The sequence below is a fragment of the Gopherus flavomarginatus genome, chromosome 1 (genome assembly GCF_025201925.1).
Source record: "Gopherus flavomarginatus isolate rGopFla2 chromosome 1, rGopFla2.mat.asm, whole genome shotgun sequence".
Taxonomy (NCBI): Eukaryota; Metazoa; Chordata; order Testudines; family Testudinidae; genus Gopherus; species Gopherus flavomarginatus.
Genome location: NC_066617.1, coordinates 151,763,599 through 152,051,956, shown reverse-complemented (window position 1 = coordinate 152,051,956; position 288,358 = coordinate 151,763,599). Strand labels below are relative to the sequence as shown.

The 288,358-nt window shown below is 45.1% G+C and overlaps 2 protein-coding genes across 2 annotated transcripts; one reads left to right on the top strand and one right to left on the bottom strand.

Moving 5' to 3' along the window:
* The first annotated feature begins 57,851 nt into the window (after positions 1 to 57,851).
* LOC127046518 (transient receptor potential cation channel subfamily V member 6-like) lies at positions 57,852 to 137,992 on the top strand. Its single transcript, XM_050943670.1, has 15 exons — positions 57,852 to 57,979; positions 109,711 to 109,808; positions 110,057 to 110,179; positions 111,627 to 111,767; positions 122,731 to 122,829; positions 123,668 to 123,843; positions 124,514 to 124,660; positions 126,086 to 126,298; positions 127,321 to 127,407; positions 127,489 to 127,565; positions 127,707 to 127,872; positions 128,988 to 129,054; positions 130,057 to 130,325; positions 130,765 to 130,871; positions 137,438 to 137,992. Exons 1-15 carry the CDS (start codon positions 57,852 to 57,854, stop codon positions 137,736 to 137,738), a joined length of 2,199 nt encoding a protein of 732 aa, XP_050799627.1. The 3' UTR covers positions 137,739 to 137,992.
* Positions 137,993 to 140,126: 2,134 nt separating this feature from the next.
* On the bottom strand, positions 140,127 to 287,007 carry LOC127046390 (ephrin type-B receptor 5). Its single transcript, XM_050943378.1, has 17 exons — positions 286,065 to 287,007; positions 259,929 to 260,153; positions 244,939 to 245,003; positions 242,962 to 243,658; positions 176,596 to 176,751; positions 173,632 to 173,970; positions 152,199 to 152,323; positions 150,761 to 150,923; positions 149,697 to 149,811; positions 146,715 to 146,770; positions 146,481 to 146,600; positions 145,781 to 146,028; positions 144,371 to 144,586; positions 143,034 to 143,183; positions 142,695 to 142,888; positions 141,235 to 141,390; positions 140,127 to 140,652 (listed from the first exon to the last, which is right to left on the bottom strand). The coding sequence occupies exons 2-17, from the start codon at positions 260,023 to 260,025 to the stop codon at positions 140,544 to 140,546; spliced, it is 3,006 nt and encodes a 1,001-aa protein (XP_050799335.1). The 5' UTR covers positions 260,026 to 260,153; positions 286,065 to 287,007; the 3' UTR covers positions 140,127 to 140,543.
* Between the last annotated feature and the right edge of the window lie 1,351 nt (positions 287,008 to 288,358).

The window sequence follows — 288,358 nt, the reverse complement described above, 5'->3', positions numbered from 1 at the left end:
TTGCACTTAATTCTCTTCTCATTTACACCACATTAAATTGGCAATTCTCTCTTATGTCCCCTCCTTATATGTGGGAACCTCCAGTCATAACCAGAAGAAGGATAATCTGAAGCCATAGGCTGGGAATTTCAAAAATTGGTCCAGAGGGTCAGGCCCCTAAATCTATATTTAGACATCTGAATAACTGGCTTGATTTTCCAAATTGCTGAGCGCTAGGGTGGCCATTCATGCATTCCCAGAATACTAGACATCCGGTACTTCTGGGAAGGGCATGGGTCTGTCCCTGCCTGAATCACTTTACACCCACCAGTGTAACCTCTTACACATGATGTGTGCAAGGTCACACTGCGGGGGGTGGAGGGATGCCAGTTTGAAGCGTGTGCTACCCTGCCCCTGCCAGCATGACTTCACATGCGTAGTGTGTCGGACAGAGGACAAACCTTAGAAAGGCAGGACTGTTCAGTTTGAATCTGGAAGAATGGCCAGCCCACTGGTCTCCTCAGTTCAAGGTAGCTGCTGAGTGTTCAGCACTTTTGAAAATCATGCCCTAATTTAGTTACCTAAAGATTAAATTAGAGGCCCAGCATAAGACACTAATTCTATGTTTTCTTCTTCCTCTTTTTATTTTCTTAAGCATGGCAAAGCCCTTGGTGGGATGATTTAGTTGGTGCTGGTCCTGCTTTGAGCAGGGAGTTGAACTAGATGACCTCCTGAGGTCTCTTCCAAGCCATATCTTCTATGATTCTACGATGAGAAAAGGAGGCAGAAAAAATGCAGAGCAGGACTAAGGCATGATTTCAGTGGTGCAGGAGGCAGACTGGAGCTTTCACTCAAAATTATCTTGCTTTCTAGCAGGCTGAATTATAATGCCAATATTCCTTACTCTTCCTCCATATGCTGGGAAAAGAGCAACCCCCAGGACACCACTGTTTAAGTCACCGAGTCTAAATGTCCCAACTAATTTTGGATGGCTCTGTTATCCCCGGAGCAGAAGCATTCAAAATCAGAGGCCATTTTTGGGAACATGGGACTTAGCCTGCTGCCTACGTATCCCCATCTGTAAAATGGGGACAACAATACCCACCTATGTAAAGCACTTTGAGACTTATTTAGCTTTCCCTCTCCATACTATTATTAATCAAACAATGCAGACCTTTACTGAAGAGATGAGGCTGATTTCCAGGGTGAGGATTTGAATTAATTAAAAGTAAAGAAATTCAAAAATCCTGGGTTAGGAATCATCAGTACACTCCACTGCCTTGTGCCTCTCCAGAGAGACAAAGCAGCCATAAATTCAGCCCTCCCATTTTCTCAGCTGCTTTGCATCACCAGAGCAATGCAAACCAGCCACAGCGTACTGATGAATCTGGTCGGTGGTTTCCACTTGATGGGTAATATGACTATGTTGCTCAGGCCATGGCTACACTGGCGCTTTACAGCGCTGCAACTTTCGCACTCAGGGGTGTGAAAAAAACACCCCCTGAGCACTGCAAGATACAGCGCTGTAAAGCCTTAGTGTAAACAGTGCCACTGCTCCCAGAGGCTCCCAGCGCTGCAAGCTACACCCGTAGAGGATGTGGTTTATGTGCAGCGCTGGGAGAGTTCTCTCTCAGCACTAGTGCTGTGACCACATTCGCACTTCAAAGCGCTGCTGCAGCAGCACTGCCGCGGCAGCGCTTTGAAGTTTCAAGTGTAGCCATACCTTCAGTTAAAACAAATACAATTTTAAAACAGTGGTTCCGGTCCCATAAACACTTCCCTTGAGCGAGTTCAGTCCTGCATGTTAGCCTGTTCTCTTCAGTGAGATGACACACGTGGTAAATTTCATAAGTGTTTGTGGTTGCAGTGCCAGCCCCTATGCCAGGAGTCCGCAACCTTTCAGAATCGGTGTGCTGAGTCTTCATTTATTCACTCTAATTTAAGGTTTCATTTGCCAATAATACATTTTAACGTTTTTAGAAGGTCTCTTTCTATAAGTCTGTAATATATAATTAACTATTGTATGTAAAGTAAATAAGGTTTTCAAAATGTTTAAGAAGCTTAATTTAAAATTTAAATTAAAATGCAGAGCCTCCTGGACCAGTGGCAGGACCCAGGCAGTGTGGGTGCCACTGAAAATCAGCTCGCATGCCACCTTTGGTGCACATGCCATAGTTTGCCTACCAGGGCCGGCTCCAGGCCCCAGCACGCCAAGTGCGTGCTTGGGGCGGCATGGCACGGGGGGCGCTCTGCCGGTTGCCGGGAAGGCGGCAGGCGGCTCCGGTGGACCTCCGCAGGCACGCCTGTGGGAGGTCCACCAGAGCCGCAGGACCGGCGAGCAGCAGAGCGCCCCCCATGGCGTGCCGCCGTGCTTGGGGCAGCGAAATGGCTAGAGCCGGCCCTGTTTGCCTACCCCTGCCCTATGCTATTACAACAGTAATGGGACACAGTCTGCTTAGCTCAGACTTAACATTAGGCTGCATCGAGAAAGGACTATATAAAACCAAATGGGCCAAATCTTGAGGTTCTTTTTCAGAAGCAGTAGTCTATAGCAGGGTTGCCTCTGACAGGAAAGGTCTGGACTCGAGGACTCAGGAGGTCCCTTCCAACACTATGTTTCTTAGCTTTTACTCAGACACAAATGTCACTGATTCCGGTGGGAATTTTGCATACTTAAAAGAAAGAGTAAAGGATCAGGATTTGACCTAATTTGAATGAAAACATTTTCAAGATTTCTTTTTCTCTGTTAGTTGGTGTGTGCCATCCAGCTTCCATTGTCTACAGCCAAGCTCTAAGATACAACCACATTTGCTCCAATCCCTTAGAAAGAGACACATTCCTCCAGGATCTCTATCAAGCATTTTTAAACTACAATACTCACCTGGTGAAATGAAGAAACAGATTGACAGAGCCAGAAGGGTACCCAGAAGTCACCTACTACAGGACAGGCCCAAAAAAGAAAGTGACAGAACTCCACAAGCCGTCACCTACAGCCCCCAACTAAAACGTCTCCAGCATATCAAGGATCTACAACCTATCCTGAAGAACAATCCCTCACTCTCACAAACCTTGGGAGACAGGCCAGTCCTCATTTACGGACTGGCCTCACTTACGGACAGCCCCTCAACCTGAAGCAAATACTCACCAGCAACTACACAACAAAAACACTAACCCAGGAACCAATCACTGCAACAAACCGCATTGCCAACTCTGTCTGCATATCTATTCAAGAGACACATCATAGTACCTAACCACGTCAGCCACACCATCAAGGGCTCATTCACCTGCACATCTATCAATGTGATGTGTGCCAGCAATGCCCTTCTGCCATGTACATTGGCCAAACCGGATTGTCTTACGCAAAAGAATAAATGGACACAAATCAGACATCAAGAATTGTACCATTAAAAAATCAGTAGGAGAGCACTTCAGTCTCCCTGGATACTCAATAACAGACTTAAAAGTGGCAATTCTTCAATAAAAATCTTCAAAAACAGACTCCAACAAGAAACTGCAGAACTGGAATTAATTTGCAAACTGGACACCATCAAATTAGGCCTGAATAAAGACTTAGAGTGGATGGGTCACTACAAAACCGAATTTCCCTCTGCTGATACTCCCACCTTCTTGTCAACTGTTTAAAATGGGCCACCTTGATTACATTGGCCTCATTATCACAACAGAAGTGATTTTGTTTCTTCCCTTGGTATTTGCCCTGTCTTGTCAACTGCTGAGAATAGGCCAGTTCCACCTTAATTGAATCGGCTTATTAGCACTGACCCCCCACTTGGTAAGGCAACTCCCATCTTTTCATGTGCTCTGTATTTATACCTACCTACTGTATTTTCCACTCCATGCATCTGATGAAGTGGGTTTTAGTCCATGAAAGCTTATGCTCAAATAAATTTGTTAATCTCTAAGGTGCCACAAAGACTCCTTCTTGTTTTTGCTGATACAGACTGACACGGCTACCCCTCTGAAACCTAATCCAGGTTACTGTGGGGCTCCTTAATTAAATATAAAACTAACGTTCCTCTATAAACCTGGTTTAGGCCCTTCCCTAAAATCCACAAACAAAGGGATAGCTATCTTTAGCTATTTCCATGGCCTGCCATTACCATATTATCTACACACCTCTCAGACATTAATGGATTTATCCTCACAACACCCTTGCGAGGTAGGGCATTGCTATCATCCCTGTTTTACAGATAGGAAACTGAGGCACAGAGAGAAGAAGGCCTTGTCTACACTACAGAGGTTTGTTGATGAAAGTTATGTTGACACTCAAAGCACTATAATAAAAATTGGTATTGCGTGTTCACACTATGCTCCCTCTCTCAGCAGAGTATGTCCACTCTTGGGGCACTAGCATTGACAGTGAGATCAGTATACTGTGGGTACCTACCTCACAGTGCAGCTCGACACTTTCTGTCACTAGGTTTTGTGGTAAGGCAGAGAGGATTGTGGCACATCCTGGGACTGGGGTCAATGTCCCATGATGCATTGTTTTCTGTCCCAGCATTCCATGAACCTCCAACTTTCTTTCACAGCATTTTTCAATGGCCCTTGTTTGCTGTGCACCCTGGCATCTTTGTGGGAAGGTACGGATACCACTGCTCTCCTATGGTCTGACAACTGTCATTAACACATCATGGACGGAAGTGCAGTTAATCATGAAGTTCCTAACTTAACAAGACTCCCAGTTGTCTGACATGGTGTGTGATATGGATAGGAGTAACTTTTGATTTCTTCTGGCATTCACAGAACAGCTGCACAAGGTGGACTGTTGCTTTTGACCTCCCTATCAGTAGAAACAAATTTATTTGGGCATAAGCTTTCATGGGAAAAAGCTTATGCCCAAATAAATGTGTTAGCCTCTAAGGTGCCACAAAGACTCCTCATTGTTTTTGCTGATACAGACTAACACGGCTACCACTCTGAAACTTATCAGTAGAGAAGCGAGTGCCAATCACAGTGTGGAAACTGGCAACTCCAGATTGCTACCAGTTGATTGCGAATCAGTTTGGAGTTGGGAAGATGACCGTTGGGGCTGCATTAATGCAAGTTTGCAGGGCCATTAATCGTATCCTGCTACGAAGGACCGTGACTCTGGAAAATGTGCGTGAAATAGTGGATGGCTTTGCAGAAATGGGTTTCCCTAACTGTGGAGAGGCAATAGGTGACACACATACACCTCTATCCCGATGTAACACGACCCGATATAACACAAATTCAGATATAACACAGTGAAGCAGCGCTCTGGGGGGGGTGAGGGGGGCTGCACACTCCGAGGTATCAAAGCAAGTTCTATATAATGCAGTTTCACCTATAATGCGGTAAAATTTTTTGGCTAAAGAGGACAGCGTTATATCAGAGTAGAGGTGTATTTCAGTTTTGGCACCAAATCACCTTGAGATGGAGTACATCAATAGGAAGAGGTACTTCTCCATGGTGTTGCAGGCATTTGTGGATCACCATGGGCGTTTCACTGACATCAATGTGGGGTGGTCTGGGAAGATACATGAGGCACGCATCTTCAGGCCTGTATAGCAAGCTGCAACTGGGGATTTTCTTTCCAGACCAGAAGATTACAGTGGGGGATGTTGAAATGCCCATAGTGATCCTGGGAGACCCGGAGTACCCCTTACAGTCATGGCTCATAAAATCTTACATGGGAAACCTGGATAGCAGTAAAGAGCAGTTTAACGGCTAGCTGAGTAGGTGCTGGATGGCTGTGGAATATGCCTTTGGCATATTAAAGGCGCGCTGGTGATGTCTTTATGGCAGGTTAGACCTCAATGAGAGTAATATACCCATGGTCATAGCTGCATGTTATACGTTGCATAATATTTGTGAAGCTAAAGATGAAAGGTTTGCTCATGGGTGAAGTGCTGAGGCAGACCACCTGGCTGCTGATTTTGATCAGAGAGGTCTAAAAAGGGCAATTCAAATCAGGGAGTCTTTGAGGCAACACTTTGAAAATGAGAATCAGTAATATATATCTCTGTGATTGGTACTGCAACGTTATGCTACATCTAGTTTTCATAGGAAGTAATTGTGAAATTTGGGGCCTTAAATTCCAGTAAGCAAATGATTAAATTGCCTGTGTATATCTTGATAGGGCCTGCTATCTCGATTTGTAGGACACAAATAAAGATTAGTTATCGTTCAAAAACTTTGCTTCTATTGCACAAAAAAACCACACACACACGCTCACGGAAAGGCGGTACCAAGGAGGAGAAGACTTTCAGAGCGGTGTGTAGATCCAGCTATTATTTTGAAAGCTGTCCAGGGGGGTGGCGTGAATGGGAAACGAAGAACACCAGGAAAGCAGAAAGGACTGTGCAGGCGGAGTTTGGGGTTGGGCCATAGAAAAGAGTTCTGAATGTGCTGCAGGGGAGGGTGGGCATGCATCTGCTCAGTCTGCAGCATTATTAAGAAATTCAGCATCTGTCTTTGCTCCTCCATGACTTTAATCATCCACACAGTAGTGTCCTTAATGAACTCCTGATTTTCTTTGCTGTCCTACCTTTTGGCTTCCCTCCACTCCCTTCCAGGGATTTCTCTACACACTTCCCTGAATTTCCTCAGCATCCCTCCCCCCAATTGTTAACTAGTTACACGCAGTGTTGCCAGTTTAGTCATTGGCTGAACATTTGAATTGAAATTGAAATATTAATACATACTTTAGCATATACAGTATATGATAAAATACTTGTACCCAAAAAAGCATAATAGGTTTGAAAAGTATGAACAAAGACTAGCTTCCTCACATAGCTGTTATTTTTATGACAATGTCAGTGCATTCCTTTCGGTGGTGTTGGCCAACCTAATAATTTCAAATTATGATTTGTAAGCAAGGTCTAAATGAGCTCTCCCTGACAGCTAGTGATGAGCTGGGGGCCTGTGAGGAAAGGCTTCAGGACCAGATTGTATTTACATGAACACATCTAACATGCCTAGGTATCCAGCAGACAGAGTTGTGTTGCCCAAGTGATCAATTTTGGCTGGTATTGAGTTACAAATCACTTGAATGCAGAGGTAATGAAATGTTGTTACTCTTATTGTATGAGTGAAGGGAAACAAAACTGGGCTTAGCCTGTCCTAACTGAGGGTGCATCACTCTCAACTGAAATGCACTTGCTAAGCAGGGGGTTCGGATGCCAGATCCCAGTGAGGAGAAAGGGTGGGGTCAGGTGTTTTGGTTGATAGCCTGCCTAAGAGTGACAAGTACTATTTGACTTGTCTCCCTCTACTGTTTAGAGACAGAGCTGATTAGGCTTGATAGAAAGTCTCTTGTTAAATGACTGCTAGAGCTGAAATCACTGATAATCAGATCTAAGTGCTTAGACTTGCTGTAGGACAGTGTTTCTGTGGAAGAGACAACCCAGCCTGCACTAGTAGAGAGGATCCCTCACTGAGACCTGAAATCACTGAGAGCTGGATGGAACCTCAAGAGATCAACTTGCAGAGCTTGCAGTGGCAGGCGGCAGCAGAAGGTGACAGCACAGGGCCATCAGCAGGAGAGTGGTGGAGTGAACAGTAGCACAACGAACAACAGTGGCCAGAGTGAGCAGTGAGAAGCGGAGGACCAGTAAGGTGCCTTCTCCCCTCCTCTCCCGAGAGGTAAACTCAGGTGAAAGCATCTCTGAACTCTTGAGTCTCCACTGACCAAGGACAACAATGATGAATGGAGTGCAGTGGAGGGAAAAGTGAGGAGCACGTTAAAGGAACATTTATTTATTGGACTATGTTTTAGTGACTAATATAGCATCTTTATGATATTTTCTGTCTTGTTATCTACCCATTACCTAATGGTTCTTAACATTCCATTAGCTTTTTTGACTGCTGCTGCACATTGAGTGGATATTTTCAGAGAATCATCCTCAGTGACTCCAAGATCTATTTCTCGAGTGGAACAGCTAATTTAGACCCCATCATTTTGTATATTTAGTTGAGATTGTTTTGCAATGTACATTACTTTGCATTTATCAATATTGAATTTCATCTGCCATTTTGTTGCCCAGTCATCTAGTTTTGTGAGATCGCTTTGTAACTCTTCGCAGTCTGCTTTGGACTTAACTATTTTCACTAGTTTTATATCATCTGCAAATTTTGCAACCTCATTGTTTGCCCATTTTCCAGATCTTTTATGAATATGTTGAACCGTATTGGTCCCAGTAGAGTCCCTGGAGGGACACCATGATTTACCTCTCTTCATTTTGAAAACTGACTATCTATTCCTACCCTTTGTTTCCATTATTGATCCATGAGAGGATTTCCCTTTTATCCTATGACTGTTTACTTTTCAAAAGTCAATTTAATATTTTTTTTTTACATTTGTTTTAAAAATCTAGAACTGTTGTGTTTTGGTGTAATTTGCATTATCCTTATGTTAAATTTGCATTATCCTAACAAAACATTTAATTTCTTCATATATTTTATATGTCGCAGGTCAAAATGAAAAGACAAAAAACAATGCCACTATTTTTTCCACTGAAAGGCCTCAAAAACTAACCAAGTTGAAGAACACACCAAGAACCAGGAATATATCAACATGTAATTTGAAGGTTCAAGTGGTGTATCTACATCCAACCAGCCTGAAGCACAAATACAGCTACCTACTGAAGAAACAGTGTCTCCAAAAACTAAACACAGTTTGTTCATCAAAGTTTTCTCATTTATTGAAGTTACATAAGATGGTAACTGGTGCACCTTTTGAAAAAAAGCTAACAAAGAGGGAAAGTTTCCCAATGCTATAATTTGGTAAAAGTGGAGGAGCTTGCTTTGCCAGACTGATCAGAAAAGTCAATGCTGACAAACAATGTGAAAAGACTGCAAAACATCAAGTCTCTGGAGTGCATCAACATGCAGAAAGCCTTATAAGCCAGTCACTTTCAAAGCCAATTCTAGAAACACTTAATGAGGCTGAGTCATGGGTCGGGCCCGCAGTCACGCCTCCACACCCCCAGCCAGGGCTGTGCAGTCTAGCAGCCAGATTCAATCCCTGTGCCCAGGCTCGGGACTGTGTGGCCTAGCAATCAGTCAGTCACTATCAGGCTGGGCTACCACCTCGGGATGAGCGGTAGCCAGGATAGGGGGACCAGGGCCCTCCCTCTCTACCAGGTCCCAACCCAGGGCCCTGTCGGTGGTGGGTTTGCCTGCTATCAGCTTGGTGGGGATCTGGCCAAAACACACTGAGCTAGCCTCCAGTTGTTCAACCAACTCCCTGTAAAAACTCCCTGGATTACTTCCTACGCGCTTCTCCGCATCTCCTGGCTTTCTCATTCCCCAGTTCCTTCTCCCTCAGTCTTGTCTAGATCCTGGGGGTTGGATGGCCTGGCCTCTGCATTGTAAAGTGCCTGCGGCCCTTCAGCAGGAGTCAGCAGTCCACCTACAGCAGTCCACCCAGACTGAGCCAGGCAGCTCCCTCTTATAGTGGTGTTGCACTACTTTGAGCATGCATAGTAGGGCCATGGGGGTGTGGCTTCCTCAGCCCTCAGTGATGGGTTAACCCCCTCAGTCCCAGTGAGGGGCATGCCCACCCAATCACACACACACACACCCTTTAAGAGGGTGTCCGGTGGTGGCCCCTCTTCAGCATCTTCCCTCCTATCCAGGAAAGGAAGTCTGTGTTTGTGTGGGCCTTACTGGGTCGGTGTGTGACTTGAAAGTCATATGACTGGATTGAAAAGTACCACTTCATGACTCTGGCATTGGTGTCCTCCTTACTGTTAAGGCATAGAAGTGGTGCAAGATTGGTGACCAACTAGAAGGAGTTCCCCAGCAAGTAGTACCTTAGGGCACCGATTGCCCACTTCACTGCCAGGGCCTCCTTTTCTATCCTTGAGTACCTCTTCTCCCAGGGGAACAACTCCCTATTCAAACAGAGGACTGGATGCTACTCTCCCTCGTCTTCCTGGGACAACACCACTCCCAGTCCTTCTGATGCATCAGTCTGTAATATGAAAGGCCTGTGAAAGTCAGGGTGAAATAGGACTGGCTTCCTACTTAGTTGGTCCTTCAGTTCCTGGAAGGCCTCCTCAGACTCAGCTGACCACTGTACCTTGAGGGTCTGTGAGCTCTTTGTTGGGTCCGACAAAGGTGCTGCGAGCATTGCAAACCTCTGCACAAAGTGGCGGTAGTATACTGCCAGGCCCAGGGATTGGCGTATCTACCTTTTTGTTGTAGGTTTTGGGTAGTCCTGTAAGGCTTGTACCTTGTCCACCAGGGGACATAAAGTCCCTCAGCCCACCGTATACCCCAGATACATTACCTCTTGCTGCCCAAGGTGGCACTTGGCTGGGTTGGCATTGATTCCAGCTTCTCCTATGGCTTACAAGACTGCTGCAAGGTGCTGAAGATGTCCTTCCCATGTGGGGCTGTACGCCACTATGTCATCTAAATAGGCAGCTGCGTACAGGTGGTGGGGTTGTAACAGTCTATCCATCAGTCATTGGAAGGTGGCCGCGACCCCATGCAGGCTGAAAGGCATGGTGACGAAGTAGTACAGCCCAAATGGGGGAGGGAAGGACGTCTTCTCATGGGATTTGGGCATCAGAGGTATTTGCCAGTACCACTTTGTGAAGTCTAACGTCGAGATAAATGCTGCATTACCCAGCCATTCCAGTAGTTCATCCACTCTGAGCATTGGATATGTGTCGAACCGGGATATTATGTTGACCTCCCAGAAGTTTATGCAGAATTGTATGGTCCCGTCAGATTTTGGGACTAGTACGATAGGGCTCCACCATTCGCTGTGTGATTCCTCCATGACACCCATGTCCAACATCATGTGGAGCTCCCTCTGGACCGACCTCCACATCTTCTTTGGCAGTGGCAGATGGTTATTGCAGACCTTCTGGCCAGGAAGGATGGCAATGTGGTGACTCACCAGCTCAGTCCACCTTGGGTGAGGTGACAGCATGGTGACAAAGGCCCCGACTTGCTGCCCCCCATTGCCCCCTGTCCAGTCCTATTCCAATCGCAATGGGCGTGGGGTCCATGAGCTCACCAGCCAGTGGGCTGAGTTCTGGTCATGAAGGGTATGGGGTGATCAGTAGACCCTCCTGGGTCTTCCACTCTTTTAGGAGGTTTACGTGATAAGTCCAAACTTCTTTTCATCTGCCTGGCAGCCACACTTCATAGTCTATAAGGTCCACCTGCCTAACCACCTCAAATGGCCCTTGCCATTTGGCCAGAAGTTTGGACTTTGTAGAGGGTAGAAGTAACAGGACACTATCTCCTGGTTCAAAAGTGCGCAGTCATGTCCCTTGATTGTAATGATGTGCCTGAGTCTGCTGTGCCTGTAGGAGGTTTTCTCTTGCAAATACTCCGAACTTCTGGAGTTGCTCTGGGAGTTGCAGTATGGAGGGACTCCTGCTCCTTCTACATCTCCTTCAGGAGGTCAAATATTCCCTGGAGTTGTCACCCATACAGCAGTTCGAAGGGTGAGAAGCCCGTAGAGGCCTGGGGACCCTCCTGCACCATGAACAGCAGGGCTGGCAACAGTTTGTCCCAGTGGAGTGGGTTATCCTCTACAAACTTCCTCAGCATGGACTTCAGTGTCCTGTTTAATCTTTCCAGGAGGCTATCTCTGGGTGATATACCGAATTTTTTAGCTCTTGGATATCCATCAATCGACGAAGTTCTGCCATCAGTATAGATGAGACATTGGTCCCCTGGTCAGTTGGTATGTCCCTGGATATTCCCACTTTTCAAGAGCTCAGCTGCTATAGTTGGTGCTGTGGTGTTCCGTAGTGGAACCGACTCAGGGTATTGGGTCATGTAATCCTCCACCACTAGTATGTATGGGAGCTGGATCCGCTTTTTTCCTGGGGCCTTACTACACCCAGGCCAATTCTCCCAAGCAGCACCCCAATGAAAGGAAGGGTGACCAAGGGTGCCTTTGGTACTCTCTTTGGGCTAGCCCATTGGCATTCTGGACAGGCCGCACAGAAGTCCCGCACTTCATGGTGAATGCCGAGCCAGAGGAATCTTTGGGCCACTCACTGTAGGGTCTTCTCCATCCCCAAGTGTCCAGCCCAGGGCACCAAGTGTGCCGGTCAGAACAGGCCCCTCTTGCTCTTACACAGGACTAGTAGGTGCCATAATTTTTCCTGGGTCTGGGGCTCCCAGACCACCCAATATAGACGGTCTTTGCAAACCTCAAACTGGGGTCCCTGCAGAGTCTGTTTCTTAGTGCTCCTGTCTTCATCAGGGCTTGTCATCTGCTCCCAGGCTCTACTCAGTGTTTGATCTTCCCATTGTTCCCTCATGAATTCCCCCCCTGGTGTCTAGTCATTCAGGATCATTCTCTCCTGTTGGCCCTGCCTCGGGAGTGGGTTGTGGGGTGGTATTGGCTGTTGAAGCAGAATCTCCTTCCGGGTGTCCTGATCTCATTTTGGCCATGAGCACCCTCTTCATCAGACGTGCCTTGTCTTCCTCAGATGCCTGGTGATGCCAGTCCTGGACAATCCTTCAGAATCCTCCCAATGTAGCCACAATATCACAGGGTAGGCTAACCTCTGGGTCAAACCAGCCCGGCACACCTCCTTCTGGTGTTCATCCAACAACTGTATCTAAGCAATAGTGTACGATCATATATTCCCATGGATACATTGCATGAGGATGGGATCCCCTGCAGGATTGGGGAAGTCTACCAGATCGGTAGCACCAACATCTGACTACATCCCAAGTCAACTAAGGCAGTTGCTGGGGTGCCCTCCACCCACAAGGTGATCAGGAGTTTGGCAGGGCCTCTTCAGCGGGCCTGGGATCCCACAGCTAATGCTTGACCGTAGTTGCAATCCATAAAAGGACAGTCAAGATTGAAATGCCCTTCAAGGCCACACTTGTAGCTCTTTCCTCATCTTGCCTTGGGTGGGACTTCTACGCCTTGGCCCAACAGCTTCCCAGTTCCTCCCATGACTGTGGGGCTGGTCACTCTGTTGCTTTCTGGAGAGTGCCCCCCAGCTGTCATTGGATGGGGTTGGGGGCTTACATCCCTTGGTTCGTGGGGGTGGGCGAGTCGCTCCGGAGGTTGGCCTGAGTCTCTGGGGGTCTCAGACATTTTACCTTGCACCTCCAACCCTTCAGCAGCCAGGTAGTCTTCCATCAAGGTGACGGCCTCCAAGAGCAAGGTTGGGCGATGACGTTTCACCCTTCTGGAGGAAGGGAGGACCTGTATGAATTGCTCTAGCACTACCACTTCAGCCACCTGAGCCCCCATACATTTCTCTGGCTCCAGCCAGTGCCAACAGTAGTCTCATAGCTTCTGGGCCACAGCCCTGGGGCGAGCCCCTGATGGGTACTGCTCCCGGCAGAAACGTTTTCTGTAAGTTTTGCAGGACATGCCCATCTGTTCAAGGATAGCTGCTCTGCCTTTCTGGTAATCTAAAGCATCCTTCAGGTCTAGACTGCAATAGGCAGTCTCAGGGCCACCTGGGGGGGGGGCAAGTGGGGCAATTTGCCCTGGGCCCCGTAGGGGCCCCCGGCTGCATGAGACTGTCTGATACTCCCCCTGCTCTGGCGCCTCAGCGCACTGTCAGGAGAAGCGGCCCCAGACAGTACAGCAGCAGCCTGAGCATTGCCTCCTCCCACTGAGACAAAACCCCGAGCTAAGCGGGTGGGGCTGAGAGCTCCACTCCTGCCGGAGCCACGCTGCAGTACTGTCCAGGGGCAAAGTGCTGAGGCTCCAAAAGAGGGGATAGGCACGGTGGTAACCCAGCCAGGAACATCCCTGGATAGCGCTGCAGCAGCGGCGTGGCTCCCAAGGGACCAGAGCTCCGCCTCCTTCCGCTGAGTCAGAGCCGCAGCTGCACAATAAGGGGGCAGGGCTGTGATCTCCAGTCATGCCGTAGCCACGCTGCTGCAGGGTTGTTGAGGGCAGCAGCTGGGTACCAAAGTGGCTGAGGCTCTGAGAGTGAGGAGACCAGGAGAGGCAGGAGTGAGCCACATGGTGGGGGCAACACATGGGGTATGTTAGAGAAGGGAGACCAGGAGATGTGGGGGTAAGCCACATGGGGAGGGGTGGGGGGAACACATGGTGTACATAAGGAACTTTTAAATTAACTACCCGGAGATGGTTTGGCTCACAGAAACCCCCTGGGAGCTGCCAGCACCTCACCTGATATGCTCAGAGACTACTTATTTTATCCCTGCCTTCCCTGCCCTGTCAGGACCCTGGCACCCTGTCTTGCTGAGACAGACCCATCCGTCTGCTCCAACAAAGACCCAGGGTCTGAATTACTTGCCCCAAAGCTGCAGGTTTACCTGAAAGCTGCTAACAAAAGTGTTCCTGTTTTTAACTCTCAGATGACCAGCTCCCAATGGGGTCTAAACCTAAATAAATCCGTTTTATCCTGTATAAAGCTCATGCAAGGTAAACTCATAAATTGTTTGCCCTCTATAACACTGATAGAGAGAGCTGCACAGTTGTTTGCCCCCCCAAGTATTAACACATACTTTGAGTTAATTAAGTAAAAAGTGATTTTATTAAATACAGAAAATAGGATTTAAGTTGTTCCAAGTACTAACAGCCAGAACAAAGTAAGTCACCAAGCCAAATAAAATGTGCAAATCTATGGCTATGGCTACACTTGAAACTTCAAAGCTCTCCCGGCGCTGCGCGTACTCCACATCCTCTATAGGTGTAGCTTGCAGCGCTGGGAGTGGCACTCCCAGCGCTGCAGCACTGTTTACACTGAGGCTTTACAGCACTGTATCTTGCAGCGCTCAGGGAGGTGTTTTTTTCACACCCCTGAGATTGAAAGTTGCAGCGCTGTAAAGTGCCAGTGTAGCCATGGCCTATGTCTAATCAAAGTAAATAAAGATAAGATCCTCACCAGTTCCAGAATGCTTCCTTTTACAGACTAATCTCCTTTTAGCCTGGGTCACACCCCCTGTAGTTACTGTCCTTTGCTCCAGTTTCTTTCAAGTATCCTTGAGGGTAGGGAGGCTCTCTCTTTAGCCAGCTGAAGACCACCATGGAGGGGTCTCCCAGGGGTTTAAATAGACATTTTCTTGTTGATGGATTGGAGACCTCTCACTTGTATGCACTCACAGTCCAGCTCCAAGATGGAGTTTAGGAGTTACCTGGGCAAGTGACATGTTCATGCATGACTCACAGTTTCTTACTAGGTAGCAGCCGTGGGTCCTCAAGTAGACTTCTTATCTGGATTGGAGCATTCCAAGATCCATTGTCCTTTTTTTTGTCTCTTGATTAGGTACTTAACTTCAACATTCCTTTCTCCAGGAACTGACCAAATGCTCTACTAAGGTTATTTTAGAAATCAAGCCAGTACACAGCCAATATTTTGAATTAAAAAATGATACATGCATGCAGATAGGATTAATAAATGAATAGATTCAGTGGATCATAGCCTTTATATAGATATGTTACATAACATATGTAGCATAGATTCAGTATATCGTATTCTAGTTATGTCATATTCCCATAAAGCATTATGCGGTACAGTGTCACACTAACAAAATGAAAAATACCAAGGGAATTAATTTGTTTGCAGGTATCGTCACATAGTCAACTATCGTGGGGTTAGAAAAATGAAACGTACATATCTTTCAGGATTTAAAAAAGAAAGCAGAAGATAGCTAGACAGACGCAAGAAGAAAAGGGGAAAAATAACTCTTCACAAATTTCTTCAGGCACAATCCAAGTCAAGTCAGTTGATTGAGTTGAGCGATGCTCACATTCAAGGCTCTTCAGAGGTGGGAAGTGAAAATGGTGTTGTAAGAGAAAAAGAAAAGGAAGTGTGTGAGGAATCCAAAATATTAACACATTCAGAAAACAGTTTTATGGTTGTTGTGGAGGAAGAGAAGGAAATCCAGCATCTTTGGATAGACAATGGAGAACACAGCAGTAACACTGCTACAACTGAGAAACTAGTACAGTCAACTAGTCCTGCTGCTATAGGTGGGAATGACAAAGAAGAGTTGTGCAGTAATGACCCAGCCTCTTGGAAGTACCTAGATATAAAGAAAAGAGATCTTATTGTATTGAAGGGTCCACCACAGAAGCCCAAAACCTTTCCTCGTGATTCTTTTGGCAGGAAATTGCCAATAACCGTTTTTTCTAAACATCTGAGTAATGGCGAATCTATTGAAAGAGACTGGATGGTATGGAGTAAAGATGCTGCAGCAATATTTTGTTTTCCCTGCAGTCTCTACAGAAGTGAAACTCAAACTAAGCAATTACAGCACTCAAAATTTGTCAAAGGTGGAATTGCAGATAATTGAAAAAAGATTTACGAGAAAATCAAAAATCATGAAGAAAACGCTTCACATTTGAGCAATTACATTAAGTGGAAGGAATTATTTCAGACACTCAGTGATAAAAGAGGCATTGATGCAGCAGTACAACATAGTATTAAACAGGAGGGGGAAAAATGGCGTAAAATATTAACTGCCATTGTTGATGTAATTCTTTTCCTAGCAAAGAATAATCTGCCATTTCGTGGTAGCCATTCTACCGTTGATTATGATGACTGTGGGCTTTTCTTGACAACACTGAAGCTTGTGGGCAGGTACAATCCTGAGGTGAAACAACATCTAGAGATGGTAGCTCAATGCAGAGAGTCTGGTTGGAGAATGCAGGCTCACTACCTGTCATGACGTAGTCAGAATGAGTTCTTGAAACTGTGTGGGGAGAAAGTTTTAAACTCTATTCTTGAAGAGGTAAGAAAAGCCCAATATTTCAGCATTGTTGTTGATGGTACACCTGACGCTTCACACACAGAGCAGTTAGTTTTTATTCTCAGATATGTGATGCAAAAAGACCGAAATTGGGATGTGCATGAAAGATTTGTTAGACTAGTAGATTTGAAAAGAAGACTGGGGCAGATATTGCAGAACAGATGAAGAGGTTTTTAAAAGAATGTGACTTAGAACTATCTTGGTGCAGAGGGGAGGGATATGACAATGCCTCTAACATGTCAGGAAGATTTCAGGGAGTAAAGACAAGAATTTTGGAAGAAAAAGCCCAAGTCTATTTCTCTCCATGCAGCGCTCACACGCTGAAACTCTGTGGCATCCACGCTATGGAAACCAGTGTAGAGGTAAAAACATATTTTGGAAATGTTCATAAACTCTATAAAGTATTTGCTCTTAGCCCTGCGAGATGGAAAATTTTGCAGACCACTGTGAATATATCTCTTCACTCTGTAGCTAAAACTAGGTGGAGCACAAGAGTTGATGCTGTTTGTCCCCTAATAAAAAACCACACAGGCGTGCTGGAAAGTTTAATTAAGATTGAAGAAGAGCTTCATTTACCTCCTGAAATCCAGGCAGATGTTGACTGTTTGATTAAGTGGCTTAAGTCATTTGAATTTGTACTTCTTACTACAATATGGTTTAAAATGCTTCAGTGTATTGATGATAAGAACAAAGTCCTACAAAGCTCCAAGTTAACAATGGAAGAGGGAGCTAAACACGTGAGCAACTTAGTCAAGGAAATTCAAACATTGAAAGATTCTTGGCCAATTTTTTTTTGAAGAAGCTAAACAAGTCGCTTCAAGCCTTGGCATTGACCCAAAAATGAAAAGTGACTCAAGCATTTGGAAGAAAAAGCAATTCTTTGATGACACAGGGGATGCAGACTATACATTTGACTCTCGCCATATTCACTTCAAAGTACAGGTGTTCTTCCTGTCAATGGATTTGCTTCTATCAGAGCTAGGAGGTCTTGGCGAAAGAATGGCTGAAGTCTCAAATTTATTTTCACCTATTTTGTTTCCGCCAGATTCAGTGGATGAATCTTCTATAGAAAATTTTGTAGACACTTTGGCCACAGCATATCCAAAAGACCTCCAGAGAGAAGATCTTAAAGAGGAACTTAGAATCTTTTACAAAATAAAAGACGATTCAAACTTAAGAGCTGATGTACATATAACCTCTGCACTTACACTTCTTAATGCTCTCTTCAAAAAAGGGTTGGAAAATGTGTTTCCACAGATTTGTATTTGTTTACGCCTACTAATAGTGTTGCCAGTGTCAGTAGCATCAGGAGAGCGTGCATTTAGTAAGCTAACATTGATTAAAAATCATTTGCATTCAGCCACTGGGCAGGAAAGGCTCAACCATTTGCTCACTTTGAGCATAGAATATGAAATGGCCAGCGACATAAGTTTTGATGACATTACTAATGAGTTTGCCAAAATGAAAGCAAGGAAAAAAATTGCAACTTGTGATTACTTTGAGCAAGAGTGTTGGGAAGCTTAAGATGAACAACAGTATTGCCAGTGGTAGGCCTAAAACTTCCGCAAGCTTTATAGAGTGAGTTTTGTAAAATTATCTTTAAAAAGCAAGCTTTGCAAAATTAAATTACAACTTGTGGTCAAAAGACACCTGCAACCAGGCAACATTTTATGCTTACCATGTAGTAAAATAGGTTATGCCCATGGGTACAGCTTATTAAGACCACTTTTGAAACTTGTGGTTAAGTCTGGGTTGCTCGAGCTGCTCAAGTGGTACTGACACTATAGTATTAGGAATGGTAGTGCCAGAATAATTTGATCTCTGATTATGTTAATGCTGCAGTATTAAAAATAGTAGTAAAAGTTTAATACTAGTGTTGTTTAGAAGTAGTAGAAAATTGGCAATTTATAGCATCTTTGTTTATACTTAAGGTTATTAAGGGCAGGAATAGAACTTGTAAGGTTAATAGTTAATAAGCAATAATAGCTTTGCATGTACTCGTGCCTGTCATCAGTAAAAACTGCCAATGTTAAGGACATGCTTTTATAATAATAAGTAGCTATTGCATAACATTACCAGTACTTGTGCTTGTTTGCAATGTAACTTGTCATTTATATTATTCCTTATTCAATGCTGGTCTTTAATTTTTCTTTTCTTATTCTGTCTACAATTCATTTATAGCCGTAAGTCATTAAAAGCCTATCTTGAGGAATAATCAGTAGTTTTAATTTCTTTATACAGACACCACTTAACCTCATTACATCTGTGTTGGGTGGTGGGAAGTAATGATCAGTCAGAGCCCCATTTGGGCCCTGATGTGTGTCCCTCTTCCTATATCTCTGCACAACTGTGTAATGTTCTGAATAATTTGTAAGAAAATGATTTCATAATAAGCATTATGTAATTACAAATGTATACATAGCATTAAAGCATTTAATGTTTTCAAATAACGTATTTTGTATGTTTTCAATTTATTAAAATTTAATTTTTGAATGTATTTGACTGGTTAGTTTTTACATTTCCAAATACATGTTACTAGAATATTGCACCTTTTTTTTTATGGAAGGGGACCCCAAAATTGCTTTGCCCCAGGCCCCCTGAATCCTCTGGGCGGCCCTGGGCAGCCTGCACAGAGTCAGTCAAATATGGCTCCAGAAGGGTGGCTTGTCATAAACAGATAGGTAAGGGTTAATGTCTCTTTCACCTGAAGCACCTGACCAGAGGACCAATCAGGAAACCGGATTTTTTCAACTTTGGGTGGAGGGAGTTTTGTGTCTGAGTCTTTGTTTTCTGTCTGCCTGCTTTCTCTGAGCTTTGGAGAAGTAGTTTTTGCTTTCTAATCTTCTGTTTCTAAGTGTAAGGACAAAGAGATCAGATAGTAAGTTATATGGTTTCTTTTCTTTGGTATTTGCATGAATATAAGTGCTGGAGTGCTTTGATTTGTATTCTTTTTGAATAAGGCTGTTTATTCAATATTCTTTTAAGCAATTGACCCTGTATTTTGTCACCTTAATACAGAGAGACCATTTGTATGTATTCTTTCTTTCTTTTTTATATAAAGCTTTCTTTTAAGACCTGTTGGAGTTTTCTTTTCTGGGAAATATCAGGGAAATTGAGTCTGTACTCACCAGGGAATTGGTGGGAGGAAGAAATCAGGGGGAGATCTGTGTGTGTTGAATTTGCTAGCCTGATTTTGCATTTCCTCTGGGTGAAGAGGAAAGTGCTTTTGTTTCCAGGACTGGGAACGGAGAGGGGGAGTCACTCTGTTTGGATTCACAGAGCTTGTGTCTGTGTATCTCTCCAGGAGCACCTGGAGGGGGGAAGGGAAAAAGGATTATTTCCCTTTGTTGTGAGGCTCAAGGGATTTGGGTCTTGGGGTCCCCAGGGAAGGTTTTTCAGGGGGACCAGAGTGCCCCAAAACACTCTAATTTTTTGGGTGGTGGCGGCAAGTACCAGGTCCAAGCTGGTAACTAAGCTTGGAGGTTTTCATGCTAACCCCCATATTTTGGACGCTAAGGTCCAAATCTGGGACTAAGTTATGATATGGTGTGCAGCGGTTACGGGATAGACAAAATCCAGAAGCCAGTAGGAATATTATATTTTTCTTTTCTCTGCTAAGGGCTTTTTAGCAGAGAGAAACAGTTTGGTTTTAAAAGGGAACCAAAGATAATTTTTTTTTCTTCTCTCTCTGGCAGTTTGTGGCTTGCATGTTAAGCAAGAAGCCATTACCAGACTGTTAAGAGTCTTTTGTCATGCAATAGCTCTCCCATTGAGAGTCATTACCATGCAAATAAAGTGGTTTTTCAGGTTTACTTAACATTGAAGATTAGCTAAAGGCACTGTTGCTAGGCAGACTTCAGGAGGCAACAGAGAACCTGCAGTTCAGAAGATAAACACCGGAGGGCACCACAACACAAGAAAACAGGAATCATGACTTCTAAGGCAAAAATTGAGGCCGAAGAACAAATCGAAGAAGCTGAACACAGGCGAGAGATGGAAAAACACAAACAGGAACTAGAAATAAAACAAAAAGAGATGGAGCTGAAAGAAAAGGAAGAAAGCATCAAACTGGCAGCCTACCAAAGAGAACAGGCAGCCAAAGAGGCAGCACACAAAAGAAAACTAGAAGAAGAAGAGGCGGCCCACCGCCGAGACATGGAAAAACAACAAAAAGAAATGGAAAAACAACAAAAAGAAAATGAAGAGAAGGAAAAACAGAGAAAACATGAACTGGACTTGGCAAAAGCTGGGCTGCATGTGCCAGCCAACCCTAACAACCCGGCGCCAATTATTGCTCCACAGCACAGGAAATTTCCCACCTACAAGGCAGGGGATGACACCGAGGCCTTCTTGGAAAATTTTGAAAGAGCCTGTCTTGGGTACAGCATCCCCGAAGACCAGTACATGGTAGAATTGAGGTCACAGCTCAGTGGACCTTTAGCAGAGGTGGCAGCTGAAATGCCTAAGCAGCAAATGAATGACTATAAACTTTTCCAAACCAAGGCCAGATACAGAATGGGGATAGCCCCAGATCATGCCCATCGGTGCTTCAGAACCCAAAAGTGGAAACCAGATGTGTCATTTCCCAAACACGCCTACTACGCTGCAAAAAATTATGAGGCCTGGATATCAGGACACAATGTTAAAACCTTGGAAGAACTGCACCTCCTCATACAAATGGAGCAGTTCTTGGATGGTGTTCCTGAAGACATCACACGGTACATACAAGATGGAAAACCCAAAGATCTCGCTGAGGCGGGAGAGATTGGAGCCAAATGGATGGAAGTGGCAGAAAGCAAGAAAGCTACTGTCAAGGGGAACGATTACCCCAGGGGGCACACCGACCATAAACCCTACAACCGAGGACAGCCAAAGACTCCACATACCACCCAAGTAAAGCCACAGACACCCTACTCTTCCACCTCACCAGTCTCCAGTAACTCACCTCGGCCCAGTGACCCATCAGATGGAAGATGCTTTAAGTGTAATGAACTGGGACATATCAAGGCCAACTGTCCCAAGAACACCATGCGAGTGCAATTCATTACACCACCATCACATCAAAGATCCCCAGGCCCGGATGCCTCTCAAATACCCTTGGAGCGAAGGGAAAATTTGAGAGTGGGCGGAAAGAAGGTTACTGCGTGGAGAGACACGGGGGCACAAGTGTCAGCTATCCACCAATCCTTCGTTGACCCCAAATTCATCAACCCAAAGGCCAAAGTTACAATTTACCCCTTCATGTCACAAGCTGTAGACTTGCCTACAGCTCAACTGCCTGTCCAGTACAAAGGCTGGTCAGGAATGTGGACTTTGGCAGTCTATGACAATTATCTTATCCCCATGCTACTGGGGGAAGACTTGGCCAACCAGGTGAGGCGGGCCAAGAGAGTGGGAATGGTTACACGTAGCCAAACCAGGCAAGCTTTCAGACCTATTCCTGTTCCTGAGCCATCCACAGAGGCCCCGTCTGGGTTACCAGAGACCCAGACAGAGGTAGTGGACCCGGATTCCATGCCAACCACTGAAACAGCCACAACACCTCCAGTCCCAGGCCCGGAACTGGAACAGCAACCAGCACCAGCAATTGCAACCCCATCTTCAAACTCAACGCCAGAGGGCGCCAGCGAGCCACAACTGGCAGAAGCAACAGACAGCCATACCCAAAAGGCTCAGCCAGAGCCTGAAATACCCTCAGGTGCACCAGCGGAGAGCGGTTCACCAGCAACGAAAACAACCCCATCACCTACATTGCTTCCAGAGGGACCAAGCCCAAGTCCACAGTCTGAGGAAGAACTGGTGACCCCAGCCTCAAGGGAACAGTTCCAGACTGAGCAGGAAGCAGATGACAGCCTTCAGAAAGCGTGGGCGGCGGCACGGAGCACCCCACCGCCTCTCAGCTCTTCTAATCGATCCCGGTTTGTTATAGACCAAGGACTTTTATACAAGAAAATTCTTTCTGGTGGACACCGGGAAGAATGGCAGCCACAAAAACAGTTGGTGGTTCCAACTAGGTACCGGGGGAAGCTCTTAAGCTTAGCCCATGATCATCCCAGTGGCCATGCTGGGGTGAACAGAACCAAGGACCGGTTGGGGAAGTCCTTCCACTGGGAGGGGATGGGCAAGGATGTTGCCAAGTATGTCCGGTCTTGTGAGGTGTGCCAAAGAGTGGGAAAGCCTCAAGACCAGGTCAAGGCCCCTCTCCAGCCACTCCCCATAATTGAGGTCCCATTTCAGCGAGTAGCTGTGGATATTCTGGGCCCTTTCCCAAAAAAGACGCCCAGAGGAAAGCAGTACGTACTGACTTTAGTGGACTTTGCTACCCGATGGCCAGAAGCAGTAGCTCTAGGCAACACCAGGGCTAACACTGTGTGCCTGGCCTTAACAGACAACTTTGCCAGGGTAGGTTGGCCCTCCGACATCCTTACAGATTCAGGGTCTAATTTCCTGGCAGGGACCATGGAAAAACTGTGGGAAACGCATGGGGTGAATCACTTGGTTGCCACCCCGTACCACCATCAAACCAATGGCCTGGTGGAAAGGTTCAATGGAACTTTGGGGGCCATGATACGAAAATTCATCAACGAATTCTCCAATAATTGGGACCTAGTGTTGCAGCAGTTGCTGTTTGCCTACAGGGCTGTACCACATCCCAGTTTAGGGTTTTCACCGTTTGAACTTGTGTATGGTCACGAGGTTAAGGGGCCATTACAGTTGGTGATGCAGCAATGGGAGGGGTTTATGCCTTCTCCAGGAACTAACATTCTGGACTTTGTAAGCAACCTACAAAGCACCCTCCGACACTCTTTAGCCCTTGCTAGAGAGAACCTAAAGGATGCTCAAGAAGAGCAAAAGGCCTGGTATGACAGACATGCCAGAGAACGTTCCTTCAAGGTAGGAGACCAGGTTATGGTCTTGAAGGCGCAACAGGCCCATAAGATGGAAGCATCATGGGAAGGGCCATTCACGGTCCAAGAGCGCCTGGGAACTGTAAACTACCTGATAGCATTTCCCAATTCCTCACTAAAGCCTAAAGTGTACCATGTTAATTCTCTCAAGCCTTTCTATTCCAGAGATTTACAGGTTTGTCAGTTTACAGTCCAATGAGATGATGCTGAGTGGCCTGACGGTGTCTACTACGACGGAAAAAAAGACGGTGGCGTGGAAGAGGTGAACCTCTCAACCACCCTGGAACGTCTGCAGCGGCGACAAATCAAGGAGCTGTGCACTAGCTTCGCCCCATTGTTCTCAGCCACCCCAGGACGGACTGAACGGACATACCACTCCATTGATACAGGTAATGCTCACCCAATCAGAACCCCACCCTACCGGGTGTCTCCTCATGCCCAAGCTGCTATAGAACGGGAGATCCAGAACATGCTACAGATGGGTATAATCCGCTCATCTACCAGTGCATGGGCATCTCCAGTGGTTCTGGTACGCAAACCAGATGGGGAAATACGCTTTTGCGTGGACTACCGTAAGCTAAATGCTGTAACTCGTCCGGACAACTATCCAATGCCACGCACCGATGAGCTATTGGAGAAGTTGGGACATGCCCAGTTCATCTCTACCATAGACTTAACCAAGGGGTACTGGCAAGTACCGCTAGATGAACCTGCCAAGGAGAGGTCAGCATTCGTCACCCATGCGGGGGTGTATGAATTCAATGTCCTTCCTTTCGGCCTTCGAAATGCACCCGCCACCTTCCAGAGGCTGGTAGATGGTCTACTAGCTGGACTGGGAGAATTTGCAGTTGCCTACCTCGATGATGTGGCCATTTTTTCAGACTCCTGGCCTGAACACCTACTACACCTGGAAAAGGTCTTTGAGCGCATCAGGCAGGCTGCACTAACTGTTAAGGCCAAAAAGTGTCAAATAGGCCAAAACAGAGTGACTTACCTGGGGCACCAGGTGGGTCGAGGAACCATAAACCCCCTACAGGCCAAGGTGGATGCTATCCAAAAGTGGCCTGTCCCACGGTCCAAGAAGAAGGTCCAATCCTTCTTAGGCTTGACCGTATACTACAGGCGATTTGTACCACACTACAGCCAAATCGCTGCCCCATTGACCGACCTGACCAAAAAGACCCAGCCAAATGCCGTTAAGTGGACTGATGAGTGTCAAAAGGCCTTTACCCAGCTTAAGGCGATGCTCATGTCTGACCCTGTGCTCAGGGCCCCGGACTTTGACAAGCCATTCCTAGTAACCACAGATGCATCTGAGCGTGGTATAGGAGCAGTGCTCATGCAGGAAGCAACATATCACAACTTCCATCCTGTCGTGTTTCTCAGCAAAAAACTGTCTGACAGGAAAAGTCACTGGTCAGTCAGTGAAAAGGAATGCTATACCATTGTGTACGCCCTGGAAAAGCTACGCCCATATGTTTGGGGACGGCGGTTCCAACTACAAACTGACCATGCTGCACTAAAGTGGCTTCATACTGCCAAGGGGAACAACAAGAAACTTCTTCGTTGGAGTTTAGCTCTCCAAGATTTTGATTTTGAAATTCAACACATCACAGGAGCTTCTAACAAAGTTGCTGATGCACTCTCCCTTGACAGTTTCCCAGAATTCTGTAGTTAAAAAGTGTTCTTACCATGTAGAAGTCTGTTAGTTATATACTTAGTGGTATATGTAAATGTGCATGTGTTGTAGTAATCTGTTTATTTTAAAGTTCTAGAAGGAAATCGCCGCCAGTGAGCTTCCCCACTGTCTGCAATTTGGGGGGCGTGTCATAAACAGATAGCTAAGGGTTAATGTCTCTTTCACCTGAAGCACCTGACCAGAGGACCAATCAGGAAACCGGATTTTTTCAACTTTGGGTGGAGGGAGTTTTGTGTCTGAGTCTTTGTTTTCTGTCTGCCTGCTTTCTCTGAGCTTTGGAGAAGTAGTTTTTGCTTTCTAATCTTCTGTTTCTAAGTGTAAGGACAAAGAGATCAGATAGTAAGTTATATGGTTTCTTTTCTTTGGTATTTGCATGAATATAAGTGCTGGAGTGCTTTGATTTGTATTCTTTTTGAATAAGGCTGTTTATTCAATATTCTTTTAAGCAATTGACCCTGTATTTTGTCACCTTAATACAGAGAGACCATTTGTATGTATTCTTTCTTTCTTTTTTATATAAAGCTTTCTTTTAAGACCTGTTGGAGTTTTCTTTTCTGGGAAATTTCAGGGAAATTGAGTCTGTACTCACCAGGGAATTGGTGGGAGGAAGAAATCAGGGGGAGATCTGTGTGTGTTGAATTTGCTAGCCTGATTTTGCATTTCCTCTGGGTGAAGAGGAAAGTGCTTTTGTTTCCAGGACTGGGAACGGAGAGGGGGAGTCACTCTGTTTGGATTCACAGAGCTTGTGTCTGTGTATCTCTCCAGGAGCACCTGGAGGGGGGAAGGGAAAAAGGATTATTTCCCTTTGTTGTGAGGCTCAAGGGATTTGGGTCTTGGGGTCCCCAGGGAAGGTTTTTCAGGGGGACCAGAGTGCCCCAAAACACTCTAATTTTTTGGGTGGTGGCAGCAAGTACCAGGTCCAAGCTGGTAACTAAGCTTGGAGGTTTTCATGCTAACCCCCATATTTTGGACGCTAAGGTCCAAATCTGGGACTAAGGTTTGACATGGCTCAATTTTCCTCTGGCAACTGCACCATGGTGGCAACCCTTTCACAGGTGACCAGAACTGCCTCTGAGTCCTCACCTGCTGCATCAAGTGCTCCTGTTGGGCCTAGTGTGGGGTGGACACCTCCCGCAGAAACTGTTGCTACTTTTTTTATTATTATTATTTCTTTAATTGGCTTCCAGAAGGTGTCCCACAAAGCACATCCTGACTGCTCTTGTCAGCAGTTTGAACTCAGGAAAAAATAGAGAATTTGAACACAGAGTCAAATATCATACAACAAATAAATGAAGATTTGACTTCAATTTCTTTTTTTTTTTTTTAGTCATCACTAGTGGCTTGACCCAATCTTTGTGCTGTTTCCTGGAATGAAAGAAGTAGGAGCTCATCTCTTGCTTCTCTCAGTCACAACAGCTACAGTTGAGCATTTTTTTCCTCATTGAATACAATTTTGTGTTCTGAAAAAAGTTGCCTTCTGCCTGATGAGCATATCAGTTGAAGGAATGGAAGTACCGGACACATGAGAACCCACTGAAGATGAACGCACTCTATTCGAGAAGTTCACTAACAGAGCTGTGCAAAATTATAACAAGAAACCAAGAAGAAGGTAGATGTAGTGCTTCTTAGGAGGCTTGAGTAGCCAACTTTAATTTGTGAGATGATTTTAAAACATGAGTTAAATCTAATAAAATGGTCATGAAGCATTTTTTTAGTTTTTACTATGGTGCCAGAGAGTCCATCTTCACCCTCACTGTCTCACCCCTCATCAGCCTTAACCTTCCCCCCGCCTATAAATTTGAATACCCCTCCTAATTTCAATTCCTGAGGAAAACATTGCTCCCTGCATTCCCTTTTCTTTATATTGGAGACCAGTAGTATCTCCAGGAACATGTCATCTTTGCTCCCTCTTGGGCACTTTCTTATCTGGCAGAGATGCTCTCCTGCTGTGTGTGGAGAGTCCCTCAAGGCCACATCTGCAGAAACACAAGAGAAAATGCACAGAAGCATGATTGTTAAGTTCATGCACAGCATTGAAACATTTCAGTAAAATACACCTCTGGTGACATAGCAATCACTTTCTCACTGACCTTTGGCAAGTACACATCTGGCGAACACCCAAAGCCCGATGAATGTTGGTTGGGGGAGGCAGGGCACTCTACATGGGGAAAAGAGCACTCTGGAAGAATTGCAGTGCAGCTGACTACGGTAAAAATTCTAAATTGTCCTACACTTTTCCACAGGCAGGGTCTTTGTAGCAGAGAGCAAGGTATCTTATAAGATAGCAAGCAAAATCTACTACACACAAAATCTACTACACGCTATGCTGCTTGCCTGAGTGCCGCTTTGGTCCCTGCTCAAGTGATGGCTGAATGGCATGGAAAAGTTTCCTACAATGTGGGAAGGAACAAAGCAGCTCTGCCAAGGAAGCTTTGGCAGAGGATTGCCAAGTAACTCAAGGAAAGTTTTCCCAGAGATTTCTCTGGAGGATTCCCCTGAGATCTCGGCATGCATCAGCACTCTGTTCCGCCACATTGGTTAGCTACACGGGGAAATTTCTGGCACACAGAAACACAGCCAGCCTTGTACCTTTCTATACCCTGAACCCATCTTCACACTACACAAACCATAGCTACTTACCAGGCATCTCCTCTCCTGCTTCTTGCTCCCCGGAGAGCAACTACTGAGACTGGCTGGAGTGGTAAACAGTTCCTGGCTGCCTGGTCCACCAGATGACCCTGCTGTGGGCTCCACATCGTCGTCTAACTCTATCTCTTCATCAATGACTGGCTGATGAAGTATCCACTGGCCCTTGGTGGTGGAGGTGGGACCGCTGCCTAGGATAGTGTCCATCTCCTTATAGAACCAGAAGGTCTTGGGTGCAGCACCAGAGTTCCAGTTTGCCTCTCTTGCCTTATGGTACATCTGCCTCAGCTCCTTTATCTTTGCTGTGCCCTGCACCATGTCCCAGTCATATCTCTGTTCACACAAGCCTTGAGAAATGTTCCCATAGGTATCAACAGGACCGGCTTCATGCACCAGCATTTCAAGCTGGTGCTTGGGGCGGCAATCTGCAAGGAGCGGAAGTCCATGTGTTTTTGCCCCCAAACAAGTTAGGGTGGCATGCATGTTTCCGCAGCATCAGGAATTCGGTGGCAGCTTCTATGTTCAGCTGTCCGTGGTGGCGCAGCTTCTGTCTTCCGGCTGAAGACAAAAGCTGCCACCAAATTGTCGCCACCATGCAAACGCGCATGCTGCCCTAACGGCACATGGACTGCCCCTGCCGTCCACAGTGGCAATTCAGCGCGCTGCTTGGGGTGGTGAAAACAATAGAGTCTGCCCTGGGTATCAAAATTCCTTTGGCTTAAGCATGGGTGGGACTGCACAGCCCATAGGCACTGACTCCAAGGGTGCTCCAGGGCTGGCGCACCCTCAGAGGAAAATTTGCTGGTGCTCAGCACTCACCAGCAGCCAAGCTCCCCCCATCTCCCTTTCACCCCCAAGCCCCTCTCCCAAGTTGGCAGCCCTGCTGATCTCTCCTCTCCCTGCCTCCCAGCACCAACCCCCACCACAAACAGCTATTTTGTGACATGCAGGTCAGCTCCAGGAGGGAGGGAGAGGAGTGGGGATGGGTCACTCTCGGGGAGGGGTGGAAAGAGGTGCGGCAAGGGAGGGATGGGGTGGGGTGGGGTGGGGTGGGGGCAGGGGTAGAGCAGGGGCAGGAAGAGATGGAGTGGGGGTTTGAGGGGAGGGGAGAGGGAGGAGAAGGGCACGGGAGGAACAGGGGTGGGAATATGCAGGTCAGAGGTAGGACCTGAGGCGGTGAGGGAAGGTCGATCACCCCTCGGCTAGAGGGGAAGTCAACGCCTATGGCACAGCCTCGTCTCCCCAAATACTGAGCAGATCCTGCAGTTCTGCAGTGGTCCAAGTGGAAGAGCATTGGTTACATGAAGCATGGTCACCTTGTAAGATGCGACGAGACCTTTCCACACTGATCAAACAGAAAATGGAATTTCAAAAATTCCTGGGCCTTTAAATGAGGAGGGACAGATGGTTGTTTACCTGACTGCAGGGCAATGGAGTTCAAACTGCTGACAAGAGCAGTCAGGATGGGCTTTGTGGGGTGTCTCCTGGAGGCCAATTAAAGCAATAAAATCAAGTGTGGGGTCTACACTGACACTTTATCGATAAAACTTTTGCACAAAAAGCCTTATGTGTCTCATTGGAGTGGTTTTATTTTATCACCAAAACAGGGCATATTTGCTGCCAAAAGTCACATTATAGTGTGTGTGCATCCACTGTTTTGACAACAAAAGCTGCCTTTTGTCAACAAAAAGCGACAAAGAGTCCTGTGGCGCCTTATAGACTAACATATGTATTGGACATAAGCTTTCGCAGTTTTCCAGAAGATTGGCAAAGGCAATGGGAGGCTGGTTTGCATGAGCAGCAAGCATTTCTGACCATCTGGAAATTGGGTGGCCTCTCTCACTATGAGCAAGCTTCCTAGTGGGTGAATACCCACTTTGTCAGATGCAACCCTCTGATTTTTGTCAACAAAGCTCTGTACTGTACATAAGGCCTAAGGTATTTAGCTAAGTCCCATTGATTGATTGATTGAAATCAATAGGAATTAGGCTCCTAAATACCTTTGAGGATCTGGACCTAAAGGACTTGGCCAAGGTCACACAGGAAGTCTGTGGCAGAACAGGGAATTGAACTCTGATTTCTTGAATCACCGGCTAGATGATAGCCCCAAAGTTGTTAGGTTAGGTCTTGGGCTGAGGAATGGATTTAAGGTGCAGGAGGGCAAATTTAGATTCAGTATTCTGCACTGGCTTGTTAGAATAATTGGACCCTCCTCACTGTCTGTCTCACTCCTTTTTAAATTTTCAATTATCATGTCTTCTCACAGAAGGAGAGGAGATAGAGCCAGGGGAAGAGAGAGAAAAGACCAAAAGAGAGAGAAAGAATAGAAGGAAATACAAAAAACATAAGAAAGAAATAGAATGAAGGAAAAAGTGTAAATTGAATTTCAAAACAGCAATCTCAGATGTGAAGAGTATTATTTCTCAGGCGCAGCAAGAATAATCTTATCTAGTAGCATCACAGGAAATGAACTCTAGTTCAGTAGCACAGATTGAGCCATGTCATGTGATAACGGATCTTTGGGGAGTTTCAGTGTTTGCTGTTGCATGTTGAGGGGCTTTCTATATAGATGACATTTTCTGCTACCAGTACAGCTGCTGAGCCAGGAAAGAAATAATAGAAGTGTTGTTCCAACTTTTACTTTTATTTCCTTCAGACTATAAAGGTGGAACACTCGATCTGGGGACCAAGGCAGCAGTAGTATAAGGTCATCGGAGGTTCATGAGAATAGCAACATAAGCCACCAAGCTCCATGGGGATGGAGATGCATGGTCTCAAGCTTGGGTCCCTGGGAATGTGTTCTTGATGGGGATAGGAATGGGGTACAGGGCTACGTAGGGCTCTTGAGGATGTGTGGTTTTGTACATGGGAGCCTTAGTGCACTTCTGATTGTGCGGGGGGCACTAGAAATGGGAGGCAGTCTCAATCCAGATTTTGTGGGAACAATAGTGCAGGGTCTTGATCCATAGAATGTGAGTGTAGCCTTAATTTGGGGTTCCTAGGAACTGGGGTGCCATGCCTCCATGCATGTATTTAAAGAGAGCAGTGGTGGGAGGGAAGTCACTGTGTGTGCTAGCAGGCCCCTGAGTTCATTCATCCCCAGGCTGAAAATCGCTGACATTTTTCTGACATATTTTCTTTATGAATGGGCAGTTCTGCTGAACTCTGACTTAATTTTTCTTGAGCTTCCTCCAGAGCTGAGCACAAAGTTTATCTTTTCCTTTGGTAAAGCAGGAGTATTGCACTGCTATCTTCTACCGGGCTGTAATTAGGGTTGGGACATATGAGGCCAGGAAGAATTTTGGCTCTGGGTGCTGAGAGAATGGCATGCAAACTCCACAACCCGTGGAACCACATTCATGCGCTGCAGACATTTCATAACATTCTAAACATTCCCACTAATTATGTGGGCTACTTGAAACCGCATATCAAAAATAGAATTAGAAAAGACTTTTAGATTTAACCCTCAAGATTTTATCCTACCAAAGGTATGGCCATCCTTAATTCCTCTGCCTTTACCCTGTAATAGGTAACTGGCTCTCTTCTGACTAGAGGGCTGGGAGAGTAACTGATTTTTCCATTTACAGTCTATTCTGAAAAATTGAAAAAAACAATTGGTTCAGGTCAAACTGACACTGGAATTTTTTTGAATTTTCACCCAATTGAAAAAGTTGAAAAACTTTTGTTTCACCTCAAAGGGCTAGAGTGACAAAAGTAGAGTCAGTCTGACAGCCAGGACCGGCGCTAGGGGTTTGAGCGCCCTAGGTGGACAGCAATTTCCCCTCCCCGCGCGCTGGTCCCGTGGCTCCGGTGGAGCTGCGGCAGTGATGCCTTCTGGAGGTCCACCGGAGCTGCACGAGCAGCTGACCATCCGCAGGCACCACTGCAGCAGCTCCACCGGAGCCACCTGCCGCCCCCTCCAGCAAAACGGCACCCACCAATTATTCTGGTGCCCTAGGCGATTGCCTAGGCTGCCTAAACGGTAGCACCGGCCCTGCTGACAGCCCAGCGGTTAGGGAGCTCAGCAGGTTACCTATCCCTGCTCTGGAGCAGGTACTTGCACCCACATCTCCCAGCTGAATGTCATAACCAGTGGCATAGAGTCTTTCTCATGCCCAGTGACTATGCATGTATCTCATATGAAGTAGAACAGTTTCAACAGAAAAGACAGGCCAACACCAGACTACCCTGTAGCCTGAGAATTAGGGCACTCAGCTAGTAGAGGGAAGTCCTGGATTCAAGTCACTTTTCTAAAGTAGGAACTCAAACCTGGGTTTCAGGCCTCAGAGGTGAGTGCCCTAATCACTGGGCTGTTTGGGCATGAGGGGGGGACCTTACCATTGCCTTTGTTGAGTGGCACCTCAATCCTTTTGTGAATCTAGCCCAAAAAATCAAAATGTTTCATTCTGACAGTGTTGAAATAAACCATCTGATATTTCTGAAATATGTTTCTTTTTGGTTTTGTCTGTGAAAGAATCAATGTGAATTCATGAAACGGTTTGGTTGACACATTTTTCGTAAAAAAAAGTCTCCTGAAATTTTTTGCTCACCCTACTTCTGAGCTGCTTCCTGACTTCTCACAACTCCTACCCAAGAGTGCCCAAGCTCTTCATCTTCTTCCTCTTCCATGTCTCCATCATGTCAGTTCACGACCTGATCATCCGGTTGGTTGAAAAATGGAAGCATGGACCAGGGAAATGGAGGTTTTCCAGCAACTGGTGTCACATATGAAAGATAAGCTGGGGAGTTGAGTAGGCTTCAGTAGGGAGATAAGTGTGACGAAATGGGGCTGTTCTTAATGTTTCCTCTGAATACTGTGTGGGTGCCTCAGTTTCTGGACAACACTCTGTAGCCAAGGAACTAATGGCCTGGGCCCTTGCCCTCTACAAGGGGATGCTAAAGGTGTGGGAGAACAAAGAGATCAGGTGACCTCCTGGCCTGGGAAAGAGACAAAGTCCAGAAAGGAGGGCTGGAGGGGGTTTCAGTTTGGGGCTGGCTGGGAATGAGGAGTGAGTGCAGATGGGGTTGTCTGTCTCACTGGGCCCCAGAATGGACCCAGCTGAGGGTTCCAGTTCTCTGTACCTACAAGCTCTGTTTTAGACCATGTTCCTGTCATCTGATAAATTGCTGTATTACTGGCTGGCTAAGAGTCACATCTGACTGCAAAATGAAGTAGGGGTGCTTGCAGGACCCTCTGGCTTCCCCAGGACCCCGCCTGGGCGGACTCGCTGTGGGAAGTGCACAGAGGGGCATATGCTGAATGCTCCAAGGAGAGGCCCAGGAGGATGAAGCCATGAGAGCTTCTTGCTCTGAAGACAGTCTGCTCCAAGGGAGAGGAGGCTCCTCAAAGTCCTGACTGGCTTTGTGGGGAGCAGTTCCAAAGCATCATCCAGGGACTTTGTGACAGCAAGTCACATGGGGAATGCATGCTCGAGGTAAGAAGTGCTTTCTAGCACTAGGTGGGCTGCAGTTTTCCAGAAGATTGGAAAAGGCAATGGGAGGCTGGTTTGCATGAGCAGCAAGCATTTCTGACCATCTGGAAATTGGGTGGCCTCCCTCACTAAGAGCAAGCTTCCTAGTCTGGCAGCCTCCTCTCTCAGCCTTCCAGTCTCTTGAAACCTGTACCTGTACCCATTGTCAGCCACCTGGAAGCTTCTATGGGAATTCCCAAATGGCTCTTTAATCCAGCTTTCTGTTGCCTTTGTGCAAGAGTTGCAGAAAGGGGTGCACTGAAGCAAAATGACTGGCCTTGAATAGCAGAGGCAGTGTGGTCTAGTGGCTTAGACACTTGAGTGGTTCTTGGGAGGTCAGGGGTTTATTCCAATCTCTGCTGCAGAGATTCTGTGTGTCCTCAGGCAAGTCAATACCTCTCTTTGTGCCCCTGTTTCTCTTCCCACCCCATAGATCTACTTAGACTGAAGTGAGTAAGAGGGAAATAATATTTAGGTAGAGAATCAACAATCAGTGTTGTCCAGATTCACTGTTGCAAGGGTGTGTATTACTTTCCTGAATTTATAGCAAAGCTCTAATGTATATTTGAGGATATTTTCCCCCAAGGTCAGTGAAAAAGGTCTGAGTAGTGAGGTATCAGGTGAACAGAGAGGAAAAAACAGCCTTTCAAATTTCCTATTGTGAGCAGAGGTGTCCCAGGGTTGACAGCCTCCACGGAAAGAATAAAGGAGAAATGAATAGTGGAGACAGACTCCCCTACAAGTTGATTCTCTGGCTCAGATACAGTGTGTATGAGAGAGAGAAGATGCAAAGAGACAAGCAGCAAATGGGAGAGGAAACCCCAGTATCCTTTGAGTTTAGAACTGAGGCACATTGGCAGGAACTGGAGTGTGTGCAGGCAAGGTCTGCACTGCTTCTGCCTTACTGTACCTGCTCTGGGCATAAGCAGAGGTCATCTGTCTGTGACGCTATCAAGCCAGTGCCTTTCACCAGCATTTAGGTAAACTTATAAAATGTTAAAGGCAAAGAAAGAAAATAACACAGGGAAAGAGGCTGAGTGCAGAGAGTTTATTTGCTCTGCATTTCTCTCATAAACTCAGTGACTCCATTGGGTGTACTGTGGAAAATTACCTTTGGGTAGCTGGAGGATGCAGAGATGGAAAAGTACTCTCTGATCTGTCCCTAGACACTGGGGAGTGACCAGAAGGAGGTGGGGGAGGAAGTGGATGGAGAATGTGAATGTGGAAAAATACTTGACTCTGTCACATTTGAAATGGAAGCAGTGGTCTGTGGCTGGCCCAGACGGCCTTGGGCATTCCCCATGTTTTTTAGAGAGGTCCAGATCAATCCATCTTTCATTACTCAACTAAATATGCCAAGTCCAAACATTAGCATAATGAGCAAACCCTGCCCTTCTCTGCCATGACCAGAAAATGCCTTCTAGCCATCCCACTCAGCACAGGCAACTGGTTTTTGGCACACCAGCTCCGTGAAGGCTTGCTTCTTTCTGCTACACAGTAGGGATTTAGAGATAAGGCTTGGTATGTCAATGGTTCTACTGCTGAGCAGATTCATAGATTATAAAGCCAGAACAGACCACTGACATCATCTAGTCTGACCTCCTATATAACGTGGGCCATAGGACCAGGAGCGGCTCCAGGCACCAGCACAGCAAGCACGTGGGGGGTGGGGTGCCGGTCGCTGAGAGGGCAGCAGGCAGGCGACTTTTGACAGCACATCTGCGGGAGGTCCGCTGGTCTTGCAGCTTTGGCAGCATGTCTGCACTGGCGGACCTCCTGCAGGCATGCCGCCGAAGCCACGTGACCAGAGGACCGCCCGCAGCTGCACCGCTAAAAGCCACCTGCCTGCTATGCTTAGGACTTCCCTGAATTAATTCCTGTTTGAATTTGGGGATATCATTTAGGAAAACACTCAATCTTGATTTTAAAATATCCAGTGATGGAGAATCCACCATAACCCTTGGGAAATTGTCCCAATGTTTAAGCACCCTCTCTTTGAAAAATGTGCGCCTTATTTCGAGTCTAAATTTGTCTAGCTTCAACTTCCAGCCGTTGGATTGTGATATACCTTTCTCAGCTAGTGTGAAGAGCCCTCCATTATTAAATTTCTGTTTCCCATGTAGGCACTTACACACTGTAATCAAGTCACCCCTTAATCTTCTCTTTGATAAACTAAATAGATTTTGATGCTGGAGGCTATCACTAGAAGGTACATTTTTCCAATCGTTCTCCTAGCTCTTCTCTGAATCTTCTCCAATTTTTCAAAATCCTTCATAAATTTTGGGCATCAGAACTGGACACAGTATTCCAGTAGTTGTCACACCAGTGTCAAATACAGAGGTACTTTCTACTCTTTCTACTCTTACTCGAGATTCCCTGTTTATGCATCCCAGGATCGCATTAGCCCCTTTGGTCACGGCATTGCACTAAGAGCTCACGTTCAGCTGATTATCCACCATGACTCGCTAGGCTTTTTCAGGTTCACCAGTCATTCCTAATGCACGGAGGGCCTACAAAGCTAGATGCTATTTCAGCCCTGTAGCTGTTACACTGCCTATGCTTGCCTTATGGGAGAGATTTTTCTGGTTAGCCCTTAGCAATTTCCCTGATCACTGTACAGAAGCTTTAACTAGAGCTGAATGCATTTTTTCATGAAAATAGTTTTTATTTTTGGCTGAAAAATGCTTATTTGGGGTGATGGAAACTATTCATAAATTTGGGTCAATTCTGGCAATTAGTTTTGGTCAAAAATGTTCAAAGTATTCAAATTTTTCATCTGGAAAGTTTTTTTTTAATTTTGAATGTCCTGAAATTTTACCAAAAAAAAATTAAATTAAATAAAAAACCTCAAGACCAGAGAGAAATGTTTTGTTTAACCTGAAATGAAATTTTTATGACTTTTTCATTTCACTGAGAAATTCAAAAACTTTTCATTTTAGTTTGATCTGATATGGGTTTTTTTCCAGTTCACCTACGAAACCAAAAAATCAGTTATTTTCCCAGCTCTCATTTCAACATCTGATTATCACTTCTCAAATGAAATCCTTCAGGCAAAATATTGTTAGCTTAGTCTCAGCCCAAAGGGGAATTCCAAAGGAAGGCTTATTTATTTATTTATTTATTTATTTATGTATTTATTTATTTATTAAATTTGAGTTAAACAGGTTAAGCCATTGTTGTGTAATGCAAGTATGAAACATTTACACTTTGCCCATTTTAAATATGCAGTTGGATTTACCATGTCTCTTTTACTCTTATATACAATGAAGTGTGCAGGTATATTTTATCCTAACAGATGAGTAATTATCATCTAATTAGCTAGGATATCTGTACGATGCCTATCATGTTATCTACACTCCAGTCACAGTTTCATTTCTTTCTTTGTCTCCTGGTCAGTGTTTTGTTACTGTTGGGTGTTTGCATCTAAAGGCAGAAAGACATCATTCCTTGGGAAGCCTGTATCAAGGAGGTAGATTTTAAACTTGGATATGAACACAGTGGAAAAAAACAGCAAAATGCTTTGCACAGTGAGAGAGAGGGAGAGAGAGGAAAGACAAAGAGATGAGAATTGTATGGATAGATAGATCAATTTAGAATTTTTTAGATTTTAAACTCTCCAAGGCAACAACTGTCTCTTTCTATGTGTTTGTACAGTGCCTCACACAATGAAGCCCTGAACCTGATCAGGTACTATTGTAATACAAATTGTTATTAATAATACTAATAATAATTTTCATAGCCAGGATCCTGCCTTTGTCATTCCCCTAACCCCAGCACTCAAGGATCTAAATATATGTCTCGCTTCAGTGACACAGTCCTTTTGGAGTATTGCCATTTTGATGAGTTCTCCCAGACAATCAGCCCAACTCTGAGGTATCTCTGTCGGTCACAGTCAGCACTATTTAATTTTCAAGGATTCAATTATTAATTAATTTTGATTTAATTATTTTTAACACTGAAAATTTAAACAAACCTGTGCATGAAAGCACTGTTTGCAAACAGTGCTTGCTAATCATCTCAGCTACAACTGTTGTAATCTGACACAGAGGTCACGTCTACACTACAGCATAAAATCGAAATTATTAAAACCGGTTTTATAAAACTGGTTTTATAAAATCGATTTTAGCGTCCACACTAGGGCACATTAATTTGGTGGTGTGCGTCCATGGTCCTAGGCTACCATCGATTTCTGGAGCGGTGCACTCTGGGTAGCTCAGTAAAAGAATGAGACCAATAACTTCGATTTCCGTCCACACTAACCCTAAATCGATATAGTAATATGAATTTTAGCGTTACTCCTCTCGTTGGGGAGGAGTACAGAAATCGATTTTAAGAGCCCTTATAATCGATTTAAAGTGCCTTGTAGTGTGGACGGGTACAGCGTTAAATCGATTTAACGCTGTTTAAATCGATTTAATGCTGTAGTGTGGACCAGGCCAGACACAGTGCTAGGGCTAGATTGTGCCTTTAAGACAGTGGTTCCCAAACGGAGGTTTGTGAACCCCTTGGGGTTCATGAAATGTTACAGGGAGTTCTCAGGAGAAAATTCCCTAATGGCAGACAGAGATGTCCCTAGGGACTCCGGACAGCACAGGGCTACGAGCCCTGAGACCCCTGGACTTCCAAGAGCTAAGCAGATCAAAGCCAGCATATCTATCACACTGAGGAGATTTAAACGTCAAAACTTCTTATAAGAAATGGAAAGGGAGGTGGATATTTTTTGCTGTTTTTAAAAATTAAATAGGCAGCTAGTATTGTTTTTTAAATTATTATGAAGAACAAATTTAAGCTTTGTTGTAACGTGTGTTGTTTGCCTGGACTGCTCAAGACCTGAATGCTTGTGTAGGAGGAACTCTTTGAGTTGGCTTCTTAAATACTTTCATGCTGTTTCATAGCTGATACTCCTTGATGAAATATAGGAGCCTTGTCTTTTAAGAGGCTTATTCAAAATGAAACAAGCTATGAAAGTGAGATAGTGGAAGAGTGTTGCTGTTTTCGTAATGTAATAAAAATACTGTAATAATTAATAATAAATAGTGTGTAATAAGCATGTCATAAAAACAAATTTTATATTTCCAAGATCAATGCTTTTATAATTTATATTCAGGTAAAGGAAAAAAATCCCTGAAAATGTTCATTTTTAGGAGGAGGTTCACGAGACTTGACATTTTTGTGAAAGGGGTTCACAGATTGTTAAAGTTTGGGAACCACTGCTTTAGGGTATGACTATGCTTGTAGACACTGCATGCCCAGCTCCCATGGGTATAAATAGCAATGTAGACCATGAGGCATTTTTCTGGTGAGTAGAGTACAGAAGCCTACAGTAAATACCATGCCTGGCTGTCTACATGCCCAAGCAGTGCCTCCTCTGGTTACACTGCTGTTTTTATCACTGTAGTGTCCTGCTGCCAGAGCCTTTACCCACTGCCTCCTCACTGTCAGAGCCTTTCACTGCCATGTGTAACTACTCACAACAGGGTGAAACAGCCTGCTTTTCACTGCAGAGTGTAGCTACATGTACCCTACACACTGTGTTTTATCCTGTATAAAGCCAATGCAGACAAGACCTAAGGCGTAGCCTTTAGTGCACAACTGCTGTTTGCCTCTCCCCATGACCCTGTGCACTCACCATCTGAAGCCCATTCTACAGAAATCCCAAGCGTGCAGCATTTGGCAGCAAAACTGTGTTCTAGGTCACTGCTTCCAGATACTGGCATCATGGCCCAGAGAGCAAAGAAAGGAAGCCGTCTCCAAAGCCGCTATTGCAACCTCATGATTGCTTCAGCATACCTTGCCTGCTGCACCTTTCTCGATGGGAGACAGTGGGGAGGAATGGCCTTGGTCTCTGTGGGAAGTGATAACAGGGCAGCTGGGTGGTACTCCAGCTTCTGAAAAGCAAAATATTACTATTGTAATGAAAGTGGTGGAGAAATAGAGGTGGAGTGAGAGCAAGGAGAAAATCAGCCAAACAGACAGAAAGGAGGAGAGAGATAAAGAAGGAAAATAAGAGAGGAGAACGGAGAGCAAGACAACTAGTGGAGGGAAGGAATTGAAGAAAAAGAGGAAAGAAAACAAGCATGAGCAGACACACATTGGGGGAGTATGAGTATCTTTTAACCCTATCATTTCTGCAGTGGTTTTCTTGCATTTTCCCTGGCAGGAGTCCTGTACATTTTTCAGTTATGGTGGAATAGCTCAGGTGATGGGTCTCCAGTCAAGTTAGTCTATATAATTATCTACAGGCATGGAACTGGGTAAATGGGGCAATTATTTTAAAAGAGAAATGATAAAACTGTGGAAGACGGCCTCTTATTCCTTAAATTTCAAGCCGTGCCTTAGTTGTTTTCCTGATGTCTTCTGTTGTTGGAGGTGAGACACAGAATTTCACAAGCAGAGACAGCAGTCGTAAGGGGTTTTACTAATTGTGATGGATTGGATCACAGAAACCCCCTTGGGAACTGCCAGCTGATGTGCCAAGACTACTTCTGCCCCTGCTTTCCTGCCCTGGAAGCTTAGGACTTCAGTGCCCTGACTGGTTTGAGCCAGACCCTCTAGCCTGCTGCAAACCCAGACCCAGGGTCTGAATCACATCCCCTAACAGCTGTAGGATTAACTGAAAGCAACTTACAGACGCTTTCCTTTCTTTAACACTCAGATGCTCAACTCCCAATCGGGTCCAAACCCCAAATAAATCCGTTTACACTGTATAAAGCTTTTACTGGGTAAATTAATAAATTGTTCACTCTCTATAACACTGATAGAGAGATATGCACAGCTGTTTGCTCCCCCAGGTATTAATAATACTCTGGGTTAATTAATAAGTAAAAAGTGATTTTATTAAATATAAAAAGTAGGATTTAAGTGATTCCAAGTAGTAACAGACAGAACAAAGTGAATTACCAAGTAAAATAAAATAGAACATGCGAGTCTAAGAACCTGAATACAGATAAAAACTTCATCTACTAAGCTTCCTTTTACAGATTAGTCTCCTTCTATTCTGGGTCCAGCAATCACTCACGCCCTCTGTAGTTACTGACCTTTGTTCCAGTTCCTTTCAAGTACCCTTGAGGGTGGAGAAACTATCTCTTTAGCTAGCTGAAGACAAAATGGAGGGGTCTCCCAGGGGTTTAAATAGACTTTCTCTTGTGGGTGGAGACCCCCCGTCCAGCTCCAAAATGGTGTTTTGAAGTCACATGGGTAAGCTACATGTCCATGCATGACTCAATTTTTACCAGCCAAGCCATATTCCTGGGAAGACTCAGATGTGGATTGGCATCTGCAAGTTCATTTTTGGCCTAAGTGGTTTTTGATTGAGCACTTAATTTGAATTTTTCTCAAGAAGCTGACCTACTAGGCTAGTTAAAATCAAGCCAGTACACAGACAATATTTATAACTTTGAATAAAAAAATGATACACGCATGCAAATAGGATGAATTCATTCAGTAGATCATAACCTTTACAAAGATCTGTTATATGGCATATGTAGCCTAAAACATATTCCACTTATGTCACATATACATTCATAAGCATATTCCATAAAGCCTTGTGGGGGGCACCATTATACTAATGTCTTGTAATTTTACCAATCTGGTATGGAGGGGCCATCTTAAGAGTAAGCAGGAGTTCAGTCTCCCGTCTCCCTGCCAATTTAGGAACTGGACTGAGAACCATACAGTCCATTGATATAGTCATCAGATGAGAACAACTCTTAGACAAAAGAGATTGAGGGTCAGATTAGTGCCAGTCCAGTCAGTAATCCACCCTGAGTCACCCTCTCCCTCCTACTATCTGACTTTTGCTAAGAAATCTGGTATTCTGAAAGAATCAAATATAATACCTGAGCTACTTGCAAACTTATTCAAGTGAACATAAAAAGATCACTGTATCAGTCTGTCTCTCTTTCTCTTCTTCACCTATTCATAGTCTTATTTCTGGCACATCATCCCTAATTTCTCCTTCACCTTTCTTTGTTTGTGATCATCACTCCTCAAGTTATGTTTTAATTCAGGGCTGGATGCTGCAGACACATGCAGTACCACTGGGCATAGTACTTATCACTGTGTCCAGTCATAAGCACTATACCAGTAGCAAGTATCTGCAGGATCAGGGCTTTGGGCGTGAGTCACGATTTCCCTGCACTTTGTGTAGTCCTTTACACTGTAGAAATGAGTTAATAAACTATCAAATCTAAATGGCAGTGTTTTATACTCACTGTGCCTAGTGTAAATAATGGCAAAAAGCATAGGACAGAGAATCAGGCCCTCTGTCTTTTTCTGGATTGTTAGCTCATGTATGTAATTTCATACATAATAAACTAATAATAATATTTTATTATTATGTTAACCTCCTCTCAGGTTTTATCCTGGGATTGTCCCTTCTCCTGATATTCAGTTTTTAACCCTGGATGAAATTGATGCAATCCTCCACGGACGCAGTACAAACAGTTAATTTCAGATTTGTTGCTATATATTTTCTGACATAGTATTAGAATCATAGAATCATAGGGTTAGAAGGGACCACAAGGGTCATCTAGCCTATCCCTCGCCAAGATCATGATTTGTTGTGTCTAAATCATCCAAGACAGATGACTATGCAGCCTTCTTTTGAAAACCTCCAGTGAAGAAGCTTCCACAACCACCCTAGGCAGTCTGTTCCATTGTCCTACTGTTCTTACAGTTAGGAAGTTTTTCCTGAGATTTAATCTAAATTAATTTATTAGGGACTAACTACAGTCATTATTAGCTGGCTTTCAGCCAGATCTAGCCACTCCTTTGTATAACAGCTCCCTGATTTACTTAATAAGTGACTAAATTAGAGTTGATGATTTTAATAGCTGCCTGTGTGGGATTATGTTGTTCTGTTAGTTTGCAAATAAACTTTATTTTGTAGCATGGTTTCATGGTGTACAGAGTTAAACAGTTCATTAACAGCCACAGAACTTCAATAAGTCAGAAAATATGATTCCTGTAAAAATGATAATGAAGCAGTAGAGTCAAAAATACATACATTAAATAAGTAAAACAAATAAACGACTCCAAAGTCAGGAGACCTGCAATTGCCATTGCAATGTCAGTTTTGAAGGGACGTAATGGCTGGAGGGAGAGAGAGAAAAAAATGTCTTGTAATTTCTGGTTTTAATTCTTGGCCAGAGGTTGGAGTCTATGATGAAAATAGACAGATAGATTGACTGTCCGGTTTTTTATAAAACTTCAAAAGAAATGTTCCACTTTATACAAGATCCAGTGGAAATATATATTTCAAACAAATATTTGTCACACTTCATAATACTTTGCTAGAATAAGTGAACCTGATAATGAGAAGAAATATTGTGAAATTGGCTAGTCTCTTTCTTCCAGATGTGCAACACACACAAACTCAGCAAGCAGCATAAATAGTGCATCAGATTCAGGCACCACATCCTCATCTATACACTTAAATAATCTCTCACCACCTACATTTCTGCTGCCATTTTTTCTCTCAACTTCACTGTCATGCTGTCTTGCAAACCAGGGATGTCATTTCCCTTCCTTCGTCTGCAAATGCCCCCTCACTCCTCCCACCTCATCTAGCAATCCTTTCTTTGTTTCTGTTTTCATTAATAATCCCGTCACATCTCTTGTCTGGAACGTGTTCTATGTCTTCTATGTATGTGTCTTATTTTAACTGTAAACTCTTCTGGGTGGGCAACACTGCTTTATCTATATTTGTAAAGTGCTGTGCAAATTTACCATGCTACGCACATATTTTCCAATAACAATCAGTATATTCAGCATAAAGAAGAGAAATTTCAGGTAAAAAGTTTTAGTGAAAGTTAGAAGGAGGCAAAAATAGGGTATAGATCATGGAGGTTATGGACTCATAACAGTTCACACTTTGTTCTTATATAGTGCCTTTTATCTTAAGGTCTTCAGTTACCTGAGCTAGTAAAACCTAACAAATAAATAAATGATGTAACACATCATTTATTTGATTTACAGTTGAAACTGTCTAGAGGATTATGAAGTTAGGGAAGAGAAAAAAAGTGAGAGGTTATGGAGGTATGGAAGGAAAAATGATAGTGCTGGGGTCATAACATAATGAATCTACGTGCTGCAGACACACAGCTGGAGGAGCCCCAGGCTGGCTCAAGCTTGCCCAGCCATGCCAGATGGCCCAAGCCCCAGGCTGACCCCAGCTCCCGAATGGGAAACATCCCATGCCGTGCCTCCCCTCCTGAGACCCCAAGCTGCCTGATGGGAAAAGCAAAAGCTCTTCCCAAAGAACGCTGAACATTTTATATGCACCATGCAGGTTCTGGGTCTGCTGAGGAGGCGGTATCTGCTAATCAGCTTCCTGGGCTCATCAGTAATCTCTCTCAAATCCAGGGAGATTACCAATGAAGCCAGGAAGCTGAATAGCAGACACCACTTCCTCAGTCACCTCAGAAACTGAACAGCACATAATAATAAGCAAAATCTTCCTCCAGCAGAAGCCCAGCACTCACAAACTGTCAAAATCTGCATCCAGCGGCAGTGGCTGCACCCAGGGAGGCTTAGCCTTCCCTAATCTATTATACCTGCAGTCTATGCATATGAACCTGGCTCTTTATATAGTACAGATAAAATTGGATTTTACGGCCCAGTAAGTTTACAATTACATTGAATTAATGTAAAATAATTTAAGCCAGAGTGAAACCAGATTAAGTATGTGCTGTAGGGGTTCGATAGGTTTAACTAAATTCATTTAAAATCAATCTTGTTAAAACTGGTGCATCTTTTCTGGTACAGACAAAGCGTCTTTCTGATCTTTGTTCCCAGCTGGAAGCATTTTCACATCTTCCAGCTAGATATGCTGTATGCTTCTGGCAGGATTCCAATGATGGTGATAATAGTATTTGGCATGTCTACAGTCCCTGCCAGGTAAAGAGTTCAGAACACTTGAATGAACTGAGCCTCACAACTCCTCTGTAAGGTATGTGGGGGTTATTAGCCCCATTGTACAGGTGAGGAAACTGAGGCACAGAGAATTTAGGGCAAACATTTTTAAAAGTGCTCACTAGTCTCTTTAAAGTTGGGCACCAAGATTAGTAGACACTTGAAAATTTAGACTTAAGCAACTTGTCCAAAGGTGCAGTGCAAGTCAATGTCAGAGCTAAGGATAGAAATGAGACCCCTAGGTCACAGCTACCTGATGTAACTATGAGTCTGCCTTTCCTCTCGTGAGCCATTGGCCTTAACAGAATGACACGCAGCTCCCCATGGACAGGGCTTTTCAGATTACAACAGTTGTAGCTGAGATGATAGCAGTTTGTGTTTTGCTTTTGGGGTAGCAAAGTCACAACAGGATTTTCTTATTCACTCTCTGCTTCTTTATCTGACTTTATGGAGTTATCCTGGTCACATATGCTCCTTACAACTGCCGTGTATTGCCATGGACACTGAGCACAACCCTGAGCAGCTTGTTTGAGAGCTCACCCCTTGCTGCAGTAAGTTATGTCAGTGAACATCATTCCAAGCAGCATCCTGAAGTCAATTAAAGTAAGTGGAACATGGACATCAGTAGGTAGCTCATGGGCAGAATTCAGTTCCTCCATCCACAGCAGCGTCATGCTCTTGGCAGTTTCTCTAATGCTTGACCTAAGAGTGAGCAAGGTGAGGGTGAGTGATGCTAATTCACACTTTTTCCCAGAGGAAGGGCCAAATCCTGCTTGGTGCTGAGAACTTTCAGCTCCATTGGAAGTCAACAAGAGAGGAAGGTGCTCAGTGTTTCTCAGGATTCAGTCTGGGATGTCATCTATTACAGTAAGTCTGTTGCATGCTCTCCTATCAGTATTCATTGCCAGAGTAAATTGTTCCTATCTGGTGATCCCAGGTTTATCCAGGCTGGCAAATAGCTTTAATTTGGGTCTGTGCTGACAATCAAACTAGTCTACAGTGTCACTGGCTAACATGCCCTCTGTGAACTTCAGTATTTTTTGTGCAACAGCATCTTTGACAGCACAGAGACTCAGCATCAAACCCAGGAGCTGGAGGTGAAGTTACTGTAACAATAATTTGCTCTGACAGCTTGTAGCTCCTTTTAATCCATAGCACTTCACAGGAGGGGAAACTGCAGCACTATCGAGGGAAGGACTTGCCCAAGGTCATGCAGAAAGTGGGTGCCAGAATCTGTATTAGAAATTAGTCTAGGGTTTCCCTCGCCCACCATACCCCAGTGCCCCCATGTTTACCGAGCACTGTTTGTTGTCTGGAGAAGCTTCTGATTCAACCTCAGGGGGGTTCATCATCCATTTGTTGATAAAGCTATTTACTGTGGCCTCATTTTGGTGCTGCTTCTTTGTGTTTGTTGCTGAGGAACTCATGCCACACAACATGTGAGTAAGCTATTCTTTAGTCACATCACCTCTCTGTGTTTCCATTTTCCCATCTGAAAAATATGGAGAACAATGCTTGCTTACCTGTGAGCTATACACACAGAAGTGCTAGATATTTAATAATACCAATACATTATTAAAAAGCATTAAAATTATTATTTAAATTGAATTATTATTTAAATTATTAAAAAGCATGTGTATAGTGCCAAACAATAATGCAGTGTTTTACTACTACAGAGTAAGATATGTTCTGTGCCTCAACAAGTTTACAATCTAAGAGAGACAAGAGCAGAGATTTACAGGTCAGCCTGGACATTCCAATAATGTGGGTTGTTTTTTGGTTTGAGTTTTTGTTTTCATTTAAGGTAATATGCTGTAAATAGCACCTTCCATTCCAAAGTATCCCAAACCCCTTGTGCTCCTGTCATCTTCAAAGTACAGTGCAAACACTAACTAGTCCACACAAGAGCACTGTGACCTGAGGCTGATCTAGGTAACAATTCAATGTCCACATAGAACTTCAAGGGGTCACTTCACTTCACTGCACCCTCTGGCCCCAAAAGTCCAGGCCCCAACCATTTATGATAAAGGAGAATTGCTTGTAGCGGTATAAGGCCTACAACATGCAGCTCAGCAGTTCTGATTCTACCCAATAGAAGGCAGTGGTTAGACACCAGCTAGTTCAATAGTGTAGCACTATTCTCATTTTACAGTTGAGGAAAACAGAATATAGAAAAGTTAAGATGCTTGTCAAAGGGCACACAATGATTCCAGTGCCTGAACCAGGCTAAGAATCCAGGATTTCCTGACTCCCCATCCATTTCTCGTTTATTGTTAACCCAGTTAAGGATTTATTAATGAGTTTAATGTTGACTGCATTCCCTTAAATGTGCTATATAAAAGGTGCTGACTCCTGCAATTCCCACTGAGTGGCAGATGGTCAGCACCTCTTAGGATCAGGCCCCAAAAGTTGTTTTCAATCTCCAAACTAGGCAGATATGTGGTGGCTAAGCCTGCCTGTGTGTATCTGTCTCTATATATATGCTAGTGTAGGATAGCAATTGAGTACTGTGAATGCCAAAGAGAGGAGAGGTGACAGAAAAGGGAGATAAATCAATGGTGCGGGTTTAAAGACAGAGGAGATAAGGATAGGAATCAAGGAAGAAACAATAGGGGTAGATTTTGCTTATGAGTCACAATGAATCAGTGTGTTAGAGGGCACTACCATGATTCTGCATGATGGTTAGCTGCTTGTGATCCCTATTACTTCTGCAATCAGTAGTACTTCTGTTAAAGATGCTGTAAGGTTAGTCATATTGGAGTCCTTAAATACCTAGGACTTTTCACATCAAAGTGCTTAAGGGGCCCATTTGCCTATGGTGTGATGCTGAAGCTGCCCAAAATTCTGCCTGTAGGTTAGGGTGTGGATTCTGTACCCTCCAATGCCCTATATGTGATTCCTTTCTCTAAAGTCTCATTATTCAGGTTTTTGGGGGTTGGGAGTGGGGTTGAATTCCACCCTCGAGAATTATCCATTTCTGGCGAGCACTATAGTGCTCTGATCCCCATTCCATACATACAGATTACTGCATGGGTGGTTCATATGATTATGTTCAGCAGCTGCTGTTTTCAGTGGATGGAATGGGATGTTTGTTTTTTGTAAGAAGGCTAAAAACTGAAACCATAAAAACTATATTGAACAAATCACATAAAACAACTGAAAAGGAGAAATGTAAATTCAATAAAGTCAATGAAATCACACCAGATAAACACAATTACAGTGGAAAAATATCATCTGGGTCTGAACAAGTCACACCCAGTGATGAAAGTAATTTAAAGGACTTGCTGGTATGTTGGAGTCCTCCGCGGGGGGCGGGGCCTCAACAGGAAGGGGTGTGACCTCAACCAGAAGATGCAGGGCCTTTAAATCCCCGAGCCGATTTAAAGGGCCCAGGGCTCCTGCTGTGGTAGCAGTGACTGGGAACCCCGGTCCCTTTAAATCATTGCCAGAGCTACCAGCTGCAGAGGTGGCTGGGAGCCCCGGGGCTCGGGGGTGATTTCAAGGGCCAGGGGCTCTGATCGCTGCTACCGCAGTGGAGCCCCAGGCCCTTTAAATCACCAATGGAGCCCCAGAGGCTCCCAGCTGCTGCTGCTACCCTGGCGCTTGGGACTCTGGCAGAGATTTAAAGGGCCCGGGGCTCCCCTGCGGTTAGTGGTTCCTGGAGCCCCTGGCCCTTTAAATCATTGCTGGAACCCCATCACCGCTACCTCAGGGCTCCAGCAGCGGGGGTCGGGCAGCAATTAAAGGGGCATGGGGCTCTAGTGGCTATTTAAAGGGCCTGGGGAGGTAGTGGTGGCCAGAGCCCCAGGTCCTTTATATCGCCGCCTGAGCCCCGGGGCTCCCATCTGCCTTTGCTATCCAGGGGGCTCCTGGACACTGCCAGGAGCCCCGGGTCTTTTAAATCACCGGCCTGTACCGTATTGGCTTACTTTCATCTCTGGTCACACCTTACTTGTTCCTATAACAAAGAACATGGGGCCAGACACACATGGCAGATGTGTAGTCATGTTGCTTAATACAGTACTGGAAGGTGCAAAGACACCTACAGTGATGACTGCCATATAAGATCCTATATAAAAGAGAACCAAAAATATTCAGACTTCCCTCCCCATCCTACTTCACCACAGGGTGTTCAATTTCTAATGAGTTTCTCTCTGTACTCCTCATGCACTTAGCACAGTGTGGTTGCAATGGAATATCCAATACCCAATAAGAACATAATTAAGTACTATGATATTGATAGTTACTATAGATACTCTGCCAAGATTTTCAAAAGTGGGTGGCTAAAGTTAAGTGCTTAAGACCAAAGAAAGGCATCTAAATAACTGGCCTGATTACAAAAACTGCTGAGCACCTATAAGCTCACTCATTTTACCCATTTGTGAAAATCTTGGCTTGTAGATAGATATTATAGATAGGTAGGGCAGACAGATATTACAATATCATAGCAGATACATAAATACTATGCTGTGTAGAGATGGACATATATATATATATATACAGACAAAAACAATAGTACTGATAGATTAGATAGAATATTGCACTGCAGATGAAACTTAAAATAATAACCACTGATATTATTTTAAATGTCATTAAATGTTTCTATTCATAATTAGATTGCTTTTCTTTCTTTCTGTCTATCTATAGATATAGATATATATCTTAATTTGGTCTATAAACTTACTTACAGATGGTTTTCGTGCAGAGTGTGCACTTGTTTCCTTTTCAACATTGCTTAATTTTTACGAGTACAAAACCACAAGAACATCAACTCCATGACCTGACCAAATTCCAGTTTGAGGAATTGACTTCCGCCAGCTTGCAATTCCCCAGTTTGCAGTATGAACTGAATTCAGCCAGGTCCCAAAGTAAGCAGCAAATGCTACTAGGATGTATATTGGCTTTAAACCAGAGGGATCTATGCATCCCAAGCAGGATAGATATGGAGAGAGTGTTTCTCATTCCAATACCATCCAAACATTGTGATCCATGATAGAGCTAAAAATCACAGGGTTCTAGATAAACTGAGAAACAGGGCTATAGACAACAAAATGAAATTAAAAAAAGACAAATGTAAGGTGCTTCACTAAAGAAAGAAAAACCAAAGCACAAATACAGAATGGGGGTAAACTGGCTTGGCAGCAGCACTGCTGAGAAGGATCTGGGAGTTGTGGTGGATCACAACCTCAACATGAGTCAGCAATGTGATGCTGTTGCAAAAAAAAGCAAATGCAATTATAGGTTGCATTAACCGAGGCATAGCATACAAGTCACGGAAGATGAAAGTATTACTCTACTTGGCACTGGTTAGACCTCGCCTGGAGTACTGCATCCAATTTTGGTCACCAATGTATAGAAAGGATATAGAGAAACTGGAAATGATCCAGAGATGAGAATCAAAGATGATCAAAATGATGGAATGCAAAGCATATGAGCAAAGGCTGAAGGAACTGGGTATGTTTAGTTTGGAAAAGAGATTACCAGGGGACATGACAGAGGTCTTCAAATACTTGAAAGGCTGCTATAAAAAAATGGAGAAAAGTTGTTCCCTTTTGCCACAAAGGCAGGACAAGAGGCAATGGGATCAAACTACAGCATAGCAGATTTAGATTAAATCTCAGGAAAAGCATCCTAACTGGGAACAGGCTGCCTTGGGAGGCTGTGGAAGCACCTTCACTGAAGGTTTTCCAGCGGAGGCTGGATAGCCGTCTGTCTTGGATGGTTTAGTCACAACAAATCCTGTATCCTGACAGGGAGTTAGACTAGATGACCCTTGCAATCCCTTCTAATCCTACGGTTCTCTGATTCTATGGTTATGTAGATGTCTTCATGTTCTATCATGATAAGCAATTATTTTGTTTTGTGGGATGACTTACAAATGCTGGAGAGACTAGTCAGATCTAGCCATGAAATGAAAGAACTTACGTCTTCTTTCTGCTTTCTGGGCCTGTTGCTATAATATGACTCCAACTCAACCCCTGTGTTTATTATTTAAAGTATGTTTTTATGTTGTAAAAAGACTATGTATAAATGTCACCTTCTTACTCAGCTGGTCTGTCCCTGGTGTGTATCAGAGTCACAGATTCTGCCTCTGGAGAATACAACAAGATATTAATTTTGCTTACCACTGAGAGCCCTGCAGAGCCAACTCAACCACGAAAAAGTACAATAGATTCATGTTGGGGTTGAACATCAGCAGCATCAATTAATTTCCAATTGCAGGAAACACTTTTGTCCTCAGATTCTGCACACAGTTAAACCTGGGAATATTTCTGTACAAGTCTAACTGAAGCCATCATTTGAAGACAGTATGATTGCAGAGCAGCATTTGGCCTGCAGAATCTTTATTACAGGTGATGATGCCTGAGCAAGAAATAACCCAGCATGTCTCTCAGATCTCAGGCCAAGCTTGCAATGTTGGCAGTTAGAAAAATAACAACTCTTTACTTTTTACCCAAGGACATGAAATCTGGAGTCATGAGAGATTATAAGCATGAAGCACTACTAAGCAGTTTATACAAGCTCAGAAAGTTGAAAAGGCTTTGGTCAGGAACAAGATTATATACAATCCATGTCACAGAATGAAAGTCCTTTCTCTCTCAGCCATGTCTTCACAGGAAAGAATAACTCATATTCTTAACTCAAGTTAGCTAACACACAATAAATCCCTGAACACAAGGCTGTTTTGGTTTTCACATGAGTTAGCAGGTCGACTTAAAGACCAGGCTTCTCTGTAACTCTTTAACTTGACCTGCTAACTCATCTGAAAAGTAAGTACTTGAGTTAAGAACATACAATTTTTCCAGGTGAAAATCCATTTTGAAGCACTTGGAGGACAGGACAGTGATCAGGAACAGTCAACATGGATTCACCAAGGGCAAGTCAATCCTGACCAACCAGATTGCCTTCTACGATAACTGCCTCTGTGGATATGGGGAAGGTGGTGGACGTGATGTACCTGGATTTTAGCAAAGCTTTTGATATGGTCTCCCACAGTGTTCGTGACAGCAAGTTACAAAAAATAGCAAGTAAAGAAATAGTCTCTGCCTGAAAGAATTAATGATCTACACCAAGAAGATAAGTAAGTAAGTAGTATGCCCGCAGGATTAAAAGTCTGGACAAGCAGTCCCTATCTCTGATTTGCACCAGAAGGTTACGTCATGTGTCATGTGTGCTTCTTGGATCTGCAAAACTGAGCCAGAAAACTTGTTTGATTGTTGGTGTGTCATGGTCAGCAATAGAGCTGGGTGGAGAAAGGTAATTAAACTATTTTTGAAATTCTCCATAACAGGCAGGGAGCAACTCTCTGAGGGCCATGGAAGCATCTCTGGTCAGCACCTCTGAGATAGGCCAGATAAGATGTGGAGGAGGGTGAGAGTGTCATGTGTATGTGTGTGTTGCATGCCCCCTGCTGGTATGGATCAGCCCTGCTCCTCTCTGTGTCCTGGCACCCAGTCTGCCCTGGGGAAGTCCACCTGGAAGACATCCCTAGAACCATAGATCCAGAAGCCTCAGCTCCACAGCAAGCAGATGAGTGGGCGAGCTGATTGGAAACCAGGCATGTTTTGAAACCCATCTTGCAGGCAGGGTTGCAGCTTCCATCAGCCCTTCAGCAAAACCACATCTCCAGGAAGTGTTTTGGTTTTCCAAAGAACCAAAGTTTTATTGGAATGTTCCTGCCGAGGTTAGTTTTAGGTGGGACAGGGTAAATCACTTCAGTTGCATATGCTATCAGAGAAGGGCTGAATGGCAAGGTGCTGAGTGTCCTCAAGTCCCTCAGGAGTCCATGATTGCAGGGTGCTCCTCACCTCAGAGAACCAGACCCTAAACCAGGGCACTTCCAAGGGCTTCTCGGTGCTGTTTTTGCTAACTGCTAAGCTGTTAAGTGGGGTCCTGCTGGTGCTACTTTTGAATATACCCCTATTGGAACATGCACATATCCAAGCAGCTCTCCGACCCCTGGTGGATTTTGCATCTGGAAGAGCCTGTCCCTTGACTTAACTGCAGTAGATTGTGCAGAACTGTGATGAAGGCTGTGAAGTTGCAGTCTATATGATTTTATTAAAAAAATGAGTGAATATAATGTAACTGGAATATGCTTCATGCAAAAGGTCTCTTGTAAGGTATCATTACAACGCTTATTGTCTACTGAGTGTGATCATCCTATTTGTATAAATGTACCACTCTTGTATCTGAGACAAGAAATATGAAATATAACTCTGAGGGCCTATTGTAATTATGCAAAGCATGGGCAATTAATGGTGGTTTGGAATCTTAATGGCTCCCATCAACCAGGACAATTGACTGGATGGCGCTGTTTGCAGGCAAGCCTTCCTGTGAGGCTGGGAGGAATGAAGGCTTGGGGTCTTACAGTGACATGTGATCATGCCACTTGAACTGGAATTCATCTTTAACCTGGTGCTTTTCCAGTGAGTGGAGGTGGAAACCCAGAGTGACAAAGGATTTCCATCTTATGTGAAAGATGTATAAAGGGGTGGAACAGAACAAAGTGAGGAGAGGAGCCATCATGAAGAATCCGCTAGCTACCACCTGAGCTGGAGCAAGAGCTGTACCAGGGGAAAGAATTGTGGCCAGGTCTGGAAGGTGTCCAGTCTGAGGAAAAAACTTACTAAAGCATCTCTGAGGGTGAGATTATGTGTATTCAGTTTGATTAGACATAGATTTGCACATTTTATTTTATTTTGCTTGGTGACTTACTTTGTTTTGTCTGTTACCTGGCTACCCCTCTGATACTTTGTTCTGTCTGTTACTACTTGGAACCACTTAAATCCCACTTTCTGTATTTAATAAAATAACTTTTTACTTATTAATTAACTCAGAGCATGTATTAATACCTGGGGGAGCAAACCACTGTGCATATCTCTCTATCAGTGTTATAGAGTGTGAACAATTTATGAGTTTACCCTGGATAAGCTTTATATAGGGTAAAACAGATTTATTTGGGTTTAGACCCCATTGGGAATTGGGCATCTGAGTGTTAAAGACTGTCAGCTGCTTTCAGGTAAACCTGCAGCTTTGGGGCAAGTAATTCAGACCCTGGGTCTGTGTTGGAGCAGATGGGAGTGTCTGGCTCAGCAAAACAGGGTTCTGGGGCCCCAAGCTGGCAGGGAAGGCAGGGGTAGAATTAGTCTTGGCACATCAGGTGGCAGGTCCCAAGAGAGTTTCTGTGATCCAACCCATCACAAAGGCAAATTAAATCTGCAGTGATTTGATTTTCTGAGTGGGGCAGGGGCCAGTTGCTTCAGTGGCAGACACGCTGGCAGGGCCAGAAATAGGATATTAGAGAATGAATTAGCTCATCCGGTACATCTGATGTAAGGCTGAATAACTGCCACTTGGCTGCCACTCTCGGGTCTGAACCAGAGACCCCCAGAATTATTACAAAAACAACAAACACAGCCTGTTACAGCTTGAACTATGGATCCATAATTAATAGGTAGAGGAGAAAGCACTATAGCAACTCATATTCTCATAGATCAACACAGAGGGTGACTTGTAAAATAGACTCACCAATGGTTACACCAATGCAAGATTATACCTGTTCCAGGGCTCTGTCTGGTCAGATTTTAAACCTCTCATGTTGTGTGGCTTCCACCACTTCCCATGAGAGAGACTAGTCTCAGCTGGTATTTCACTAGTATCTTTTCCCTGGTGCTTCTGGGAGCATAGAAGCTGTCTTTCAATGAAAAATAACAAGGATCTCAATTGTCAGCATATTGTTTTAAACCCACAAAAAGGTTCACGGGTGGTTAATTTCTATTTAACCTCAACTCGCTCACCCCATCACACACAGCAGGAATTGGTGGGGCAGCTGTAGACTGAAGTACTTTTCCGATCATAATCCCACTCAAATGTTTGCACAAGTGCAACTCGGACTTCCTGATTGGCCCTGGCACGAGAAGAGAAAGTGGTTTATGATCCCAGCCACCCATGCTCTGATTGTTTCTGTAAAAAGAAAACAGGAGTCGGATCCTAATTGCCAGCTACAGTGAGATAGATTTTATTCTGAGTTCACAGGGTTTATGCTCACAGAGTTCAGTAGACTGGTTGCACCTTGGGGCCAGGTTCAGTCAGGGGTACCAAACCTGCAGAGGTAGCAGGGTGCAGCAGTGCTGCCTGATATGATCATTACTGTTCATGCCTCAGTGCTGTGTGCTTTCCTAATAACAGTTAGGAAATCAAGTTGTCTCCCCCTTTGTCATGGTGCTGGCTAGGGCACATTGCAGGTTCCCCACTCTCTGTTTAATAGAAACATCCACTGACCTAATCCCCTTACCACAGACCAGGTCTGGACATGTGCCCTTTTCTCTCTCCACACCTGCATGGGCTGAAATCCAGGCCCAGTTGGCAAGGCAGAGCAGTCAGGGACAGGTGGGCAAGAGAGAGGAAGCAATATGATGATTCTTGGGCTTTGAGGCCAGGGATCCTGATCTGGGGTGAGGTTTTCCAAGTCATAAAAATGGAAAATCTGTGGGGACAGTTTTGTTGGTGTGAGCATGGAAGGGTCTTGCAATGGATGGGAAGTGAAACTGAAACCCCTCCTCCCTTCCCCACTCCTTACCATCCCCAGTACCCTACACATTTTACTATACATGCAGGGGGAGGAGTGTTTCCAGGACTCATTGAAAGGGGCATCATTCACAGGCCTCCTGGTGGGAAAGAAGAAGATAGCAGTATTGGCAGGCCTAGAGGGAGCTGGTCTTTGGGATGTGCATGTGCTACCCCTGGGGGAATTCTGTGCCAAAAATTAAAAATTCTGAACACAGTATTTTAAAATTTTGCAAAATTCTGCATATTTTATTGGTCAGAATAGCACAATATAATCACTCCAGTCTGAATAATTTTAATAATTTATTTTAAAATACCTGTTGACAAGTATGTCAACAATACAGACAACATCAACAACAAAAAGATTCTCCCAGGTGTAGAGAGTTAAAGAAATCCCTATGACAACCCACTTCCAGTTGGGAGGTGTTGCAGGGGGCTGCGTGGGGCCGTCAGAGCCCAGACACCTGCATTCCCTCCCCCCAGAACCCAGCCACGGGCACCCCTGAGCCCAGACACCTGCACCCCACAGCTTTTACTCCCCTTAGCTTCTTTACTGTCCAGCCAGGGGATGTGTCGCAGTGCGGCCCTGCCCTTCTTCACCCTTTGCCAGAGCTTGGTCTCCCAGGACCTTTCCTGTCTCCAAGAGAATGAGTATTAAGCAGAGCAGCCAGAGCTTGCAGAGCCTTCATCCCCACTGGGCTAGGCACTCTGCTCACTGCAAACCTGTGCTCTGCAGAGCCTAGTGGCCCCTAGTGGCAGCCAGCAGCTCTGCAGCCCCAATTCTGTGGGGGAAATTCTGCACACATTCTGCTTTGGGCAGTGGTGCAGAATTCCTCCAGGAGTAATGTGTTGAGCCAGGCTGTTTTCAGCAGAACTGGGCAAATAACTCATTTTTCAGTTCACTGGCAATTCCCAAAAATTGAAAAAAAAAATCAGTTCTGGTAGAACCAAACCCTAACACTGTGAAAAAATTTGGCAAATTGAAATGGTTTTGTTTGGGGCATTTTTCCAGGCACTAGATTCACAAATGGCCAGTGGAGTCACCTCTGCCCCTTTTAGTGCAGAGGTTAGGGCAGGCATCCAGGGCATGGGTGATTCAGGTTCAATCTCCCCCACTTCCTCCGGCAGGTGAGTGCACTAACCACAGGGCTATGCAATCATTCTCACACACTTTCCCAAGCCCAATAACTGCCCATTGTCTTTCATAGTGGCAATTCATAGTCATTCATAATGATAATGACTAGTCATTGGGACAAAAAGAGAGTGTGAGAACAACTGCATAGCCCATGTTAGGGCATACACATGGAAGGCCCAAGTTCAAGTCCTTGTGCCAATAAATATTTAATTATTTATACAAAGTCTAACAGCTTCAACAGCAGAAATTGAAAGACCCCCCCCTCCACCACAAACACACCTCAGAATATCCCATGGCCCAGTGGTCAGAGTGCTTTTTTGTAATGTGGAATTCTCTAGAGACAGAGGGGGGAATTAAACCTGACTCACCCACATGCTGGATTAGTACCTTCCACCCCTGCCTTCACCTTCTTCTGCTATTTCTTTTCTTTCTGTTTTGTGAATGGTGTCTAAATCCTTCTCCCGCAAATTTTTGGTCCAAAACTATTCTGTGAATTCATCTAAAATTAGCAAATAGTTTTGAATTGACCCAAACTGAATTTTTCAGCAAATGAATTATTTTCTTTAAAAATGTCACCTAGCTCTAATCATTGTAACCAGCTCAACTGACAGGCAGCTTCCACAATCTGCACGGATATATACAAATTGGACAAAACACTGATTTATATACTGCCAACCGGAACTGTGGGACAGAACCGTAAATGTCTTTGTTTTCAAAAGACCCATGGTCATCCTAGTCCCACCAAATGATTTTACAGCATTTGTTTGTGAGGGCTTGGCTACACTGGAGAGTTGCAGCGCTGGTGGTGGGTTTACAGCGCTGCAACTTACTCACCGTCCACACTTGCAAGGCACATACAGCGCTGCATCTCCCTGGCTGCAGCGCTGGCTGTACTCTTGCTCTGCCTGGGGTATAACGATTGCAGCGCTGGTGATGCAGCGCTGCTCCGCCAGTGTGGCCACCAAAAGCGCTGTTATTGGCCTCCAGAGGTATTCGGAGGTATCTCAGAATGCCTGTTCAGCCACTCCCAACAGCGCTGCAAATGCTGCAAATGTGGACATACTGCACGCTGGGTAGCTGTCAGTGTGGCCACACTGCAGCGCTTTCCCTACACAGCTGTACGAAGACAGCTGTAACTCCCAGCGCTGTACAGCTGCAAGTGTAGTCATACCCTGAGTGTGGTGATAGAGGGGAGGGGCAGATTTGCTTGAAGCAGTTTGCCTGTGTGCCTAGGCCAAAATTCCCATTCACTGTCTCATAGACTCATCTCAGCCACCCACTTCTGTAACAAACCCCTAACCTATGTCTGTTATTGAAGTCTTCATCTCATTCTCTCCTCTTGTACAAGGAGAGACACAGAGGAGCAAATACGTCCTGCCGATGCCAATAAGTCCCTTACATCCTTTCCTTGTTCTTAAAAAACTTCTTATCAGCTTTAAAATATCCACTGGAAGTTCTGTGTAGTTTAGAAGTGAGATTGCTCAATAGACATGTGGGAGTGCGAGCGGCTTTCAAACAAAGCTGTATCTCTTTAAATCAGAAGGTAACTTAGTAGAAAGGGGTGTGTTCTTACTCTCAGCCATTCCCCAGCAGGTAGTTTCTGTTTCTGAGACACAGCCAGATGCCTGCCTCAACCAAATGTTGCAACCATCCACCTGTCTCCCAAACTGACATTTTCTGAAGAAACATCCACCTCCCACTCAGATCATCTTGCCCTCCTGGAACGAAGGAGTAGAGAGCCATCACAAAGAAACATCACAGGAAGAAGCGGATGGAGCAGCAGGTCTGAGTTCAGCTGACAAGGAGAACACAGGACAATGGGGATGTTCCTGCCTGGGGATCATGGGCTGCTCCTTGGGCTCTGGAACTCTCTGTTGTGCAGGTTTCAGAGTGAAAAATCCTGGACCAGACGCCTGGATGAAATCAACTTGCTGCAGCAGAAAAGGTAAGTTTCAGCCTGGCAGCTCCCTCCTACTTCTTCTTCAATCCCTTCTTTCTCAATTCGTCCCTTCTGGGGCTCTTCCTACAACAGGAAAGTGAAGAAGAGTGGGCTCTGAGTACTTGCCTATGTCCTGGCTGGCTATTTCCCCTGAAGACAAGTGATCCTGTCATTTTACATTCCCAAGGCAACTGTGCAAAACACTGTAACTAGATCCCCAAGGAAAAAGCTGCTTGTAGTTTTCAGCTACTTTCTGCGCCTGGCTGGGATGCAAAACATAATGTCTGTCTCCAGCCAACAGAGAATCACTTCTGTCTTTTCTGGAGGAAAGAGGCACTTTTTCCTGTGTTGCTGGCTTTAGGGCAACCATGCCACTGGAGCTGCTACAGACACCAGTCAACAAACGTTAAATAAATCTACCCCACCCAGGTGCACCTTAATCTTAGAGATGAGACCCCTAAACTGGTCCAGTCAGGGAGGGAAAGAAGAGTTTATGGGGATCCTGTGCCAGCTGTGATGTTCTGTAGTCTCATGTAAACAGTGCTCTACCCACTTCTCAGTGTGGAATGATTGTGCCATGTGAGAGATGGGTCAGACCCACAACTAATGCTCACCTCCTATTGAAATGGATTTGTGGCAAGGGGCACAAAGACTTCTTGCCACTTTGTTCTCAGTGTCCAGAAATGCATCTTCCTTCCCAACAAGTCCTCAGGAAGGAAAGGGCACCACTCCTGGCTTGAGTCAGCCACTGAGCTTTGAGGAGGTCTCTGCAGTGAGATATGAGGAGCAATCTATACCCTGAGCACGCTGCTTCCTGCTCTCTTGCCCTTGGTGCCCTCCCACTCCTAACTGTGCTGTAGGGTTTGCTGAACTGGGGGGTCTCACTAGCTAAACCCTAAAGTTTGGTTTGTGAAGGGCTGGCAGCAAACTGTGTCCTTCAGGCTCACTTTGGAGGTTGAGTCCTAAGCACTGTGACTTTCAGGGAAGTATCCTAGCCCTCTCACCCCTCAAGGAGTCATGGGGCTCTCGTGTTACTTTAGATCTTCTTTAATCAGGGTCATTATCAGCCTTTAGGGGTGGGGTATCACCAGTGCTGCCCACACAGCAAGTATCTGGGAGTGGGAGATGCCTAGTGTAGGCCTGCTGTCCTCACAATCCAGAAGGGTCTTTCTGGGTGAGGTGGTAATATTGCAGCAGGAGCAGAGAAAACACTTCTACCAGCTGGAGCCCATGGACAGAGAAGCTCCCTAATCCCAAGCATAGTAGAGAGAGATGACTGTCCTAGCGCACAGCGATTAGGGAAGTCTGGACACTGTGCCAGGGATTCTGAGACACACACTTGTAGACAACTGATTAGGTGCATGGTGTTGACTTCCTGTGGTTGGTCACAGGACTAGATTGCTTAGTGATCCAAGCTACTGAGCAAATCTCATGACATACTTAATACAATAATAATATCTATCATTTGTATAACACTTTTCAGTAGATCTCAAAGTGCTTTATAGAGATGGTCTTTATTCCCATTTTACAGATGGCTAAACTGAAGCACAGAAACAGGAAATGACTTGCACTATGTCACCCAGCAGGCCAGGAGTAGTGCTAGGCTCTATTGACTAGCCCACACTGTTCATCCTTTGCATTCTTATAGCAGATCCCATCTGAGCATAGCGAAGAATTTCACAAGCATTAATGAATTCATCCTTGGATAAATATCATTATCTCTATTTTACAGGTGGAGAAGCTAAAGCACAGAGAGGCTAAGGCCCAAATCCTCAGAGGCATTTAGGCTCCAACTTCCATTGATTTCAGTGAAAGTTAGGTGCCTAAATGCCTTTGAGAACCTGGGTTAAGTCATTTGCTCAGTGACAAAGCCAAAATAGCACCCAGAAAACTTGCTTCTGAATCCTCTGCTTTAAACATTAGACAACACTCTTTACTGCTGATTTAATATATTGTTAAACAAGTATAATTGTGCAATGGTGGCCAAAACCAGCAAAGATGGATGTTAGGGTATGTAATGAATGTGGGAGTGAATGCCATTGAAAATATTATAATGCTATTATAATTAATCAATGGGACACCATCGGCTGTAATGATGCACTTGGTTTTGGTTATCTTATAGAAAAAAGGAGATAGAAAATGAGGGGGCTCTGAGATGGGTGACAAAAATGATTTAAAGGCATAAAGAGACTTTGGTAAAGACTGAAAAGATTGACATTGTTGAGTGTAGAGATGAGAGGTGTAAAAGGAGACGTGAAAGGGATTTACAACACAATGAATGGGATAGAGAAGGTAAAATTGATAGTCCTATGTATCCCTTCTCATAATACAAGAACAAAGAGATGTCCAATAAAATTGAAAAGCAATAAATTTAAAACTGAATAAAGAAAGTAGTTTTTTATGCAATACATAATAATCTTGTGGAACTTGTTGCCACTAGGTTTGACTGAGATCAAGAGTGTGGCATGATCCAAAAAAAGATTAGACGTGTCCATGAATAATGAGAACAAGAGATATAAATAATGTGCAAGAAGTATAAACCCTCATGCTTTACAGCATAAGCCAACCACTGAGCTCAGATCCTCCAATGTGTTTAAGCACCTAATGCGATTAAATACTTCGAAGATCTGGGCATAGTTGCCAGAGATTCAAAAGAAACCTGTCCTTAGGACATGTTCATACCGAATGGGCCTCTTCCACCTTCTTCTGAAGCATGTGGTATTGACTACAGCCAATGACAGAATACTGGACTGAGTGCATCACTGTTGTGATTCAGTATGGTGATGGCTAGGTTACTGTAGTTTCATACAGTAAGACAGCTATTGTGCCATTCAGTGTGGCCTGGAGGAGTGAGTGCAGGCCTAAGAGTCAGGTAATGCTGAGTTCTTATCCTGGACTTACCTAGCTTAGCTTCCCTGAACATTGAGGATAATAATATGTATCTACCTACCTCCTAGAGGTATTGTAGGGAAAGGGAAATTCATTAGTTAACATCTGCAAAGAGCTTTGAATAAATAAAGTGCAGTAAAAGGTGCTGGGTATTATTCATATAGTAAATCTGAAATATTTATAAATATGAGTCGGTTGCCTTTCCAATTGTATTATTTCATTCCATTACAATCTGTACATCACACACACATTCCTTATACACGAACAGCCACGTGCCTGCAGTGGGATGTATGAACCTCATATTGTGTCAGCCTTGAGTGGTAATCTGGAAATCAAAAAGGTGACTTAGTGCCTCGGGGAACTGGAATTTCATGTAGAACTGTCTGGCGCATTCTTCTGAATGATCATATAGATTGGTAGCTGCGGAATGCAGTATGATGCACTCAGCCATGTTGCTGGCCTGTTAACATAGCAATGATGATTGTGAACCACTCAGATGTGACTGATGTTTAAGAGTTGTGTTTTAAGACATCTTTAGCTTTATCTCAGGTTTTATTATATAACTCAAATAGCCCAGGGCCATTTTACTTTTATGGGCTAAAGTCTAACCTCGGTGGCACTGTCCAACCTCAGTGAGATTATATGGGTGTAAATGAGGCTAGAACTTGGCCCTGTGGCCCAAAGTCACCCCTGGCATAAAGTCACTTCAGCAGAATAAGAACAAGGATGAATTAGGCGCTGTGGATCTGTTTTTCAGAGGTATTGACCACTTCTGGCTCCCATTGACTTCAAGTGATGTTGACAAGGTTCAGTAATTTGGCAAATCATCAGGCCCTATGGGTTCATCTCTTACCAGAACAGCAATCTGATGGGTCATGCAGGAGAACTCTGTTCACTCGCTGAAACATTTCTGGTAAGACTTTGCAGTAACATCTCAACAGTGTTGCTCTGGAAGAGGCCTGTGCCTCATGCTGATGTTAGGCTGGGGCCCTTAAACAAGAACAAACTCTTCAATGGCCTTAAGCCAACTGCAATACTGGTTTTTTTTTTTAAAGTCAGCAGTTACCATAAAGACATTTTGTACCTTTAGCTATTCTTTTTGTTGATAAGGATAATCTGATTAGATATGTCAATCTGGATCTCAAACACATTTACTATAGTCTATTAAGACATCACTATGCATGTGTTTCTAAAAGACTCTGTCTGTCTGGGCAAAATTCTAGGTTTTAAAGAAATCATAGACACTAAATATGAAAATATCTTTTTATCTCATATAATTAAAGCTAAGATTTTGTCATTGATATTTTTAGTAAAAGTCAGGGACAGGTCATGGGCAATAAAGAAAAATTCACGGAAACTGTGACCTGTCCCTGACTCTTACTAAAAACAGGGCCGGCTTCAGGCTTTTTGCCACCCCGAGTGGTGGGGAGTGGGGGGGAAAGCCGTGATCAGTGGCAGGTCCTTCCCTCTGAAAGGGATTGAGGGGCCCGCCGCCGAATTGCCGCCGAAGAGCCGGACGTGCTGCCCCCTCTCCATTGCCACCCCAAGCACCTGCTTGCTGTGCTGGTGCCTGGAGCCAGTCCTGACTAAAAATATCCGTGACAAAATGGGGAACTGCAGGTCCCCACAGCTCTTGCCACAGGGCAGCTAGGGGCTTCAGGGGCCCCCCAATGGGTTGGGTGTCGGAGCTCCAAGGTCCTCCGCCACTCATGGCTGGAAGCTGTGGGGCCCCCACCTGCAGCAGCTGGGGGCTGCAGGGTACCCCTGCCACTGTATTTCCAGGGACCTGCGGCAGCCAGGAGCTCAGGGGTTCCCCTGCCACCTGTGGCAATTGGGAGCTGCAGAGTTCCCTCACTTGCAGCTCCAGGCAGGGCCACCCAGATGGGGGGCAAGTGGGGCAATTTGCCCCACAAGGCAAATTGCCCCACTTGCCCCCTGGGGCCCACAGGGGCCCAGCAAGCCCTGGCCTGGCGGCAGTCTGGGTCTTCGGCCAGCATTTCGGTGGCGGGGGGCCCTTCACTGCTGCCGAAGACGCGGAGTGACTGAAGGGCCCCTCATCGCCGAAATGTCGCTGAAGACTCAGACAGCTGCCAGGTGAGTACAAGCTCCGCAGCTCCTCCGCTTTGCCCCAGGCCCCCATAATCCTATGAGTGGCCCTGGCTCCAGGGCCCCCACCACCCACTTCTGTTGGGAGCTTGGGGGCTCCCCCATCACCTGCGGCATTTGGGAGCTGCGGGGTACCACCACTGCCTGCGGCAGCTTGGAGCTCTGGGGGCCACCAGAGGTGGTGGGGGTGCCCAGGACCTCCCTGCCCCTATGGACAGCAGGGAACTCTACACCTCCTGAGAGCCGCAGGCTGAAGTCACGGATTCTGTGACTTCTGCGACCTCAGTGACTAAATTGTAGCCTTACATATAGTCCATCAACCTGCCAATACTGAAGTGTTCTCAGCGGTACATTTCTCAAAGCATGCAGCACATGGGATGATTAATACTGAGATCTATTCTGCTGTGAAATGGTCGTCCAAGTGGAGTTGTGGAAGGCCTTTCTCTTGAGTCCTTTTAAATCGGACTGTATAATTGTCATAAACAGATAGTTAAGGGTTAATGTCTCTTTTACCTGAAAAGGGTTAAGAAGCTCAGTAAACCTGGCTGACACCTGACCAGAGGACCAATGGGGGACAAGATATTTTCAAATCTTGATGGAGGAAAGTCTTTTGTTTGCGCTCTTTGTTTTGCTCGTTGTTCGCTCTTGGGACTAAGAGGGACCAGACGTCAATTCAGGCTCTCCAAATCTTTCTGAATCTGTCTCTCATGTTTCAAACTTGTAAGTAATTAGCCAGGCGAAGCATGTTAGTCTTATTTTTCCTCAACTTGCAATGTTTCTTTTTGCTGGAAGGATTTTACCTCTGTTTGCTGTAACTTGGAACCTAAGCCTAGGGGGGTCCCTTCTGGTCTATAGGAATCTGATTACCCTGTAAAGCATTTTCCATCCTGATTTTACAGAGATAATTTTTACCTTTTCTTTCTTTAATTAAAAGCTTTCTTTTTAAGAACCTGATTGATTTTTCCTTGTTTTAAGATCCAAGGGAATTGGATCTGGACTCACCAGAGATTGGTGGGGGGAATGGTAAACTTCTCCTTGTTTTAAGATCCAAAGGGTTTGGATCTGTGTTCACCAGGGAATTGGTGAAGTCCCTCAAGGCAACCCAGGGAGGGGACGAAGTTTTGGGGGAATAGAGAGTGCCCCAGACACTGGAATTCTGGGTGGTGGCAGTATACCAGAGCTAAGCTAGTAATTAGGCTTAGAAGTGTCCATGCAGGTCCCCACATCTGTACCCTAAAGTTCAGACTGGGGAAAGAAACCTTGACAATAATATACTGCCATCCAGCTGTACTGTATTATAAGGAATAGCCCTGAACTGGTCAGGTATGGAAAGAACAAGATGTACCTTAGTGGGAACTTTCCATCTCTCGTAATTTTTATGATGAAGATAATGGGTCGTTACTTGTAAGTAATTAGCCAGGCGAAGCATGTTAGTCTAATTTTTCCTCAACTTGCAATGTTTCTTTTTGCTGGAAGGATTTTACCTCTGTTTGCTGTAACTTGGAACCTAAGCCTAGGGGGGTCCCTTCTGGTCTATAGGAATCTGATTACCCTGTAAAGCATTTTCCATCCTGATTTTACAGAGATAATTTTTACCTTTTCTTTCTTTAATTAAAAGCTTTCTTTTTAAGAACCTGATTGATTTTTCCTTGTTTTAAGATCCAAGGGAATTGGATCTGGACTCACCAGAGATTGGTGGGGGGAATGGTAAACTTCTCCTTGTTTTAAGATCCAAAGGGTTTGGATCTGTGTTCACCAGGGAATTGGTGAAGTCCCTCAAGGCAACCCAGGGAGGGGACGAAGTTTTGGGGGAATAGAGAGTGCCCCAGACACTGGAATTCTGGGTGGTGGCAGTATACCAGAGCTAAGCTAGTAATTAGGCTTAGAAGTGTCCATGCAGGTCCCCACATCTGTACCCTAAAGTTCAGAGTGGGGAAAGAAACCTTGACAATAATATACTGCCATCCAGCTGTACTGTATTATAAGGAATAGCCCTGAACTGGTCAGGTATGGAAAGAACAAGATGTACCTTAGTGGGAACTTTCCATCTCTCGTAATTTTTATGATGAAGATAATGGGTCGTTAGTGTTATTTTTGTAATGTTCCTTTTTATACTTTCCCCCCCTTGAAATTATTTCCAAATAGGATGGATCTGAAGTAATAAACAAAGGTCATACTGGTTTTAAGCTAGGTATGCAACTTCTCTGAGGAATGTACTGATTTCTACCAGATCCCATGTTGAAGGATCTCTGCTAACGATGAGTGAGTACACCTCTACCTCGATATAATGCCACCCGATAGAACACAAATGTGGATATAATGCAGTAAAGCAGTTCTCTGGGGGGGGCGAGGCTGTGCACTCCAATGGATCAGAGCAATTTCGATATAACGCCGTTTCACCTATAACACGGTAAGATTTTTTGGCTCCCGAGGACAGCATTATATCAAGGTAGAGCTGTACCTAAAAAGTTCTGCTTGTTTAGGAGAACAACCCCAAAGTTTGAATGTTTGGCTTAACCTTCCTGGGGCTGCAAACCAGACTGGGAATTTCAGGAGAGATCAACCTTGCCCTCAAGAATTCAAGAGAGACCGTGCTGTCTAGTACTTAAGATATGGCTACACTTACAGTTATACAGCGCTGGGAGTTACAGCTGTCTTCGTACAGCTGTGTAGGGAAAGCGCTGCAGTGTGGCCACACTGACAGCTACTAGCGCTGCAGTGTGGCCACATTTGCAGCATTTGCAGAGCTGTTGGGAGTGGTGCGTTATGGGCAGCTATCCCAGCGTTCAAGTGGTTGCAACGTGCTTTTCGAAAGAGGGGGTGAGGTGGAGTGTGACAGGGAGAGTGGGGGAGACAGAGAGAGTGGATTTTTTGAGGTGACACTGTGTCAGCTCCCTGCCTTGCAATTTCTAAGGACTGGAAGATACACAGCACCAACCTGCAATCAATTTAAAAGTTTCGAGCCCTTCCCTCACCCCTCTCTTATTCACTAAATGCAAATTATGCACTCCTAAATAGCCTTCAGACCACATAAGCAGCTGCTCAACACGGACTCCCCCCGCCCCCTCTGCCGTGTGACTTCTCTCTTCAAGCAAACAGCTGTGAACCTTCCAAAGCAATTCCCCTTCCTGCCTCCGCTCGATCGAGCAAACAGGAGCTGTGTTTGTTTTTTTAGATAAGCAGCTCGGGGGACCTTGGAGTTCAGCCATTCTTCCGGTTTGTTGTGAGCAGGCATTCTGGGATACCTCCTAATACCCTGGAGGCCAATAACAGCATTTTTGGTGGCCACACTTGATAAGCAGCACTGCTCACCAGCGCTGCAATCATTACACCCCAAGCAGACCAGGTGTACAGCCAGCGCTGCAGCCAGGGAGTTGCAGCCCTGGATGTGCCTTGCAGGTGTGGACAGTTACTAAGTTGCAGTGCTGTAAACCCACTACCAGCACTGCAACTCTCCAGTGTAGCCAAGCCCCTAGTGTAGGGCACTGAGAGTCAGGAAAGCTTGGTTCTTTTTTCACTCTGTCACTGACTGACTGTAAGACCTTCAGCTAATCCTTTCACCGCTCTGTGCTTCGGTTTCCTCATCTATATAATAGCAATAATAGCAGCCCCTTTTTGTAAAGTGCTTTGAGATCCTCAGTTGAAAGGAGCTATAGGAATATGCAATGAGTCACTTCCCACTTCATGTCAAACAAAAAACACCTTGATAACAGTTTGTTTTAGATTGGCTTTAACATTTAGGCGTGGTCTACACACACAAATTGCACCAATTTAACTTTTCTGTTTTCTTAATTGATTTAGCTAAATTGGTGCAATTTCTGTGTGTAGAGAAGCTCTTACAGTTCCAGCTAGGATCCAGAAGCATGGAAGCAGTCACAGTGAAAATGCAGAACTAATATGGGGGAATGTATCAGCCTTTACAGTGCACTTAAAATTTAAGTAGCACAGAAGTCTTCTCCAAGGACATTTGAATAGGACAGGAACAATAGTTATGGAAAGTACTTGGGTAGTGGTTTCTATCAAGTCTCCTGCATCTTTGTATGTGCATAGTATCTGTAATCCAAGGATCTCAGAGCACTTTGTAAACAATAGCAAATTAAACTTCACAACACCTCTATGAGCAGTATATCATTATTTCCATTTTACAGATGAAGACACTGAACCAGAGCAGGACTAACTTTGACAGTCTGAGTAGGAATCCTAGGGCCTGATTTAAATACATGTTACTTTTTGACAACAACAATGATCCAACCTTCAAAATACAGATTGGGGAAAGTGGAAAGGTATGGTGAAATGGGGACAATATTGGACATGCAAGGAGGGGCACAGTAGATGATTCATAGATTACAAGGCCAGAAGGGAATCTAGATTGTGATCATCTAATCTATATAACACAGGCTATAGAACTGCCCCCAAATAATTCCTAGAGATTAGCTTTTAGAAGAAAACATCCAATGTTGATTTAAAAGTTGTCAGTGATGGAGAATCCACCACGACCCATGGTAAGTTGTTCTAATGGTTAATTACTCTTGCCTTTAATAAATTTCACTTTATTTTCAGCCTGAATTTGTCTAGTTTCAACTTCCAGGCATTGGATCATGTTATTCCTGTCTCTGCTTTATTGAAAAGCCCTTTATAAATATTTATTCCCCATATAGATACTTACAGACTGCAATCAAGTCACCCCTTAAATCTGATTGAGGTCTTTGAGTTTTATAAGGCAAGTTTTCTAATCCCTTAATCATTCTTGTGGCTCATCTCTGAACCCGCTCCAATTTATCAACATCCTTCTTGAACTATGGGCATCAGAACTGCACACATTATTCCAGTAGCTGATGCACCAGTGCCAAATATAGAGGTAAAATAACCTTTCTTCTCCTGCTCAAGATTCCCCTGTTTATGCAACCCAAGATTGCTTTAGCTCTTTTGGCTTCAGCAACACACTGTGAGTTCATGTTCAGCTGATTATCCACCCTACCCCCCAATTTTTTTCAGAATCACTACTTCCCAGTATAGGGTCCCCCGTTCTGTCATTATGGCATATATACTTTGTTCCTAGATGTATACATTTACATTTATTTGTAGTCAAACGCATATTGTTTGTGTGCATCTAGTTTATCAGGTGGTCCAGATTGCTCTGAATCACTGGCCTGTCCTTTTCATTATTTACCACTCCCCCAATTTTTGTGTCATCTGCAAACTTTATTGGGGATGATTTTCTGTTTTCTTCTAGATCATTGATAAAAAATGTTAAATATCATTGGGCTAAGAACAGATCCTTGTGGGATTCCATTGGAAACACACCCGCTTAATAATGATTCCCAGTTTACAGTTACATTTTGAGACATATAAGTTAGCTAGTTTTTAGTCTGTTTAGTTTTTTAATCAGAATGTTGTGAAGTACCAAGTGAAATGTCTTACAGAAGTCTAAGTATATTATATCAACACTATTACCTTTATCAATCAAACTTATAATCTTATAAAAAAAATCAAGTTAGTTTGACAGGATCTATTTTCCATAAACCCTTGTTAATTGGCATTACAGTAGAAGCTCAGAGTTATGAACACCAGAGTTACGAACTGACTGGTCAACCACACACCTCATTTGGAACTAGAAGTGCACAATCAGGCAGCAGTAACAACAACAATAACAACAACAACAAAGCAAATGCTGTGTTAAATGTAAACTACTCAAATATAGGGAAAGTTTAAAAGAAGATTTGACAAGATAAGAAAACTGTTTCTGTTTCATTTAAATTAAAATGGTTAAAAGCAACATTTTCCTTTTGCATAGTAAAGTTTCAAAGCTGTATTAAATCAATGCTCAGTTGTAAACTTTTTAAAGAACAATCATAACATTTTATTGAGAGTTATGAGCAACCACCATTCCCGAGGTGTTTCTAACTCTAAAGTTCAACTGTAATTACATTTGTAATGTACCTTCTATAAGGCTTTATGGAAATATGCTTAGAATGTGTTTTATGCTACATATGCCATGTAACACATCTCTATAAAGGTTATGATCTACTGAATCTATTAATCCTATTTGTATGCATGCATCATTTTTGTATTCGAATTTATGAATATTGGCTGTGTACTGGCTGGATTTCTAAATAACCTTAGTAGAGAATTTGGTCAGTTCCTGGAGAAAGGAATGTTGAAATTAAGTACCTAATCAAGAAACACTTAAAGGACAATGAATCTTGGAATGCTCCAATCCACATAAGAAGTCTACTTGAGGACTTTCAAGGTAGCATGTGACCCATGGCTGCTACCTGGTAAGAAACTATGAGTCATGCATGGACGTGTGACTTGCCCAGGTGACTCCAAAACTCCATCTTGGAGCTGGACTTTGCATAGGAGTGAGGAGAGAGTTTCCACCCACAAGAGAAAGTCTATTTAACCCCTTTGGAGAGCCCTCCATTTTGTCTTCAGTTGGCTAAAGAGAGAGCCTCTCCAACCACCAGGGCACCTGAAAGAAACTGGAACAAAGGACAGTGACTATCAGGGGTGTGAGTGATTGCTGGACCCAGGCTAAAAGGAGATTAGCCTGTAAAAGGGAGCATTCTGGAACTGGTGAGGATCTTATCTCTATTTGGTTTGAGTAGACATAGATTTGCGTGTTTTATTTTATTTTGCTTGGTGACTTACTTTGTTCTGTCTGTTACTACTTGGAATCACTTAAATCCTACTTTCTGTATTTAGTAAAATCACTTTTTACTATTAATTAACTCAGAGTATGTATTAATACCTGGGGGAGGCAAACAGGTGTGCATATCTCTCTATCAGTATTATAGAGGGTGAACAATTTCAGTTTACTCTGTATAAGCTTTATACAGGGTAAAATGGATTTATTTGGGTTTTAGACCCCATTGGGAGTTGGGCATCTGAGTGTTAAAGACAAGAACAGTTCTGTAAGCTGCTTTCAGTTAAGTCTGCAGCTTTGGAGCACATGGTTCAGACCCTGGGTCTTTATTGGAGCAGATGGGGTTGTCTGGCTCAGCAAGACGGGATGCTGGGGTCCCAAGCTGGCAGGGAAGGCAGAAGCAGAAGTAGTCTTGGCACATTGAGTGGCAGGTCCCAAGGGAGGGTTTCTGTGATCCAACTCGTCACAGTGGCATAGTCGAGCAGGTCTGTGCACAGCTGACTGTTTTGAGATGCTGGTAGTGATTTTAAGTGAGTTTTAAGTGTGGTGGCTGGAGAACAGACAAAGTGGTTACTGGTTTGTTATTTTCTGTTTGCTTATTTCGGACAAGGGAAGTAGGGACAGAAAAGGAAGCAAAATAAAGTCGGAACTCTGGGTGCCAGGAAAGTCTGTGTTAACTAAGAATCTCCCTGAGCTGAGTGCATCCCAGTTTCAGTGAACTGCAGAGGGGGTGTGACCCAGCACAAGAAAGCAGGAAAATGTCTACCAGTGAAGCAGCTAACAAACTAGTACTGGCTAGACTGGAAGCAAAAGAGAAAGAAAATGAGCATAAAAGACTGATGGAGAGGGAGGAGGCTGCCCACAAGAGAGCTATGGAGGCAGAAAAAGCCAGGTGTGAGGCAGAGGAAACTGCGCCCAAGAGGGCTATGGAGGCCCAGAGGCATGAACTGGCTGTAATGGAGTCAAAGAGACAAAACCCTCCACCTGCTGACTCCAGTTCCCGAAAAAACCATAAATGGGAGCAACTGTGTCCACAGTATGAGGAATCCAGCGATATTGCTGAATATTTCATCACCTTCGAGAGACTGTGCACCCTCTATGCCATTCCTGAAGATCAAAAGATGACCACATTGATAGCAAAATTAACTGGCAGAGCACTGGACATATTCAATAAGATGCCTATTGATGATGCTTCAAACTATGGTAAACTTAAGGAACTGGATTTGAAACAGTTTTAGGTTACACATGAAACCTACTGGGTTAAATTCAGGAATCTTAAGAGGGGATCTGAATTGTGTCAGAGAAAAACTCAATTCTTGCTCTTGATTTGGGTGCAGCAAAATCAAATACTTTATTATTTCTCCAGCAATTGCAGTAGAGGGAGGGAATGCCCTAGGACACAGGGTATCCCCAGTCCTGGACAGGTCTCTCAACAGGTAAACAATTACAGCAAGCATTTATACCTTTGTTACAGACAATAACAAGCAATAATACAGACAATAATGAGCAACAGCTGCATTTTGTTTATACATAGGCCATCCTGCTAATTTATTTTTCTCGATTCTAGAAGACGCCAGTCTACATATTTCATTATTAGTGCAAGATCGTGACAACTCCTCACACAGTTCTTTTCCACTCGCCTCACACTATCCTCGCTTCTATAAGTCTCACATCATTAGGGTTACAGCTGGCCTAACTCTTGCTAACAGACTGACATGCATTAAGATCCCCTACAAATCCTTGTCAATTCTTTCCCTTCTTCCACAATTGAGTAATGTGGCTTATGTAAATGAAATGAGAGATTTGGTAGATAAGTGGGTGAGGGGGAAGGGCATTACAAGCTTGGAAGAAATGTGTGATTTGGTTACGCAGGAAAAATTCCTAAATATGTGCAGAGATGACATAAAACAGTATTTGTGGGACAAAAAGGTGAATGCAGTGGGAGACTTAGCTGGGTTTTCAGGCTCTTATGAGCAAGCACAAGCTGCAATTAAGCATAAACCACTGACAGAGGGGTACAGGGTTGGGGGAAAGCAAAATCACTGTTTTACCCCTGGTGAAAAGGAGGCTGAGCATTCACCTCCCCATTCCCCTGTTATTCGTCTCAAACTTCCTGTACAAGTAGAGAAGCCCAAGAGGGTAAGTCCACTGAGCACCTGAGGAATAAGTGTCCCTTGCGGAGTGGGAACAAGCAGCAAGTAACACATAAAACTGATACTTCTCAGAGCCCAGCTGCTGCCTCTTTCCACAGAGGATATGTAAAGCTTGCTTCCACACAATCAAGCAGTGAGCATGTGCATGCTGTTAAACTGAATGGAAAAGTGCTTCTTGGCCTAAGAGATACAGGTGCTGAGATTTCTGTGGTCAGGAGGGACCTGATCCAGGAGAAGGATTTATTACCTGGGAAACAGCAGAATTAGAGTTGATGGGAGGTTACAAAGTCCTTACACCTTTAGCTAAAGTACACATGCAAACTAAGGTTTTGCAGGCTGAACTGACTGTTGCCACGTTGGCTACAATTTTGCACCATTTCTACTGGGGAATGATGTCTTTAATGTGGCAGAATCTGTCCCAAAGTTAGTTAGGAGTGAAAAGGAATCTTGTGCTAAAAGCCCCAGGGAGGGTGAAGTCACATGGGCTGCTAGGGGAATAGGAGGGTGTCGCTTAGGGCTTGGCTACACTTGCACTTTATAGCGTAATAAAGCCTCCCAGCTTACTCCCCATCCACACTGGCAAGGCACGGAGAGCGCTCAGACTCCCTGGCTAGAGCCATCTTGGTACTCCTCCTCTCCGAGAGGATTAACAGCTGTTGCGTATTGTGTGAGACACTGCAGCTCCAGTGTAAACAAGGAGTAATGTTGTTATGCATTGATTGACCTCTGGAAATGCCCCATAATGCTCTTAACTGAAGTGGTCTCTTGTCATTGTTGTGAACTCGGGACGTGGAAGTGCCCTTTCAAAGCTCTGGTTCCAAGACGGGCTGCTTACCTGGTCCGAGAAAAAAACAAACAGCTACTGTTTGTTTTGAGTGAGTGAGAGAGAGGCGGGGGGCTCCATTTGGAGTGCGGGCTGCTCAAGAAAAAAACCAAACAGTTACTGTTTGCTTTGAGTGAGAGAGAGATGGGGGAGGGAGGGGGGTCTGAACTTACAAGACAGCATGCTGACAGACTCTCAGCACCCCAAAACCCCACTCTCTCTCCCCCTACACTCCCTGTCACACTCCAACCCCTCCCCACGCACACATCTTGAATGCTGAGATAGCTGCCCATAATGCACCACTTCCAATGCAGCTGCAAGTGCTACAAATGTGGCCACACCAGTGTGCTTTCAGCTGTCAGTGTGGACAGACTAGAGCGCTTTCCCTACTGTGCTCTCCGAAGGCTGGTTTAACTTAAAGTGCTCTACAGCTGAAGGTGTAGCCTTTCAAGGTCCCTTCCAGTTCTAGGAGACAGGTATATCTCCAATTATTTATTTATTTTATTTAGCCATACCCTCTGATTCCTCTGTAGCAGTAAAAAATGCAGATTTCGGGTCAGGGATGGTTATAGCTGGTTCCTGTGGCCCCAGGGCTCAAGGCAAGTTCCATTCTCCCTGGAGTAGGGGAATGATCCACCTTGTAGCAAGGGGTCCACCCCAGCTGCTGACTGCCAGGAAGTCACAGGTCAGCAGGAGGCAGGGACTGCTCTGGAGTGCACAGAGGCGTGTGTCCAAAGATGGAAGTTGGGATCCTGGTGACCACTGCAGTGGAAACAGACCCCAAGATCTCTGTAGCTGGAAGCAAACCCAACCTGAGTGAAAAGGGGGGGAATTTTGCTGGCCAGTGAAGAGTCTGTCATAGCTGGTAGCTGTGAACCTATAGCTGGACTAGAGTCACCTTCCCTTTTGGGGGACACAGGAGTGTCTGACCCAGAGGGGAGTCCAGAGAGGCAAGGCCAGATGGAAGGTGAGGAGGGGGGGCAGAGAGTCTGCCCATCTTTTGTAGGAAAGAACTTTCCCAGTAGGATGGTGAAAAGTCTGCATTTAATATGCCAGACCCCTCTCCTATGGATCAGGTTCTAAGGGAAACCTGGGGGTCAGGTCTACTGGAGTGAGGGGTCCATCCAGCTGACATGTTGGGAACAGAAAGTGGGGTGTCCAAAGGAGTCCGGAGCACTCCATTGAAAGATATTCCTGGTATTATTGCACAAGTATGTGGGGTCCAGCCCAGAGAAGTTTCAGAGGGTGGGGCAGAGGGCAGACTTGATTGCAGTACATCCCTTCCTGGCCAAAGACCCAAACGCATGCCTGAATTAGAAGCCTTCCCCAAAGAGGCAGGAGAATCTGCATCAGAGTGCCTATCGGGGACACAAAGAAATGGGAAAATACAATGGACACTAAACAAGCTAAATTTTGTGGACAAAGCCTGTCCACGGTAGATTTGCTGTTAATCTTATGTCTTTTGCTAATTCATCTATGGGATAAAACAAAGGAATTCATACTAGTGGTAAATCCTTTAAAGATGTGGAACATAACTGCTTTGTGGAAGAAACTGTTGTCCATGCTAGGGATGGTGACAGGACAGCCCCATGAGCATGTTACTTTTCAGCCTATACCTGTAATCAGACTGGAAGCTTGGCACAGCAGCAAAAGCATAACAGGCCCATTCTGCTGTGTAGAAGGGGAAACCAAGGCACACCACCGCATTGCATTGGTGGCTAAATGTCAAGACACCTCCACTTCAACAGATATTGCTGTCTGCATTCTGTTAACAATACTACACTCTAATCTGTTTTCAGGTATCTGGGGACCAGGAACCCCAGCTGGCTAGGACCATTAGGAATGATATAATATGGCTTAAAGGTACTGAAAAGGAGTGTGATCAAAGACAAACAGGGATTTTACATGTACTGCCTCTGCCATGGACAGTGTTCAAGTCTCTGGCAGTAAGCTCAGGGGGAGGGTGTGATGGTACCTCCCATAAAGCTTTATGGAATTATGCTTAGAATGTGTTTTATGCCACATATGCCATGTAACATCTCCATAAAGGTTATGATCTACTGAATCTATTAATCTTATCTGTATGCGTGTATCATTTTTGTATTCGAAGTTATGAATATTGGCTGTGTACTGGCTTGATTTCTAAATAACCTTAGTAGAGCATTTGGTCAGTTCCTGGAGAAAGGAAGGTTGAAGTTAAGTACCTAATCAAGAAACACTTAAAGGACAATGAATCTTGGAATGCTCCAATCCACATAAGAAGTTACTTGAAGACTTTTAAGGTAGCATGTGACCCATTGCTGCTACCTGGTAAGAAACTGTGAGTCATGCTGTAGGGATATTAAAGAGGGTACTAACAGTGATTCCTCCAAGTAACAGTGACCCCCACTTCCAGTTTCACCAAGTGCAGAGATCTTTTAGTTCTTCTGTTGGGGCTTGTGGGCTCCTGTCTGCAGGAAACACTGATTGTATTTGTCCTGTGAAAGATACTTATTACTATGTAAAACTTACAAAGAGGGCCGTCCTTAGGATTTATGGTGCCCAAGGCGGGATTATTAAGCTGGTGCTCCTGTGCCTGTCTTGCTCTTAGGCCACGTCCAGACTAGGTATTAAAATCGATTTTAGATACGCAACTTCAGCTACGGGAATAACGTAGCTGAAGTCGAATTTCTAAAATCGAGGTACTCACCCGTCTGGACAGCGCGGCATCAATGTCCGCGGCTCTCTGTGTCGATTCCGGAACTCCGTTCGGGTTGATGGAGTTCCGGAATCGATGTAAGCGCGCTCGGGGATCGATACATCGCATCCAGACTAGACACGATATATCGATCCCCGAGCAATCGATTTTAACCCGCCGATGCCACGGGTTAGTCTGGACGTGCGCTTAGCAACACAAACATAAACGTACACTATTGGAAAACTTGCCACATGCATGTTATTAAAACCAGTTTAACTTAATTAAGCACACTGTAATGCTGATGGACTAGCACTAAAGAGGTAGCACTATAGAAAAAATTCTGATTTGACAGAATGATGCAAATAATATAATTTTCTTAATTTGTCAACATTTTATTGGAAATTGATATGAAGAGGTATAGAAACAAGGATTTGTTTTTAATTAAAAGCAATCTTTCTGGCATGTTTGGCTGAAAAATCAGTAATAATGTCATTGTATGACAAAGACAAAATGATGTCTTGTTTGACTGCAAGACTAGCAAGACCAATCAAGTGTTCCTGACTCCTTGTAGAGCGGAGATAGTTTTTAATGAGCTTTAGTTTTGAGAAACTCCATTCTCCTGATGCAGCTGTTACAGGAATTGTCAGTAGAATATGAGTGGCAATGTACACATTAGGATATATGTCAACAAGTTTGCTGGTATGAGTAAACTGTACAATGTCCATCGATTTTGCACGTGGCACTATTGATGACAGTGTACTCAATTCTTCATACAGTTCAAGTCCATTTAAATCAAAACGATCGCTGTGCTTCAGGAGGCTCTCTAGGTCAGGGGTCCCCAATGCGGTACCTGAGGGTGCCATGGCGCCCGCTGGGGCCTCTCAGTGCACCCGTGTTCTGGCCATCGGATGAGCATCCACTGAAATGCCACCAAAATTCGCCGGCATTGTGGCAGCAACGCCTCTGGGTGACTCCGCTTGCTGCCAACAAGCAGCGTCATCCAGAGGCATTGCCGCTGAAATGCCACTGAATTTTGGCGGCACTTCGGCAGATGCTCGTCCACCCCCACGGTCCTTCATCTGGCGCCCGCTCGACGAAAAAGGTTGGGGACCACTGCTCTAGGTTCTTGCACTTTGTCATTAGTTGCTCTTGTTTTCCTATTTTGTTGAATTTAGTCCTGCTCAGCCCACCTACCAGCTGAGTGAATGGAACCCCAGGCCGATAGTGGGTTGAGTGGCTCAGCCAGGGTATCAGCCGCCCGCCTGCTCAGCCCGCTGCCAGCCTGGGGTTCCCTGGGGGTCCCCAGGACAGCAGTGGCTGCTGAGTGGGGCCGGTGGCCGGTGGCAATGGGGCAGCAGCTGGAACCTCAGAGCAGTGGCAGGCTGAGCCGCTCAGCCCACCGCTGCATGCCACGAAAAATCAGCTCGCGTGCCACTTTGGCACGTGTGCTGTAGGTTGCTGATCCCTGCTCTATACATTAGTAAGGAGATGAGCATATTACAGTTGTTGGAGGGCTCTATTTAGCAGTAACAGGGCTATAGGAAAGTCAGTCAACATTTTTTGTTTCTCTGATGAAAACTGGCCCACTCCCTTTCCCATACCAAACACAAATAAGTTGTCACAAATAATTGTCAACAACTTAATTTTCTGTTTTTGGCTAAGATATTGATTTTTTTAAAAAAAATATTGAAATTGAATTCAGGATTTTTAGCAAGCATTTTTGGCGAACAAATTTGTTAAATGACAATCTAAATGGCAACATAGCACTGCTTTCATGCTTGGCTCACCCCCGGCCTGCTGGTCCAAGAGCTGCAATAGAGGAGGAGATAGGTGGAAAACTGCAGGACCCCAAAATCCACCTCTTTGAGTGCAGAGTGGCAACAGCAGCAGCAAACTCTTAGGTCTGATCACATGCCTATGGGCACCACTGCCAGCCCAACAGACCATGGTGAAGTTAGCACAGCATCTGATCTCAGAGACGGGGCACCCATGGAGCCACAGCAGCTCATCCTGCCCTGTGCAGCTCCCCCCGGATGAGATGGATCGCTGCCAGCCCGGGGGAGAGACGCACTCCCTAGCTAGGGTGACCAGATCCAGATATCCTGATTTTATAGGGCCAGTCCTGATATTTGTGGCTTTGTCTCATATAGGTACCAATTACCCCCACCTAGGGTGACCAGACAGCAAGTGTGAAAAATCAGGGTGGGGGTGGGGGGAATAGGAGCCATATAAGAAAAAAAACTCAAAATCGGGACTGTCCCTATAAAATCAGGACATCTGCTCACCCTACAGGTGAGTTCCTTTTCAGAGACCACAGCAGCCAATCTCCTCCCTCAAACTGTGCTGCATTCGGCTCTCTCTAGGACCAAGCAGCCCTGCTCTTACATGCTCCACTGCTTCTTGTCTGTCCGGGCTCCTAGCAGAGCGATGCCCCCAGACCTAGTGGTGCCCTAGGTGGCTGCCTATTCTGCCTATGGCTAAGGACGGCCCTGCTTACAAACAAGTTAATTGACTTTGTTCTTGAAGTAAACACTATGCTAGCTTTAAGCTGTAATTGATACAATGTAAACAAACAAACCCCCTCCCTCTGTGTTACAGGGCCGGGAATCTCATAGAAATTAAAACACACCCTAAAAGTGGTGGAAACAGTAAATTAAAATATGGTTAAGATATGTAATGTATGTTGATGAATGTTTGATGTACGTGAATGATTAGGAAGGTGCCAGCCTAGAAAGGATCCATCGGCTGAAGAATGTGTCAAGTAGACCACCAGACAATCCCCGGAGGGTAAACTGAGATCCACCTCAAACACCTGCAAGGAATGTGCCACTTTAAACAGTGTGGAGCCACCAGGAATGTGCCATCTGCTGTTTAAGCCAGCAACAGCAGGATGAAACGGTTCCCATAGACTAACATAGGAATTAATTCCTATAAGAATGAGCTCTAAAGACTGAGGACTTTGAGTCTATGGTTCTGCTGCCAGTTTTCGGAGCATCAGGTGCATCTGACACATACTCGACTCAGTCCTCATGACCAAGATACCTGGCCACTAACTTGGCATGAGCAACGTCTAGGCTGGTAACTATAACACTTATACAGAACCTGAATGAATGATTGTGTGAATGAATATATGAATGTGTGTGTGTGTGTGTGTATAAGAAATAAGTAGTAATAGAAATAGATAACAACGTTGTTTGCTTTTATCTTTTGCTTTATTCTTGTGTTTACAATAAATGTGGCATCTTTGCCTTATCCCTCTTAATAAGATCCTGCTGGTTTCTATTATATTGGTATAACAATACATGGACATGTGACTTGCCCAGGTGACTCCAAAACTCCATCTTGGAGCTGGACTTTGCATGGGAGTGAGGAGGGGGTCTCCACCCACCAAAAAAAAGTCTATTTAACTCCCTGGGAGACCCCTCCATTTTGTCTTCAGCTGGCTAAAGAGAGAGCCTCTCCACCCCCCAGGACACCTGAAAGAAATTGGAACAAAGGACAGTGACTACCAGGGGTGTGAGTGATTGCTGGACCCAGGCTAAAAGGAGATTAGCCTGTAAAAGGGAGCATTCTGGAACTGGTGAGGATCTTATCTGTATTTGGGTTGATTAGACATAGATTTGCATGTTTTATTTTACTTTGCTTGGTGACTTACTTTGTTCCGTTTGTTACTACTTGGAATCACTTAAATCCTACTTCCTGTATTTAGTAAAATCACTTTTTACTATTAATTAACTCAGAGTATGTATTACCTGGGGGAGGCAAACAGCTGTGCATATCTCTCTATCAGGGCTTGGCTACACTCGAAACTCCAAAGCGCTGCCGCGGGAGCGCTCCTGCGGCAGCGCTTTGGAGTGCGAGTGTGGTCGCTGCACCAGCATTGGGAGAGAGCTCTCCCAGCGCTGCAGGTACTCCACCTCCCCACGGGGATTAGCTTGCAGTGCTGGGAGCCGCGATCCCATAGCTGGGGCACTGTTTACACTGGCGCTTTGCAGTGCTGTAGCTTGCTGCGCTCAGGGGTGTGTTTTTTCACACCCCTGAGCGAGAAAGTTGCAGCCCTGTAAAGCGCCAGTGTAGCCAAGGCCTCAGTGTTATAGAGGGTGAACAATTTCAGTTTATTCTGTATAAGCTTTATACAGGGTAAAATGGATTTATTTGGGTTTTAGACCCCATTGGGAGTTGGGCATCCGAGTGTTAAAGACAAGAACAGTTCTGTAAGCTGCTTTCAGTTAAGTCTGCAGCTTTGGGGCACGTGGTTCAGACCCTGGGTCTTTATTGGAGCAGATGGGGTTGTCTGGCTCAGCAAGACAGGGTGCTGGGGTCCCGAGCTGGCAGGGAAAGCAGGAGCAGAAGTAGTCTTGGCACATCGTGTGGCAGCTCCCAAGGGGGGTTCTGTGATCCAACCCATCACAACATTGCCCTCCTTTAACTCTTTATTATTGAGTCCCATGTCAGCCGCTCCGTTACCCTGCCCAGGATTAATGTCAGGCTGACAAGCCCATAACTAAGCAGGTCATCCCTTTCTAAAAATTGGCACAGCATTAGCTTTTTTTCAGTCTTCTGGAACTTACCCAGTGCTCCAAGACTGTTTGAAAATGAACGTTAACAGACAGTGAGCTCCTCAGCCAGATCTTTTAAAACTCTTGGATGCCAGTTATCTGGACCTGCTGATTTTTAAATGTCTGACATTAGTAGCTTCTGTGTAACACCCTCCAGAGATACCAGTGGAATGAAAGGAGTGTTATCATCACCATCTGATGAAATTATATCATTTGTTTTTCCCCAAATACAGAATAGAAATATTTATTGAACATTTCTTTCTCTTCTGCATTATTATTGATAATTCTACCATTTCTATCTATCAATGGACCAATACTATTGTTTTTGTTTGTTTTTTTGTTCCTAATATATTTAAAAAAAACTCCTACTTGCTTTTCTTAAGTCTTTTGGCCATAGATTTCTTCTTGAGTCACTTTGTGTTTCCCTCATCAATTTTCTACAATTCCTAACTTCTGATTTATATTCGTTACTATGAGCTTCCCCTTTCTTCCATTTGTTATATATAAATTGTTTTTATAGCTGCCTTCATGTCCCCTCTAAACAAGGTTGCTTTCTAAATCAGCGTGGCCTTCTTCCTCAGTTGTGAGATTGTGGCTTTTGGGCATCTAGTAAGGTGTTGTAAATGATGCCCTTGCTATGCCGCCTCATGCAGTCCTTCAGATTATGAAATCAGCTAGTGCTGTTGTGTCCATACAGGCCTTAAGAGAACTCTTTCCTCATTTGGCACTAACAGAACAGTTACTGATAATGATCTGTTCTTCCTGTAGCAGAAAGTTGAAAACATTCTCTAAACTACATTGGGTACAACATGTCTGCTCTGCACCTCATTGTGGGTTATGCCAAAACTTGAATCATTTTTAACCTATTGCTTTCTGCAGAGGAAGCTCAACAATGCCCCATGCAACACAGATTTCAGTGTTCATTTTTTTTTTTATCATATGGTCTTTCTGCCAGGGGTTGTGACTCCCAGGAGGGTCATGAATAGGCATCAGGGGGTTGTGAACCTATCTTGTCCATATTGCTAAATAGAAGGAGATTCCAGCTGGTTCCCAGCTAGATGGGATGGAGGAAGTGGGATCCTAGTATGTGCTCACTGTGCTATTTTTCAGTGTGGTGTAACAGCAACGCAGGTAGATAGCTGCCTGGCCAGGAACTTCCTGGTCCAGGGAAAGCTAAGCAGGTGACACAGTAAGGCCCAGGTTAGCTTGTTGATTAGGTTTTAGGATTCAGTGGCCCAGATATGGAATGCTCTAATACAGGAGTGAACAAAGCCCTGTTGGTTTCCAGTTTCAAGCTGCAAAGGTCAGTCTTGGCATGTTACTGTGTCAGCTCCTCAGATACTTTCCCCAAGAAAATATCTGAACAACAGCAGCAGAAAGGTGGTAGCCGTTTTTGCTTTTAGTTGCTCCCCATGGCTAGTCTGAATATCCTGGGGAGTGTTAAGAGGTGATAACAGCAAAAAACAGGAAGCATGATGCCTGGGCTCCTTTTCGCTACTATGGCTAGACTAGGGCTGTGGGGGTAGGAGCAGCCTGTCCCTCTGCCCACAACAGCAGGAGTATTCCTGGGAAAGAAAAGCTAATTGCAAAGAACACAATAGTAGTATTTATATGTTGTTTTTCATTTGGGAATCCCAAAATGCTTTACAAAGGAGGATACATGTCATTATTCCCCTTGGTTAGAATGAGATACAAAGCCTGCCCAAGGTTTTATGGAATTAGAGCTGGCCATAGAAACCCAGGTCTCCTGACTCATAGGCACCAACTTTCTCCGGCACTGGTGGGTGCCCACGTCCCACCCCCCACCCCTTTCCCCACCCCTGGCACCACCCTGACTCCACCCTATTCCCAACCCTGGCACCACCCCCATTCCATCCCCACCCCAAAGTTCCTGCCCTAACTCCTCCCCCTCCCTGACCCTATTGGATCTCTTCTTCAAATTCCTGCCCTGGCCTCGCCTCTTCCACCAGTGCACCATGTTCCCCTTCCCTCCCTGCCCCACGAATCAGCCCTTTCGTGACACAACTGCTGGGAGGGAGAGGGGAGAAGCAGGACACGGAAGCGCGCTTGCAGAGGAGGCAGAGGTGAACTGGAGTAGGGGGGCAGGGTGGGGCCATGCGGAGTTGCTCTGTGGGTGCTTCAGCCCCAGAGCACCCATGGGGTCGGCACCTATGTCCTGACTTCTAGTTCAGTTCCCTGTCCCCTGCATTGTGGTAAATATCAAAGCTCTGGTGCAGAGAAAGAAGGCCTGAAGGTGATGTGAGACTCCTCATTTGCCCTGGCAGGTGACTGATGTGACCCATGCTGGCCCTTTCCAGAGTATCTGGTAATCTGCAAACCTCTTTGACCTACATCAGGGACCCCATGTTGCATGGTATAATAAACGAGGGAGGTAACGTAATGCAGTGACTGAGCCTAGTGAACAGTGTGACCTGCTCTGTGTGAGCACCATGGAGAGAATGCAAGTTGTGAATGCCTCTTGTTTTTTCTGTGCAACTGGTCTGAGCCAGTTCTACACTTTTATGCAGGCCCCAGACAGAGCCACTGAATGCTTGTGTTCATGACCCATGTGTCCCTGGTGCATTTGCTGAGCAGCACCTTAGTGACAGAGTGACACAAGTATGAAACCCAGCATAAGGTGCTCTATTGTGGGGGTGGTGCCAATGGTGAGAAACAAAACAACAAACACCCACCTATCTGCTGCTTTATCATGCTGGGATCATTTTGTTGTGACTCTAAGTCTCTCACAGATATAAAAATGAAAGAGGGAACAGCTCCAGGCAAAATGTTAAACTGAGCTCTTTCGCCCAGGGCTTTTCATACAGCTGAACCAACCAGAGAGCTCACAAGAAGAACCAGTTCTGTTGAAAATCCATGAACCTGTTTCAAAGTAATCTAAGAAGGGCTTGCATGCATTTTCCAGTACAATTGCTAATCCCAATTTTGGGAGTTCGGCACATGGTCTGAAGGAAAGAGCAATTAGGGTGATTTCCTAGCAGTGCCGTTTAATGCAACTAGAAGAGGGTGGGGATTCCTAAATTTGAATCCCAGCTCTTCCACTGACTCACTCATTGTGTGGCCTTGGGTGTGTCACATCACTATCTATGGTGGTATTATGGTTCTGGCAAACCCAAATGAACATGCCTGAATCCATATGAATCTGAGTCTTGTCTGGGCTTGCAGTGAAATCTGAATGTAGGAAAAAGGGATTCACTCCAACATGAAGATTTTTGAATATTGGATGCTGTGCATCAGTTCTGCTGAAAACACTTTAAACCCCGTCGAAGCAGAACCTGGAAGAATTCACACAACCCTAGCATGAACAGCTCTCACTAAACATGAGTCATTTAAGGCATGACCAAATGCTGCATGTGAACTAGGTTTACACCCAAAGTAAACAGAGCAGCAGGTAGAACAGATTTGTTATGAGTACTGGAGCTTGGTGCCACAGTTCTCCTGCCAGTGGAGAGAGTGTAAGAGCATGTGGCAAAATTTCTGAGAAAGAGAAGACAAAGGCTTGTAACCTGATTGTTACTGTAAATGCTATACCATTGGCGTGGTGACAGTTCTGGATACAGCTTTTCTTAGGAAGATAAGGTTGCATGACAAGTGTAGTGTCTCACTGGCACTGGCAGGCTACAATGCTCATGGATTACAGTAGGAACTGACAGTGGTTCACGCGAGCAGACTGAGCTCTCGAGAGGTACATGGAATAGGATACTCATCCTTTCAGCAGTAGACCTCATTTCCAGCCTCGAGGCTGGGGGTAGGGCAGCACAGGATAACTCAGTAAAATAAGAAATTCGAGGACAATATAACCAGTGTGGCTGGCAGATGGCTAAAGAGGGAGTGGATGGTTTAGGGGAATGGGAAATAGAGCCTTTCACCTCTAGGACACTGGTTCTATTTTGGCCACCAGTTTGGGGGATTAGATTTCTCAGAAGATTAGGGAATGAGAGACATACTCTTTACCCTCTAGGGTTCTGTTTCAAATCCACCCACAGGATCCAGCATACAACAGAAGTGGACCCAGAGGCACTGTTGGGTTTTATATGCTGAGGTTCCACATATTCCTTTCCATAACTCCACAGTCAGGATATAGGGAGACCCTCTGTGGTGATGCTAGGCAATACAGGCTACATTAATCAACCTAGGGGTATGTCTAGACTACCCGCTGTATTGGAGGGTAGCGATCGATTTCTCGGGGATTGATATCACGTCTCATCTAGATGCAATATATTGATCCCCAAAAGTGCTCCCGTTGACTTCGGAACTCCACCAGCGCAAACGGCGGTAGCGGAGTCGACAGGGGGAACCGTGGACTTTGATCCCGCTCCGTGAGGACGAGAGGTAAATCAATCTAAGATACTGCGACTTCAGCTACGCTATTCACATAGCTGAAGTTGCATATCTTAGATCGATCCCCTCCCCCCTAGTGTAGACCAGCCCTGGGGGTATAGAGCCAGAGAGAATAACAGGTTCTGTCTGGGTCCAGCAGACTCAGTAGAGAATCACCTTTATGGGCATTACAGCGGAAGACTGTCCCTTCCCTGCACTGGCCGGCACTCTGGAATGCTCTCCCCGTTCACACTGGGTATGTGCTAGTAACACTCCTCAGACTGTGCTGTCAGATGATTTCCTGTTCGGCTGGCTGCTTTGGGGCGTGATGATGTTTATTAATTATATGTTGTGGGTTGTTTTGCTTATACTCCTGTAATTATTGATATGGCTCTCACCGGACTGAAGGTCATACATTCAGCCACTTTCCCACAGGGTGGCTGACACCAAGAGACCTTCATACATTAGGGACATAGGATTGGAAGGGACCTCCTGGATCATCAATTCCAGCCTCCTGCTATTGCTGGCTACCCAGTCATGTTATCCCATTCATAAATATATCAAGCTCTATCTTAAAACTACCTGAGTGGTTTGACTCCACTACACCTTTTAGGAGGCTGTTCCAGAATGTCATTCCTGTGACAGTTAGAAATCTTCTAATTTCCAGCACAAATTTACTCCTGGTCAGTTTATACCCATTTGTTCTTGTGATCAACATTGCCCTTAAATGATTCTTCACCCTCCCTGATTTTTACCCCGATGAATTGATAGAGAACAATTAAAATCCCTCCCAGCCTTCAGTTTCCTAGGCTAAACTGGCAAAGCTCGTCCAGTCTCCTATCATGAGATAGAACCTCCATTCCCTCGATCATCCTGAACGCTCTTCTCTGCACCTCTTCCAGTTTGAATTCATCTTTCCTGAACATGACCTCCATGACTTTAGCCTGCAGCAGTGGGGAGCTGCAGGATCCCCTGCCAACAGTGGGGGCAGGGATCTCCTAGGCACCTCCACTGCCTCTGGTGGCCCCCAGAAATCCAAGCCACTGCAGGTGGTGGTGGTACTCCACAGCTTTCAACTGCCACAGGAGGTGGGGAATCCCCAAGCTCCTGATGGTGACAGATGGTTGGGGCCCCTGGAGCTGCAGGCAGCAGGGGAACCCTGCAGCTCCCAGTTGCTGCAGGAATCAGGGTACCTCCAAGCTCCCAACCGCAGCAGGTGGGAGGGCCCCTGGAACTGCAGGTGATGGGGAATCTCACAGCTCCCAACTGCCACAGGTAGCAGGGGAGCTCCCAAGCTCCTGGCCACTGCAGGCCCCTGGAGTTGCAGCAGCAGGGGTACCTCACAGCTCCCTGTTGCCATAGAGTGGGGGGCACCTCACAGTTCCTGGCCATCGTGGGTGGGGAGAGGACCCCTGGAGCTGTGGGCGGCAGGGATACCCTACAGCCTTCAGCTGCTGCAGGTGGTGGGAGCCCCACAGCTCCCAGCCATAGGCGGCAGGGGACCCTGGATCTTTGACACTCAACCCTTGGTAGGGGCCCCTGGAGCTCCTAGCCGCCACGCAGCTGCCCCACCACAGGGACCGTGGGGACCTGCAGATCCCCATTTTGTCATGGAAATATTTAGCAAAAGTCAGAGACAGGTCACAGCTTCCATGAATTTTTCTTTATTATCCCTGTCCCTGACTTTTACTAAAAATATCCATGACAAAATCTTAGCCATAAAATTGCATTAATACCATAAATAAATTAGATATCAGATCAAGTAAATGATTCCTCCAAGCTGCTTGACCAATGTGCTGGAAGTGTCCTGCACATTAGCCATTTGAAATCTCCTCTCCCAAAAGACCTTTGTACCGGCTTTGTATGTGTAGGTGTGAGTGTGTGATACTGCCATCTAGTGACATGCTCTCAGAGATAAGTAACCTCCTAATTAGTCTGAGCTAATGAAGCTCTCTTAGGCAAAGGCCTGTGCCTTTGGAACTAAAGAGCTGGAGTGTTAGTCAGGGGCGGCTCTATGTATTTTGCCACCCCAAGCACGGCAGTCAGGCAGCGCGCCTGCGGGAGGTCCACTACTAACGCGGATTCGGCAGCATGCCTGAGGGAGGTCCCATGGTCCCATGCATTCGGCGTACCCGCCGCCGAATTGCCTCTGAAACTGCGGGACCTGGGGACCTCCCGCAGGCACGCTGCCGAAGGCAGCCTGACTGCTGCTCTCATAGCAACCGGCAGGCCGCCCCCAGTGGCTTACCGCCCCAGGCACGCACTTGGAGTGCTGGTGCCCGGAGCCGCCCATGGTGTTAGTCCAGCGGTATGTGAGAGAGTGTGACATCTTTGTCTCTGTTGCCTGCAGAGGAACATGGATTCACTGTAGTGGGTGTTCTAGAAACTGACAGTCAATGTAAAGTGGTAACTAGTTAGAAAAATCAGCACTATTATTGTTGTTGTTGTTATGTGAGGGGAGAACACGCTTTGAGGGATACCTGCTGACATCTAGATAGTGGTTGGGAAAGACATTAGAGCAGTGGGTCTCAACCTTTTAACCATTGTGGACTGCATCCAACTGTATATATACTACCTGTATTGGCCCTGAGTATGTCACATGAGCCACAGCTGTGTGCTGATTGGGCCACAAGCAGACCACGCAGGCCGTGGGTTGAGAACCACTGCATTAGAGGAACATTGAGTGTGTGAGGCCAATTCAACATGAAGATCTTTTCTTAGGCACTGGAATCTGAAACACTTTTTTCATGTCTCTGTCTCATGTGGCCTGAATCTACTGATTACGTCTGCCTTGTATCTGTTTCCCCTTTCCTTTGGCTCTAACAATTGTACTGAAGGAGGATGACACTCATGCCCTAAAGGCAGAGTGAGACCCAGGGACTGGCAAACTGGTTCAATAAAGCTAAATACTCATCCTTTCACCCTCCCTTAATTCCTTGCAGATTTCTAGGACTGAATGCAGGCTTACCTTGCTTTAAGTTTCTAAAATGTTTGGTAACTTTTCTTCCATGATTTCTTAGATCACTGCCTGTCTAGGCATGTCCTGATTCTTAGGACTGTAAAGCCAGGGAGAGGAAAAAATGTGTTTGTGATATATCTCTGTAATATTTCCAGTTTTGTCATCCCAAGCATTCAAAAATCTTGAGTAGAGCTGGTTGAAAATTTTCCGCTGGAAAATGCCAGTTCCTTGAAATGCAAACTTTCTGTTGGAACATGTCAGTTTCAATAAAATTTTATTTTAGAAAAACAAATCGAAATGCAGCATTGAAATGTTCAATTTTCACCTTTTCAGAACAGAATGTTTCAATTTTTCATTTCAACATTTATTTTACATTATATTATAAAATACATTTTTAAAATTGAAATAACATGGTTATCTACGCATTTTGATTTTATTGAACCTAAACAATCTAAGTGACCCAAAATGAAATTTTTCCAAAAAAAAAATCATTAGTGGGAAACTGCAACATTTTTGTTTGTTTGTTTTTTCCAATTTGAAACAACAAAAAATGAAATAGCAAAATTTCCCACAAAACATAAATTCTGGTTCCTACAGATCTCTAAACATGAATGGAGACTCCAAAAACCATGAGATTGGCTTAAAAATTATAAGCCTTTTAAAAATAACTTCAGGATTTTTAGCTTTGCCTCCTAGTGTTCTGGCCTTAAGGTTTCACATTTTCAACTTTTTCTCCACAACCAAGAGAGCTAGAAATTACATTTTTTTAAATGAAAGCTGAGATTCTGACCTAGTCACATGAATCCAAGAGCTGGAGCTTTAATAACAGTACCAACTGTCACGAGAGTTAGTAACACTGTATTTCATCAAGGACTGATAGCAAAAAGTGTTGGCTATATTGTATGAGAGCTTTGTGGGGGTATGGTGTGAGAGCCTTGGTTTTTCACACAAAAAGGCTCTTGTGTTCCCCTCCAGTTGGAAGCTTTTAAGATTCAACCTTCACAAAATTAGGTTTCCAGAGATGAAAGTCATAACCCCAATGATGATCTCATCTCCCTTCATCCCATTAAGTGGGTGAGTATGTGATCACATTGTGCTGGGTTGTGTTTCCTTGTTTGGGGATAGTTAGCAATTTGTTTTCCATACACAAAGAGCAAAATATCCACTTTAGCTTTAGAGCTAGATTAGATCAAGATTAAGGAAGAAAATGACAATAGACAAAAGCAAAGTCCCCATGACAGAGCACTCTGTAGCCAGGGCCGCCCAGAGGATTCAGGGATCCCAGGGCAAAGCAATTTCTGGGGCCCCTTCCATAAAAAATATTGGAATACTATGTAATACTATATTTTCGTGGGGGCCCTTGCGGGGCCTGGCGCTAATTGCCCCACTTGCTCCCCCCCCCACGGGCGGCCCTGGGAAAAATAAACCTTCTGCATCTCGGCACAAACCCAGTTTTGAAAAAAACTTCTTTACAAGGTATCACTGGTTCTCAGCATCAGCTAGTGCTAAAGGGCACTAAAGCTTATTAAAAGGGTTGGACAAATATTTTCCGTCAAAACTTTTTCTGGATCGAAAACTAGGGGTTTTTAAAAAGCAGAAAAAAATCACGGACAATGTCTGCTTTCCTTCCAAATTTTTTTTTTCTTTAATTGAAAAGCTGCAATTAGTCTGCCAAAACCTGAACTTGGTTTGGGGTTTCAGAAGTGTGTGGCTAAATATTTGCTGCTTGCTGCGTTTGATTGTTTAAAGAAACAATAAAAATCTGCTTAAAACAAATCCAGAACTTTTGAACCACCTCAGCTTGTGACCAAACACCTGAGCCCATCCAGTCAGAGATTTCTCCAGGTTTCTGATACTCTGCTGGCTTCCTTGACTCATATCTGTCTCCATAACTTTGGGTTCATTTAGGTTAGAACATAAGAACAGACATACTGGGTCAAACCAAAGGTCCATCCAGCCCAGTGTCCTGTCTACCAACAATGGCCAATGCCAAGTGCCCCAGAGGGAGTAAACCTGACAGGTAATGATCAAATGATCTTTCTTCTGCCATCCATCTCCACCCTCTGACAAACAGAGGGTAGGGACACATTCCTTACCCATCCTGGCTAATAGCCATTAATGGACTTAACCCCCATGCATTTATCTATTTCCTAGAGACTGGCTCCATGGGATCCCTCACAAACTGGAGACGGTTACTGCAGGTTTGTCTTTAGTATAGTTTATGTACATACTCCACGAACTGAGCATTTGAGCTTGTTCCAGAATCTGGGAAAAGGCTATGCTGTGAAAACTGAAATGCTCAAAATAGAACATACATGTGAATGGACACAGGGTGCTAAAATTAAATTAACCCAGGGATTCTCAAACTGTGAGGTCAGGACCCCTCAGGGGGTCATGAGGTTATTACTTGAGGTCGCGAGCTGTCAGCCTCCACCTCAAACCCTGCTTTGCCTCCAGGATTTATAATAGTGTTAAATATATAAAAAAGTGTTTTTAATTTACTGGGTGGGGGGGGTTGCACTCAGAGGTTTGCCATGTGAAAGGGGTCTCCAGTATAAAAGTTTGAGAACCACTGAATTAACCCCTCTGGAGCCTAAGGGAATGGGGGTCTCCCTTGGTAGGGTTGGGAAGGATATTGCTTTTCTCATGTGATCCCTACCCAGTGGCTAATTTTAAATGAAGCTACCCTCCCCTGACATGAATCTCCCTATGACACTGAAATTAAATATAGGCTATAATTTGGCATTTGAGAAGTGAAAGGGATGGTAGCCCTAATGGAAAAGCCAACAGCTTAGCTCTTCTGCAAGCCTCAAACTGCTGAATGAGCTTTAGGGTATGGAAGGTTGTGCCTCCCAAACAGCCTCGCCCTGCCCCCTATCTGACCCCCACCCACTTCCTTCCCCCCAACTGCCCGCCTCCCCTCAGAATCCCCGACCCATCCTGCTCCTTGTCCTCTCATCGTCCCCCAGAGACTCCCACCCCCAACCACCACCCCGGGACCTCAGCCCTGCTCCCTGTCCCCTGACTGCCCCAACCATTATCCAACCCCCGCTGAGTCCTGACAGACCCCCGGAATGCCCATGAGCCAACCCCCCCCCTTCCCTGTCTCCTGACCACCCCCCCAACCTCTGCCCCCTCCCTGTCCCCTGGCTGTCCCTGGGACTTTCTGCCCCTTAGCCAACCCCCCCGGCCCTGGCCCCTTACCCCCAGCTCCCCCCTCACCCGGAGCCTCAGCGCATGCAGGAGCATCCCTGGACAGCTGCAGCGTGGCTTTGGTGGGGCCTGAGCCCCTCCCTGCTCAGAGCTGAGTGGTAAGAGGGTGGGGCTGCAAGGTCCAGGCTGAGTGGAGGAAGCTCAGGCCCTGCTGGAGCTCGCAGACCCACCCCTTTACCACACAGCTCTGAGCGGGGAGGAGCTCAGGCCCCTCTGGAGCCATGCTGCGGCTGTCCAGGGATGCTCCTGGATGTGCTGAGGCTCCAGATGAGGGGGAGCCGGGGGCAAGGGGCCGGGGAGGGAGCCTCAGCCATTCTCATGGGGGCCTCTGCAGAGCCCAGGGCCTGGGGCAAATTGCCCCACTTGCCCCCTCCTCTGGGCAGCCCTGTCTGTAGGTATGTCTACACAGCACCTAGACACCTGCAGCTGGCCCATGCCAACTGGCTGGGGCTCACAGGGCTTGGGCTATGTGGCTGTTTCATTGCTGTGTAGACTTCCAGGCTCAGGCTACAGCCCGAGAGCTGGGACTCTCACCTTGCGGGATCCTAGGGCCTAGGCTCCGGCCCGAGCATGGAAGTTTACATGGCAATGAAACAGCCTCTCAGCCTGAGCCTCATGAGCCCAAGTCGGCTGGCATGGGCCAGCCACTGGTGTCTAGCTGCTTTGTAGACATACCCTGTGTGTTCACTGCAGAGTTAGCCCAGGATCTTACTTGCCCCTAACCCCCCTCTCATCCACACAGAAAAACCCTCTTGGCCAAGTGTGGTACAATTTTGGACTAACTGGCCTGGCTTGGGGCTATAGGCTAAAATTTGAGTGAGGCTTTCACTTGGCTGGTAACCTCCCCACTTTGCAGTGTGAAGATACACGCTTAAATCACACGAGTTCTGATAGTCCTCCAGTGCCTTCCCCCAATTCCTCCAGTGTGCCCAAAAGGATAGACACATTCTCCCACAGTTCCCTGGGAAAGAATTATAGAGCAGTTCAGCTTGCTGCACCTCTAAGAGCAGTGGGATGTGTCCTCAAAGGTCTTAGCAACCCACATGAGGAGTGCAGCACTGGTGAGATCACAGCAGGTAGCTGTCTCTGCAGTCAAGCAGAGTTCCTAGGCATTTAAAGGTGCAATGCTCAGAAACTAATATCCCCTCGCCAGGTTGCAAAGTTAGTCTGTGCTGCATTTTGTTTCCCAGACAAGTTGGGGAGTGTGGATTTTGCATGATTCACTGAACACTGGTAGAGGGGTGGACCATAGGCTTGTGTGAATGCTTTTCCCTCTCTCACTGCCACATTATCATAGTGGAAGGGGCAGGCTCTTGTTTTGTTAGCTTTCTGGCTTTGCTTTTGGTAGCTATCAGCCAGGCAGAAAAGGAGGCATATGCATCATAATTATTTGGTAAACTAGCAGAGACGGTCTCCTCTCTGGAGAAATACTGGGCTAGGCAGACTGAACTGCCCCACTGAACCTAGATGCACTTCCTCCAAGTGAGGCTTGGGTCATACTGGGGAAGGCTACAGGGTGTGCTGGAAGCTTGCGCTGTCTCTGCCAACTCTATACCAGTTTTTAGGTGAGCAGAGAGCTTCAGGCCTCAGGGGCTGATGCTCCTTCTACCTGCACCAATAGTCACTTCATAGCAGGTGGCCGCTGGGTGAGTCCTAATCCCCTGGGGGATTGTACTCTCTCTTTATTCATTGGGGAAGGATGGAGCATGACAGCACAAAGGGATGAGTCTCTAACTAGGTGCAGAGACAGCCAGATTGGGGAGGGGGACACTTAAGAGCAGCTCAGGGGTGCAGCATGCAAAAGCATAACAGTACCTACCTCTTTATAGCACATTCCATCAGTTGATCTCAAAATGCTTCACAAAGGATGTACATATCATTATCTCCATTTCACATTTGGGGAAACTAAGGCACACAATGAGGAAATAACTTGCCTAAATTTACCTAGTAGGCTAGTAGCAGAGCTGGGAATAAAGTCCAGGTCTTCTGAATTCCAGTCTAGTGCTATAGGTACTTCTCCACCAAGACAAACCTCCCATGGCTCATCTGAGGAACTCCTGCTGATGCATAGCATGGGATAGAGAAAGGAAGGAACTGCTAATGCTTCACCCCTTCCACCTTCTCCTCCAGTGACCCTGAACTGCTGTTGCACACCTCTTTCCCAAATCACCATGAGGCAGGGGCCTGGAGGGAATGAGTCTCTGGAGGGCTGTATGTAGGGGAGAGGACTTTGGAGCATGAAGACTTTGTGAAGAGTGTGTGTCAGGCTGGGTGGCTGCCCAGAGCAAAGGAGACCAGAGGAGGAGGGGGATGCTCAGCATCAGTTTTGGAGTGCAGCAGGAGGCAGAGGAAAAGCACCAGGTGATACAAGGCACCCAAACCACTTGAATTCTGCCCTATAGAAATACTCTGAGAAGATCAGAAACTCAGATTGCCTTACCCATCTATAGCAAAGAGTGCCATCTAATGAGGGACCAAAGCAAGCTAAGAATTCCTCTTATTCATCAGGTATAATCAGGCTGCTTTATGATCTCATGCTTCTACATCTACAGGTAGAAGAGTGTTTAATATTCCTGATTAGGTAAATAACATTCTGAAGGCAAGTGTTCCCTGCCTTACAGACTCAGAGCAAGTCAATGCATAAAACTGTGCAGTGGAGCAGCTGTACCAGTGCAACTGTGCTGCTGTAGTACTTCCGTGAAGACGTTACTATGCTTATGGGAGAACTTCTCCCATCAGCATAGTTAATCCACCTCCCTAAGAGGCAGTATTTATGTCGGTGTGAGAAGCTATCCTGTCAACATAGCTCTGTCTGCGCCCGGGGTTAGGTTGGTATAACTACATCACTCTGGGGGGTGGATTTTTCATACCCTTACATGATGTAGTTATACTGACATAAGTTTGTAGTACTGAGCTGGCCTCAGTCCAGGCGGAAGCCAATTCTCTAAGTGTCACTGTATGTCTCAATATAAATACTCCATCTGTCTGGGGCATGAACATAGAGCACTCATATGGAAAGAGCAAAGGTCCACAGTCAGTAGTGGAGATATGTTACATACTGTATGAAACATTATAAAAGCAGTGTTCGTGGTGCACATTTTTGATACTCTATGTGCCAGGATGGGAAGATGGCAGATTGGTAAGGCAGTTCAGGTGTCTAGTGTGAGCAGTTCCTTAAATTCTGCATTACTTGGTTTTCTAACATTCATTAGTTTTTTAACTCTAATAGTCTTGAAAGGTAAAATCCTCTCAAACCACTGACATGTGCTACCTTCAACTTGAATTCCACCTTAGCAAAGGTGGTTTCATGTGAGATATACATACAGGAGACAGAGAAAAAGAGGGAGAAAAATCAGTAATAAAATGAAAAGGAGGTGCCTCTGGAGTTGGAACAGGCATCTGTTTAACAGTACACAACACTCAACAGTTCAGGGTAAGGCGGAAGGAGCACCATATACAACTGAAACTGCAGCAGGAATTTAGGGAGGGAAATTATAATTATCCAAGCTGGATTTGGCCTGAACACCAAGCTCACACCCCAACTCCAGCAAAAAAGACAGTGAGGTCTGTGCTTGACCTCAGTGCTTCATGATATGTTTAGTAAAGCCTTTTTTACTGCCAGACTCCTGGCAGCTAAGGGTTAAAGTCAATTATCAGGTGATGGGAAAGCTGAAAGACAGTTATTTGACAACTGAAAAGTAAAGGTCAATAATTTTCTTAGAAATGTTCTGTACATAGGGTACAAGCTGAAAATGCATAGCCTGTAATTAAAATCCGTCCATCTGTCAAACCTATGTTGGTGTACCCAGGCAAAAGTTAGGATGTTCCTATATATTGGGTAGGAATGTTCAGTTATTCAAGATTTCTGGTCCCAAGTGTCTCCTTTTATTAAAAATGAATACATATATAAGAAAATAACCTCTGCTTGGCTTCTGTCAGAGCCAGCAGTATTTATATTAGAAGGTCCTGTGTACTGCCCAACATGGTGTTCTCTCCTAAATAAAACCAGAATTTCTCAGCTGTATGTCATTGGCCCTGTTCTGACAGTAGCTAAAGGCTCCAAAGGGTTGGAACTTGTGCTTTTTGGTGCCGGAGGATCTGAACTCTAACTCCACAGCTGCTGTGATGCTCCAGGTGGGCATGGTGTGAAGTTTTAAGGACCCACACATTTGTTAATGAAAAAATCTTATAAGTGGGAAGAACTTTAATCTCTCTAATATGTAATTGCCTCATCTTCGGGGAGGGAGCAAAGTATCTGTGGCCGTCCTGAGGCTTGTGGATCTGGGACACAAGTGCAATGGAAAATATCAACATGGTAGGAATACAGTACTTGGATCTGTGTCTTTCCTTCCAAGATTATACAGAGGGATAGAATAATTCTGCTCAGACCCAAAGGACTCTGGCCAAGATTTTCAAACATGGCTGCCTAATGTTAGGCTCCTAAGGACATATTTACGCATCTAAACCAGTGACCTCACTTTCAAGGATGCTGAACACCCAACACCTCCGACTGACTTCTATCAAAAGAAAATGGAACCTTTAGTTCCAGTGTGCTGGGCTCCATCACACACTGTACACTTCCCAGTGCTTTCCCTCCTCTATCACTAGCTGAAGCCTGCAAAGGAGCTTGTAAAAGTCAGCTTCTGCTGACCACTCTTGACACTTTTCTATTGTGATCCACCCAGTGCAACTGAGTCAGGGGGCAGCCTCTGAATATCATGATCAGTTTGTGTGACCTGCCTTGTATCCTGCTGTATCTCTTGGCTGTACAGCTCCTGAGAGCAAGACAAAAGTCTTCTGCCTGGTTCTGTCAATGGTTTTTCTTTGAGGTGCAATGTGTTATGCTTTCCATACATAAAGCTGGCTACATTTTGGCAGTAGGTGATGAATCCCTCTGTAACTATATCAAGGCTGTGGGTTCTCTCAGGATGAAAAGCAATCTTTGAATCCTCTTCCAGCAGGAGGTCCAGTGCTGCCAGGGCTGCAGCAGGGGAATAGCTTTTGAGGTATTGGCCTCCTGTTCATGTAACCAGCTTAGCCGGAGTGCTTCTAACTTCCTCCCTGTGACCTGTGTAAATATACCACAGATCAGATTTAAAGAGTAGGTGTGTGTCACCAAAACCACAGACTTGCCTGAGGGAAACTCCCTGCCCTTTGACATGCCGTGTCATCCCTCACTCCTGGCTCCAGGAAGGGAAGGGGGAGGAGGGTTGTTGCTGTTTTTGTTACAAAGATGATGAAAAATAGGAGAAATTTTTGAGAAGGCCAATGAAAATTATTAGTGGGCTGGAGAAACTGACATGTGAAGAGAGATTGGAAACCTGACTATGTATTGTTTGACTAAACATTAGCTCTAGGGGGAATGATAGACATCTACAAGGATCTGATGTGTGTAAACACCATAAAGAAGGGCAGGAACTAAACAAAATCAAACTGAGCATAATTGGGAAACATTTCCCTTAGGCCAGGACTATTAGCCCCTGGAATAGTCTCCCCAAAGGAAAAGATGAAAGACTCATTGCTGGGATATGTCTGATATGACTCTTTCAGCCCTTTTATGGACACTTTTTCAAACAACTATCCCTTGTCATACAGCAATCTAATCCAAAAGGCAGGTACTGAGCCCGGATCTGATTTCAACTTCACCAGAGTGATTCTGAAGCTAGTCCTGATTTATGCCAATATAAGTGAGAAAAGACTGGGGCCCATACGTTGCAAATTGACTGTAAAAGTGACATTTTGAAGTTCAATTTATTACTCTCCGTGATTCCAGATCAAATATGGAGCACTTACAAGTAAGTAATATAGTGTTTTCTAACCGGTAGCCTTTGCAAACTTGACCTGGGCTGTGCTCTCAGGGTTAAGCTGGGATCTTTCCTGCTTGGCCATTATTAAAGCTTGACTTCAGATCCATTCCCCAGGTGAGTAGCGTACAAAATATTCCTCTTTGTGCTCCTGAACTGAGCAACACTTTCAAAGCAGAAAAACCTCACATCAGACAGTTCTCAGTGAGCCCTGTAGTTTTTCAGACTTTTCTCACATCATTCAGGCCTCTGCTGCCGCTCTGTGGCCGTTATAATCACTGCAGTAGAGTGGATTTTTTACTTCCTTTCTGCATGTGTGTGCCTCCACTGATCCCAAGCTTTTGAACTGAAATCACGGAATGAAGCAGCAAGAGGGAGCATAGTGCCCATATTTTAAAAAGTGAAGAAAGAGAACCCTGTCAGCCTCACTTCAATCCCCAGCAAAATCATGAAGCAGGTCCTCAAGGAATTCATTTTGAAGCACTTGGAGGAGAGGAAGGTGATAAGGAAAAGTCAGCATGGATTCACCAAGGGCAAGTCATGCCTGACCAACCTGATTGCCTTCTATGATGAGATAACTGGTTCTGTGGATATGGGTAAAGTGGTGGACATGATATACTTTGACTTTAGCAAAACTTGTGATACGGTCTCCCACAGTATTCTTGCCAGTAAGTTAAAGTATGGATTGGATGAATGGACTATAAGGTGGATAGAAAGCTGGCTAGCTTGTTGGACTCAATGGGTAGTGATCAACAGCTCAATGTCTAGTGGGCAGCTGGTATCAAGCAGAGTGCCCCAGGGGTCGGTCCTGGGGCTGGTTTTGTTCAACATCTATATTAATGATCTGGATGATTGGATGGATTGCACCCTCAGCAAGTTCACAGATGATACTAAGCTGGGGGGAGAGGTAGATACACTGGAGAGTAGGGAGAGGGTCCAGAGTGACCTGGACAAATTGGAAGATTGGGTCAAAAGAAATCTGATGAGATTCAGCAAGGACAAGTGCAGAGTCCTGCACTTAAGAAGGAAGAATCCCATGCACAGCTACAGGCTGGGGACCCACTGGCTAAGCAGCAGTTCTTCAGAAAAGGACCTGGGGATTACAGTGGACGAGAAGCTGGATATGAGTCAGCAGTGTGCCCTTGTTGCCAAGAAGGCCAACAGCATATTGGGCTGTATGAGTAGGTGCATTGCCAGCAGATCGAGGGAAGTGATTATTCCGCTCTATTCGGCACTGATGAGGCCACACCTGAAATATTGCGTCCAGTTTTGCTCCCCCCACTACAGAAGGGATGTGGACAAATTGGAGAGAGTCCAGTGGAGGGCAACGGAAATGATTAGGGGGCTGGGGCACATGATTTATGAGGAGAGGCTGAGAGAACTGGGGTTATTTAGTCTGCAGAAGAGAAGAATGAGGGGGGATTTGATAGCAGTCTTCAACTACCTGAAGGGGGATTCCAAAGAGCTTGGCTGTTCTCGGTGGTAGCAGATGACAGAAGAAGAACCAATGGCCTCAAGTTGCAATAGGGGAGTATAGTTTGGATATTAGGAAAAACTTTTTCACTAGGAGAGTGGTGAAGCACTAGAATGGGTTACCTAGGGAGGTGGTGGAATCTCCATCCTTAGAGGTTTTTAAGGCCCGACTTGTTAAAGCTCCTGGCTGGGATGATTTAGTTGGTGTTGATCTTTCTTTGAGCAGGGGATTGGACTAGATGACATCCTGAGGTCTCTCCCAACCGTAATCCTCTATTATTCTCTGGAGGTGCACTGAGTTCCGCATTCAAGGAACATCTTTCCCAGTGCCAAGCCATGCTAAGTGTGTCTCATCTTGGAGCACTAGTGTTTGCAGATTTTGCCTCTGTTAAAAAAAATCTGAACATTTTTCCTGGCTCAGATCAAATTAACTCAGCACTGCCCCTCAGATAAACTTTTACCTCCAAACTTGAACCCAAACCTTTATGTGGCGATTTGGATAAATTTAGGTAGTAGTAGAATTTTCATTCATTTGATTTCTGCAAGTGTCTCTGTGTTTCCAGTTTGTGAATGAGACTAGAGACACTAAAATTCCAACCAGAGGGTAAGATCATTGGGGTTTTCTTGCAAAAAGTGGCTTTGGGGGGAATATCCCATTTGCTTTGTCAGTTGGCACAGACCTTGTAAACAACCTTTGATCTGGCACCATGCATCGTGATGCCATTGCTGTAAGGTCAGTATTGCTTCATTGCTACAGGCAAGGAACTAAAAGGAACCTCCCTTTTGAATCAAATCATTAGGAACCATGTTGGTGCATGTCTCAGCTGGGAAACATCCCCTGCCTGAGCTGAGTCAGTAGAAGCAGCAGTGGGTGTAACTTGGCTGGGAGATGTCTCCTTCCCCTGAGCCACTCATTAGGAGCCATGCTAAACATGTTAGCTGGGAGCTGATCTTTGCAGATCTCCCAATGTGCTCAGAAAGAAATCTGAACATTTGTTGCTTCTTGAACTGGGTGACCAGTCAAGGCCTCTGTTATCATGAATGAGTTCCCTATTGAGTCAGTCTAGTGTATTTTGGCTCTGATTCATTATTAACCCCCTCTCTACAAAACATCAGATTTCTATGCCTGCAATTTTTCAGCTGTCACTGTTTTATTTTACATTGCTCCTTATACAGCGCTCATCATCATAGTATCTGAGCGCCGTCCATAGTACATTAAGAAACATGACTAACATTGTCGTGTATTTGTTCTCTCATCCACTCCGCCAGAGGGAATGTATGCAGTGGATTATCTTGATTTGGAATTCAGTTTTTATTGTGTGTGTATATATATATACACATACACACACGCGTATATGTTGATATTGTTTATAGCAGAGAAGGCAGGTCAAAGAAAGTTTTCTTGCACTTACAATATAAGATGGTGAGGTTTACAATGGTCATTAGCTCCTGTGAGAACCTCAACGTCCAAAGCCCTAGACCTCTGTATGTCTGAGAAGCCCTTAGGACCAAGAGTGCAGGTGTCTCAACTAGTAGGTCAAGAAAGTCTGTTCTGGAGAAGGTCCAGAATTTCTCGGCACTTGTTTATGTAACCCTTCTGCCCCTCTGAGTTGGCAGCAGCAAGGGCTGAGTTCAATATCCAGGGGTTCCGTTTCAATAACACAATGCAAAACCAGCTCAAGCCCCCACCCAGTGACCTGGGACAATTACATATCACCTCCCAAGCGCCTCTAGGAGGCAATACTTCCCCCCTCGCAAGCACAAAGTCCGAGTCTAGCAAAATCCTTTTAATAAAAGAGGGAAACAATGAGGCATCACATTGGAGAAACACCACAAACCAGATTATAACACAAACCATAAGCAAAAAAAAACAATCCACCTCCAAGTACGTTTGGCAATGTCCTTTCCCCCTTAGCGTCTTAAGTCCAATCACCCCAGAGTTCAAAAGTTTATCTGCAGCATTTTACCCCTGCCCCAGCCTGGGTGGAAATGGGGGGCGGGGCGCACACAGGATGTTAAGGGGCACCTTACTTGGGCCATGGCCAACTGCTCCGCCTCTCCGTGGAGTTCTGCTGCAGCCTTCACCACGACTGGCTCCACTCCACCAGTTGTGCCACTCCTCCAGCTGACCCGTGAACTGCTTCAGTTGTCCCCACAAACTGCTCCACTCCACTCACTGTTCCATGGGCTGCTCCAACATGGTGCAAAGTGCTCTGCTTTGCCAGCTACTTAGCGATAGATCTTCAGGCTCCCCCACTAGTTAACACAGCACTCAGTGATCTCAGCTCAGTAAGCTTAGCTCTTTTAGTGATTTCATCTCTTAATGATTTCAGCTTGTAGTAGGGGAGCCCCGGTGCTGGTTCACCATTGGCCCAATGTGAATTCAGGTCAGCAGCCTCTAGATGGAGTCCTAAAGGATTCAAAATTAGCTCTGCTCTTCAACAGTGGAGAGAGGAGGATGTGCAATTGGTGTTCCAGGCCCTCAAAAGGGGCTCATACCATCAGGTACACACACCAACCCCCAACCTCTCTTCATTCACTGGGAGTTGGCACCCATGTCCCTTGTCTAGCAAGTGCTACTTAATGGATAGTGAGACATCTCTGTCATAATGCAGTCTCATAGTTCCTTATTCACATAATCAGGGTGACAACACTTTATTCCTTCTGCCCCCAAAATCAGAGAAATTGGGGATCCCAAAGCTGTCAAAATAACCATCCCAGGCTGCCATGGGCTATGCTAGGTGGGGTGGGTGTGCCAATGCAAATACCTGAAATTCCTTTCCACACTCCCTATACTTCACCACCAGATGTCAGGGTAGAGCTCATCCTGACTCTGCTTACATCTAGAAGAAGTTGGATAATTCCAGATATTCTGCTAGAATGCTGATTTAGATACATACATTCTTATAGTTATTGTAACATACATATATTGTTACAGGAAACATAAGGCTATGAGGGCAGATGAGAATTATGTACAGGTATTTAATAGGTATATAAGCCAAGAAACCAAAGGAATTCTTTAGGGAGGCCTGTGGGGGTATAAACAGAGAATAGGAAAATAAGAAAAGAGAGAAAATTAAGTCTAGATACCAGGAAATATTTCTTAACAATGAGTGGTCTTTGAGTCTGTAGGGTAGTCTCCCCAAGGGAAGTGGTGGAAGCTCCATGACTTGGAACATACCTGCACTGGCCTTAGGGGCTGGCAGTAGACATGACTTTAGACAACTCTGGCCATCTGTAGGTCACCTGGAGGCACCATTCTCGGAACTGCATGTCCCTAGGAGGGGAATATAATCTTTCCAATTGGCTGGAAATTGACTCTAGACAAATTCAGACTGGAAATAAGGTGTACATTTTTAACAGTAAGAGTAATTAACCATTGAAACAATTTACCAAGGGTTGTGGTGGATTATTTCAGGGAAGTTCTATGGCCTGTATTATCCAGGAGCTCAAACTAGACCACAATGGTCTCTTCTGGCCTTGGAAGATATGAATCTGTAACTTCACAACCACTATTTTCCATTTGCAACATGAAATGAAGCTATTTACTTTTCTCCTGTGACAACCCCTTTGCCCCCTCCTCCAGCACTCCCATCCACACACACATATCTCAGAATTCATTCCTTCAAAGGAGGAGTCAGTTCCCTCTGAAATTCACAGGCTCAACCATGTGTTCCGGCTGCTTGGAGTGTGGGAAACTTCAGTCCTCAGAGTTCTTGGTTGCTTGGAAGATTTCTTTCTTCTGTCATGTTCTCATTTAATTCCTTCCTGGCCATTTGGTGGAGGAGCTTCTCTCTTCCTCCCCAACTGCTGGGATAACAGGGTGCAGTGGGGTAGGAATAGGGTTGCCAACTTTCTATTCACAGAAAACTGAACATCCTTGCCTTGCTTCTCCCCTGCCCTGCCCCTGCCTTGCCCCTTCTCGGAGGCCTATCCCCTGCTCACTCCATCCCCCCTCGTCCATCACTTGCTCTCCCCCACCTTCAGTCACTTGCTTATTTTCACAGAGCAGGGGCAGGGGGATGGAGTGCAAGGTGTGGGGGGTGAGGGCTCTGACTTGGGGTATAGGCTCTGTGGTGGGGCCAGAGTTGAAGAGTTTGGGACGCAGGAGGGGACTCCAGGGTGGGGATTGGAGCTGAGGGATTCAGAGTCTGGGAAGGGGGCTCCAAGCTGAGGCAGGGATGGGATATTGGAGGGGGTATGGACTCTGGGCTGGGGGTGCAGGCTCCGGAATGGGGTCATAAATGAGGGGTTCAGAGTGCAGGAGGAGGCTCAGGGCTGGGGCAGGAGGTTGAGGTGTGGGAGGGGGTTTGGGGTGTGGGCTCCAGGTGGCACTTACCTCAGGCAACTTCCAGAAGTGGCTGGCATGTTCCTCTGGCTCCTAAGTGGAGGTATGGCCAGGTGGCTCTGCACATTGCCACTGCCTACAGGTGCCATTCCCACAGCTCCCATTGTCTGCGGTTCCTAGCTAATAGGAGCCGGCACTTGGGGCAGAGGCAGCAGGCAGAGCCCCGGTAACTGCCCCTATGCCTAGGAGCCAGAGGGAGATTCTGGCCGCTTCCCGGAGCCATTCAGAGCCTGGCAGGCACCCTGCCTGCCCCACTGCAGGCAGCCAACTGGACTTCTAAGGGCCCAGTCAGTGGTCCCTTTTTGACCAGGTGTTGCGGTCGAAAACCAGACACCTGCCAATCTCATCAGAAATAAGGGGCACTAGCAGCAAAGCTGTGAGGTAGGGGGAAGAATGTGCATCTGTATTTCATAAGTGCATGCTATGACTCCTCAGACAGCTGCAGACAAATGACCTAACTTGCAGGCTGGGGAATCTTGCTCTCAAGTTGAATTTCTGTGGGGCTGTATCTTTGTTCTTCCAGAGATTTTACAGTCTGCTTAGATATATTAAGATGGTATCTCTGAGGGAGTGCATCCAGAGCTCCCAAGCTGCTGGTTCTTCTCAGCTTTCTCTCTTTGCAATTGCCTCTTTCTGTCATTCCCCTGCATCAGAAGCGCAGTAATCTTCCAGGCCACTTGGGCCACGCCCTTCTTTGCATTCCAGCCAGCAGTCTCAAGCTGTTTGAAGGGGATGCCCAAGTCTGATCTTTCCCAGTGACTTTCTGGTGCATCTGTTGCATGGTTGTGGCTCACAAAAGGGGAGTGGATATTTCCCTGGCCAGAAACGTACCACAGCAGATACCAGATTGAGATTCACTCCTGCTGCTTTCTGTTCTCCTTTCCCACCCCAAACCTTCTCCTTTATGACATGTTTCAGAGAGATAGCGGGAAGTGAAGTTAGGACTGGCATAATGTGCCCAATTGGCAGCCCAGAAGATTGAAATCTTCTGTCCCCAGAACAGGTGCAGTATAGGCATAGCAGGGCAGTTTGCCAGCATGCTTCATCCATCACCGACGTGCTTGAGCCCTGCAGTCCTTGGCCTTCTCTGGTGAGCTTGAGAGTGCCACTAGGGAGGGATTATGCTTTTTGTAGCATGAACATGCGTCTGCTAGGAGCAGAACTGAGAACTATTAATGTGTTTCATACAGACACCACCAAAAAGCCATCACTATCATCTACAAACTATCCCAGCCAGCTCATGGCTCAGGTTAAATCCCAGGATAGTATATTTAGGAGGGAATGGTTTCTTCTTCAGTCACTGCAGCCCTTGCCTGGATATTATGCCTGGCATCTTTAGCCTAGAGTTTAAGTCATTGTTGTTAGCTGCATACAGTACTGCTTGCATTGCTGGGTTTTTATTTTATACTTCTGTCGAATGACAAAGCTGATCTTTGCATTCTCTTAAAATCATTTTTAAAAGTTTTTTTTTAAATATAGTTATGCTTTCTGTACTGTTAAAATAGATGAGTTTCGGGGTGATGGTTTGAGTCAGTTCTTTATTTTGTTGGATATACATCATTCTATCCTGAGCTCTGGTTGAGTAGGATACCAGGAAGGAAGGGAGGAAGGAATCCCCCTTCCTCACACAAAAGGCCGTGTCTCATCTCTAGCTCTCAGTCAATAGCTGGCCAACAAGGAATGTATCTTTTCCTGTGGTTTGTCTGGTCAATGAAAGCTTTCTCTTGATCTTGATCATTGGCTCATAGAGCTTTGTTATAATCTCTGTTCTCTTTCACAAATACATTGCTTCCATCCCTAGTGAGGTCATCACCAGAAATGGATCTCACACTTGACTGGCTGACTGAATTTTGTGGAGGCAGTGAGAGAGTTGGGAAGACAGGCAGCTTAGAGATTTTTGCTGTCCCTCAAGAAATTTTGCATCCCACTCTAATGGCACAGACACTCTTTCCCTTCTTCTTCCCAGAAACAATGTTGCCTTCAAGGCTGTCATTACTCCATCTGACTCAGTCTGAGTTGCCACCTCACAGATTATAGACCTCCTTAGAGGCTTCCTGCAGCTATTGACTCTTTTGCGTTGATACAGACCTCTGTGGGAAAGGTGCAGGCTGTTCCTGTCTGTCAAGGAGCATTCTGGACCAGCTTGTTTCGGGAATGGCAGATGTCTCAAGGAATTTATTCAGCAAGACTCCAGGACTCCAAATCTTGCCTGGTAAAGCAGAAATTTCACCTTCCAAACTACAGTATGTGCTGCTTGGCCATGAAGAAAAGAAGCATGACCTGGGTGGACAATGTCTGCAAATATCTGAGGATGTAAATGCCAAAGAGGTTGTGGAATTATTTAAGATGATAACTAGGACTAATGGAGTAGCATTGAGCAAAGAGGAAATGTTCAGGCTGAATATCAGCAGGCATTTTGCAGTAGGGTTTTTGGCACCTTTCTCTGGAGCACTGAGCTGGGCTTGTCTGTTAGGATCATCTGGGTGTAACCCACAGGATCCATTTCTCATAGTGAAGGGCAGGAAATATGATGGACTCTGCCCCACAAAGGGTGACAAACAGAACGGGATCCACATGTATGCATACAAAGGCTTCATCTCCACCTGTATTGAGCAGCAGGGTTTGTGCAGGAAAACAGACTTGGCTCTTAGGGCTAGGCTACACTCGAAACTCCACAGCGCTGCCTTGGGAGTGCTCCCGCGGCAGCGCTTTGAAGTGCGAGTGTGGTTGCAGTGCCAGCACTGGGGGAGAGCTCTCCCAGCGCTGCAAGTACTCCACCTCCCAGCGCTGGGTCACTGTTTACACTGGCACTTTACAGCGCTGTAACCTGCTGCACTCAGGGGGGTGTTTTTTCACACCTCTGAGCCAGAAAGTTGCAGCGCTGTAAAGCGCCAGAGTAGCCAAGACCTCAGTGTTTATAGCATCTACAGAGCAACTTGGTGGGTGTTACAGCCTCACTATCTTCTCTGTCTTTTTTACTATGGAAGAGATTGTGGTACTCACAGAACTGAGTGGCTGATGGCACTAGCTAGAGTGGTATATAGTGCAGGCACATGGGGAGCAAGCTTTCCCTTTCCTCCAGTGCACTTCATTTCTGACCTGCATTCCCCTGCTACTTCAGGCTTGGGTTTCTCCGCACAGGTCTACTGAGGAAGGTCCAGAGAGGGATGCAGCCCCATTTCTTGCCACCCCCCATCCCATGACCCCACACACCTCTGTCCTGAATTACAGTACTCTCTGTTGTTTCAGTCTTGCTCTGCATTGCAGCTCTGCCAGTGATCTCACTCTTGACCCACTATCCTAGGCCTGGGCATGACTTAGTACACCATGCTATATTACATGCTGCTAGAGGTGGTTTACATCATCTTTTTAGGAAACATGGGAGTGCATCTAATCTGTATATTCACTTGGGCTATCACATTATCAGACTGCAAATTACTGTCTGACTTTGGCAGACTAAACTGGCTGGGGGAGTCCCTGTGCTATGGTATGTATGTGACCCAAGTGCCCAATGTTGGCAGTGGATGGGGTTACACAGTTACAAGTTTATACCCGAGGATTTGCTTAGACAGGCATGTTTCGCCTGTGATCAGCATAATATTTCACCGAAGGGGGCTGTGTGCATAGGCTCTGGCTTCCTCCAAGACTGGGGGGTGCTCAACTCCCCCACTCTGTCCCAAGTCCCCACCCTGTCCCATCTCTTCCCTCCCATTTCTGCCCCTCCTCCCAGCATGCCCTGTCCCCGCTCCAGCTGAGCGCAGCAGGCAGGAGGTGCTGGGAGGGAGGGGAGGCACTGATCAGCGGGGCAGCAGGCAGATGGGACGCTTTGGGGAAAAATTGTAAGAGTTATATAACATGTAGAACATTTTGTTCCAAAGTTGCTGGAGGTGAAGCTGGTCATCTGGGGTAGGGTGGTTCTCATGGCTAACTCACTCAATAGTGGGAACAGCTGACAATCTATTGACCCACCCCAGACAAGTGTTTACACTGTGACAAGGTGTAGACTTGGACCTTTACAGAGCACAAAAAGCCCAAGAAAAAGGTATTGACTCGAGGTTAGCATCAGGGCAAACTGAAGTTAACAAAACACCCTGGTTATGAAAAGAGACAAAAGGTCTGGAACTGTCTAATAGGAGAAAGAAGGGCCCATGGTTGTATCCATTAGGGAGGCAATACTCTGTCAGCGTCTCATGAGAAGTGGATCCCAGTACTCTAGACCTGTTACTTGAAGTGCTATATGGACTGACCGTTGGTGAGAAATATCCCATTAGACAGGAAAGGAACTTGTTAATAATTATAGGCTCTAGATTATGTTTTATATTTTTCTTTTATCTGTAGTTATATATTTCCAATCCTTATACTTGCTTCTATTTGAATCTTTACCTTAAGCTTTGTTAAATAAACTTTAACTTCTCTTTGATTTTACTATAGACATCAGTAAGTGCTGTGTGCTAAGGAGAGTGTTGTAACTGAGGTCAAACTAGTGAACTGGTGGGCACTGTTTCCATGGGGGGCAGTGAATCTGTTCACTGCGAGTACCCAGAGGCCAAAGGACTGGGCACTTGAGTGTAATGCAGTGGGGTGCACAGACAGGTTAGCTGGATACATGCCCTGGGGCCAAAGCAGAACTCTGTGAGCTAACTACCTCCAGAAATTTAGCAACAGGTTCTCTTTGCTCTTCCTCAAGGGGTCACTCAGGAAGCCTAAGGGCTGGGGAGTGCGAATTGCTAGCCTGCAGAGGGAAAGAGTGGGCAATCAGAGCCCAGGGTAGGGCACTTGTGTTGCCAGCAGCCAGTCATTTTGGGTGAGTTTCCCTCGGTGGGCACAAACAAGGCTCCCTCGACCCATAAGCAGGTATAGCAATTCACCTGTACCCATGGGTAACCTCAAAAGTGTCACAATGTGTCACCTGACCTTGTAGCTTATGCCAATGGGCACATCATTTTTTCTTTGAACATTATATTAATTTGAAGCTCTTGTGGCAGCTTATAAAAGGTTGGGGAAAATGCAGTCATGCTGCCTGATTGGCTCACGACTAGGAATGCCTACCTCCAGGCAGATGGTCAGAAAACAAGGCAGACACCCTAAATGGATGTGCTATAATTAGATCTCACCAAGCCAGTAACAAATGTGAAATCCTGAATCATCATCCCAGTCTTACCATGGAGTCACAGACAGTCCCCTTATACTCTCCAGTCTATCTTGCCACCCAGGCAGGCTGGACTATGAAAAATGGTCACTTACACCAGAAATCACACCACATTCAGGTAGCTCCTAGTCCCAAGAAACCAGTCACTTACCCAAGATCTTACACCAAAGACAACATTGGCAGCCAATTTTATACTAAACTAACTAAAGGTTTATTAGCTAAAAAAAGGAAACAAGAATTATTGAGAGCTTAAAGCAGGTAAAAAATATGCACAGGTGAGTCACAGTCTGTAATTCCAAATGGCAGTGGAAATGTAGTCATCTGCCAGTTTCCCAAAAGTCTTGCAGGGCTACCTAGAATAACTCTGGGGATCTCCATCTTCGCATTCAGTTTTTCTGGCCTGTTGGAATCCAAACAGTGCAGAGATGAAGGATCTTTCTTTAAATCCATACTTAAAGCTTCTTCTCACTGAAAACAAGCTGCTAGGTTCACTACCCATGTGGGCTCTCCCTTTGATACTGGAGAGTGAGGAATGCATTTAGAGTCTTTGACCTCTGATCATTACACACAAAGATCACTTGCTTTGATCACTTTTCTGTTAAAGTTCTTCATCTGCATTCCACTAGGCTTCTTTCTCATTTGATGGGTTAGTTACAGGAGTATACACAATGTAAATGTTTGCTATTGCATTATAATGGGATACAGGTAAGTGAAAACAATGCATGTACTATCCCATTAGTTTTCATGAAGTTTCAACACCAAATATACTCTTATACATTTAACAATCACTTTAATCTATACTAACACACAAGTGAATTGGCCTGGGGCTTTCGCATGAGCTGGTACCTGATCTGTTAGCACCATATGTAGGATTTGGGCACTTAATTGGGACCTTCTTTAGACTAGAGCATGCTCAGGATGTGTAGTCTAGTGGTTAGAGCAGGGGTTTGGTGGTCAAAATTTCCTGGGTTCTATTCTTGGATCTTCCGCTAACTTGCTCTGTGACTTAAATCAATTGCTTCCATACTCTGTGCTTTGGTTGCCTAATCTATGAAATAGGGGAAATGATATTTCTCTCTCTCCCACAGGTGTTCTGAGGCTTGATTCATTAATGTTCGTAAAGCTCTTTAGAGCCCTTGGACGTAAGGCACTATATGAATACAAAATATTAGTATTAGGTCTTTGTTTGCTGTCAGCAGGAGTTACTTGTATCCTGCACTGAGAGAACAAGTCCTCCAGGAAGCAGATATGTGGAGTTAAGACGGTGCTGTTCCACTGAGTAATAGAAATTCAATACAGAAAAAATCTATTGGGCTAGGCCTCTCCACTCTGCCTAGTGCAGGTTTGTTCAATATAATCTGTTTTCTAGGGGCTTGTCTATATTGTTTTATTTTATTCACAATTTTCTCACCATAGCCACTAATACAACATAGCTCATGCCCACAGTACCCTCCTGTGCAGTGTTGCATCCTCTGCTGTTAAACCTCTCTCCTGTTAACTGGAGCTCCTTTTCATCAAAACACTGAGATAGTCTAGTGAGGGGAAAAAACTGTGAGCTTTATCAGTCATGCCTGCACTGTATGAGCATTCACACAGCACTGAAGAAACTTCCAAAGTCTTGTTCTGGCATTCAGTGGGCTCAGTGTGAAAACTGAGTCGATCCCTTGTGTATTTCTTCTTTGATTGTTCCGAAGTCCTTGTCAGTGATGTTGAGGGGGTATCTGCTCAGTATTACAGAACTGCTTTAGCATTCCTGCTTAAAACAACAGAGATTCCACTTGCTTTTCTGTTTGCCTAGAGCACCTGAACTGTCCCCTATAGTTCTTTCACTGTTCCAGCTTGAATTCTACTTTCACCCAGATTCAAAGGGCCTTCTTCAGCTTTCTTTTATAAGTGTGTGAATCCAGAGTAGCCACATTGAAATCAGAGCACGCACAACTGCGTAAAACCAGTATGTGAAATGAAAACTAGGCCCAAAGTGTTATGCAGTGCCCACTGATTGTGTACTTCTGTGTGCCAGAGAAAGATGAGAATGTTAGCTAACTCTCTTCTTTAACAAGAATCACTAATCTAATGTATACTGGTCTATAATCATGAAATCTGCTGGTGAATCTGAAATGGAAATACAGCATTTTACAATCATATGAAGAACATATTGAAATGTTTCACTCATGTTCAGATATGACAATGCTGTGGCCTGGCAGTGGGAAATTAGTGGGAATTTGTCTTGTTACTTTGCAATTTCCTACTATTAGCAATTTCTACTTAAGATTTATAAATATTATAGAAATAACCTGGAATCATAAATTACCAGTGGAGCCAGAATTCTGTTTCCTTCGTGACATTTTTATCAAGACTACAAGGGCTTTTTAAAAATGGACTACAGTTCCCTTGCTTATGCAGAAATTGACCTTATAGAAAGTGGATTACTCATGCGTGTGCCTGTCTACCTTTCTTAGACATTTCTAAGCTGTCTATCATCTTGGTAATAAAATATTGCATCCCTCTTTTTTTACTGCTTTGCTGACATGGAAGAAAGTGTTTACTCTGAGCATCTTATTTATTATAAGGCTCTAATCTGGTGAATTTTCTTGTTGCAGGATCTGGGAGTCTCCCTTGCTCCAGGCCGCCAAGGAAAATGATGTCCAAACCATCCAGAGACTTCTCACCTGCCATACTTGTGATATTCATCAAAGAGGTAGGCTACTCCATATGCTGTCCATGACTAGGATAGCTGCAAGGAGAGGACACCTTGGGACTGAGAGTCTGGAGGATGGAAATACTTCTCAAGCAGTAGAATAGGATGATCTTGGCAGGTTGGGGTGAAAACACTCTTTGCATGAGGGTAAAGAGTCCTCTGGATTGAGTGTGTTACTCTTGGTAAGATTCACCTCACCAGGCTGGCAAAGGAACTTATGACACATATATATGACTCCCTCTCTCCAGGTGCCCTGGGGGAGACAGCTCTTCATGTGGCTGCCTTGTATGATAGTGTGGAGGCCGCACAGATTCTGATGGATGCAGCTCCAGAACTTGTCAATGAAGCAATGACATCAGAATTCTATGCAGGTAAGAATGCCAAGATGAATAGACTTGGGCGGAGGCTGCCAGAATGGCTGGGAGATATGGCAGAGTAGCTGAGATTCTATTAGGTTTGCGTCCAGATTCCTAGGTGCCCTTTATAAAATGGTCTGTTTCAGGGAGTCATATTTTACTGTTAACTGCATTTTCAACAACCCATAGGTGCTGTTGTGTTCCCAACAGATCTCCAGGAAATGAAACCTATGCCATAGTCCTTTAAAAGAGAGTGCCTTTAGAGGATCATTTTATCCTTGGAGGATATCCTATTCCCAACTATCACCCCAAAAGCTGAGATCCAATCATTATATCTGGACTCCTAGCTAATCAGGGTCAAGTTTTGGGTGGAAAACCTGGAAAGAAAGGTCTAAGTGCTGGAGGAAGTAGTATTGATTCAGTAGGCGATGCTTTTCCATCTAAGTTATTACTGAACCTCATGTCCCGATGTGGTGCTAGAGGGAGATATCCTACAGGGACTTGTGTGATTGATTCACTAAAGGTTGGTCTCCTCTCTTAGTCAGTACTGGCCCAAATACCTCACATGTTGTTAGGAGGATGCAGTGCTGCTGGAGCAGCCATCTTTCAAATGAGACATAAAACCTAGGCCCTCCAGAGTGGGGTTATTAATTCCAGGGTTTGTAAATTACATTCTCCCTTCATTAATTCCCTCTGCATTTTCACTACGATATGGATTTTTTCTGTAGGGTCTACCGAGAACTGTGTTGTCACTGTGCATTGTTAAAGAGTTGCCTCCTTTTACCCCAGAACCAGCTGCATGCTCAAGTAGGGGATGGGGAGTCAGGAGACCTGAATTCTAGCCACCATCTTGTTATTGAGCAACTCACTTAATTTCTCTGCATTTAGTTTCAGGCTAATGATTCCAGGCTTTGGACACGGGCTAATGAGAGGTTTAATTGATGAACATTTGTGAAGTGCTCTGCTAGAAAGTGTTACAGAAGTGTAAAATATGAGCAGGAGCATAAGTGGAATTAAAGAGGCACTAAAGCACTTCACTGAAAAGTGATGAGAGAGAAGTTGCAAGTGTAATTAATTTAACAGCAATTAATTTCACAGTTGCAACTCCTATCTTAGGGCTAAGACACAATAAAAGCTGTATTGTTGAAAATACTGGGCAAAATTCTGTTCTCCTTTAAGCTGGGTTTGAATCCATTGAAGTCACTGGGACAGTCAGTGTAACAGAGATAAGAGTTTGGGCTGCAATTTTCCAGGAACATTAATCACTCACATGCAACTGGAATTCCATGGGAGCTGGGCAGGTGACTTCCTTAGGGTCCTTTGAACACCCCAGACTTTGGCCATTGGGTTTCTCGGTTATTTACTAATAAAGTGGCCTTGGTTGCACAGTGGATCTCTGAAGTGCCTCTGGTCCCTGTGGTGCAATGTTGGCATTACAAAACAGGGTGATTGTGTGTTGCAGGGGAGACTGCTCTCCACATTGCTGTGGTGAATAAGAACTTCAAACTTGTGAAGGCGATGCTTGAGAAGGGGGCTGATGTCAACAACCCACGGGCCACCGGCTATGTCTTCAGACCCAGCAGCCACAACCTCATCTACTTTGGTAGGGCTCCATCTGCAGGCCTTGACTGCCACCAGACTCTTCTTCTCTGGCACACTCTGAGTTTTGTGATCTCTCTGGATCTGGTATGGTCTGCTCCCTTTCTGTCCCTCTCTCTGTCAACAAGGCCCCATGTGCTCTGGGAATTCCTGGCTATGCAATACAGACCTTGCTGCAGAATTGTGCTGCAGAAGTTCAGCTTTCATTTTCTAAAAAATGTTAGATCTCTAGCCTTTGTGAAGACCACTTGCCCTAACATGACCTGAATGAAACGAATGGAGTGATGTCTGCCTGAGTCTGCAGCCAGCCTGTAGTAATAACTCTATGATGAGCCTACTTACTCATTCCTTTCATTTGGGTGCTAACTCAGAAGCCTAATGATAACAATTATTATGCTATTGTTTCACTCCCAGACAAGCGACAGTTAAAACTGAAGTTTTATTAACTTTAGTATAAAAAACCAAAGAAATACACCTTGCACAAGCTCCATTACTGCTCAGTAGTTTTAGAGCACACTCATCTCTGTGTCTGCAACCAGAGCATCCCGTTTGACCCGCTGAGCAGACTTTCAGTCCTTAAAGGGATAGGGCACAGGAGAACATAAGCCTGACATTGACTTCTGAGGGCTACACTCCCCACTCATAAATGTAATGTCATCTCAATATGCTATTAACAAAATATATCATACAGTCCCTCCATTTGACTTATTAGCAGTCATCCAAGTTCCACAAGCTTGTAACAGTCATTTTCAAGTTACTTTTTGAGTATCTTCTTCTGTAACAAACTCTGGTACTGACTGAAACTTTCTGCAAGTTTCTTTAGTTTATTTCACATTCAGCAGAAAGTTTCTGTGGCAATTTTAGTTCCATTATCCAACTGAACAGTCAGTTCTGAACACCTCAAATTCCCAAAGAAATTCATATCTTATGGAATAACAGTTCCTATACGATCAGTGCTATAACCATGTTATGCCAAGTTACTGGTCATATGGCAAGCTAGTTAGAGAACATACCTCTCATTGTGCCTCAGTGGGTCACAGCTGAGGATGCCAGATTCAGTATAAGCTGCTGAGAAATGGGGCAGACTCACCTCAAGCTGGTGGTTATTCTACCAAGCCAGTAACGAAAGTAAATTTCTGGCTCACCACACTGGTTAACACGAAGTCAGCCCTTATTTCACCACCCCGACACTAGACTTTGTGATGAGTGGCTACTGAAAACCAATTTCATCAAACCAAGGTTTCTTCTGATCTCAAGAGATGAGCCACTTAGCCAGGTAAATATATAGCTCAGATCTTAGCCAATAATCACACTGCTGCCAATCTGTTAGTAACTGAAATGTAAAGGTTTATTTATAAGAGAAAATAAATAGAAGAGAGTTAAAATGGTTAAAGAAATCATGTACATATATGAGATTGAAAAGTTCTTATATCAGGTTTGAAGCAGTGATGAAATAGACTGCTAGTTTGCAAATTTCTCTGTGGAACTTACCCAAACAGCTTGGGGTCATCAGTCCTTGATTATTATTGATTAGTTTCCTTGTTGTTATACGCCCAAGATGGAATCCAGAGTTACATAAGAAAGTCACATGCCCTTACATGCTTTGAAGACTCACAGAAGCAGCCTTTACTCATATTCTGGCTAACGTGTCCACAGACAGGCTTAGTGGGTCCAGAGGAGCTTCTTCTATAGCCCATTGTGAGTGTTAGGTGTTCTTTAATGGGCCATCAACTTGAATAGTACATTCACAATGTGCTGGCCAGATTGGACGTAAATTACCTTGGGGATGTTATCCCAGGAGCAAACACATTTGGGATATAGATCTATATAGCCAATATTCCTAACTTCAGATACTGTGATGATACATGGATATAAACAGGATAATCATACTTAGCAAATCATAACATTTTCATTAACACCATACATGATATACTTTATATACCATTTGTTGCAATTGTCTAACAATGGCAATATTCATTATATAAATTGTCATGTTTCAATCATACAGCATCACAGTACTAAGTCAACATAATTATAAACTATCCAGAGCTATCAAATATTTCATTTCCCAATATTACATCAGCCTTGGATAGAAATGTATGATTAGGTCCAGGAATAGGCACTTGGTATGGCATGTGACAAACACATGGATAACTCCATGATACATTCACTGGTCCAAAAGTTGGATTTAGACACTTATAAGTAGGTGTTGCTAATCATTCATATGTCAGGGTATGGCTACGCTTGAAATTTCAAAGCGCTGCCACGGCAGCGCTGTGGGAGCACTGCCGCCGCAGCGCTTTGAAGTGTGAGTGTGGTCAGAGCACCAGCACTGGGAGAGAGCTCTCCCAGTGCTGCACGTAAACCACATCCTTTACGGGTGTAGCTTGGAGCACTGGGAGCCGAGTTCCCAGCTCTGCGGCACTGATTATACTGAGGCTTTACAGCGCTGTATCTTGCAGCGCTGAGGGGGGTGTTTTTTCACACCCCTGAGCACGAAAGTTGCAGCGCTGTAAAGTGCCAGTGTAGCCAAGGCCTCAGTGTCTTTGGGCTCTTCTCCCCCTGGACAGGGGACTTCATGTTAGTGGATTGTTCTGGTGATCTCTCCTCTTGTGCACTACTTGTTTTGACATTCATGTTTCTCTAGAGCAGGTGTGAACGTAATATCACTCTGATCAGCTGCTTTCAAGTTTACAGAATCAACTACATCCTCAGTTCCCAGGCCTCTGCTTCTGAATTGAGTGTCTGTGCTATGGGCAGTATCTGTACCATGACGTGCCGTGGTTCATCTTCACTCTCACCATAAGAATCATTGGAATCCAAACTCCTGTCCTTATGTTATCTCTTATTGCACTAGCTTCGCCTGTTTTCTGTGTCTTGTGCTGTGGTGGGTTAGAGGATGGAGTTATATCCCTGACTAAGAAGTCACAGGAACATAAAAGATTGCAGTGAAGAACTCTAACACATCCTTTTTCATCATCTGCTTTTACTTCATAGACTGAGCTATCCCCTTTTCTTTCAAGTACTACATGAATCTTATCTTCCCACTAGGATCTTAATTTGCCTTTCCCTCCTTGCCCTTCTCTCCAGAGTACTTGTCAGGAACCTTTCAGAGACAGCCAAATTGCACCACATAGAACCCTCTCATCCTACACCTGATCCCTAACACTAAGCGCCTCCACACTTGGATCCTGCCAGGCTGAGCCTGCCTGCCCATACCTGGTGCACCTGGCGTGGAGGAAAAGAGCCCCAGGGTATATCTGGGACAGGCCCAGCCCTTTCGCTGTGTCAGGGTTGGGAGCAGCCTCACTGCAGAGTCCAGTCCTGGGGAGGGCCACAGGGTGATTTCCTTCCTCCACGCAGCCAGTGGCCTGTGCTCCCCATTGCCATGCTGGAGTCTCCACATTTATTTATTGACAAATAAAATTTGCAGAATTTTAAAATATTGTGTGCAGAATTTTAAATGTTTTTGGCTCAGAATTCCCTCAGGAGCAGCAACTACAGGCGGCTCCTGGTAAATCAGACACAGTATCAGTTTTATCTCTGCTTTTCCTATACCTCATCCCGACTGGTAGTGTTTTTTTACTGCCACATCTGAAACAGTGGTAGCAAGTACTGCTTCCAGGGGTGGCTCTAGCTTTTTTGCCACCCAAAGCATGGCAGGCAGGCTGCCTTCGGCGGCTTGCCTGCGGGAGGTCCCTGGTCCTGCGGATTCGGCGTACCTGCCACCGAATTGCCGCCAAATCCGTGGGACCGGCAGACCTTCCACAGGCAAGCTGCCTAAGGCTACCTGACTGCCGCCCTCGCAGGGACCGCGTGGAGTGCTGGTGCCTGGAGCCACTGCTGACTGCCTCTGTCAGATTGCCTCTTCTCTGGGCTTGCTTCATGGCTGCATGGCTGCTCATGTTAATTTCAGCTTTCACATCTTAGATTGCATCAATACTGGCCTTTAGTTCCCTTACCTCATTCATCAGCATGAGAGACTCCTTTTCCCCTGGGATGAAGTGCTGCTTTACTCTCTGACCAGTGCTCTGTGTATAGGGCGACTGCACAGAATTATATGCAACTGCCTTAGCACACGTGCCTCCATTCCCCAGCTTCTGCTCTCTCTCCGTCTGATCACGTACAACAGTGTGCAGCTTCTCAAATAAGGTCTCATCTGCAACCTGATTATCTTTTAAATAAAGTTGAATCACAGTCTGAATATTGTCATTCTGCAGTCCTGTCTGGAGGAACATGCTTTGTACAAAGACAAGGTCATTTCTTAGGTCAGAGTCAGCTTCTTGTTAGGCTGGCAAACAATATGTCTCAAATCAAGGGCTAGACTAGGAAATCCAGAGGTGTCTGTTCTGGCTCTTGTGTTGCCTTTGAGAGCTGCAGGTAAAGTTCAGTGGCACATTTTCTTGATTTATAGGATCTTAAGATACCCCTCAGTTTTGGCAGGCTCAGCTTTTCTTTCCAAGTAGCCCCTGAAGCTCAGGTGCTGGGAAAAGAGTCCTGATCACATATTCTCTGCCTCAATGTTCCCGGTCTGAGTCCCACTTTCAACTGATAGGCTAAACCTGTCCTTTTGGTGGAAATTCCCAATCTTCTCTGTAGGTTTAAAGTCTTTCTTTAAAATTGATTTTGTTTTCTGGGGTGGGGTGACAAATTTCACAGCAGGGGGCTGGTTTTAATTTTTTTCATTATTTCATTCTATTTTAATTTTTCACTGTACTGTTTCTGAACGAGCTTTCATCAGTTCTTCCCATTTTCTACTCTATTGCTGTAGCAATGAGGTGTAAAATCTTATCTTTTAATGCAAGCAGTACAGACAATCCCTGATCTTCCAACTCTTCCTGCTCACATAAGTAGCTTCTTATATATTTGACTAAAGCAAAATGACGTTTAGCTGCAGTTTTACTGTGACTTGACCTAGAAATACCCAGAGAGTCACAACTTCTCTTAAATCTTCATCCCTTAGCAGGTATTAAAGGGCTCCTATGACCATATGAAGGTCCCCTAACTCCCCCAGCCAGAGTACTTGCAAACAATTAAATCTCCCCTGGAAGCTTTTCCTGGAACACTCTACAAAAGATTCAGGTTCAGGTTTGTCTCTTAGGTTAGGTCTGCACACACACACACAAAAAAAAAGCCTGCAGCAGCAAGTCTCAGAGCTCAGGCCAACCGACTCTGGCTCAAGGGGCTTGAGCTGCAGGGCTAAAAATAGCAGTGTAGAAGTTCAGGCTCAGGCTGGCGGAGGGAGGATCTCAGAGCCCAAGCTCCCTCCCTAGCCCAAACAGCTACACCAAGGGTCCCCAGACTTTTCATGGCCATGCCCTCCCTTACCCCTGTCTGTCCCTCCTTCCCAAGAACCGGGAGTGGGGTCGCAGTTGGGGTGTGTGTGCAGATAGCGGTAAGGGGTCTGAGGCTGGGGCTGCAACAGCTGAGACAGAGTTGGGTCGGGGACCAGGAGTACCAAGACTGGTCAATCAACTCCTAGAAAATGGAAGTCATTCCCTGGTTCAAGTATAGCTGCTCGGCATTTAATCCTTCCATTTTATTCTGACCGTTGAGTGAACCTTCTGCTGTATTTGTTATGGTCACCAACTTGAAGTCCTTGATAGTTGGTCAGAGGAACACAGCCAGATTTTAGTGAATCTCTGGTGCAGTGGTTCTCAACCTATTTATCATTGTGTGCTGCATATTGAGTATTTTCTGGGCTGCAGGTTGAGAATTGCAGTGCCCCACACTTAACCCCCCCCCCACAAACCATTATGCCCAGCGCCCTCTGCCCAGAGACCCCTCCACAGAGTGGGGCCAAGAGCAGAGAGCCGAGTGCATGGCCCCGGCACAATTTGGAAACCCCATTTTCTCAAAACCAGCAGATGCTTTTGGAATATCTTTTATGACCGCCATCTTGGAGTAATCTGCATGCTTGATTGCCTCAGAAACCTCTGCCACCACTTTACCCTCAGTTGACTTTGCAGTGCTGAACTGGTTAGCAATTGGCCTGTAGCATTGTGGGGTAGCCAGTTTCCAGACAATTATAGCAACCCACTTCTGGACTGGGATTGTCTGCCCTCATATGTGTGTCCTGATGCTGGAGGGTCGGGGCAAGCTGCTCACAAAGCTCCAGAAATGTAACTTTCTTCATGTGAAAGTTCTGGACCCACTGCTGGTTGTCCCAGGTCCACATGATCATGTGGTCCCACCAGTCTGTGCTTGGGGCTCAGTCTGTGCTTGTGGATCCAGAAGTGCCAGTTTACACAGGTGGCATGAGTGGTTATCCTGAGAGTCATAAGCAGCATCAGCCAGTTCAAGTGCTCAATGACTGTGTCCTCTTCCTCCTCCGACTTCTTCTCCAGATGCCTTTGGTGGGTCAGAAAATGCTGCCAGAATATTCACTAGTATCTCATTGAAGCTCTGCTCATTTGGTGAAACAGGAGTGAAAGCACAAGCAAGAGAAGCTCTTCAAATGGTGACTCTGCCACAATGCTGTCTCCGTTTGCCCGGAGCATGCAGACCCAAAAGACGGCTCAGCAAGATGTTGAGAACTTGGTGGGCTGTGACAGCTTCTTGTAACATGCATGATGGACAGTCAACTTTTCCCACACTGCACTATGAACTAAGGGCTAGAATGGCCACAGCTGGGAGGGTGGTGGAGAGCACCAGGCAGCTTGGAATAGATGGTTTGACTTGGGTCTGTGTGCTGTAGTGTAGATGCCGGATCTCCAGATTTGGGGCCCAAATCCTCAAATTGTAAACCTGTGGTCACCAATGTGTGTGGATGCTCAAGCCCTGGGCTTGCAAACCCAGGGTCTGTGGATTCGAGTCCCACTAACTGTGGGCTTACATGGCAGAGTAGACGTACTCTAAGAGCACTTACAGCTCTGCTGTTGCCATGCAACCAGAGCTATCCCCCTTTAACGCCCTCAGCAGATTTTCAATCCTTAAGGAGTCATGGCACAGCTAAATGTAATCCTGACATTCCCTTATGGTTGCTACACCATCATTTGCAACTGCTTCACAGTGGACCATTTTAGCAGAAACATCCAACTAATGTGCTAATCCCAAACTGCCTCCTACTCCTTCCCAGGTGCTTAGATCCCTAGCTGCTTCCTACCCAGCTGTCAAAACCTCCAGCTTCCCCCAACACCCTCTCCTATATAGTTACGCAATACAAAATTGTGCAGTACACTGAAAGTAATAAAAATTAAGGGCACCATAACATGAATGAATTTTCATTTCAAAGGGGCAGATTATGAGTACATTTCTCTTATTGAGTAAAACTGAACAATAGGCCTGCACAAACCAGAGGGCCTTGCCACAGCGTACTTGGGCTTGTGTGTCATCCATCTTTCTGTCTCTCTTATTCATCTCTCTTTCTTCCATCCATTCACATCTTTTTCTCTCTCTAGCTAGCATCCATGCCATCTCATCCCATTCTCCTTGAACATGTGCCTAGTAGAGATAGGAATTGTTAAAGAGCGTCCATAGGGTCTAACTAAGAGTAAAACGATGAAATTTAGCAATGAGAAAATGTAGGCTGAATACCAGGAAACATTTCTGAACAGCAAGAATCTCTGAGGCTGTTAAATATTTCCCGTGTGAGATTAGCAGACACCTCAAAGCAGGAATCAGAGGGGTAGCCGTGTTAGTCTGGATCTGTACAAGCAGCAAAGAATCCTGTGGCACCTTATAGACTAACAGACGTTTTGGAGCATGAGCTTTCGTGGGTGAATACCCACTTTGTCAGATTCAAGTGGGTATTCACCCGAGAAAGCTTATGCTCCAAATCATCTGTTAGTCTATAAGGTGCCACAGGATTCTTTGCTGCTCAAAGCAGGAGTCACTTAAAACTAAAAGGATAACATCTCAGAGAATAAGAAAAAATCTGGGAGCAGAATAGCGTGCCGTATATTTGATGCTAAGTGGCACTGTCTCTTAGCAGGAGACTGCTCTGTGTCTTGACCAGAATGCTGGGAACATTTCTGCTTCTGGCTGGGTATGGGGACAGGAGGTACAGATAAAATGTGACCTTATGGACCTAGGACCTTACAATTCTGGCTAACCTACAGGAAAGGAGTGGCTCCTTTATTTCAGGAACTTTGTGCTGTTCAATGGAACGTCCCCTACAGGCAGGAAATTCCCTGCATCATAGATGGAATGTTAAGGCTCCAGGATTGTATCAGGCCTTTTCCATATCCAAATCCTATGATCCACTTCTGGGGTATCCTTATGTTTAAAGATTGATTTTTCCTTTGAGATGTTGCTGGGCCAGAGTCTCAGGTGACACAAATTGGAGTAGCACAACTGTTTTACACTACCCATTTCTGATGGTAATTAAACTATGTCTAGCAGAGAAATTTACTCTTTTTTTTCTAAAAAAAAATGAGCCTTCATTAATTTTTACTCAGAGTAGTTTGAAACACTCTGGAGAGGAGTATGTGGCTGTGTGTTGAGGAGGTTGGCTCAGGGTTCTGCTTCCCCCATGCAGTTTTACTCCTGATTAAATCAAAATCCACACCCATTGAAACTTGGCATTTCTGAGCTTTTAGCCCCAGAGGGTTTTTAATATTCTCTTGTAAATCTGCCGGGCTATTGTTTAATTACAGAGTGGGGAAAGCAAGAGGACTTCAGAAATAAAAGTACTGATCTCTCCATGGGATTGCTTAAAAAAAATAGAGACAGATTTAGATAGAATCTTTCCAAACAAAATATATTGGGTATGATTCTGCCCTCATTCAAATGTGTGTAAATCGGGAGAAGCTCCACTGAAGTCAGAGTATTTTAGTTCTTGCTTTAGATAGGGCAACTTTTGCTCTTTCTGGGAGAAATTCAACCTTGTGAATAGGGCCAATATAAGACTGGTGCATGCCTTACATACCACTTAGGCCATATCTACACTAGCACTTCTGTCGGCAAAACTTTTGTCACTTGGGGGGTGGGGGGGAATGCTCTTGCACTGACATAACTACCACCATTTGTTGAGTTGCTTTTATTACTCTCTCCTGTTAGCATAACGTGGCTACCTGGGCGCTCTTACAATGGTACAGCTGTATTGGTACAGCTGTGCTGCTGTAAGCTTGTAAATGTAGATACGGACTCTATTTTGCAGGCTTAACTGAGACTGAAGGAGTGCATGGGCTCTGTGCTGTTTCTCTGCACAGAAGTGAATTTTACCTGTTTCACATTAAGCTTGTACTTCCCCTTTTGGCCTATTTTACTCTGTTCACTCATGGACTCAGAATCATAGAAATGTAGGGCTGGAAGGGATCTTGACAAGTCAAGTCCAGCCCCCTGTGTTTAGGCAGGACCAAGTAAACCTAGAGCGTCCCTGACAGGTGTTTGTCCAACCTGCTCTTAAAAATCTCCAGTTATGGGGATTGTACATACTCCTTTGGAAGCCTGTTCCAAAGCTTAACTAGTTTTATAGTTAGAAAGTTTTCCCTAATATTTAACATAAAACTCCCTTGCTTAAAATTAAGCACATTACTTCTTGTCCTATCTTTCAGTGGACCTAGAGAAGAATTGATCATCATCCTCTTATAACAGCCCTCAGCACGTTTGGAGACTGTTATCAGGTCCCCCCTCAGTCTTTTTCCCCCCAAAACTAATCGTGCCCAGTTTTTCTAATCTTTCCTCATAGGCCAGGTTTTCTAATCTCTGATCATTTTTGTGGCTGTCCTCTGCAGTCTCCAATTTGTCCACATTGTTCCTAATGCATCGTGCCCAGAAATGGACACAGGAGTCCAGCTAAGGCCTCGCTGGTGCTAAGTAGAGTGGGACAATCTCCTCTCATATCTTACCTATGACACTCCTGTTAATACACCCCAGAATGATATTAGCCATTGTCATAACTGCATCACACTGTGGACTCATATTCAGCTGTCATCCTAAGCAATTTCTCTTCCTCCATGGTGTTTTCCACTTCAGTTGCTTAGGGGAGTGGGATAGCTCAGTGGTTTGAGCAGTGGCTTACAAAACACAGGGTTGTGAGTTCAGTCCTTGGGAGGGCTGTTTAGGGTTCTAGGGCAAAATCAGTACTTGGTCCTGCTAATAAAGGCAGGGGGCTGGACTCAATGACCCTATGGGATCCCTTCCAGTCCTAGGAGATAAGTGTATCTCCATTCTAAACAGTTATTGTGACCTTTAACTACACTGTACAGCTCATATTTAACTATTTTAATCTTTCTTCATAAGCAATCTCTCCATTCCCTTAAAGGTGTGCTGAAAACATTGTCTGTGACCAGTTTGTTTCTGTCATATGCATGAAGCAGGAGTCCTGAGAGAGTTTGTTTTAAATCAGGGTTAGATTTGGCTTGCGCTGACTCACTGCCATGTGGCCGCCTCTAAATCCCAGCTCTTCAGCTGTCTTTTCAGGTGTGAGCAAACCAGTGCTCCTCCGCCCGCTCCACTACCTTTCCATTCATTGTGGGATCCAGCTCCAACTGGATCCTGTTCCAAATTGCCCTCCTTAGTTTTAAAACTCTTTGTGGATTTTTCCCACTCAGACTTGCAGAGCAAGTTTCTCTACCCAACCCTAGACCCTCCCTGCTCCCTCTAGTTGTGTGACAGAAGCCTTCACTCTCCCTCGTCTCATTGTTTTAGTTTCACTTTGTTGGCTTCTCCTCGGTGGCTTCTTCCATATGGAACAGCCTCCCTGGATCTCTTTGCCTCATCCACTATCCTGCTTTTTTAAAAATCCTGTCAGCAAACACATCTCCTCTGCCTTGCCTAGGCAGTACCTCTTGATTTCTCTGCTCCCCTCCCTGTTGGGTAGCTCTGCAAAGCATTTGGAATACCATTTGAATGGGAATTTTACATAAAGAGGTGTGTGTGTGTGTGTGTGTATGTGTGTGTGAGAGAGAGAGAGAGAGAGAAATGGGAGATGTGTTTAGTGGTCTGGGTTTTTTGCCGTCTTTTCGTTTCCTCTCTTTAACTCCATATTATGTATTCTCTTGTCTCCATTCCTTTCTCTTCAGGGGAGCATATTTTATCCTTCGCAGCCTGTGTAGGAAGTGAGGAGATTGTCCGGTTGCTCATCAAACATGGAGCCAACATCAGAGCACAAGACGCCTTGGGTAAGAGCTCTTCAGTGGCCTCTTTCAAGGTGCTGTGTGAATGGTGTAGTACCAAATGATGGTACCTTTGCGGGACTCTGTCTAAAGTTGGTCACCTCACTTTAAGAAAGATGCTGGTGAGACTGAGAAGGTCCAGTGAATGGCAACAAAGGGACATAGCAATATGGTGGTGTAAAATGTACTCAGCAGCAAGCAGCCCCTCCCATAAGAGCATAGTTCAGGCCTTAGAGGGACCCTGTCAAGTGACAAAAGACTGCAAAGACTGTCTGAGAGCCGGAAAGAAAGAGAAACTACAGGGTCCATCTGTGTTCATCAGTTTCATTAAAGAATCCCCTTTGTGTTCATTACAGTTTAGTCCTGTCTCTCCTCTGCAGTGAGACACATCACAGGCAAGATTTACATAGGAAATGAGATGGCCAGAACTAGTGTTTCAAAATTATGAAAGATGTTAACTTGAAACCCAGGGAAAAACATCCCAGTTGGTGAGGTGGTAATATCAGAGCTGGCTAGTAGGAGCAATGGTCTGTTCCAGGATGACTAGTCCTATACTGGAACCTTAAATAGACTTTTGCCTAGATAAAATATGACACCAACTGCCTTTTATTATTCAGTTTTCTGTAGATTGAAGGACTTTAGATGGGGGCTGCTTTTCCTTAATTGTCAAGTGGGGCCGTTCATACTCTGCAGAGCCACACAGAATACTAATGGTGAGCCCACTTGTACAGAGTCTGAGCAAGGTCTGTATATTGACTGTCTGAAAGTCTGTCAAGATTGGGAGGTGATTTGTGTTTCCTATCTTACCAGTTATCTCATTCCTCTGTCTCTCTCTCCACTACAGGGAACACTGTTCTCCATCTCCTAGTTCTCCAACCCAACAAGATCTTTGCCTGCCAGATGTACAACTTCATTCTCTCCTATGACAAGAGCAAAAGGGAGCTGGGAGCCCTGGACTTAATCCCTAACAACGAGGGGCTCACTCCATTCAAGCTAGCTGGGGTTGAGGGCAACACTGTGGTGAGTTTTTGTGTAGCACTTGGCTTTCATAGTTTCTGATGTCGCTGAGGCATGTCTCTGTCTGAAGGATCTCAAAGCACTTTCCAGATATCACTTGTAGGGATCACTCACCCACCAAAGTGCAGCTTGGGGGCATACAGCAACTGCTCTGTGTCAGTAGCACTACAGGTGAGTGTCACTGGAGGGGAGGTGTAACATTTTCCACTGACAGGAGAAAATGCTGGAGGATTGGTTCAGTGCTGATTCAGAGAGAAGAGCACCACCTCCTGCCTCACCAGAACCATAGTACCAGGTTGAGGCAGTGACAGAGAAAAGGAAACATCGCCTACTGAGTCACCTGCACCATGGCATTTAACACTGTGCTGGGGCTTTGAGTCAATACTAACTTAGAAAGAAGAGCACTCCCTACTGAGCCAGTAATACCTATAGTACATAGATCTTCCATCCGAGTTCTGACCCAACCCAAATTTGTTTGGCTTGAGAACTAATAAGATTACAGACCAACCGCCTGTCTGCAAGGCTTCTGCAGACAAGTGTTTACAGAGCTGAGTTTGAAGCAGGGGTGCAGGTGATTTCAATGTCCTGGGATACTAGTGCTGGTGGTGATGGGTGGTTTGGGCAAATATGTACAGCCTCCTATGAGCTCAGCTCTGCCCTTCTTGCCAATTAGATGTTCCAGCATCTTATGCAGAACAGAAAGCACATCCAGTGGACCTTCGGCCCCCTGGTCTCCACCCTGTATGACCTCACAGAGATCGACTCATGGGGAGATGACCAATCTCTCTTGGAACTCATTGTCACCACCAAGAAAAGAGAGGTATGTTGATGTGACAAATTAGGGGGTTCTGTTTGTATCACTTCTGAGTTGTGGATAACTTTATGAAATTGTATTTTGAAATTACTGTGCCATGGAAAAAAGCCTATATGAATGTGGATCCCCCAAGAGCTAGCAGGGTTGTGGCATGTCTCTCTGCCAGGCCAGACTCAATGGCGAATGATCAGCACTCAGAATAAAACACCTTCAGACAATAGGTTTGCACTCCCTGAGAGAGGTGGCTTCCTCCTCCTGTTTGGGAGATTAACAGAAAGCAGAACAAAAGAAGGTGATCCCAGCAGGAATCTATGAAGAGACACCACAGGGAGGAACAGGGGAAGAGAGAGCCATTTTGCAGCAAAATAAGATTAGGGAGGCTGCTGCAAGGGTAGGACACACAAGGGTCTGGAGGACCCTGCCCACCTGTCTGCCAGAACACAGACTATCCCTCAGAGACTCCCAAAGGGAAGGTGAGCTGAGGGCGGCGGGGGAGAGCTTTGTGTTTATGATGATTTATTGTGTGGTATGAGCTGTACTCTCCTGTGCTTCATTTATTAAGTAAAGAGCATCAATCTGGTAGATTGAACAAAGTGTGCATGTGTGCCTTTGTTGTCTGCTTCGCAATTACTGCATGCCCCTGAGGGAGTTAAACTGTAAACCAGATGTTGACCTGGTGGATAGAGTCAAGGGAGAGGGGTGTGTTTGAGTACTGCAAAGTGGGAAGGGTCAGCTCTGGACCCAGAACAGCTATGAGGAGGGTGCCAGATAGACGTTCTGTGCCCTGTGAGTGTGCGTAGGGACCCTGAAATTGAGGCAGTGCCTGGACTCCATTCAGGTTCCAGGAGACCCAGAGTGCACAGACTAGGAAGGGGTGCCCACTGGAATCTATTGGCAGGTCATGTTCTTGATCTGTAACCTCTCTTATAACAAGAAATTATTACAATATTCTAGAGTAATGTTCTGAAGCATTGCAGCTTTCTATAGAGACCCTGCAGGGTATGGAACTATGACTGCAGGATATTACAGTATTTCCATGTGGGCATCAACCTGTCATAAGAAGAACCTGTCATTTCTAACAAGACTGTGGTCTTTGTTTCCTCTCCTCTCCTCCTACCTTGCTATTGGCATGGCAAGGTATCCAGGTGTTTCCAGAGTGAATGCACCAGGTCTTTGGATGGATGTAGTGGCATTAATGGACCAGGTTCGATAGTGGGACAAATTCTAACTTGTTTCTGCAGCCTGTCTCTGACCAGGCCCTTTGAGTCATTGCTCTGTGTTTGGCAGACAAAAGAGGACAGACAAGGGTCCCAGTCAGATTTGATTTAACACACTATGATTGTTTTCATGAGCTTGGAGTGATTTGCCAGTTTGCTTTCTGAGGGCAGAGAGGTGGCCCACAATCAATGAAGTCTAGTGTCTGTCTCTCAGGCCCGTCGGATCCTGGACCTGACCCCCGTGAATGAGCTGGTGAGCCTGAAGTGGAATAAGTATGGGCGTCCCTATTTCTGCATCCTGGCCTTGTTCTACGTGCTGTACATGATTTGCTTCACCATGTGCTGTGTCTATCGACCTCTAAAATGTCGACAGAGCAACAAAACACATGAAAGGGACAACACCATCTACATCCAGAAACTGCTGCAGGTACATCGTGTACACCATTAATATCCCACAAATCTTCCCAGCTTTTTAGCCCCAAAGTCCCAAAGCACTTTACAGGCCATGTAGGCAAGGGAATACCTGCAGCCATCTGGTCCCTGCAGCACAGCACCCCTGAGCAGCATGCTGGGAAGTTGGGCTCAGTACTGACTCAGAGGGGAGAGCACCTCCTACAGAACCCTCCTTATTATAATAGTGCATCCTGTTTCTGGTGGTAGTGCCTAAGTGCCAGCCAAGAGTGGGGCCCCCATTGTGCTGGGCAATGTACCCAAAGAGCTTGCAGCCTGATGAGACCAGACAAATGCAGGGTGGGGAAAAGTGTAGAACACACAAGCAGAGTGAAATAAGTGATGATGGCAAATGGTATGTTGGTCCACTGTTTGGGGATGGGTTTAGCTACATGGAAGAATCATAGAGTATCAAGATTGGAAGGGGCCTCAGGAGACCATCTAGTCCAACCCCCTGCTCAAAGCAGGACTAATCCCCAACTCAATTCTTAAATTGCCCTCTGAAGGATTGAACTCACAACCCTAGGTTTAGCAAGCCAATGCTCAAACCACTGAGCGATCTCCCCCCCTCCCTGAAGGCAGGAGAGTAAATGAGACAGAGTTGGGGAGGAGAGGGTAGGTGGACAGATGTGGGCTGGAGCTCAGTTAAAGAGACTCATTTGTTTCCCAGGGCTGATTCCCAACTCCAGCAGAACTCAGTGAGTTCTGCAGGTGCTCAGCAGCTCTCAGCATCAGCCCCAAAGTGTCTTCAGTTGGGCACCCAAAAAAGGAGGCTGTGTTGGCCATGCAGTCATCCAGTGTCAGAGCTGGGGGTGGAAACCATGTTTCCTGATTCCCGCTGTAATGCTTGATCTTCTAGACTAACTGCCTCTTCTGGAGACTATGGCATGAGCAATCTTGCAAGGAGAATACTTTTTTCCTCAAGCCTAGATGGGGCCTAAGAGTCCTCTCCTGGCCATGTACAGTTGGACTGAGGGGGACCTCTTTTTCTCATTTCAGGAATCTTATGTGACTCCTGAGGACAGTCTGAGGCTGGTGGGCGAGCTGATCACAGTGATAGGAGCCATAATAATATTGATCCTTGAGGTAAGAGAAATCAATATAATTTAATGTTCTGTGCTTGTGTGAACTGATTGAGACCCAATTTGAACAGAGTGTTCTTCTTAGATTCCAGATATCTTCAGAGTTGGAGTCACCAAGTACTTTGGACAAACTATTCTGGGAGGACCTTTCCACATCATAATGTGAGGTTCCCCATCTCCTTATTTCATACAGATTGCTTTCTGGTGTGGGTGGGGTTTGGGAGGATTACAGAGAGTTAGTTGTTAGGAGTGTGGAGTGGGAATGTGAATCTGATCCTCCTGGCTCTGTCTTATCCTCTATAGCATCACCTATGCCTGTATGATCTTGGTGACCATGGTGATGCGTCTCACCAGCACCACAGGAGAGGTGGTCCCCATGTCCTTTGCCCTGGTGCTGGGCTGGTGCAACGTCATGTACTTCGCACGAGGATTTCAGATGCTGGGACCGTTCACCATCATGATACAGAAGGTAAGGACAACAGAGCCCACTGCCTGACTAAAAGAGGGAGAGAGACTGTAATAAAGATATCAGCAAAGATGGATCCTGAGCAGCAGTTATCCAGCCATGCCATGCATCAGCATGTGCCCACGGTCATATCTTGGTCCTTCCATCAGAATAGAAACACTTTCTCAGGAGTTTCTGGTGTGGGATTTGAGTTCCTAGAGCCAGACAAGAACCCTTTTGACCTTTATCTAGCAGGCTGTTTTAAGTGAGGTTCTTCTTTTATGTACTGAGATAGGACACATGCAGGACGGTGAAGGGTACAGTGGACATTAGAGACATAGAGGTCACTAAACTGGCTCAGAACATTAGTCGGTTCAGATCAGTCTTTCATCTCTGTCATACTGGTGGAACAGGTGTAGGGTCTTCTAGTTCAATGGATGACACTGCTGGAAAAAATATTGAGGTGAGCAGTTTAGTAATATTACATATATACATATATTTAATTGGACTGATAGCCTTGCCTATGGTAGTATCACTGCAGCTGGGTAATCTTATCCAGACAAAATTGTCTGGATAAGATTACCTAGCTGCAGTGATACTACTGTAGGCACGGCTATCAGTCCTTGTGCTTCAGCTGATCAGCAGTCGGCTGGCCAAGAAGAAATCCCTATTTTCAGTGTCTTATGGTGGACCAAGTGTATTATGGAGGTGTTCTGACTTCCTCTGAAACAATCAAGTATGAGCCATTCTACAGCTAGGCCACTAAACTATTAGTACTACTAAAACATTTAGCTTGCACTCCCATCCATAGAGCTCAGAGTACTTTCACAAAGTGAGTGTGTATCATTAGTATATTACATATTTGGAGAAACTGAGGCAAGAGAGGTAAAGTAAATTTCCCTGGCTCACACAGTAACTCCTTTGGATTAGAAATTAGGTTTGCTGACCTCCAGTGCCGTGCTTTGTCTCCTGACTAGAAGGACTAGTGGTCTGATCCACTATGACATGAGATACAAGACTGGATCTACTATGATGGGAAGTGAGAGACCAGGATATATGGACCAGTTAGACAGCAAAGCCTCAGTTTCAGGGCTGTCTTTGTGAGAGAGTGGGGTCTCATGGTTTTGTTTCGTCTGCAGATGATATTTGGAGATCTCTTGCGCTTCTGCTGGCTCATGGCAGTGGTGATACTTGGCTTTGCATCAGGTAGGTATGATGCGATACACAGTGTCTTTTTATGTACAGCAAGGTGCTACAAGCCCAGTTAAATGACAGCAGAGTCTCAATGGACACCCTGAGGGGCACCATGTCTTGCACATTCATCAACGGAATATTGGGTTTTATGGAACAGTTGTCTGGAAAGAGGGCACTCAGTCCTCCAGCTTCTTCATAGCTTATATTAGAATACATCTCACAGCTCCCAGGTCTGCCCATGCTGCTGGGCTTTGACTTACCTGCTCCATTTCCTCCCTTCCCTTTCTCCCTGCTCCTTGCTATTCACAATCCATACCTTCTCCTCTTTCTGCCTTTTCCTCCCCATATCTGAGGTTCCTTCCTACGAAATTGCCCTACCCCTCTGCCAGTCTCTCTTCTCATTCACTAACTGACACATCTGCCTATGAAGTTATTGATTCAGCCCCAAAGAGGACAAGCTATTTGGGAGATCTCAGCAACCTGGACGTGGAGAAAGGTAATGGGCTGGTGGGACTTGACCCAGTTCTGAAGAAATGTCAATATTCCGTAGAAAGGAGGAGCCCATCTCTCTACTCCACAGGGGATGGGGTGGTACTTAGTTATTCGCTCTCCCTCCAGAATTCACAGTGTTGTGTGATAAATGCAAGGCGCAGTTGCCCTTTGGCACAAAATAATCTCAGCCTGATGCTGCTATGATTTTTTTATGCCATATTGGTGTCATGATGAGGTCTCTGGATGCCACATGAAGTGAGGACATAGTGTGGTCCAGTTATGATTAAATAACATGAGTTCCAAATAGTACTTAGGACTCTTAAGTGTCCTATGAGCTCTGTGACACAGGAAGGCCTCCCTGGAAACTGGGGCTGTCTGATTGCAGCTGGCATGCATGGCTGCCCTGGGCTAAAGTCTAACACTATACTGTTGTTTCAGGCAGATGGTAGGATGCTGCAGGGCAGAGCAGAGAAAGCATAGAGGCTTCCTCATTCATTTTCCCTCCTTTCCTCTCTATGCCAGCTTTTTATGTCATCTTCCAGACTGAAAACCCCGATGAGCTGGGCCACTTCTATAACTACCCTATAGCTCTCTTCAGCACCTTCGAGCTCTTCCTCACCATCATTGATGGGCCTGCCAACTATGAAGTGGACCTGCCCTTCATGTACTGCATCACCTACTCCGCCTTCGCCGTCATCGCCACCCTCCTCATGCTCAACTTACTCATCGCCATGATGGGTGACACCCACTGGCGCGTGGCCCACGAACGGGACGAGCTTTGGAGAGCACAGGTGAGGGTGCTACTCAGCCACATGTGAACATACCTTAATGCATAGACTCACTCTGAGCCTAGGACAGGGCAAGGTCAGGGGTTCCCATTAGGGTATGTGGATAGCCCATGAGTAATGACTGCAGAGCCTGAATTCCTTTCTCACCTGAGGAGACTTGTGGGGAGGGTTGAGTTCTTGGCAGTAGAAAGCATGTGTGTTTTTGGAGGAGGAGATCCATGAATGAAAAAAAATATGGAACAGGAATTTATTTTAGCCCAGGGCAGAGGAGGGCTGAAATGGGGCCCATTGCATAGACGTGTGTAGATATTTCACTCATATGCGTCTATGAGAAGTATAGACTCCATCTATGCCCCCATGATTTCCTGTTGCTTGTTCTACCCACTTCCCTTATCTCTGCACTCCTTGTTGTCTTGCCAACACCTTTTTTTGTGTTTTAAAGGTTGTTGCCACTACTGTCATGCTGGAGCGGAAACTCCCACAATGCCTCTGGCCTCGCTCTGGGATCTGTGGGCAGGAGTATGGCTTGGGGGACCACTGGTACCTCAGGTGAGTTCTATGGGGCTTGCCCACATGTTGACTAAACATAGTGGATTCTCTTGTGCAACCATGTCAGAGAAGAAAATGGTGTTAATCCACCCTGTTCTGACAGTGTAGATCCCTGTGAAAGGGACCCATTTCGAGTGGCAGTGGCCTGGGTTCTGCAACCTGAGGATGGGCAAGACCCATGGGAGAATTATAGAAATTGGAGATGGAAAAGGCTGTGGGCTCACACCTAGTCCAGCTCCCGCCCATCCAATGCAGTCTATCTTCCATTGTTGTGCAGTCCAGCTTATAAATGACTTAAGTAATAAAAACTCCCAGCATAGTCAGAGCCCAACAGACCCTCACTTTTAGACAGTGCTTCCAGATATGCAGCCGTAAATGCCCCCTTCCTCCCACGATCACATCCCTCCCACAAGGAAAGGAGCTCACTGTCCTCTGTAATATTGAAAGCTAATTATGCATTTCTGCACCCATGCATGTACCAGTGTGTACTAAGAGTGAGGGGGAGGGAGGGTAGACTCTGGGTTCCCTGACACCTTCTGAAGCTTAAAAACTACCAAACCAACTGTCTTCAATGTTAACTTAATGTTTAGCTCTCTCTGGGAAGACAGTTCAGCAGTTCAAATGAGAAACATCTTAAATGTGCAAGTTTCCACATGTACACAGTTAAAAAGTTGCCCACTGTGCATATCTAAGCTGGCACCTGATTTTCCAGTGGGTGTGTCTGATACAATTTTCAAACAGTCTTTACTTTTTGTTAATTAAAAATATGTAGTTCTCTAATCAAGTAAACACTGGGAGAGTTTGATGCAGTTTCTACTGGGCGTTGGATACAGTTTGGAAACAGTCATAATCTTTTGTTAATTAAAATTAATATTTCTCCAAACAAGTAAAGACACTAGTTCTCAGTGCAGACTTCATCCAGGCCAAGTTTCAAACCACTGCTATTTTTGCTGCAGTTCTCTCCAAAGAAAATAGTGTATGGGCTTTTTTAAAGAGGGAATGCAGAGAAGCAATTTGTTTTTCATCCTGGCTGAACTTGAAAACAGCTAAAGGGATTTTGTTCTAACTTTCCAAAACAAAACAAAACAACAATAAAATCCCATCACACAGAGCCTAAACTTGGAAAATTACAGCAGCCCTGAAGGTGAATTGCTTTGGAAAGTTATGAGTATGTGAAAACAGCAGGTTATAATGGCAACTGTTTTGCAACTTTCATTATTGCAGAAGCTATTATGCACCCATTATAATTAAGGTTCTTTTGATAAGACAACATTAAGGTGAAGGTTCTGCTCAGAAAAGTAGCTATGTAAAAATGGCTTTTATCACTCAGCATCTCTGGCTCTGGTATCTATCAGATTTGCTGATTTATGGCTAAAATGTTTTCATTAATTTTTACTCCTGGTTGTCTGCAGGGCCAACACAGTTCAGAGAGCGGGAATTGGAATCTATTCCTTCTTGTGCAGCATTAACAGAATTGTTCATTAAGTGTCAATCTGTTACACCTATGCAAACCTACTGATTACAATAGGGTTGCACAGATGACACAAGAGATATAGTGCGAAGGCAGGTGAGCTGTTGAGGTAGAACTCAGAGCTTAATGTGACCTGCAGAGCCTTTATTTCAGGTGATGATGTGTGTGAGATGGAAAGAGCCAATCTTGATTCTCAGGGCCAGACTTTTCAATGTATTTAGGTGCCTAAAGATGCAGGTAGTGGCCTAGTGGGATTTTCAAAAGACCTATGTGCCTAATACTGAAAATGATGCACTTGAAAATCCAATTAGATCCTTACCTGCATCTTTAGGCACCTACATACATTGAAAAATCTGGCCATTAAATTCTAGGTTGAGAGAGACCATCAGAAACAAACGACCCTTTACTTGTAAACTGAGTGCATTTGATCAGAAGTCTCTGAGGCCCATGATGCCATAGAGTCACTTTCAGAATAGACCTGCTGTATGAAGCTGAGTAGAAGGGGAGTTCCAGTTGCTGACATTGGGCTCACTTCAACTGCACTACACAAGTGCCAGCAAACTATAGTGGCTGCCAGTATAGGAGCAGTATCTGTAGTTAGATTAGTTAGGGAAAGGCTTACACTGGGCATCCATCTTCATTTCTTCAAGGAATAAGCTGATCAGCAGTTGGGAAAGTCAGGAAGAAATCCCCCCTCATAATATTGTATAGCTCAATCAGGAGCTCTTTGGGATAGGATCCAGCATTAGCAACTGCTAGAAAAGAGATGTGCAATAACTGAGCCACAGGGCTTTTCCAGTACACTTAAGTCCAGCACCCTCCTCTCTGCACTTCATGCAGCAGAGCACAAGGGGGAGTAATTTCTCCCTACTGTCCAAGACCTGCAGGGGCCTGGCCTGCAGCAATGGGCACAGAGATTTCACATCAGCTCCATTCAGCAATTAAAGCAACACTGAAGCGGAACAACTTCATGCTCGGAGCACTGTGATCCCCTGAGTGCTGGAGCATAGTGTAAAATCTTGGGGGAAGTGCTAGGCTGGAACATGAAGGATTATGCTGCATGACTGTAGGTGTTACTCTGCTGGGCTGTCCATCAATGACAGTCCGCCAGTTCCTAGAGTGCTCTACAATCAAGAGAAATTGGCCATACTGGATATCTACTGCACAATCTGTGTGCATGACTCAGTCCTCCCTTCCTTCAAGGCCCTTGTTGGTATTCCCCTACCAGGGAAGGGCCAGTTCCTTCCAGACCCAAAACCTAGCTATAAGGTTAGCTCCATTTGTGTGCACAAGGAAAACTTTGTGAAGCATTTAATCCCATTGAGATCCCATAACTATCTATACAGTAGATAATGATGGCACCGACAGAGACTAAGGCTGCATCTTCACAACACAGTTAGCCTAAGTTATAACTCTTGTTACTAGATCTGTCAATTAATCACAGTTAACTCATGCGACTAACTCAAAAAAATTAATCATGATTAATCACAGTTTTAACTGCACTCTTAAACAATAGACTACCAATTTAAATGTATTAAATATTTTGGATGTTTTTCTACATTTTCATATAAATTCTGTGTTGTAATTGAAATCAAAGTGTATATTATTTTTATTATAAATATTTGCACTTTAACAATGATAGAATACATCATAGAATATCAGGGTTGGAAGGGACCTCTGGAGGTCATCTAGTTGAGCCCCCTGCTCAAAGCAGGACCAATCCACAGACAGATTTTTACCCCAGTTCCCTAAATGGCCCCCTCAAGAATTGAACTCACAACTCTGGCTTTAGCAAGCCAATGCTCAAACCACTGAGCTATCCCCCCCAAATAAATAATTGGCGATATACCTATCTCCTAGAACTGGAAGGGATCTCGAAAGATCATCGAGTCCAACCCCCTGGCTTCACTAATAATATTTTTCAGTTCACCTCATACAAGTAATTTAGTGCAATCTCTTTGTCATGAAAGTGCAACTTACAAATGTAGATTTTTTTTATTACATAACTGCACTCAAAAACAAAACAGTGTAAAACTTCAGAGCCTACAAGTCCACTCAGTCCTACTTCTTGTTCAGCCAGTCGCTAAGACAAATGAGTTTGTTTACATTTACAGGAGATAATGCTGCCCTCTTCTTATTTACAATGTCACCAGAAAGTGAGAACAGGAATTTGTATGGCACTTTTGTGGGTATTTACATACCAGATATGCTAAACATTTGTATGCCCCTTCATGCTTTAGTCACCATTCCAGAGGACATGCTTCCATGATGATGACACTCATTAAAAAATTATGCATTAATTAAATTTGTGACTGAACTCCTTGGGGGAGAATTGTATGTCCCATGCTCTATTTTACAGGCATTCTCCCATATATTTCATGCTACAGTAGTCTCAGATGATGACCCAGCATGTGTTCATTTTAAGAACAGTTTCACTGCAGATTTGACAAAATGCAAAGAAGGTACCAATGTGAGATTTCTAAAGATAGCTACAGCACTTGGTTTAAGAATCTGAAGTGCCTTCCAAAATCAGAGAGAATGGGGTGTGGAGCATGCTTTCAGAATTCTTAAAAGAGCTACACTCCAATGCAGAAACTACAGAACCCACACCACCAAAAAAGAAAATCAACCTTCTGCTGGTGGCATCTGACTCAAATAATGAAAACAAACATGTGTTGGTCTGCACTGCTTTGGATAGTTATCGAGCAGAACTCCTCATTAGCATGGATGCATGTCCCCTGGAATGATGGTTCAAACATGAAGGGACATATGAATCTTTAGAGCATCTGGCACTTCAATATCTTGCGACGCCAGCTATAACAGTGCCATGAGAATGCCTGTTCTCACTTTCAGGTGACACCGTAAACAAGAAACGGGCAGCATTATCTCCTGCAAATGTAAACAAACTTGTATGTCTGGGTGACTGGCTGAACAAGAAGTAGGACTGAGTGGACTTGTGGGCTCTAAAACTTTACATTGTTTTATTTTTCAATGTAGGGTTTTTTTTTGTACATAATTCTACACTTGTAAGTTCAACTTGAACGATAAAGAGATTTCACTACACTACTTGTATTAGGTGAATTGAAAAATACAATTTATTTTATTTACAGAGCGAATACTTGTAGTCAAAAATAAATATGACGTGAGAAGTGTACACTTTGTATTCTGTGTTGTAATTGAAATCAATATATTTGAAAATGTAGAAAACATCTAAACATATTTAAATGATATTCTATTCTTGTTTAACAGTGCAATTAATCACGATTTTTTTAATCGCTTGACAGCCCTACTTGTTACCCTTAACGTCACTCTTGTCCACACATTCTAGCTTAAGTTAGGGGGTGCTTTAAGCTTGAGCTAGCTGGTTTGTCAGGCGGGCTCCGTTGAAGTTCAAGTGATCTCAAGCTAGTGATGCAGTGAGGATGCAACAGCTTGAGTTACAACTCAGCAGCAGCTAGTCCAATCACTTTGCTAATCCAAGTATCAGAAGATAGCTGTGTTAATTTGTATCCACAAAAACAACAAGGAGTCTGGTAGAATCTTAAAGACTAACAGATTTATTTTGGCAGAAACTGAAGAAGTGTTTTTTTACCCACTAAAGCCTATGCCCAAATAAATCTGTTAGTCTTTAAGGTGCCACCGGACTCTTGCTGTTTCTGCTAATCCAGTCACTCCAAGCTGCTAATCAAATCAATAACTCCAGCATAACTAAAAGCCGTAACAGTGAGGTTAACTCCATACCCATCCCTCAGTTATTGCTAGACTCCTTGGTACTTCTCTTCATCTCCTTCCATGCCCCAAAGCCTTTTCTGCAGCTCAACAGGGCTCATGGCTTGGGATTCAAGGAGCTGCAGCCACTTGTTTCCTTCCTGAGATTCCTGAACACTGGAGATGTCTGTGTGAAGGGACAGACAAGCTCTCTGTGACCCTGCATCAGGCAGAGGGTTAATGGACTAGGAAGAAGGGATGCTCCTAGCAAAATGTAGGCAGACACTGACCAATTCCTTGCCCTCCAGCCCTAGTGCAGAGCTGCCATAGTGCACTAGCACTGCATTATGAAATGTAAAAACCAAAGCTGCCCCTAGGCTGCAGGCCATGCCTTTGCCCGCTCCTGCCTGGGTTGTAGGAGAGAAAAGAATATCTACATTCTGCACTACCCAGATTGCTACCACCTTCCCTCCCCTCCAGGAACAGATACAAAAGCCTAGCACCTGTGGCTCCTTGCTTTAGAATGCTTGTGGGCAGGGCCTTGCCTTTGAGGTAAATAAACTATTGCTTGTGTGAGACAGTTGGTGCACACTGACTCAGTATCTAAGTCAGCAGAGGGACCAGAGTGGGAGTGCACTTGTTGCCTGCTCTGCTTTTCGGCAGCAGGACCCAGGAATTGCCAGACTGGTGCAGATCCCACTAATCTAGTATCCTGTCTCTGACAGGACCCAGTAACAGGAACCTCGGAGGCAGGCGTAAGGAATCCCAGCATGGGTAATTATGAAATAGCTGACCCTTAGGGGAAGGTCCTTCCTTGAGCCAGCCTGCTGGAATTTGGCTTGTTCTCCAAAGCAGCAGGGTTTTATAACCCTCATAGTATTTTATCCTTGCTAATGAAACTATGGCTGTTTTCATTACTCACAGAAATGCTGAATGCTTTCCTGAATTATTCTAAGGTCTTTGCCTCAGTGAAATCTTGTGCAAATGAGTTCCACAGGTGACTTATGCATTTTGTACTAAAAGCACCAGATGGAGAGAGGTCAGATAATAATTTGCTTTCCATTCTGCTCTTGCAGTGGCTGCTACTGCAGGGGAGGTGGAGCATGGAGAGTTACCTCTCTGTGCCAGTTCCCACTGCTAGATGAGAGATCACTATGTAACACAAGAGTGTAGGAGCAGCTCCCCACATGATTTTTTTCCCCCTGACTGCAGTGGCTCAGCTCTCTGACATACTTTAGTGTAGTTCTTTTGGAGAGTGGGAGACATTGCATTGGTAGGAGAAGCCTAGTTGGTGGGGCTTCTGCTTTGGCTTGGAGCTGAAAAGTGTGAGATGTAGATATTCCTAGCACACTGGTCTTGATTGTCTTTGTTCTCATCCTGCCTACAGGGTGGAAGACAGATGCGAAGGCAGGCAGCACAAGATGCACCGCTACATGGAAGCATTTAAGTTCCAGATTACAGAAGACTTTGACAAGTACTCACAGAACAAACAGGAGCTGGAGGACAACAAGGACACAGAGGCTCCGTACAGGAAGAATACCCCTTGCAGCACTCCAGCAGAGTCGCCAAGCCTGTCCCAAAGGAGCTCCAGCCATGGCTGGGACATCCTGAGGCACAGCACCCTAGGGCAGCTACAGGGCCATGTCAACCTTGCCATGGAGAAGGAGGAGGAGGTCTACCATGTCTGAGTGACTGCTTGTTTGCTTCCTTGCAGTGAGTGATACCTCTCTCCTGCCAGTGGTAAAGGCCATGGTCCAGCATGGACACCTTGCAGTAGTAAACATCCTATTGCCTGCACTCCCATATGGATGGCTCACTCCACAGCAGCTCTCTGTGGGGCTAAATGGAGTGCCTGGAGTGTGTGAGGACATGGGGCTGGTCACCCATTGCATGAATGTAAACACACACAGGAAAAAACAATCCCTGATTCATGACAGTGCATGTTCCCACCAGCCCAGCCAAGACCACTAGGATTTGAACTGGATCACTAACTTCTTCCTCACTAACCCAGACCATTCAAGAGGAAAAATGTCTGATTCCTCACACAGATGGCAGTACTGCTAAAATATATTCACCAGTGCAAACATGTACCAGTGCCCTCTAGTGGAGACCTGTGGAAGGTGCGTCTGCAACCATGGTAGTGGTAGAGACTGGAGCATCTCCTTAGCATCTCATGGTGATGCCTAATTTTGGCACTGAAGGTGCTAGTTTTGTCTCAGATGGTGTAGATTTGACTGGCAAGCATAGTGTGTGTAAATCTGGACTGGGTTGTGTTCTGAATTCCCAGACACTTTGGCAAGCAACAGAGAGATTTTCTAGGCATGGGCTTGCTGACTGGTTCCAGCGCTGATGCTTTTTAATCTTCACACTGTCTTTGTGCTGCGGTGAATTTCTTGTCCCCTCCTTTCCCCATCCCAGCTCAAAGAGCCCCTGGATTATTTTTGTATTTAGTTCTATTTACATTTCAATCAGTGGTTTTCTCTCTCCCTCTGTTAAAGATAAATTAATATATTTTACTACTTCAGTGCTTTGAAAGGTCTGAACTGTGAATTTTACTTGGAGTAATGTAGACCTCTCTCTTTAAAATAATTCTCCCCCAGTCCCCTTCTGAGTCCAGCTGTCAGTCTGTTTATTACCTTTTTAAAGAAATGGACTCCTGCCCCACTCTCAGCTGCTTGGCTGACCACGGGACTTCAGTCCATGCAGGGTTAATGTCTGCAACAGCCCTGCCTTTCAAACTCCACCCCCGTGCCTGGGTGTTGGGGAGTGGTTTGCTATAGAATGGTAGGCTGTACTGCAGGGGGCTAGCAGAGGGGCATGGATGGGTCAGGATATCTCATTCTGCAGAGGAACCAGAACAGACTTAAGGCCCCTGAGGTTTTCTGCCCACCCATGCCTGAGTGCTTTTATAAAACCCTAAAATTTGAGCTCAGCTCAGCTTCATCCTTTAATATAGATCTACACAGGGCACCCACATATCTTCTCTTGGCTTCCAAAAGGGCCGGCCCCTTACCCACGCAGCGGGCAAATACTAGCCTATCAGAGAGGGACACACAACTTGCTTCCTGTAGACTTCGTCATGCTAGAGTGACATTGTTTTACTGCCAGATAATGCACTTTATGGTGAGTCCCAGATTACGTGTTCCCTGGGACCCCTCCCTCCTGTTTAAAGATCAGAGATATGATTGGTTGGGACTGGTTACTTCCTCTGGTTGTAGGCCATAGCTGATTGATCTTGGTTGGTCCCTTCTTGATGGGGGATTATGAAAGGTGCTAAATGTGTATGTAGATCCAATGGCCTGCTTGGAGTTTAACTTCCTCCCAGTAAAATCCTCCACACACTCCCCTTCTCTGGTCTGTGTTCATTTCATTTTCTCCTCTGCTCTGGGGGGCCAACTGGAGTCAGCGAAGGAAGAACCTTCTGCTCCAAGAGGTCACTCTGCCAATGCTCATAATGGAGTGGGAAGAGAATCAGAAGCCCCTGCACCTTTTGCATACTAAGTGGTGTGGAAAGAGAACTTAGATCTCTCCTTCCCAACATGGACTGGAATGGAACCAGAACCCTCTGTCAGCAGGAGCCTAAAGGCTCTGCTCCCCTCCCTTCCTCTTTAATCCCTAGAACCAGAATCCTCTGCTCCCCCTCAAATGGCCAGAGCCCAACAAGGGGATCCAGGAATCTCTGCTCAGCCACCGCTCCCAACTCAGGAAATGGAACAGTGTGGATCCAGGGATCACCTGATTCCCTTTCCAGCCCCAGGGAGCAGTGAATTTGTTCCCCTCCCAGCCCCTGGGACCATGGTGCAGACTCAAGGCCCCTCTGTTGCCTGCCACCAAGCAGTATGGAGCTCTGAGCTCACTGTTGCCTTCCCAGCCCTCCCCTGGAACAGGACAGCACTGCAGTAACCAGGTCACTCACCCCATCTTCCGTCACATAATGTGTCCCCACTTGGTGCTCCAGCTCCCCATCAAGCCAAGGATGGCAGGTGGCAGGCCTGCCCCAGCCCCATACTACCTGAGATAGAACCTCACACACCTGGACTATTTTCTTTTAGAAAAAAAAAGTAACTTTCCTCTGCCTTTATTTTGCCTGGTTCAGGGCAAAAAATGTCTGTGTGGCTTTGATGGGCTCCCAGCCGTAGACACAGTCCAATGGCAGCTTTGTAATATTTTCGAACCCATCTGCTGGCAGAGAAGAGGCAGCAAGTGTGTCTGATCTGTCCAAACTATCTTCCATCTCCTCCCCACATTACAGTAGCTCCCTCTTCCCTCAGTCCTTCCCCAATGTACAAAATCACCCATATCTGAATGGCACAAGTTCTGTAGCATTGCAGTCAAATCACTGCATGGGTTTGGTTTAGTGGCATGGGACATTTAATGCCCATTCTCTCTCTCTGCACAAAGTCTCCAGGGATCTCCACGCCTGCTCCCATTGATAGTGAAAATTGCTCTGAACTCCCTTCCTGGAGTTTGGAGGTAGGGGCATGGTCTAAACCTCAGACCTCTACTGGTTCGAGCTGGTTCAGGTGAACTCGCATGAGCTGGATGCTGTTGAGAATCTTCTTCTGATGACCAACCAGGGTGATCCCAATGCGCTGGATATCTCTGTGAGAGAAAGGGCGCATGGTAAAGATGTGACTCCTGTTCTGAACTGCTCCAACCCACCTCCTCTGTGTCACTTCCCTTTCTCTGGCTCTGTCTTTGTCTTCACCCAGTTTTAAGCCAATTTGTGGCATGGTTGGCTCTAAACATGGTTTATGCCACAGCAAGCGTTGTTAGAACCGATGGTGCTTCCACAGGCCTAGCCTGGCAGGTAGTTGTCTCCCAAACAGCACAGTATTTCTGCCCCGTAACTGTGCCTGGCCTGGCTGGTGCTCCTCCTTCTCAGCTCTCCATGTGCAAGGACATCCCAGAGTGTGCCATCCCATGAGCTATTGGTGTTGCTCTGTATGCATGTGGTACTATGGGACAGCAGCAGCACAGGTTTTCTCAGAATGCACTGATGCAAATTCAGTTGTGCAGTGGTGTGGTTGCCGATGCACAAACATGCCCCTCCATTACCTCTGTGTGTATCCTCCAAAGATTCCCTACTCCTTATCTCCTAGCTCCTCTTCCACTCTGGAAGTTTCTCTTTAGGTGGAAGCCCTCAGCACCAAGTGTATTCTGCTCCATCCCAACTTTACTTACTCCAGCGTCATACGTGAGATGACATCGAAGGTAGTCAATCCAGCCTGGTCAAAGTTCTCCTTGTAGCGGCCCATCTTGATGGCATCCAGCCATTGATGGGCACTGGTGAGTGAGGGGAAATCTGGGGGTGAGTTGCTCAGCAGGGGCTGGGATGGTCTGCAAAGGAAGAGGGAACTTAAGTGCTAAAAGTTCACATGATCAATGCTTACCAGCCAATTTACAATACTCAGTCCAGGGGAGAGCAGAAAGGAAAGGGGACAACACCAGAACAGCATGGAATAAGGATAGACACTAATATCCCCCAGCCACGCCCCAGCACCTTCACAAGCTCCTGCCTGGTGCCCAGGCACTCTCTTACTAGCATCCCGCATTTCCCTTTTCCACCCAACCCAACTCACCCTGCTAAACAGGTGACAATTCCCCACCCAATCGAGCTCCATCATGAATCCCTCTGGACAAGCATCCCCAGTTGTCCCAGACCCTCTGGCAGTTGCTGGATCTTGCCTCACTGTTTGGGTGAAGATCCCTTGGAGCTGGGCTGGCTTCCCAAGACTGGGGAAATGGAGCTGGTGAAGTCACTCCCTGTGTGTCCTCAGTTGTGGACTAGCTCTCTCTCTCTGAGCTGCTCCCCTTAGAACAGCCAGTTAGCAGTTACCTCATGCATACAGAGTGGCTCTTTTAGGCTCCAACACTTTCCTTCATCAAAGGGAACAAGACTAAGCAGCAGCCAAAGGCTAAAGAAACCATGGTTTATAAGTGAAATTTGCTGCTTTTCCTGCCTTTTGAATCTGTCCCAAGGCTTAAAGTCTCTTTCTATATTGGTGTTTAATAAACTGAGCACAAGCATACACTCCTCCCCTCCCCCAGTCTTGCGCTGTGCTGTGCTGTGCCAAGGTTTAAAACCCACGGGAAAATCCCTCCAGGCCAACAGGACGTGTTTCCGTCATCCACTCTGGGGCCATCTAATCCTGGCTGCTTCTACCCCCAGAGACTTCCCCTCTGCTGACCTCCTGCATCTGGTTCCAACAGGCTGGGAAATGCAGATGGGAAAATATTGTACGCAAGACACATTTCCAATTCCAGATTTAAGTAAAGATTTCCTTTTCTCCACAGTCTGGGTCCTCCTTCCTCTGCTCACCCATAATCCCTGATGTACCCACCTCAGGTATTCCCCTCCCTTCAGCTGCAAGGTCCCTCATTTCCTGCTTACCCCTAACATTGGCTGCCCCACTACAGAGATTCCTTTTTCCTTACACTCAGCCCCCACACTCCCATCACCAAGATCACTCCAATCCCAATTGTAAAGTGCACCAGGCACTGGTTCCATCTTCAAACACACACATTCCCTTTTTGATTCAAAATTGATCCCAGTCTCAGATCTCCTCCACTCCTTCTGCTCATGGTCCTAGCCTAGCACCCCAGCTGCACCCCACCTGTCTTTTGCCCGTGGCCCATCTCACCTGCTGCTCCCTGTGCCAGTGGCTTTGAGCGTGGATGGCTTGCGGATCATCTTGTCCAGAGCATTGACTATCTGCTCGAATTTGGGCCTCTGAACCCGCTCCTTCTGCCAGCAGTCAAGCATGAGCAGGTGCAAGACAGTGGGGCAGTCTGGAGGTGGTGGCAGGCGATAGTCCTGGTCAATAGCATTAATTACCTGCAGCAAAGGAAGAAACATGCCAGGTTAAGAGCTGGGAAACACTGGCTTCAGCCACTGAGATATATCTGGGCCTGTTCCACCTTCAGGAGGGCCATCAGTGAGAACAGAGAGATACACACTTTCCTGCTCAACCAGAACTTACATCCTGATTAGACATGTCCCAGTAAGGCCTTTCGCCATATGACATCACTTCCCACATGACAATGCCATAGCTCCAGACATCGCTGGAGGATGTGAACTTGCGGTACTGAATGGCTTCGGGAGCACTCCAGCGGATGGGGATCTTGCCACCCTGAAGAGCAGAGAGAGAGATGGAGCAAGCAGAGCGCTTGTGAAGCATGGAGAATCCAAGGAACAGACTTCATTGAATGGCTGAGCCCAGATCCCAGCAACTAGCCCAGGCCAGAGCACGTGGTACTGGTGCAGAATAACGATATTTTGTTGGTTGTTTTGGGGTTAAATTAGTCATGTTCATGTCCCCACCTTGTTCCATGGCATGGATGGGAGCAGAATCCAACCTTTGATTGCTGAAAACCCAATTGTCTAATGAAGTTTAACCCTTATGGTTGGATTTTTCACTGGAGTCTAAGATGCCCAAATCCTATTGAACGTAAGTCGGAGTCAGGCACTTGAAGTTCTTAGACTCCTTTGAAAATTCCAGTGTCCAACACCAGGGACAAGTGTACTTGATCAGCTTTTCATCCCTTTCTCTTCTGGCCTGACTCTCCCCAACTGACAAAATATTCAAAGCCACTCAGCTGCTGGCTCTTGCTCAAAGCACACTAATCTGATCCCCATCTCACCACCCAACTAGTGGATCCTCCTCTGAGCCCTGCACACAGAATGACTGCTGCAGCCCCCTGGCCCCAGTCCCACTCTCTTGCATGGGGCCCAGCGGGTGTCTAAATTCTACATATATAATGGACAGTTTAGGTATTGCTCGTAGGTGCTGTACAAGGTTTTTTGGCAGGTATTTTGGGTGTAGTACTTACCCCATGCGCCACGGGGCAGGAGAGGAGTTCAGTCTCTGTGGCTTCTCAGTTCTCAGCCTCCCTGCTGAGCTGGCCAGCACAGGAGCAAACTATTGCCTACTGTAGTTGATGGGGTTTGGAATGTGCACCCTTACCCCACATGGCACTGTTCTGAGCTCACCAGCTCATCTTGTACAACTGATTACATGGCTGCAGTTGTCAGTCACTATCGGTCTGGGGCTAGGTTAAAACTGATGACCTCAAGCTGAAAGCCTCTGTACCCCATTCCCAATCCCTCCAGTCCTCTCAATCTGAGGCTGAGCTAGAAGTGGTGCACTAGGGTGGAAGGTGCTGTACCCCATTCCTGGTATCTTGTCCCCAAGCTACTGTCTGTTCTATAGGTAAGAGGAACACACACAAGACTTGTATAAAGAAATAACAGTGAGTTCAGGACAGGCCTGTGCTGGGCAGTCATAGCAGAAGCCCAGTTTCCCCACCAGTAACTCACCAGGGCCCCAGTATAGGTGGGGTTTGAAGCATCATCTTCCAGGAAGCGGGACAAACCAAAGTCAGACACCTTGCACACCAGGTTGCTGTTGACCAGGATGTTACGGGCAGCCAGGTCACGGTGGACATAGTTCATGTCTGAGAGGTAACGCATGCCAGCTGCAATCCCCCGCTGCATCCCCACTAGCTGCAGCATGCTGAACTGTCCTTCCCGTTGCTGCAGACAGAAAAGACTCAGGTCTCAGTGGACACAGGAATTACAGCCCGCAGAGAAAAGCAACAATGAGGGATTGGAGCAGGAGGGATTATGAAGTTAGTTAAAAGAAATAAATATGTCTATGTTCAGTCAAATTTGGGTTAGACAGAACCACCTACAGGTACCATACAAGTGTAAATACCGAGGAAGGAGAGAGATGTTTAGGGCAATGGATCGCAAACAGTTTCATATTGGAGACCCACTTCTGAAGATGCATGCATCTGACGAAGGGGGTATTCACCCACGAAAGCTCATGCTCCAATACGTCTGTTAGTCTATAAGATGCAACAGGACTCTTTGCTGCTTTTACAGATCCAGACTAACACGGCTTCCCCTCGCATACTTGACTTCTGAAGATATATCTCATCTTGTGGACACTTCATCTCCTAGCCTCCAACTCCTTATCCTCCACCATCTCCATAGTGACTAGATGACTTGGCTACAGGAAAAAAGAGCAACTTGCAGCCCCCTATGCTTTCATCTTTCAGGTCTCTAGTTTGGTTCTATGTGCTGTATAACCTTCCAATTCCAGCATCACCTGCAAATCTAAACATGGTTGAATTATCACCAAAGAGATACCTGGTAAAGAAAGAAGCGAAGCAGCTCACAAGGAGCAGAGAAATCCACCTTCAGTTTTGTTTTAATGTAGTTGATCAGAAAAATCTCTGAAAACTCTAAGAGCCCTGAAATAGGCTATCATTAGGAGGAAACTTTACTGCTTGAAGGCAGAAGCGCTACCATTTGAACAACAGACAGCTCCATGGACCACCTAAAAATGCCCTATGATGCACAGCTTGAAAACCACATCCCTAAAGAGGCCTCGGGGGATAGGACTAATAGTAACTGCAGGACAGGTAGCAGAGTGGGGCATTTTAGCCTTGATATCAGGAAATATTTCTTATCAGTGAGTTTGTATTGGACTGTGGAACAGTCTACCCATCTCCCACTGGGTGACCTGGCCAGTGATGGAAGATTCTCTACACATTGGCCCCAGAGAGATCCATTCAGTGTCTCATCATTATCTCCATCACACCTTCAGGAAACTGGCCTTGAGATCTGACAGACACAGAGAAGAAGAGGATGGAAAGATTAAATGATGGAGCTGACAGTGACAAAGAGGTGCGGGTGGGTGGAGCAGAGTCCAGCTTGGGATACCCTGAGGAAGGAATCCAGTGAGCCATTCTCCATGAACTCCGTGACGATCATGACGGGTCGGCTCTTGGTGACCACGCCTTCCAGGCGGATGACATTGGGGTGCTCAAACTGCCCCATGATGCTGGCCTCACTCAGGAATTCCCGCCGCTGCTCATCTGTGTAACCTGACTTCAGAGTCTTGATGGCCACTGTGTACTCCCGCTTCCCTGGGGGTTTCAGGCGCCCAAAACACACCTCTCCAAACTCTCCTACCAGGGGAGGAGGAAAACACAGCTAGCATGAGATGGGAAAACATGAGATCCTAGTGAGGGACAGGCTGGATAAACAGTCTAGTGTTAAGATCCCAGGGACTGACAAGCACCAGGGTAGCTGTTAGGGTTTGGGTTAGCACAAAATTCACGGTCAAAGCTCCAGTTTGAATGAAGATGTGTATTAAAGTTTGAAACAGATTAGGGGGTCAAACAAGGATTTGGGTGTGGCCTTTCCAATGCTGCTTTATACACAGTTTGGACCAAGCTAGGGTTTAAGGTTAAGGTCCATTCTGGTCAGGATGCACTAGATGCACTGATATTGTGCCAGGAAGTAGGGCAGAGGTAGATTCTCAATGGGGGCTAGCAGTGATGTGGGTCAGGATTGAGTCACATCATGAGTTGCAGAGCTATGGGCCATACAGCGTGGTTTGCCATTCTCCCTGCATTACCTGATCCAATGACCTCTTCAATCTTGACAAAGGACACATCAATCTCCTTGGCAAATTCCCGAATAGCCTCATTGGGGTCCTCATAGGTCGAAGGGTCAATGTAATACCTCACCCCAAGCCCTATGAGGAAGAAGAGATAGCCCAACCATGATCATAGCCAAGCCCCAGGGAGGAAGAGATGTGAGTGAGCTCTGAAGAGGCTCCCCTTGCCATCTACCCCCGGTGAACACTTACCCCGCGTGCTGATGTACTGCTGCAAGCGGTCTGTATATGGGGTCTCTCGCCTTTTACTGTGGGACACAAAGAAAAGGGGAAATCAAAGCAGGCAGGAAAGGGTCTCCCAGGCTCCTCAGTATGAGGTCAGAATCAAAGAAGCACAGAAGTCAAGGATGGAAGAGACTTATGAAGGTCCCCACCATCTACTGGTGACCAATGCAGGATTGTTCCCTACAGCACATCTACCATTGCTGTATCCAATGAAGTTTCAAACATGCAAAAGGTTGGGACCTCCACCAGTCCCTCTGAGAAGCTATTCCAACGCTGAACACAATTATCTGGGAAGGTTTTCCCAGTATGTTGGCTAAGCTTTTTTAATTTCATCCCATCAATACAGGTTATTCCTCTTAGTACCACCCTAAATAATTTGTTTCCTTCTATGTTTTTTTTATACTCGTCAGCTATGTTGTTCTCCCCTTAAGTGTCATTTACCCCAGTTACACAGATTTAGTTCTTTTCAATTCTCCCCATAAGTCATCCCCTCCATATCATTTCTGTTGCTGTTGTCTGAACTGCATCCATCTTGACATGTCTTTCTGGTACTGTGATACCCCAAACTGAACACAGAGATCATAGACCTCCCTGTCTCATGATGTAATGCCTTTGTGCATACAGCTCAAAATCGCAACAGTCTTTTTTGCTGCCATCATACTGCAAAGATGTATCTAATTTCCAGCCGCTGTTGTCTCTTTGCAACCTTCTTCCTCCACTTCCGAGGTATGTCTCAGGTCATTCTCCAGCCATTCTAGATAAACTTTCCAAGTTAAATCTTGTTTTCTTATTTTTCTGCCCATATTCCTAATCTCTCTTTACTATATATTACTTTATAACACTTCTCTGTCTTCACAGGTATTCACAGTTCCTTCTAATTTAGTATCATCTGTGTATTTCATTTATATGACAACTTCTTCTAGATCAGATTAAATAAAAGCAGGCCCCAAACCAAGCTCTATGGCATCTCAACACACAGATTTCCAATAATTCAATGCTTTTCTGCTTAACATCATCCTCTGGTTACAGTTTTTCAGCCAGTTTTCAATCCATATGACTGTTTCTATCCAATCCAACTGGAAGTTGAGATACGATTTCATGACACATAGGGGTTAATTGCTTTACTAGTGTCCAGAGTACAACATAACTACAACTACCATCCATTAATTCTGTAACTCTAAAAAATAACAACTATCAGGCTTGTGTGGCATCCTACATTATTCATAAATGATGCTTTTTTTCTCAGGACTCTGTTAAACCTTCACAACTTTAGTGAGTAATATTTCTCTCAAGATCTGCTCAGTTATTTTACCATGAACAGAAACTGGCATTACAGGGTGATGATTGCCAGCATCATTCCCTGATCTGTACTCTTTTGAAGGTCAGCACTATATTTGCTTTCTCCCCCAAGTCCTCTGATGCCTCTCCTCATTCCCACAATTTTCCAAAAATAAGTTTATCTGTGTAATTCCCTTAAAACCCTACATTGCATACTGACAAGACAGTATGTGTTAATGTTTCCAAATGTAATATACATTTATAATGTATTTAAATTTTCTAAATATAAACCTAATCTTTTTAATAGCTATTTTGTAAGGTTTTCCCTATTTACTAAATGTCCAAACTTATTTTTCTTATTTAAAGCAGATTTAAAATAAAAAGGAGTAGGATATCTCAGCCATTTTGGTGTCATCATTAATTTAATCCATTCTCTCACTGAAGTGGGCCTTCTTTGTCTATGGTATTTCTTCTCCCGCAGATGTATTTACAGAATCCTTTTAGTCCCCTCCTCAACCCCAGCTTTGGCTAGTATTAATTCATTCTGCTTTTTGTAAAAAAATATATGCTTTATTGAGTTATGCACATAATATCACATATTTCCAACCATAACATACAATTATAGTTTTAACAGTCCAAAGTTACAACAGGACACTACAACAGAAATATAACATTTGTCTTTTTTCATTCTTTCCTCTCCAGAAAAAAATAACAAAAGAAAAAAAATTACATGACAAAGGAAAACAAATATTAAAATGGGAAAGAGGAGAACAAAAAAAGAAACTCTAGATTTTGCTTTCTAAAGTAGGTTATAGAGTTGTACTCCATATACATGAGAGGAAAGGCTAAAAGGTTCCTTTTTGCAGAATGCAGGGGGGTAGGGTGGAGAAGAGACATGGAGAACACATATAGAGAGTCTAAGGGTTCAGAGTTGGGGTGAGTTTGAGGATGGGGATGTTGATTGGTTTTTGCTTTTATCTTTCAAAAGGATCCTATCATTCATTCTCAGATCCCAGGGTTTTCTTGTTTTTCTATTGTGCTTTGGTTTATGCTACTCTTTTCTTTTCCCTGCACATCGTAACAGATAGTCTATACTCTTGTTTATTTGCCTTCTCTTTTTCTACAGTGCTTTCTTTAAACTTACCTTATTATCTTTGAATCAGTTCTTCCTGGAGCCATGTGGGCTGCACTCCTTGTATTCTTGTTTTTCAGAGGAGCTATAATTCCTAGGCTCTTAATTAAAGGGTATTTTCAGACTTCCCAGGCACCTTCTACATCAGTGGATTTTAATACTTCCTCCCATCAGTCTTTATTCACTAGATTTCTTCATTCCCTAGAGTTTGCTGGCCTGAAACTTTAATCTGCAAGTCTATTCTGTACTATGCTGCAGCCAAATCCCTTGTGGTCAGTAGTTTGAAGCTTCCCTTTTGTTTTCACTTGAGGATCATCCAATTCCCAGTGACATCAATGGGACTGTTTCCAATGGATTGGGTCCTCAGTAAGGAGCAATGGGGTAGGATTCCCCCTGAGGGAGATGCAGAGCAAGATGGGAGCTCATGAGGTTTGGATGAATGTACAGTGGAACTGGGTTTCCCTAGGGGTGGGTTTAGGTAGGGGGGGATCCACTGGCTGGGGTGCAGGTGCTGAGCATGAGGAGGGGAGGGAATTCACCTCTTGAAGATGATGGCAAGGATGGCAATGGCGGCAATTACCAAGAAGGCCAGACCACCGAGTGCTGAGCCCACAATAAGTGGCAGCCGGTCCTGAACCATTTCCGAGCGTTCGCCTGGCAAGGGAGAGAGACACACACACACAGAGGACAAGGGCTGTCAGAATCTCCTACCAGTTCAGCCAGGCTACACTCAGAGAACTATTCCAGCCTCCCCTAGATCTCGCAGTCAAACTCTGATACCTCATCACGCTTCAACTAACTCTTCCATTACTCCCTTCGATCTCTCTGTCTTCAATGCCTCCCTTCCTCCCCCTGGAAATTCTATAGCCCCTCCTATCCCTTTCTGCCTCCCTTGTTCCACGCTCGCCTGGATCCACTGACTCTTGAGCAGCCACCTGAGTGCAATCCATCTGGCACCTTGGTTCCCAGGGCCAACCTCTCCCCTTCCTTCAGCTTGCAGAAGAGATGTATAAAGAGGTTGCCCTGACCCAGCCCCTTTGATCCATGCCCAGAACTGTCACAGGTGATACACTGCTCCCTCCATGAATGAAGGCTGAACTTGCCAAAAAGCAGGTTTTGTCTGGATGCTCTGGGGCCTGATTTCCATCAGATCATTGCAGAGCACTGAACAGTGGCCTGTCTGCATGAACTGCAATCCCCTGTGCAATGTGGTACTGGGCTCCCCTACAGCTATCATTGCTAACACACTTCAGTTCTGGGGGCATTTGCACAAGAGTGTGAGGGACTGAGGATGTAGATGTACAAAAGTCTGAGTAAAAGGTATGCTCAAGATTGCACAGAGACACATGAAGTTTGTGTGAATGAACATATGGACGTGTGATCATATGCAAATATGCATCTGTGAAAGCCTGGGTTGGTCTGTGTGGGTCTTCAAGCATGAAAAAGAGCTGTATACAAGTGTATTATGTAAATAGGAGTGCAAGGGTGAGGGGATTTGGGAGCATGAGCTAGTGGGCATGTGTACGGGCATGTGTGAGCATGAGAGGTGTGAGTGTGTGCGTGCAGGTATCAGTTTGAGAGTACATGCAAGTGCATCACTCACCTCCCACCAGAGTCTGGAAATACATCTTGCCACTATATGGCCCGTAACCCACAGCTGTCCTGGCTCGCACCTGGAAGGCATAGATCTTGCCTGGGCTCAGGTTTGAGATGGTGGCCATGTTGGTCTCACTGGTTATGGTGAATGAGTTATCCTCATCTTCCGCCTGCAAGCCAATGGCCAATCAGAGATGACAAATGTGAGATCCGAGCTACAGATGACACTCTTGAGCAACTAATCCTAGGTTCCCTGTACAATGCCTCTCAAACCTGCCCTGCAGCCCCCTTTCCCCTTATACTCCAGTCCTAGGCTCCCCATCCAGCTCTGCCAATGCCCCTCATTCCTGACCGTAAAGGAAGTAAGTAGTAAGGGACAAGGAAAAGTGTGATTTGGGCATGAGTGAGGAAGATGAGCTAGGACATGGATGCATGGTATATCTTCCTACGGGGCCCTGGTGAGATGCTATTCATCTCGATAATCTCCCAGCTTGATCTGAAACATTATCTCGTATGCCCACCAAACTCAGCCACTCTCTTCCCAGAATCCATTGCAACAGCATATGTAGTGCTCCATAGGACAACCTGCTGGAATTGGCACTACTATTTACAAGACACCCTTACAACTAGAGGAAGGACCTGTACTGAACAACTGTGCAATGTGTTCCAGTGGAAGAGCAGAGATGAGGAACAAGAGGCGGCTTGAACTCTCCTCCAGACATCTTGCCCTGCAACCACCAACCTCCAGTTAGGAGTCATAACAACTATTTTGTCCCATCTGCCAGCCTATAATGGATCGACATGCTGCCTAATGAATGGCAGATGTGAGCTGGCACCATCCCATATTCCAAACTCCTGTGGCACACACCCGAGCAGAGCAGGACCCAGTGCCATCCAAGCCTGAGTGGCAATGGACAGTTCTTAGCATTAATCCACAAAGGGTTTTTTACAGGTAGGGAAAGATTTCTATCCAGCCTTGGATGGAGATGCCAGTATGTCCCATGGAATTTCCCTTTGTGAGGGTATAATGGGAGTGTTCCTGCTGAAAATGAGCCCATTCTCTCAAAGATGAATCACTTCTGGAACTCCAGTTCCTTTTATCATCTTTACATCCAGCATCCCTAAACTCTTCTGAAAGATCTAATCTAACCCCAGGAATGAACTCAGCTAGAGATCCCCTCTACTGGTCCACATCATCTGGGTCTATCAGTCTGGGAAATACAGAGAGAAAATATTGGATAAAAATACATTTCTAATCCCAGTTTTTGCCACAGATTCCCCTTTCTTCACACTGGAAGTACTCTCCTTCCCCTTGCTCATCTCAGTTCTCAGCTGTATCCCCAGTCTAGAGAGATTTCCCTTTCCCTACACAGTCCCTCCCTTCTGCATGTTCCCTCACTAATGCTCACAGTAAGGCATTCTCTTTTCCATTGCTCTCCACTCACCTTGTCAAAATAGCGTAGCAGGTAGTCCAGGATGATCCCGTTGGGCTGGTCTGGCTGTGGCCAGGACAATGTGATGCTGTTGGCAGTGCGACTCACCTGATGCATCATAGGAACTGCAGAGGGGACTAGAACAAGACAGAAAGGAGGAGGAAGAGATTGTAAGGGGAAAAGCTTGTTTAGAAGACATAATTTAATTTGAGGTGACAGTGTGGACTTCAGAAGGATCCCATAGTGCTTTACAAATATACCAAAAGACATCCAGGGGCAATTTCATTTAACTATTCACTGAAATTAGTCACCTCTGAGGTGGTGGAGTGGGGCCGAGTGGCCTCCCACGGACCCAGAGTGGGAGGGACCACTCACTGAGCCCTCATGGACGGAGCCAGGAAGTATAAAGAAGGGTCTGGGAGCTCAGTTAGGCTGCAGCTGCCAGAGGAGCCAGACTTCTCCTGCCTGCTCCCAAGCTGGGAGACTGGTGTGGGCCCTTGCGGAGCTGAAGACTGGCCAAAATTGCTGGAGCTACCCACTGCCCAAGCCACGGAGAAGTTGCTGGAACTGCCACGGACCTTGCACCTGACGACCCAGAGCACCCCCTATGGATCCAGGTATGCTTTGAGGGGAAGGTAGGAATTGGCCTGGGGCAGCCAGCCCTCGTCCGGCTGGGTGGTTGCCAAAGACTAAGACCACTCTGCCACTGTTAGGGCCCTGGTTTGGGACGCGGTGGAGTTGGGCGGGCCCAGGTCCCCTCGGCCACCCCACCTCTGGAGTGGAAGTATTCCCTCTCCTTAGGCCAGAAGGCCTGCATCAGCCTATAGTCCGCTGAGCTAGGACACTAGACTCTGCTCAACTCCCACCAGAGCCTCATGCACTGTGTTTGTGCACCTAGCCCTTGAATACAGGCCCGAGCTAGAGGCTCTTGTTGTCCCATCCTGACTAAGGACTTGGACTCCTAACTGTGTTTGCTACTCTGCCCTGACTTCAGGCCAGAGCCCCAGGCTGTGTGTGGGGCCCCACTAATTCCCCAACAGGGGGTGACACACAGGAACGCAGTGAAGTGGAGTGACCTCTCACAAATTTGTGGAGGTTGGGGGGAAGGAACACCACCAACCCACTACACTTGGCAGAGAATTCAGGCAGCAGCCCAACTCCTGTAGTAAGAAGTCCTGCATCAGCTGCACCATAGATATTGCTAATAGGAGAGATGGAGCTCAATAAGCTCAGTAATTATCTGGCTGAGAGCCAGGAGCGGCAGCAGGAATCACAATTCCAGCAACAGCAGCAACTGGTGCAGCAGTTGAGGACCCAATAGCAGCAATAGCTACAGCTTGCGACCCTGCTGCCTAGACCTAACCGGACCTCATCTGGGAGCACAGTGAAACCCTCCACACACTTCCCCAGTGCCAGTAAGACTTTCCAAGATGGGACCTGAAGATGCCCTGAACCATTCCTTGTGACCTTTCAGTGAGTCACACTGGTTGCAGGGTGGTCCCCGGAGCAGTGGGCAACTCTCCTGGCCCTGACAAGAAGGGTCAGAACTATAGTCGAACCCCTCCTATAGAGGTGATGCCTCGGCCAGGACATCCAGAGGTTGGACCCTGCTTCTCCTGTGGTCGTTTTGCACACTTGCAACGGGAGGCCCCAATATGGACTGCAACTTTGGCTGAGTCTATATGGGAGAGTTCCATGCTTGCAAGTAGTCCACCCTGAAGCTGATGATGCCTGTGAGGATGGGGCCAAAATGAGTCATGGTCCTCCTACACTCAGGATATGGACAGACACTTACCCGCCAAGAAGTTGCCTCTAACCCTGTACTGGCAGAATGGGAAATCAGACTCCAGTGCATCCATGAGGATGTAAGAGCCTACCTCAATGCCCGGGTGTGACATTGCATTCTATACGATTTTATTAAAATATGCTAATGTAACTGGAATATGCTTCATGCAAAAGGTCTCTTGTAAGGTATCATTACAAAGCTTATAATCTACTGCGTGATCATCCTATTTGTATAGATGTACCACTCTTGTATTTGAAACTAGAAATATGAAATATAACTCTGGGGGCCTATTGTAATTATGCAAAGTGTGGGCCATTAATGATGGTTTGGAATCTTGATGACTCTCATTAACCAGGACAATTGACTGCAGATGTCTCTGTTTTACCTGTAAGTTTTCCTGTATAGGTGTGTGCTGGCAAGTGGATAATGAAGTCTTATAGTGCCATGTGATCATATCACCTGAACTGGAATCCATTTTTAACCTAGTGCTTTTCCATTGAGAAGGGGGGTGGGAACCCAGAGGGACAAAGGATTGCCGCCTTATGCAAAAGATATATAAGTGGGTGGAAAAGAGAAAAGGGAGACCCATCATGAGGAAACTCCTAGCTACCACCTGAGCTGGAACAAGGGCTGTACCAGGGGAAAAGATTGTGCCCAGACTAGGAAGGCGTCCAGTTTGTGAAAGAGACTTATTGAAACATCTTTCAGGGTGAGAGTTTTATCTGTACTCAGTTGTATTACTGAATTAGGCTTAGATTTGCATGTTTTATTTTATTTTGCTTGGTAATTCACTTTGTTCTGTCTGTTACTACTTGGAACCACTTAAATCCTACTTTCTGTATTTAATAAAATCACTTTTCACTTATTAATTAACCCAGAGTACGCATTAATACCTTGGAGCGGCAAACAGCTGTGCACATCTCTCCATCAGTGTTATAGAGGGCGGACAATTTATGAATTTACCCTGTATAAGCTTTATACAGGGTAAAACAGATTTATTTAGGGTTTGGACTCCCTTGGGAATTGGGCATCTGACTGTTAAAGGCAGGAACCATGAGGTTCAGACCCAGTTGGTAGTCCCCCGCTGCCATTGGAGAGACATTTTGAAGCTGGCCCATGACATCTATGTGGTCGGCTACTTGTGGCAAGAAAAAACTCTGGCCTGAATCCTATCTTGCTTCTTCTGGCCGGGAGTACATTGTGAGGTAAGGGACTACTGTCACTCATGCCCCAAGTGCCAGCTGGCCACTGGCCCAGGGGTGATGAAGGCGCCCTTCATCCCTTTACCCATAGTAGGCATCCCCTTTGAGTGAACTGCAATGGACCTGGTGGGACCACTCCCAAAGAGTAATGCTGGGTTCTGCTATATCTTTGTCCTAATGGACTACGCAATCCACTTTCCCAAGGCCATTCCGCTATGATATACCAGTGCCCGCATCATCGCAAAGGAACTGGTGAAGATCTTTGTCTGTGTTGGGCTTCCCCGGGAACTACTCACAGATCAAGGGACCAACTTCACGTCCCAGCTGTTCTGCTAGGTGTGTACACTGCTGGGTATTAAGAAACTGAAGATGTCTGTGTATCATCTGCAGATGGAGGAGCTCATTGAATACTTCAATAGAACCTTAAAGGAAATGCTGAGGAAGTTCCCTCCACAAGAGTTACGACAGTGGGACCAGCTGATCCCACCGTTGTTGTTAGCCATTTGAGTAGTACCCCAGTCATCTACCAAATTCTCCCCCTTTAAACTCCTGTCGGCTAACAACCCCACAGGGTGCTGGATCTAATGAGAGGCGCCTAGGAACACAACCTGTTGGCCTCCCAGAGGCTCTTGAAATATGTCCTATGATTACAGGATTGACTAGCTTGGGCTGGGTCCCTTGCGCAAGAAAAGCTCCAGATGCCCCAATGGACTCAGGAATGGCACTATAGTCAGGGGGCTTGGGACTAAACCTTCGAACCCAGCAACTATGTGCTCCTTCTTCTCCTCTCGGAGGAGTCAAAACTCCTTGCCTGATGGCAGGGCCTTTACAAAGTGGTCCAGTGGGTAGAGCTGGTCACATGAGATTCACCAAACAGACCAAAAAAGGAAAAAGCAGGTTTGTCACCTTAACTTCTTGAAACTTTGGCATACAAGTGGAGGACTTCTGACCGCCCTTGTCCTTCTGAGCAAGCCTTAGGTCCCTGATATGGCCAAGACTGAGGAGCCTCAACTGGGTGACACTTGCTCCCTAGAACAACAGAAACAGGCCCGGTGCCTGTTGAAAGCCCTCCGTATGACTTTCACTGCACTCCCAGGCCAGACTAGAGTCATGCAGCACACCATCCAGATGAACCCCAAGGAGGCGGTCTGGGCGACCACCTGCCCACTCCTGCAACAGACACGGGAGATTGTTGAGAAGGAAGTCCAAGCACTGAGGGAGCTGGGAGTCACACAACGGTCACAGAGCAAGTGGCATAGTCCCATCAGGCTGGTTCCGAAGCCCGAGGGAACCCTCTGATTCTGCATAGACTTCTGGAAGGTAAATGCGATCTCAAAATTCAACGTGTACCCGATGCCCAGGACCGATGAGCGCCTCAATGGTCACAGCCAAGTATATCACGATACTTGACCTTACAAAATGGTACTGGCAGAGCCCCTTGGACCCAAGCTCCAGGGAGAAAATCACCTTTGCAACTCCGAGTGGGCTATATCATTTCACTCAGATGCCCTTCGGCCTCCATGGAGCTCCAGCGCCCTTCCAGCACCTGAGGGACCAACTCCTGAACCTCCATATGGAGTATCCTGCAGCCTATTTGGATCTACAGCTGCCAGTGGGAGAACTATTTAAATCAGATGGCCGCCACCCTGCGAGATGCCAGACTCATGGCCAACACACAAAAATGTCGAATCTGGTGGCAAGAGATTACATACCTGGGATATACATTTGGCCAGGATCTAGTCCACCCCCTCATAGGGTAGGTCCAGATGCTACAGGTGTCATAAACAGATAGTTAAGGATTAATGCCTCTTTTACCTGTAAAGGGTTAAGAAGCTCAGTAAACCTGGCTGACACCTGACCCAAGGACCAATAAGGGGACAAGATACTTTCAAATCTTGGTGGAGGGAAGTCTCTGTTTGTGTTCTTTGTTTTGGGTGTTGTTCACTCTTGGGACTAAGAGGGACCAGACGTCAGTCCAGGCTCTCCAAATCTTTCTGAATCAGTGTCTCATGTTTCAAAATTGTAAGTAATAGCCAGGCAAGGCAGATTAGTTTTATTTTTGTTTTCTCAACTTGTAAATGTTCCTTTTTTGCTGAGAGGATTTTACCTCTGCTTGCTGTAACTTTGACCTAAGGCTCGAGGGTGTTCCTCTGGGCTATATGAATCTGAATACCCTGTAAAGTATTTTCCATCCTGATTTTACAGAGATGATTTTTTTACTTTTCTTTCTTTAAAAGCTTTCTTTTTAAGAACCTGATTGATTTTTCCTTGTTTTAAGATCGAAGGGGACTGGATCTGGACTCACCAGGCATTGGTGGGGGGAACGGAGGGGGGATGGTTAATTTCTACTTGTTTTAAGATCCAAGGGGTTTGGATCTGTGTTCACTAGGGAATCGGTGAAGCCTCTCAAGGCTGCCCAGGGAGGGGAAGGTTTTGGGGGGGACAAGAAGTGATCCAGACACTTAAATTTCTGGATGGTGGCAGAGTTACCAGATCTAAGCTAGTAATTAAGCTTAGAAGTGTCTATGCAGGTCCCCACATTTGTACCCTACAGTTCATAGTGGGGAAGGAACCTTGACAACAGGCCTGCCTGGTGCTGATGATAAAGCAACAGGTTCGGCAGTTCCTGGGCCTGGCCAGGTACCACCAATGGTTCGTGCCTCAGTTCGTGTCAATTGTGATGCCACTCATGGCACTCCTGACCAAGGACAGCTCCTGCCAGGTGTGTTGGTCGGCCAAGTGCGAAAATGCCTTCTGGACCCTAAAGTGAAGCTTATATTGGGAATTCATCATGTTCAGCCCTGACTTCACCCATGAGTTTCTGGTGCAAATAGACATTCTGAGGTGGGGCTTGGGCAGTCCTCTCCCAGCAAGTGGATGGAGAAGAGCATCTTATCCTCTATCTCAGTCGAAAACTCTTCCCCAGAGAGTGTAAGTACTTGGTCATCGAGAAAGAGGCTTTTGCAGTAAAGTGGGCTATTGACACATTTGTGGCCCCCTTTGTGCTTATCACCAACCACACACCCCTCAAATGGCTAAACACTATGAAGAACTCCGAAGCCAGACTAATGCGCTGGTATCTTACCCTAAGGCAATATGTCTTCATGGTCAGAGATCAGGGAGGTAAGGAAAATGCCAGTACCAACTTTTTATCTCACCTAGGGGGGAGCTAAGAGGCCAGCACTGAAGACTATGAGCTGGACTTGAGGATGTGTGTGTGTAGTGAGGCAGAATGACCTCCCACAGACCCAGAGAGGGAGGGACCATTCACTGAGCCTTGGTGGGCAGAGCCAGGTTGTGCTCACCCCTCCCACCAAAAGTCAGTGGGTGGGACAGGAAGTATAAAAGGCGGGTCTGGGAGCTCAGTTGGGCTGCAGCCGCTGAAGGAGTCAGATGCCTCCTGCCTGCTCCCGAGCTGGGAGACTGCTGTGGGCTTCTGCGGAGCTGACGACTGGCCAGAGCTGACTCTTGCTGTCCCACCGTGGCTAAGGGCTTGGGCTCCTAACTGTGGCATTTTGACTCCTCGTGCCTCTAGATTACAATCCCTTAACAGAAGTTATATCAGATGAATCACTGGAGATGAAGGATGTGAACCAAAGAACACCTGGCCCAGCTCTTTTCTAACCTTCTCTAGAAAGCGGCAGGCTGTATGTGTCAGGATGGAGGTGGGGAAAGTCACCTCCCCCGCCACTAGAGCCAGTGAATGAAGCCAGGAAATCTCAGTCATGAGGGAGTGATGAAGTGCAGCATGGATTATTCAGTGAGCAGGGGGAAGGAAGAGTAGTGCAGTGAATAAGAAACAAGACTTGGAGTCAGGAGACCTTTGCTCTGCTGTTGGTGCAGTATGTTGCCTTGGCCAAGTCACTTAGCATCTCTGTGCCTCTGTCACCACAATTATAAAGTGGGGATAATGCTAGGCCTATTCCTTTCCTTAGGAGCTTGGTTTCCCTGTGGCTTGTCTGACATTACAAGCTCCTTGGAAGTGAAATGTGAAAGATGTGCACATCAGCAGCATATGCACTTAAATCAGAGCCAGGTGGCGTGGAGAACAGGCTCAGATAGTTGGAGCAACTGGGAAGAAGACAGGGGGCCTTTCACCTCTAGATCACCAGCTGCAAGTCAGGAGCTGAGGGAGTTTGAGTTTGGAGGCTTGGGGACAGGGCTGGAGCCCTCCTAGGTCACTGGTTCCAATCCTGCCCATGGTCGGTAAAGAATGAAAGTTGCTCTCATTTGGGTCTCAGTCCAGTGTCTTCTGGGACAGGTGTCCAAATGGCAAAACCACTGCTATCCCTGACACTAATCAGTCCCTTTGTTGGCCATCCTGGCACAGAGGCCCAGGACTGAATGGACCTTTCAACATGAACTATGCTTTGGCCTCTCCAGCTCAGAGCAGGAGGCATGCTGTTAGGGGAGATTCCAGCACTGCACTCACTCTGGGGATAAATATAGGGCCTCTGTCTCTTTGGGGTGGGATAGTCTGGTACATTACTTACTCTGTCACCAACTCTCATGATTTGATCATGAGTCTTAAATCCTCAGCTCAAGGAGGTGAAGTGATGATGTGAGAATCTCAGATTTCATTTATTTTAAACAGCAAGTGATCAGCCCTCAGGATTCGAGAGAAATGCTTGAAAACATGACCCCTAAAAGCTCATAAGCCAGAAGGCAAATAAGAGAAACTCCATTTAAAAAAATCTCATGATTTATTAAGTCAATTTCATTAGGGTTTTTTGGGCCTGATTAGTGATTTCGGAACAATTGGGTCTGGCAATTCTGCTTACTACACTGAAACTCATTTAAGCAGGTTAAGGGAAACAAGAAGTTGCCTAGGATAGAATATGATTCATTATTTCAAAAATACACTAAAAATGTAGACTGATTTTTCTGACCATCATATTCCCTTGCTTTTAACTTCATCACTGAGATATAGGCCCTGTTTAAACACACTAAGTCAACATGTATACTGACATGCTGAACACCAGGCACACACTTAAGTGTGCCGCTGAACTGAGGATGTACTAAACAGCTCCTCTAGAAATTACCTCTCCCAGCAGAGAAGTAAGAGCATGGATGTGAGTAGGAAATTTATTCCCATACAAATTATACATTTTTGAAACTTTTTTCATCCTGAACTGGATGAACAGTAATAATAATAATAATTAATAGCTTTTTCATGAGAAGGGATTTCCAGGAAACATCCATTTCAGGAAAACCAAAATGAGATGTGTTGAGTTGCCAGTTGCCTGCATGGAAGGCTCCAGTCAATTTTGCTTTCTCCCTGGGAGTGGAAAGTGAAACTGTTAAGAATTCCCCGGGCAGGCAAGGTGGCATCATTTTGAATTTCTCCACAGAAAAGTCAAATTTTCTGGCAAAACTGAAATTTCCTTATGGAAAATTTTGTTTTTGCAAAAATGCCATCTTCTGCTGGAAAATGATTCTGACAGAAAATTCCCAACAAACATTCCTGATAAGCCCCCGAATGTGTGAACACCTGGGATGGGTGGAGAGAAAGTCAGGGACATCTGGCAAAGAAGCAAAGCCATAGAATGGCTCTTCTCCCTTCCCACCTGCAAGAGAGATAAAAGAATTGTTTTTCATATCCAATGAGATAAAATTAGTCAGGAAGAAGCAAACCAAAGGTGTTTAACCAGCTCAGGCAAGTAGGAACCAGTTAAAATGATGTAAGTGAAAGCAGAATGTGAGCCAAAGTTATAATAAAATACTTTACATAATAAAATATTCTCAAAATGCTAGCACTTTCCTTTTAAACAGTTTTGCACAGAAAGCAATTGCTTTATCTGTGGTGACATGCTGGTAACTGGGAAAGAACTAAACAACTGTTTAACAGTGCACACCACCACCATGCAAGACTTTAGGACACAACTGAAGAACATTGTACCCAGACATGGCAGCAAGGAGAATTTTAAGGAGGTAGAATGTAATTATTTGGTTGGAATTTGACCAAGAACATGCCACTTCTGCAAAAAGTGCCATAGGACTTTTAAAACTATTTGTAATGTGAATGTTAATACTTGTGAAAGGCAGCAGGGCTGATAACTGGCCCTATAATGGCACATACTGCATGGGCAGCCAAAAGTGCACTCTTCACACACACACACACACACACACACACCACTGCCGCTAAGGGCCAGGTTTCAGGCCCATTCCTTTGTTTTTTATTACTAATTGTATATAAATGTCCTGAAATAATCATGGTACTAGATGTGCATCATCACCTGTCCATCTTGTCCCTCCATATGCTTTCCATTCCTACCACTCAATCACCCATCAGACTGTTAGCCCCCGATAAACCCTACCCACCCCAAAGAGGACACCATAGGCCCCCCCAAAATAAAGAATATTTACCAGCATTTTAGACTGAATATGCATACATTTTGACATTTACATACACCAGTGTATTTTATATGCCCATTTCTATTACATTTCATAATGAAGCTGAGCAGCTACATTTTAAGGCAAAGAAGTATGAAAGAGTAAAATAGTTTTAGTGAAAATAACAATAAAGAAATCCAAGTTAGGGTAACTTTCACCAGTGAGTTCGAAATTTAATACATTTTCAAGGAAAAAGCTCGTAAATCACCTGCAAAGGAGACATAAAAGTATCATAGGGCTGGAAGAGTCCTCAACAGGTCTTCTAGTACAGCCCCCTGGCCCTAGCTAAGCCATCCCTGACAAGTGTTTGTCCAGCTTGTGCTTAAAACTTCCAGTGATGGGGATTCCACAACAGAACCTCCCTTGGAAACCTATTCCAGATCTTAGCTACCCTTGTAGTTAAAGTTTTTCCTAATATTTAACTTAAATCTCTCTTGCTGCAAATTAAGCCCATTACTTCTTGTCCTACCTTCAGAGGACATGGAGAACTATTGATCGCTGTCCTATTTATAACAGTCTTTAACATATATGAAGATTGTTATCAGGTCCCCCCTCAGTCTTCTTTTCTCAAGATGAAATATGTCCAGTTTTTTTTAACCTTTCCTCAAGAGTCAGGTTTTCTAAACCTTTTATCATTTTCGCTGCTCTTCTCTGGACTTCTTTCAATTTATGCACATCTTTCTTAAAGTATGGTGTTCAGAACTGGACATAATACTCCTGCTGAGTTCTCACCAGTGCTAAATAGAGCAGGAAAATTACCTCCCACGTCTCACATAGTACACTTCTGTTAATACACTCCAGAATTATATTAGCCTTTTTTGGAGCTGCATCACATTGTTGATTCATATTTAGTTGTGATCCACTATAAACCCTAGATCCTTTATAGCAGTACTATCACCTAGCCAATTATTCCTTATTTTGTAACTATGCATTTGATTTTTCCTTCTAAATGTAGTATTTTCCACATCTTTATTGAATTTCATCTTATTGGCTTCAGATTAATTTTCTAATTTGTCAAAGTTGTTTTGAGTTCTAATCCTGTCCTCCAAAGTGATAGCAACCCCTTCCAGCTTGGTTTCATCTGTAGATCTATAAACATACTCTCCATTCCATTATCCAAGTCATTAATGAAAATATTGAACAGTACTGGACCTAGAACATACCCCTGCAGAACCCCACTAGGTACGCCCTCCCAGTTTGAGAGTGAACAATTGATGATTACTTTTTGAGTATGGTCTTTCAAATACACTTCTACCTCGATATAACGCTGTCCTTGGGAGCCAAAAAATCTTACCGCATTATAGGTGAAATTGTGTTACGTTGAACTTGCTTTGATCCACTAGAGTGCACAGCCCCGCCCCCACAGAGCATTGCTTTACCGTGTTATATCCACATTCATGTTATATCGGGTGGCATTATATCGAGGTCGCGGTGTAGTTGCTCTCCCACCTTATAATATTTTCATAGACCACATTTCCCTACCTTGCTTATGAGAATGTCATGAAGAACGGTGTCAAAAGCCTTAATAAAATCAAGATATATCACATTTACTGCTTTCCCTTATCCACTAGACCAGTAACCCTGTCAAAGATGGAAATTCAAGTAAAAGTACTTAGCTTTCTGTTCTCTCCACTTCTTAAATATCTCACACAAATCTCAAGGTGAAATTAAGGTCACAGGCATGTACCAGTAGAATGAGTGCAGAGCTCCCATCAGGAATTATTTAGTTAAATAACCCCTCCAATGTTAGAAAACCAGGGAATGCAGAGTTTACGGACCCAACTCTACCTCCACAGCACATTAGCTCTGCCTCCACAGGGAAGTCAGTCTATCATCTTCCCTTCTTTGTATCTGTACTATCAAAACTGTGCACCACAGAACACTGGTTTTATAATTTATTTCATGCATACATGTTTCCAAAACTAAGAGTGATGGTTTGTCACTGCTCCAACTTTTGCTCTTTTCATATGAGGTTTATATATGGAGACATGCTATTTCTGTGTCTAATGACACTTGCCTAATTGGCTGCCACCTGAAATCATGGGTACCCATAGCGTATCATGAGATCAGGCCCATTATGAAGAGTGGGAAATGATTGCCTTTAGTATGCTATTTGTCTAATCAGGCATGTGGAAAATTCTTGTACATGTACCATATCTGATAGTAAAGGAAGACATGAGGCAGCCCAACCGCTACAGGCATTCTGTTTTTTGTGGTCATTGGTAGGTGAAGCTCTTTGTTATGGATGGAGAAGATAGTAAGTATTTTTTAATGTTTTTTGTGGCATCACAATGGAGCAGAGTTAAGGTAACTTCAGTTCCTTGTTTGAGAAAAGCAACATTCCCTAGCTTTCTAATAATGGACAGATTTTTGTTTTGTTTTATATTTAACTCTACTGTTCGTGAACAGTAATACTCACTCAAACCACTGACATGTGCTTCCAACCTTATCTTGTCTTTGCTACGTTTTTTTTGTGGATGAGAATGTCCTTAGTTATAAAGATAGTTAAAGCAAGGAATTGGGGAATGAAAGAAGCTGGGGGCAAAGATGGTGCTTCCTCCTTTGCTCCTGACTCGCTAAGGTCTGCAGTAGTGGAGAATCACTAATGCTCCTAAGAAAAGAGAAGAGAACCTACAGACCTTAGGAAGTGCACTGTAATACAACTCCACCTGGGTTAATATGTGACCTTCCAGGTGATACTCATGAGGCTAGTCAGGAGTCACACCATCCCTACAGACTTTATAACACTTGTTGGGGTCCCTCTACTTTACCACACCTCACTGCACACATGGGCCTTATGCTTGTGGCTTGGGAATGGTATGTGAGGGAACAGGGCTGCAGGGGCACAGAAAGAGAGTGGAATTTTGGTGGGAGATACACAAGGAGTACAGGGGGATAGGTTATTTGTAAATGGACTTTCAAGGAATTCATATAAATGAACTACTGACACTGATGGGATTTCATGCAGCATTATATTTTACCAAGTTAAATTGAAGATGTGAAAAAAAGTTTTAAGGAAAGAGATTTTTCAGTTACCAGTATTGTTTGTGCACCAATTCTGCACGCCAACAAGTTTGATGAAAGCACCTCCACCACAATACAAAGGCAGTTAGTCACAGTCAAAGTCTTGTCTACTTTATTTTGCACGAGACAGTCCAAGAAAGCGTGGAACCACTAACCTGACACATTTTTCACATAACTCTACCCAAAAGAGGCCTGGCCTAGGGTTTTCATAGCAACCAGGAAAGACAGAAGCAACAAAGACTCTTGCCTATGCACAATGAACTTCAACTAACATCAACAAAAAATCTTCAAGAAGCAAAGAAGACTCTTCAGTTAAAAAGCTCTTCCCGATAGGGCATCTGCAAAGGATGAACAACAACAGTGTTTTCCTGAAGAAACACTGAACCACAGCTTCAACAGCCAAGACACTGAGATGTGTCTGTGGGGGCCAGAGCAACATGCAAACAGCATCATTCAGGGGATAGCATGTCTTTATCCTTACATTAGTATCTGTGTTTGGAGCTGGTATTCTAATTTGATGGAGACAATAATATGAACTATAATTAATAATTGCTCTAGACATAAATCAATTCCCCGGAGAAGTTTGTTGGGCCTGAAAAAAGCTGCCATAGGACAGAGGCCAAGATTTTCCAGATCTATTACTGACTCTGAGTACTTTGACTTTTTGGTGCCCAACTTGAAACACCTTAGATGGTGTCCTGATTTTCAGGAAGTGCTGCGCAACCAACCTCTGGAAAATCAGGACCTTTGAAAATGTCTCAACGTGGGTACCCAAAAATTGAGGCATCCAAGCTCACTAGTCATTTTTGAAGATCGTGGATTAGCTCTGTGGATTTGACTGGAAAGTAATTCCTTTGCTGTTCGTCAGTGTTTTGTTAATGCCAATCCATAAAAAAGACGATTCCCTTATAACAAGCATAAGGGCTCACATAAATTAAAAGTAAAATAGCATATTTTCCAAGAGATACCTCTGATTCTGTGTGCCCAACTTTTGCCAACTTAGCCCTGATTTTTAGAGTTGCTGAGCCTTCTTGGTTCTCAGAGTTGTCAGTGGCCAAGCCCAAAAAACCTCAAGTTGGGCAACCAAAAATGGAGGCGTCTAAAACCTAACACTTTTTTAAAAAAGGGCTTTGGTCTGTTTACTGTCCACCCATGAATGTAGTTTCTCAAGACCCACAGATAAGATTTACTGAAACTGAGTATTGCAGTGTTAAGAAAACTGTATACTGAGTACCAGAGATGTTGAAAATTGAAACACTGATCTGAAATGTTTTGTGCTAGTAATCACATTTATTGGCTGTTAACAAATCTAGTTACCATTAGAGTTTCTCTTGTTGTGATTGGGAAATTACATGAAGGTCAAAGAATTCACATAAATTGGTAAGTGATGAGATGAACAGATGTTAGTAAATCAATGAAGACACTGTTTAATTAGTTAATAATGTTAACTATCTTTTAGGTTCTCTCTCACAAATGAGCAATAAATCTGGCATGTATTGATGATTTGCGTATAAGTTTTGAATTTCACAAAAATGAAAGAACCAGACAAGGAAACATGGAGAACTAGGACGCCCTCCTGGACTTCTTTCTGCTCCTCCCACCCCTACCAGCCCACCCCTCTCACTTCCCTCTTAGGTCAGACTGAGCCCTCCAATGAGGAGCTGTTATTGCTATCACACCAAAACTCAAGTGGATTCAAATTCATTTTCTCCTTAAAACTCTTCTCTTTCTTCAGCCCTCTCAAATTCTCTGTGGTTTATCAGATCTGATAACTCCCTCCCCTCCCATATCTATTATTTTCCCCACACTCAGCAGTTTCTCCTCCTCTGATATAATGTCACTGGAGATATGACATGCATATTGATGCCACCTTTGAACTTCTTTCCTCTGAAGTCCTCTCCATCTCTGACACCTTCAGTCATAGGGACTATGCACCCTGTGCAGGCCTCTACATTGATGTTCTCCTTCTTCTCTCCACAGCAGCTTCCAGCAGCACCCAGTGCCTTGAGAAAACCACTTCTTTCTTGACTCTCTTCCTTCTTCTACATTTTGGTCCTATCTCCTCAAATGAATTCCTTACATTATTACCATTGTCGACAAGTCTTTTTCCTCTAGTACTTTCCACAAATCTAGCACTGTCAAACTCTCTTTTGTCCTTGACTTATATTCCTGGCAATCCCATCACTAAATTTCCCTCTCCCAGCAAAATGCATGAGGAACCTGCTTTTTCTCCAAGTACCTTTCACACATCCTTATCCTGAATAGATTTCAGTCTGGACACAACACAGAAATGACTTTGCTCTCTGCACTTAACCAGTTCCTCTGTCTGTTGGCCTCCAAGCCTTCGCTGCAGGCTTCAACATTGTTCTATCCATCTCCTCGAGTCACCTCTCTAGCTATTCAGGGGTCTCAGATCCTGTCAGGATGTTGCACTTTAAGTTCTTTGTATGGACAGCACTTTAGAAGAGCAAAATATTTATTTATTTTTACTACTCTACTGTTCTGCGCCTGACTACCAGATAACACCCCTTTTTGTCCCTAGCTGTCATTCCACTTTTGTGCAGAGTTCTCCTTGGGTACCACAAAGGTACATTCACTACTATTTTCCATCTACTTCTACCCTCCTGAGCAGTGAGTCTTTGCCCTTATCAAAAGTGCTGCATAATCTGAAATGTGAAATATGGCACATTCTTTTTCTGTTCGGCCTGCAGAGACAACACAGCTCAGAGAGAGGGAACTGGAGCATATTCCATCTTGTGCATCAGACACAGAATCTTTTACTAAGTTCCAGTCAGCTACACCTCTGTAAACCCTCTGAAGACAACTGAGCCTAGTCTATACCTAAATCTTAGGTCGATCTAGCAATATTCTCAGGGCTGTGAAAAATTCTGCACTCTGTGCAATGTAGTGAGGTTGAGCTAATCCTCATTGTAGACACAGTTAAGTCGAAGGGAGAATTCTTCCACTGGCCTAGCTACTGCCTCTCAAGGTAGTAGCTTGTTATTACACCAACAGAAAAATGACTTCCGTTGATGTAGGAAGCATCTACACTGCAGTACTGCTGTTCATGCTGTAGTGTAGACGTACCCTGATCTGAGACAACTGTCACTGAGGGCAAAATTTGCCTTGCAGAATCTTTATTACTGCTGATGATGTGTGAAAAGAAAACAACTCAGCTTGATTCTCAGAGCCCAGGCTGAGCTTTCAGAGTTAACAATACAAAAAAAAATTACTTCTAAAATGAGCTCTTTTGATCTGCAGTCAATGAGAGAGAATGAACATGGAGCCCTGTGATCCATGTGTCCAGTCAGTTTTCAGAGCAGAACTGCACTTCATCTGTCAGCTTTATGCTGATTATACTAAATATCTTCTGACAGCCTGTACTACACTCTGCCTCCATGTTCCCTTTCTGTTTTGACCAAGAAAACTTGTAGTTTTTCTCACACCTTCTACCAGCTAAATCTGATGTGCTTCTCCTGGGCAAGAGGAACATCCTCTAGCACATTTCCCAACTAAACCCAGAACTTCCATTTGCTTTCACAGTCAGTGACTTTGGCATCATTCTTTACTCTAAAGTCGTCTTCTCCTCTTCAGACAGCTCACCAGCCTGAAAATCTGCTGAATGTCTCCCTGCAGCATTGCCCTCAAACGTCACTGCCTCAGCTCAGCCTCTGCTGAAACCCTCACACAGCCCTTCAGATTCTCTTGCTGTGATTACTGCAGCTCCCTTGTCTCTGGCTGGCATCTCCAAGTCCCATTGCTCTGACTCCAGCATGGGCAGAATGCTGCTGCCTATCTTCTCACAGGTACAAGGAAGCCTGACCACATCACCTCCATCTTCAGACTGCTTCATTAGCTCTCTTTGTTTCAGGATTCAATTAAAAAAAAAACAAAAAACACTCTCCTTGCTTTTAAAACCCTCTATGGACTTGCTCCAGCCAACCTCAGAGATCTTAAGTCTCTCTCTGTTCCTTTCCCCACTTTCTAGGAACACAGGAACTGTCAGGCTAGATCAGCGCAGTGGTCTATCTAGTCCAGAATCCTGTCTCTGACAACAACCAGTAGCAGGTGCTTTAGAGGAAGGGGCAGGAAACCCCTTAATGGACAATTTTGAAATAACCTACCCACAGGGAAGTTTCTTTCTGACTGCTTTCAGATGGAGATAGTTATGCCCTGAAGCTTAAGGATAGATATTGTTTAACTGCAAATGGTATAATCCATATAACTAAATAATCCTTTCCTTAATCCTGTGAAGCTCTTGGCCTCTATAACATATTGTGGCAGTAGGTTCCACAGGTTTCTTGCTTGCTATGCATCAGCCTCCCATCCTTCCCACTACACAACCTCACCACTATTCATAGAAGAGCCTTCTCCTCTGCAGCTTCTGTTTTCTGGAATGGTCTCCACTTCTTTATCTATCCATCTTAAAACCTCAAACTTCAGCTGAAAATGATTTTTCTGCCTTGCCTTATCTCTGAATATTTTGCTCCCTCTCCTAGCTATCCCAGTAAGCATGCCATTTTACTCTCCAAACTGTTTGGGCTAGCAGTTTGCTGGAAAAGAGCAAGTCAAATTATACTGCAAGGATGGAAGTGTGAAGAGCTTTCCTGTATCAGTCCCTTGTGCCTCGACCTTAAACGAATCCCCATCCAGAGACGGGATATCGTTAATGGTTGCCATGGAAATGACTGATTTAGCGATCATGGGATACCATCTCTAATTGTGGAGCAGGGGACAATGAGCCACTAGGTGTAGACCAGGGGTCCCCAACACGGTGCCTGTGGGTGCCTGCGCCTGCGTCCTGGCCAGTGGTCGAGCATCCACCGAAATGCCGCCAAAATTCGGCAGCATTTTGGTGGCTACGCCTCTCGATGACGCCACTTGCTGTCGACAAGCGACGTCATCCAGAGGCGTCGCTGCCGAATTTTGAGGGCATTTCGGCAGATGCTTGATCGTCGCCACGGTCCTTCATCTGCCGCTCACCAGATGAAAAGGTTGGGGACCACTGGTGTAGACAAACTCTTAAAGGGGCAGTGGTCTTGGAAACAGAGAACAAGGGAATGGCAAATATGGCTAAACGGAGGAGAGTACAGGAGAGAAATTGTTCCAAGAATAGAAGACTGCCCTGAGGTTTTCTTGAGTATGTGGAAGAGGATGCGAAGAATATATGCACCCAGCCATAGAGGAGAGTGAGAGAACCCATGGTTAGTGCAGGGCCAGAGAGGAGATGAAAAGGCTTCTGGGGCTGAAGATTCTTTGTCTGGCTACCCTTAATTCAATGGAAAGGAGAGGAGTGTTACACTCTTTCATTCAGAAATTCTCTGTCCCCCAACTTCTCTCTCCTCATCTCTCTGTGTCCTTCCACCCACTTCCCTGTCTCTCTTGGAGTGGAAGAGCTGAGGGTCCATCTGTGTGTGTAACAATAAAAAAGAAAATCTAAGCTAAAGTGAAAAGCTGCCAAGGGGGCTGAAGGGAGGGGACAGGAGTGAAACAGGCCACGTGACAGAGGAACAGAGGCCTCGTTAGCGTGAGCTGTCACTACGAATCGAGGGCGGCTCATCTCAAACTCATTGCTAATGATCTTGGGGAAGAGTAGAGGGAAAAAAAAGGACCCAACCACAATAACCATCCAGTGCATACTGCAGCTCTGGAAAGGAGCCTGTCAGCACAGCTGCTCCCCTGAGATCCTTCTGGAGCATGAGAGACCAGCCTCCACGCAGCCAAGAGGAAAAGGGGGGCTGCAGAACCAGACAAACAAGTCAGGCATGAGCAAAGGGAGAGAAGAGACTTGGTGATTCAAGGGTAGAGCCAGAAGGAAGAGGTCACACTAGATTCCACCACTACTGACTCACACAAATGAGGCAGGGATGGGAAATGGTGGAGAGCAGGAGAAATCATTTGGGAGGTTAATGTGCCACCTGCCCTCCCCCAGCAGAATTCAGAGATACCACGGGAACCATCCTTCCCACAGGAGTCTTCTCTCTCTGTGTCTGAGGCCAGAAGTACAAAATACCCAAGCAGCCACTTGTGAAGCCACTCTTGGAGGGGCCAGGTATCCCATATAACTTCTGTTGATCACTGCTTCCCTGGTAATGGGAGTGATGGGACATAAAATCGGCCACCACATGCCTAACACCTTCCAGCACCTCAGGGGCAAGGAAGCAATTTGTGCCCTAGGTTTTTTTCCTTTCAAAAACCTGGAGCCCCCCCAAGTCATATAGGTGATCCTGCCACATGTTCATGATTCAGCCACGGCTCACCCTGCAGCCTCCTCTCTGCTAGCAAGGAGCATTATTCATCTCTCCCTGTCCTCACAGTAAGACGCTCCACAGAACCCAGACATTAGAGCAGGAATATTAACACAGTTCACATCTGGTCCCCAGCCAGGGCAGAATAGTTCCCTATGGTATGTTCTCTTGAGCTTTCTCCAAGCCTAAATTTACATGATTTAGGCAATAGGGCTTCCACCACTTCTCTAGGGAGTCTAATTAGAGTCTAATTAGGAGTTTAATAGAGCTCAAAGGTAGCAAACAGCTCCTGATATTCAATTTAAATTGTTACCCCTTTTGCTCCATTTCATCCTATTACTCCTGATTATACCCCCCACCCCAGCCCCAGCCCATTCCTGAACAATTCCTCTCCCTCTAGCTGGGTACACCCTTATAGAGAGTTGCCATGCCCCCACCCAATTCTAGATGTCACTTACCAGAGCCAAATATGTGCATTCAGTTCTCTCAGATTCCCTTTATAAGTCATTCCCTCCACCCTCAGCCAAGTACAACCCTTCTGCAGCAATCTAGGATTCTCCTGATGTTATTGCCATCTCCCCTCCATATACTAGCTTCCTCTATTCTGTCCATCATTCTGATAGACTTTCCAACCCTTCACTCACCACCTCCAGAGCTGCCCAGACAACCAACTGGTCTTTCAGGGTACTTCTACACTGCATTGTAAACCTGGGTCTGTACGACCCTGTAGTGGGGAAGTTACCCCACTCCTAGAAAAAAGGCTAGGCTGGCCCTGTTATAAGGGCTCAGGGAAGAGCTGGGTTACTCTCTCTCTCTAGCAGTAGAGAGAGAAGGATTGGGCTGCCTGGGAGCTGAACAGGGTACCTGAGGCTGAGCAGGGCTGGGGAAGGGCAAAGGAGCAGAGGAGCTCCAGCCTGGCAACTCCCCAGGCTGCAGATCTTGGTAAAGGCCCAAAGCAGGTACTGAGGTTGCAGAGATGTAGCCCTGGGTTAGGAAAGGCAGCAGGTCTAAACTCCGCCTGCCAGTGATGAGTGGATTACAGACTGCAGTCTGCCCTAGTGAGTGGGGGCTAGATGATGACTGGCAGTAGCCACTGAGGCAAGGTGGGGATAGAGGGTTGGGGGCTCCCCTGAGTGGGGAGACCCAGATTGTGGGTTGCTGCTGGGGGCAGACCCCTGATGCAGAGGGGCACCGAGATCCGGAGGGACATGAGGGCCAGTGGCAGGCGAGACACTGGCCTGCAGAGGGCACTCCAGGCTGGAAGAGCTAATTCCCAGGATGACCAGCAGGAGGTGCTGCACCGGTTAGTTGTCGCTTCACTACAGACCCCATTTGTGAACTTGGTGTTTCCCAGGCCCATGCTTGAGAGTTCACATTACATTGTAAACCTGAGTTTTCAGCTGCTGGACCCAAGTTGCACAGCCATACTAATCCGTCCATACTGCACTACACAGACCTTCTCACTCATGTCTATGGCTTGACTGCATCCACATTGCAATATGACATGCTTTGGATCCAAGTCTCAGCAGGACTTGGGCTCTGGCCTCTCCACCCTCACCCCAGAAGGGCCCTGGGACCCGAGGCCGGAGTGCTTGCTGACCTGAGTCAGACTGATTTGTGTGTGGATGAAAGTGGTGCTTGGGCTCAAACTTGAGTCAGAACACAGGCTTAGTGTGCAGTTTAGATATACACTTAGTTCTAGTCATGATGCTTCCAGGATCGCACCCCTCTCATTATGATTATTATTATAACAGACATTTAGATGGCAGTCATCAGTGTAATATCTGAGCACCCTGTAAAAGGCAAATACCATTTCCCATCCACGGGGGAAATAACATTCCAGGATTATTCTTTAGCACCATGGCACTGAAGGTTAGAAACAAGGGAACTTTGGCTAGTAGAAGAATCCATGACAGTTTTTATAAAACAGAAGTGTTAACACCTCTCCCTGAGTCTTGACCAAATTTCAGCTTGGGTCATTGCATTCTTTCACCCTGGCATTCCCACAGCAGTTGGCACTGATGTGGTTTTCTTTTTTGCTTGCTGACCTGAACAGTTGTGCATCCTAGAGGTAGATGCACTTCAGTGCTGGATACAGCCATTCTTATATACTCTATTTTATCGTGCTGTGCCCAGCTGTCATCGCTTTCTTTTTCAAGACAGACATTAAGACACGGATGGGTACTGTTGGTGAATTCCCGGTGACGTTTGTTAAGGGAGCTGAAGAGATGCAGGAGGAGAAGTAAAAGAAGAACAGGAGATTCACTCTTTTTTGAAAGAGGGCAAAGGTAGAGAAGGAAACTAAAAAGTGACTTAGTGGAAGAAAGATGAACTAGAGAGAAGAAGGGGGTTGAAGCGAAAACGGAGAAAAGCGGGAGGTAGAGGGGATGATGAAAAGGCGAAGAAACGCTAAGTGCTTCTGCAGCAGCTTAAAACTCACAGGGCCCCTCCTGAACGATGACAGTGGCTCCTGCATCACACAATGAAGCAGCTGCTCATCTGACGAGTGGAGCTACTTCGCCCACTGCTGTTCCATCTGGGCTGGCTCCTGCCTCTGACGCTACCTCGCTCCTTCATGTCCATTCACACTGGCAGCTAAACTCAGCTTCTCCAGCAAGAGGGGAAGGGAAAAAAGGGACCCACAGAGAGAGGGGCACACGGGAACCACTCAGAAGTGGCAGGTCAAGATGGAGCATAGCACACAGCCAAGCAACTCAGAGCCATGCTTGCTACAAGGCACGGAATGTGAAGGAGGGAATGAGAGAAAGCAGTAGGAGGGATTGGCTCCTCACCTGACTGGCTGGTGCTGACGTTGATGGCTGCATATTGGGGTGCCTCTGGGCTCAGCTCGGTCACCAGGTTGACAGCCTGGATCTCAAATGTGTACTGCACACGGGCCAGCAGGTTGGAGACCTGCACACGACTCTCTGTTAGCCCCACCTGGCGTGGCTCAAATTGGACGCTGTCCCCACAGCGCACGCAGGGCCCCGGAGACCCAGTCGGGCACACCTTGCAGATGATATTAAAGAAGACATCCTTGCGGCCACCCAGGTCCTTGGGTAAGCGCCAGGTCAGGAGCACATTGGAGCCAATGATCTCATAGCTAACATCCCGGGGGGCGGAGGGAGTGCCTACAAGAGAGGAAAATGAGGTATTAAAAACCTAAAAAAGAATGACAGAGAGAAAGAAAGAGGAAAGAAAATAAGAGGACAAGTTTTTTATTTCTCTCATGCTCTCATTCTTCTGCAAAAAATGTTTCAGCTATTTCCTAGAAGGAGGCTAGGAACAAATACGTTGTTTTGTCCCTATTAAAATTTTCTTTTCTTTCAAGAGCTCTATCACCCCCATGCTTTGGAGCAGGGATTTGAAATTTGGCAAGGGAGTGGCTTTTGTCAGGGATGAGCTTTGTGGTGTTCTCATAAAAAGCTATCCAATTTATGAGCCTTTTTAAAATCTCAGTATGCACATGTTCAAGTAGAGACTTGTTACAACCTGGTAGCTAAATTCTCTGAACATTCTGTCTGCACTGAGCATGCTCTAGCAAAGGGCTGCAGGGGCTCCATGTGTCCCCTTTCATTGTTCTGATTTCCCCCAAAATCAGTAGGCTTCTGGACACTGATGCTTAGAACATTCCCTGAAATTTTGAAATTGCTTCAATGTGGCATTCACAAGTTATCACTTTACAGATGAATAGACAGAGAAGTGCCTGCAAAATGAGTGTAGGCCTTCATAAGCTGGCCAATGTTCATATACTGTCTTTTGCAAAGGACCCCTGCCTCATTCAGCGTACAGGATGGACATCCACTGGATATGAATCACAGTGATGTACTGAAGGAATCTGTTGTCTGTAGGACCGCTGCCTCATTTGTTGCAAAAGCTGGAAGGTGTGCAATGAATGATGCAAGGGACTGCAAGAAGAGAAAGGATCATCTCATGTTTAAAACAGGTGACCGCTTCCCTGGAAAACTGGATTCTAACCCTGCCTCTGTCACACAGTTCCTGTGTGACGCTGGGCAAGTCACTTAAACCAAATTTTTCCCAGGTGGTCACTAACTGTGTGCTCCTCATTTTTTGGGTGCCCAACTTGAGACCCATGGATCTGATTTGGAGAAGGGCTGAGCACTCACAGCTGCTATAGGTACAAAAAAAAAAGTTATACTTACAGGATGGGGGACTCTATCCTGGGAAGTAGTAATTCCAAGATTTGGGGCTCATGGTGGATAATCAGCTGAACATGAGCTCTCAGTGTAATGCTGTAGCCAAGAAGGCTAATATGAACTTTAGATGCATTAACAGGCCAATCTCAAGTAGGAGTAGAAAGGTTATATTACCTCTGTATTTTGCACTGGTATGACCACTACTGGAATATTGTGTCCAGTTCTGGTGTCCACAATTCAAGAAGGATGTTGATAAATTGGAGAGCGTTCAAAGAAAAGCCATGAGAATGATTAAAGGATTAGAAAACACTTATTATTGTGATAGACTCAAGGAGCTCAACCTATTTAGATTAACACAGAGAAGGTTAAGGGATGACTTGATTTCAGGCTATAAATACCTATATGGGGAAGAAATATTTTATAAGGAGCTGTTCAATTTAGCAGAGAGAGGTATAACACATCCAGTAGCTGGAAGCTGAAGCTAGACAAATTCAGACTGGAAAGAACGCATAATTTTTTAACAGCAAAAGTAATTAACCATTAGAACAATTTACCAAAGATCATGGTGGATTCTCCATCACTGACCGTTTTTAAATCAATGTTAGATGTTTTTCTAAATGATATGCTCTAGGAATTATTTTGGGGGGAAGTTCTATATCCAGAGTTATACAAGATGTCAGACTAGAGGATCACAAAAATGGACCCTCCTGGCCTTGGAATCTATGAACTAAAGACAATGGGAATTGTGCTTCAACATATAAAGTATGATATCATACCAAGTACTCTGAAAAATCATGTCCTAGATATCTCAAATTGGGAAACCAAATTTAATGGACACTTTTGACCTGAATCTCTCTGTGCCTCAGCCCCTTATCTGTAAAATGAGGATAATACTCCCTCTCCTCACAAGGGTGTTATGAAGATAAATTCATGAATGTTTGTGAAGCATCTGGATACTGTACTGATGAACACCATAAAAAACCCATAAGGAAATTAATATTTCTGTCTTCCAAGGAGGGTTTCAGTAGTGTGTAGTAAATATGGTCTGGCACTACTCATTGTACAATTAGGACAAAATAACATATTAAAAAATTTACAGATCCAGACTAACACGGCTACCCCTCTGATACTTAACATATTAAGTAACTGCTCATTCAGTGACCACTGTCCAGCCCATGCAATTAATAAAGCAGGGGTCCTTACAGAAAAATACTATGTGAGCATGTAATTAAAGACTGTATCATAATGCATACACACAAGGAGGCTGAATTAAGGTTGCATGGACAAACTGAATTCTGACATTGTCTAATTTCTGAAAACCTGATTTTGCAACATTAATGTTCTTTTAAAGGATTTTGTATTTACTATATTGAGAATTGTATATAATATATGGGATTAATGAAATGTCTTTAAATACATTTGGTTGATAGACACACCCTGTAGTGGGTTAGAAGTGGTGCCCCCCAGATTCCTGCAGGGGAAAAGAGTGAAGAGAAATTATTCTCTCTTTCTCAGGGGCTCTTAGGGGCAATGACTCAGACTCCCCTGAATTATTGCCATTCCTCCTGCTCCCCTCACATACTCTACTCAAACACTTACCAGTGCAGGGGGTGTCAGATGTGTCTGAAGCAGAGCGGTAGTATCGGCTTTGGCAGGCACATTCGCTGGAGCCTGGCACTGGAGCGTGGCTGTGGGCAGGGCAGAGTCTGCAGGTGGTTTCTCCCACATATGCTTTAAAGGAACCAGCGGGACAAGCTACAGGAAAGAAAACAGTGACAGATGAAAAGGGGGAACCAGTTACTCCAGATTCCAGAAGGAACACATTCTCCTTCAGGCTGAGGCCACAACGCTGCTGGGAGAATCCTGTACTGACTGGCTGTGCAGTTTCAGTCACCCCACAGTAGGTCAGGCATTGCCTTCTTTGAGCTGGGATCTGTGCCATTTCTCATCCCCACTAATGACTGAGACTGCCATTAAAGTTGAAGTGGCAGTAGCAGGCCTCCCATCTCAATGTGATTTCTTAAGCCTCTCTTGAAATCCCCAGTCTGGAATGGACTAGGAGTTTCAAGGTGGATTCATTTGTGGATGGTTCAGAGAAAGCATAGAGGGGGAGGGATAGCTCAGTGGTTTGAACATTGGCCTGCTGAACCCAGGGTTGTGAGGTCAATCCTTAAGAGGGCCATTTGGGGATTGGTCCTGCTTTGAGCAGGGGGTGGGACTCGATGATCTCCTGAGGTCCCTTCCAACCCTAATAATCTATGATTATCTGAAATAGATTTGACTTCTATTACTGGCTAAGGAGCATTAGCAATGGAGATGCCTGAGAGAGTAACACTAAAACTAGCACAGAAATCTACCACATAGGAACACAAGCTGAGTAAAGAGCAGTTTCAGACTAGCAGCCATGTTAGTCTGAATCCACAAAAAGAACAGGAGTACTTCCTGTTGGTATGCATACTTCCACCTTCTCATGTTCTCTATATGTATAAATATCTCCTGTCTGTGTATTCCATTCTATGCATCCAAAGAAGTGACCTAAAGCTCATGCTGAAATAAATTTGTTAGTCTCTAAGGTGCCACAAGTACTCCTGTTCTTTTTGAGTAAAGAGCATAATACAGTAAAACCAACCCCTAATCATAATATGACAGCAGGTTCTAGGATGCTGCCTGGCAATGCAGGGCTCATGTGCTGAGTCACCCACATGTCAGGTGCTAAAGCCCTATTTCTGCTGACTCATGCCAGCAGGTGGGTCTTTCTAGGTCCAGTTCAAAATAAAATGGTTTCGAGTTTCCCTCTGAGGCAAAGGAAAATCCAATGAACAGCCAAGTTCAGGAGAAAGCTTAGTCTGAGGTTTCTGTTTGGTTGTTGTTATTTAAGTTCACAATCAAGTAAATTCCCAGGAAGGAGGTAAGCTTGGACCAGACATAACACATGTATCTTATGTTAGGAGTAGGGTGAGAATGCTGTCTTATTCCACGATAATGAAGAATCTCCCTGATGGTTTCCATGAGCAAAACAACTCAAGGGGGGCGGAAAGCAGGACTAGGAGAAATAAAATGTGATAGATGGAGGGGGAGCTGTGTGTGTGGAGGGAATACGCATACATCCGTATGTATCAAAAAGTGTAAAACATGCACCAGAAGTGGACATATTGCACGGAATAACAGTAATAAATAACCTTAGGAATGGCTTGGGGTATTGAGGGAATCCCAGCTCCCATCTCTACTGAAAATTATTGCTCGGAATTATTTACAACCCATATAGTCACTGAGGTGTGTAAGGAGCGGATGGGTGAGATTGTGTGGCCTGTGTTGTGCAGGAGGTCAGACTAGATGATCATAATGGTCCCTTTTGACCTTAAAGTCTATGAGTCTATGAGTGACTACTGCAGCATGATCATTCACAAAGATGTCACTCTGTAAAAATAGCATTGTGGCACGATTGAATGTGCTTCAATTTACAAGGTCTCCACAGAATAGATGTATAAATGGCTAGCCTAATAAAAACACATTCCCAGCCACAGGACAGAACAAACCCCTGAATGAACTTGCATAGTCAAGGTCAAAGCAATCCACCTATCCTATGATAAGACTATATAGGAGGAGAGTAATGAAGGAATACATTTAGATCAGTTTTGGATGTCTTCTAGTTATAATTCTAATTGTAATACTACTTAATACAAGAAGTGCCATTTGCTCCACCACTACCCAGAATCCTGAACAGGAAGTTGGATGTGTGCAATTCAAAGAGTGGAAATAAAGCTTAGTGGATTGCTAGTGGAAAATTTAATGGTCTCTGTCTTTCCTTATGTGATTAATGTATACAAGTCTTGTCAAGTACTGTTAGGCCTCAACCTTCCGGAAGTTGTAAGAAGCGGGTACAGTTGAATCCTGTAAGCATATGCATAATATATCTAGGAAGCTTTATAGACTAAAAAAGGAAACTCTGTAAAGGTAGATACAGACTTGTGGTTACTATGCTCTGCAACCAAATACCTCTTTAAGCTGATTCAAGCATTTTTGAGTCTAGCAAATTGACCACAATTAGCCACATAGAGAAGCGATGAGCTGAGCACAGGTGCACAGTTCATAAGATCAGGACAACCGCAAATGCCATCCTAGAGCATTTGGCCACCTTGACTGGTTGACTTGTTTTGAAACATGGCCAGAAAATACCATATAAATAAGATGCAGAGGCGCAAGTGTGTGTGTTGACCTAAAAGAGATCACTCCTTGTCAGGCTCACATACACCCCCTGAACCAAAGGGACTTGCGCTTCACTGACTATTTGTGCCTGGCCAGCGCAGGAAATGGTCAACTGAAGGTAATGTATCTTTGGAAGAATGCAGGGTGAGATTGAACTGAAAAGGTCTGGTTATGCTCGAGCTGGTTAATCTTAAGTCTGTATTAATACTAAAGTTTAAGTATATTAGTAAATTGTTTAAGTTGTTTAAAAATAGTAGTAGTCAATAGTAACTGTATATGTTTTGTGCCTTGCTGGAAGCAGGTACAGCGCTGGTGAAGTTAGTAGTTTATAAATCATAGAGGCTTTACAAGTCATTGTGCCTGTCTTCAGTATAAGTTATCATCAAGTTTATCATAAAAATCAGTAATAGTTTATAAGTTGTTAAATAAGTTAATAGGTAGGTTAAAAATAGTAAACTATCATTGATTAATGTATCAGTATTGCATATGAATTTGTGTTGGGGATGGTTACAGTACGCGTGAAGTCACTAGGCACATTCTGTCTGTGTTGCCTTTATAGTCATAAGTCATTAAAAACCTTTATTGAGGAATAATTAGTTTAGTTTCTCTTTTGCGGACACTACTCAACCTCATTACATCTGTGTTGGGTGGTGAGAAGTAGCGTTCACCCAGAGCCCCATTAGGGTCCTGACGTCTGCCTCCTTCTTTTATTAATCTCTACATCTTACAACTAACATTGTCTTTATTGTTCCACTTGTTTTTATTGCAAGAACAGCCAGGATTGATGGCAGGTGCATCTATAAAAAGGGAGGGGGGGAAGATAAATTAAGTCACATGGGATACAGTACACCAGTTGTAATTCTATGTTGACTTCTAGCATCTTATTCATGTACTAGATGTCTCTGTGTGCTATACAAAGCTCTAGGCAGAGTGTGGTTCCTTGCAAGTAAGGGAGACAATGCTGGAACACAAGCTCTGTGGAAGTCTATTTGTTTGTTCTCAAGTTGCAGCCATGTTCTTTAATATGCACTTCCTGTTTTAAAAGGTCTGTTTTTTTCACATATCATGACACCAGAATTCGCTGACCTCTCAGACTTTACCTACTTTTCCCCTCCCTGAATAATGTTTTACACAATCTCAACACTTGGTGTGAAAGCCTTTTTTTCTGCAGCTGCTGCTGTCTGGAACAGTGTTCCCATATCTCTCCACTTTATTAACTCACCATATCACTTCAGATATCATCTGGAAACATCTGAGTTTGATCTTAGGACTGAATGCTTTAAATTCATTCCTCAGACAATATCTTTGAACTGCTCTTTCTTGTCATCTTTACAATACGCTGTACACTGGCTGAAACTTAGAAACTTGGACAGATGACAGTAACATTTTTCATATGAAGTGGAAACTGCCTCCATCCCTAAGCAAAGCATGGATCAGCAGTGTCAGAGATCTGTATATCCATTGCAGCTGCTTAAACTAGAAAAATGGGATTCCACTATAATCTTGTCACCAGCAATGAAGCTCATGGATCTCCAATGTTTCTCTATACTACATGCATCTGACGAAGTGGGTATTCACCCACGAAAGCTCATGCACCAATATGTTTGTTAGTCTATAAGGTGCCACAGGACTCTTTGCCGCTTATACAGATCCAGACTAACACAGCTACCCCTCTGATATTTGATCAGTGTTTCTCTGTGTTTGGTAATGTTTCTTTTTTTGTGAAGACTCAATTTTTGTCCTATTTAGGGTTCCAAGTGGCTGCTCTGCAGCTTTAAGAAACAGAAGACAGTGGAGTGTGAACAATGGCCCTTAATCTCCACTTAGTTACACCACTTTTCCACCAATAAAACTCCATGGACCTCAGTGCAGCGGCACTGGTGTCTCAGGCCTGGCACCTGGAAGCACTCACTGTGATGGCCAATTTGTTTCTTTGCACAAAATAATATTTGTTACAGACTGTTGATTCAGCAGCCACATTGTCAGCCACAGTTAGAGACATGGGGGCCAGGAATGGGCAGAAGATGGGCACAAGAGATGGACCAGAGGCAGATTGAGAGAACAGTACATTATGATAGTCTCCCAGAGCTAGGGTGACCAGGTATTTGGTTTTCAGACAGAACACCTGGTCGAAAAAGGATCCTGGTGGGCCATTCACTGTCTGGTTGGCACCACTGCACAGTAAGGCAGGAGGTTCCCCACTAGCCTCCACACTGCGCAGCTCCTGGGAAGCAGCCAGCATGTCTCCCCTCCAGCTCCTACTTGTAGGGGCAGCCAGGGAGACTCCACGCACTGCCCCTGCTCCAAGTACTGCCCCCACAGCTCCCATTGGCCAGGAGCTGCTTGAGGTAAGCACCACCTGAAGCCTGCACCCCTCATGCCCAAACCCCCTGCCCCAGCCCTGATCTCCCTCCTACCCTCCGAACCTCTCAATCCCAGCTCAGAGCACCCTTCTGCACTCCAAATCCCTCATCCTCAGCCCCACCCTAGAGCCTGCGCCCCCCGATAGGGCCCTCAACACCTCCTGCACCCCAGCCCCCTGAGCCAACCAGGTGAAAATGAGTGAGTGAGTGAAGTCGGGGAGAGCGAGCTTCAGAGGGGCAGGTAGATGGAGTGGGGGGGGGGTAGGAGAAGGGGCGGGGCATGGGGGGCCTTGGAAGAAGGGCAGAGCAGGGGATGTTCGGTTTTGTGGTAGTAGAAAGTTGGCAACCCTACCCAAAGACCCACTTACTCATGATACAAAATCAGATGCCACTCACAGTACGTTGTGTAGATCTTCAGACTATGATTGTCACTCTCCTTTGTGTTCACTTTGTGCGGCAGTCCACTAGTTAACAAGGCTGCACTTGAAAGCTTACAGATTCTGGCACACAATATGGCAGCCACCCCAGGGAAAAGGACCCTCTACTAAACCACCTCAATTTGCCCCCTGAGCAGGAGGCCCCTGATTTGTGTGTAATCAGTAACTACTGTTTGTTCTCAGGTATGTTTGGAAGGGGCCAGAGAAGGTCCAGAAGGAGCAGCAATCCTCTCTCCAGCCCATATTTGTACAGTAATAAACAGAGTTTAAAAGACGCTGAAGGGGAATGCTATAAGGAGCAGCAGGCGAAGTGAAATGCAAAGAGCCTCTTTTTTAGCCTAGGTGGAACGCTCTGTTTGGTCTCCTGGAATTTCTTGGGGAGAGATCATCATCCTCCTAGGATTTACTACAGCACCCATGGCCACAAACTATAAGTGCTTCCAGCAATGACTGTACTTAGCACTTTTTACCCTGGGAATTCAAAACACTTTAGAAAGGTGGGCTAAGTACGATCATTTCTACATTACAAATGTGGGAAGTGAAGCATCGAAGGTAAGTGACTTGACTAATGTCACAAAGCAGATTAGTGTCTGAGCTTCCTGACTCCTAAGGCCAGTCCTCTGCCCACTGAACTAAGCTGTGTCCCATAGATAAGCAAGTGTCCCATAGATAAGACTCTGGGGAGTGTGTTTGTGTGTCATTTGTTGAAGATTTTGTACCTACTTCGTAGATAATAAATTCAAGGGTATACTACTCAGAGATCCTGACAATATTGGTTACTTGTGCCCTTCACTATTAAGCCAAATCCCAGGAAAAAGGGAACATTTTCACATGAGACAGTTTTGTTACATCCTTCTTTTGTATTGTCTTGTTTAACATATAAGCAGGGTGATGGCTGATGCAATCTGCTGTGGCCTGGGTCACTGAATACATTACACACATACAGGCCCCCTCCCCACCTGCAATTTCTTCTCAAACCAGGGGCAAACTAAAATGTCAAGTCACAGGCAAACTCCCGTTGGTTGTGGCAGCCAGGTGCAGGAAGGGAGCTAGAAGGGAGGGGTCTTCGCCTCCAGGCAGCGTCTGATTTCAGAACTGATCAGTGAAGCGGAGGTGAAATGATGAGGGATACTGTCCCCTCTAGGCGAGGCACCTGGGAAATAGGTTTGAAGTAGAAATAGTGAAGGCCACAAAAAAAAACAAAAAACAAAAAAAAAACAACTGTGTGGACAGAGACCCAACCATTCATTTTAGTGTCAAGGACAGAGGCAGCAATTCAAGAGCTATGGAGCTGACAGAGAAAGGAATCCTGAGCACCCCTGGGAGAGGGTTCTAGCCTATTTTTTAATTATTCAGTGGGACAAAATAATCATTAAATTGTCCTATGTGAAACTAGGGGCTCACGCTGGGATTTCCAGAAGGGATGGGGGCAGAGCCAGCTGGAAGGGGATCACATCGGCTGGATACTCCCATTTTTATGCCTCTGGGATTCCTACTCTCCTATTGCCAGCCAAGAGGAAAAATAGCGACATGAAATCATACTGCAGGCAAAGCTGATTTGTGGAGATTAAATGTGATTCACAGATGTTCAAACCTCCCCCACCTTCCTAATGAAAAGATAATTGAAGAAAAATCACCATGACCTAAAATTTCTAGGTACTTACATTTTTCATTTTCAACCTTAATCAAAGGGGCTGGATTGACAGCACTAGAGACAAATGGCCTCTCTGTATCCACAGAGCAGGTTCACCATGGTCAGGGGCAGCAGCAAGGCAACCCTTGCCTCCCAGCCCACACTGCCCTCAAGCACTGCTCACCTGCTCTTGGAGAGACTCCCTTCAGGGGGGGAAGGGAGGGAGTCCAGGTTCCAGTAAAGAGGGTCATGGAGGTGGTTATTTGTGATATGGACATCTATCTCTCTATGACACTGAGAACTACCAACTCATTTCACACAGCAACCCTCAGATGGGAAGGATGTTTGGTCACTGCCAACCTAAATAGTGTTTTCACAAGCATTTCCTCTTCCCCATCTCTCGATGAACAGGATGGCAAGGGTTAAGTCTGAGAGAGCTAGAAGACAAATTCGACCTGCATCTGAATATTTAAAAGCCCATCTCCTTCTGCTCCAGCAGTCACAGAGAGCCCAGGGGCTGACATTCCACACAAACAGCCTAGCCCTGCCTGTTCAATGGCCCACTGCAGGATTCCACATCTCTCCCCCTTCACAGCCTGATCAGATCTTCCATGTCTCATGCTAAGAGTAAGCTTAATTCTGCTCTCCTCATAGAGGAATAACCAAGGGTCCATGCTCTTTTTCCCTGTGTTGTGACCCTGAGCAGTTTCTGTAGTGAACACTACTCACCTGGGACAGTCAAGGAGGAAATCCCAGCCTGATCCCACCCCGCCCATCTGGTACATGCACACATGCCTTTAGTCTGACTCCACTGCAAGTTCAACCAGCCACAGAAAATACCTACCTGCTCAGCAGGGATAGTGCAGCCTGATCAGCTGCATGGTCCCAACACCCTGGAAGAAAGCATGAGAGGAGCCCTCCTCATATCTTGGTACCCAATGCTAGCACAGAGGGCTGGAGCCGCAGTGCCTCGGGGGGGGGCAGAGAGTGCTGCCTCTTCCCATTAAGTCAAGGGCAGCACTAGAGGAGAAGGCACAGTCAGGAAATGCACAAGTGCCTCCCTTTCTGTTGGCCGGTCTGCTCATGTCTCTCAGCATGGTGTCAGAATGCCAGTATGGCTCAGCAGGGCACTGCTCAGGCTTGGAGACACTGACCCATTTTCCCTGCTCCTCCTCCCCTCCCCTCTTGTGCCTACTTATCTTTTGGAACTTGTGGGGAGGCTGGAGCGCCCCGTCACTGACTTGTATCAGTGACAAGTTTGGAGAATGGCGAGTATGGTGGGAGAGGGTATGTGGGGAGATGGGAAGGGACAGCACCAGAACAAAAGGAGACAGGCTCAGGGGAGGGAAGGAGAGAGGAAAAAAACGAAACACAGGAAGACAGGAACAGAGAGAAAGGCAATGATACAAAGCCAGACACACAGAGAAAAGGGGAGAGGATGCAGGGAGAGATAGACCAACAAAGGCAGAGCCAGCCATACAGACAGGCTTTCGGCAGCACCAGAAGTGGAGATTCTCAGACAAAAGGATACACATAGCACTCTTTGCTCAGATGCGGTTTGGATGTCGGTTGCCCTGAGAGTTGGGGCGGTGTGTGTGCGCTGCAAGAACAGAGACTATTCCCCCAAGCTGATGTGATGCACTTTCCCAGGGAAGGGGAACTCTGCATCTACTTGGGGAAAATCCGCATGCTTCTTCCCCCCTGAAAGCTGGTGTCTCGGGCTGGTACCCAAGTCCAGTGCAACAGATGGGCCTGTGCGAGACCAGGAGCATCCACTACAGGCTGGGATGGGGAGTGGGCCAGGTGCCAAGTCTCCAGTGCTACTTGAGCTGCGAATTAGATGGGATGCCAGTGGGAGAAAACAGGGAGAAAGGATTGAGATCAGCACATCTGGGAAGTCGCTGCCGCTCCAGGATGCCAGATGGATAGGGAGGGTGGCTCGAGTCTCTCGCGCACATGCACACACTTCCTCTGCCATCCTTTCAACATCACAAATAGCACAGGATGCTTGGGCAAGGGGAGATTATTGGATAGGATTTAATGGTTTTAATCAGAACTTTCTCTTCATCCTCCAATCCGCTTCCTGGCCACTATGACATTATAGAGGAAGAGCACAGCGGGATTGGAGGGAGACCCCAAGATTGAATGTGGGTGAAGGGAGCTCAGAGAGCCCGGAAGAGGGAATCAGATTATACAATATCCACAGGACAAAAAGAACAAACACAAGCTCCTCTGTGAATGTGAATATAAAGCAAGGAAGCAAAGATATAGACCAGCCCCAGCTCTCACTCACTCCCCAATATCTCAGGTGCACAGATACAGTTTAGTGGGACTTCAAAAAGACACTCGGAGGAATGATAAATACACACAATTATCAAAAATAGCAATACATATAATTAGTTTTTAAAAGTACATTTTAGGGTTGTATCTAGCCAGAAGGTAGATAATACCCACAACTTCAGTGCTCAGTACCCATTAGGAAGAACGACACTTAATAATAAACAGTAATAAAAGAACTATAAACATTATTAATACTTAGAAGCTGGCCAAAAATTGGTAATCAAATGTGATAAAAATATGACTACTTTATGAAATGTTTCTATTTGTTGATATTTCAAAATCTTGCCAGCATTTTCAAAAATCAAAAAACTATGACCAGCTAGTGCTAGTCAAAAATGTGAAAAAAACCAAAAACATTACCCCCCGCCCCAACAATGTTTCATTAGATTTTTGAAAGGTTTGTGTTTTTTTCCTCTCAAAAATATGAAAGGCAGAAAAATTTCAGTTGGCTCCAATAAGAACCTACTATGTCTACTGCACTTCCCTTCTGAGGGACTGAAAGCATTATATGATGTTAAATACACATTGGAATCTTATTAATTAGTATTATTAATATTGCACCAAAAGTGCCTCAGCCCCTTTACAACACAAAGGAGAAGATACAGTGCCTGTCTCAAAGAGCTTATAAATCAACTTAGACATGATGACAGTAACAGACAACAACTGGAAGGGGATGGAGTGGGCAATAGCTTGTGTTACAGTAATAGGTAATGGTACATCCTGATGTAGGGTGACCATACATCCCGTTTTGGCCAGGACAGTCCCCTTTTTAATCCCTGTCCCTGATGTCCTGACTTTTTTGGCAAATCTAGGCATTTGTCCTATTTTGCCAAAAAAGAGGGGTGCACCCTGCCCCCCAGGGGGCATGGATGAACATTTGGGAAGGAATGAGCAGTGATTTTTTTGGGGGGGGGATAGGAGCCTGGATAAGGTGTCCACTATGCCCTGCCCCTCCAATCAGGAAGTAATGGGGTGTCATGTGCTCACTCTGCAGCCCAATCTGTGGGCAGTGCAGTCAGGATCCTAATTCAAACTATTCTCCGGTTGGGCCATGGAGCCATGTGACTTGTGGGCCCTGGGTCCTACCGGGCAACCCAACTGGTAAGTGACCAGCCAGGTCCCACAGCATTTGCTTATGCCATGGTACCAAGCATGGTATGGACCTTCCCGCAGCCCCCCACCCCGAGTGGTCCCTGAAGCCCCCACCCCAGCCTCGTGTCTTCCCCACCCACTGTCCTTCAGAGCTGGTCCCAAAAACCCTCTACAGCCCTGCCCTAACAGGCTTCTTTCCTTCCCCAGTCTGCCTCCAGTAGCCTGCTTCTGCTACATCCCAACAGGGGCACCATTTAGGGAGGGCATCTCCCCCCTCAAGTTTTGTACCACCATTTGGGAGCAACTCCCCTCCCCCAGGTCCTCTGTTGCTTGCTCCTCTTCCCCCTCCCCTCACTAGCCGGGAGTCCCCCACCTCCCCCAATCTGAAATGGTGGCCCTGCATCACAGCCTTCCCCCACTTCCCTGTGGATGCTCTCTGGAGTCTCCTTGGTCCCTCCCACTACCTGGAGCTTCCTTCCTGCACCTCTACTATCACAGTCCTCAAAGAGACTTCACACTGCTAAAATGTATCAGTCCAATAGCTTCACCTCCTGGCTACGAGTCCAAAAGTACTGACACCCACACACTCACACCCTGCTTTGCTGCCCAGATCCCAGCCCATACCCATTCCTCCTCCCTCTTTCTCCCATCTCTGTTACTTCGCTCTACTGGGGGCATGAAGGAACGTGTGCAGAGGTATAAGGGATGAGTGGTGACACCAGGCAGCTCGGGCCAGCCCCAACCATCCTGTTTTCAGTTTAAGGAAATATGGTCATCCTATCCTGATGGCTCTTTTCAGTTTAAACATACACAGTAAACAACATTACTCTGTTCCTGGGGGTGACATGGAAGGAGTGGACTTTAGAAAGGATTTACTTGCATGATGAGAGAGAGGATAGTGGACTGGCAAACAGCTTTTGGGAGGGTGTTCCCTACACCAAGACACAGGCGGGGCCAACGGATGTCTAGTGTCAAGGTTTGCATTGGTGGTGCAGCGGAAGGACTGAGATGAGCAGCATAGGAGGCAAGGTCTGGGAAGCACTGGCTGCACACAACTGAGCATGACCTTCGATGACAGAACAGGACATTTAAACTTGATACTCTGGGTAAGGTGGACTGATTCAATGAGGGGGATAATATGGTCTGAACCATCAGCCCCATTGCTATAGAGATGTGATGTGAGGTACTATACATCCCTAAATGCTTTCTGTGCAGAGACATGGTGAGGCCATAATTAAACTGATTAACGGGGGAAGTGTAAAGGGGTCAATGTAGATAAGATGCTGGGAATAGCCTGATATTTGATGGATGGGGGGGAAGGAAAAATAAGGGGACAGTCAATGAAACTGAAAGGCAATGAATGTGAAACTGACAAAAGAAAATACTTTGCCTAATTGACCAATGGAATGCATTGCCACTAGATACATGAAGCTAAGTGCTTAGAAGGTTTCACAAAAGGATTAGATATTTATGAAACTATCCATAGTCACAGCAGATAAGATAATTTTTAATTTATTTTAAGATACAACCCTTCATGTTTCAGAACACAAGCCAACCTCTAATATACATGCGTAGGGAGAAATAAGCCCTATGGTTAGATTATTCAGTTACTGGCCAGTAGTGGCATTCTTGAACATTAATCTGAAGCAGCTGATACTGGCCACAGTAAGAAGACAGGATATGGGATGACACGGGCCACTGGGCTGACCCAGTATGGGAATTCCTGGGTATCTGGAACTGATTAATTAGGGAAGGCATTGAGAAATGAATGGAATGGGGATAAATACTGAACTGATGACTTGTCTAGGGGGCTAACAGAATAGACTACAAAGGGTGAAACTGAACTGGAAGAAAGTTGTAGGACACTGTGATGGGGAAGCTGCCCCTCACTGGCTGACAAAGTGTTAATAGAGGCCATGGAGCGGCTGCACAGAACCCAGCCAACCAGAGGAAGGCTTAGAAGAACCAATCAGGGCCAAGCTGGGTCCTATAATAAGGGCTACAGGGCAGAGAGGAGGATGGTCTCTCCCTGGAGCTTGAGAGAGGACTGGCTGCCTGTAGAGAGAAGTACCTGGGACAGAGCAGTGCTGGGCAGGGTCAGGGTAGCTAGCAGAGCTCCAGCCTGGCTGGCTTCCAGACTGTGGCTTTGATACAGGGGCTGAGTAGGTGCTGGGGCTATGGGGAAGTGGTCCAGGGAAAGCAGGTAGTGGCAGAGGGGAAGGAGAGGCAGTGAGAGGCTGCCAGCTATAGGGTCCCTGGGTTGGGGCCCAGAGTAGCAGGTGGTACTAAACCACCCCCCCCCACACACACACACATACCCCTTTGCTGCCAAGGGAAGTGGCCAGCCAAAGGACTGCAGTTTGCCCCTGAGCAAGAGGCTGGACTAGGGGCTACAGTTCGCCACTGTGGTGAGAAGTCGGCAAAGGACTGCCAGTTCCCCCAGAAAGGGGGAGACAATGGAGTTGGGGGACAGCTGGAGGGCCATGCCCTGAAGAGGATGCTATGGTCCAGGAGTGATGTGAGTCCCCACAGAGAGTGAACATGTTGGAGAAGCAGTGATGGAGAGTGAGACACCACAACAGGAAGGTGCCCTGCTGATGGACAGAGCTAATTCCCGAAGCAACCAGCAAGAGGGGCCATGGTGGTGAGCACAACCCATTACAGACACAAAAAGGATGAACTGATTGAGGAGGACAGATCGCTGAAGTGTGATGGAAGGAGGTCACATAAAACTGATTAAAGTAGCTGTGGACAAGGGAAGAATGGATCTGGGGGCAAACCAAAGAATGGACTTTTGATGTGCTGCATGGACAGGTGGGGCAAATTCTTGATAGGAATTGTGGGGCAGAGGGTGAATGGACTGTGTGAGGTAAAAAAGGGGGATGGAAAAAGAAGAGAAAATGGTTTGGGCAGAGAAAGGAAGGAGTACGGGTGGGGAGCAGAGAGTGAATTGGGAAAAGTAGTGTGTGGATTTAAGGGAACGTGGAGTGTAAAGATGGTTGGGGAAGAGATTGGGGAACATGAGGGAAGGAGAGAGAAATATACATGCCTAGAAAATACACAAGGGCATTTGGGACCCTTTGCTCCCTGGTGTGCAGCATTAGTTGGTAATTTAACAGAATACAATTTGCTACAGGAAAAATAAGTCCACATAGATACTTCGTAATCTTGCTTTTTCCTTTTTTGTAAACATATAAAAACACTTCTGAAATCTTCTCACAATGTGGCAAATTGCATGTGCCATTTCACAATGGATGTAGACATAGTGGCAAATGAGGATTAATACAGGGATAGATTTTTAAATGGTAGGCTGCAACTGTGTTAAATTTACCATAGCAGAGGGGTGCTATTCACCCAGACTTTCACTTACCAGATATTTTAAATGGATGCAGTGCAGGGGTTGTAGGGCTCCAAACAATCTAACCCATAACATGAGGTAAACAGTCTGTGACACTCTGTGCCTCAGAGTAGCATCCTGGAACGCCTATATTCACTATGGTGATATTATATGTTTTGTACAAAGTATGCCTTGTGAGGTATCTTTTTAAAAGTCTCGATCTGTTGAACATAATATTCTGTTGGATTGTATGTGCTATCGTTGTATGTGGAGTTATGAAGTTTTGCTATATGTGTGTTACTGAAATATTTTGTGAGGTTGGGTACACTCACAAAAAGCATTTCACGTACAACAATGGAGTAGCCAGACAAGTTGATGGCCCATTAAAGGGAATCCACACTTCCAGCAGCCATTCCAAAAGGTTTCTCAGAGAAAATACATAAACAACAAAGAATGCTTGACCAATGGAGGTGGACTCCCATGTCACAAGAATAGATTTTTCCAGCAAGCTTGAAGAAACTATAAAAGGGGGGAAGTGATATGATCACTTGGCCTCTCTTCCCCCCTCCAACACCTGGGGGAATGTCTGGAGGACAAATACTTTGAATGGGGGAGGGTGGTCCCAGGCTGGAAGCTCCAGCCTACATTTGAGGATCTATGACCTGTTTGTACCATCTTAGATCATAGAATAGCAGCATTGGAAAGAACCTCAGGAGGTCATCTAGTCTAATCCCCTACTCAAAGGAGGACCAATCCTCAGACATATTTTTGTCTCAGATCCCTAAATGGCCCCCTCAAGGATTGAACTTACAATGCTCAAACCATTGAGCTATCTCTTCCACTTAGGGTGAGAAGCTGCTTGATTCAAATCCTGTTTAGTTTGTAGAACTCAGACTGTGAATTTATTTTTGTTTCTTCAATAACCAACTCTAATTTATATGCCTGCTACTTATCACTTAAAATCTACCTTTCTGTCGTTAATCTGTTTTACATATTACCTAAAACAGCGTGTTTTGGTTAAAGTGCTTGGGAAATCTCAGATCAGTTTACAAAGGCTAGTGCAGGGTTTCTCAAACACGGGTCGCTGCTTGTGTAGGGAAAGCCCCTGGCGGGATGGGCTGGTGTGTTTACCTGCCCCGTCCACAGGTCCGGCTGATTGCGGCTCCCACTGTGGAAGCCACGATTGGCCGGACCTGCGGACAGGGCAAGTAAACACACTGGTCCGGCCCGGCCGGCCAGGGGCTTTTCCTACACAAGCGGCGACCCCTGTTTGAGAAACCCTGGGCTAGTGTATGTCCTCTCCACATTGAGGCGGGAGCGGGAGACTGGATAATGAACTTACACTGATCAGACTTCTGACCAGGGCAAGACAATACAGTTGTGGGGAGCAAGGCCTGGGAGCTGGAGAATTGGCTGGAGCCTCTCTATTATTGGTTCATGAGTGGCTGAGAGATCATTTATATAACTAAGCTGGGTCTGTCCCTGCCTGTGGATGTCTGTGTAAGCGCATTACTTGCCAGAGGTTTGTGATTTTGCAATAGCATCACAGAGTCAGTGGGATACCCCAGATTGGTCGAAGAGAAGGCTCACCAGTCCCACAGTCCAGGATGCACTTCAAGAACCCTGTCACGCTGTCCTCACCCTACCCCTAGGACTCAACTTGCTCTTCTGATTCCACCTCCTCATGAGGCCACAAAGTATCCCCCTATCCCATGAGCACAAGGCCTATCAGCAAAAGCCCATGTCTTTTACTTCTGGGAATTGTTCCTTCTAACTACACTGGAAAGTGGTCACAAGTTACCACAAACTAACACCCTTACCAAGTGCTATCTCTAATTAATAAATCCTATTTTAACTTAACTGCACCTCCAGTATGCTGTGAGGAAGGTGAAAAATTCCCCAGGCCTCTGCTGATTTGGCCCCATGGGAAGAAAAAAGTCTGTCCTGACCCCGAAACAGGCAATCAGTTAGACCCACAGCATCTGCAAAACATGTCTCCAAGAAAACTAGTACTGGGTGGGCAGGGAGGGGCTGCTTGAACAGAGCAATAAGAGGCTCCGCGTGGCCTGGGCTGGGGTTTAAATGAAGGAAAGGCAAGGACAAGGGACCAATCAGCTAACTGGATCTGTCCCAGTCACCTCGACGCCCATCAAGTTTCCCATCCATTGAGGTGAGTGGGTGGCATTCTCAGGGAGGACCCCTAGGATGGAGGTAATTTTTTGTGTGTCCTCAAAGTTCCCCAAAGCCCCTGGTCTTAATAAAGGGAGAAGATGATAGGCTTAGCAGCAGCATTTTGAACAGAATGTAGCAGAAGGGTATTTGAGTATAGGGAAAGAAGTTGCAATAATCAAGTGTGAGATCAAACTGATGGTCAACAGTTCTGTGATATACTAGGATGACTTTGGCCACTGCAGAAATGCAACCACTTTGGGCGTGAAAGGCACCAGATGTTTAATAGCACACAGAAATGTCCCACAATAGCTTTACTACCTTAGCTAACCCCACGGTGGGACACCAGTTCTGTATTATTTATTAAATACTATCTGTGTGCATGGAACTGTACAGACAGAAGATACAGGTCCAGTTCCACAAAGGGACTTAAGTATTGCAGCACCCAACTGTTAGGCACCTAGAACATAAGAGTGGCCATACTGGGTCAGACCAAAGGTCCATGTAGTCCAGTATTCTGTCTTCCGACAGTGGCCAATGCCAGGTGCCCCAGAGGGAATGAACAGAACAGGTAATCATCAAGTAATCCAACCTCTGTCACCCATTCCCAGCTTCTGGCAAACAGAAGTTAGGGACACCATCCCTGCCCATCCTGGCTAATAGGAAGAACACTGGAAAATCACAGGAACTGCACTGGGATCCGCAAAGCCTGAGTTAGGCACCTCGGTACCTATACAATGAATGGGGAGAAGCAAGCGCCTTAGAATGTAATCCACAAAAGCCAGGACACTGGGCAGGAGCTGCCTAAATTAGCCAATGGGGGATGTCCTAAACCCAGCCCCTCTCAGGGAATTAGGCACCTAAATCCCAGGCTGCAGGGAGGTGTCTGGCTCTGCTAGCAAGCCACAAATCAAGGGAAGATAGGTGCTGCTCTGCCTCACTTATGTGCAGGGCACAATCCAGTAGGTATGCTCAGATGCTGCCTAACGCTGAGTGGGAAGGAGAAGGCTGCCTAACAGCAGTAGAAGGATGCACTCCTCCTTCATGTATAAAGACTAGCCCAGGGATTAGAGCATTCACCGCTTCAAGTCCCTACTCTGCCTGATGAGAAGGGATTTGAACAGGGATCTACCATCTCACAGGTGAGTGCTCTAACCACTGGATTATAGAGTCACTCTTACTTTTCTCTGGCCCAATTAATATTTAATTAAAGTCGAACAACTTCAACAAGAGAGATTGAGGGAGCCCATATCAAAATATCCCGGAGTCCAGTGGTTAGAGCATTCCTCCAAGTTCAAATCCCGTCTCCTCAAGCAGGAGGGGACCTGAACCAGGGATTTCCCACATCCTGGCTGAGTACCCTAACCACAGACATAAAGGTTATAAGTAAATGTGTTGGGGGAGGGGAGCGCTCTCTCTCTCTTGCCCCTGTGGCCAGTGTATGGAATTAGGAGGCCTATGAGCACACCTACCAGCTTGGCCCTGTGTGTGAGTTAGGTGGAAGAATATCTCTCTCTCCTTGCTCAATGGATCACTCTGAGGTTTAGGTGGAGATAGGCAGCTGGAGACCACGAGAGAGGCAGGCGTGTGCATTCTCAGAGGCAATGACATAGGCTTCTAGGGAATATTTACAATGAAAACTAAGGTGCTGAGTGAGTTCAGGCATTTACAAGGTTAGCGGCAGCCAAGCAGAAGTTTTATGGATTGCAGTGGTTCATAAAAACAGGATTTAGGTGCCTGAATCTGGAGATTAGGAGCCTAAATGCCTTTGTGGATCCAGGCTATAGTCCCTGCCACAAGGTAGTTACAAAATAAATTGAAGCACAGGAGAGCAATGAGAATAAGAGATGTGATGGAATGGATAAGATAGTCTGACAATATCACTTTGGGGAAGGAAGCTACCAGAGGTTCCTCTGGGATAGTGCTTGGGATGTGCTAAAGACCTCCAGGATCCAATTCAGATTAATGTCTTTAATCAAATAAATACTACTGGGAATTGTGTTCTTATGGGAGATTTTGACTTCTCAGATATAGATTAGAGGACATGTGCCACTAATAATAGTAGGACCCAGATTTTCCTGGATGTGATAGCTCATAGATAAGGCTATGGAATCCATGACTTCCAAAGACCTCTGTGACTTCAGCCCCAGCAGCTTGAAGCTGCAGAGTCCCACAGCTTCCCACAATGTCAGGGAGCTGTGAGGTACCCCACCACCTGAGGCAGCGGTGCCCCAAAGCTCCCAGCCACCATAGACGGGTGGGGGGGCACCCTGCAGCTTCCCAGCTGCCTCGTGCAGCATGGGGCACCCCAGCAGCTCCCCACAGCTGCTGGTGGCAGGAGGATCCCAACAGCTACCCAGCCGCTGGTGACGACATGGGGGACCCCTGAGCTACCCAGCCACTGCTGTGGTTGCAGGGGGATTTCCACAGTAGCAGCAGGGGGACCCTGCAGCTCCCAGCCACAGATAAGGGGAGGGAAGCCTAGAGCTCCCAGCTGCACGTGTGAGAGGGGCCCTGGAGCTCCTAGCCACCAGGCATCTGCCCAGCTCCTTCCCATTTTATCATATTTTTAGTAAAAGTCTGGGACAGGTCACGGGCTTCTGTGAATCTCAGCCTTACTCATAGATTTCTTCACCAAATAGTTGCTGAACTTACAAGAGGTGATGCCATTTTAGACTTGGTATTGGTGAGTAATGAGGACCTCATAGAAAAACTAGTTGCAGGGGAAAACCTTGGTTTGAGTGATCATGAGCTAATTCCGTTTAAATCAAATGAAAGGGCAAACAAAAATACAGGGAGTCCTCAGACTTACATCAGATTCCACTTATGATGCTTTTCAATTGACTGCCCGTTTCACCACACAATGCTTGTTTCGCACTTACGACTCTCGATTTGCATAAAGTTCACTTGAAATCACTTCCTGGTTGTGTTTAGGGTGACCAGATGCCCTAATTTTCTTATATAGGCTCCTATTACCCCTCACCCCCACCTGCTGTCCTGATTTTTCACATTTGCTGTCTGGTGACCCTAGTTGCATTATACTGCTATGGAGCTGGAAGGGCTTGCTTCTGATTGGCTTTGAGGCAGCAGGGTAGTTTGTTGTCGGGTAGGGTTACTGCTTGTTTTTGATTAGCTCCCGGCTCCAAGCTGAGCCAATCAGAAAGCTTGAACAGTGATTGGCTGAGGTTCAACTTGTGTTCCGTTTCCCTGGCTTTCTGAGCCTGGGTGGCTAAGATTCTGAGCAGCATATGTGAGTTTATATGTTTATTTGAATGCTGTTTTCAAAATACAGTGTACAGTAAATACATTGATGTCACAACATTAGTCATCTATAATTCATTTAGTACAAAAATCTGTATTATTGTGATGAAAATAGTGTATCGAGCCTTGGTTCAGGAACCAATCCCATTCTTCATACCATTGATTCCTATGGGAAAAGCGGTTTCTACTTACAACGCAATTCTGAGGAACAAATTGTGTCATAACTCTGAGGACTCTCTGTACGTCTGCAACTATGGTCCCTGATTTCGTAAGGGCAAACTTTAAAAATTAAAGGAGTTAGTTAGGGAAGTGGACTGGACTGAAGAACTCAAGGATCTGGATGTGGAGGAAGCTTGGACTTATTTTAAGTGAAAGTTGCGGAAAGTATCTGAAGCCTGAATCCCAAGCAAGGGAAAAATATTCATAGTGAAGAGTTGCAGACCAAGCTGGATGAGCAAGTATCTCAGTTTATTGAGAGACAGCAGAAAGCCTATAAGGAGTGGAAGATGGAATGGATCAGCAAGGAAAGCTACTTCTTGGAGGTCAGAAAATAGAGGGGAATAAAATGAAAACTGACCAAAGCCAAGCAGAGTTGGACCTTGCAAAGGGAATTAAAACTAATAGTAAAAAGTTCTGTAGCAATATAAATAAAATGAAAACAAGGAAAGAAGAAGTGGGACACTGAGGATGGGATGTAGATTGAAGATAATCTAGGCATGGCTCAACATCTAAACAAATACTTTGCCTCCATTTTTAATAAGGGTAATGAGGAGGAGTTTAGGGGTAGTGGCAGCATGATTCATATAAATGAGGGTATGGAAGTAGAAATTACTACATGGAAGGTGGAAGTCAAACTCAAACAGCTTAACTGGGACCAAATTGGGGGGCTCAGATAATCTCCATCCAAGAATATTAAAGAAATTGACACATAAATTTGCAAGCCCAATAGCAAGGATTTTTAATTAATTGTAAACTCGGGGGTCACACCCATGACTGAAGAATTGCCTAAATAGTACCTATTTTTAAGAAAGGGGGCGGGAAATGATCTGGGAAACTATGGGCCTGGTAGGTTGACCTCAATTGTAGGCAAGGTCTTAGAACAAATTTTGAAAGAGAAAGTAACTAAAGACATAGAGGTATGTGAAAATTGGGTTTTACTAAAGGTAGATCCTGCCAGACCAACCTGATCTCTTTGTTTGAGAAGATAACTGATTTTTTTAGACAAAGGAAATGCAGTAGAATTAATCTACCTGGATTTCAGTAAGGTATTTGATACAGTTCCACATGGGAAATTATTAGTTAAATTGGAGAAGATGGGGACTAATATAAGAATTGAAAGGTGAATAAGGAACTGGTTAAAGTGGAGACTACAATGGGTCATACTGAAAGATGAACTGTCAGGCTGGAGGGAGGTTACTAGTGAAATTCCTCTGGAATTAAAATAGAATCATAGACTTTAAGGTCAGAAGGGACCATTATTGATCATCTAGTCTGACCTCCTGCACAGTGCAGGCCACAGAATTTCACCCACCCACTCCCGTATCAAACCTGTGTCTGAGCCATTGAAGCCGTCAAATCATGGTTTAAAGATTTCAAGGTGCAGAAAATCTTCCAGCAAGTGACCTGTGCCCCACGCTGCAGAGGAAGGCGAAACCCCCGTGGGGCCTCTGCCAATCTGCCCTGGAGGAAAGTTCCTTCCCGACCCCAAATATGGCGATCAGCTAAACCCTGAGTATGTGGGCATGACTCACCAGCAAGACACCCAGGAAAGAATTCTCTGTAGGAACTCAAATCCCACTCCATCTAACATCCCATCACAAGCCATTGGGCATATTTACTGCTAATAGTCAAAGACCAATTAATTGCCAAAATTAGGCTATCCCATTATTCCATCCCCGCCATAAACTTATCAAACTTAGTGTTGAAGCCAGATATGTCTTTTGCCCCCTCTACTTCCCTTGGAAAGCTGTTCCAGAACTTCACTCGTCTGATGGTTAGAAACCTTCATCTAATTTCAAGTCTAAACTTCCTGATGGCCAGTTTATATCCATTTGTTCTACTGTCCACACTGGTGCTGAGTTTAAATAATTCCTCTCCCTCCCTGGTATTTATTCCTCTGATATATTTGTAGAGAGAAATCATATCTCTCCTCAGCCTTCTTTTGGTTAGGCTAAACAAGCCAAGCTCTTTGAGTCTCCTTTCATAAGACAGGTTTTCCATTCCTGGGATCGTCCTAGTAGCCCTTCTCTGAACCTGTTCCAGTTTGAATTCATCCTTCTTAAACATGGGAGACCAGAACTGCACACAGTATTCCAGATGAGGTCTCACCAGTGCCGTGTATAACAGTACTAACACCTCCTTATCTTTACTTGAAATACCTCGCCTGATGCATCCCAAGACCGCATTAGCTTTTTTAACAGCCATATCACATTGGTGGCTCATAGTCATCCTGTGATCAACCAATACTCCAAGGTCCTTCTCCTCCTCTGTTACTGCCAACTGATGTGTCCCCAATTTATAATTAAAATTCTTATTATTAATCCCTAAATGCATGACCTTGCACTTTTCACTATTAAATTTCATCCTATTACTATTACTCCAGTTTACAAGGTCATCCAGATCTTCCTGTATGGTATCCCGGTCCTTCTCTGTGTTAGCAATACCTCCCAGCTTTGTGTCATCTGCAACCTTTATTAGCACATTCTCACTTTTTGTGCTAAGGTCAGTAATAAAAAGATTAAATAAGATTGGTCCCAAAATCAGTCCCTGGGGAACTCCACTAGTAACCTCCTTCCAGCCTGACAGTTCACCTTTCAGTACGACCCGTTGTAGTCTCCCCTTTAACCAGTCAGTTCCTTATCCACCTTTCAATTTTCATATTGATCCCCATCTTTTCCAATTTAACTAATACTTTCCCATGTGAACCGTATCAAATGCCTTACTGAAATCGAGGTAAATTAGATCCACTGCATTTCCTTTGTCTAAAAAATCTGTTACCTTCTGAAAGAAGGAGATCAGGTTGGTTTGGCACGATCTACCTTTTGTAAAACCATGTTGTATTTTGTCCCAATTACCACTGACCTCAATGTCCTTAACTACTTTCTCCTTCAAATTTTTTTCCAAGACCCTCCATACTACAGATGTCAAACTAACAGGCCTGTAGTTGCCTGGATCACATTTTTTCTCCTTTCTTAAAGATAGGAACTATGTTAGCAATTCTTCAGTCATACGGTACAACCCCTGAATTTACAGATTCATTAAAAATTCTTGCTACTGGGCTTGCAATTTCATGTGCCAGTTCCTTTAATATTCTTGGATGAAGATTATCTGGGCCCCCTGATTTAGTCCCATTAAGCTGTTCGAGTCTGGCTTCTACCTCGGATATGGTAATATCTACTTCCATATCCACATTCCCATTTGTCATCCTACCATTATCCCTAAGCTCCTTATTAGCCTCATTAAAGACTGAGGCAAAGTATTTGTTTAGATATTGGGCCATGCCTAGATTATCCTCAACCTCCACTCCATCCTCAGTGTTTAGTGGTCCCATTTCTTCTGTCTTTGTTTTCTTTTTATGTGGCTATAGAACCTTTTACTATTGGTTTTAATTCCCTTTGCAAGGTCCAACTCTACATGGCTTTTGGACTTTCTCACTTTATCTCTACATGTTCTGACCTCAATAAAGAAGCTTTCCTTGCTGATTACTCCCATCTTCCACTCCTTGTAGGCTTTCTGCTTTTTCTTAATCACCGCTGAGATGCTTGCTCATCCAGCTTGGTCTACAACTCCTGCCTATGAATTTCTTCCCTTTTCTTGGGTTGCAGGCTTCTGACAGTTTCTGTAGCTTTGACCTGAAGTAATTCCAGACCTTCTCCACCTTTAGATCCCCAAGTTCTTCAGGCGAGAAGGACCAGGGAAGGGTGAGAGTGAAGGAATAAGCTCTCTAACAGAATCCACTTCCCTAACTAATTTCCTTAATTTTTTTAAGTTAGCCCTTTTGAAATAAAAAACCCTAGTCACAGATCTATTTTTGTTTATCTTTCCATTTAGTATAAATGGAATTAGCTCATGATCACTCAAACCAAGGTTGTCCCCTACAACCATTTCTTCTATGAGGTTCTCACTATTCATTGAAACCAAATCTAAAATGGCTTCCCCTCTTGTTGGTTCTTCAACTACTTGGTGAAGGAAACCATCAGCTGTTGCATCCAGGAAAATCTGATCCCTATTATTATTACTAGCACTTGTCCTCCAATCTATATCTGGGAAGTTAAAGTCTCCCATGATCACACAATTCCCATTAGTGTTTACTTCATTAAAAACATTAAAGAGATCTCCATCCATATCCAAATCAGCTCCCGGTGGTCTATAGCAAACCCCAAGCACTATCTCAGGGGAGGCTCTAGTAGATTTCTTCCCCAATGTGATTTTTGCCCAGACAGACTCTGTCTTCTCCATTCCATCACTTCTTATTTCTTTACAGTTAACCTCATCATTTATATACAATGCAACTCCACCATCTTCGCCTTTATTTCTGTCTTTCCTAAGCAGCACATGCCCTTCAATACCTGTACTCCAGCCATGACTACTATTCCACCATGTTTCTGTTATCCCTATAATATCCAGTTTCGCTTCCTGCACCAGTAACTCTAGTTCCTCCATTTTGTTACCTAGGCTTCTTGCATTGGTGTACAAACATCTTAATTCTTGCTGCTTGGCTTCGCTCACATTCTTTACCTGATTAGGCCCAGACATTCTACCACCAGTATCACCTATTAGATTGGTAGCTACACTACCCTTCCTCTGCATGTCCATTCTCTAACTCATAGCTGTATCCTTTCTTACTTTGTTTTCTTCCCTCTCAGTGTTAAAATCCAGCATAGAGATTACCTGGACATCTCACAACCATCTCCTCCAAATTCCTAGTTTAAAGCTCTCTTAATTAGTTGTGGCAGCCTTTGTCCTAGAAGTCTATTTCCCTCCCTACTCACATGAAGTCCATACCAAGAGAACCGTCCTCTGTCCATGAATGCCTTCCAGTGGCCATACATCCCAAAGCCTTCCTTATAGAACCACTGCCTGAGCCATCTGTTGATCATCATAATCTTGTCACATCTTTGTTATCCTTCTCTAGGAACAGGCAGAATCCCACTGAAGATCACCTGAGCCTCAATTTCCTTAAGCGTCTTCCCCAGCCTGGCATAGTCTCCCTTGATACGTTTTAGCGAGAATCTAGCTGTACCATTTGTTCCCACATAAAGGACAATCAGCGCATTCTCTCCCGCTCTGGTTAGGATCCTCTTCAGCCTCAGGTCCACATCCACATCTTTGGATCAATCTTATTTACCATTTTTATTACTGATCTTGGCACAAAAAGTGAGTGTGCACTAAGAAAATCTGTAGATAACACAAAGTTGGGAGGTATTGCAAGTATGGAGGAGGATCGGAATATCATAATGAGATGATCTGGACAACCTTGCAAACTGGAATAATAGAAATGAGATTAAATGTAATAGTGCAAAATACCTTGTATTTAGGGACTAACAAGAAGAATTTTTGCAGTAAAATGGGGAGGTATCAATTGGAAGTGACAGAGGGGGAGAAAGACCTGGGTATATTGGTTGAACACAGGATGACTGTATCGCCAGTGTGACACAGCTGTGAAAAAGGCTAATGCAATCTGAGTATTTCCAGTAGAGACAGGCAAGTGTTAGTACCATTATACAAGGCACTGGGGGGACCTCATCTGAAATACTATGTGTAATTCTGGTCTCCTACGTTTAAGAAAGATGAACTCAAACTGGAAGAGGTGCAGAGCAGGGCTACTAGGATGATCCTAGGAATGGGAAATCTTATTTGCAAGGGGAGACTAAAGCAGCTTTATTTATTTATCCTAACAAAATGAAGACTGAGGGGAAATATGATTGCTCTTTATAAATACATCAGAGGGATAAATACCACTGGGGAGAGGAGTTATTTAAGTTAAGCGCCAGCATTGACACAAGAACAAATGGATATAAACTAGCCATGAACAAGTTTAGGCTTGAAATTAGATGAAGGTTTCTAACCATCAGAAGAGTGAAATTCTGGAACAATCTTCCAAGGGGAGCAACGGGGGCAAAAAACCTAACTAGCTTCAAGACTGAGCTTGATAAGTTTATGGAAGGGAAGGTATGACAGGACTCCTTACAGTGGCATGTAGCCAATTGGTGATTGCTAGTAGCAGATGTCCCATCACCTGTCATTGGGGGTACTAGCCGAGGAGGGCTCTGAGTTACTACAGACAATTCTTTCCCAGGTGTCTGGCTATTGGTTCTTGCCAAAATGCTCAGGGTTCAACTGACCTCCATATTTGTAGCATGGGCCATGAGGCCACTAGCAGCTTTACACTAGCATACTGTCTGTAACTTTAAGTCTTTAAACCACAGTTTGAGGACTTCAGTAACTCTGCCAGAGGTTAGGGGTCTATTACAGGAGTGGGTGGGTAAGGTTCTGTGGTCTGTGATGTGCAGGAGATCAGACTAGATCTAGTGCAAATTTCATTGCACTACAACCCTTCCCCCCTCCCCACCCCCGAGAACAAAAATTACTACATGATCCCAGACGGGGGGACTGAAGTCTGAGCCTGCCCGAGCTCCGCCACCCAGGACAGAGGGGCCAAAGCCCATTGGCTTCAGCCCGAGGCAGGGGGCCTGTAACCAGAGCCCCGCTGCCCTGGGCTGAAGCCCTTAGGCTTCTACTTTGACCCCAGGCAGTGGGGCTCAGGCTTTGGCCTTGGGTCCCAGGAAATCTAAGTCAGACCCAGTAACCCCATTAAAATGGGATTATAACCCACTTTGGGGTCCCAACCCACAGTTTGAGAACGGCTGGACTAGATGATCATTGTGGTCCCTTCTTGCCTTAAAGTCTATGAGTCTGATAATGTACGCTAATCAAAGCAACCATACATGTTCTTGTTTTGGGGAGGAGGCTATTGTTTTCAGTGTCTCACAAAATAAGAGAACCACTCACTGAATCCTCAACCCCATTTCCTACATGTTGCTCAGTGGCCTCTCATTCAAGTACTGACTCAAACCAAACCAGGCTTGTGTGAGCTGATGAGACCACAGCACAATGTGCTATGGCTCCAGGCTATGTGAAACAGGCAGAAACAAAGGAGAGGAAAATAAAGGAAAGATAGCATTGGCAAGAATCAGTAGATCTGCAGTGAATGTTTTACATGTTTTATTAAAATGTTCTGGACACAGATTCCCTTTCTTTACTCCATATTTATATCTGTTTCTTCTGCCATGAAATGGGACATGCAGCCGTTTTGATAATGGATTGAAAGGTCATCCAGTGAAACTGCAGCCTCTGTTAGATCCTCTGCAAATGATTGTATAACTTTGTATTTGTGATACTCCCACCCACCTCCCAGAATAATCGTCCTGGTGAGTCACTACAGATCTCCCTCTGCCTTCATGAAAGAAAGAAAAAAATGTTTTAAATGCTATCAGATTTCTAAACATGTCCCTTCAATCATGTTAAAAAGCCCCCCAAAATACATTAAAAAAAAAAAGTCTGTTAAGGCATGGTACTTATTGCTTTTTTACAGGTTGATCATTTCCCCACAATGGGCAGCTGGAATTCTATGTATGTCCCCCAAAAGTAAGTCATCTTTGGGAAGAGAGAAAGCAGGGGACATTTTAGCCTCTCAAATGATTATTAGGGAGTGGAAGATAAAAGAGCCACAGAACTAGAACAAAAGGCCTTTTCAACCAATGCTATGGCTTTACTAGATTCCATAAAGTCCCAGTTGTGCCTTGATCCAGACTAATTTAAACAATCCCCCTCCCTCCTTAGTATTTACCCCCATTCAAGAATTTACAGATAGTTATCAGATTCCCCCTTAATTAGCCTTTTGCTGAGAGACTCATTTAAATTCTGGTGTATCCCTGCACTACTACTCTGCTCAGCCCCTGGGAAGATGCTAATGGTTCATAAGCAGATTTCCTGAGTTTATAGAAATTGTTATATTTCAGACAACTCCTCCTTTCTGATAACATGCTCAGACCAACTGCTGGAGCCATATTCCAGAGGTGAGGGAAATGGAGTCCTTTTAATATCACTTCAAACCAGAGGCCAAAATTGGGGAAACAGCAGCACTTGCGCTAATTTACCTGTAGCAAATGAGACCCCATAAAGAGATGAATGTGCCAGATTCCCAGCCCTGGAGAACGCAGCCTGTTTAGAATAGGTGCCCTGGGAACCAGAATAGTGATGCACATTTCCTCCTCTTGGTTTACCCCAAAACATGCTTCATACCAGTGCTAGAGGAACTGCCTCTAGAGACAGTCTCATGGCCCATTCGGTCCTTTCTATTGATGCTGCTTAAAGAATGAGAAACTAAGAAGAATGCAGCAAATCAAACCAACCCACCAATCCAAACACACTCTACGCCTAGTGTCTCTCTATCCTCCTGGATGGAACACTCTGCTGCTGGTGTGCTGAGACCATAGTCTACCATGCTGACCAACTTGTATCTTTGGGAATGTCAACACTGGAGCTGGAGGTATAATTTCTAGCTCATGTAGACATACCTGCACTAGCTCTAATCAAGCTAGTACAGTAAAAATAGAAGTACAGCACTGGCTGGCTGTTCCCAGAACACAACAAAAGTTTAGGATGGGATCGTACTCGGATCAGCTACTGTTTGCACTGCCCTAACTACACTTATATTTTTAGCACACTTGCTCAATCAGAGCTAGCACAGGTATGTCTCGCACGCTGGAAGTTACACCTCTTGCTCCAATGTAGACATACTCATGGTTTCCTAATACTCCCTGTACCCATCTGTTGATTCTTGTATTGCACTCTGTAAGCTCTTTAGAGCAGCAAAAGTATTTTTTGGTTCTGTATTTGCACAGTACCTAGCACAATGGGGTCCTGGTCTATGACAGGGACTTCTAGGTGTTACGATACTACTATGCATACTAATACTCAAGGCTTGAGAAGGGAGCTGAGTTCTCATGCCCCATTCAGTGCATGGACTCTCTGCTGATACTGCCAACAAAAGGGCCAACTAGTGCTAGCTGGCAACAGGGTGGCTTGATATAAATAACTGATTTTAATCATGATTTAAATCAGCAGCCAGGTAACCTTGATTTACATAATCAATTGTAATTTTATTTTGTATTTGTACCGTTTAGTTATTTTCCCAAAGAACATCTGATTCTCATTGGCTGGTCGCCATTAAAACATTGATTTGCAACTAAATATAGCGTTCACGCTAAATGTGGAACTTTTTGCAAGCTAGGAGGATAAACTATCAGTACACGTTTATGTATGCAATTATTTAGCTTAACATACATTTATTCAGATTCTTATTGTTTGCATTTTTGTATTGTTAGAAAACGGTGAATGATTAATTTCTTATTTACTAAATGATGATTAACTTTTTGTCTTGATTTGTGCCAAATGGAATTTGAATGGAAATTAGAGTTCAACTAAAAATGCACAAAAACTGCATTTTCAGATTTTTTTTTTAATTAAAGACATAAAAAACTGCCTCAAATGCGTTGGATGCACAGAGGGAAAGAGCAAGTTTATCAAAACATGTTTTGCATCTAAAACTAACTGATTTATTAAACTAGGGTTACCATATTTGAACATTCAAAAAAGAGGACATTTCATGCCCTCCCCCACCCCTCAATCCCTGGCCCTAGGCCCCACCCCAACTCAACCCCTTTCCCGGACATTTTTAGATACTTAAAAATTCCTCCTGGAAGACGATTTAAGAAGCAAAAAGCTGGACATGTCTGGGGAAATACAGATGTATGGTAACCCTAATTTTTAAAACCAGATAGAATACATCAAATGTTTTCCTAATATCACTTTGCCATGTAAGTAAGTGATGATATAGTCCAGGGGTAGGCAACCCAAGCTGATTTTCAGTGGCCCCCATACTGCCTGGGTTCTGGCCATCAGTCTGGGGGGCTCTACATTTTAATTTAACTTTAAATGAAGCTTCTTAAACATTTTAAAAACCTTATTTACTTTACACACAACAATCATTTAGTTATATATTATAGACTTATAGAAAGAGACCTAAAAACGTTAAAATGTATTACTAGCATGTGAAACCTTAAATTAGAGTGAATGAATGAAGACTTGGCACACCACTTCTGAAAGGTTGCCGACCCCTGAGATAGACTGTTGCAGGAGCAGGGTAGGCAGGGACCCTGCCTTTCTGATAGAACAAATATCGATTCCCCCAACCAGAGGACTCCTAAGGGAAGGATGACTAGAGAGAGACAATGTGTTTAGGACGTTCTATTGTTTAGTATGATTTGTACTCTCCTGTACATAATCTGTTAAGTAAAGAGCATAATGGTGATAGTCTGAACAAGATGTGTGTCTTGTCAATTGCTTCACATCTCAGAGATACTTAAACTGTAAACCAGAAGTTTCACATCTTTTGGGATGGAGTTCCAGGAGAGAGATGTGTTTAAGACCTGGGGAGTCTGAAGTGGTAGTGCTTGCACCCAGGGAGTTAGGCAAATTCCAAGTGTTGGAAAGTGCTGTGCAAGTGGGTGCCAGACAAGAGATCTGAGCCCTGAGATTGAGGCAATGGCTTGACCCTATTTAGGCTCCACCATCTTAAAACACCCTTGGGAATCCATAGGACAGAGGTTTGGATTTCCCTCACATCAATCCTAGCAGATGGCCACAAAGGGGAGCTTACTAGGATCTGTGACACCCAGTATAAACCATGTAAAGAAAATTAATAGTGTAAAATCGGTACTGTGGAGAGGCCTAGTTTCAGTGGCAAATAAATAATTATCTAGCTCTTAAAACACTTTAAAAGGAGATCAGTATCATTATGACCATTTTACAGATAGGGAACCAGAGGAAGTGATTTGCCAAAAGTCACCCAACAGGCCAGTGGCCAGTCTAGAGTCCTACTCTAGCACTTTATTCACTCGGCTATGCAACATAATATTGCTCAGATTGTAACAGCTATAAGAGTTTTCCAGGACAGCAATGAAGGAGCTAACAGTGTCCGGTAGCAAAAACAGCCTAATTTGTTTTGTTTTTAACTAGACACCCAATCATCCACTTTAACAACGGGGTAGAAAGTTTAACTACTTGTTTTTCACACCTAAATACGTTAGCATTTTAGATTAGTTCACAACAAAAATGGAGGAGGGAATAAAATTGTAAGATTTTACAGAAGCAACATTAACTAAATTTTAATATATTTTAATTATTTCCTCTTTAAAAATATTGCAAAAATGCTTTTGTTCTCATGAGCACGTTGAACTTAATACAGCACTGTTGGTTTTAACATATACATAGTTACAAAAATCGTATTTATCCAGATGGGTAATTTTCTCAAGAACGGATCAGACATCAGGGTGACCTCCCCACCAATAATGTCATTTGTTTGCTCAAGGGACAACAGAAATGAACATATAAAAAAAAACTGAAAAAATTGTGTTTGCTATGTAGAAACTAACAATTCAGCATTCAGGCAAGCCTAATAGAAAAAACTCAGAAAAAAGAACTCTTCCATGCATTTATTTCCATTTCCAAATAATTTCAAAATCCTCTATTCTGGAACCTTTAAAATAACTAAAAGTACAAGAATAAAATCAGCAGCTTTCCTGAAACAAGAAAACAGAAGGATGTTACATCTTCGCAATATCTCAATTGCCATTGCCCACAATTTGCATTACCAGCCCTTGCTCCATCTCCAATTGCAATTCAACTACTGAATCAAGAGTGGGGCCAGCTTTACGAGCTGAACTAGCATCCACCTCAAGTGGCCAGGAAATCATCCCACTGTCCCAAAAGAATCACCACCAACATGGACATTGAAAGTCCCACACACTCAGTCACAGTGCCTCTAATGCTACTACAATAAGAAGCTACAATAGCTCACACATGCCCTTTCTAGTGCAGAGAAGCCATCTAAGTACCAACATCTGTTCCACCTTGAAGTACAGGGAACACTGCATTTAATCCAGTTTTGGACTGGGAGGATTCACTTCAGGTGGTTGTAAGGCAACACAGTCTCACACATTCCCACCATTGATTTAATGACAGAAAGTATAAAAGTACATATACTTTATACTGACAAGTGTACTTTGGACAGTTCACGTATAAGTTTTCACATATTCTCCCTCCTCCCCCATCAACTGCAAATTAAATGACACCCTGTAGCAGATACAGAAATTGCTTATGTAATAATTCATTTTAATTGCAATTTACCAGGTGAAAAATAAGTAACCAACATCATATGACCAAACTCCTCCCTGGGCAAACTGCTCCATAGATCACAATGTGGCAACTACAGCTCTATAAGAAGTCTCAAAGTTAATGCTATATCACTGAATCCTTGCTAAATTTTATATGATCAATATCAAAAAGCTATAAGTTAGCTTGTTTGCAGCATAGTAACGTGTTTCTACATACAGCTAGGCTTGAACATAACCATTGACTCATACAGTGTACAGGGGAAGTAGTCTAGGCGTGTGATAAGAGAGAATTGATTTGGCAGCCGACTGTGTTCCTGTTTGCTGGAAAAGGCTGATGTCTCTCTGCAGCAATGGTGAAGGAAGGAGACGGTCTCTTCCCCTTATCCCTAGTCTCTTACAAACAGCAAAGTGAAGGAGAACAAAGTCCCTGTCCTTTTGTGCTGATGAGCGCAGCTGCCTGGCTAGGCTCCAATTTTCCCAGCTCCTGCCACTCTCCAGCCCGTGCGCCCCCGGCTGGGCGCTTCCTCCGCGCAGCAGCAGCCCAAGCTGGGCAGGGGGAGGGGCAGTACAGGAAGTTGCTTCGGGCCTCACGGTTCAGGGAGCCAGGAAAGTTGGAGCCCATGTAGGAGGCGGCTGTGCGCTCGGATGCCACCTGCCGGCTCTGTGCCCCTGCAGATCACTGGAGCCCGGTGTTGGCTCCTGCCCTGGGAGCGGCAGTGGGAGCTGGCGCAGGACTAGGAGGGATGCTGCTGTGGACCGTGGCCATCAGGCAGAGTGGGGTTTCCCGGGCAATGTTCCTGACCATCGCCATCTGGCTGGCTTGGCAGAAAACCTTCGCGGTGCTGACCCCTACGGCCAATAACCTGAACCTGGGAGTTGTAAGTTGCTGATAAGGTTACCATACGTCCGTATTTTCCTGAACATTTTTAGACATTTAAAAATTCCTCCCAGACTGCGATTTAAGGACTAAAAAGCCGGACATGTCCGGGAAAATATGGAGGTATGGTAACCCTAATTAAACAAAGAAAGTATTAATCTTGTAAGTGAATTGAAAGATTATCTCTGGTCACCATGGGCTAGATTTTCAAAGATATTTAGATGCCTAAAGATTCAAACAGAACCAGGTGGGATTTTTGAAGGACCTAAGCAGCTTAGGTGCCTAACTACCTTTACTTCACCCATTTTCTCTCTATTATAATCAGTGGATGTTGAAAACAAGGAGAATTTGGTGCCTACGTTGCTTAGGTACATTTGAAAAATCCCACTAGGTACCTATGTGTATCTTTAGGTACTTAAATACCTTTGACAGTCTGGGTCCCATGTTCTTCAGGTTTTCATAATAAATAGACCTTATTCTCTCCTTACTTTTTATTCATAGACTGGAAGAAAACAAGATTTCCTGCTTTTATTCAATTCCCAATCAGTTTCTCAGCTATGAATGAACTAGTCTAAATGAAGAAAACATTCTTTGTGCATTTGCCAGCTAAACTTAAACCAAAACTTATTAAGGCAAAAGTTTTTCTGCACAACAGAAACTGACAGTACTTACATTTGGAAAAATGTCAATTCCAGTATTTGCTTCATTTTGAAGACTGGAAATAATATCTATACTTACTTAATGCAGTACATGATATTATAACATTGATAAAGCTTGCAGTGGTGCCAGCAGCTCCATGGAGCCAGACCCATACTCAGAAAGGCCCTGACCTGCTCTCCTTGCACTATGCTCCGAGAGCCTGCCAGCCCACTGGCTCCTCCCTCCAGTCACTTGCTCCTCTTGGCCAGCCGGCTGGCCAAGGACTCCTCTTTGCCACCTGACCCCACCTGCTGGCTCCTTGCTGCTCCCTGGCCGGACCCCAGTGCACCTCCAGCTCTGGGCAGTCTCTGCTTCCTACCACCTGTGGGGCCCTGCCTGTCTCCTCGGACCTGAGCCACCTGGGACTGGTGCAGATCCCTGGCCTTCTCCACTCCTCGGGACAGCTCCGCCCCCTCCTGTACTCCTAAACCCTGCCCTTTCCTACACCCCCGTCCTGCATCCCTAACCCCTGCACTGTGCCTTCTGCACCCCTAACCCCTGCATTTCCCTCCTGTACCTCTCTCCTGCACCCACATGGAGAAATTGATCTGGATGCACAGAGCAGCTGGCATTGCTGCTCTCCCCTTCAAATGCTACTCCTCCATGCACTCGTAGGGGGCTGTGGTGAGGGAAGCAAGGAGCGACGTCAGGGGCTTCCTGCACTCAGGTCACTTCCTCTACTTAGGCTGCATAAGGGGAGAAGAGAGCAGCGGCTCCTAACTGGGGGGGAGGGATAGCTCAGTGGTTTGAGCATTGGCCTGCTAAACCCAGGGCTGTGAGGTCAATTCTTGAGGGGGCCATTTAGGGAACTGGGGTAAAAAACTGTCTGGGGATTGGTCCTGCTTTGAGCAAGGGATTGGACTAGATGATCTCCTGAGGTCCTTCCAACCCTGATATTCTATGATTCTCATAGCACAGCCCAGGTGGAGAAAGTGACCTGGATCCACTGAGTGCTTGGTGTTGCTCCTCACAGCCCCCAGGGGGGCATAGAGGAACATTGGGGGAGCAAGCAGTATCTATGCTTCACTACTCTTCTTCCCCACCTGTTTGCCAGGAGGAAGCAGTAAGAAATCTGGGCACCCCTCCACCCCCATGGAACTCCCTTGCCAGCCAGGAGCAGTTCTGATTCTACACTGGCAGTGTTCACCTTTGTGCTGCCACATACTCAGCACTCCTTGACCATGGCACACCTGGGTGGCCCACACCTAAGACTGTCCCTGTCCACTCCCTTGCCTCCTGAAGAAAAACAGCTGCAGGAGGCAGGCTGCACTCTCTCCCCAGGAGCCACAGAAGTTTTTGAATAAGGGAGAGGAAGCCACCAACACCATTCTCACAGGAGGAGAGGGAGGAGGAGGCAGCTGAAAAGCCCAGCAACTCATGGTGGCTCTTCTCTCTCCTCCCCTAGCCTCTCTTTTGAGCAATGGATTGGTGCTCTCTGCTCCTCTCGCTCCCTCTCCATCTCTCTGTCCCTGCAACACCAGTCCTGGGAAAGGAGAGAAGAGACCTTCAGCTGTAGGAGAAACTGGGTGTAGAGCTAATGTGGGGCTGGGGCAGATGTGGGAGCTAGGGGCACAAAATTCATTGATGTAGGACTAAGGTGGTGTAGTGTAAGCAATGTGGGGCTGAGGGACAAGCAGATGTAGAACCCATAATTAATTAATTTTTCGGGGGCAGGGAGAAGCTGGAAGCTCCATCAACTTTATACACGTTTGTAGTTTGGTCTCAGGTTTTCTAGCGAGAGTTCCTGCAGCAGAGGCCAAAATCCCCTGACTTTCATCATTTGTGAGAGCTGGCAACACTCATTCAAAAACCAGAAAACAGCCCCCAAATATGAGTTAGGATAAAATTTTCAAAAGTGCCTAAGTGGCTTTGGAATCTAAGTTCCATTTTCAAAAATGACATAGGTACTTCAGAGTCTAGCTCCTCTGGCTTTTCAATGAGACTAAGGTTCTTAAACTACTTAAGTGCTTTCAAAAACTTTACTCTTAATCTTTTTTTTTAATCTCATAATTTTTGTGGATCTGACTCAACTATCTACACGAGATTGCGGTCTGGTTGACTCCTGACTAAAGATGGCTCCAAGACCATTAGCAGGGTTCCCACAGGATCTGTACTGGGAACTGTGCTGTTCCACATATTCATTAATGATCTGGAAAAGGGGTGAACAGTAAAGCAGAAAAGTTTGCATATGATACAAAATTATTCAAGATAGTTAAATCCAAAATTGACTTCAAAGAATTACAAAGAGATCTTACTAAACTGAGTGACTGGTCAACAAAATGGGAGACGAAATGCAACATTGATAAGTGCAAAGTAATACACATTGGAAAAAATAATCCCACCTAAACATGTATATAAGGATCAGTTCTAAATTATCTATTACCACTCAAGAAAGAAATCTTGGAGTTACTGTGGATAGTTCTCTGAAAACTTCTGTTCAATGCACAACAGAGGTAAAAAAGGCTAACAGAATGTTAGGAACTATTAGGAAAGGGATAGAAAATAAGACAGAAAATATCATAATGCCTCTATATAAATCCATAGTCACTTGGTCCAGTTTTGGCCACCCCATCTCAAAAAGGATATAGTGGAACTGGAAAAGGTTCAGAGAAAGGCAACAAAAATGATCCATAGTATGGAACGGCTTCCATACAAGGAGACTCTAAAAATATTAGAGCTGTTCAGCTTAGGAAAGAGGCAAGGGGGAATATGAAAGAGCTCTATAAAATCATGAACAGTGTGGAGAAAGTGAATAGAGGAGTGTTATTTACTTTTTCCCACAATTCAAAAACCAGGCGTCATCCAATGAAATGAATACATAGGAGGTTTAATACAAACAAGAGGAAATACTTTTTCACCCAATGAACCTGTGGAACTTATTGCCAGGGGATGCTGTGATGGACCAAAGTATAACTGGATTTAAAATGGAACTAGATAACTTCATGAAGATAGGTCCATCAATCGCTATTCATCAACATGGTCAGGTACATAATCCCATGCTCGGAGTGACTGTAAACCTCTGACTGCCAGAAGCTGGGAAGGGAAGACAGGATGGATCTCTCCAACTTCCTGTTCTGTACACTCCCCCTGGAGCTCTGATACTGGCCACTGTCAGAGATAGGATACTGGGCTAGATGTACCATTGGTCTGACCCAGTATGGCCATCCTCATGCTCTTGTTGGTAGGATGGGGAGAGGATGGACGAGGGGATCAAGCAGAAAAAGAGATTTGGGGAGGTGTGATGGAAATGTCTTCTGTTTGGCATCCAGAGTAACTATTTGGATGTCTTTGTAGATCCTAGCTGCTCATAGATGCTTGGGATGAAGCTATCAGGAAGAGCATTTCACACTGTGGTAAACTCTCCCTATTTTATCACAAGCCTTCTGACATTTGGTGCTTTTTTTAATGGCCCAGCCACACAGGAGTCTCTACCCATCATAGCTGCAGATAAAAGTTTGAAAAATGTGACTCAAGTGCATCCTCAAGAGTCAAGACTCAGAAACCGGAAGGCAGATAAAATAGACCTCAAATGCATTTTTTGAAAAACTCATGATTTTTTGAGACCTGACTCGTGATTTCTGAACATTTGGAGTTAGCAATACTGGTTTACTCTCCAACTAGAATAACAGAAATGTCGGACTGGAAGGAACCTCAAGGTCATTTAGTCCATTCCCCCCAGACTGAGGCAGGATTAAGGATACCTAGATGAGCCCTGACAGGAGTTCGTCTAACCTGCCCTTAAACACCTCCAAAGAAGGAGATTCCACAATCTCCCCAGACAATCTGTTCCAGCGCTGTAACTCTCATTATTGTTAGAAGGTTTTTCCTAATATCTAACCTGAATCTCCCTTGCTGCAAACTAAGCCAATTCGTTCTTGTCCTACCCTTGGTAGAATGGAGAACACTTGCTCACCTACCTATATATAGCAACCTTTTATATATTTGAAAAGTGTTGTGTCTTTCTTCAGCCTTCTCTAGACTAAATATGCCAGATTTTTTCAGCATTTCCTCACAGATCAAGTTTTCTCAACCTTCTATCATTTTTTGGCTCTCCTATGGACCCTCTCCAATTTACCTAGCCCTTTCCTAAAGTGTGATGCCCAGAATTGGACACAATATTCCACCTGAGGTCTCACCAGTGCCAAGTGGAGCAGGATAATTATCTCCCATGTCTTACATATGACAGGTCCTGTTAATACACCCCAGAATTACATTTGCCTTTTTTGCAGCAGCATCACACTGTTGACTCATATTTAGGCTCAGCAGAATTCAAATTTTTTTTTGTATAATATCTATGGATAATATCAATGTTTATTGTAAGCATTTTTTTCTAATTTCATCAATTTAAATTTTCACAGCTAAAGGAAATTATGAGTGAGTGTGTCAGACAATTACTATTCAATGACATTAGACACTGACATTCAAAAAGTTAAGGTTTTTTACCCGTTAAAATACAACCCCCGCACTCAAATCATATCCCTGCTCTAGCTCTGCTAACAACGGCATTACAATATGTTTTATACACATTAAGGCGGAACTCTAACAAGTTCTTAACCATCATTTTTCTTACTTTGCCTGTTTATAAATTTCTATTATTATCCATGTAGTATTTTATTCATTGATTTGTGTGTGCATGATGAAATCAAAGTTTATCAACACTTACCAATAAAAATGTAATCCTTCTAGGCCTGCTCATAGATTCATACATTCTAGGAGTGGAAGGGACCTTGAGAGGTCACCGTGTCCAGTCCCCTGCCCTCATGGCAGGACCAAATACTGTCTAGACCATCCTTGGTAGACATTTATCTAACCTACTCTTAAATATCTCCAGAGATGGAGATTCCACAACCTCCCTAGGTAATTTATTCTTGAAATGTGGTGCCCAGAACTAGACACAATACTCCAGTTGAGGCCTAACCAGCCCAGAGTAGAGCGGAAGAATGACTTCTCGTGTCTGGCTCATAACACACCTGTTAATGCATCCCAGAATCATGTTTGCTTTTTTTGCAACAGCATCACACTCTTGACTCATATTTAGCTTGTGGTCCACTATAACTCTAGATCCCTTTCTGTCGTACTCCTTCCTAGACAGTCTCTTCCCATTCTGTATGTGTGAAACTGATTGTTCCTTCCTAAGTGGAGCACTTTGCATTTGTCTTTATTAAACTTTATCCTGTTTACCCCAGACCATTTCTCCAATTTGTCCAGATCATTTTGAATTATGATCCCATTTTCCATACTCACATTCAGTTGCGATCCACTATCACCCCCAGATCTTTTTCTGCAATACTACCGCCTAGCCAGTTATTCCCCATTTTGTATTTGTGCATCTGATTTTTCCCTCCCACGTGTAGTTCTTTGCACTTGTCTTTATTGAAATTCATTTTGTTCAGTTCAGACCAATTCTCCAATTTGTCAAAGTCATTTTGAATTCTAATCCTCTTCTCCAAAGTGCCTGCAACCCTTCATAGCTTTTTGTCATCTATAAATTTTATAAGTGTACTCTCTACTCCAACAAATCCTTAATGAAAAATTGGAATAGTACCAGAACCAGGACAGACCCCAGTGGAAACCCACTAGATACATCATTCCATTTTGACATCAAACCATTGATAACTACTATTTGAGTATGGATTTTCCACCAGTTGTGCACCCATTTTGTAGCATTTTAAACTAGATCAGATTTATCTTTTAGTTTGCTTATGAGAATGTCATATGGATCTGTGTCAAATGCCTAAAGTCTGCTGGGATCTATTTATCCCACCTAATTTAAAACTCTCCTTGTTAAGTTGGCAAATGGATATCCTAAGATGCTCTTTCTAATCTTCCTCAGGTGGACTCCATTCATGTCCATCAGTCCACCTTTGCAGAACACCATTCCACTGTACTCATCTCACCATCCCACTACATACCATCCCACTATGCTCCTGTGCTTGGTTACTCCTACAGTTTCCCTATTCTGGTGTCCTTTGTCCCTACCTTTATTTGCCTCAGCCCTCAGAGAGAAACATATACACTTTTTTCCTCCTGGGTTGGAACTAGAAGAACTTGTCTATTCTGCCTGTCAGGGTGAGTCAGCAGAATAGCTCTGTATTTCTGTCCTAGAACCTGAAAGCTTATCACACTTTCTCCCTCTCTGTGGGATGTACCTGTGGTCACAAAAGGCGCTTCACTGAGAACTCTCCCTCTCCTCAGCTATGGAACATTTCCCTCTTTTGTCAACAAGGGCCCAGGTGTGTTAATTGTGCAAAAGTTTCTCTATTTTTCAATTGTTCAAGTAGTGATTTGAGAAATAGAAAGAAGAGGGTAATAAGAAGTGGTGCAGTAATTTGGTAGATGTTTTCATTGGCAAGTACAGTATATGGTGCTTTATCTGAGTAGTCTAATGTAAAGAGAATATTTACACATTTGTGTTTGATTAATTCTAAAATCATTTTTGTGTATTTTAACTTGTGTACACATTCCAGGAATAAGAGTTATTGATTATACCAAAATAAATAATAAAATATTAAGTTAATAGGGTGGTGGTGTTGTCTAGTGGTCAGATTAGGGAACTGTGAATGAAATCTCCAAAATTCTCTTTAGGGATATGACCCATCTATATGTGATAGATACACAAACAGAGTTTTTAAAAGGAATGTGAATTTATCCACAAAATAAATACTTTAAATAATCATGCAATGAATGACATAATATTTAGATGCTTTCTGACTGGGGGCAATGATGCTATATTAATAACATGTTCTGTGACATAATGTTAGTCCTAGCATAGTGTCTGGAGGGTCAGAGTACAAATAAAACAGCCAGTTAGTGTTCCATGAATTACACAAATTAGAAACGGAAAACACCTATTAGATCATCCAGTCCATTTCCCCATGGAAAATGGATTTTCCCAGTGCAAAATTGTTCCCTACAACTCTTTGTCTAGGTTTTGTCCAATCTAGTTTTAAAAGTCCCTAGCAAAGGGCTTCCACCCATTTCCTTGGAAGATAATTCCACAGCTCTCTACATCTCACTGTCAGGAATCTTTTCCTGATATTCAGGCTATGTTTTTCCCTTTCTTAATTTTATCCCATTATTGCTAGTTACCCCCAATGCACCACACTAAATAGTCCTCTTCCTGCTTTGTGTTTAGACCTTTCAAATATTTGCATGCTGTTATTTAGTGGTGATGGGGCAGAGTGTTTCCCCCAATTGCATAGCACACACGCAGAGATCGCAAACACACAGGTAGATGCTGCCATTTCTGTTACTTTTCTAAAAACGCTCAAGAAATGGCAGTTTGCCAATGATAATAGCTATGTTGTCCCCTATGATAATGCTTGAAACATTAGAAAAGCTTTCCATGATTGCAGTGTGTAAGGTTTGGGCTGGTTCTGCACACCCCCTCAAGCGGTGCATTAATGATGCTTTGTTAAAGCAACCATCCACAGGCAAAAAGATCCCCAGATGCTGGAAGCTGGCTGACCATTTTAAGCATTATTTCACTACTGCTTCCAACTTTCACAGCACCCACAAGAAAATGGCCCAGCCTATAACTTAACCAGTTTGAGATACTGCCACAAGATTAAACAAGTCATACTGTATTTAAAATGGTAATGGGGGGAGTTTGCTTCCTTTTTTATAAACCTATCACAATATCTGGAACTGAATGAAACAAGAGGGCTGAGTGTATTAATCCAGAATATGATTATTCCTGGCTCACCAGGAACACAGCACCCTCAAACTATACTGAGCATTTTAAATAGTCAAGTTTTAAACAAAAGAAGAAAAACTACAAAACAACACCAATAAGGTTGTCATACTGCTCAAAGGGAAAGAGGAAAAACACTTTTGGCCCTTGTATAAATCAATGGTTTGCCCTCATCTGGAATAAATAGTGTGTACCGTTCTGGTCATTCCATCCCCCAAAAGATATTGTAGAACTGCAATGGAGTCCAGACACAGCTGGCAAAAATTATTAGATGCATATTAGATAGGCTTCTATATGGGGAGAAATGAAAATATTAGACCCATTTAGTATTGAGAGGCGGCAAATAAGATGGGACCTGACAAAGGAATAAAACATAATGAATGGGACAGCAAAGGTGAACTGGGTAATTCTATTTACTGCCCCCTAATACACTAACAAGGAGAAGTTCAATGAAATTGAAAAGCAACACATTTAAAACCAAAAAAAAGAAGTACTTTTACATGATGCATAATTAATCTGTGAAACTCCTTGCTGCAAGATCTCATTGAAAGAAAGAACAGATTCAAAAAAGGAGTAGACAGTTCATGGAAAATATGAACATACATAGTTACACTGGATAAAATAAAAATTATGTAAGAGACAGAAAGCAAAATCCTGGCTCCATTAAAGCCAGTGGGAATTTTGCAATAGATTTCAACAGAGCCCTCATGATTCACAACATAAGTTAATCATTAACTAATGTAGTCAGAAGAAACTATGGGCTAGGTATTCAGTTGTGATGTGTCTTGCACATTCATCTGAAGCATCTGGGGCTGGCCACTGGTCCACTTTACCTTCCACCTCTTCTATATTGGCTCCTTTCTGAATCCTACCCTTTCCCTCCTGTCTGCAGGACAGTAAAGCTCATAGAATCATAGAATATTAGGGTTGGAAGGGACCTCAGGAAGTCATCTAGTCCAACACCTGCTCAAAGCAGGACCAATCTGCAACTAAATCATCCCAGCCAGGGCTTTGTCAAGCCTGACATTAAAAACCTCTAAGTAAGGAGATTCCACCACCGCCCTAGGTAACCCATTCCAGTGTCCCCAAAACAGCCGCAATTCATTGTTTACACTGTGTTTCAAAACTGAAATGCCAGAGAGGAGCTGGAATTCTCCTGGTGTCAACAGGGCCGGCCCATAACATTTTGGCACCTGAGGCAGGGAGCTCAAATGACACCCCAATGCTCTCTCGCTTGGGCCAAAACTTTGAAAGGTCTCAATTCTGTCTTCTTCCTGTTTTACTCCTCTCATGGTACTGCTCTGCTACCTACCTCAATAAAAATGAACTAACAACTTAAAATGCCTTGTTCAAAAATTTTAAGTAACACTTAACTTTTAAACGCCTGAACAGCAAATGTAACTTTTATGGTCTGCATAGTAAACACTGGCATTTTTATCTGTCTGAATAATCAAAGTGGTGCTTTCATGCCTTCTTGGTTGCCAAGATTTGAACTGCTTCCTGAAGGTCCACAGTCATGCTCTGTTGAGATGGCTGCAAGGCCAACCAGCCTCTCCTGTGTCACAAGGCCGACCAGCCTCTCCTGTGTCATTGTGGAGCATAGATTTGTTTTTATTAATTTCAGCTTGGAGAAGCTGTGTTTTCCACTGGCAACTGTTACAGAAAGTGTTAGAAGTATGCGCAGAGCAACAAAAGCATTTGGAAAGAGGGTGGTCATCTTATTTGCGCACATATATTCCAGAACAGCCTTTGGAGTTGATCCTGCTGAAATGTATCTTCAAAGGGCTTTCAGTTCATCACCTAAATCACTCGTATCGATATCGCGCATGTCATCATGTGTTCAACACTGTCTCAAGTGCCCTGCATTGCTGGTATAGGTCTTTTTCCGGTATAGTGAGGAGTTTTGGAATATCACACATCATCCCAAATATACTGCTGTGTTCCTTGAACTGCATGAAATGTTCTTCAACTGACTGTATTGCACAATCTAGCACCTGGTTAAAGAATTCAACTTTGGATTCTTGTTTGGGGTCTCTTATGGGATTATCAAAATGTCTTCTTCGGTGACTCTTGTATTCTTGAATGAGAGGGAAAATAGCTTCAGTGTGAAGTTCCTCTGCCAACTTCTGTGCACTCTTCAGAATGTTTTGAAATCCCTCATCTGACTGGTATGACTTTGCTTTGTCCAGCTGTTCCATTGCTCCAGATATATCAAGGTCAACACTTTGGAGTCTCTTGCTTACAACATTTATTTCAAACAGTATGCCATGCCACAACACTAATCCACACAGAAATGTGAAGTTATGTATGTTTCTGGTGATTCCATTTCCCTCTGCCACTGTTCTCCTACAAACAGTTCCTGTCATAGCATTATCCTCTATAATGGCAACTATGGCATCATCTGTCTTCCCAATTTGGTGTTTGATAGGCTTTATCGCCTCCACTTGACTTTCCCATCCTGTGGCACTCAGTGGTTTCAGTGTCAGACAGGATGTTCCCCGATGTTGCTTCAAAATTTACCATTGATGAGTTGATGCAGAGAAAAATAAATAGATGCTTTGAATTACATTAAAAAAATCAGCAGCCTCACTAGAAGTTGAAGCTTTATCACTGACCACCAAGTTCAATGAATGAGAACTGCATGGGACAAAAAAAGTTCGAGGGTTTAACTCTCGGATCTGTGTCTGCACTCCTATGTTCTTTCCTCTCATGTTGGCGCCATTATCGTAGCCCTGACCTCTCATAGCAGCTATCGCAGTTCCTATATCTTCCAGCTTTTTAAGAAGCACATTTGTCATACCAGCTCCTGTAGTATCATCAATGTCAATAAATTCTAGAAAATGCTCTTGGACAGTCACCACTGCAGGGACTTTTTCACTAGGTTCTGTTGTTGTTACAAAACGCACCATTAAAGTCATTTGTTCCGTATGGCTGATGTCAGGTGTGCAGTCCAGAATAACAGAATAATATCTTGCTGACTTCAGACCTGTCACAATCTTCTGTTTGACTTTTGTTGCCAGTAACTGTATGATCTCATTTTGAATTGGTTTTCCAAGGTCGTGGTGTGTGTACATTTCTTGGGTTGTGACTCTTCTTAAATACTCCTGGAATACAGCATCAAACTCAGCCATTAGTTCCACAATTTTAAGGAAGTTTCCATTGTTTGCCACATACGGATGATCTTAAGTGCCATGCAGTGCTAGGTTTTGGGTAGCAAGCATTCTCACAATGACAATGAGCCTTTTCAGATTATTTTGCCAGTAAAGATACTCTGATGCAATCTTCTCTTGATGCTGATCAGCTATGGTGGCCTTTAACCTTAGTCTCATCTCAAGCTCTTTCCACCTATGGAATGCTCTCTGGTAATTTGCTGCCTTCTCATGGCATGCCAGATTTCTAGCCAGATTTTTCCAGTCCTTTGTTCCTGTAGAAACCAATGTGGCTGGAACATTAGACTGGAAGAGTTTGCAACAAAAACAGTATGCAGCATTCAGAGTTTCTGAGTACATAAGCCATGGCCTCTCCACTTTGTCACCGTTGGAGATTTCATGCCAGTAATGTGTTGGATGGAAACTTCTATTTTCATTGTCTTCAGGGAACATGAAGTTTTTCACTTGCTGTGGTCCATGCAGTACAAGGAAGTAACTTAGGCTATTGCTCAAGTGGGTCCACAGTCCTGGATCATCTAGACTTAAGGAACTAAACTCAGCAGCAGCTGTTTCTTGCGCCTCCACCACACTCTTCTCTGATCTACACTATTCTTCAGGAATCTGCATGGTTACATCCATTTCAGATGGAGATATGGATGCTGCAGTAGCTGCCAGGTCACCTGCACTCTGCCTAACTGGAAGATCAGGCATCTCCTCACCATTCACATCCTCACTGGGAACAGAAGGCTCACCGTTAACATTTGTGTCTATGTATCTCAGGAGAGCCCCTTCCTGCTTAGATAGAAAAGCTTCCTTTGATTTCTTTCTTTTTTCTGAATGCTGCCTCAGAGGAGCTTTTTCTTCTATCACTCATGACTGCTGTTATGTGCCAGCTATAGTGGCTGAAGAGAGCAAGAAGCTGAGATGGCATCATCGTTTCTGTGAAACAGCTTGAAGATTCTGAGTGAAGGAGACAGTCTCAGCAGATGGATTATAGTAGCCAGTCAGGAGTAGAGGGATTTGCATAGTCACTGTACAGTTATTAAGAAAAGCTGCACAGCCATCATGCAAATCAGACTCCCACAACCGGAGTGTAGGGAATTGCGTAACTGGGGGAAAGTGTACAGTTCTGCTTCAGTAAGTGCACAGCATCCCAGCATTTTGACTGGCGGAGACAATCCTATTTTCATATAACATATGGTAAAATGTAAATAAGCAGGCTCAGTGCCTGTTTTGCTAAGGAGTTGATATCAAACTCATTCTCATTCTCCCAACTGAATGTAGCTGAGACGACAGCAACAATACTTTTTGTGCCGGGGGTTCCCTATGTATCACTATTGATCAAGCCTATATTTCCATTCTTCTGCCAACTACAAAATGAGAAATGTTTAACTTCATTTCTTCACAGTTCAGCCATGTTGAATGAGAACATGGCTATAAAGCATCTTATGTCCTGGATGCATGCTTCAAACTGTGCTGTTTCAAGTTTTACCCTTTGATGGCAAAACTTTCACTCCAAATCCAGCTAAATAACATAAGATAAAAAGCAACAATGAAAAACAGAAATGAAAAAGATGGTTATTCACCTTCTTGTAACTATAGTTCTTTGAGAGATGTTGTTTATGTCCATTCCAATTAAGTGTGCGCACGCCGCATGCACGGTCATTGGAAACTTTTTCCCTTACCAGCTCCCGTCAGGTCGGCCAGGGAGCCCCTGGAGTGCTGCCCTCATGGCACTCAATATGACGCTGCCGACCCGACCCTCCTTCGGTTCATTCTTTCTGGCTACTCCAACAGAGGAGAAGGAGGGGGGATATTGGAATGGACGTGAACAACACCTCCCAAAAAACAACAGTTACAAGAAGGTGAGTTACCGTCTTTTCTTCTTCGAATGATTGTTCATTTTGATTCTAATTAGGTGACTCCCAAGCTCTCCCACAGGGGTGGGGCTGGAGTTGAGGAATCACTGACTGGAGCACCGCTGTACCGAGAGCTGCATCGTCTCTAATATGCTGTGTGATGGCATAGTGGGTGACAAAGGTATGCACCAAGGACCAGGTCACCACTCTGCAGTTCTCTTGGATGGTTAACTGGGCCAGGAAAGTAGTGGAAGAGGCTTGGGCTCTTGTTGAGTGGGCTGTTATAGCTGGGGCTGGGATCTTGGTGAGGTCATAGCAGGTATGGATATAGTCTGTAACCCAGGAAGAGATGAGCTGTGAGGAGACCAGAAGTCCCTTCATCTGGTCCACCACCGCTACAAACAGCTAGTTTGACTTCCTGAAAGGCTTCGTGCACTCAGTGTAGAACACTAGCACCCTCTGCACATCTAATGAGCGGAATCACTGCTCCTGTGAGTTGGAATGTGGCCTGGGGTAGAAAACGGGTAGAAAAATTTCCTGACTGAGGTGGAATTGGGATACCACCTTGGGCAGGAAAGCTGGGTGTGGCCTGAGCTGTACCTTATCCTTGTGGAAGACCATGTAAGGGGGGTCGGAGGTTAGTGCTTTTAGCTGCGACACCCTCCTGGCTGATGTGATTGCAACCAGAAAGGTTACCTTTCACGAGAGATACAGAAGGGAACATGTAGCGAGCGGCTCGAATCGGGCTCCCATCAGCATAACTAGGACCAGATTGAGATCCCAAGTTGGCACCGGTGGGCAAGACTGAGGGTATAGCCATTCCATGACCTTAAGGAAATAGCCCACCATAGGACTGGCAAAGACTGAATGCTCCAACTCTCCAGGGTGGAACACTGAGACGGCCGGGAGGTGCTCCCTGATGGATGCTCCAGCCAGGCCTTGCCGCTTCAGGTGCAGTAGATAGTCCAGGATGAATGGTATACATGCCTGAAGTGGAGATACTTGATTGTGATTACACCAGCATGAGAACCATTTGGCCAGATAGGTGGCCCTGCTGGAAGGTTTCCTGCTACCAAGGAGCACCACCATCACCGATTCTGTGCATTGTAGTTCCTTTGCGTTTAACCATGAAGCTTCCAGGCAGTGAGGTACAGGGACTGGGAGGTCTGGGTGAAGCAGGCAGCCATGGTCTTGTGTAATCAGATCGGGAAGGAATGGCAGCACAATGGGGGTGCTGACTGACAGCTCCAGAAGTGTGGTGTACCATTGCTGGCGTGGCCACACCAGAGCGAGCAGAATTACCTTTGCCTGGTCCCTGCGGATCTTGAGGAGAACCTTGGGGACGAGTGGTATCGGAGGGAAGGCATATATTAGATTGTTCCCCCAGTGCATCACGAACGCATCCAAGACTGATCCCGGGCTGTGTTTTTGGAAGGAGCAAAAAACTGGACACTTCCTGTTGCTCCTTGTGGTGAATAGGTCTACCTGAAGAAACCCCCACCTTTGGAAGATGAAGTGGATGATGTTCGTCCAGATGGACCACTTGTGACTGCAGAACGACCTGCTGAGGTAGTCTGCAAACTTGTTGCGTGCTCCCAGGAGATAGGATGCCTCCAGGTGAATGAAGTAGGCTACACAAATCTCCCACAGGTGGAAAGCCTCCTGACAGAGGGAAGGAGCAGGCTCTGCCCTGCTTGTTTATATAAAACTGGTGGTGGTGTTGTCAGTCAGCACCCCCACTCACTGATCTTGCAATATGGTATGGAAGGTCTGGCAGGCTTGTCTCACTGCTCTGAGTTCCTTTATATTGATGTGGAGCAGGATCTTGGACTGAGACCAAATGCCCTGAGTCTGTAGGTGTCCTAGGCCTCCAAGTTCTCCTAGGCCTCCAAGGTTGAGTGGTGGTAAATGGAAACCCTTTGCAGACCATGCAAGGGTCCAATCACCATCCTAGGGTGTCTAGGACTCGTGACAGGACTGTTACTACCGAGTCTAGACTGTCTCGACCCAGGTGATAAGCTGAAGCGAGCCACGTCTGGAATGGTCTGAGTTTCATCCTGGTGTGCCTGACCACATAGGTGCATGCCATTATGTGTCCCAAGAGGCTGAGGCATGTCCTCACAATGGTGGTGCGGTACTGTATGAGAGTCTGAATGACTTGTGACAGTGTTTGGAATCTGGACTCTGGCAGGATGGCTCTTCCTGAACCAAGTCTAGCACCGCCTCAATGAATTCTATTTTTTGGGTGGGTGACAGCATCAATTTGTCTACACACTGAGGAGACCTAGTCTCTGGAAGGTCTCTCTGACTAACTGGACCTAGGACTCCACCTGCTCCCTGAACTGCCTTCACAGGAGCCAGTCTTCTAGGTAGGAGTACACCTTCACTTGTCTATTTTGGAGAAAAGCTGCAATGACTGACATACACTTGTGAGCACCCAGGGGGCTGCTGATAACCCAAATGGGAGCACCATGAACTGATAATGTATGTGGTTGACAATGAACCTCAGGAAACGTCTGTGCGGTGGCCAGATGGCTATGTGGAAATATGTGTCTTTCATATCGAGGGCAGCGTACCAGTCCCCCGGATCCAGGGAAGGGATAATTGTGCTCAGGGAGTCCATGCGGAACTTCAACTTTACCATGAACTGACTGAGTCCTCGCAGGTCTAAGATGGGTCTGAGACCCGCCTTGGCCTTGGGGATTAGGAAATATCGGGAGTAGAATCCCTTGCCCCTGAGCTCCTGAGGTACTTGCTCTAGCTCTCCCATGGTGAGGAGCACCTGTACCTCCTAGATAAGTTGTTACTTGTGAGAGGGGTCCCTGAAGAGGGACGGGGAGGAAGGGGAGGAGCAGAATTGGAGAGAATATTCCACTTCTACCATGTGAAGAACCCAGCGGTCCGATGTTAAATGGGACCATGCATGGTAGAAGTGGGATAGATGGTTCAAAAAATGGGGGGAAGGATACATGATCATGGCTGGTATGCCAACTTTGGGCATCTCGTCAAAACCCTTGCTTGAGTCCCGACGATGGCTTGGTCAGGCCCTGCCCTTGGCCTGAGGGAGGGTTGGAAGGCCTATGCCTGGAATTCCTGCCCCTACGGCGGTATGTATCCTGCCTCAGGAGGGGTTGGTATTGCCTCTGCTGCTTCACCGGCTGAGGCTTGAAAAGCTTTCTCTGGGTAGCAGTTGTGTCCATCTCTAGAGATTTCATCTTTGGCCTAGAATTCTTAAGGCTGTGAAGCCTTGAATCTATCTAGTCTGAAAACAGCCCCATATCCCCAAAGGGAAGGTCCTGCAGATCTGCTGAACTTCTGGGGGAAGCCCAGATGCTTGGAGCCAAGCTGTTCTCCTCATGATCACCCCCGAGTCGATGGCACGTGCCGCGGAGTTGGTCGAGTCGAGTGAGGCCTGCAGAGATGTCCTGGCAACTGCCTTGCCCTCCTCGACCAGAGCTGAGAACTCAGCCTTTGAATCACTGAAGAGTAACTCCTTATATTTTGAAATGAAGTCCCAATAGTTAAAATTATACCTGCTGAGGATAGCTTGCTGGTTTGCCATCCTCAGCTGTAGACACACTGAAGCATACATTATCCTGCTGAAGAGGTCCATCCGTTTGGCCTCTTTGGCCTTCGGAGCCAGTGCCTGTTGTCCCTGACGCTCCTTCTCATTCACCGCAGAGACTACTAGGGAGTAAGAGTGTGGGTGAGAGAACAAGAATTCATAACCCTTAGAGGGGACAAAATATTTTCTTCCTACACCTCTGGCTGTGGGTGGAATGGAGGCTGGAGTCTACCATAGAGCATTATAATTGTTTCTAATAGTCCTAATCAGTAGCAACACTACTCTGGAAGGACCCTCCAGAGTAAGAATGTCCACCACTAGGTCCTCTGACTCAATTACATCCTCCGCCTGTAGGCCCATATTATTGGTGATGCAATGGAGTAGGTCCTGGTGGGCCCTGTGGTCTATGGGCAGAGGGTCTGAAGCTGACACTTCTACCACCGCCCCATCAGGAGAAGACAAAGAGGAGACCAGTGGTGGCACAGGGTCATCATGGCTCACCATGTGCTCAGGTTGGTCCTGGATAGCGTTGGTGTCAAGTGGTGCAACATGGTCCAATGGGACCTGGGATGTGGGTAGATCTGGGGCCAGTTCCATTGTGTAGTGTGTGGGGGAAGTCTGGATAAAGCTGCCTTTGCCGTATGAGGGGTGGTACTGTCCGCAGGTGACCGTGCCCGGTGGTGCCCTGACGTAATGGACCTAGAAACCCTGGAAAGGGTACCCTGGACTTGATGGTAAGCCCAGGGGGTCCCAGGGCCGCCCAGAGGGGGGGCGGGCAAGAGAGGCAATTTGCCCCAGGCCCCGGGCTCCGCAGGGGCCCCCACGAGAGTTTTTTGGGGCCCCTGGAGCGGGGTCCTTCACTCTCTTGGGGGCCCCAGAAAACTCTTGCGGGGCCGGGTCCCAGAGCTTCTTCCGCTCCCGGTCTTCGCTGGTGGGGGAGTCCTTCCACTCCGGCGCGGAAGGAGCCCCTGCCATCACATTACCGCCGAAGTGGGACCTGCCACCAAAGTGCAACCCGGTCTTCGGCGGTAATTCGGCGGCGGGGGGGCCCTTCCGTTCAGGGACCCGCCGCCGAAGTGCCCAGAAGACCCGTGGCGGGGGCCCCCCGCCACCGAATTACCGCCGAAGAGCGGGCTGCACTTCGGCGGCAGGTCCCACTTCGGCGGTAATTCGCCGGCGGGGAGCCCCTGCCGCGGATCTTCGGGGCACTTCAGAGGCGGGTCCCAGAACGGAAGGACCCCTCGCCGCTGAACAGGGCTGGCTCTAGACATTTCGCCGCGCAGGGGGCCCCCTGCCGCTTGCCGGTCCCACGGCTCCGGTGGACCTCCCGCAGGCATGGCTGCGGAGGGTCCGCTGGTCCCGCGGCTCCGGTGGACGTCCCGCAGGCGTGCCTGCAGGTGCTCCACCAGAGCCGCGGGACCAGCGGACCCTCCGCAGGCACGCCTCCGGGAGGTCCACCGGAGCCGCCTGCCGCCGATGGCTCCAGGCCCCTGAAATTCTCTGGGCGGCCCTGGGGGGTCCAGAAGGGCCATTGTGCAGCAGGTGGCCACTGTGGTTGTCAAGACGAAGAAGTGTGCCTCCTGCGCTTGTCCGATCTGTGCCTACTGTGCCGTGAATAGTAGGAGCCGGCCTCAGAGTCCAAAGATCCCGAGGGCGATGAGTACAGTGGTGCCAAGCATCCCTATGCTGGCAGTCAGTGCCAAGAAGAGGAAGCCAGGGATCAGTGCCGCAACAACCATGTAGATGATCGGTGTCGGCTTTCCTGCAACTTAGATCTGTGCTGCAAGTCTGGTGCCAGTGAATAGCTCCTGTGGTCTGGTGCTGCATCATGGTGCCGGGTGACAGAGGGAGATCGAGACCGGTGCCAACTCCTCAGTGCCAGAGATCCCAAATGTCACGTCCCCTGCATCTTACTATCTTGTACCGGGACCGGTGCCAGGGTGGGGTAGACTGGGAACGGTGCCATTAATGGTGCCAGTCGGGTGAGGAAGAGGGCATCATTGCTGGTTTGCCTCTAGATGGTACCTGTCTAGGCGGTGCTGGAGGCTTGTCTCTAACAGAAAGGGGCTGAGGCGCAGTACTTTCTATCAGCTCCCTTGCAGCCTCTAAAGTATCTGGGGTGGAGGGGGGTTCCAACTCCTCCACCAAGAAGTGCCACACTGGAGAGTCGCCGGGTGCCAGACTCAACTGTGCTGACTGGGTCGCCGGAGTCGATGGCATGGGATCTTGCTGTTTAGAAGCTAAGTCCTTCCTCTGGGACAGCCAGGTCTCCCTGGATGGTCTCACTCTCTGAGGAGAGCGCCCTCTGTCAATCTTTTTATGGCGCTTAAGGGGCACTGGAGAAATTGACTGGTGCCAGAGTGCTGAACCATGCTGTGGTACCAGGGATCTTCGGTACCGAGAGTCTCTAGCACCAGAGTCCTTTCTCGGTACTGGTTCGCGGACCGACACCAGGGCACTCTGCACTGAGCTCAGGCCTGGGACTTGGCAGTCGGGTATCGCTGGACAGAGTGAAGCTTTCATTAATAGTTGTTTCAAATGGAAGTTGTGTTCCTTCCTAGTCCTGGGCTTGAAAGCCTTGCAGATCTTGCAGCTCTCAGACTGATGCACTTCCCCTAGACACCTCAAGCACGAGTCATGAAGGTCACTGTAGATCATACGTTTCTTGCATAGACCGCAAGATTTAAATCCTAGGGCTTGAGACATGCCTCGGAGCCCAAGGCGGGGTTGGGAGAGAATGACCCACTCACCGAAGCTATTGTACTAAACAATAAACTAAACGAAAAAGCAAAAGAAAAGCTGTCAAGAACTAAGAATGACTAAGGAAAGACTTGCAGGCAAGCAAGCTAATGCAGTTCCAGTGCCGCCATGGATGGTAAGAAGGAACTGAAGGGTGGGGGGGGTGGCAGGATCATATGGGGGCATGAGGGCATGACTCCATGGGGGGAGCTCCCTGGCCGACCCGATGGGAGCTGCTAACGGAAAAAGTTTCCAATGACCATGCACATGGCATGCACACAGATAATTGGAATCGACGTGAACAATCACTCGAAGAAAAACAGAGCTTTCCTTTCCCTTCCTCAAAATCCAGTCAAGAACAGCCCAATGCTATCGTGTTCCAGGGAAAATGTCAAGCAGTTAAAAAAAATAATTGCGATAAACAACAATAGAATATCATTTATTTTAAATATTTTTGGATGTTTACTACATTTTCAAATATATTAATTTCAATTACAACACAGAATACAAAGTGTACACTGCACACTCTACTTTTTATTACAAATATTTGCACTGTAAAAAACAAAACAATTGTATTTTTCAATTCACGTCATACAAGTACTGTAGGGCAATCGCTTTACCATGAAAGTTGAACTTGCAAATGTAGAATTGTGTACAAAAAAAAAACTGCATTCAAAAATAAAACAATGTAAAACTTTAGAGCCTACAGGTCCACTCAGTCCTACTTCTTGGTCAGCCAATCACTCAGACAAACAAGGTTGGTTACAATTTGCAGGAGATAATGCTGTCTGCTTCTTGTTTACAATGTCACCTGAAAGTAAGAACAGGCATTCACATGGCACTGTTGTAGCTAGCGCTGCAAGATATTAACATGCCAAATCTGCTAAAGATTCCTATGACCCTTCATGCTTCAACCACCATTCCAGAGGGCATGCTTCCATGCTGATAATGGGTTCTGCTTGATAACAATCCAAAGCAGTGTGTACTGACCAGTAGCGCAGCTAGCGGGGTTCAGGAGCGCAGGCCGTGCTGTCTGGATGGGGGGCCCTGGCACAGCGCAGGAGACTGGGGTGTGGGAGACAGGACCCTGCGGGTCGGGCCGGGCGGCACAGCCCAGTGGGGAACACTTGCAAAGCGCACTGGGTACCAGATTAACCCCAGGGCCAGCTCCTGTGGGCTTCCTGAGGGTGCGGATACCCCCGTCCCCGCCCCATCCCCGGGGTTAATCTGGGGAGGAAATGGGAGGAGCCAGGGGTGTGGCCAGAGGAGGAGACAAGGGAGGCCGCCCTTTTTATGTTTGTTCCCCCTACACTTAAAACCTGGCTATGCCACTGGTACTGACCCATGTACATTGTCATCATCTGAATCAGATGCCACCAGCAGAAGGTTGATTTTCTTTTTTGCTGGTTTCGGTTCTATAGTTTCTACATCAGAGTGTTGCTCTTTTAAGACTTCTAAAAGCATGCTCCACACCTCATCCCTCTCAGATTTTGGCCAGCACTTCAGATTCTTAAACCTTGGGTAGAGTGCAGTAACTATTTTTAGAAATATTCTTCTTTGTGTTTTGTCAAATCTGTTGTCAAAATGTTCTTAAAATGAACATGTGCTGTATCATCATCCGAGACTGCTATAACATGAAATCTAAGCAGAATGCAGGTAAAACAGAGCAGGAGACATACAATTCTCCCCACAAGGACTACAGTCATAAATTTTATTGGCACATTATTTTTTTAACGAGCATCATCAGCATGGAAGCATGTCCTCTGGAATGGTGGCCGAAGCATGAAGGGGCATACAAATATTCAGCATATCTGGCATGTAAATACCTTGCAACGCCGGCTACAAAAGTGCCATCCAAACGCTTGTTGTCATTTTCAGGTGACATTGTAAATAAGAAGCAGGCAGCAGTATCTCCCATCAATGTAAACAAACTTGTTTGTCTTAGCGATTGGCAGAATAAGAAGTAGGACTGAGTGGATTTGTAGGCTTTAAAGTTTTACACCCTTTTGTTTCTGAGTGCAGTTACGTAACCAAAAAAAAAAAATTCTGCATTTGTAAGTTACACTTTCAGGATAAAGAGATTGCACTTCAGTACTTGTATGAGATGAATTGAAAAATAGTATTTCTTTTGTTTATCATTTTTACAGAGCATATATTTGTAATAAAAATAGTAATATAAAGCGAGCACTGTGCACTTTGTATTCTGTGTTGTAATTGAAATCAATATTGAAAATGTAGAAAAATATCCAAAAATATTTAATAAATTTCAATTGGTATTCTATTGTTATAAGTGCAATTAATCACAATTAATTTTTTTTAGTTAATCACGAGTTAACTGCGATTAATTGAGAGCCCTAGCTGTAATGAAATTTCAGTCCACAATTTCTACAGTGGCATTGAAAGGCCAGCTCTGCACCATCTGTCAGAGCTGTGCATTGTTATATCTGTCATGGAATGGTGGAAGCGAATTATCAAGATGTCAGATATGAAGTAAGATCAATGAGATTACTCATGGAGTAAGGTACTACTCAGTGTAAATACAGCGGAATTAGGCTCTTTATTACTACTGTTATTATGCAGAGGTGATAGTCTCCCTGTGTTTGAGACTGGATCCAACTGTCCAACTGTGGCAAAGTTTGCAGATGATACTAAACTGCTCAAGATAGTTAGGACCAAAGCAGACCATGAAGAACTTCAAAAAGATCTCACAAAACTAAGTGATTGGGCAACAAAATGGCAAATTAAATTTAATGTTGATAAATGTAAATTAATGCACATTGGAAAAAATAATCCCAACTATATATACTATATGATGGGAGCTAATTTAGCTACGACAAATCAGGAAAAAGATCTTGGAATCATCGTGGATAGTTCTCTGAAGACGTCCACGCAGAGTGCAGAGGCGGTCAAAAAAGCAAACAGGATGTTAGGAATCATTAAAAAGGGGATAGAGAATAAGACGAAGAATATATTATTGCCCTTATATAAATCGATGGTACGCACACATCTCGAATACTGTGTACAGATGTGGTCTCCTCATCTCAAAAAAGATATATTGGCACTAGAAAAGGTTCAGAGAAGGGCAACTAAAATGATTAGGGGTTTGGAACAGGTCCCATATGAGGAGAGATTAAAGAGGCTAGGACTTTTCAGCTTGGAAAAGAGGAGACTAAGGGGGGATATGATAGAGGTGTATAAAATCATGAGTGATGTGGAGAAAGTAGATAAGGAAAAGTTATTTACTTATTCCCATAACACAAGAACTAGGGGCCACCAAATGAAATTAATGGGCAGCAGGTTTAAAAGAAATAAAAGGAAGTTCTTCACACAGCGCACAGTCAACATATGGAACTCCTTGCCTGATGAGGTTGTGAAGGCTAGGACTATATAAAAGCGTTTAAAAGAGAACTGGATAAATTCATGGAGGTTAAGTCCATTAATGGCTACTAGCCACGATGGGTGAGGAATGGCGTCCCTAGCCTCTGTTTGTCAGAGGGTGGGGATGGACGGCAGGAGAGAGATCACTTGATCATTACTTGTTAGGTTCACTCCCTCTGGGGCACCTGTCATTGGCCACTGTCAGTAGACAGGATACTGGGCTAGATGGACCATTGGTCTGACTCAATATGGCCATTCTTATGTTCTTATGTTTATTATGTTATTATTAGCTCAATTTTTGGACCGCCATAAAATCCTCAAAAAAGTTATTTTCCACTGCAGGTATTGGACAGGTGATGTTTGGCCAGAGAAAAAATTGGAGACCAAATTTGGGCTAAACTACACAAACTCTTTCAGAGATGCTGAACATCAAGTTGAGTAAATTCGTAGAATGCTTTTTGGCACATCATCTTTCCAAAGCTGGTTTGTCCTAGAAACTTCAAGTATGGTTTATGCAAAAGTTCTTGATCATAACTGTCACATAAGTCTATTTTCAAAGAACTGGGGCACATATTCTTGAAATTAAACAACTGGAAATAAAGAGATTTAGGAATGCCTGGTCCCAATGAACCTCCACTCTTATGAAGCATGCCAAGGCTCTAACAGACTTTATGTGTACAGTAACTCCTCACTTAAGGTTGTAGTAATCTTCCTGAAAAATGCAACTTTATGCGCAATGATAAGTGAATCCAATTTCCCCATAAGAATTAATGTAAATAAGGGGGGTTAGGTTCCAGGGGAAAAAAACTGCCAGACAAAAGACATTATATAAATATACAGTATAAGTTTTAAACAATTTTAAACAAACAGATTAATATTGTACACAGCAATGAATGATTGTGAAGCTTGGTTGAGGTGGTGAAGTAAGAAGGTGGGATATTTCCCAGGAAATGCCTTGCTGCTAAATGATGAACTAGCATTCGGCTGAGCCCATAAGGATTAATACGCTGTTGTTAATGTAGCCTCACGCTCTACAAGGCAGTACGGACTGAGGTAGGATGGAGGAAACACAATAGATGCAGGGCAGTAGCTGCAAACACTTCCCTGCAAAAACTGAACATGATGATGAGCCCATGCTATCCAGTTGGAGCGTACCACTCCCTCTTCCTGTGCAGCCATTCATGTCCTTTCTCTCCAAAGCACTGGGGGGTTCCTGTGGGTACGTCCAGACTACCCGCCATATCGGTGGGTAGCAATCAATTTATCGGGGATTGATATATTGGGTCTCATCTACATGTGATATATTGATCCCTGAACGCGCTCCCTGTCGACTCCGGAACTCCATTGGAGCAAGCAGCGGTAGCGGAGTCGGCGGGGGAGCCGCGGACGTCGATCCCGCGCGGTGAGGATGGGAGGTATTCCCGTAGCTGAAGTTGCGTATCTTACATCGACACCACCCCCCAGTGTAGACCAGGCCTGAGTGCATGAATGAGTGAGAGAGAGAAAGAGAGAGAGAGAGAGAGAGAGAGAGAGAAACGTGCATTGCCCCTTTAAGTACGCTGACCCCCACTTCAAGGACGTTGCCCTTTTAAGCAGATCAGCCAGTTCAGACAGGAAGCAACAGCTTCCAGAAAGCTCCCTTCTTTCTGTCCCTGAGCTCTGTCCCCCTCCTCCGCTTTGTGGACGGGGAGTATGAGCAGAGGGCAGGGGGACATCTGACCCCCCCTTTACCCGCCCCCCCGACCCCCGGTTCTAATCCCCACAAGGAGGGGCTGCTCTTCCAGAGAATCCTGCAAGCAGTGAACAAAGCAGGCAGCTGCCAAACTATGTTATAAAAGAGCAATGCACAACTTTGAACAAACTTGTTCCCTAATAGATCAGCAATGTAACAATGAAACACCGTTAACCGGGACAACGTTAAGTGAGGAGCTCCTGCAGCAGCAAGCCTCAGAGCCCAGGACAATTGACTTGGGCTTACCGGGTTCAGGCTGCAAGGCTAAAAATAGTAGTGTAGATGTTCCCACTAGACTGTGGCTAAGGCCTGGTCTACACTATAATTTTAGGTCGATTTTAGCAGCGTTACCTCCATTGAAGCCTGGACCCATCCACACAACGAACCCCTTTAAATCAATTTCTTTACTCCACCTCCGACGAGGGGTTTAGGTCTGAAATCAGCCTTGCCACGTCAAATTTGGGGTAGTGTGGATGCAATTCAATGGTATTGGCCTCCAAGAACTATCCCAAAGTGCTCCATTGTTACCGCTCTGGACAGTGCTCTCAACTCAGATGCACTGGCCAGATAGACAGGAAAAGGCCTGTGAACTTTTGAATTTCATTTCCTGTTTGGACAGCGTGGTGAGCTGATCAGCACAGGTGATCATGCAGAGCTCATGCAGAGCTCACCAGCATGATGTGCGCACTGCCAGGTCAATTTTTTGTTTTGATCCACTCCATCTATCTTTTACATCTTAGGCTGGCAGCAGACAGTGCAGTACAACTGCTAGCCATCATCATCTCCTGGGTGCTCGGCAGAAGATGCTGCATTACGATTGCTAGCCATCGTCATCCCCTGGGTGCTCGGCAAAAGATGGGAATGACTTGGCTGAGTCACTCCCATGTCTGCCCAGGCGCCCCTTACTGACCTCACCAAGGTCGGCTAAAAGAGCACCCAGGAATACGACGACGATGGCTACCAATCGTAATGCACCATCTGCTGCCAAAAGGCAATGAGCTGCTGCTGTGTAGCAATGCAATCCGACGTCTGCCAGCACCCAGGAGACATACTGTGACAGTGAGCTGAGCAGGCTCCATGCTTGCCGTGGTATGGTGTCTGCTCAGGTAACCCAGGAAAAAAGGCACAAAACAATTGTCTGCTGTTGCTTTCATGGACAGAGTGAGGGAGAGGGGGGCCTGACAACATGTACCCAGAACCACCCTCAACACTGTTTTTGCCCCATCAGGCATTGGGATCTCAACCCAGCATTCTAATGAGCAGCAGAGAATGTGGGAACTGTGGGATAGCTACCCACAGCTACCCACAGTGCAATGCTCCAGAAGTCGACTGTATAAAAACAATTTCTAAAAAAAGACTTCTATAAATTCGACCTAATTTCGTAGTGTAGACATACCCTTAGGATCTGAAACCTGGAGTGTGGGGTGGGTCTCAGAGCCTGGGCTCCAACTTTAGGGGGGACATCTACACTGTTATTTTCAGCCTCACAAGCCCGAGTCAATTGACCCAGGTTCTGAGGCTCGGCACTGTGGGTTTTTCTTTGCAGTGTAGACATACCTAAAAGTACGTTAGACCTTGCTGGACCAGCAATAGAATAAGAGACCTACATACAGTGCAGCCTAGTGTATTGTGCATCATGCACACCTCAGTTCTATTCTTGCGTAGTTGAGATGGGCTCAAGCCACAAAATTCAGGTCCAGGTTTTGAATATCTCTACATTCAGGCTCTTCAGATCTAGGGTTTTCATTCAGCCGATTTGAAAGAAAGGGGCCATTTCTCGCATCCAGATATGGGTACAGATTTTTAACACTCATCAAAGTTCAGATCCAGACCCTTTCTAATTCCCAGTTTTTGCCACACCATCTGACCGTAATAATACATTTCCCTTCTAGCTCCTGCCTAACATCCTTTCCTGTGAGATAGTTATCTACCATTACCGTTATTGTACAAGTGGGAAACCTTTGAATAAGACCGAGAGCGTGAGAGAGCGAGAGAGAGAGAGAGAGACCATGTGAAAACAATATGCCTGCACACCATGCATCTTTACCACAGACAACATTGTCACGTATTTGAAATAATTGGAGTGGCAGGTTCTAAGACCCTGCATATTGATGCAGAGATATTTTGCTGATTCATCACAGCCAGACCAGTGGTTCTGATTTATTTCTAACCCAGGATGTAAAAGGGGTTGATGGTCTCACTGGGAATGGAACTAAGGGCAGGGATAAAAGGATCTCACAGAGGAAAGCCTTAGGAACAGTTGAATTGAGAAGGAAGCTTAGATTGTGGTTTGTATTTTGTTTTGTTATTTAAGTGAACAATAAAGGCAAACCCCAGGAAGGGGGCAGGTTTGGACCATATCCTAATTGAGTACATCCTGCCTGGAACAGAATGGGGAATCCACCTGTTTACACTATGACTGTATGCACCTGCCCACTCACTACATATGTGCAACTTATTCAGAGAGCATCACCAGCACATGGCCTCTTACACTTCATAAATGTAAGGGGACTGTTAACCCCTTACTAACATTCAGTGGGGTGTTTGGTTGCTAGCTCCCAGCACTAAAAGGGGAGGGATCGATGGCAAATCAGAACCGTGAGACTGACAGTCCCCAGGAACAATGGGGAGAGGCCAATGCTCCAGGTCAGCCTGAATGACAGGGTGGGCAGGCTAATCAAAGAGACAGAAGGCCAGGGTGGGTCCCGTCCTCCGTGTGAGCTGAAATTGCCTGGGTCAGACAGAGTGGTTTCGAGCTAAGGCGAGAGTAGGGGCCCAAGCTAAGCTGCCGGGAGCAGAGCTGCCGCCCAAAAAGCCAGAGCACAGCCCAGAGAGAGCAGACCTGCCCTGGGAGGAGAGCTGCAGCAACCAGAGCCAGAGGGGCCAGACAAGCAGCAGAGGAAGCCGGTGAGAGCTGAGAGAGTCACAGAAGCAGCCTGCAGAGCAGGCTTGCCCTGTAGCAGAGCTTTAGCAACAGGAGCCAGGGAGGCCAGAGAAGCAGCCCAGGGAGCTGAAGGCAGAGCAGCAGCAGCCGTGCTGAGGCAGTGTGGAGCTGGGGCTGGAGCAGTCTGGAGCTGGGTGTGGTGAGCAGCTGGAGAGAGCGAGGGGGACCCTGGGCAGTGGGCCCAGCACAGGTAGATGCCTCAGCCAAGAGACTCTGCAGGCCAGACTTGGAGGGGGATCATAACCCTGACAGAGCGGGGGTGACACTGGGGAGAAGGGTCCCTGCCACCCAGAGCCTGAGAGAGTGTGGCCACCACCAGAGCAACTGTCTGACCCGCAGCATCCCTGCAGCACAGCCAGGGCCTGAGAAGGAGGCCTGGGACCTACAAGGAACAGATTGTGAACTGCCCTGACATTCCAGAGACACTGTTTGTGATGGTCCCTGCCACAGAGCAGGGTGGTGTGTTTTCCTTTAACCTTTTCCATTTTTCCTTATTCTTTTTTTAAATTAATTGTTAATTAAATAACTTGTATTTGCTTTAAATTGTATGATGTGATCAGTGGGTCAGGGATGTGCGCAGTGCAAAGAGAGTACCCCGGAGTGGGGACACCCTAGCCCCTGTCCTAGGTGACCACAGCAGGGTTGGGGGTTGAGCCCCCCAGGAATCCTGGGCCCAGCCTTGCTGGGGTTACGAGGACTCTGCCAGACAGGAGAGTAGAAGGGGAGTCCTCAAGGGCAGGGAGGCCTCTGGGTAAAGGAAATGGGAGCAAGGACTCAGATCCTTTCGCTAGCCCACTTCACCGGGGTAGTGCAGAAGCCAGGAAAGTTCTCCACAATAGCAGGACCATTCCCCCACCTACATAATGATAGAAATGCCCACCCCCATTTCATGTGAAATCTCTATCACCTCACATCAACTGAGATACTCTTTACAGATATGTTCGCTTTACATGGAGAGATCATAGAGCTATGTGGAGACAATAGCTGTTCTGGTTCATTTGTGGTTTTGGAGTGTTGGGGAGGAGGTTAAGTGTAACCAGGAATTTCCTGGCTTTCAGAAATGCTATCTTAACAAAGTTTTTGGCTGATAAATTAAAAAACAAAACAAATCTCAATACTCATTGCATGCATCATTATATCCCTTGCAGTTATAAATCATTTTTAATCAAATAGAATGCATATTGGAAAATATATATAAAGCTAATGCATCTGTATTAAAAGAGATTTTTAGACTGTCAACAAAGATTTGCTAATGCTGGGAGATATTTTATTCATTTTTTAAATCTAGTCCATCCCAACGACGCATTACACCTGATTCAGCAGAACTGAATACAAATTACACATACATTCATAAAAATATTCTTCTAGATTCTTTTATACAATATTAATGTTACCACATGCAGTTGTAAACAAGTGACCAGTCACTTTAAAGCCACTTTTTTCTGACCTGTGTGGAGCCAGGTTCAGAATACAGTGATGGACTAGAGCCAAGTGTTTGTTCCAGCAAGGGCTAACTGGTTAATATATAACTGCAACAGTGGATAAGACAAGGTTTGGGAGGAAAACTATTTCTGTTTAGGAAGACACAAATACAAAGAGACACAGAACTATGTCAGGCCACACCAATAACAGAGTAAAAACAATCTCAGCCTAGAGCCCGCAAGTTTTTGTGGTACAAAGCTCTTCCATTATCCTTGATCTTTGAGAAATACTGTAGATGTATAAATACTATAAATAATACATCTGAAGATTTCCCCTTGGGAAACTCATTCTCTCCATCTCTGAAACATCCACTCAGGGCAACTCTATTTTTTCCTCTATATTTGCCAGACCCTGCACGCACTAAAGTCAATAGCAAAGCTTCTGTTGCCTTCAATGGAGCAAGTTCAATCTTTGAAGGAATAAAAGGCAGTAAAAGTCAGTTGGTCTTTTCTGGGGCAGCCATCAAGTAGACGAGTTTATCTTTTCTATTTAAGAGGAGAAATAGGAATCACTTTGGGGCAAAGTGCATACCAAAAGTGCAGGAAAACTTAAAGAAAACAATACAGCACCAAGAAAGATTTATGAACTTCAAAAATCCAGTCAGAAATATGACAAAGGATGGCAGTAATAGAAACCTCCACCAGTGGAGACAAGTATGGCCAAAATGCAAACATTATGTCTTAGGCAACTTTCCCAAATGAGATTGTGGAAGTACCCTGGTTGTCTTCAAAGGAAAGCATGGGAAGAGAAAATATGTAACCATAAACTAGGGAAAAGGGCAAAGTGCAAACATAATAAGGAAGCCCTCTGCTTTCAATATGTTTCAAGGAGATTAAAAACAGCAAGTATTTTAACTCTGCCTTATCTTTAAAGAAAGCACATACTTGCTTATTAGAAACTCTGTTAATTTTGAAATGTTTTCAAAATTTGAAGCTATCATTAACACTATTACTGTCACTTTTAGCCTTCAGAAATGTGTATGAGCATGTTTTAAGAGTATTGCACAAGGTACCTATTTGTCTTGACGCTATCGCTTAGGGAAATGTTTAATTGAAAGCTAAATGAAGATATGCATGTTTTATTAAATGTACTCCTTCAGGACTGGTTTGGTACACCATTAGTGTACACATTCAAACTGAACTGCAATAGACAGGGCAGTGGAGCTTTCACAGGACCTGTCACTTCAGGTGTTTGAGCAATGTGAAGTAAAAGCCAGATTTACTTGAATTTAAATGGAAGTGATTGTTAACAAAGACCTTTGGAGGGGAATAATCTGGGGAATTTTAGGAGACTTCATAATTGCTTAAGATAAAGCACGTAGGAACGGTGGAGGAAAGCTCTTAAAAAAGGAAGCTGGAAGTAAAATCTAAAGGAGTTGTGCATAATTTAGGAAACCCATAATCCTTTGCATGTAGTTTTTTTAGATAAATTCAAATAATTTGTTAGATAAACTATCTGGTAACACATCACCATTTGTAAATTATACCAGCCAAATCATTCCATTTCAAGAAAATAACATGCTCTTCCAGCACAGCCTGTAGCATTTGAACTCCCTATTAAGTGCAAGCACTCTGGCTTAAGAAATGCATGTCTCATTTGAACATATGGGTCAAGATATTCAAACTGGGTGCCTAAAATTGGGCTTCTAAGTCCATAGTCCACTTAAATAAGTGGTCTGATGTTCAAAAAGGGTGAGCACCCAGCAGTTTCAATGAGACTTTTGGGTGCTGACTACTTTTGAAAATCAGGACCCTTGCTAGTTGCCTAAATATGGTTTTAGGAGTCAAACTTTGGTCATCCATTTTTTTAAACCATTGTATTGCCTCTACAACACATTCATAACTGCAGTAAAATGCTGTCTATCAGAAAAAAATAGCAATCTAAAGCATGTTTTTTACATTTTTTTAAAAAAGATAAAAAAATTCCCAGGATTGGGGATGACCTTTAGTAAGATACATTTAATGTTGTAAATAAATTCCAGTTTAATTAGTGAATTTATCAGAACATTCTAATTACTTGAAAACCACAAAATATTTGGAAACCTAGAAATTCAAAGTGAGGGTTCCACAAACAATTTTAGCTCTGACTATGTAATATGTCTCATCTTTTAGCTAATCCCTAATAATTGCCATAAACTTAACAAGTATACCTTATACACACTTCCAGTATTGCCTTTTCAGCTACCATGATGTAAAAACAGAAAAGATATTGAAGAAGAGCTAGTGGGATACCCTCAATACTGGAGTAATTTGATTTTGATTCAGGTTCATATTGGAAATACCATATCACATAGAAATTTATTACCCATTATGGCATATATCAGGGGTAGGCAACCTATGGCACGTGAGCCAAAGGTGGCACGCGAGCGGATTTTCAGTGGCACTCACACTGCCTGGGTCCTGGCCACCAGTCCAGGGGGCTCTGCATTTTAATTTAATTTTAAATTTTAATTTTAAATGAAGCTTCTTAAACGTTTGAAAAACCTTATTTCCTTTACATACAACAATAGTTTAGTTATATATTATAGACTTATAGAAAGATCTTCTAAAAACTTTAAAATGTATGACTGGCACACAAATGCTTAAATCAGAGTGAATAAATGAAGACTCGGCACACCACTTCTGAAAGGTTGCCGACTCCTGGTGTATATACAGTACAGATCTAGAAGCCAGCTTCACATCACTGCTTATGTCTTCACTGCAGAGTTAACCCAGGCTCTCACATGGATTTTAGTCCAACTCACAAAACCATCCACACACAAAAACCTCTGAGCCAGGTTTGGAGGTGCTTTAAATCCGAGTTAGCTGGCCTGGCTGTGGGATTAGATTAGAGCCCGAGTTCTGCTTTAACTCAGGCTAACCCATCCACTTTGCAGTGTAGATGCAGACTACCTAACTCAGATCCTGACAGTTCTCCAATGCTTTCCCCCAATTCCCCCAATACCCTATTCTGGTAGTGAGACACTGTAAAAACTCAGAACAAAAAGATAGTCCCTATCTCCAGAAGCTTGCTAAAAACCTACTCTTTTCTCCTCCACCAGAAGTCACCTACCAGTGAGAAGATGTTTAAAGATACACTGAGAAGATGTTTAAACCCCATTATCCAGGCAGCCTGCTCCATTTCTACAAAGCACTTGAACAGCAATGCCATCTGGGAGTTCCTTCTCTCAGCCTGTTGCCAGCTGGTCAGAGCCTGACATCAAGGTTCTGGTGGATATCTGGTGTGAGGTTACTAAGCAGCATGATTTGAGGAGATGTACCCAAAATCAACATGTCTACAAGAACATCTCAGTGAGCCTGGCAGAGGAGAGGATTTGCTGGATGGGAATTCAGTACAGGTGAAGAACCCAAAACCTGAAAGGTGCATGCCACAAGGCAAAAGCTGTCAATGACAGCAACTCACTGGAGTCCACTGTCAAGGTAGATGGGCTTTTGAGATTGGTCAGAGTTATTCTTACTGCTCAACTGGGGACAGAGTGACTGGAGGAACTAGGCCAGACCTTCCTGCACTTCAGTTATTGCTGACAGTAAAAAAAGACACAGACATTTTAACATTTTAGCTTGGTTAGCAGGTCTAATCAAGCTGAAGGTGTCAAACTTTGTCTACATTGATGTGAAGTGGAGATTTCAATGGAGTTTAGCTAGCTTGACTGAGTTAACTGCATTGCAAAAAGTAGCAGTTTTCCAAGTCCAGGCAAGCCCTGAGTCAGTCAGGAAGCCTTCCAGCAAAAACAGGAAAGATGCGACTTGGCACTTGTTTCTAAGATAAAAAAACAAGTAGGAGAAATAGGCCTCCACTTTTAAATCCATCTTAAAAGAACATGAAACAAATAAAAGGCACAGAGCATTTTTTTTTCCTCTGCGGGTCACCTGCACTATGAATTTCCCAACTGTCAAACTTTGTTTTTAATTTTTCAATTTAACTTTGTTACATTTACAACAATATTTTATTAAGGTTGTGAATTAATTGATATCCATATCAAATCTTAACTGCACCTTCAATCACTTCACAAAATGCATATACAAGGTGATATAAATAAGGTTCTTCAAATATCCCATGGCATTTTTCACTGGGCATTGATCACAAGAATCTTAACCTCAATATCCTGGCCAATTTCTTATTTGAGTAGATTACATTCTGACTGTGTACAATTGCTCCCACAGTTGAAACTAAATAATACATTACTCTTATTTTTTGCATTGACCTAAACTGCTGTGTTGTGTTGCTACGTGCTGAGGTGGCTGCATGTTAGTGCTGGGTGGAGCACAGTAGGAATCTACATTGTATATAAACCACTTAAGAAGCAGTTTGAGCTAAAGGACTGACCACAGGGTTAAGAGTCAGGAAATCTTAAACTCAGTGTGGAATGTGGATGGTCAAGACTGCCCAGGTTTAGGCCCAATCAGAGTCTCATGTGAACTGAGGATGAAGTAGGTGTTGAGTCCAATTCCTAGTGGGCAGCTGACCTTTTCACATCGAACATCATCATTGCTGGCACTATATGCTGGCAGCCTCAGCAGAGAAGCTGAGCCCTAAATGGGCCATGGAGGCTCAAATCCCCCTCTTCGGCCCTAGAAGTGGTCCCTCTAAGTCAAGGCTGAGACTCACTGATTGTGAAGAGGATACACTGCTGTTATGCCTGCTCTGGGGTGGGGAGAAGATTTGCTCTCCAGGGATCTCATTCTGGCTCCTTCCAGCAGCTGCTCACTGTGGCTTAGAGACCCAACAGGGAAAGGCATAGGTAGTGTGGGGGAAGGAGGAAGTCTCTCACCTTTGCAGGCTCCTTCGTCATTAGCAGGTTGGTAGCCAGGCCTGCAGGTGCACCTCCCAATGGCCACCATCCACTCGCCTTCCCCATTGCAGTGCAGCCTGATGCCAGAGGACCCGGCCGTACTTGCCTCCTCTGCATCTGCCACACAGGTCCCCACTGCCTCCACCAGTGAGGTCCTCTCTCCACCGGCAAAGGTCTCTGGGAAGGAGGCAAACCCCCTCACCACAGCTGGGCACTTGTAGAAGAAGACTTGTACAGCCACCAGTGACATGCAGGCCCCTGAGTCCTGGAAGGCCAGGTAGAAACCACGCCGGGTGAGCGGCCCAAAGCTGCGCACCTTGACATTCATCTTCACCACCTTCCCCGTGCTGTCCACCTGTGAGAAGCTTTCGTCAGCTGCAATGGTATCCACCTTGGTCCAGGGCCCCTCGCGCCATTCAGGCAGATCCTCTGTAGCCATGTCGGTTTCCGCCTGATAGTAATAGAGGGTGAAGGTTTCCTTGCAGGAAGAAGCCACGGTCCGCATGCTGGCACAGTCACGCACCGAGAAGCGGAGACGGACGTGGACTCGGTGGGCCCCACGCCGCTCTATGAAGTGAGTGCGCAGCCAGTTATTTTGGCCCGGATCAGCCACATTGCAGACCTCAAAGGTTCGGATCAGGTGCTTCTTGTCATCCAGGACACTCACCTCGTCCCACTGTGACGAATGGGAGTGGAGAGAGAGGTGGAGAAGTTGTTAAAGGGGTTTCACACATGCGGCAAATCTGGGATACAATGATCACTGGTGTCTGGATCACAAGGACCACGACTCACTACCTTTACACAGGGCCGGCTTTAGGAAGTGCGGGGCCCAATTCGAACAGTTTCGACGGGGCCCCGACAGGGATGACTAAAAAAAAAACCAAATCAAAACAACAACAACAAACGCCTGTAAAAAAACACATGGGTCTTGTATTCACCGGGTGGTGCTCTGAGTCTTCGGCGGCACTTCGGTGGTAGGTCCTTCACTCGCTCCAGGTCTTTGGCGGCACTGAAGGACCCACCGCCGAAGTACCACCAAAGACCCAGAGCAAGCGAAGGACTTGGTGCCGAAGTGCCGCTGGAAACCCGAAGCGCCGCCAGGTGAGTAAAAATCAGAAAGGCGCCTCTAGCCAGGGAAGGGATTCTCACTGGGTTCGGGGCCCTCTTAGGCGCGGGGCCCGATTCGGGGGAATTGGTGGAATTGGCCTAAAGCCGGCCCTGCCTTTACAACAGGCTCCTTCTATCAGAGCCTCCTACTTGCCTCTTGGGCAAAGAGTGCTGGGGCCCCACACTGAGACTTGGGCTGATGCCTGATTCTGACAGCACTCAGAGCAAGGACTGCTGCACTGTTAAAGGGGCTGCCCTGCAGTGGAGGTATTAAACGAAGTTCAGTTCAACCCTCTGTTGGGCAGGCAGTACCCCAAGCCGGCATTGCTGGAGAGTACTAGGGGGAAACAGGATACTGCAGTGCAGTGGTAGCATCCTAAATATCTTGGCGACACCTCTCTTTGTCCTGGCCTTTCCTATCTGAAGACAGAGAAGAAACACACAAAACAGAAAGAGATAGACAAGAGACAGAGTCAGCACAAAACAGAGACAGAGCAACCTTTGAAGAAGGTGTTAAACACAGCGCCCTTGCACCCAGCTCTGACTCAGCTGGGATGTCCCTGTGGAAGCTTAAGATTTCATGAGTACTTCTGAAGGGGGAAAAACACCCAGAGAGTTGAAAATGAACCTAACATTGTAGCTCTAGTATCCCCCTCTCAGTCACATGCTTCTAATGCCTTTGCCTGTGTGGTTCAGTATCTGATTCAGCATAATATAAAGCATTTTGGATACTCCATATGCATGCAAACTGGAAAAGAAACCTATTCCGCTCCAACCCCACCTTCCCAGATAGCTATGTAGGCCTCCCCACAGGTGGTCAAGGAAAAAAGAGGGCCAGGGAGTACTTACCCCATCAGGAGGGTGGGTGGTCCAGCCGATTTCCGAGGTCTCTCCTGTTGTATCCAGAAGTATTTCTGTTTTTAAAAAAATAGTCTTTTGTACTTTTCCAATCATCAGCTGCTCAAGTTCGATATGTTCCCTACAAGACTCCTTCCTGCATCTCATCCCCTGGAAGGAATATACTGTGTTCCCAGCACCACACACCTCACCCACAGAGAGATCTGTGTTCTGAGATAATGCCTGGCCTCATCCAGAAGTCAGAATTCTGTTCCCAGCTTTCCCCTATGATTTAGGGAAAGGTCTGCAATTCAGTGACTCAATGGATATTCTCTGGGATTCAGATTGATCCAGTGGTTAAGGCACCAGATGGAAAGCCTGTGTTTTAATTCCAGCTCCGCCAAATGCCACTGTTAAATGATATTGGCCAAGTCTCTTACAACCTATTGACTTTCCCAGGAGTCCAGTATACTCAGTACCTCCAAGGAACAAGCCCTATCCAAGCAACCATTCTATATTTCTTTCCTAAGTCATTTTATCCCTGGTGGAAGATGCCAGACTTAATTACCCTTGGAGATTAAAGTCCTCTATTTAGGTCCAAAGCAGTACAGCAATGGCTGAAGCAGCACAAGCTACACACACAAATATTCCCTACCAATGTACCTCGTTTCTGAGACCACTAACAAAGGAGAGGGGGTGGAAAGTCACTGTATGGAATTAACACATGCTGGTATTTTTTTGCAAGTCAACAGCACTCTGACGTTCTGGAATTGAAAACGCTGTTTGCTTGTTTGTTACTGTTTTTCTTTCATTTTGTTTTCTATAAAAATTAGGAAATACCATTTAAAACAACTTTGTGAAAAGAATATTAAAGGTGAGCCTGTCCCAAGCCTTTATAGAGTAGGGAGCCCAAGCAGGACACCACAGCAGTATCAAGAGAGTGCAGGGATTTCTCCCCTTGTATGCTTGTAGGGATGCACATCACACCAAAGGAGGCAGGGAGGAAGCAGGGCACATTTCTCCTCCATGAGGCACAATCCTTCCCCAAGCCACCTCTGGGGTGCTGTAGCTCTGCACTGCACCATGCTCATCAGTGCCTGAATGGCATGGCCTGGCACTGGGATGGCACTTTGACATCTCTTTGCTTCACCAGCACGTTCCTGGGGCATGGCTTCATTCTGATGGAATAGCCAATGGGTTTATTTTTTGATGAACAAAGAACATTTTCTAAATCAGGTTTGAGACATTTCCTCTGCTTAAGTGTACCCAAATCCAGAGCATGAAAATCTGAGAAGAGATGGAGAAAGAAAAGGGGTTTTAGAGGAGGGGAGAAGAAAGAAAGAAAGAAAAGCCTTGTTCAGCTGCCTGGGCTCTGGCCTGCTGGCAGGCAGTATATTCCCCAGATGGCTTCTCTCCAGTGACCCAGGTAATCTTTATCGAGCGCATGAATATTTCACAGACTAACAGATACATGCAGCCTGGCACTGACAGGGCTCTCCCTCCAATGATGAATATTTAAAAAGCCAAGATGCATTAGAAACCGACAAGAGTGCGCACGTATGGCACATGTGGGGAAAATGGCCCTCCAATGCCATAACTCCAATGCAAAGGTATGCAACAAGAGTGCCAGACATTTACAAGCACAGCAGTGTTTTCCCTGTTCCTCCTCACTCTCAATTGCTGCATGTCCTCGATCAGATCAGTGGTCCCATCTAGTTCTGCATCCTTGCCAAATTTGTCAGACTAGTGGCCTACCTTATCCAGGATCCTGCCTTTCACCAACACAGATCACACCACTGCTCTGTTTAGTCCAGTACCCCAGCATGGTGGGAAAGTAGATCCTGCTAGGAATCCAGCCTCCTGCCACGTTAGATCAGACCAACAATCTGTCTAGTGCAGGGGTCTCAAACATGCGCCGGCCCGCGGAGTTATTAGCTGCAGCCCAACAAGCTCCCCGCCCCCCGAGTTATTTCCTGCGGCCGCCAAGCTCCCTTCCCTTGCTGCCCCCTCCACCCCAGTGTGCCACGTCCCCGCTCCTCTGCCTACCTCCAGGTGCTTCTCGACACTAAACAGCTGTTTGGCAGTGCTTAGCGCTTTCCAAGAGGGAGGGGGAAGGAGCAGGGAGCCACATGCTCAAAGGAGAAGGCGGAGAAGAGGAGGGGCAGGGACGGGGATTTGGGGAAAGGGTTGGAAAAAGGGCAGGGAGGGAGCAGAGTTGGGGTGGGGACTTTGGGGAAGGGGTTGGAATGAGGGTGGGGAATGGGTGGGAAGAAGCGGGGCGGGGTGGGCCCTCACTGAAAGGGGTGGAGTGGGGGTGCGACCAGGGTGGGGGGTGTCAGTGATGCAGCCCTCTGGCCAATGCACTATTCCTCATGTGGCCCTCATGGTCATTTGAGTTTGAGATCCCTGATCTAGTGCAATATCCTACCTAATGCAGTATCCATATCAGAACACATCACTTGATGCATTTAGTCCTGTACTCCATCTCTGGCAGGGAACAACACCGAATATTTTAGCAGAAGACAAAAGTTCCGCATACAACTCCAGTCAACTAAGCAACATTCTACACTGGGTTAAAATCCCTCCTTGATCCATGAAGCAATCTTAAATCTTGTAACAGAAAAGTTGATTATCTTGTTATCCTTACTGTTATTTTAGCTCACACACAAAAAGAATTATTGATCATAAAACTGTCCGCTTTCCTTTCCTCCGCCCCCAAATCCAGCTACAGTATCTACCTCCATGATTTTCCACAGCAGTGAATTCCATTGGTTAATTATACTCTGCCTAAAATGCATTCCCTTGACTACTCATTCATTCTAACTTGAGTACTCATTTATTTCATAGTCACCTCTTGTTCTCAAATCATGGGGCGAAATAAAAAGGAAAGAGGATAAAGAGGAATTTCCATTCTCTCCTTCTTTATTCTGAATATATTGACTCAAACTAGAAACTGTTCAGATTGGGAAGACTTTTAAGGAATTACTTCAAATTTACCAAAGATTTTCACCAGGAATTTCCTTTCATTTTTACAAAATGTTTAAGAATTGCTTAGCAACAGGAATCCCTGCAGAGCTCATAAACTGCACAGGAATTGTCCATGTTGCTGATGAATCTGTCTCACCTCCTCACCATGTGACTTCCTATGTCTCCTAGATAGGAACTTCCATCCTCTTCCCCCCTCCCATTAGGGTCTCTGATTCCCCCATCATGTAGGGAGGGGCATATAAAAATAATTGGAGATATACCAATCTCCTAGAACTGGAAAAATCATTGAATCCAGCCCCCTCTGCCTTTACTAGCAGGACGAAGTACTGATTTTTGCCCTAGATCTCTTAAGTGGCCCCCTCAAGAATTGAACTCACAACCCTGGGTTTAGCAGGTCAATACTCAAACCACTGAGCTATCTCTCCCCTCTTCCTGACAGGGGGCTTGAACCCATAACCCTGAGATTAAGAATCTCATGTGCTACCAAGAATCTCAGGCTGGCTCCAATACTAAAGTGGATTTAGTAGATTTATTTGGGAAACGGTAAAAAAGCTGCTAGATGGACCTTATTTCCTCTCAATACCTCATGTTGCTCATTCCTCCTACACTCTCCTCTTGTCTCTTCTCTGTGCACACGCCCTCCAGCAATGCCCCTCTGCCATGTACATTGGACAAATCAAACAGTCTCTACGCAAATGAATAAATGGACAAAAATGAGACATTAAGAATTGTAAAAGCAACAAAGAGTTCTGTGGCACCTTATAGACTAACAGACGTATTGGAACATGAGCTTTTGTGGGTGAATACCCACTTTGTTGCATGCATCCAATATGTCTGTTAGTCTATAAGGTGCCACAGGACTCTTTGCTGCTTTTCCAGATCCAGACTAACATGGCTACCCCTCTGATACTTGATATCAAGAACTGTAACATTCAAAAACCAGTAGGAGAGCACTTCAATCTCCCTGGACACTCAAAAACACTCTTAAAAGTGGCAATTCTTCAACAAAAAGACTTCAAAAACAGACTTCAACGAGAAACGGCAGAACTGGAATTAATTTGCAAATTTGACATCATCAAATTAGGCCTGAATAAAGATTGGGAGTGGCTGGGTCACTACAAAAAATAAATTTCCCTCTGTTGATATTCACCCTTTCTTGTCAACTGTTGAGAATGGGCCACATCCACCCTAACTGAATTAGCCTCGTTAGCACTGACCCCTCACTCAGTAAGGCAACTCCCATCTTTTCATGTGCTGTGTATTTATACCAGCCTACTATATTTTCCACTCCATGCATCAGATGAAGTGGGTTATAGCACATGGAAGCTTATGCCCGAATAAATTTGTTAGTCTCTAAGTGCCACAAGGACTCCTCATTGTTTTTACTCCCTCCTACATATTTCCCCACCCCCCTACCCCAATCTTTCTCCCTCTCACTCTCCCAAAACTAGCCCTGTCCCTCTCCCATCACCGCTCCCATCTTCCTGTAAACCCCTCCCACAAAACCCCAAATTAGTAAATAATTCTACCCACAAACTCCAAAATTCTAGTCAAAAGCATCAATCCTTGCTGAAATCAACATACTAAAATGAATGGGGAGTTCCTAGACCTAGTGATTTTGGAGTCAGAGCAAGCCAAACAAGGAAACTAAAATGTAAGAAACTACATTCACACCATATTATGGTCACCCAGCAAAGTGAATATACCAGTGTGAAACATGTGCCACCTTAAAACTGACTCTTGTGCTATGCATTGCAAAACAATCACATGATCACATACTGGTTCTCAAGTAATTTACATAATAGCATAAAGCAGCAAAGAGTCCTGTGGCACCTTGTAAACTAACAGACGTATTGGAGCATGAGATTTCGTTGGTGAATGCATCTGACGAAGTCGGTATTCACCCACAAAAGCTCATGCTCCAATACGTCTGTTAGTCTATAAGGTGCCACAGGACTCTTCGCTGCTTTTACAGATCCAGACTAACATGACTACCCCTCGGATAATAGCATAGAGTTGTTTCAGCTGCCTTAGATACACCTGTGTTACATCTTTTAATATTATTTTCATGATGAAATGCTACCTTTAATTTCATTCTCTTCATTATTCAACACATATTCTGAGAACTTCTGAGTAGCTAAAACTCCCATTGCCTTCTGGAAACCCACAGCCTGCAGGTTTCAGCATTTACATATTTTACATGTTGAGCTCTCTTCTCTTCAGGATAGGAATTTTAATAATTCTCTCAGCAGGCATATATTACACATTCAACAGGATTTTTAGTTCCCCTGATACAGACAGATACATCATTGAGCAGTAATTTATTACTGTAGGATTTTGCAATCTGTTTCCTCACAGAAATAAGTTTACAGAACAGCATTAACACTGTGATTTTATGATTTCTTGTTTATAATGTCTCATATAGCAGGGGAACTAATTTGTATTTTTCAGGTGACCTATATTCAAACTGTCATAATAAAGTTAAAACATTGCTTTCTCTGGGTATTGGTTGTCTCTTTTTTACAAACTTTGTTTTATTTAGGTGGCATTAAGAAAAATTATGATAAAAAATACATAGATATCTCAGTCCAGCTTTAACCAGTTTAGAAATACGTCCAGTTCTGGAAAATAGTGTGGCGCAGTGAAATAAGATAAATAGCAGTGACTGAATCATATGTCCTAATAGTAGTCGCTATTTTTTAAAAGAATGAGTAAATAAAACAAGCAAAACAAACGGTCAGGGATGCAACCCCATGATCAGAGAGACCCTAAACTGGTGACTGCCATGCTGGGCGTGGAAGATAGGATGAATCACTCCATAATTGTCCTGTTTTATACACTACCCCTGAAGCTCTGGTACAAGCCATTGTCAGAGACAGAATTATGGGCAAGATGGACCACGGTCTGACCCAGTATGGCAGCTCTTATGAACATAGTCCAAAAACGTACCCACCAATAGAAATTTTCATATAAATGCAGTATCAAATATAGCAGCAGCCTTTACTCTTAATAAAAATGACTTCTTTACAATCTGCAGTCCCAAAATAACACAAAGCATAGGAAAATAAATATGTCTGTTATAGGAGAGAACATATTATATATGAGAGGGGGTTCTAAATTGACCCAAATAAAACAAGTGAGGTTGGATTTCTTATTGGACATGCCTTCCTTAAAATGCTGCTATTTTTTTCTTTAATTAGTGTGAATCTCTGTACCTATATTCTACTTATGTTATTGATATGAAAGTTACTGGGACAGATTTAACATCTATTTAACTAATTCCAAGCAATTACGGTAATTAAGCAGATGTTATACAGATGCTAAATTCTAAATGCTAATCTTTTAATACAGAAATTGTTAATGTTAAGGAGTATTCTTTTGTCAGAAGATAAGAGACCTCCATTCAAGGGTTCTGCTAGCTTCTGTCAAGGATGTCAGGATCGCCAAATGGCCTGAGAGTGTGAAATTTGCACAAACTGTTTGTAAACCAGCAGAGATCTGGAGCCTTGGCCAGTGATAATCCTTTTTTTAGGGTGGATAAAAATAGTAATTTAAAAACATTCAAAATATATTTTTAATTTAAATACTATTTTGTTATTTAAATTAAATACATTTTTATTTTTTAAAATAAATCCATTTTAAATTAAATTTGAAATTATCAAAATCTATATTAAGGTCTAATTTTACTGTAATTTAATATTTACATTCAATAAAAATAATAATATTCAAGCACTATATGTTTGTGACTGAAATTTTAAAGAAAGCCATACTACTAAACAAGTGGAAGTCACTGTCTAAGCACCAGCAACCAAAGTTTGTTGAAGTGATAAACCAGCTTTTGACAGTAGTAGCCTCTTTTGCAGGTGCACAGAGAAATATCTTCCTCATTTCAATTCCAACTAGTTCAGTACAAATGACTATTTCATTTAAAGTTGAGAAACCAACTGGGAGTTGAAAAAGCAGGACACCTTATTTTTGCCTTCCATGCAAAGAATTGAAGCAAGGTGTGAGAGCATGAGATCTACTAGTTCTAAAATCTTGTTCGACATTTGGTCAAGCTCAGGGTCTTGACTAAAGTTTAAGGCCTGCTAAATTTTCTCTCACACAAGTATCAATCAGTTCAATTCACTAACTACAGGTAAAACTTACTTCTTTTTTTTTATAAACTTCCCTTTTTCTTATGTATCCCCCACATTTAAGATAGTTTTACATAACTAATGAAAAAAAAATCTGCTTCTGTTCATTTTTTAAATTCCAAGTTCCATCCAAATGCAGCTTAACATAAAACATTAGTAAAAAAGTAATCAACTAGAAAAGAATACATTATTAACCATTTTCTAATATAATACAAAAATGTAAATATTAAAAATCTGAATGTGTTAAGCTATGTAACTGCTTCAATCAAAGTGTATTGAATAGTGAACCCTCTGATTAGCAAAGAAAATTACCAAATGTAGTGACTGTAAACAGAACATTTAGTTGCAAATAAACATCTTTTAATAGTTGACAAGTGAGAATCAACCTTTGTTAGGGAAAGAGCTAAAAAGTACAAATGCAAACAGGATTAAAATAGATTACGTAAACCAAGATTTCCTGCTTGCTGATTTAAATCATGATTAAAGTGAATAATTTAAATCACTTGGATTTAAATCAGTCCACCCTGCTTTTTTTCCTTCCTTTGTTGTGGTTATTTTGCTTTTATAAAAGCTTTAAAATTGGGTAATTTCAGTGTAAAAAAATAATTCCTATGTTAGTGTCAGGTTGTACACAGTTAAAGAATCAGAAAAGGGGAGTCAGAAAAGTTAAGACTAAATGCCCAACTTCACTCTGCATATGCACTGTGATACCATCTAATCATACGATCACCTATTATTCCTCTAGTAATACAGTGTTATATATTTTCTTCCACAACTGAAGGGCTGATCCCGGCAGCATTTGCTACTGAGTCAAGTGCTTCCTCTTCTACATAGTCCTACTGCAGTCAGTCAGGCTGCCCTTTATGACATACAAAAGTGGCCTGACATTTTTTTCATGTCTTTGTTGTTGTTTTTTTCTCCTGCTTGTTTTTTGGATTCGAAATATCAGGAGTGTCAGTTCTGGTTTTCCTTGGTTTTGCTGGAGCATCTGTTAGGGAGCTTAAACAGTGCATAATGTAAGCACTCACTCTTCATCTGATGGGTCAAGAGTGCTGAACTTTTAATACAAGCTTCTCTTCTCCAAAATGTTCATTAGTCAATGACGTTAAATAGATGTTTACAAAAACAAGAAAGCTCCCAAAGTTTTAAACAGCCCCACTAAAATCTGTTCCCCTTTCAGCTGGTCAGCTTCCACACTCTTGCCTCTTGTGATGTCATTATTTTACCAGTTCTTTACTCATTATTGAGTCTTCCAGCTTAGACAGGACCCGAATTTTTAAGATAAAACACAAGCAGGAGTATGAAACAGAGAAAACATTCTTTAAAAAAAACAACCCTTTCAGTTCTTCTTTTTACAGAATAAAGACGCAAACAAGGACATGAGCCCATTTTTTTGACTTTGCAGATGCCCTTTAAGAGACTGCTTCAAAGATAATGTCTTCTCAAAGTTATTACAATACCTCCTCCAGCAAGCAACTTATTACCGTTGGACACTTAAGATGATGTTCACTATATTAAGCCCAGTCATTGTAAGAAATAGAGGTAGAATGTAGGACTGCCTGGGCTCATAGCCTGGCATATATTCTCTTATGCCAATGAAGTATTTTGGTAGGAAGAAATGCTACTGAAGCAAAAGAATTATCCTTTTTACTATATGTTGAATTTGCCCAAAACATTTGGAAAGGTTATCCAGTATGGTATGGAGCCATTTTTTCAAACATTTATAACTCTGTCAAATCAAAACCAATTTCCTGTATGACAAGACTGCACACTGTTCCTTGGGGAGGGCTATTGCACTGACAAAACCACTCTAATATCAATCATTTGGCCTGTAGTTCTCTATTACATAATGTTGCAAGTTTTCCTTATGCATTGTTCGTAAAATGTAATCCCTCATGGAACTGGTTGTTCCTGACATATTAAAGTGAGCCTTTAGGGCAGTAATTTTCAGCCTGTGGTCCAAGAAACCTTGGGGGTCCACAGCCTATGTCTAAGGGGTCCACAAAAGGTTGTCTTTACCATAGAACAGTAGTTTTCAACCTCTGGTCCACAGACACTTGGGGGTCCACAGACTATGTCTAAGATTTCCAAAGGATTCTCACCTCCATTTGAAATTTTTTAGGGGTCCACAAATGAAAAAAGGCTGAAAACCACTGATCTAGAGGACTTTTCCCTGCACTACAGCAGCAAGGGCTATAAAGGTTCAGGACTTTGCTTTCCAAAATGGCTAGAGTCCAGGGTGGCGCTAGAACAGAAGTGGGCAAACTATGGCTCACGGGCCCCTCCTGCCCAGCCCCTATGCTCCTACCCAGGGAGGCTAGCCCCCGGCCCCTTCTCAGCTGTTCCCCCTCCCCCGTAGCCTCAGCTCACTGTGCCTCTGGTGCAATGCTCTGGGTGGCGGGACTGCAAGCTCTTGCCAGGCTGCGCAGCTGCAGAGCCGCAGCCTGACCCGATGCTCTGTGTTGCACAGTGGCATGGCTGACTCCAGCTGGGCAGCACGGCTGCCTGTCCTGGTGCTCTGAGCCACACCGCCAGCCACCAGTGCTCCAGGCAGCGCGGTAAGGGGGCAGGGAGCAAGGGGGGTTAGATAGAGGGCAGGAGAGTTTGGGATGGTGGTCAGGAGGCGAGGGTATGGATATGGGTCAGGGCGATCATAGGGCAGGGAACAGGGGAGTTGAATGGGGGCAGGGGTCCCGGGGGGAGCAGTCAGGAATAAGAGGAGGGGTTGGATGGGGCGGCAGGGGGCAGTCGGGGCGGGGGACCTGGGGGCCGTCAGGGGACAGGGAGAAGTGGATGGGGCAGGGGTCCAGGGAGGGCCGTCAGGGGACAGGGAACAGGGAGGTCGGATGGGGCAGAAGTCCTGGCAGGGGCCATCAGGGGGTGAGAAGCAGAGGGGATCAGATGGGGGCAAGGGCCAGGCCACGCCTGGCTGTTTGGGGAGGCACAGCCTCCCCTAACCCACCCTCCAGACAATTTTGGAAACCGGATGTGGCCCTCAGGCCAAAAAGTTTGCCCCCCCCCGAGCTACAACAAGCTGGAAGTTACATCAAGAATCAATCATAAGCCAGAACTCAAAGATAAAGTGTTTGGTTTTACTTTTGGTGTTCTCTGTTGGGGCAGAGAGAGAAGCATCACAGCCTGGCAGGTCCCCATTCAACTTTTCATTCCTACCCAAAGGGAAATTTGAACTCAGTGGAAGGTCACTGGATCATTAAAGGGCATCAGCCCACTAGAGACCAGCAACCCAGGAGGTTGAGGAGTAATTCCAAGGCCTTGTATACACTGCCACTTTACAGCGCTGAATCTTTCTCGCTCAGGGGTGTGAAAAAACAGCCCCCTGAGTGATGCAAGTTTCAGTGCTGTGAAGTGGCAGTGTAGACAGTGCACCAGCGCTGCGAGCTGCTCTCCTAGCGCTGGGAGCTACTCCCCTCGTGAGGGTGGGGTTTTTTGCGTGCTGGTGCCGCAATTACACCCACGCTAAAGCATGGCCATGGCAACGCTACCACAGCAGTACTTTACCACTGGTAGAGAAGACAAACCCTTAGTCAGGTTGCCAAGAGCCAGCTTCACTTTCCAATGGACTTTAGACCATAGATCCTCAGTACAATCCTATCCTTCTAGGGGTGAAGACCATGTAAAAAATGCCATTTTATTTATTTTGCTTGTTAGTTTTAAGCTGACCAATGATTATAATGCTGCATCACCCAGTAAAGATTTCCAATCCACTATCTGCCTAGGCAGGTCCTAGGAGGGAGCTGGGGGGCTGGGTCCATGTAAATCTTGGGAGCAGGAGGGTTTAAGGTATTGCTGATATTTTATTATTCTAGTTACTACCATTCATTCATTATCCCCTATCCTTTGTGTCATCTACCCAATAAAGTCCCCCCTGTTGCTGTATTGTTACTTTTGAGATTATGATAATTATTTTATTCCTTGTGTACCGGACTATACTCCTACTACATTATTTGACAGAAAACATTTTCCCCAGGGGCAGCAGCCCTTGTATTCCAGACACTAGCATGGTCCCCCTTGGGTGGAGGCACCAGATGCCAAGATAAAGAACCCATTGAGGCTGAGAGGAAGAAAAGAGTGGGGCTTGAGCCACACCTTAGGGGAAGGGCTGCAAATATAGAAATTATTTCCCTCCCATTTCACTTTCACTGAAGAAAAAAAAACATTTTTCCTTGAAATGTTTCAAGGAAACAAAATTTTCACCTTGAAACAGAAAGCAAATCAGGAAATCTCAGCCCCCAAATGTAACAGCTTCTCAAAGCTGTGAATGTCTGGAAACGGAATTATCACGGAAACTGTTATGCAGCCTTAATTCTAGTGGGCTGCCTCCAGAACCCTGCTATAATGTTCAAGCAGTAAGAGGCTACAAAAGATGTCCATCTCCAAAACTCCTTGCCCAAATTTCCTACAGATATTCTACCTTAGTCTAAGACTACATCTGTGAAATTTCAGGGGGACTGGGTTCCATTGCAGTGAAGTTGGAGTGTCAGGGTGTCAAATCTGTGTCAAGTGTCTTCACTCTAGTGTCTCCCTATTATGCTGAAGGAACCCAGGGTTCATTCTGAATTGCCCGGGGGGCTGCTCTCCCATTTCTTAGCAAGTCCCTGGCCAGTTCCACCCAGAGGAGTGCGCTTTCAAAGGTGATCTTACAAAGGAAAATATATATTGGGTTTTTACTTTTTGCTCTTTTTTACTTCTTTATGATGTATAAAGGAAAGGCCTGAACATTTTATTATTTTTCCTCCCTCCAAAAGCCAAAACACTTATTTTCCTATTTTCTTCTTTATTTTCTATTCAATATACATTAAGGTTTGGCTGCCCTGCTTTTCCATTATTGCGAACTGGTAGGATTATGACCATTCAAACAAAACCTGGTTTGAGAAGGAAAGGGATTCATATTCAGGCTGTTTAAATCTATTAAATGCCTGAAAAATACTCAAATAAAAAAAAAAAAGGATCTCTTCACCTTCACTTAAGGCAGTGGCTGTCAATCTTCCCAGAGTACTGTACCCCATTCAGGAGTCTGATTTGCGTACCCCCAAGTTTCACCTCACTTAAAAACTACTTGCTTACCAAATCAGACATGAAAATACAAAGCACACTATTACTGAATAATTGCGCACTTTCTCATTCAGTCAGTATGAAATTTTGGTTTGTACTGGCTTTGCTAATGCTTTTTAAATAGCCTGTTATAAAATTAGGCATCTATCTAGATGAACTGATGTACCCCTGGAAGACTTCTGCATACCCCTGGATGAAAATCCACCGAGTTAAGAGATGAGAAAGAATACAGTCAGCATCTAAAGCACCAAAGTATTCATTCTAAAACCAACAAAGATTAGACTTGAGATTCTTTATATTATATATTCCTTACATTTTCAAACTTACCAGAAACACTTACAATGATCAGCACACCCCACAATATACCTTTCAAGATCCAGGGGTTCTACACATGCCTCTAATATCATTGTTACTTCTGGGGGAATTCTGTGCCACTGCCAATGCAGAATTTTTGCAGAAATTAATATGTGCACAGAATTCCTTTTCGCTCACAGAAATGGGCTGCAGTGCTGCTGGCCGCCACTAGGGGACACTGGACCCGGCAGAGCCCAGCTCACACATAGAAGACACTGATGGGAGGAGGAGGAGGAAGCTAGAGGTTTCCTGGCAGCTAAAGATCCTAGCATACCCTGAAGGAAGGACATGGCAGCATGCAGGAAACTCCACAAGCCAGGGACCCAGCCTCTGGCTGTTTCTTCCTCTTGATCCCTGGGCTCTGAGGGGTAGGGGGTGGGTGTCAGGGCTTGTGGGGGGGCTGCGACTTGGTTCTGGGGACCTGGGGGTGTGGGAGTCTGGGTTGGGGTGCCATGCAGCTGGGCTCGGGAGCAGGAGGTTTGGGTGTATTGGCTGGTGGGGAGGGGAGGCTGGGCTCAGGGGGGAGGGGCGGGGTTGTCATAGGGGTTTCTTTAACTTTCTACTCCTGGGAGTTTTTTTGTGTGTGTCTGTATTGTTACAGACATACTTGCTGACAGGTATTTTGAAATAAATTATCAACGTAATTAAAACTGGGGTGATTATGTAGTGTTATTTTGACAAATAAAAATTTGCAGAATTTTAAAATATTGTGTGCAGAATTTTTAAATTTTTGGCACAGAATTCCCCCAGAAGTACATATGGTGTACCTCATTCAGTTAATTAAATGCTCCAATAACAACGATGTGAGTGAAACCAGACAATCACTGTGCTCTCAAATGAACTCACAAAAGAAAATGATAAAAGGCATGAACACCAGGTCCCCTGTAGGTGAACACTTTTCACAAAGCGATCAATATATCTGACCTGTCAGTCCTCATCCTCAAAGGAAACCTGCACAACACTTTCAAAAGATGAGCCTGGGAGCTTAAAATCATAACTCTGCTAGTCACTAAAAATCATAGTCTTAATAAAGAACTGGATTTATGGCTTATTACAGCAAACTGTAACCCATTAACCCTCCCTCCCCCTTTCTGTCCTATGGCTACAGGGGTGTTAACAGTGTCAATTTCCAGCAGATTCCCAAGCACTGGTGAAGTCTTAAGAGCTAGTACTGTAGGTAGGAAACCGACTCCACCCCCTCAGTCAGAGTGGGGTGGGTCTGGTGGCTCAGACAGATGGACAGCCTGTGAGCTCAGAGCAGAGACAGACCTTCCTCTCCATGCTTGGGGCTTCTATTATTATTTCAGAGGAAATCATGTCAGCACACAAAATTGGTTTATATTATAAATCTCGGCCCATTTCTCTTCTCTCCCCATCCCCCACTTTCCATCTCTTTCATATAAAGACATGTCTCTTCCTGCCCTTGATCTTAGTGACAATGCTTTAGATATGGGTTTCATTTTCCCTTTCATTTGTTCCCAAGTCTCTGTCCTCCTTTCCCTTTCCCTATCTCCCCACCCTCCATTCCCCTCTCCTCTCCCTCTACATCTTTCTTTCACCATCTCCCTCCTGTTTTCCAACTCCCTTTTTTTCAAAGGCTTTCACATGTGAGTGAGAGATGAGCATTCATCAAACCAGTTCGGGTCAGTGAACATATGTGGCCACAGGGATTTTCCTTGGAACAAACAAGGGGGTTGTTTACAACACCTCTACCCACTCCTTCTCTAATTCTGTCTCTCTCTCCCTGAGTCTCTCTTATCTCCTCCCTCTCCCTCCCCCCTTTCACCTACTCTCTCTTCTCTCTTCCCTCTGCCAGCATTCTGGCCTCTCTTCTCCTCCCTGCTTTTTCCTGTTCTCCCTCTTCCATCCTCTCCCACTCTCCTTCAGTATCTCAGCATAAACTGCCCCCTAGTGCCAGTGTAGAACATTCCCTTCATGTCTGCAATTTGGGGGCTGGTGGTTAAAAACCGTAAGGGCAAGAGCTGCTGACTGCAGCCAAATGGGCACAGTCTTGTAGAAGAGTATCAGCTCTTTGGAGACTGAATTCCACAAAACAGGCATGACATGGGCAATAGCAATACAATCATCCCACACACTCTAACCAATCCCCCCTCAACTGCCTTACCCCGGGAACAAGAAGGGAGTTTAGAGTCAATGTAAACCTTGGCCTCTCTCTGCCAAGACAGCCAACAGGGATGCTGAGTAATGCTATTGGTGCTTATTGGAATGTGGACGCCTGTCCCACTAAGAACTGGACTAAGACCTTCCACAACTCATAAAACACCGAACACCCATCAGAGAGGGACACATTTTGGTCATTACTGATCTGAAGCAGGAGCAGAACAGATTAGCATGATGGAGGCTCCGTAGCCTGCTCCCCAGCACCCCCTGAGCCATTCAGTCTCTTCAGGCTTTAGAAAGAGCTTTATCTTAACAAAAATCTGTTCTTACCTTCCAGTGAGGCGGCTAGGTGAAACAGGCAGACCAGCCACAGCCAACCCATTCCCACTGCTCTTCTCCTTGCCCTTACAGCAGCGTTAAGATCCATGTAGCTTCTCCAGGGACTGCACCATCTCCAAATAACACTCCCCACTCCCTTCAAGAGTTCCAAGGTGGTGTCAGGTGGTCAGGGCCTCTCCAAGCCAAAGAACAAGTGTCTCCACACAACGGGGGTGACTGAGGAGAGACAGAAGATGAAGAAGGGAAATCAGGTAGCCACAATTTCAAGCTATGACATGGCAGCTTCATAAGTACCAAGCACAACGCTACCCCAGCATATGCTGTGCCTGACCCATAGTTGCAGAGTTATGTCACAGACTGAATGCATGCCATGACAGCACTGCTCTTCCTCCGTCTTCATCCCCCATGCCTCAGCCATGGCTTAGGAGGCCTCCAGACTCTTAACAGGGAGTGCTTCACTGAGTCAGCACTGGCCCAGCCCCACAGCATGGTGCTAGGGGGCACTGTTCCTGCATGGCCAAGGCCCTGCCCGCTTGCAACCATTGGAAACATCCCATGGCACTTTTCCAAAAAGAGTGGAGCTGTTAAACCTTGTGTCCTTTCCAAATTCCAGCCCACGTAATTGCATTTTGCCTCCTTAGAATTTCCTGGGGCAATTTCAGTGAGAGAGATTATTTTTCAGATCCTGTGACACTGCCGTGTAAGACTGCTGACACATTTCATCCCAGAGATAGCTGCATTTCAGCTTCAGGCAAGTTATCACTGCAAACATTTATGGTTTTAGCCTCACACCACCTCTGGCACCTAAAGAAGTGTTATCCCCATTTCAAAGTTGGGGAAACAGGCAAAGAAAGTGACTGACGCTAGGTCAAACAGGAAGTGTGGCACAGCCAAGGAAAGAACCCAGTCCCAGTCTAGTGCCTTAACCAAAACTCTGTGCTTCTTCTCTGTATAAAGATTGTCTGTAAAGCCCATCCTTCATCATGCCAGGCACCATACACACCTGCAGCAGTCATACCGAGAAAGTGGCATCACAAAGAGCATTCTCAGCCTGCCACTGTGCAACAGCTTTGTAACACCAGGTCCTTCTGGGCACAGCCATCAGCGAACACTGCTCAGTCCCCATTCCTTTACACAAACGTCATGGACATATGTAGGTTACTCATTTTGTTTCTTTAGGGAACCCTTCATGTAGCATTCCAAAAGGCACGTCAGGGAGACAGTCAAGTGTAAGCCAAGTAGAAAGACAAGGTTCTCAGGCGACACAGAAAGAGGGGAAATGGCTGGACTAGAGGGGGGAGGGTAGAGTTGCAATTAGAAGAGCCAGCCATGCAGGGATCATCTCCAGATCCAGCAGTGAGGAAAGAAAAGCAGGGGGGCAACTATGGGGTAGCAGAGGGTGGACAATTTGAGGTCAGGTAGTAGAGCAGAATTTGAGTTGTTTTATTTGTGAGAGAGAGAGGCATCACCAGACAAAGAGGAGTGTGTCCCTTCCTGTACAGCCCTAGTGAGACTGCACTAGAATGCTGCATCCAGAGGGATTAGAGCCACCGCAAACATCAGGAAGATGTAGGAAAACTGAAGGGAGCTCAGAGAAAAGCAAGAAGTGTGATTCTGGGGGACTGGTTTGTGAGGAGAAATAAAAAAGAACTAATTAAATATAACTGGGACAAATGACTAAAATGTGCATGTTGGGGGGCAGGGAGGGAGGAGAATATAGTAACTGGCTCCAAGTCTTATAAAGGTGTTCACATTGAGAAAGGAGAGAAGCTGATTGCAGGGGTCCCAGAGAGTAAGAGGATGCAAAAGAGCAAAGGGAAACATTCCAGGCTGGGTAATCAGGAAATATTTCATAACAGTAAGAACTATTAGACTGTGGTGAAAGTCTTCCCAAGGGAAGTGGTAGAAGATCAATTGCTTGAGCCATTTAAAACTTGATTGGCAATGCCTAGGAGAATAATCTGTAGAGAGCTGTAAATAATAAACATCTGTTCTCCTATGCAGTCTTTAATACCAAGATCTAAAGGCACTTTACTAAGTTAGCAGACCCCTAAGAGGGAGATATTGTAAGTATTGTGACTACTGTTTTACAAGGAGGTAAACAGAGAAACAAAGACAAATTTAACCCAGATGTTAAGTGCAGAAATATCTGCTGAAGCCAATGGAATTGTATCCACTTATATCAGGCATGACTTTGGCAAAGGTGAATTGACTTGTCCAGTGTTATGAAGTAAGTCAGTAGCAGAGCTAGGAACAGAACTAGCAATCCTGACCTTGTTCCAACCACCAGATCTCAGTCTCAGTGTTGGATCAGCCAGGCGACAGAGGGGAAATTGACAAAATGTGGCTGAAGGTTCTTGTCAGGAATAAGGCAGAATTTGAAACAAACTGATAGAAGTGGACCCACTGTTGGCCTGGGGAAATGAGCCATTCTCCTTCCCCACCCATCTGTGAGGTAAATTATCTGCCTAGTTTATACTGCTTTCTCAGTATTCCTAGCCCCAGTGAATTTGCATTGCTCTTTACTTGGCAACATACATCCCTTTGTCAATCTGGATTAGATTGGAAAATCCTTTTTTTCCCCCTTAAATAAATTGTGGCTAATCTCAAAAGCTGGTTTTGATTTAGACAGCAGCAAAAATGTAAATATCTTCAGATTTCAGATGCTGTCTCTTCCCCCAGCCAATGTGCTAATCACAAACTTAGTCTCCTGCCTTTTCCTCCCACTCCTGTTGGGAACCCAGACCTGACCATCTCCTGGTTCTTCCATCCTAAGTATCCTGGACACACCCCTTCCAGTGCTGAACCCTCCTGTTACTAGAGTGACCAGATAGCAAGTGTGAAAATTCAGGACCGGGGGTGGGGGTAATAGATATCTATATAAGGCAAAGCCCCAAATATCAGAACTGTCCCTATAAAACCGGGACATCTGGTCACCTTACCTGTTACCCCTCAGCAACCTCAACCTAGCCCAGCTTCTCAGCCACCCCTTCACTCCTACAGACAGGCACCCTGTCCCGGTCACCCTCGCAGCTCCTTTTTACCACTCCCAGAAGGATATTCAGGCCAGATCTAATTCTCTCTGACACAGAATCCACCTATCCTTCCCACTCTTGTCAGCCCAAATGAGAACCTTCCAAGTGTGAAATCCCTCAGTGCCTCCTTGCTAGCCTTCCCTCTCTCCCAACCACTCATAATGGGCTGCTCCCGCTGTCAATCACTCTTGCATTAACTCGTCCATAACAAGCTTCCTGTATTGCTTCCATGCTCATAGCTCCCTAATTCCTGAATGACCTCTAGTTCCCAGATGGTGCTGGGAATTAGACAGTGTCCGAAAAGAGAAATGGCTCTTCAGTTTCCGCAAGCTTCTGGAGGAAAGAGTTGCTTTAATGATTCTGTCCAGTAGAGCAGCCAGAAAAGAATGCAGTGCAAACCCATAAGGAATGCTCAAACTACTCAGACATTGCCTATGCTAAGCAACTAAGCACTGAAAGAAACTATTGCTGGGATCACTCAGAGCCTGCAACATCTCTGTTATTTCTTATTAGTATTACTATTGCAAGCATTTATTTTGGTATCATTTCTGTGAAATCTGGGTGCCTCTCCAAGCTTTCACTAAGATGTTTTAGATCTCAATAAAAGAGACCAAATATCATGATGGCCCCCTGCACCTTTATTGCTCAAATCAGAAACCAGCATCCAGTCAGTTGGGAAGACCAGCTCTTTCTTAAAGATGCCTGGGTGATGCTTAGTCATGTTTCTGTAGCGAGATATGGCAGGCAATGTGCATGGTTATGCTAAAATAGTTCTGTCACAAAGAAGCTTGGTGTGTAAACATTCTACATCATCTCAAGGGCAAGCAGTGAAACAAACCACTTCATGCAGTCAATGTAATTGCAGAAGCTTCTCCACTCAGTGCACAGAGGAGTTCAAGCATTCTCAACAACACCATGAGCTAGTAGGTGGGAAGCGCTAGCATTGCTAAGCAAGCTCACATTGATTCCAGAGCCCCTCCACGCCCCACCCCTCCTCTATCAGTGCCACTAGTACATGTGTTTCTATTGGAGCTGGAGTAACCTCCTACCCAGGCTAGGTGTGTGACAGTTATTCATCTGAATTCTGCCCACCTGCATTGCACTGATTGTTGCATGGCTTATTTGAGGCCAGGTATATGTAGCTATGCACATGCCAAATCTCTGTGGGACTTCCCCAGACCAGGTGAGGTCTCTTGTGTGTGCTTGTGGCTCAGAGGTGGATTGACAAGGATAGTGACAGGGAAATGTACACTAGCACTTCTCTGCCAGCCTCATCAGTTTCTCTTGAATCTAAGCTTTTATTAAAATAAACCCTTTTGGTTTAAAAGATAAATTTCCAGATGCATCCTTGCTGGAGTAGTCTGCAGACAGCCTGAAGCCATAATTCACAGAAAAATGCAAATTGCTCGTATTCACCCATGAACTCAGAAGCCTCATGATGTCAATTTAAAAATATATGTGTTAACTCTTTCAGTGCTGACCAGAAACATGAAGCTATTTGGGGAATGTGGACAAAACGGGGGATTGGAGGAGGAATTTGGGCACAGTACTACCACTCAACCCCAATGTGACCTGTGCTTGGGCAGCCCATCCAGAATATGAGGAGGGAAAGGAAAACTGCCCAAAAATGTCCATTAAAAAACCAAAGCCACTCTGCATTTGGGCCACTCTTTATATCCCTTCTGTGCACAGGGAATCTGAAAGGGAAGCAGGAAGGAGGTAAGGAGGCATAAGGAAGGGAGGGGGTACACAGCCTGTTCAGCTACCGTAAAAACATCTTGGAGAGGAGCTGGGGGCCTGACAGGATTATCTTTCCCAGGTGTCTATGTGGCCATTCCTTTAAGTTCTGGGTTTTCTGAGGAGTTAACTGACCAGGATAGAGATGGGAGGAGGGATTGCCACTCCCTTGTGCCCCTTGCATTGTGGAAGCTGAGTCTGGTGCTCCCACTGAGTAATGCCCTACAGGAGACTTTAGTTTGATTCCCCAGTCCCACTCTGTCACTCCCCCTAGCCTGACAGGGGCTGGGTTACAGAAGGTGGCACTACCACCCTGCATTTCAGAGTAGAACACCTGATATCAAGTTCCAGTCTGGGTCTCTCACTCCCTGGGGGGCAGAAGAGGTAGGAAGGACTGAGGGAGCACTGTGGGGGAAAACTCCATCTGTCAGTCAACAATGACTCCCCATGGCCTAGTAAGGAGCAGCATCGACTAAGTTCTGGGACAGCTAGTACCTAAGGAATCTGTCCTCAAGTGCGAATGGGCTGTGAAGCAGGGTAAGGTAACAATCCCCATAGCTCCAAGAAGGACTCTAGTGCAGACTACACTGCAGAGGGATCTCAGACCCTGACAGTAGAAAGGACCTGGACCAAATCCTCTGCTCTCACTAGTCTCCTTGTTATTCCCAAAGGATCTTCCCCAAGTCACCTCAGTCCTTCACAGAGCTGCCCTACTCTCCCCCAGCCAGCTTTACCTGCTCCCTCTGCTCCTGGCCTGCAATGGAAACAATGCTATTCCCAGCTTCCCCACTCAATCCATCAGTGCAAGGCCAGCCTTGTGTTACATTTTCTCCTCCCCTACCACCAACCATTAAAACCCAGTTAACTTGGCTGCCCTTGTTTCCTCAAACACTCATCAGGGTGAAAGGAGCCCTTTAAAAATCTCTGTTGGAATTCTCCTTTCTTCTCTTCCCCATCCTGTACTGTGAGCATTAAAAACCTAATATTATTTATCAGTAAGGTTCATCCAAAGAGGTAGGCGGGAGCCTGACTGCAGAAGATTCAACACGCGGTTGTACCAGTATTTCTGTTCTGTTCATTGATCCATCAGGTTTAAAGCATAGAGGAGTAATAGAACATGGGAGTGAGCATCTCGACCCTTTTGAGGCTAAACTGGGACTCATGCTGATGTCATAAGTCAGATGGAGGACAGTGCTTTTCCAACTTTCTGTATTGTAGTACCTGACGCTGCCACTGCCATACCTTTGGCTGGTCACTATACCTCTGGCTGTAGCCCACGAAAGCTTATGCTCCAATACATTTGTTAGTCTTTAAGGTGCCACAAGTACTCCTGTTCTTTTTGCGAATACAGACTAACAAGGCTGCTACTCTGAAACCAGTAAGAGAATGACCATCTGCCTCCTAGAGATATTATGCAGATTAATTAACCAATGTCTGTGCAGTGCTCTGAACACATATATAATAATAAAAACTAACGCTACCTACTCTGCCTATTAATACCAATAACAAATTCTACCTACCGTACTAATACTGTTACATAGTGCTTTTCATGCATAGATCATAAAGATACATATGAGGATTAATTTTATCACCATGTACCTAGAGCGGGTGGTGAATGGCAGGAGAATTACAGTCCACTGAATTGGGCATGGTATTAATATTACTTAATGTGATTTTCCCTGATACATCATTCAGGCGCCTATAGCAATATATGGGAGGGAGCATTTAATTCAATAAAATCAATCACTTTTCTGTGTTGATGGTATTTTACCCTTTGTTGCTACTGAGAGCTATTTTGAGTGACTCCAAGGAAGGTGTGGAGCTAGTGCTGGGACTATGCAAGTGCTGGGCTGGTGGATGTTTCAGTGATTCATGAATTGTTTAACGATTTGATCTGGAGAGATTATATCTTTGTTAAATATTTCTGAGGTGCCTGATGTGGAATTTAATTACACTGAACTTAAAGGGGGTTCTCTTTTCACACTGTAATTTATAGTAGGCTTCCTGCAGTCTTTTTAATTGTTTATTTTTCTTAAATGAAAATAAAGGAAGGAAAACAGTTGGACTTGTGCCCTTTTGGGCTTCTTTAAGACATCCAATGGCAGCATGAAAGGTTGGTTTGAATTCTTTCCTTTATATAAAAAATAACCGGTTTATTTCCTGCCTGTTTTTTACCTTAGAAATATCAGGAGTGTTAACCTTGTTTTCCCTGCTTTGGCTGAACCCAGGAAAGTGGGTTAGGAGCTTTCACGGCTTTTAAAAGAAGAGATTCCCTTTTAAAAAAAATGTCCATCAATCCCCTTCTGTGCTTTCACCCATGCTGCCTCTCATGCTTCCTGTAACTATCCATAAGGCCACATCACTGTCCTCCTTAAAATACCCCCATAAACTCTTCTCTTCACAAACAAGGTCAGCTTTCAGACTGCTGTACGGGGCAGCACAGCATGGGGAGGAGGTAAGCAGCCCTTTGCGGAGAAAGAAGTGGTTCAGGACTATTTAGAAAAGCTGGATGAGCACAAATCCATGGGGCCGGATGCACTGAATCAGAGGGTGCTAAAGCAGTTGGCTGATGTGATTACAGAGCCATAGGCCATTATCTTTGAAAACTCATAGCGATCAGGGGAGGTCCCGGATTACTGGAAAAAGGCTAATATAGTGCCCATCTTTAAAAAAGGGAAGAAGGAGGATCCAGGGAACTACAGCCAGTCAGTCTCACCTCAGTCCCTAGAAGAATCATGGAGCAGGTCCTCAAGGAATCAATTTTGAAGCACTTAGAGGAGAGGAAAGTGATCAGGAACAGTCAGCATGGATTCACCAAGGGCAAGTTATGCCTGACTAACCTAATTGCCTTCTATGATGAGATAACTGGCTGTGTGGATGAGGGGAAAGCAGTGGATGTGTTATTCCTTGACTTTAGCAAAGCTTTTGATACAGTCTCCCACAGTATTCTTGCCGGCAAGTTAAAGAAGTATGGGCTGGATGAATGGACTATAAGGTGAATAGAAAGCTGGCTAGATCGTCGGGCTCAACGGGTAGTGATCAATGGCTCCATGTCTAGTTGGCAGCCAGTATCAAGCGGAGTTCCCCAAGAGTCAGTCCTGGGGCCAGTTTTATTCAATATCTTCATTAATGATCTGGAGGATGGCATGGATTGCACCCACGGTAAGTGTGCAGATGACACTAAACTGGGAGGAGTGGTAGATACGCGGGAGGGTAGGGATAGGATACAGAGGGACCTAGACAAATTAGAATATTAGGCCAAAAGAAATCTGATGAGGTTTTACACTAAGGACGGAAGAATCCCATGCACTGCTATAGACTAAGGACCGAGTGGCTAGGCAGCAGTTATGCAGAAAAGGACCTAGGGGTTACAGTGGAAGAGAAGTTGCATATGACTCAACAGTGTGCCCTTGTTGCCAAGAAGGCTAACGGCATTTTGGGCAGTATAAGTAGGAGCAGTGACAGCAGATCAAGGGACCTGATCATTCCCCTCTATTCGGCATTGGTGAGGCCTCATCTGGAGAACTGTGACCAGTTTTGGGCCCCACACTACAAGAAGGATGTGGAAAAATTGGAAAGAGTCCAGCAGAGGGCAACAAAAATGATTAGGGGGTTTGTGCGCATGATTTATGAGGAGAGGCTGAGGGAACTGGGATTATTTAGTCTGCAGAAGAGAAGAATGAGGGGGGATTTGATATTTGCTTTCAATTACCTGAAAGGGGGTTCCAAAGAGGATGGATCTAGACCCAGGGTCAGCAACCTTTCAGAAGTGGTGTGCCTGGTCTTCATTTATTCATGCTAATTTAAGGTTTCGAGCAGCAGTCATATATTTTAACATTTTTAGAAGGTCTCTTTCAATAAGTCTATAATATATAACTAAACTATTGTTGTATGTAAAGTAAATAAGGTTTTAAAAATGTTAAAGTTTCATTTAAAATTAAATTAAAATGCAGAGTCCCCTGGACCAGTGGCCAGGACCCGGGCAGTGTGAGTGCCACTGAAAATCAGCTCGCATGCCACCTTTGGCACACGTGCCATAGGTTGCCTACCCCTGATCTAGACTGTTCTCAGCGGTAGCAGATGATAGAACAAGGAGTAATGGTCTCAAGTTGCAGTGGGGGCGGTTTAGGTTGGATATTAAGAAAAACTTTTTCACTAGGAGGGTGATGAAGCTCTGGAATGGGTTACCTAGGAAGTTGTGGAATCTCCTTCCTTAGAGGTTTTTAAGGTCAGGCTTGACAAAGCCCTGGCTGGGACAATTTAGTTGGGGACTGGTCCTGCTTTAAGCAGAGGGTTGGACTAGATGACCTCCTGAGGTCTCTTCCAACCCTGATATTCTAGATTCTATGACCTAGCTACCACCTCTTGGACAGGAAGATTAACTACAACAACAGAAAAAAAACCATCCATAGATGTAGAAAGCATCTACACTACAGTGCTACAGCGGCACAGCTGCAGGACCATAGCTGTGTCTCTGTAGCAGCTTTAGTGTAGATGTCCTTAAACTGTAAGTTTTTCAGAGCAGGAACGGTCTCTTTGCTTGTACAGTTCCTCATACAATGGGGCCCTGGCCTCTAAGTGCTACAGTAATATAAATAATAAATGTTATGGTTGGAAATCTTTTAACAGAGATATTTTCTTCCAAGAGCTCATTAGGCATTTGAGTTAAATATGTATAGAGCGCATGTGCACACACACACACACACACACACACACACAATCTTTTAAACAGTCTGAATAAAAAACTCTTACTCTCTCAACTGGGTTTCGCTTGCCTGACAGTTTTTGAAGCAATAATCCTGTCAGTTCATGAGTACACCATAGAGTATTCCAAGGAAAACTTGGAAGACAAGACATATATTTCCAATATTAAAACAGGCAAAAAATAAATATTCCTAAAAAAAATGTAGGTCTTTTTTATACATCATAAAGAATATAAAACCAGAACAAACCCTTTTTTTTTTGTCATTGCATGTCCCCCTTCAGATGTCTTGTAAAAGCTGCCCTAAAAATAGAAAGGCTGGAGAAATTATATCTTTCGAATTCTCACACAAGAAATAAAATGGAGAGTGTCCAAAGGAAAAATTTTGTGGCTACCCCATCACATTCATCTTCTTTGCTAGCAAGAACAGATAATAGCTCTAGTTACTGATACAGTGGACTCTCCTGATCAATTTCAATCTATTATGTCTAGGGAAACTTGCCTTGATACAACTGTGTAAAGGCACTTGAAATGCAATTTTATCCACTTGGAAATGAACTTGATGCTTTCAACCTTCGAGAGTGTGATTAGGAAAGGATATATCTGCAGAGGAGGGTGTTTAACATTTTGGAGGAAAAAGTGGTGAATTTACAGCCTCAGGGACAGTGCACTAAAGCTTTCCTGAAGTGGCTCACTGAGTGTACAAAACAACCTTAAGAGCATTTGTGTGTTAAATATTCCTGACAGTCATAATCCATAGAACATTATCTCCTTTTGGGTGAAAAAAACCATTCACCTTTGTGGTGTTTAGAATTCTTTGCAAATTCATTCCCTTTCCAGAACCAGGAGCAAGAACAACAATTAGATTAACAATGTCATTTTCAGTCGCTTCTCTGGCAATCAGTGCCCCAAAACCATCATATAAACAGTTTGAAAACATCAAGGAGATGTTTTTTATCAAGGAAAGAAAATGCATAACCTTCTCGCATAAAAGGTAGAAGAGAGATAAATCATTTCCCCACACAATGTTCAGGCAACTGAGGTCAGAAGTAAAAAGCTCATGTCCCAGAAAACAGGAACCAAGCTTCAGAGGCTATGCCTATGCTATACACCACTGGTGGCCGTGTGTAATGTACGTGTAGCTCCAGCAGTGGGGAAGCTGGTAGAGCCTTTCCTCACCGCCAGAGTCTTTCCCTGCAGCAGGGAAAGGCTCTAGTTGCAGGAAAAGGCTCCAGTTATGGAGAGCTGCCGGAACCTTTCCCCACTGCTAGTCTTTTCTTGTGGTAGAGGAAGACTGCAGCAATGGGTATGCAGTATGGGGCACTACATTGCTAAAAATAGCTGTGTAGAGAGAGAGGCACAGCATGGGTGAGTAGAGAGGTGCATAGAGTATGAACATGGGTACATACCCGCACCCTTCAGGCATGTCTTTATTTGCCTCAGTCATGCCTCACGGTCTATACCCAGGCTAGGGGGCAACACGTCTAACTATAGTATGCGCTGCCACAAGAAAGGTGAAGCTGCTAAGCACTAGCACCTCAGAGGGGCAACTGCTAAGCACCAGCAACTAACTTCAGTGGGAGAAGGTCCAGAACTGGTTTCTTTTGTGACTGAAGCTAAGATTTTATTCCATGCCAAACTTTGATTGCTGATGAAAGATAAATGATCACAATGCCAAGTTTTTTTCTACCAGTTAACCTCAAACAAATATCTGGATAACAAGAGCTCACATGCCTCAGAGGAGGATGCTATATATTAATAAAGAATATTCTTCGCCATTTTCTATTAAAAACTAGCCCTTGCAGAACTGTCATGAAAATTTACCAGCTGAGGCACAAAAATATACTAACCAGCACTATAACTTGATAAAGAAAAAAATCTAGACACATTTTATACCTCTATCCGAACTACACTGCTCTCCCTGGGCAAAAGTTGGCAAAAATGAGGAGCAAAGTTTGAGATTTTTTACTCAGGTTATATACATGTCCTTTTTGAGAATTTAAAAAAGAAAATCAATAAGGTTGAAGGGTTTTGTTTGGACTTTAATGATTTGGCTCTGCAGCTCTAGCCCTGGATTTTCAAGAAAGTTAGAAATGCAACTGGTTCAGTAGTTTAGGAGTTAAAGGGAGTTAAAATGACTTTTTGACCTTTAGACATTTCTTCCACTCCTTCTGCTAACAAATGGCACTAACACTTAACATTTTCAGCCCATATAGCACTGAAAACTCTCCTCCCACATAGGCTACTTTTATTTTTAAAATAATTATTACCATTATTCATCATCACTGTTTTCATGTATGCCGAGGGGCCCAAAAGTAGAATGCTTCCTTTTAAAACAACCAGTCTACAGCACAAGTGGAGATTTACTCAAGCATAGTCCCTCTGCTACTTGTGCTGCTACCTTAGGGTATGTCTACACTATGGGATTATTCTGATTTTACAGAAACCGGTATTTGGAAACAGATTGCATAAAGTCCAGTGCACGCGGCCACACTAAGCACATTAATTCGGCGGTATGCGTCCATGTACCGAGGCTAGCGTCAATTTCCGGAACGTTGCACTGTGAGTAGCTATCCCATAGCTCTCCCATAGTTCTCGCAGTCTCCCCAGCCCATTGGAATTCTGGGTTCAGATCCCAGTGCCTGATGGGGCAAAAAACATTGTCGCTGGTGGTTCTGAGTACAGCCTCACCCCTCCCTCCGTGAAAGCAGCGGCAGACAACCGTTTCATGCCTTTTTTTCTGGGTGAACTGTGCAGACGCCATACCACGGCAAGCATGGAGCCTGCTCAGCTCAAGACAGCAATCATGGACGTTGTAAACACCTCACGCATTCTCGTGCAGTTTATGCTGAACCAGGACCTGAAAAACCAGTCGAGGAGGAGGCTGTTACGGCAGCGCGGCGACGAGAGTGATGAGGACATGGACACAGAATTCTCTCAAACCACGGGCCCCAGCAAGTTGGAGATCATGCTGTTAATGGGGCAGGTTCTAACCACTGAATGTCGATTTTGGGCCCAGGAAACAAGCACAGACTGGTGGGACCACATAGTGTTGCAGGTGTTGGACGATTCCCAGTGGCTGCAAAACTTTCGCATGCATAAGGGCACTTTCATGGAACTTTGTGACTTGCTTTCCCCTGCCCTGAAACACCAGAATACCAAGATGAGAGCAGCCCTCACAGTTGAGAAGCAAGTGGCGATAGCCCTCTGGAAGCTTGCAACACCAAACAGCTACCAGTCAGTCGAGAATCAATTTGGAGTGGGCAAATCTACTATGGGGGCTGCTGTGATACAAGTAGCCAAAGCAATCACTAAACTGCTGCTACAAAAGGTAGTGACTCTGGGAAATGTGCAGGTCATAGTAGATGGCTTTGCCGCAATAGGATTCCCTAACTGTGGTGGGGCGATAGATGGAACCCATATCCCTATCTTGGCACCGGAGCACCAGGGCAGCCAGTACATAAAGCGCAAAGGGTACTTTTCAATGGTGCTGCAAGCACTGGCGGATCACAAGAGACGTTTCACCAACATCAACATGGGATGGCCAGGAAAGGTTCATGACGCTCGCGTCTTCAGGAACACTACTCTGTTTAAACGGCTGCAGCAACGGAATTACTTCCCAGACCAGAAAATAACAGTTGGGAATGTGGAAATGCCTACAGTTATCCTGGGGGACCCAGCCTACCCCTTAATGCCATGGCTCATGAAGCCATACACAGGCAGCCTGGACAGTAGTCAGGAGCTGTTCAACTACAGGCTGAGCAAGTGCAGAATGGTGGTAGAATGTGCATTTGGACGTTTAAAGGGATGCTGCCGTACATTACTGACTCGCTCAGACCTCAGCCAAACCAATATCCCCATTGTTATTGCTGCTTGCTGTGTGCTCCACAATCTCTGTGAGAGTAAGGGAGAGACCTTTATGGCGGGGTGGGAGGCTGAGGAAAATCACCTGGCCACTGATTACGCACAGCCAGACACCCGGGCGATTAGAAGAGCACACCAGGAAGTGGTGCGCATCAGAGAAGCTTTGAAAACCAGTTTCATCACTGGACAGGGTACGCTGTAACTGTTGTGTTTGTTTCTCCTTGATGAAAACCCGCCCCCTTGATTGACTCATTCCCTGTAAGCAACCCACACTCCCCCTTCGATTACAGCTTGCTTTCTAAGGAAATAAAGTCACTACAGTTTAAAAATAATGTATTCTTTATTAATCGATTATAAAAAGAGGGAGAGGACTGACAAGGTAACCCGGGTGAGGTTTGGGAGGAGGATAGGAGGGAAGGAAAAGGCCACTAAAAAAGTTCAAAATAATGACAGCCTTTTGGTTGGGCTGTCCATTGGGGTGGAGTGGACGGGTGCACGGAGCCTCCCCTCACGCGTTCTTACATCTGCGTGAGGAGGCTATGGAACTTGGGGAGGGGAGAGGGCAGTTATACAGGGGCTGCAGTGCCACTCTGTGATCCTGCTGCCGTTCCTGAAGCTCCACCAGACGCTGGAGCATGTCAGTTGATCACGCAGCAGCCCCAGAGTTGCATCATGCCTCCTCTGATCTTCCTGCTGCCACCTCTCATCTCGAGCATCTCTCCTCTCCTCACATTGGTCCCTCCTATCCTCACATTCACTGGCATCTTTCCTGTAATTTGATACCACGTCCTTCCACTCATTCAGATGAGCTCTTTCATTGCGGGTCACTTCCATGATTTCCAAGAACATTTCGTCTCGCGTCCTTTTTTTCGCCACCTTATCTGAGATAGCCTTCGGGATGGAGGAAGGAGGCTTGAAAAATTTGCAGCTGCAGGAGGGAGGGAAAAAAGGGAGAGAAATATTTAAAAAGATATATTTTACAGAACAATGGTTATACTCTTTCATGGTGAACAAAACTATTCACATTACATAGCACATGTGATTTCAGTACAAAATCGCATTTTGCATCTTAATATTGAGCGCCTGCGGCTTTGGTGTTAGAGATCACAGAGGCAGGTTTGGGCAACAGAATTCGGCTTGCATGCGGCCATGGTAAGCCATTGTCTTTCGGCTTCTGCAGCCTTCATATATCCAGTGCCCTCCTTTCCCAAATACCAAGCAAAGCCCGTTGAGTGCTGAGACTTTCCTGTTAACGTGCAGCAGCAGAAACAATTCTCTGGGATGATCGCGTTACCTCTCCCCGCATCGCATGCTTGGTATCATGGAAGATCCTTGCTAGCCACCCCACTGTGTGGCTGGTATCAGGGAAGATCTCTGCTAGCCAAACGCAAAAAAGCTCAGCGCCAATCACCCTCCCTCCTCCCCCTTGGCTAACTACAGGGAAGGATTTTTCAGCCACAAACAGCCCAGTAGGAATGGCCACCTCTGTCCCCTTAATTAAATTCCCGTATTTGAACCAGGATACCATGAACGATATCACTCTCCTGAGGATAATACAGTGAGATAAAGAACGGATGTTGCTTGAATGCCAGCAAACACCGGGACCATACGCTGCTATGTTTTGTCATGCAATGATACCAGATTACTTGCTACTAGCATGGCATGGTCAAGTGTCCTACCATGGAGGACGGAATAAGGCTGCACTGCCTTCTGCAAAGGCTTTTGGAGAACCTCCAGGAGAGCTTCATGGAGATGTCCCTGGAAGATTTATGCTCCATCCCCAGACACGTTAACAGACTTTTCCGGTAGCTGTACTGGCCGCGAATGCATCCCAAGTCCTCAAGGCAAATTAATCATTAAACAACGCTTGCTTTTAAACCATGTTTTATATTTACAAAAGTACACTCACCAGAGGTCCCTTATATGGCTTCATTGTCTGGGATACCGCCTTGGGAGGGCTGTGAGGGTAATTCCATCAGGCTGAGAAAAAGGTCCTGGCTGTTGGGGAGAACGGTGTGCTGTGTGCTCTCTGCAAGCTCGTCCTCCTCTTACTCCTCCTCATCTTCCCCATCCTCAGAATCCTCAGGAATGGCTGAGATTATCCCCACCTCGGAATCCACGGACAGGGGTGGCGTAGTGGTGGCAGACCCCCCAGAATTGCATGCAGCTCAGCGTAGAAGAGGCATGTTTGTGGCCCTTCCCCGGACCTTCCGTTTGCTTCTTTGGTTTTCTGGTAGGCTTGTCTGAGCTCCTTAACTTTCACACAGCACTGTACTGAGTCCCTAATGTGGCCTCTCTCCATCAAGGCCTTGGAGATTTTTTCAAATGTTTTTTCATTTCATCTTTTGGAACGGAGTTCTGTTAGCAGGCAATCATCTCCCCACATAGTGATCAGATCCAGTACCTCCCATACGGTCCATGCTGGAGCTCTTTTTCGATTTTCAGATTGCATGCTTACCTGTGCTGAAGAGCTCTGTGTGATCACCTGTGTTGATCAGCTCTCCATGCTGGGCAAACAGGAAATGAAATTCAAAAGTTCGCGGGGCTTTTCCTGTCTACCTGGCCAGTGCATCCGAGTTCAGATTGCTGTCCAGAGCGGTGTACAAGGTAGCACCCGGAGGCCAATACCGTCAAATTGCAGCCACACTAACCCTAATCCGAAATGGCAATACCAATTTCAGCACTACTCCCCTCGTCGGGGAGGATTACAGATACTGGTATTAAGAGCCCTTTATATTGATATGAAGGGCTTCGTTGTGTGGACGGGTGCAGGGCTAATGCGGTTTAACGCTGCTAAATTCGATATAAACTCATAGTGTAGACCAGGCCTTAGACTTGCTCCCCCAGTCCCACTTTATACCCTTCACTCCCAGCCATCTCCTCACCACAACCCTCTCCCCTTGTATTCACTAACCTATCACTGCAAATACTGAGGTTGGTCTGGACTGTAATGTTGCCTTAACTGGTGGTCTTTGAATAAGGAACTGAGAACAAGGAACCAACATCAGCTTTGCTGATTTCCCAGTATGTTGTAGATCCCATTGACACGCAATGCACCGAGCAGCCTTTAATTGTAAGTTAAATTATTTGGTATGAGAATATATACACAGAAATATGAACCAGTGAGAGAGGAGCAGGGAGGGAGAGGAAGCCTGTTGCCCAGAATGCAACTCTGCTATGCAGCAAGCACTCTGTTATGATTGATGCCTGTCAGCAGGGGCTCCAGCTTTTGTGGAACTTTGACCTGTCTCGTCTCTACAATCAGCAGTAGCTTAAGAACATGAGAACAGCCATAGTGGATCAGACCAATGGTCCACCTAGCCCAATAGCCTGTCTCCCAATAGTGTCCAATGGCAGATGCTTCAAAGGGAATGGACAGAACAGGGTAACTATCAAGTGATCTACATCCCCTGATGTCCAGTCCCGTCATCTGGCAGTAAGAGTCTTAGGGGGTTGTATCCCTCACCATCCTGGCTAATAGCCATTGATGGACATGTCCTCCATGAACTTACCTAATTCTTTTTTTTACCCAGTTATAGTACTGGCCTTCACAACATCCCATGACAGTGAGTTCCATGTGTTGACTGTGCATTGTGTGAAAAAGTACTTCCTTATGTTAGTTTTAAACCTGCTCCCTATTAATTTCATTGGGTGACCCCTGAATCTTGTGTTATGTGAAGCACGGACACCAACTTTCCAAAGTGCTGGGGGGTGTTCAACTTCCAGCTCTGCCTCAAGCCCTGCCCCCACTCCCCCGCTTCCCCCAAGGCCCCGCCCCCACTCCACTCCCACCTCTTCCTGCCCAGTTCCACCCTCTCCCCCAAACGTGCCGCATCCTCACTCCTTCCCTCTTCCCCCTCCCCCCAGAGCCACCTGAACGCCGCAAAACAGTTGATTGTGGTGGACAGGAGGCATGGGGAGGGAGGGGGAGGCTTTCATCTGCAGGACTGGCCGGCAGGTGCTGGAGGAGTTGGGGGGAACTGATAGAGGGGCTGCTGGTGAATGCTCAGCACCCATCATTTTTTCCTCAGGGTGCTCCAGCCCCAGAGCACCCACTGAGTCGGTGCCTATGATGTGAAGGGATAAATACCACTTCCTTATTCACTTTCTCCACACCAGTCATGATTTTATAGACCTCTATCATATCCCCCCTTAGCTGTCTCTTTTCCAAGCTGAAAAGTCCCAGTTTTTTAAATCTCTCCTCATATGGAAGCTGTTCCATACCCTTTAACATTTTTGTTGCCCTTCTCTGAACCTTTTCTATTTCTAATATATCTTTTTTGAAACGGGGCAACCAGAACTGCATGCAATACTCAAGGTGTAGGTGTACCATGGATTTATGTAGTGGCATTATGATATTATTATCTATCCCTTCCTCTATGGTTCCTAGCATTCTGTTAGCTTTTTTGACCCATTAGGGTGACTCAGAAGCAGGGAGGGAAGGAAGACAGTAGAAAAGACTGATAAACTTACTCCAATCCCAGGAGCTGGGCATCCAAGGAAAGCGTTTAAAAAGAGTTAGGAATACACAAACTAGGAGTGGGGGGACCATTGGGATTCAACTCCAGGCAAGAGACCCAACCCAGACCTGCCTTGTCACAGCCAGAAACCCTCCCTTCTCTGTGACAATGCATCAGAGATGAATAATTTCTTCCAAACAACAAGGAGTCCTTGTGGCACCTTAGAGACTAACAAATTTATTTGGGCATAAGCTTTCATGGGCTAGAACCCACTTCATCAGATGCATGGAGTGGAAAACACAGGAGCAGGTATAAATATATGAAAAGATGTGAGTTGTCTTACCAAGTGTGAGGTCGGTCTAATAAGACAATTCAATTGACAGCAGGATACCAAGGGAGGAAAAATACCTTCTGAAGTGGTAATGAGAGTGGCCCATTTCAGACAGTTGACAAGAAGGTGTGGATAACAGTAAGGGGAAATTAGTATTGGGGAAATTATGTTTAGGTTTTGTAATGACCCAACCACTTCCAGTGTTTATTAAGGACTAATCTGATGGTTTCCAGTTTGCAAATTAATTCTAGTTCCGATGTTTCATGTTGGAGTCTGTTTTTGAAGTTTTTTGTTGAAGAATTGCCACTGTTAGGTGTGTTACTGAGTGACCAGGGAGATTGAAGTGTTCTCCTACTGGTTTTTGAATGTTATGATTCCTGATGTCAGATTTGTGTCCATTTATTCTTTTGCATAGAGACTGTCCAGTTTGGCCAATGTACAATGCCCAAATAAATGTGTTAGTCTCTAAGGTGCCACAAAGACTCCTCGTTGTTTTTGCTGATACAGACTAACATGGCTACCACTCTGAAACCTTCTTCCAGTTTTTCCCTGAAACAGAGGTAAGAAGGGGTCTTACTCCACAGTTCCCAGGATCTGCCTTAGCATGAGTAGCAAGTGAACCTAACCATTTGGAGGTTGGTTCTGACACCCATTCGACACCAGCTGCTGCAGAAGTCATGGAGGTCAAAGAAAGTCATGGAATCCATGATTTCCATGACCTCCATAAAAAACTTGCAGCCTTACTCATATTCAATTTATGATCAACTATAACCCCCAGATCCTTTTCAGCAGTACTACCACTGAGCCAGTTATTCCCCATTTTGTAGATGTTCATTTGTTTTTCTCTTATCACAGAGAACACTTTGCACTCATCTTTATTGAATTTCATCCTGTTGATTATATATCAATTCTCCAATTTGTCAAGGTCATTTAAATTCTAATCCTGTCCTTCAAATTGCTTGCAAATCCTCCTCCCCACCAACCACCACCCATTTTGGTGTCATCCATAAATTTTATAAGCATACTCTCCACTCCATTATCCAAGTCATTAATGAAAATATTGACTAGTACCAAACCTGGGACTGACCCCTGTGGGACCCCACTAGGTACACCTTTCCAGTTTGACAGTTAACTAGTGATAACTACTTTTTGAGTATAGTCTTTCAACCAGTTGTACACCTACCTTACAGTAATTTCATCTAGTATCAGAGGGTAGCCGTGTTAGTCTGGATCTGTAAAAGCAGCAAAGAATCCTGTGGCACCTTATAGACTAACAGACGTTTTGGAGCATGAGCTTTCGTGGGTGAATACCCACTTGCATCTGAGGAAGTGGGTATTCACCCACGAAAGCTCATGCTCCAAAACGTCTGTTAGTCTATAAGGTGCCACAGGATTCTTTGCTGCTAATTTCATCTAGGCCACATTTCCTTAGTTTGCTTATGAGACTGTCATGTGGGACTGTGTCAAAAGTCTTACTAAAATCAAGATATTTCACATCTATTTCTTCCACCCATACACTAGGCCAGTGGCTGTCAAACTTTTTTTTTTTTGTGGGCCACTTGAAAATTTCTGAGGGTCTCAGCAGACCACTTAATGATCTTTCCAAATGTTGCTTGTACTGTTAGCAAACTATTATAAAGCACTTTGGATAAAAGCACTATTTAAAAATAACGTTATAATAATTAATTTTTTTTGTTCTACACATAAAAGCACACAGCTCATATTTTAATATCAGTAGTTTTACTTTTCTAATGTGGGATGTGCCTTCTCTACCAGCTGCAGTAGAGACTGTCCATGACTTCTGCAGCAGCTTCTCTACCGCAGTAGCCCCCGAGCTGGAGCTGAGGCTAGGAAGGAGGGCTGTCTCTCCCTCGCAGCCGAAGCCCTGAAGCTGGGGAAAGTCACCTCCTTCTCTGGCCGCAGCAGCCCTGCATGTCCCAAATTCCCCCCACTCCCTCTTCTCATCCCACTTCCCCCTCCCACCTACCCCTATTCCCCGCAAGGCCATCACCTCACCTTACATGTGCGTCTTATCCAATGTCCAGGCACCTAATTGGGGCCGGGGGGGCTGGGGGGGCTTCACTCTCTCATGTGTGGCTGCCTAGGCACGCACCTTAGATGGAACTATCTGCAGACCACTTGAATGGAGTTCGCGGATCACAGTTTGAGAACCTCTGCACTAGGCCAATAACCCCGTCAGAGAAGGAAATTAGGCTACCCTGGCTATTCCTTATAACTCTATTATCATCTAGGTGTTTACAAATTAATTGTTTAATAATTTCTTCCATTTCTTGCCAGGTATTCAAGTTGGTCTACAATTCTTCAAGTCCCTCTTTGTTCACCTTTTTAAAAATAGGTACTATTATACTATGTTTGTCCTTCCCCAGTTCTCTGGGTCCTCACTCTTCCTCCGTGAATTCTCAAAGATAATTGCTAATGATTGAGATTGCTGCGGCTAATTCCATAAGTGCCCTAGGATGAATTTCATCAGGCCCTGCCAACTTGAATACATCTAACTCAGGGTGGCCAACCTGTGGCTCCGGAGCCACATGCAGCTCTTCAGAAGTTAATATGTGGCTCCTTGCATAGGCACAGACTCCAGGGCTGGAGCTACAGGCGCCAACTTTCCAATGTGCTGGGGGGTGCTCACTGCTCAACCCCTGGCTCTGCCACAGGCCCTGCCCCCACTCCACCCCTTCCCGCCCCCTCCCCTGAACCTGCCATGCCCTCACTCCTCCCCCCCCACTTCCTGCATGCCATGAAACAGCTGAATGGGAGGTGGGGGAAGGAGAGGGAGGTGCTGATTAGCAGGGCTGCTGGGGAGATGCTGGGAGCAGGGAATGGGAAACTGATGGGGGGCTGCTGACATATTACTATGGCTCTTTGGCAATGTACATTAGTAAATTCTGGCTCCTTCTCAGGCTCAGGTTGGCCACCCCGATCTAACTTATCTAAATATTCTTTAACCTGTCCTTTCCCTACTTTGGTTTGCAATGCTTCTTCCTTGTTGTTAAAACTAATTCTGTTGAGTATCTGGTCACTATTAACCTTTTTATTGAAGACTGAAGCAAAATAGGCATTAAACACTTCAGCCTTCTTGATGTCACCAGTTATTAGCTCTCCTTCCCTGCTAAGAAGACATACACTTTCTTTTGCTCCTAATGTCTTTAAAGAACCTCTTCTTATTGCCTCTTCTGTCCTTCGCTAGGTGTAACTCATATTTCGCCTTAGCCTTTCTGATTTTGTCTCTACATGCTTGTGCTATTCTTTTGTACTCCTCCTTAGCAATTAGTCCAGGGGTCAGCAACATTTCAGAAGTGCTGTGCCGAGTCTTCATGTATTCACTCTAATTTAAGCTTTTGCGTGTCAGTCATACATTTTAACGTTAGAAGTTCTCTTTCTAGAAGTCTATAATATATAACTAAACTATGGTTGTATGTAAAGTAAATAAGGTTTTTAAAATGTTTAAGAAGCTTAATTTAAAATTAAATTAAAATGCAGAGCCCCCCGGACTGGTGGCTAGGACCTGGGCAGTGTGAGTGCCACTGAAAATCAGCTTGCGTGCTGCCTTTGGCACACGTGCCACAGATTGCCTACCCCTGAATTAGTCCATGTTTCCACAGGTTATGTCTGTCTGAACACACAGGGCTGGGCAGATGGGAATTTTCAGCCCATTGTAAACCCAGCACTTAAAGATCAATGTTCCATGTACAAGCACATGGCTTTCAGAGAGTGCACGGTCTCCAGAATATCAGGCATCTTCCCCTTCTGCCTGGGCAACCCTCTTATTCTCCCCCCTGAGCTGTGTGTGCCTGAATGAGTAATCATTAGATCACAGTCACATCCAATCCCAGTTTCCTTTGCAGTTGAGCTTTGAGCTCAGAATGCACTGAAGCCTAGAGCCCTGGAAGTTTGAAACTTGTGATTGTAAGATCCCAAAGCTGCTATTTGTTTCAGGAGCTGGTCTCCAAGCATAGGCACCAATTCCATGGGTGCTCAGGGACTAGGGCTGCCACAGGAAAAAATGTTGAGTGCTGAGCACCCACCAGCAGCCCCTCCATCAGCTACTTCCCCTCCCCCAGTGCCTCTCACCTCCCAGCATCCCTGCTGATCAGCCCCTTCGCCCCCAGTGCCTCCCTCCAGTTGTGGATCAGCTGTTCCGCAGCGTTCAGGAGGTGCTGTGGGGGAGGGGGAGGAATGGGGTGGGAAGAGGCAGGGGGCAGGATGGGGCAGGGTGGAGGCTTGGAGGGGGCAGGGGTGGGAAGAGGCTGGGCAGGAATGGGGGAAGGGATGAAGTGGGCATGGGGCTTGGGACAGAGCTGGGGGCTGAGCACCTCCCGGCACATTAGAAAGTCAGCGGCCCTGTCTTCAAGCAGCTTTCAGGTGGTGTATATCTGGGAAAGAGAGGGGTTTTTTTCCCAGGTCCCCAAGTGGCTTCCAGCTGACTTCGTAGAGGCATAGGTGCATTTCCTGCAAACACAGCACCAATGGCTCCATTAAGTGCATAATTCTTTAAGAGCAGATGTAGTAAGAGTACACAAGAGTACACAATTTGTGAAGGCACTGGAATATTGGTTGTAAGCACTGTTTGCGTGCCACTGGGAAGACACCACTGGTGCATTTTTTGTTATTAATTACAAACAACATATAGTGCATTTCAATTCTGAAAAGTGATATTGTGCAAATGGCCTCTGACTCAGGAGACTTGCTCCTTATGAATATTAAGAGCCAGAGAGGCTGATTTTAGTGATTAAAATAAGATTTTCCTGTTTTTTACGTCTATTCACCCTACAAAGTCAGTATAGCTCAGAGAGAGGGAGCTGGACTTCATTTTTTCTTGTGCCTCATCCACAGATGCGCTTACTAAACTCCAAAAAGTTACACCTGTGCACAGTCACTGAAGGTCATGAGATTGCACAGGTGTCAATGAGAGCAAATATGAAGGCATTGGGGTGACATTGATGTAAGTGTGCAAAAATTCTGTTAGTAGTAATGAGATGAGAGTTGGAAAAAGCCCAGCTTGACTTTCAGAGCTGAGCTGAGTTTGTGGGACTGGCAGTTAGAAAAACCATCTTTAAAATACATGATTACTGTAAGATGATACAAAGCTTTCAGACAAAATAGAGCAAGAAGTTTTTCTTTTTTATAATGGTAAGATAGTAATATGACATCTAAGCAGGAAGAGAAGGGAAAAAGAGAAAGATGGGGTGGGTGGCAAGGAAAAGACATAAATAAGAACAAAGTACAGAGGTTAAGTTCATCAAGTGCCTTCTAGGTTTTCTTTTAGGTGGGCATTCCACTTTGCACATTCTTTTTATTTGTTTTTCTGTAAAATCTGTTTAAGGGTAAGCTGATCCCATTTGTTCTGGAATTGTTGATGGATGATAAACATGGAGCCCCATGATGCCATTTATACACAAGCTTTGCAAAGCAGAATTGCATTGTAAGGCAGCAGCTAAAAATCACAAAAAGATAAGCAATGAAAACGTTAAGGTTCCCTCAAGCAACATTAACTTTGCCACGCTGATTATATGTAATATATTTCATTTCTGTTTCTTCTGCGTGCATATGTTATTGTTTGTGTTAAATATACATCATAAAATATGCACATGGCCAAGCTATTCATGCTGGAGGAACTTTAAAATCAGTCAGGAGAAGCAAAAGTTAACTCCACCACCATAACTGTCATTAATAGTGTTTTTGTTTTGAAACAATAAATGGGCAGGGAGGGGTGATATGGGTGCATTCCCCTGCTCTCCCAAGGGGTCGGAGCGGGAAAATGGTGGAACATGCATATAGAGGGGATGCATGTCTCAACAGGAGCAGACACAGGGAGGGGAGCATTCCTGAAGCCTGGTGTCCCACAAAGCAGCAGTGTGCATGGGCATCCCATCACAAAGCGGGTGTCTCAGGAAGCCTATAAGAGGGAAGTGTGCATAGGGTGGGTGTAGTATTTCCCAGATAGAAGCATGCATGGTGAAGTTGAGTATCCCAGGGGAGAAGACATGCAGAGGGGCAGGAGATGCACCTGCAAGAGTCAGTCACATCGCTCAGAGAAGGGAAAGAGGTGTGTGTCTTGGGGGGAGGCGAACATACATGATGGACATAAGGAAGATGATCATTCATGGGTTGAGGGAGCAGGTATCTTTGTTATGGGCATATACAGCAGCTTGTGGGACAGCGACACCCCTTGGGGGGGAGGGTGCTGCAGCTGTGCCACTGTAGTGCCGTAGTGTAGACACTTGCTACAGCAATAGAAGGAGTTTTTCCATCACTGTAGTTAATCCACCCTCTCGAGATGTGGTAGCAAGGTTGAGGGGAAAATCTTCCATAAACTTTTCAGGTCTATACTGGGGCTTAAGTCGGCTTAACTACGTCTCTCAGTGGTGTGAATTTTTCACTCCACTAGTGAACAACTAGTTCAACCTATATTTTAGGTGCAGACCAGGCCTACATTGCTCCAGCACTCAGAGCAAAGAAGCAACAGTCCCTCTTGATAAGGCTCCACTGCTCAGAGTGAGGAGACAATACTTTGCCCAGTATTAAGGCACCTCGCACACATACAGTCCTGGGCACCCCATTGCCAGAAAGATGGCGACAAACTGGAAGGAATTCAGAGAACAGTGAGCAAAATGATTCCAGGGCTAGAGAGAGGGATTGATTTATAAGGAGAGATTAACAAATCTAACCCAGCTAAAGAGTGTGGGTGGTGGGGGAACGGGGGCAGGGATATAACTGCCTCCAGGGATCTAAGGGCTACCAACACCCAAGGAATTGTTTAGGGAACTACAAGGGGTTGAAACTATGGGATGAATTTTAAGCCAGGGTGATATTTTCAGGCTGGAGCTCAGGAAACATGTAAAAGCAAAGACTGATTAGACTGTGGAATAGTCTCCCCAAGGGAAGCCTTGGCACGAGAATAGATAGGAGGGTACAATCCTGCAGTGGCAGTGGGGGGAGGGGGAGGAGAGGGAGATGGATGAGCTATATTCTAATAGAGCTTTCCAGATCTAGTTTCTAGGATTCTGATAAGGAGTGAGGCAGGAGGGAGCTTCCCCTTTATTCCCAGCTGAGGTGTCAGCTCTGCTTGGGTATGGGGAGAAGAGGCAGTGCCAAGCTAAGCAGTAGTAGGAGACATGACTGGAGGCAACTCCCGCATCAGCACTGCCTGCTACTTTAGTAATCCAGTTTGCTATTTGCATTTGGTCTCTCCCTCCCCACCCCCAGCAGAATAATTAACGAGTAATAGGGTTATTGAGGGATTCCCTTCTTGGGGCACTCTTTCCCTCACTATCTTTCATCTTCTGTCCATGTAGCTGGGGGAGAGGGCAAGAGATCTCCTCCTCAACCAAGGGAGATGGTCACGGGAGGTGAGACTTTGAATGAAGTTAGATCAGTTCACTGGGACCATAGAGTAAATGCAAGGTTAGCTGTCACAACCCACACATTCACACAGATATTGTCAGTTTGGATATATGAATTTCCACCATCCTCAGGAAGTAGGTTAATTTTAACCCCTACCCTGCCCCTCCTTTCCTCACAAACACACATATACCCTGCATGCCCCACTGCAGGCACATTAAACAACCTATACACGCAAGGGCCAAAGGCATTCCTAGCGTAATTCCATCAACTTCAGCAGTTACACCAAGGGTAAATCTGCTCCAAACATTTCTCCCTGCTTCAGGAAAAGAAAAGGCATCACTTAGCAGATGCTCTTGAAAGAGCTACAGAGGAAAAATAGCCAGAAACAAGCAAACCAAGCCATGAATGTGGGAGAAATATCTGCTTATGCCTGTAATATCCATGAGCCCAGCTGTGCAGCAGCAAAACCATGACCTGATTTCATACAGCTCATCTCTCATCTCTCCCCTCTCTGTTTGCATATAGCATCTGACAGAAGAGGGAAGTCTTCCAGCCCCTCTAACATAGGTTTTTAAACAGCACAAACCCCCTTTCCCATAAAAAAGGAGTTGGAATGTCACTCAGAAAAAGTACCTGGTTTGCTTCTCTCTCTCCCCTAGGATCTCACAACAGAGAACCGAGGATGTTCTGGATGATGGCTCCCTCTCAGATCTCTTCTGATGGGATCACAACGTCTTTACTCTGTGATCTCTCTCTCTCTCGCCTGTGTTCTCCCTTCTGCTGGAATACGGTGATATCTCTTTCTCCCTTTTTCTGCAGTCTAGTCTGTAGGGATCCTAATAATATTCCTCTTTACTTTGATCTTTCTAGGGTCATTCAGGAAGCTTCCTCAGGGATCTTTTCTGCTACAATTATGCCGATATATCTCATAGTATCAGAAAAGTTAAAACACAAAGACTGTAGGTCTCATCTAGTCAATCTCCTTGGGGCCAGTGCAGGACTGTTACTTACTGTACATTGACTAGTGCTTTGTCTTCTTAGGCTTGGGATCGCTTTCTGCCTGGAATCTCTCTGTTACTGGGATTGATTTTTTCATAGGATCTCCTGCTTGGAAGACTCCTCTTGTGGGGGTCTCTTTCTTTCTAGGCTCTCATTCCCTCTTACTGGGACCCTTCTCCCGAGCTCTTTCTTCTTCTGATCCCTGCTTGGAATTTCCCTCGTGCTGAGATTTCTCTCGCTCTACCACTTACTACGGTCTCTCGCTCTCCCTTGATTTGGGATTTCTTTCTCTCCCTTGTTTTGGCTATTCCCTGGGATGAGATCTCTCGCTCTCCCTTGCTGCGATCTCTCCCAGTATCTCCCTCCCTTGAGCTGCCTGTGTCCCTTGCAGGGATCTCTCTCCCTTCAGCCCCCTGCTGCTCCTCTCCCCCTGCAGAGGCCCGGCTCAGCACCCGAGGTTCCCTGCAATGCGCGGGGGACTCTGTATGGCTGCAGGACCCCCAGCCCCGGAGCAGCAGCTCCCGCTACCGCTGCAACCGCTGCTTCCCCCGCCAGATCCCCAATCCCAGCTGCCGCGGCTCCTTCCCTCTCCACTCCAGCGGCAAAGGCAACAGCGTCAGCATCTCCCAAGCTGCCGGAGGCGGGGCTCCGCGCGGGGGCCAGTGCCCGGCTCACACTCCCTTGTCCCTGTGGGGCGGGGCTCGGCGCTCGGGCTCCCCTTTGCCCGCGGGGGAGGGGGGGGCGGAGCTCCGCGCTGGGGCCGTCTCCTTTCTACTCACGCTCCTCCAAGGCAGGCTGGGGTCCCCTCCTCCTTCCAATGTCCTGGGCTCAGCGCTGCGGGCTGGGGCTGGGGCTTGGGCTCCCTTCTGGCTGGGGGTGGGAGTCAGAGCTCCTGCACTCTGGGTCCAGCCGCCCAGCTTTGCCTTGGGCATTTCTCTCGCGTGTCACCGAGGCCTGGGTGCCGAGAAGTGCTGCAGCTCACTGCAAAACCTGCACCCCAGTTCTGTGCCCCAGCCCTGCCCAGAGGGAGCCCAGCTCCCAACGCAGGCGAGGTCCCACACAGGACACTGACCACCCACCCGACAGGGACTAGTCCGCACAGGTGTGGAATCAAGAGCAGGACAAAACCCAAGAGCTGCACAGCAAAGCAGGTAGTTCAGTGACCCACCGCTACCAGCAGAATTTGCACTTTGGTGGGGGGGAGATATAAGAAATCTCCAGCCCCATGGGCTCCACACCGAACTTTGTGGTACCTGTTGTGGTTACCAGAAAAATGGCAGCCATAGCACAAGGCACTCCCCGCTCTTAGCTGGGGGCAGTGCTGGCAAGGGGTCAGCAAACCCAGGCCACAACTGAATTCTGGGGACAACAAATGAAAAAACAAGGACAGTGAAGTTCATAGGGCAAAAATCAAGTAGCCAAAAGGGGACAGTGCCCACTGCCCCTCAAAGGTTTTTGAGGAGTCAGTGAACACGGCAGGGAACAGAAATGGGTCCCACGCCTATTGAGTTCCTAGGGGAAAGGGTGGGCACAAACCAGGCCACATCTAAAGATCCCTCCCCCAGCCAAAGGGGAGGAGCAACTGAATCGGCTGCTCAAGTACAGTAAATTTGTGAGACAACAGACAAAACGGATGGGAGTGAGGATCATGGGTTCAAAAGCATAGAATACCAGGGTTGGAAGGGACCTCAGGTGATCATCTAGTCCAACCCCCTGCTCAAAGCAGGACCAATCCCCAGACAGATTTTTGCCACAGATCCTTAAATGGCCCCTTAAGGATTGAGCTCACAACCCTGAGTTTAATAGACCAATTCTCAAACCACTGAGCTATTCTTCAGCAGGAATTCTATGAGGCAATACCCCACAGAGAACCTAGACAGCACCCACTGCTCCTCAAAGGTATCCAGGGAGCCATAGGACATGATCTA

Bases quoted from the DNA above. Each gene is read 5' to 3' on its own strand.
- LOC127046518 (XM_050943670.1), top strand. From the start codon at position 57,852: ATGGGGATGTTCCTGCCTGGGGATCATGGGCTGCTCCTTGGGCTCTGG. The intron at 110,180-111,626 runs GTAAGAATGCCA...TGTGTGTTGCAG, and splicing joins GACATCAGAATTCTATGCAG to GGGAGACTGCTCTCCACATT. The intron at 124,661-126,085 runs GTATGTTGATGT...TCTGTCTCTCAG, and splicing joins TCACCACCAAGAAAAGAGAG to GCCCGTCGGATCCTGGACCT.
- LOC127046390 (XM_050943378.1), bottom strand. From the start codon at position 260,025: ATGGATCTTAACGCTGCTGTAAGGGCAAGGAGAAGAGCAGTGGGAATG. The intron at 243,659-244,938 runs GTAAGTACTCCC...CATTCGTCACAG, and splicing joins CCACCCACCCTCCTGATGGG to TGGGACGAGGTGAGTGTCCT. The intron at 144,587-145,780 runs GTATCCCAAGCT...TTCTGTCTGCAG, and splicing joins CACTGGATTCCTTCCTCAGG to CAACGGGAAGGACAGTTCAG.